Source organism: Acomys russatus, chromosome 13 (assembly GCF_903995435.1).
Source record: "Acomys russatus chromosome 13, mAcoRus1.1, whole genome shotgun sequence".
Classification (NCBI taxonomy): Eukaryota; Metazoa; Chordata; class Mammalia; order Rodentia; family Muridae; genus Acomys; species Acomys russatus.
Window position 1 is genome coordinate 26,070,730 of NC_067149.1, and position 288,358 is coordinate 26,359,087.

The window sequence follows — 288,358 nt, forward strand, 5'->3', positions numbered from 1 at the left end:
TTTTAATTCTCTTTGAGGGATAGCAAGCAGACAGTTTCACCCAGAAGGTCATACATCATGCACTAAAGAGTAGCCTTAGAGTTAAGTCTAAGTCAGTTTTTCTTATGCAACTCTCGCCATGTTTATTATTAACCCAAGTGGTAGTTTAAACATCATTGTTCCTTCTCTGATTTTAAAAGGTATATATATATATTTTTTTCAAGAAATAAAGCTTGTATACAATGAGACTTTGAAACAGCTTAGCATGGTCTTGCACATGTCTCTTCCCAGCACTTAAAAAGTAGACAAAGAGGATCAGGAATTCAAGGCCAGCCTCAGCTACACATTATGTTTGAGGTTAGCCTATGCTACATGGTACCTTTTCTCAAAAGAACAGCAACAATGGAAACATGTGACTTCAAAAGTGAAATTTCTTTTTATTCCCTTATCAGCCCCAATAATAGTGGTTAATGACTTAACCTATTGAGTCACACACACACACACACACACACACACATACACACACACACACACTGCACAGTTTTTCTCAATCAAAAGTGGAGGTGATAATACATTGTTTGCAGCAGCAGTCTTTTCTTCAGGTAAAGCTTAAAATGTGGTAAGAATTAGAATAGCAACCAAATAATGACGGTGTCTTAGTTAACTCTTCTACTGCTGTGAAGAGATAGCAAGAAGGCATTTATTTGCGAGCTTGCTTACGGTGTCAAAGGGTTAGCCCAGGATCCTCGGGGCAGGGAATATTGCAGTAGGTAGGCAGGCTGGCATGGCCGTAGAGCAGTAGCTGAGAACTTACATCTTATCCACAGACAGCAGGAAGAGAAAGTGGCCTGGAGTAGGTGTTTGAAACCTCAAAGAGCTCAACCCCAGTGACACAGCTCTTCCAACCAGGCCACACTTCCAGATCCTTCCTAAACAGCTCACCAGCTGAGAATCAAACAGTCAAATATGTGAGCCAATAGGACTCATTCTCATCCAAACCACCACAGATGGTAACATATAAAATCAGCCAGCAATGTTGCTTCTCTTAATATCATAATTATTTGTTCCTCTCAACAATCAATTTGGTTCCATCAATCCTGTTCTACAAATTTAAAAGAGCAACAACTTAGGATCGAGGTGAGTTACATATCTTGCTTGAGGTCATGTAAGCAGGGTTCAAATACAGCTGATGTCCCTGGATGATGCAGAAAAAGAGGCCAGACTATTTATTATATGTCTAAAAGTCTCTTTGTATTTAACTAGTTGGAACAAACTTTGAATCTGTCGGCTGAATCTGCCAACAAGTCTTTCTCAGATTGCGGCATACAAAAACTGGACAGATACGTGTTAAATGAATTTAAAAAAAGATATATTTCATTTACAAAACTTCTGTGCCAAGAAGTGTTCTGTGTATCTTACAAATATTAGTTAGTACATCATTTCCTGGCCGTCTCCCAACTCCAGCCTAACTTCCTTCCTTACTCATTCCAGGGCAGGAAGCATTGTAGTTTTCAATGTTCTTGACCTTTGGCCCCTGGATCCTGCTGTTTTAACATCCTATTAGCCAAGACATTGAGCATCCATTCTTACATTGGATTCTAGGGGGAAAGGCAAATAAATAGTTTTCCCTCTATGACCTGGCAAATGCATCTTTAGCTTTTGAAACTTCGCGACAGCTTTTTGTGTTAGCATGGATGGGAACGCCAGACCTCCTGAGGATTATCTCCACGACCTTCACATCAGGAAGTGTGCGGGCATCTTGGTTTATTTCTGCTTCTGATTATTTCCTTTAATAAGTGCTAAGTAGACTCCATCAGTTATTTCCAGTGCACGTCTCCAAATCACCCAGTAGCATGTGCTGACACGTCTGTCACTTGTTTTAAAGAAGAGGTTTCCGCCTCCTTATCTGCAGTGTGCCTGGGGGACACAGGCTAATTTCTACCCTGATAAATCAGTTTAGACTGGGAAAGAGTCCTAATGATGGAAAACTCAGTTATTTTGTCCCATCAATACTTGCCTGACGTCACATAGACACGGCAGACGACCTAGTAAAAGACTACACTTTCATTTGCAGTGTCATTGTAATCATCACAGAAAGAAACAGATATGCTGCTGGGGTTTGGATAAGTTTCCCTAAAGACCCCACATATCAGAGGCCTGGTTGGCAACCTTTATTTATCAGATAGGGTCTAGGATATTTAAAACACCGAGGATGTGGTTTTGGTTTTCTTTGTGTTTGTTTTTTGTTGTTTGCTTGTTTTGTTTTGAGACAGAGTTTCTCTGCGTAGACTTGGATGTCCTGGGCTCAATTTGTAGACCAGGCTGGCCTTGAACTCACAGAGATTGGCCTGCCTCTGCCTTACTGATTAAAGGTGTGTGCCACTATGCCTGGCTGGGGACAGGTTCTTAAAGGAGTTTTAGGGATTCCATTCTTGGTGTGTGTGTGTGTGTGTGTGTGTGTGTGTGTTTTCCCCTTGCCACCATGAGATGAAGAGGCCTCCTCTGCTACTTGCTCCTGTCATACACACTATGGTTTTACAGGCTCAGATTAATGAGGTCATGTGAGCACAGACTGAAACCTCTGAAATCTCAAGCAAACGTCTTTCCTTATATTGTCTGTATCAGACATTTGTCACAGTCATGGCAAGCAGGCTAACTTTTTACTCATAGCTAATTCATTCATCTTATTACAGAGCCACTTATTGAAAAATCAGCCACAAACATGATCCCAGCCCTCAAAAAGCTCAGAGACTGGGCAAAGGTTGTAGCGTTTTCCATATGTGCGGGGCTGCGCTGGTGGGAATGTCTGGAAAGTTAAGAGGTAATTAGAACACCGTGCTTTACAGACAGTCCATTGCGCTGAATTTAGGAGTGGGCCGCTGAACTGATCTGGGAGTCAGGGAAGTTTTCCTGTAAGTTGAGCGGAGTTTTAACGTCTAAATAATGGTGCTGAGTGAAAGAGCCGGAGAAAGGAAAGGCCAGAGACAGTCAGACACTGTCTAAGAACTTCAGGTATTTTTTTTTTTTTTTTTTTTTTTTTGCCATTGCAGCCACAGGAATGATGTGAGCAGACTTAAGAGTGGCCAGGGATGCAGGACAGGGAGAGCTGGGTAGCCAGGGTTACACAGGTTGGCCTTTTTTGCTCTAATAATCAATGGGAATCCAGAAGGAACTGAAATGAAGCAGAAAGCAAAGTGAGCTTAGTGTTTAGGAAAAAAAAATTTTTTTTTTACAAAATTCTAACAAATATGAATGCTTTTTGGTGCAGTGACTTAATTTCTAGGAAAAAATATTATGGGTAATTAGTGAGATTATCTTTCCTTATAACCATGAAAGCCATCTAAGGCCTATTAAGGCAGGGTACTGGATAATGAATTTTAGTACATTTGTATGATAATGAATAGTAGATATTTAAAAATGTGAAAATAACTTGTAGCTCTTTCGCTCAGCACCATTATTTAGACGTTAAAACTCTGCTCACCTTATAGGAAGACTTGCCTGACTCCCAGCTCAGTTCAACGGCCCACTCCTAATATAGAAGGGAAAAGTTACAGCGAAGGAAGTACATTCTGTGCTTTTTCGGATATTTCTCCTGACACATCTCAATGATGTGTTTAAGTATGAATAGCTTTCAACACTGGAATTATAGGTATGAATTTTTTCTTTTAACTCGCTTATGTTTTATAATTTTAAATAACAAGTAATATTACTCTTTCAACAAGAAAATAAATGTATAAAAACACATTGCCTTTCAGCACTTGGGAAGTACAAGATGGAAGCTCACAAGTTCAAGGTGATATGTGGCTAGGTAGTGAGTTTGAGGCTAGCCTAATACCTGAGACCGTGTCTCACACAAATGGATGAAAACCAAGTGACCAAATAAAAGCTACCCTCCCTGAGAGTAGCTTAAGGGGAGACAGAGAAGTAGAAACACCAGCTTTGGGATTTCTCTTTTGTTGTGTTCCTCATACCATGTTCTGTGTTTTGCTTCTTGCTTCAGATCCTGTGACCTCAGACACCTTGGAACAAGAGTTAAAAGCATTACCTTCAGGACCTGCCAAGCACTGGGTTTGGAGTAACCACATTTGAATTCCTCTAGTGTGTGGCCCGGGGGATGGCAGCTGCCTGCCTGCCTCTGGCCTCATAAACCATCAAAGGCACTTGCTTGCCTTAAACAAGGTAAAATCCTCCCAAACTCTGAGCTCAGCTCGTAGCCCTCTGATGCGTTTCAAAGGATCTTATATAGTCAGCAACTCCTGAGCCCCCCCCCCCCGCCCACTACCACGCTGTTGATCTGAAGTCACTAAGGCACCCCAGAACTCAGCCAAGCCCCTCCCAACTTTCTTGTGTTGGCTTTGTTCAGATCCAAATCGTTCTGATTTTACACCTCATTCTTTTTACTGTTTAACATTTTATTTTTATTTATTTATTTTTTTTTAATTTTTATTTAATTTTAATTTATGTGCATTGGTGTGGGGGGTCTCAGATCTTGGAGTTACAGACAGTTGTGAGCTGCCATGTGGGTGTTGGGAATTGAACCGAGGTCCTTTGGAAGAGCAGGCAGTGCTCTTAACCACTGATCCATCTCTCCAGCCCTTTTCTTTTCTTTTTAGGTTATAATAGAATCACATCATTTCCTCCTTTCCTCTGCCCCCTCCTGTATACCCCTCCTTTCAAATTCTTATCTTTTTTTCACTAATTGCTGTTCCACGCACATATGTATATGTATGTCTATATATTCTTAAATAAAACCTGCTCAGTCTATGAAATGCTCCTCACATGTGTTCTTCTTCCTCCAGTAGCGTTTCCTCTAGGCTCATGATAGTGCCTTCCTTTGGACCACATTTCCTTGCAGTCTGGCTTGCTGCTATTATCACACTAAGGTCAAGCCAGTCAAGATTTCAGCACGGAGGGGGAGGGGCTCGGTGCTTCCACCCCTCACCAAGCACTCTCAGACAGTTGTGGCTTCTAAGGGAGGGAGAGGCAGTTTGCTTTAAGGGTGTGGCACCTGCTAGGCCGTCCACACTCCGGTGGGTGGTCTCACACCCATGAGTGTATGGGCAACACATATTGCACTTGGTAGGTTATTGAAAAAAAAAAAAAAAAAGGATGTGACTTTAGGAGGAGGTGTGGAGGTAAGTGAATTTAAGAATTTGGGAGGGTTATTAGGGCTAAATATAATCAAAATACAGTGTATGAAATTCTTGAAGAATTAGTAAAGTACTGTGTTAAAATTGTTCTAAAGTTTCTACACAAAGGAAACCCTCAGGGGCTAGCTCAGCGGTTTAAGGATGCTTGCCACTAAGACTGAGCACCTGAGCTGAGGTCAATCCCCAGAACCCACATGGTGGAAGGAGAGAAGCAATGCTCACGAGTTGTCCTCTGATCTGACCTCCACACACCAGCCACAGCATGTGCCTCATCCTCACACAGATAAATAATTGTAAAAATGTTTAAAGAAAAAAAAAAAAATGAAGCCAGGCATGGTGGTGCACCCCTCTGATGCCAGCATTGAAAAGTTAGAGCCAAGAGGAGGTCTGTGAGTTTGAGGCCAGCCTGGTCTACATAGTGACTTCCTGGACAGGTGGAGAGCTACATGGTGGAAACTTGTCTCAAGAAAAACAAACAAACAAACAAACAAACAAACAAACAAACAAACCAGGGATGTTAGTCTCCATCCCTGCTTTCAGTTGACAATCTACAGCTTGATTGGCACCAGCCCCACACCCCTCCCCCACCCCTCCTCCACCCCCTCCCCCAGCCCCTTCCTCACCGCCATAATACTGGTAGACTCTGCTCCTGCCGTAAGTATGAGAAAGTGGTCACGCTTTCTGCTCCCGCTCTACACAATAGATATAACTTATTTGAAGGCTGGGGAGAGCAAGATTCCTACAGACATATTGTGGTCATCTGTCACAAGGGAGTCTGTGGGGATCTTTCTCTCCCCTGCTTCCAAATAAGTTGTTCTAGTCAGACTCCCTTGTGACAGATGACCATAGGTTGTCCTCGCTACCTGTGAAGTTGCAGGTGACATTTTCAGTAGCATGCATCTGATATTTTTTTTTTTTTTTCTGCTTCTGTTTTTGTTTTTTGAGACAGATGTTCTCTCTGTAGACTTGGCTATCCTGGACTCAGGAGGCAAAGGCAGGCAGATCTCTGTGAGTTCGAGGCCAGCCTGGTCTGCAGAGTGAATTCCAGGACATCTGGGGCTGTTACACAGAGAAATTTTGTCTCAAACAAACAAACAAACAAACAAACAAAAAACAAAAATCAACCAACCAACCAAACCAAACTGAAACAAAATTGAATTCTGTTTGGGCAGATTTATGGGGTTTTGTGTGTAATGGTTGAGTTTACTGCTACCAGGGAAGATAGATGCAAAATAATTAAAACACATTATATTCTGTGAAGCTGTGAAAGAAAGCGGGTACTGGGCACTTGAGAGCGTGAACTTCCATTCAGGTTAGGACTTGGGCACAAAACCTTGATCTACCAATCAAATCTAGTATTGATCTTGGATTGGGTGGTAGAGAGGTTAAGTAGAGGGTAATGTACTGGAGTTATTTTAGTGGTAGCCATTTTTTTCATCTCCAAAGGTGGTCTTGTGACAGTGTTTAGTCTTTGAGGTGAAAACTGATGTTCCCTGTACAGTGGTGGCCTGGGTGGTAGCTTCCTAGCCCAGTTCTACCAAGGCACAAGTTAGCCAGTTGCTCCTACAGGCAGAGTTACACGTTGGGCTCTGCTGCCTTCCTTGGAGAGAGACTTAGTGCATAAGTCTCTCTGCTGAACCTGCCTCAGTCAGTTTCCACTGGCTCTCCGACCCAAACACCCCACACCACGTACTAATCCGTTTTCATACCTGCTTTGTGTCCCATTTTGTTTTCCTTTGGATTTTTTTTGTTTTGTTTTGTTTTTGTTTTTCAAGACAGAGTTTCTCTGTATAATAGCTCTGGCTGTCCTGGAATGTGATGTGTAGGTCCTGAGTTCAATTCCCAGCAACCACATGGTCTCATAGCCATCTATAACGTTACCTGATGCCCCCATCTGAGCTGCAGGTGTGCACACAGGCAGAACACTGTATACATAGTAAATAAATCTTAAAAAAAAAAAAAAAGAATAGAAGTATAAGTCACTCTAGGGAATTGTCTTCTGATCTCTACATTTGCTCCTTGTGGTGTGTGCTTCCCCCAATGATAATACATTAAGTAGAAGAAATTGAAAAAAAAAAAAAAAACCATCACGACAGTCTTCTTTCTTATTTAAAAATATTTGGTCATGGTGTCTTGGGAGAAAGCTCATTTAGTTAAGTGCTTGCTATGCAAGCATAGGGACCTGACTTGGAACCTCAGAACCTCCCACTCCAACACAAGACAAGACAAGACAAAACAAGAAAAACATGAAAAAAAAATCAACAACCCCTGGGCATGATGGGATGTTTGTATAACTTCAGTGCTAGAGAGGCAGGTGAGTCCCTCGGTTCACAGGCCAGGTATGCTAGCTGAATTGGTGAACTCCAGGCCAGTAAGAGATACTGTCCCCCAAACAAGTAAATGTTTTCTGAGCAATGGTATCTCATGTTGATGCTGACCTCTACATACATATTCACACGTGTGAGCATGAACAGAATGTGTGTGTGTAGAATTCCTGCATGCCATTGAGAAATTGTAAAATTATAAAATGTAAGACCTGCGGCTTCTCCCAGTTCTCGTTACTGCTAGCCTCAGGAGTTCCACCCTAGTTCCCAGAATAGCTACATGTGAGCTCCCAACTATCAAAGGTCCCATACGGTTTCCAGTAACCGCTCTAAGAGACCCACACCCAAGTCCCCACAAAGAGCTTCCCAATGCCAGATGTCCTAATGTCCATATGGTCTAACTTGATAAGCAACCCCACCTGCTTTGTGGTTTTAGCCTTTAAAAACTAGCCTGTAACAGCTACTCGGGGTCCTTCACCTCCCGAGTGCTGAGGGACCCTGACACATCAATAATTGGGACTTCTGATGTCTCAGTAATAAACTTTGCCTATACCTCCAGCCTGTGAGACTTGAGTGGTCTCTCGCGACGACCCCCTTCCTGAATTGGACTCCAGGGTCCAACACCATCACCAAACATATCACCATTCACTTGTCATTGACCCTTTCCCCTTGCCTTTTGTGATCTGAAACGGAGAAAACAGAATACACTATCTCACTTATGTGTAATTCATACATATCTCTGAGATAAGCTTAAAAAATATACAGTGTGTGTGTGTGTGTGTGTGTGTGTGTGTGTGTGTGTGTGTTTCAATGGTAGAATACTTGCCTATTACAAGGGAGGCACTGGGCTTCATCCCCAGCAAAACAATCAATAAACAGAATCATACTGCTATTATCACACCTAATAAAAATGATAACCATTTCTTTAACATTATTCAATTTTGGCTTATAGGTTTGTTTTAATAAAGATCGAAATACACTCCACACAGTATATTTAGACGATATACCTCTTTTTCTCTATTTTGTTTTTAAATTAGAAGCATAAGTCACATGCCTAACATGTCCCTTATATCTCTAAAAACTGATGACAGTTTTCCCCCTTTGTCTCATCTATTTGTTTATTTAAGGCAGTGTGCTGTTTGGTCTGGAGAGATGGCTTAGGGCTTAAGAGCGCTGGCTGCTCTTCTAGAGGACTCAGGTTCAATTCTCCCACACACACAGTGGCTCACATATGTTTGTAAAACCAGATTCAGGGGAACGGACACATTCTTCTGGCCTCACCAGGCACTATATGTACATAGTGCACAGACATACATACAGGCAAAATATCCAGATACATTTTTTAAAAAGTGATATCAGCATCTTGTAGGATTTCGGAAGTCTTTGTTGTCTGCTTGTATCCTTGTGGTGTCAGGAACACATTTTTTCTTACCTATTTTTTTTTTTTTTTAAACTGATGATTAGATCTTGGAGCCTGGTCTCCTACAGTTTTTGTGGGTCTTGAATTTTTCATGTTCTTCTTCCAAAAATGATCAAGGTGAGTCACAACTCCTTTAAGAATGCTTTAAAGGACATTCCACCTTCAGCGGATGTTCTTTTCTTAGAAACTTATAACCGTAAATCATGTACCTTCCTACTTCTGAGAAGGCAAACGGCCATGTCCTGAGAGCATGGCTACATACGTGTCTTTGCTCTTTCCCTCATACCTACCTATGACACAGTGTGCTGGTGCTGGGTAGTTGCTTTGTAATGTGGGAAAGATTAAGCTTTGTCACAGGTGGAAGCAGTCTTGGCCTGCTTTACCCTTGGGGCACCCCATGAATACCTTGTGACAGACTGAGTGGAGCCATCCTGGGCCTGGAATTCAGGAAGCAGACCTGGGAACCCCAACTGGGCTATTGGTTTTCTAATTGACCCTCAATGGGAGAAGGAGACCCGCCCTTCCCATGTGACTCAGGCAGGTGGGGAGGAGAGAACAAGTTCAGCCCGGGCTTAGGCGCATGTGGAGCAGCGAACAGGCCGGACCAGCCAGAGAGACACCTAAGGACTTGTCTCATGGACCGGATACAGGAAGGTTCACTCTTTTGTCCCTTTAACCTTTTTTCCTTCTTGTGTAAGCTAGTTGGGTTGTATAATAAAGTTTAATTGTTAACGAACAGAGCCAACATTGTAAACTGTTGATGAGTTAGCTGGCCATGGGAGCACATCCTTGGTGTGTTGCAGGCCTTGGCCCAGCTTCTGGGTTGCTAGTCTCACAAGAGCAGGGACTGAATGAAATATATCTTAGTGGCCAGAGTGCCCAGTATTGTGTGTGCCCTACTCACTACTAGTGAATGGACAGTGTATGGGACATTGGAACCTAGGGGACCCTTGGCTATCCATCCATGCACTGTCTCTGTGGGGTGCAGTAAGAACTTCTTGTGAGGAGCGTATGTAAAGGATTATGTGAGCAGAGGTCACATGAATGACAATAGTTCTAGGTTCTAGCCACCATTTTTGTACATTTGATAGGCACAGTCCTCCCTCCAAGTGCATAGGGCTATTGACTTAGCAACTGTATCTCGAAGCAGTACCAGCTTCGAGATTTTAACTCCCTGATGAAGACTATTAAGGGAACATTCACCAAGTGAACAACATGTTGGTATGTGGGTTAGTGGTACAGCGATGCATAGGAACTTGTCCACTCAAAGGCAGAAAGAAATTATATATGATGACACAAGTTCCTTTTTGTCCCTTGGGTCAAGTAAAACCTTCGAACGAAAAGGAAAAATTTTTTGGTCATTTGTCTGGAGTGTCCTGAGATTCCTGACTTCAGTTGAGGAGAGAAAATGTCTCATTGTCTCTTCATTGTCTTCTTCCCCATTCTGTAGTCTTGCTTATTTCTATTTCTTTCTCCGTCATCTTTTCTCTTAGCTTCCCTGTGTGACCCTGGATCAATATGCCTCGTCTTTCCCTTCTCTTTCATCCCATGCTTCCTAAATCAGAATTACCTGAGCAGAAAATTTCCAAGGAGGATTTATAGTGATATTAGGGCCCCTTGTCAGTTCAGTCTGGAAAGGAATCACCAAGACTAAAACATGCCACTATAAGGGGCAGAGACACTGGCAAATGCTTACGATCCCATATCCATGCACACACAAACAACCATAATCAAACTCTGTGAGCTCCTAATAAATAAATAAATAAACACGGAGGTAGAAGGGAGCTGTGTGGGGAAGAAGACAGGCTCCAGGGGGAGTGAGAGGGGAGTGAGGGAGGGAAAGGGGGGTTAATTCTAATAAACAATACATTATATACACATATGAAATTATCATTTTAAAAGATGGGATTCTATAATGGTCAGGACAAAGTCATATATCCACTGGCACAGGCTGGCAGAGGGCACAGTAACAGCTAATCCTGTGAAGGTTTTTCTGACCAGAGAGATGAGCAGAAGGAAGGGATGCCATGAGGGGCAAACAGCAGCCATGTGAGTAGGCTTAAAACAACTCCAGCTCAGGGCCACACCCCAGAGATCTCCTTGGAAACTGTACTTCAGTGAAGTCTTGAATTTTCACACTTTTTTTTTTTTTTTTACTTTAAGGATGATCTTTCGGGTCTGGTATATCACTTACTGTCTCAAATAATGAGTGACATGGACTATTCCATTACAGTGTGTGTGAGCGTATGTGTGTGTGTGTGATTTTGCCTGTCTAGCCTAGGCAGGCCTTAGACTCCCAGTGTAGCCAAGGAGGACCTTGAACAACCTGAGACCATCACTCCCAAGTGCTGTGATCATATTTGTGTCCACCACACTCTTTTATGGAGTGCTAAGGTCTGAACGAAGGCTGTCATACGCCATAGGCAAAGGCTGTACCAGCTACACTATATCCCAGGCCTCATGGGACAGCCAAAGGGGCGGTAGACCACAATTAAGCACAACGTGCTTCTGTGTGTGTATCCTAAGAAGGAGGTGCATATCTTTCTTCAGGTTAAAAAAAACTCCTGATGGGCTAAGAGATCAGACAATGAAGAGGCTCAGCGTTTCTCAGCGGGGGTGCCAGTGACGTTGGGCCAGAAAGCTTGCCTTTATGCACAATGTTTAGCATCTGCGGTTCATACCTCATCAAATACCTGGAATTGCTCCAAGCCCATTCCAAGCCCCTCCCACATTCCAGCTCTAATGGAGGACCTGGATGAGAATGTCAAGGTGGGTAAAAGAAAGGCAAAATGAACAATCAGTGGGTAGCCTTTTAAAAAGTGTATGTATGTATGTATGTATGTACATATTGTGTGTCCCTTACAATGTGCTTGTACGTGGGCACCTGCATGTGGCTGTCAGAAGACAACTTTCAGTAGTTAGTAGTTTCCTACTGCCAACATGCAGGTCCTGGGGATGATTTGCAGGTTGTCGCGTCTGCAGACAAGCACATTTACAGACTGAGCCATCTCGCCTGCCCCAGGAGTTTATACAGATTGCAAGTCAAATTTTCATACTTTTGACCTTGCAACACCATTGCAGACAGGTTTCCTAATCTCTTCTTTGGTAGATGAGGAAATTCAGGCTTCTAGGAATCAAGCCGACATGCCTAAGATTGCATAGGATTTCGTAGAAGAACTAGGGATTTCTACTATCGTAAAATGCCACCCTCAACGCTGATGTCTCAAAGCACTTGTTTGATATAAAATGAAGAGTCCTTCTGGAACTAATCAGGAGACAGGCCTGGAAGTACAAACGAGCTAAAGTGCAGTCATTTAGTGCATTACCTAGCCAAGTGCCTTGAAACAGCACCAGCTTGCAATGTTAGGACAATCTCATTTGAACTCCGAGCCAACTGAGAAATTGAAAGCAGCCGGTGGTGATGCTGTTTGTTTGGTAACTTGGTGCCCTTTAAAATGAACTGAACCCTTCAAGTGCTGCTGTAGGTTAGAGATGACTAATTGAATAAAAAGAAAAGAGCCTTTCTGCTGATGAACAGTATTGTGAGAGCCAGACTGAGTTTCAGAAAAGGAACTCGCAAAAACAACTTCTCCAATAATATTTTCATTACAAAAGTGAAGTTTCCAACATTCTGTTCCCGTGGAGGACAGAATGATGTGTCGCTGCAGCCCCAAAGAGCTTGAGGGCGAATAGAAAGCCCTTTTATTTTAAAATTGTCTTTAACTCTGACTGAAACTTTCGAGTGCCGAAACCTTTAGCGTTTTATTTTTTAAATGAACACTCGGCGTGCCCTCGCAGATGTCTGACCCAGGAGGGACAGTAGGAGCCCAGGCTGAGTCCATTCTTATTAATATTAAACAGTCAGGTCTGTACCCTTGAGGCAAACGGGAGAGACTGGAGAGGAGCTTCTGACATTGACAAGGAATCCAAACAGGACTTACACTATCGGTGTCTACCACGTTGCCGCTTCCCTGCTTGGCCTTCTGGGAGTTGTAGTTTTAGAGGAAGCTGCTCTCCTGGAAAGCTGGTATACTCAGCCCGAACGGAACCACAAATCCCAGGCCGCATCGGGCCCGGCCCCTCCCGCCCTGGTGTGAGTGTAAACTCACCGCGCCAGAGCGGGCGGCCGGCCGGCTAGTAGGCTGAGAGGGGCACAGCGCGGGGCGCGCGGCTTGGGGAACCCGAGGCCCTCATCTTCGTCAGGTGCCCGGGTTCTGCTTCAGGTCCCAATCAGTGGAAGCCAGGCAAGCGGGAGACATGCAGTCCGAGTCAGGGATCGTGGCGGATTTCGAAGTCGGGGAGGAGTTTCACGAAGAACCCAAAACCTATTACGAACTCAAAAGTCAACCTCTGAAGAGCAGGTGAGTGGTGACAGCTGGAGGGAGGCGCGGCGGGAGGCTCAGGGGCACAGCGCCTGCTACCCTGGGGCAGGAACAGCCAGTCTGGATAGCTCCGGGACAAGGACCCCGTGCCCTTGCCTTAGGGTACAGGGCGACCTGGCCCCTGACATTTGGGGTTCCGCTCACAGATGACTTTCTGGCATCCCAGGGTGTCTGACAGCGGCACTTTGGTGACATCACGAGTCTTTTGGGATGGCTCATTCAGGCGCGGGGACCCTAGGCTGCAGATGCCAGCTGCTGAGGTGGATGGGGGCTGGGGGGAGTACCAGGCGCGAGGTGGGACAGGAGGAGCACCGGACAGGGATGGTGACCTGGTGCTACTGGGAGGAGTTTTTTTTTTTTTTTTTTTTTTTTTTTCCAAGATCCTAGCAGCTGAGGGCTTGGAGAGGGAGAGCTTGGGGCAGATGGAGTTCTGATACTCCTGGAAAGCTATGAACTGGCCTGAAGTCTCTTCTTGTAGTCCTGCCCCTCTAGGACAGACTGCTCTGATTGGCCTCTAGGTGAAGTTCACCTGGGCCTCACCTTCCACCTGCCACCATGCAGCACCAGAGTTCTGGCTGGGTGGGCGTGTCTCACCAAGCTGGGCAAACTCTTGGGAATAGATTTCCTTGCAAATGCAAAAAGAAGGAAGGAAGGAAGAAAGAAAGCTATCTCAGAGGTCTGTGGTGGTTGGGAATGATCTGGTTTTTTGGCAGCTACACACATTTAATTCCCCAGGCGCTTCAAAAACTTAGGGACAGGAGTGAAGATGTCCTTTGGTCTGGTGCCTCCCAATTCAGTACATTGGCAGTATCCTTATGCCTTGCTCCACCCTCCATTGCTACTTGCCTGGCAAAATAGGCTCTTTCCCTTTTTCACTCTCTTTGGTCACTCTGGACTCATAGCACTTCTTATTTGTAATGTTTACGGGGGGAGTATTGTGTCACTGGAATTTGTGATAGGGAAAAAAAAAAGGTTTACTTGCACCCCTTTCGGTTGTGAGATAAGGTAAGGCTAACCCCAGAAGCATCATCACCTTGTCTGTCGATTGTCACTAGGATCTAGATGCCCCCTGGCAGAGGGGCACAGGGCCCACTGCTTCCAGGGGAAATGAAGGACCAGGGAGGCAGGCGGCCTTGAGGGGTGGAATCCTTGGATTTGGAGAGAAGGAGGCTCGGTCTCAACTCTTGCTGGGAATTGGAACCAGGTGGCCTTCCTTCGGGGCTGGGGCAGGGCCTTGAATCCAGTATTGGGAACAAACTCTGGTTAGAGCAAATGCCCTTGCTGAAGCAGGCTTTCTGCACATGCTTGTGGCAGAGTGGAAGGAAATGTGTGTCAGGCGTTGTGAGGCATAAAACTTGGCCTTTCAGTGGTGGCCTCTTTTCATAATGGCTATTTTGTGTGTGAACGTAGATTGTGTGTGTATTGGGTGCTCTGAGTAATATTGTGTAAGGCGTATTGTTGCTTATGCTCATTAGGGCTCTATCTGCATGTGCCTGAAGGGACCAGTGTTTTACTGAGCAGTCCCTGCTTTTGCTTCTATAAGCAAATAACTTACATGGCCTGAATGAGGGCGTGTGTGTGTTTGTGTGTGTATTCCTGAAAGAAGTGAATTAACTGTACTGTTTGGAACATTTTTGATGGTGGCTGATCCATTAAATGAGTTTGGGGGAGTGAGGAAAATACCTCTGGGGAAAACCAATGAGTGCCCTGACACTCATGTGGAAGGATTTGGTTCTGTTCTTTTTCACAGTCAGCAAGAATGACACGCAAGAGCCCGTGTCCTTTGTAGCTAGCTAGTTAGCACTGGGAAGGAGAAATGTGGCGTCTGTGGGCATAAATGGCTTCACAGAGGCAGATGCCAGGTAGGATGGAGTTGACATAGGCTCTTTGAAATAAACCAGTTAAATAAAAATCTCTAATAAGTGTCTGGAGTGAATGGCATTTCTTTATACTGTTTTTGACAGGTGTCCTAATGGTTTTATCATTGACATCTGTTGTGTGACTTTAAATGTAGTTCAGGACCTTCTCATTGCTTGGTGTGAAAACGTTGTAATAAAAAGTTGTAACAAGCCTTGTAACAAGGCTGTTGTGTTGTATAGATCAGTGGTTCTCAACCTGTGGGTCACAACCCCTTTAGGGGGTGTTGAATGACCCTTTCACTGAGGTTGCATATCAGATATCCTGCATATCAGATGCGCGCGCGCGCGCGCGCACACACACACACACACACACACACACACACACACACACACCAAGCACACTTACAGTCATGATGTAGCAACAAAAATAATTTTATGGTTGGAGTCTCACAACGTGAGGAACTGTATTAAAAGGGCGTAGCATTAGGAAGGTGTGGAGAACCACTGTTCTAGATTGTTCCAGGATTCACCCACTTATTGTCTACTTCTCTATTGTGATTTTGACCAAGTCAGTGTCAGTCCTTATTTGGGTTGTTGCTGCAGTCTCTTAACTCTCTCAGCCTTGGCCACTTCTAGTACAGTTTTTTTTAAAAGATTTTATTTATTTATTATTATGTATACAGAGATCTGCCTGCATGTACTCCTGCAGGCCAGAGGAGGATATCAGATCACATTATAGATGGTTGTGAGGCACCATGTGGTTGCTGGGAATTGAACTCATGACCTCTGGAAGAGCAGTCAGTGCTTTTAACCGCTGAGCCATCTCTCCAGCCCCTCTAGTACAGTTTTTATTTAGCAGCCACGGTATTCTTGTTACACTGATTTTTTTTTTTAGGGCCGGGACCACAATCCAGTTAGCTGTGTGCTTTTTACACGAGCATGAAGCCCTGAGTACTTTCCCAAGAACCCACATGAAGAAACCAGGCATGGTGCTTGGCTGTTGTAATCCCAGCACTGGGGAAGAGGAGATGAGCTTGCTGGCAAGCCAGCCTATCTGAATTGAAAAGTTACAGTTGAAAGTGAGAGACTGTCTCAAAAAAACAAGGTGAAGAGCAACTGAGGAAGACACCTGAAGTTGACCTCTAGTCTTCACATGCATGTACACACACAGACAGACACACAGCCAATAACATGGTGTACTGTCCATATAAGTGAATATGTATACACACACACACACAGAGGGGGGGGGGAAGGACAGAGAGAGAGAGAGAGAGAGAGAGAGAGAGAGAGAGAGAGAGATGAGAGAGAGAGAGGAGAGGAGCGAGAGAGGGAGGAGCGGAGAGAGAGAGAGAGAGAGAGAGAGAGAGAGAGAGAGAGAGAGAGAGAGCCAAAATTAAAATGTAAAAAAAGCACATGATTTTCAGTCAGAGAACAAATCCCTCTGGAGAGGTAATTTTTAAAATAATGTTATATGAAACTTATTAAGTAAGAGAAGGAAAGGGGGAAGGCTACCCCAGAAACAGAGACAGAGACAGAGACAGGAAGAAAGGGGAGAGAGAGAAAGCCCCTCTAGACATCTTCACTGTGGAAGGGAGCTGTGAGTAACCTTGAGCAGGTAGACTCCAGGAATGGTGTGCCAACTTCTCTACAGTACACAGGACAGCTTCTGCAGCAAGGCCCTGTGCTAAAACTCAAGTCAGACTGTGCTATCCTCTTTGGTCAAAGCCCTCCATGCCTTTTATTCTTTCTCCGTCCTTCACTAGGCACAAGGCAGCCTATGTAGCCAGGCTCCCCATCACCTCTGACCTTATCTCTTGATGATTATCATTCTGGAATGTGCGCAGGCTCTTCTACCTCAGGATGTTAGCTCACTTGCCTCTGCTTGGACCATTCTTTGCCCCGACAGCCACAGCACTCACCACCCCACCAACTCCTCCTAACCTTCCTTTCAGTGTCCTCCTCAGGTCCCCTTGGTTCTTATCCCAGGGATCGTGCGGCTTTCTGTGACTGTGGTGTTGATAACTACTCTGCCTTCGAATTTTTCTGCCTTCCTTATCCAGCTGTGTCTCTTTCATAGTGTTAGCGTTACAACTTATTATATATGTGTATGAAACCTCAGGGCTCCAAGGTGGCAAGGATTTCTCCGTGTGGCTTGTTAACTCTGGGGTCCCCAGAACTTCGACACTGTCTCAGTGCTCTTGATGTGTTGAGGTCGGTGATTTGGTGATTCTTTACGGGAAAAGGTTGTCCAGTGTACAGCCTCATGTCCAGTAGTATATATTTGTTGAACACACGTGGCTTTCTCCATTCGTATGCCATAAAGGCATCATATTTAGTTCTTGTTTTTGCAGTCACTGTTGTGTTCCTTTTCAAATAAATTCCCATTCTTCAAGGATGAATTTCCATAGTTCTCACTAGGTCTTAACCCAGATGTTCAAATATTTCAACTATGTTGCTGAACTTACATCCCGTGACCCTCATCCTGGTTATTCTGACTGGTGAAGTGTCATCGGAAGAGACCCGGGAAGAGAAAAGATGCTTATGATGAATGGTGTTTTCCTGGGAATGAATTCTCCACAGTGAATTCACAGAAGAAACAATCACAGATTTACATACTGGCAAGTCACACCAGAGAAATGTAGAACTGTCCTTGAGCTCCTGGGAAGTCTGTAGGTCTTTTGGTCTGGGGAAAAAAAAAAATCAGCATTACAGAATGCGGTGACATGGCCCGTGGTCCTGATGGGTTTGGTCTGAAGAAGTTTATGGCTTTTTAGTTGCTGATTCTCATTTCTGGGGCAGACTTAGGAACTGGCTTCATTAGGTCCTGGTTTCCTCCTACAAATGTTATTGCTGTTTCAGACAGTATTAAATTTCCTGCAGATTAAAAATGGGAACGTAAGCGAGTGTTAAGTTAATCATGGCAAGAGGGGATGCTACAGTGGTGCCAAGGGTGGGTTCAAAGAGAGGTGTGTGGAGTTTACATAAGCCTGTGATGAAAGAGAAAGATAGACTCTTTTGTCCCCCACCACATCACAAGCCCACTGGCTTTTGCTGAGATTTACCCTTCAGTTTTCATAGTAAAAAGGCCCTTTTATTTGGTAAAATAATAATCCATGCTTGGCAAAACAAAACTATCAAGTCAATCTCAGCCTCCCTCTCTCCCCTCTCCCTTCCCCCTCCCTGTTTTCCTCTCTCCCTCCCCTTCTCTCTTTCCCTTTCCTCCTTCTCCCCACCTCTAGTTTGTTTGTTTCTGGACATTTTCTTTTGTTGCTCATCTGAAGGGACCATTACCGTAAAGACTGGAAGCCTTGCTCTGTCGCTGTATTTTCCCCTAACTAGCTGGCTGACCTTGGCCAGGCCTGGTGATCTGTGACTTAGTTTCCTCATCTAGCAAATAGGAGCCTCCTTCCCAGAGCCGGTAAGAAGGCTAACAGTGACATTTGCTTTGGGGACAGTGCTGGCACAGAGTCATCACACAGCAAATGTGAGTGGATGTGGCTCTTGTTTCTTTTTTCTTAGTGAGCTCTGGCATTCTGGAATGCATTTGAATTTAGTTGATCAAGGCTCACTTCTCTCAAGGCCCGCGCTGTTATATAACAAAACTTCCTCCATCTTACAAATCCTATTTTGCTTCCTTTCTGACAGATAGTTCGGAAATTCGTTTTTCACATTTTATATTTTGGACCCCCCCGATACCAGTTTATTTATGTGGGTTAAAAATCTGGCAAGGGTGGCATCAGCGTGCGCATAAAAGCCTATAGTCAGCGTGTATTTTCCAACTTTGAGTATACCAACATTAATACCAGTCATGATGGCTGGCAGACATTTAGTATGTGCTGTGTGCCAATCCCTGTTCACTCTCTGTAAGATATGCTTAACCTTAGGCTTATGAGATGGCTCAGCTGTTGAAGGCTAAGGCTCACAACCAAAAGACAAAATACATTTAATCTTCACAAAACCCAGAGATGCTCAGCACTGAGAGCAATGGTGGTTCGAATTATGATGTTTCAATTATCTAGTCCTAACTGTATGCCAGGTGCTCTTCTGAGCATATATGATCCCTCACTTCAGCCTCAGGCATCATCTGTATTCTTATCTTCCACTTTTTTTTACAGAGGGAAACTGAGGCATACCGAGTACTAGAAAGGGCCCTGATTTAAACAAACGTGGTCTAATGGAACTGAGGCATACCGAGTACTAGAAAGGGCCCTGATTTAAACAAACGTGGTCTAATGGAACCCCCAAGCTCTTGTCAACCAGTGTGCACTGTCTTGTACAAAGCAGTGTGCATGATTATGCAGAATCCAGAACTGCAGCCAAAACTCCCAGCAGGGTGACGGTCAGAGAATATGCCCTATCCAGTGACCATACGAGGCGGAGTGTGGCCTGCTGTGGGTATCAGCAATGGGGATCTATTTGAGGAGCTAGCATTGGTGTGGTGTGGGGAAGTAGTTCTGTGAATGAAGGAAGGAATTTGAATTTGACCTTGATTTTGAATTTGACTCAAACAGCCGAGAAGGCATGAGAAGGCATGGAGTGCTGGCTCCTCAATGCTATCTGAGGCTGGATGCAGTCAGGCAGGTGTAGGGAGCCATGCTAGTGTTTCGATCATGGCTTGGCCACTTAGCTGGTGCATTTGGCTTCATGATACCTAATGTCATGGAATCTAATCTCAATTAACTTACCTATAAGATGGGACTGATAGACCTTATCTTCTTGAGATTGGTATAAGTCTTAAAAACAGAGGCCAAAAGATGTTTATATGCTTAGTGTAGCCCATAGTACTTAGGGTAAATGACAGCAGGTCTTTCTGTTCTGGCAGAGTTGCCCTGAGCCGTGTCTGCCCCTCTTAACAGTAACTCAGTTCTTATAGACTCAGGAGCAGACTAGACAAGACTAAGGTGCCTCAACTGGGCAGATGTTCCAGCCTCATTATGCAGATGAGCTTTGTGATGTGATTAGAGGAACACTTGATTAAAGTGGGATTCTAAGTGTTGGTTTTGCCTGTTATTGGAGATTTCCTCTTCCCGAGTGCTGCTATTTATAGCGTTTCTTTAAGTATGTGTACGTTGAATTCCCTTTGAGTTCTGCAGTGCAGTTTGCACAAGATGATGTTTAGACCCGCTCCAGTTGTGCAAGAAGTGGAAAATATCCTTTTTTTAGAACAGGTCACATGCGCCTACTGTCAGGAATAGGACCTCAGTGTAAAAAAATGTATCTTGGGACAAATCAAAGTTACTAAATATCTCTTTCCAACTGCTTTGTTTCAGAACTGGCAGTATTAGGATAAATAACAGGAAAAAAAAATGCTTGGTTACTATTCTTTTTTTGGTCATCTTTCAAGGACAACAAGAAAGAGTTTCATTTGTTTTTGTGTGTGTGCTTGTGTGAGTACTGAGTATAAAATGTGCTGTACTGTTAGGTTTGTCCAATTGAAGTAAATCATAAAAACATGTTTAACCGCTCTCCAAGGGTGGGTTATTTGGAGGAAATGACCAAGAAGGCAGGTCTGAGAAAATAACTGCCAATCACAAGCTGCTGGTATTAGACCGGTGAGTTTAGAGGGTTTTCAGTGTCTAAATACTGTGTGCCTGGGGAGAACGAAGTTACACCAAGACACGAAGTCTGCTCCTCTGCTGAGACTGCAGGGCTGGGCTCTCCACTGGAATTTCCCCTCCCAGCTTCTGCTACCTGCATTTCCCAAGGCCAGAAATGGTAGAGCCATTTCTCCAGCTTGTGTATTGTTTCTTTGCTCCACTGTTCTCTCCTGTGTTGGGTCAAGCATGCTGTGGAGGATGAAGGGGTACACCATTGGGGTGTTCACATGAGACCCTTGTCCTGAGAACCCAGCGATGAGCCTCCTTTCTTTCACCAGGGCTGCTGGGTACTCCTCATGTGCTAGGTTCTGTGGTCCAGGCACAGAGGCACAGCAGATGTGGCCTTACTGGTGGGTTTCTTTTAGAGGTGGGCACTGAGTCAGGGTGGGCTGAACAGCAGAGCTCTGGGGACCAGGGAATAACGATACTGAGAAACGTGTCATAGAGCTGAAAGCAATACTCGACTTCATGAGGGCCCTTTTGTGGCTCCCTCCCCAGTCCCGTCCTGTGCCCCCACCCCCTGCACCCCTCAGTCACACAGTCACACTAAGCAGAAGAAGAAACACAGCTCTGAGGTCAGAAGGACCTGGGTGCATTTGTTTTTCTCCTTACTCCCCTCCCCATTCCTTTCCCTCTTTCCAACAGTTATTTATTAAGCATTTCTACTATGGTGGGGGCTCTTGCTGGCTGCAGGGAATGAAATGTAAATTAGATAGCCAGGGTTTTCACTGGCACTGCGCCTCCATCTTGGAGGTAGGGACCTCTAAGTTAATAATGAACCAAAGAAACGAACAGGGCAATTTGTGGTAACTCTGGTGAAAAATTCAACGGAGTGTTACTGTGGAGTGTGACTGAGAAAGAAGCAGACTGTGTGAGGTCAAAAGGCCAGAGAGGGCATGGTGAAAAAAGTGCTTTTGAAGAACACTTGACATAACGGTACACATCTCTGTGCTATCACTCATTGGCTCTGTGTCTTTAAACAAGTTACTTAACCTCTGAACTTCAGTTCCCTCTCGAGTAAAACAACTACTTTGCAAATTTTCTACAAAAACAAAAGGTTTAAGGGATAAAAAGCAGAAGGTAGCAGCAGGTTGGTGGTAGGTCTGATTCTCCCCAGTGCCTGCTTAGGAAGGTAAGATGTTAAGGGGGGGGGAGGAAGGAGAATAGACATTAACCTTTGATGAGAGTGCTTGGATTTGAGGTTTTTCTCAATAATAGACAAGTCAAGTTTCATGCTTCTCCTTGTCAAATTAACCCCAGACTGAGAGCAGAGATGGCTCTTGCTTTTTATTGTTTTATTTCCTTCAGAATGGTCTGGTTCCCTGTTGTTGACGATGCCCCCCTATCCCCCCATCCCCCCCTCCGGTGCCTGGACTGAAGTCTCATGGATTCTGCTTGGCCTAGGAATGGGCTTTTTGGCTGGACCTGGGGTTATTTTTTGAGTGTAAAGGTGAGGTCTGGGTAAATGAGGATTGAATAGCAAGTTTCACAAAGTGTACCCATCCTCCTGACTCCCAGCAGTGAGGCTCACAACACTGGACCATGAGTGAGTCCTGACGTGAAGCCTTAAGTGTCTATGCAGAAGCGAACGGAAGCTGACTTCCCAAGCTCCACCCAGCCCCCGACTGCCACTTCATCCATAGACTGTAGCTTTTATTTTGGTTTTTTGAGATAGGGTTTTTCTGTGTAGCCTTGGCTGTCCTGGACTTGCTTTGTAGACCTGGCTGGTCTCAAACTCACAGCAATCTGCCTGGCTCTGCCTCCCAAGTTTAAAGGCATGTGCCAATACGCCCGGCCTTGACCTCTTTGAAAATAGTTTTTCCAAAAAATCATTTGGATCTCGATAGCTGTGTTCTTTCACTCACATACACATGGAATGGTAACTTTCTAAAAGAAAGGTCCTGCACAGTGAGACAGCAGATACTTTCAGTCTAAATCAGCGAGTTCAGGTCTAGGGGAAGGCACTGGTAGACTGCAGTTCTTCTATAAGAAGCTGTGGCTCATTGAGCAATTTCAGGAAGGCGTGTGTGGGCTTCGCCTTCCCTACCCTGCCCCTTCCCCAAAGTGAGTCACTTGCTGAATCATTCACACACATTCCCTCACTTTCCATCTGATCAAGGGCCTCATTGGAAAAGTGGTTTCTTGCCCTCCTGGGGACACGCACAGCTCATATCTGCAGACTGTATACTTTCATCGGGGAAAGTCTGGTTTGTCTGGAAGAAGACGCGAGGCCTAGATTTATTTAGCATAATGGCTGGGGTTATATATGAACTTACCAGATGACAGCCAGAGAAGGGTGCCATGCTTACCTTTTCACATGGGAATCACAAACATGAATTTCTTCTTTAACTCAGGCACCAGAGCCATTCAGGTAAAGTCTGCCAGAGGATGTAGGTGACACGTGGCCCCATTTTCTTTTCTATATGACCGAGGGCTCTCTCAAACTAGAAGAGGTGGCACTCTACAGTTAAGTTGGTGAAGCCACACGTGAGTGTACCTGTGTCAAGTCTCAGCTACCTTTCCATGCAGAGGACTGGGGACATTTTCTCTTTCCGTTTTCAGCAGAGTTACAACGAGTTACTCCCATACCAGCTCCCCCCCCCCCCCCCCCCCCCCGCTGTATTTCTGAGCCTACAGAATGGCATGGTACAAATTTAGTACATTGGTCAGTTGAACCCTTTGCAGCCAACCAATCCATAGTGCTTTTGGCTGAGAATGACTGAGAATCATTATGATTGTATGACCAGTTAGAGCCCTTTACTTGTAAAGTGACTCTGTTGTGCATGCTTGAAAAGTCCACTTATTTTTAAAGTAGCCACTCACAGTACAACCTAGGTGGAGCAAGCCTGGCACCTAGGAGCAGCTGGTGCAATTCCTTGTGACATGTCAAATGCAGTTCTGCCCATTTGCTGCGAGGAAACACACGTGGAGAGTAATTTGAGAGGCTGACCACTGGCTGGAGTGTCCCAGACAATCAGCCTGTAGACTTTTTGGAACCACACCTTGCATCATTCATCACAGCGTGGTAATTTCCCCCTGTCATTCCACTAATAATATTTTATCTAGATAAGTGCTGCGTGAGCAAGTGGCGAATGGCGGGAGCTTGGAATGCAGTTCCAGGCATGCAGACGGCAGGTGGAAGCTTCACATCTCGGGGGTTAGAGGTGGCTGGAGAGGGCTGGTTTGGTTTGCTTGGTCATCACAACAGAGTCCCTGAAATGTACAATTTAGCGGAAGCTAAGTGAGGAAGACAATTAAGTTTTTTTTTTGAGGGGGGCAGTGATACTCTGTGGTACCCCACTGACTTTGAAGAGTCTCCTTTGTAACCCCTCTTTGCCTCCTTGATTCCACACACCTGGCATCATTCCAGTTAATTCTTGCTGGCAGCCAGCATCCCTTTCCTTACATGTTTCTCCTACTGGACAGTTTCATGTCACCTATGAACAGTCTCTTCCTTCACATGTTCAGCCCCTGTAGTTAAGTTTCATGATCGATGCCTGGTCCATGTCCTTATCATAGGAGTTGGTTTCAGGGATTTGTTGACCAGTGAACCCTAAGTGGACCCCCCAGGATTTCCTTGGGTACTGCCATATCACTCATGTAGCTCTGGCAAAGAACTTTCTAGAGAGGATTACCCTCCTTCCACAAACAAACAAACAAACAAACAGGTGGAGGTTTTTAATCAGTGGTTATTGATTATCTCTGACCTTACAGTAGAAGCAATACTCTCTGCTTTTTTACCAAACGCATTCTGTGTCAGGGACATTTTCATTCTAAAGCAGTAATCTGAGAATAATGTAACACAGAGGCATGGAATTTGTAGAAATGTGTTTGAATAGTGGTTTTTAGTAAGTGTGCATTACTCAGGTATATCACCCCCTGCAGGGCTCCTGGGATGACCCACTTCCCCGTTCTGGTCTAGGAGCCTTGGATAGGATCTGCGAAGTCACATTTTTAACAAGTTTATAACTGTTGCTCTGGTAAGGGGTTGGGAGGGGCGTGTCACACTTTGAAAACCATTGCCATGAAGAGGTAGTAGAGGGTGATTTTGCTTAATGAACTTGAAAGAGAAAACTTGCAAAGATGTTGGCTACCCCCCCCCCCCACAGACACACACACACACACACACATGCAGGGTTGGCCCCTATTAGGTGACAGAATATTCATATCTATCATGTTTAATTAGAAAAGAAAATTGTTGGTTAAAGTCCAGGGGTACGGATGACAGGTTTACCCAAGAGGGATTTTTTTGAGAGACTTGAAGTTCACCTATCTCTATTCCCCTGAGGACTGGCTCAGTTCTCAAAATGGGGGTAGTTTCTTCTCAGCTCTATGAGGGTGGAACTGGAAGCAGACTGAAGTCACTTGACTGAGAGATTGAGTTGAGAAACAGGGTGATGGTGGTTTGGGGCACGTCCACATGACCGAAGTGTTTTCCACTTCTGCTGAATAAAACTTGAAATACGGCTGTCGGCCTGTTTTCCCATCTCTAATGAATTCCAGACAGCTTGTAGAGTGTGGGAGCTTCCAAAACAGAGGGGTGGAATGGCTGGGCCCAGCCAGTGTTCGTTCCATCACACACAAGGCAGCCTTGACATAGCAGACTCTTCCTCTTTGTTCTATGCCTCACCGCTCATCCCTTTGATTGGGGGTTGGGTGGGTGGGGGTGGGTGTGCGGCTGTGAGAAGGAAGGACAGGGCCAGTGTTGGGTCAGACAAATTAAGTTCCTAAGCAAGTTCCAGACTCTGCATTTACCAGAAGTGCAACCTGTCCCTGTGTTTAATCCACTTAGACCCAAATGTTTTGAATTATGTGTTTTTGCTGTTGTTACCCAATGAACTTCTCCAGAGAAAGAAGCCTCGTCTGTTCTGACAATAAACTGCTTAAGAGTTTCCCCCACCAGGCCAGGAAGTCTAAATTTAGGAGAAGGTGGAATGGAACTTACACTCCACTTTTGCCACCCTTTAGCTGAGCGCCCTGCCCCTGTTATCCTTGGGGGGCCCCGATTTCAATGCAGGACCAAACGGAGCTAGTGGGTGGGTAGCCACACAGTATCACATTATAAGGTAATTGTGTGAATCAATAGAGATTGTAGGGGCTAGGGGTATAGCTCAGTCAGTGAGTGCTTGCTGAGGATCTGAGTTTGGACCCCAGAGCCCATGTGAAAAAAAAAGTAGAATATGGTGGCGTGTGTTTGTAACTAGGGCTTCGAAGATGGAGGTAGGTGGATCCAGGGGTTTGCCTGCTAGATGGCTCAGTGTCGTCAGTAAGCTCCTGGCCAACGAGCCCCCTTCCCCAACTCCCCCTGAAAGAGTAAGTAGATGCTAAGGAACCACAATTATATTGACCTCTGCCCTCCATATACACTTGTACACACGTATATACGTACCACTCCCCACATATGTATCTGTACACACGTTAACTTTCTCACATACACAGATGCATGAAGAAATATGTAAGTGTAGTGGTTGGCTCAAATCTTGGCTGTTAGTCCCTCCTGGTTACCTTCGTACGTGTCATCAGTTACGCTTTTAACTTGAAGTGACTTCTCAGTTCTGATACCAAAGTCAGGAGGGCACATCATCAAGGCCAGTTGAGAGAAGAAGTAAGTCCAGAGAGAATGGCCAAGTTGGGGAGTCAGCACTGGGCCCTTTGAGAGTTGATCCGGGTCAAATAGTGGGGAATGGTGGGATGCCTCAAAGGGAGCTATTTAAGGGCCGCACGAGCTATTGACATACAAGGCGTCACCCTTTGTTGCCAGCACAGTCTTCGTCTTTATCAACATGTTTTCCTTTCATCATAATTACAGAGCATGGCTGGGTGGAGCACGCAAAAGAAGAGGCACTAACTGGAGTTGTGCAATATCATGGCAGCTCAGTGCCACTGCTGTGTCTGCACAGGCTCCCGTGATTGCTAACTGTCCCTATCCAGGCTTGTCCCATGATGGCTTCCTGCTTTCTAGTAATACATGTTAACACCATCCTCTCTCTCTCTCTCTCTCTCTCTCTCTCTCTCTCTCTCTCTTTTAGTTTTTTGTGATAGGGTTTCTTTTTCTAGCCCTGGCTGCCTTGGACTTGCTTTGTAGACCAGATCTTAAAACCACAGAGACCCACCTGCCTGTGGCTCCTAAGTGCTGGGATTAAAGGCATGCATCACCATGCCCAGCTCAACACCATGGCCTTGTAATGTAGTCATATGTATTCAATATCACCCAGAAGAGCTCATATGCCCAAACTTTAGGATCTTTTTTATCTTCCTATGTACCTTAGAAGGATAGAAACTGAGTTCTAAATGCATCATTGCATCTCTTGACTGTCACCGTTTTTCCCTCCTGAAAGCGGAGGCTAACCTAGTCTTTAGAACACAGAAAGGAGTTAACCTGAGTAGTAAATATCTTTGTTAGGGAAACAGTTTCAGTACATCTGAGCTATATCCAGGGTACCAGAGTTTTCACCCCTTTGATTTTGTGAAATAATGAGATGACGACTAGAGAGAGGTTGCAAGAGATTTAGGCATGGTGGCATCTATGAGCCCAGAACTCTGGAGGTTGAGGCAGGAAAATCTTGAACTCTAGGCCACTTGGTCAACATAGAAAGACCAAACTATCTGGCGCTATCTCAGAAAACTGGGAATAAGGCTTCCTCCAGACCTAGCTATTCCACTCCTTGGAATATACCCAGAAGATGCTCCAGCACACAACAAGGACATATGCTCAACCATGTTCATAGCAGCCTTATTCATAATAGCCAGAACCTGGAAACAGCCTAAGTGTCCCTCAGTAGAAGAATGGATAAAGAAACTGTGGTACATAAACACTATGGAATACTATTCAACCATTAAAAACAAGGAATCCCCAAAATTTGTGGACAAATGGATTGAGCTAGAAATGATCATAATGAGTGAGTTAACCCAGAAGCAGAAAGACTCAAATGGTATATACTCACTTATATCTGCATACTAGCCCAAGGGGCATGTCCCACGAAAGCCTTCACTTACCAGGAAACTGGGACAGAGGGGAGGACATCCTATTGGGACTTTAGATGAGAGAAGCATATGAGAATGGGGAAATAGAAGGATCCAGAGGGTCCTAGAAACCTACAAAAAGAACATTATGAAGGGCAGATCTGGGCCCAGGGGTCCTGCTCAAACTATGGCACCAGCCAAGAAAAATACGGGCAGTAAACTTCGAACCCCTACCCAGATCTAGCCAATGGTCAGGACAGTCTCCACAGTTGAGTGGAGAGTGGGGACTGACTTTCACACGAATTCTGGATGGGGAAGCCTGGTGGCACTCAGAGGAAGGATAGCAGGCTACCAAGAAGAGACTTGACACCCTATAAGTGTATACAGGGGGAGAAGGTCCCCCTCAGTCACAGTCATAGGGGAGGGGAGTAGGGGGAAAGTGGGAGGGAGGGAGGAATGGGAGAATACAAGGGATGGAATACCAATTGAGATGTAATATGAATAAGTTAATAAAATATATATATTAATAAAAAAAAGAAAGACCAAACCAAATCAGAAAACCAAACCAAATCAAGCCAAAACAGAACAAAAGACTGCATCGTTGCCAGATGTGGTACAGGAGTAACTGCTGCTGTTACTTACGCTGTACCAGTTCCTGGCCATCCTTGCCCACTACAGCATCTGGGATATCTTGGCTTCTACTGATGTCTTTGCAATGAGAATTGGGGGGTCTTGCCTGAAAATGGAAGAAATGTTCATCCACAGGAGCGGTTGATCTTTCTGTTGCACCGACACTGCTAAGCCTCTAGTCACAACTGGATTTTCTGTAGCTTAAAACACACCAGCCATATGGTTCATCTTCAGATGTGTATGGATATATACAGCAGGATTTTGAGCCCATACTAATCCTGAAAGAGCTGAAGAGTCTTTCACAACTCTTCCCTCAACTATCTGCTGTTGTGTTTATAGAAATGGGAACAGATTTAACAACCAGTTAATGGTGTGTGTGATATGTAATATATTATATACATATTATATAATATATGCAGTCTATTATATACAATATACCATACTATATGCAATATAGTATGTCATATAAGCAAATATATAACATATATAAGTTAAATATATTATATATAAATATAATATATTTTATATATTTATATATAATTAATATAATAGGACATATTATATATTATATGTATTACACACACACACACACACACACACACACACACACACACGCCTTCTTCTAGAAGCCCACTCTGCATCCTTAAAAACAGTATTTTCTCAGGGTAGCTGCAGCCTTGCTGTGGCATTCCAAGTAGTGCAACTTTGTTTCTTGGGGAAACATTTTCTATCCTGAGTATTGTAAGGAACTAAGCAATGTAAAAATTTTTTTCTTTCCATGTGCTGAAGCAAAGATGCATAGACCAAGGTTCTCTGTGTCACAGCCAATGCGTTTGGAGAAGACCTTGGCATAGGCGAAAATGGAGCCTGAGTAAGGCTGCTTAAGGTTTCAGAACCTGGAATTTTAGTGAGAGGAATGGGCGACGCCATGGAGAGTCAGGGACACAGCTTGAGGGGAAGCTTGAGGCAGCCGTGGTGGGCAAGTTGTTTTGGAAAGTGTCAGAGTAGACTTCTTTCTTTCTTTCTTTGGTATCTAGCTGGGTGAACATTAGGAGATCTGCCTCCTGCTCTGATTTTTCTGAGGCTTGGCTTGGGAGTTATTTGTAGCATCCTTGGTATATTTATTTGCTCACAGTTATTGCCTACTGTGGAGTAAGGAAACAGTGATGAGCAACATCCAAACCTGAGTGACCACTGTTGTCCTTGGGCAATGGATGGGTGAGTCGATGAAGGGTCAGAGGAGGCTTTTCTAGAAGAAATGAGCCTGATTGGTGGTTATACCAGCTACTCTAGAAATAAAAACACTTTACATGGTATTCACTGAGGACATCCTTCGGCCACCATTGTATTTGAAAGCTGCAGAGGCAGGTGGATTGCTATGAGTTTGAGGCCATCCTGGTCTACAAAGCAAGTACAGGACAGCCAAGGCTACACAGAGAAACCCTGTCTCAAAAAAAAAAAAAAAAAAAAAAAAAAAAAAAAACCCAAAACACAAAAACCAAAACCAAACAAACAAAAAAAAGTCAAGCTCTTTGTATTTATAAATAGGCCCGTGGTTATGTTTTAATGTCAGTGAGTCCCTAGGAGAACATAGAGTTTGCTAGTTTGTTGGGCATATAACCAAAATGTGCTGGGAATGTAGCTTAATCACTAGAATGCTTGCTTAGCATGGATCATACACAGCATTGGGTTCTAGCCTCAGCAGCAGCTAAGACTAGCTGTGTGGCATGCATCTTCAATCCCAGTTCTTCAGAGGTGGAAGCTGGAAGCCCCCAAAGCTCAAGGTCATCCTTATATAGCCTGGGATATGCAAGAATCTCTTTCAAAAACTGAAACTGCAAGAAAATCCCGAACAACAATTAGATAAAGTTTTTCTGGCATGTTCAGAGGACTCTTCTGGGAAATGGTTTCAGATTTTATCCTCATTATTAGTATTATGATACACACACACACACACACACACACACACACACACACACACACACACATATATAATAGTATTATATTATTATTACTGTCCTCTTCGTTATGTTTTTCTGAACCTGAGCTTTCTCTCCTGTATAATAAGACTAATAATAGAATTTCCTCCTTGGGACTGTGGTGTTGGCATGGTATCTACAGTACTCAGTACAGTCCACGAGTAAGCAGAGAATTGCTGGTGGTGCTTTTGATGCTAAAAGGAGCGATAAACAACAGCCAGCACTCCTTGGTTTGGTGGTTATGTTCTATAAAATCACTAAAATCATCAAAATTGTGAATATCGAGTCATTCCTGGGGCAAAAATGAGGTAGTTTCTTGAGAGCACCTGGTCCCATTGTTTTGTTAACCAATCAGTGCATAGCTCTGCCTTCTATGTGTTTCTGCTTAAAGATCCTGTGTTTTATGCATATTAATGACTTATTAACATGGACCTGAGCTGTGATACTATATCTCAGTCTGAGTAATGCTTATTTTGCTATCTGTGTAATCTGCCCACCTGGCAGCCTTCTTAGCCTGGAACAGCACATGGAAGGCAGTAGCTCAGTCTCAGCACTGGGCCTGGAGCTGTTTCAGTAGTGGGGTCACCATCACAAAACACAGAAACATACTGACAAACTGTGAAAGGACACTTGTCTACAGTGGGCCATGAGCATGGAAACAGGAAGGCAGGTCCTAAACTCATCTGACCTCAGTGGGGAGTGTGTGCACTGGTCTGCTTGGACTTCTCCCTATTCTGCGCGTGTCCACAGTTAACTATAAGAAAGCCACAGATGTTGATATTTGTGATTAAAGAGTTTAATTCCCAACTGAACTTGAGACTGGGGACCCATGGGTAATAAAAACTGGCTTTGCTAAAAATGCCCTTCTTACTGCTGCTATGTTCCCACTACAGCTCAGATGGAGGAACCCAGTCTCCCATTTTGCCTGCTCTAAACATGACCTATCACTGCCACATTGTTAATACTCTCTGGGCTTCACTGTCTGGTATGGTACTTTTGACTTTTGGTATAGTTCCTTCTGTTCTTTATTTAGGCAGACAGAAGATGAGAGCCCAGTCCTGGGGTGGGTGGGGGTGGGGAAGACAGAGGAAGTATGAAATCTTCACTGCAGAGACCAGGAGAAAGCAGAAGGTGTCTTTGAGATGCTGGTGTAGGTGGATGTGGAGCACCCAGGCCCAGCTCCCTTCGGTCGTGGTGATTTCGATTTCCTCCAGCATATTATAGCTGTCAGCAGTCATTGTTGTAAAGCATTCGCTGAGTACTTGTTAGCGGTGCTTGGGGTTCTTCTAGGAGGAAACAGAGAGGAACTGGCTTCAGACATACAACTTACTAATGACAAGAAAGCACAAAGGGGCCGGAGAGATGGTTCAGAGGTTAAGAGCACTGGCTGCTCTTCTAGAGGTCTGGAGTTCAATTCCCAGCAATCACATGGTGGCTCACAGCCATCTATAATGTGATATGATGCCCTCTTCTGGCGTGTAGGTGTACATGCAGACAGAGCACTGTATACTTAATAAATAAATAAATCTTTTTAAAACACACACACAAAAAGCCACCAGTAATAGCAATAGCAGCCACATCTTACATTCTTAAACCTCTTATTGTGATTGGCATCTTGGGTTGTAGTTTGGCTTGCCTCTTCTTGTGTATTTTGGTACTATAAAGTGTGCGTGCATGTGTGTGTATGTGTGTGTGTGTGTGTGTGTGTGTGTGTGTGTGTGCATGTGCATGTGGGTGTGTGTGTACCTTAGTCCTAGAATGAGGAAAATTGCTTATGTTATTTTCTCCTATTCTATTCTGTGTTAGAAATTCAATTGTCTGGAACAAATAATTTTACCTAGGTGAATTTTAAATGCGTCAAGCCATCTGCTACCCACCAGGTATGATGTGAGTTGAGATGTTTAAAATGTTCTGTATAATATAATTCTCCCACAACCCACAAGATTGACAGGCTCCCATTTCATCGATGCTCGCCTATCTTCCTTTAGTTGGCTACGTTAGGCCACTCAAATAAAGATGACCTCAAGATTTAAACCTAGGACTGTCCAACTTAGGCACTCACTTCTTTCTCCATCGCGCTGCAGTGGGTGCTGGCTGTCTTGTGGTTCAGAGGGAGTGGCAGGTGTGATCAAGGGTGACAACTCATTGTTTTTGGAATGGAAAGAGGACTAGGTTTCTGATGAAGTAAAGACCAAGGACTCAGGGTGTGGCTAAACATCTGAATCCAAGATAAATAGATCTGTGTATTAAAGGTGCTCACAGCATACCTGGGTAAGAAGTCCTTTGTTTTCCAAGCTGCTTCTGAAGAAGGAAGGGGAGATAGGGTGTGATGGCTCCCAGAAAGGAAGCAGAAGATAGGATTTTGGCTCCTTAATCATTCTCCAGGGCATTCTGGGTAGGTTGTAGGTTTCCCCCATTCCTTATTAAAGCTGTTCTTTGAGTCTTGCTTCCTGATGGCCTCAAACAGCCTATTAGACACACCCGGCACCGTGTTCACCACTGAACGTGTACCCCCTAACATCTTGGTGTTTTTTCACTTAATTTCTCTTACCTCCACACCCCCACCAAACTCGTTAGTCGCTTTTCCTGTGTGCCTTCATAAAGTTGTAGGCAGCCTGTTCCTTTTCGGACTGTTTATCTTTGACATGCCAGAGTTCTTGAAACATCGTAATGTTGTGTAATGAGCATAACCTCTGCCTTGACATGTGGGTGTTAAGAGCATTAGTCATTGCGAAGCACTGAGTTAAATATTTTCAATAAAAGGTTGTAATGATCTAACAGAGAGGAAGAAGCTGTAAACCTCCCGGCTGATGGTTTTAATGACGAGCCATGTACTTAGTGGGTTCCCCAAGCAAGTTGGGATCCATAGCACAGAGGCACAAGCCTTCTTCCCCTGCTTCGTGGGGGAGGAGCGAGATGGACAGTTCAAAAGGACTTCATGGTCACATGTGAAGAAAAACACCAACTGTCCAAGTGTCCAGGGCTGTTGCTCTGAGTCCTTATCCGTCACGTATCTTTAACTCCCACAGGAAATGTTAAAGCCTTCTGGGAGACATTATCAATAAGAGAGTCCTGGGCTGCGTCTTAAACCTCATTAAAGGCCTTTTAGCCTTGTAATAATGATCAGTCTGTATTGGAGAGCCATCAGGGTGTTCTCGACAGCACTGTAGAGAGCCAGAACTTTCGTGAGCAAATGAGAACGCCTGCACCTATCAAGTTGGTTTTATGAAGAGTTTTGGGCAGCGTTACTCACTATGAAACTATGTCCCTGTTGCCCTGGCTTATCTCCACAGACATCTCCCCATGGCAGAAGGCTGACTCCTTGTCTCTCCGTGTGTCTGGGCATCTGAAGATGGTTGAGGTACATTGCTTTGGTCCTTTCGGGGGAGTGTGGTGCTGTCACTGGCCTTCTGAAATATTGTCTAGATGAGTGTTTTGGTAATGGCTTTGTTAGGATGGCGGACTCTCTCGTTCCTCGGGGTGGAGGTTTAAATGCGATTGTGGCCTACTCCTCTTTTTCCTTACCAGATTTCTTCAGTTGTTTTGTCAGACAACCTCTGAGCTGTACACCTTTTTCTTCCTAGAGAATTTGCAAACAAGGGGGTTGTTTTCATGATTAAGCAGTGTCTCTGGCTGCTGTTAACATATTTCAGCACTTGATGTTTTCAAAGGAGAGCCGAGGCAAGTACTTGACTTCTCAGAATCATTTTCTCTTGTATATATTGATCACTAGTTTCATGATCTAATAGGCCATTGACAGTTTGGGGACTGGAGGGTTTCTGGAGGGGAGCTCTGCTCTTGCCGTTTACCTTTGTGTCTTTTCCTTGTAAGTATTATTGGTCTCTTGTGCCCCTGTATAAGACATCACATTTATTTGTCCCCACCATTCCCTAAGTCAATAGATAAGGGCACACTTTTGAACGGGAGCCCCAGAACCTGTTGATGTAAAGTGTCTTTTACCTTTTATGATTACCATCGTTAGCACCTCCCTCTTCCCTGGCTCGGTTCCCTGTCATTTTAAGCAGGCAGCAATTACAGGTTTGCTAAAGAAGCTGGCTTCTGCTGCCAAGGATCCTATTAATTATCACTCTATCTCTAATTTAGCCTTCCCACTGTTGAGAGAAGGCACATGTAAGCCTTCTGCTGAGCGGCTGCAATGGGATCTCCATAATAATCTTCTTTCTGAGCCAGTTGGGTGGACTCTATGTTCAGCCAATGGGCCAGGGTGGCCCTGGTGAGTGTTTTCGTCTTTATTCTGTAGGCTGTTTGGTTGGTTATGTTTTTCTCCTTCTGATTCTGACCCAAGAGCCAAGTAAGAGCCTTTACCTTGGGATCTCAGACCCATATCCGGTCTGTTCTTGAACCTAAAATGAGACAGATTGAAAACCATGTGAGTGGTTTTCCCCCAGCTGATTTCTCTTTGGGAAAAGAATAAAGAGGAGACCATGGAGTTGACTCTGAGCCTCTCTTCCAGAAGGTAATAATACAGATGTTCACCGGTGTGTAATAACACAGATGTTGACCAGTGAGTGTATCCTAGTTACTTCGTGTGTGTGTGTGTGTGTGTGTGTGTGTGTGTGTGTGTGTGTGTGTGGTGTGTTAGGATGTTCTTTGTTTAGTATTAAATCTTTTCTCTCATTGCTCAGAAATGGCTGGATCACTTTTGTTTGTGTTCAGAAATGTTGAGTTCACTTGTTTCAGTGAACACTCCTTTGGAAGTTTCTAGGGCTCGCTTGATCAGGTCTGGTGTGCTTACGCTTCCTTTCCCACTTTTTTCATGTTATTTTTGGCACTGCTGGTGTTGGAAGCGGTGGAAGTGATTTACTGCAAAGTGAATTAATTTTCCACGTCTTCTGCTGTGCTCCCTGCTCGCCCCTTGCTCTCTTTCCCCCTGACATGACTCTGCACTTCCACTGCTGTCATCTCTACTGGCTCAGGCAGAAATGCTGATGTCACTTGGATTTCTTGCACTACAGCTGGTAGGAATTGACAGAAACCGTAAAAGTGTACCGTTTCCTCATCTGGCTTCTTTCTGGTCTAATTATTAGTGTCCCTTTCAAGTCCTTTGGGAGGTTGGGGACTTAGAAGTGGTTTCTCTGTCTTTGAGTTCAAAAGGCAGTTTTCCAGTTTCTCTCTCTTACTCCAGACATAATGTAGCCCTGAGGATGGAGCTCTGGTGTGGCCTTCAACAGCCCTAGCCTGGCTCCTCACTCAGGATCGTACAGGCTGGACCGTAGGACTCGTCTTCTCTCCTGGGTAAAGAGTTTCTGACAACTTCCCTTAAGTAAGTTTCTTGTATAGAGGTTTTTTTTTTTTTTTACTCAATCGTCTTTTTCCAGTTTCAAACTGCTATTGGTATGAGGGGAAAGGTTCTAATTTGTTTACTAATTTTTTTCCCTCAGAGACTTTGCTCTTTGAGGAGTGATGTCTTCTGATCCCCTGTCCTCTGGTTTAAGAATATTTGCCACGCTCAACACATTTGTTCTCGGTCTTTCCACTCCCATCTCTAATTGCTGGAAGCTGGACCTCAGGCTCTCTCACCTCTTCTTTGGTGGCTTGTGTGATAGCTCTGGAAAACCTGTCCTGGGAATTCTCTATGCTTTGGATTGGCCTGTGTGGCTGCCACCTGGAGTGAGCATACAGGATGGCTATGCCCTGTTTGGCTCTATTGATTGAACTGAGCCCCATGGAAGCAGAAATAGAAGGGTTCAGCATTCGCACTTTCCTGTGGAGAGGTTTTTGCTTATTTCGGGTATTTAGAAAAAGCATCCATTTGCAAACTGCTGACTTACTGTTTTCTCTGGAATGGAAACTATTTGGATTATTTCAATGACTTTTAGCTAAGATTTGTTTGTCTACAGTATTAGTTTTGTTTTCTGGTGTCCTGTTTAGAATAAGACCAGAATGTGCCTTTTTTACCTTATGGAAATAAGTGCTCCTTGGTGCTTGGGAATTGTATAAACCAAATTGCATTTGAAATGCCATGTTTACTCCACAATGTCAAAATAGAAACTCTAAAGTGAAAATTATAGATATGTAAATATTTCTATCTTTGGGACATTTGCTTCCTTTGAAATTTTTTTTCTCTTGATTAAGACATTTTCAGATTTTGTTTTGTTTTGTTTTGGTTCTTTGAGACAGAGTTTCTCTGTGTAGCCTTGGCTGTCCTGGGCTCGCTTTGTAGACCAGGCTGGCCTCGAACTCACAGCAATCCACCTGCCTCTGCCTCCCAAGTGCTGGGATTAAAGGCATGTGCCACCACGCCCGGCCATTTTCAGATTTTAGAGTGCTCCTTTTCACAGTTCATTTTCTCATCAATTTTTTTTTTTTTTTTTTTTTTTGAGAAAAAAGCAAGATTCAACAGTAGACTTGCAGATGACAATCCTGTGTGCTCCTGGAGTGTTTGATATGAGGTGGCAACGGCAGCTTCGGGATTGGCTTTCCTGGGATCGCTTTCGTTTAATTTTCAGATAAGAGATTTGGTTTAGGCGTATGAAATAGTATTTGATTATTTTAAGAACTAGTAAGCATCAATTCAAGATTCTTAGGATGAAACATCTTTGTTGAACCTCTGGACATCTTTTGAGATCTGTATACAGTCAGCTAGCGTTTCCTCTGACAGTGGCGATGATGTTGAGGTTCTGGGATATGATAAGAGAGGCTGTAGATTACGCATTAAGTGAGCTGTTAGTTTCACTAGATTGCTGATGGTGCGTGCTTTATTTTATCCCCACAAATAGCACCATGGTAGACCTAGCAATTCCCTAGTAAATGTTGAGTGAATGCATGCATGCATGAGTGGATGCATTGGGAAGCGTGGTTGTTGGGTCAGCTGTTCAGTAACTAATTGTGGGACCCTGGTTTCTGTTGATGAGGAGCTTCTTTCTTCTTTTGTCTAGTGAAAAGGAAGGAACGGACCAGGCATGACTGGGCAGGGCATTTGCTGCTCCGTGGTGGATAATGTGTACCACTCTTCCACCTGCCTGGAGTCCTTTGTTACGTCAACACTGCTGGCTTCCAGCTCCCAGCACTCACCGTAGGTAGGGTAGATGAAGCCATGTGCCATCTCAGAAGCCTTCTTTCTGAGGATTCTTACTCTGGTTCTTTGACTTTGAAGCTTTGTTTGTTTGGTACAGGTTGCAACAATCTGTGATGCTTGTTGGTCAGCAGGTGTTGGCCTAAACAGCCCCAAAGGCAGCAGCAGGCACCGTTGGCCTGCTCCTTCCAATTGTTTTGATACACCAGCCTGTATATGCACAATGTAACCAATAGGTTCCGTCAGTATTCCTCTAGAGGAGGAAGATACCCAGAGTTGATGAGATCCACAGTTTTTCCTTTTCCGTTGAATCCCTTTTATACATGCAGCACGTGAGTATCGACACCTGTGCATTCTGAACTGTCTATGCCAGGAATAAAATGTCTGCCCATAAGACACTAGATCTGCCTGCTTGCACATCACTGTGGCATAAATATTATGCAAAGTCTGTAATTGTTGTTGTGGGTCTAAAAGACAGAAAGGCTAATTCTAGGTGACCATGGCACGTGAAGAAAAGTCTCCTAGCAGGAGTGAGCTTGACTTTATCTCTGAAAGGGCATTACAAAAGAAAGGAGAGAAAATATTCCAGGTGGAAGCCCAGCAGGGTGCGACTGGAGCTCCAGTGAGCTGGGCTTGTGTAGGTAAGGGACAACACTGGAGTTTCAACTTGGAGGATGATCTGGAGCATGGGTACATCTCTTGTCATGGTTAGGAAGGTTCTAGAACAGTGGTTCTCAACCTCCCTAATGTTATGACTCTTTAATGCAGTTCCTCATGTTATGGTGGCCCCCAACTATAAAATTCTTGCATTGCTACTTCATAACTGTGATTCTGCTACTGTCATGAATTGTAATGTAAATAGCTGATAATGCAGGCTATCTGATATGTCACCCCTGAGAAAGGGTCCTTTTTACCTCAAAAGGAGTTGTGACCTATGGGCTAAGAGCCACTGTTTTAGAGAAACTGTCTTTGTGAGAAATGACAAGATACATGTGCCACACCGCTATGAAGATGAATGATGATTGCATGAGGGTGAGGGCAGTAAGGGCAAACATAAGGCTGGTGTACTGCTTACTGGTGACAGTTAAGCGAGTGCTCGTTCATTCATCTATTGAGTCCTTCGTCACTTTATCAGGAGCCTCTTTTGTACCCAGCACTGGGGAAAACCTGCTTTCTGGAAGCCTTGGCTCCAAGGGGTCAGTCTTTTGTTTTTTTGGTTTTTCGAGACAGAGTTTCTCTGTATAGTAGCTCTGGCTGTCCTGGAACTCACTTTTAGTCCAGGGTGGCCTCCAACTCACAGAGATCCACCTGCCTCTGCCTCCCAAGTGCTGGGATTAAAGGCGTGCACCATCACCACCCGGCCCAGTCTTTGTATTCTTAACAGGGTAAATGATCAACATTCTATTTGCCCACCTTGTCCCACAGTCATTTCTGGTTACTTGTTCTATGCAAGAGCTGGAAGGTGAACTTCGATAAGCAGTGAGGCCCATGCCTGCATTGCATATACTTGCACGTGCCCACAAGACCTACAATAACGCATTTGGGGATTTCCACAGGCCTGTCTGCCCCAGGCAAAGTCCCAGATGTTCCCCCACACTTCCTTTTTTTTGGGGGGGGGGTTTCAAGACAGGGTTTCTTGTGTAGCCTTGGCTGTCCTAGACTCCTCTTGTAGACCAGGCTGGCCTTGAACTCACAGGGATCTGCCTGCCTCTGCCTCCTGCGTGCTGGGATTAAAGGTGTGTATCACCATCGCCTGGCTCCCCCACACTTCTTGTGGAATAACCCTGGCTTTTTAGTCTACAATCTAAGAAGAAAAGCCTCTAGTCTTGTGGACCTTGATGGTGGCTTTGGTAGCCACTTCCGTATCTGTGGTCCTTGTTGCTAGTGCTTGGCATTGTCATTGAGGAGTTAAGAGTTGGCCTCAAGGAAGCCAGACTGAGAGATCAGAGAAGTGGCATACTATAAAGAGATGTTTTGGTACAGAAATGGCAGTCAGTTCCTTCACCGAATAGAGATCTTCTCCCAAGGTCCCCATTCAGGCTACTATTGTCCGTGGTAATACAGAGTCCAGACCCAGCTGACTGAGTGATGTGGATTCCTAGAAAGATTAAGCATCACTACAGCTAGGGACCGCAGCTTTGTCCAGCCTGTCCACCTTCCCCACCACACGCGATTGGTAAAGGCAGTGTCCTGTTGCTATAAGAGCTGTGGAGTCAGCTTATTCAGCCTTGAACCTCAGCTGTTTTTGTAAGTAGCTGGGTGAGTCTAGGTGGATGATTAGGGCCTTCTGTTCCTTCCCCTGTCAGATGAGGCAGTGGTTGAGCACGTAAGCCCTCTTGTTCAACTTGCCCGGGTTTATATGCCTGCTCTGCTGCTGTGTGACAATGGGCATTGTGTTCTCTTTGTGTCTTAACTGTCTTATCTGTACAATGATGATGATGGAGATGATAATAGTAATTCTTACCTCATAAAGATGTGTTAAGAATTACATGAGATTATATGCACAGAGGGCTCAGCACAATACCTGGCACTTAACTTGCTCTCAGTATTCCTTACTCAGCCACTATCATCCTTAGCCTCATTGTATTGGACTTTCTAGCATGTCCTGCAATACTGTGTGACGGGTATTATTTTCTATCTGAAAATTAGTGTTTTATAAAACACACTTGCTGCTATGTACCCCCCCCTCGGTGTGTGTGTGTGTATGTGTGTGTGTAATAAGATTTTGTTATTTAGCTTTGGCTAGACTGGAACTCACTCTGTTGACCAGGCTGGCCTTGAACTTGTGGCAACTCTTGCCTTGGCCTCTTGAGTACATGGGATTCTACTAAGTTCCATCATGCCTGGATTTTCTTTTTTTTAACTTAAGACTTAGTAATAGAATTTCTGGGTGAGGGATATGTTTGTCATTCTAAATAGTGGATGCCCAGTTACATTTTAATTTTAAATTTTAATAGAGAACTTTTTGTTTTTAGTTTACATACATGCCAAGTATTTTATAGCATGCTTAGAATTAAAAAAATTGCTCATTTAAATTTAAATGGATAGACAGTGCCTATTTTTTTTTTTTTTGTAAATCTGGAAACCTAATTTGTTAAAATGTAACCCTGTACTCTCATATATATATATATATCACATATGTATGAATATATATGAACATATATATATGTTCACATATATGAATATATACACATGTATGTGAATATATACACACACATATATGAGTATATATACATATATATGTGAATATATATATACATATATATGTGAATATATATATGTGTGTATGGAAGTATATATTATTTTTTATTTTTTGTCATGATAACATTTATTATGAAAGCAGGCTGGTGCTTTCATAATACATATGCAACTATATATAGATACCATATTACAATGAGATTCTGAAATGTTCTGGCAGAGTTTTAGCCTCAAGGGGACTGGTGATGATGCCCTACTAGGTAGATGCACATTCCAGAGAATCCTGAAGATCTTGTCACCTTTGAAGGACATTACCTCATTATTCAGAGTCACCTCGCTGGGGAAGAAGCTCATCCCTTAGGGTTGGCCTGGTTTTCCAAGTAGAAGAATAAACACTTCCAGTGGTTAGGTTAATGTCTTGGAATGATTTCATTCTATTTACACCCAAGGCTAATTTTTTGAGTAGCTTTGGCCTTGAAGCTATTAGACTAGTTGGCGACTTTCAGAGAAGTTGCATCCAAGATTGAGAGCCTTTGAATCCAGTGTTCCCGGAGCATGACTGTGCCTTCAAATTCGTTTCATGCTTGATGGTACTAGAGCAAGAAATGATACTAACAAAAGGCAGAATAAATACAGTCATGGTCTCTGGCAGGTCAAGCCAGGTCCCAGTGGTTTGAATGTAGGCAGTAACTAATTGTAGAAGCCAAGTGGATTAGAAGCAGATTAAATTAGAAGTGGCTTCTTTGCGGGTATTTTTTTTTTTTTTTTTCCTAAAAAGCATTTCTTATGAAGAAGCATTTAATTGGGACTCGCTTATTTAGTCCATTGTCATGCCAGCAGGGAGCATGGCAGCACGCAGGAAGACAAGAGAAGTAGCCTTGAGTTCTACATCTGGATCCACAGGCAGAAAGGGGACACTGAGATGAGTTTGGGCTTTTGAGCTCCAAAGCCCACCCCCAGTGACACATTTCCTCCAATAATGCCACACCTACCCGAACAAAGCCACACCTCCTGATCCTTTCAGATTGTTCTTCTTCTGAAGCTTTCACTGATGTGAGCACATGGAGCTGTTCTTATGCAAACCACCAGGTCTTTGTGCTGGATAGTTTTATGTTAACTCCAGACAAGCTGAAGTCATGTGAGAGGAGGGAACCTCAATTAAGAGAAAGCCTCCTTAAGACTGAGCTTTGGACAAGCCTGTAAGGCTTTTTCTTTTCTTCCTTCCTTCCTTCCTTCCTTCCTTCCTTTCTTTCTTTTTTTTCTTATTTATTCATTCACTTTACATTGTGACCACAACCCCCCCCCCCCCCATTCTGCCCTTCTCTTCAGAGAAGAAAAGTAGGAGAGCATGCCCCTAGTACTGCAGTGACTTAATGTGCTAGGGTGGGTTGGTACCCACAAGGTACCAACTATTAAAAAATATAAGAATAATTGCATTTCGGGAAGTGGAATGTTCTAGGTATGGGGTTAGCATTAACAACTACCTGGAAGTGTCCACAGTTTGAGGTAAAGATGTTACTTAAATGTTAGAAAAATATATACACACAGTTACCCCATGTCTCCTGCGGACTTTGTCTTACGTGTGGCTGCTGATGGTGTAGGATACCCACACTTGACCTGAGAGATGTAGAGCTGCATGTATGCTGTGGTGGGTTTCTAAGCATTTCTTGTGCACCTGCTGTTTTCATGTATGAGATGGCCAGAGAGACTTGGACGGTAATTAGGAACTCTTACTTTGTCACATCAGCTAACCAAAGTGTGTTAAGTGTGATTCTTTAGTGACTTTTGCTTTAAACTGGGTGGGAAGATGCCACAAGGGGTCTCTTGAGAGGCATCCTTTGACTTTGAGTATTTGCTTAAATAAGTTTGAAAGCCAGCTTACCTCATTTCCTGTTGGGATGGCAGTTGTTTATTAGACTTGGTTTAAGTCACAGTTAATAGGTTTAATGGTTTTGAATGGCCCCAAATAACTCTCCATCAGGGTGCCATTTGTTACCAAGGAGGATTCCTCAAATGGGGCACAGCACACACAGCTGCCTGAGAGGGCCCGTCACCATCTTAGACCTCATTGCAGAAACCAAGAATCGGAAAGGGAGCATTAGAATTACAGTAAATGCTAAAATATGCGTAGCAACTCTTTTGCTACTTAAAACAACAACAACCACCACCACCACCTCTTCCATGTGAAATTTATGCCAATTAAAAATGACCCCCTTTTTAGAACTTATTGAGGAGACCAGTCCTATTTTTCTAGCAAAAGAATTAAACGAAGGGTAGCAGGGTACCCGTGTTGGTTAGGAGATGTGGTGTGGAGAACTGGGAGGGGCAGCCTGCCCTCTGCTTGAGTAGGACTTCTGGGATGGCTGAGGTGGGCATGGGGAACTGTGCCATTTTCAAATTTATGTGTGTTGAATTAGAAAGCTCTAAGATGGAATGGAAATTAGCAAGGCATTTGGGATCTCAGGTATTTTATTTTTGTCAGTTGTGATTGGCGTGTGTGTCTCAAGTCCAGGCAGGTTATTTGTGGTGGATATTTTGGCTATTTCAGGTACTGGTGTGGTGAGATGGAGGCTGGATTCAAACCTTTATTGGCTTCTTAAACATGAAAGAACATAACTGCTTATGTAAGTTTGGGACTGGTTGAATGTTATTGTTTTTTCCCCCTTGATGGCCAGGCCAAATATTAGGTAGTTTAAATATCTCCTCTTGGTTGTTACTGCTTTATTTTTGGCCATGCTTAATACCTTCCTTTATATATCTGTCATTAGGTTATAATTGAAGCTTCATATCTATATTTACAGTGATGCATGGAAATTGAACTGTGCCAACCATTCAGACTTAATGGCAAATGTTGGCTCGTGCCAGAGTTTTTGAAATCTGCTGTTTTTCAAGGTTGTCCAATCTAAGCAGTTTGTCTATCCTCCCCACAGGCTGTGACTGCATGGGGATACTTCTGTGTCTGTGCATGGAAGAGCATCTCACTTCTGATAAGAGTACATCAGCTCGCTGGCTTCCTCTCCCAGGCCTTTGCTGGACAAGTCTTATTGTTACTCTATTCCTTAGCTCACTGCCTGTTATGCACGGTATCAGTGAGTGTCAGCTCAGGAGCAGCCATGTAACGATGATAGGTGACACCCATGCCACAAGTTGTGTGGCAAGCGCTGTCAGGCACTATCAGACATTTTATAGCTCTGGAAGCCTCTGGATTTGGGCCATGTTTTAACTCTATCCAGCAGTCCATGGAAACAGCTGTTGGAGTCTCCTAATTGAGGTTTTCCCACGTGCCAGGCATTCACTTTGATGCCAAGAATATTAGTGGGATGCTAAACTGGTGGAATCTTTGCACCCATGGAGCATTCCTGTGTATGCGCGCGCACGCGTGTGTGTATGTGTGTGTGTGTGTGTGACGTAAAACTAAATATACATGAAGAAGAACTATATAAGTGAGTGAAATATATATGTGCTAAATGGAGATAAATGTCTGGGAGAAAGAAAAAGCATGGGTAGGGGCACAGTGATTTATAATTTAAAATTGAGTGGAGAGGGAAAGACTTGATAAGAAAAGGGCAATTGAAGAAAGACCTCAAGAAGTCCAGAACACGTCATGGAGGCACTAAGTGATAAGTCCAGCAGACAGCAAGGGTAAGTACACGGTTCCAGATGTGACTGATTCAGGAAGAGCACTGTGATCCTGGGCTAGGCTGAGCTGAGTGAAAAGTGTTGGAAGTAGAGAAGATGGGCAGTGGTAGTTAGAGAAGCAATATGGTCTGGCCAGAGGGAGTCCCATAGGGTCTGTCAAGTCTTAGCATTTTGCGTACTGTAAATGGAAAGCCAGTATAATCCTTCTTGCCAGAGGGCTAACAGGGTTGATAATGTAGACAGTGGTTCAGTGTGATGGGACGTAGTAGGATAAGAATTTGGAGGTCAGGGGCAAGAAAGATGGCTCTGTGTGTAGAGGTAGCTGCGACCAAGCTTGTCCACCTTAGACTGATCTTCGGGACTCATGTGGTGAAAGGAGAACACCAACTCCCACAGTTGTCCTCACGTGCACACATGCACTGCAGCTCGTGCTTGGGACACTCTCCCCCAACAAGGATTTGGAGATAAGCTAAGCTAAAGGCTTGGTCCCCAGTACAGGCAACTGTATTCAGCATTCTGAGCTTTGATTTCTCTCTTCCTGTAACACAGTGCTCAGTTTTAATGACCTTCCAGCTGTGCTGGATCAGCATCCTCACCCCACTTTCAGGATGCTGAATGTTTTGTGTGCATGGCTGATTGCATTTCACCTTAAGCATGCAGAGCAGGACCACTAATGTGTAAACGATCGTATTGCACCTTCTTTTTAATTTTTGAAAAATATTACTATAAACGTCTTACATTGGAAACCTTGGAAATTATGCAGTAGGTCTATATGTTGGTGTTACAGCTTGCTTACGGATGAGATTTTGCGGGGAAATCACAGATCTTAACCATTTTCTGTAACCTTAATGGTGTTTCATGGGGCATGGAAGATGGATTTATAGTCTTGCGTTTTACCCCAAGTATCACCTGGCACACAGTAATAAGCTGGACAAAAGTTCCCAGAAGTTGAGTCGGAGGAGATGGTCTGGGTTAATACAGATCATGTCCGCTCGTATCAGGAGAGGAGAGAGGCAGGTCTGGCCAGTTGGAGGCCTGTGAGAGCCTTGGCTGTAGTTGATGTTCAGGTCCTTCTTCCCACCAGGGTATGGTAAGCTGTTTGCAACATCCACTGAGCCCCGGTGCTGCACAGAGTAAGAGGTGCCAGGAGCTGGCAGACTCTCTTTTGTAGCCCTGAGCAGTTTGGCTCCTCCCCAAACTGGCATCATGCTGTTTAGCACATCAAGGGCCTGTAATTAACCCTCTCAGAAGGCAGCTGAGGCGCCATCTTTTATGACTCTAGAATATTTTTAGGGACTCTTGGTCCTCTCCCTTCTCTCAGCACATCTCTTCTGCTTTCTTTGTTGTTCTACTGTCCCTTCTAGAGGGTGCCCAGCCGGCATCTTGTCTGCTCAATTGTTTCGTCTGGAGAAGTCCTTCCTTCTCCTTGCTGGGTCTTCAGGCCTCAGTGTGAACTCTCAGGGGTCCATGGAGCCCAAGCATGTTATCCACGGTTAGACTCAAGCCATCCCTCCTCTTTTGTGAACTGTCTTTTTCTCGGGAAGCCTAGAATTGAGTTTCCAGGTCAAGGGTTCTAGAGCAGCTTTCTAAGAGGTAAGAGTCTGCTCTCCCAGATTGGCCTTTTGGCCAAGTGCTGGTTGAGGCTGAGGAGTGAGGTATGGATGAGAGGAGTGTTCCTGCCTAACTTGGGCCATCATGCTGCTCTTTTTGGGGTCCTGAGCTTTTTAATTTCTCTCCATGTTCATCTGTGTGTTCAGGGTCTGGTTTCTACCTCCATGAGGCCACACTCATAGCTAGTGTGTTTAACACTGTATTTCCAGAGGCTGGACCAGGCATGGGCACAGATAGGCTTTGTTGACATACTTGTAGGTTAAGTCAATCATTCTATAAGCAGGCGATCAGATGGTGGAAAGGCAAGGTTCATGTTTTCTCTTCTTATTTACATGAAATGTCTATGCCTACCTTAGCTCAGACTAACAGCTATTACCAATCTGGGATATTATCCAAGGATATAGGAGATATGATTTCTGTCTCGAGTATGACTCAGACTATGGCTTTATGGCATTTTTATTAAGATTGTCTTGGCACAAACCAGAACTTAGTGAATCATACAAATCAGCATTCTTTAATTGGTGTGGGCTTGACATGCAAGGCTGTGAATTATCAATTTATTTAACTATAGTTGTGTCTTTAATGCTGTTTTGGGTCCCCCGTTCTACTTAACTAAAAACGAATAGAGAAAGAATTGCTTGTCCTCATTCATAGTCATAGGAGAGGGGAGTAAGGGGAAAATGGGAGGGAAGGAGAAATGGGAGGATACAAGGGATGAGATAACAATTGAGATGTAATATGAACAAATTAATAAAATATATTTAAAAAAAATAAAATAATATCTTTAAAAAAAAGAATTGCTTGTCCTTAGTGGTCTTTATAGAGGGCTTCTTTTGGGGTGAAGGGTCTATAGGGTTTGTTTTGACTTGTAGATTGAAGTATTTAAGAGGGTGGAAATAAAAATTAAACAGATATTTCTCCAGAACAAACCAACCAACCAACCAGGATTTTTTTGAATTATATATATATTTTAATATCTTATTAATTTATTCATATTACATCTCAATTGTTAGCCCATCCCTTGTATCCTTCCATTCCTCCTTCCCGCTTTCCCCCTACCCCTCTCCCCTATGTCTGTATATGCTCATAGGGTATTGGGTCTCTTCTTAGTAGCCTGCTATCCTTCCTCTGAGTGCCACCAGGCCTCCCCATCAAGGGGATGTCCAACCAGGATTTTTGATTGTATTAAAATAGAAATAGGAGCAGACTTCATTTCTGAAACTACATGCCTTAATATTGAACAAGGTGGCTTCCCCCGACTGAGTTGGTGTGTCTGATGCTTGGAGAAAGCTGACATTGTTATACACTGCAGTGAGCCATACTGGATCCCAGAAGATCAGCTCAAAGGGATATATGAATAGTCACAGCCTACAGTGCACAAATGGAACATGTCTAAAGAGCTGGAAAATCTGATGTACACAGTTTCCCAGCCATTCATGCCTTGGGAGAAAATGATCAAGGAAGTAAGGGGTCAGAGTAAAACCTGGATATTGCTGTTTTACATATACTTGTGTGACATTTGCTAGCTGGGTGACCCTCAGTTACACAGTTCACTTCTTTGAGCCCAGAATTCTCATCTATAAAGTGGAATGGAGATAAAAACATCAGCTGCCTTCAGAGGTGTTATGAAGATTTCATGAGTTAATGAATGGAAACAGCACATCCCCTCTCGATGTCATTATTGTGTGTATGTGTAGGGGGCAGTACACTGGCTAGGGTAGTGGGTAATTATGTAATGGACTTTGGAAGGGCCCTCACCTGGGTTTGAGTCCTGCTTCTGGCTTCCTGGCTTAGTCACCTTTTGTTAGGCACTAGCCTCCTCCATGTATGGTTTCCCTGTGCAGAGGAGTAATACCATGGCCACATATGGTTTTCCTGACGACTAACTGAGTTAGACTTTGTCAAGTGCTCATAGCAGCTCCTGGTCCACACTAAGTGCTGCGCAAATGGTTTCATTATGATTGAGAGGCCTGAGCTTGGCTCTGTCACTACAACCTCAGTTTCATATCACACAGGATGATTGTGACAAGCCACGTGAGAAATCAGTGATGCGAGTGTATGCTAAATGCTTAGGCAAGGGTTAGAACATGCTGTACTCTGTGTATTCGTTCTTCTTCTCCTGTCACGAAATACCTGACAGAGAACGTAAGAAAGGAAGAGGTTATTTGGGTTCATGGTTTGTGGGGGTCCAGTTCACGGTAGAAAGGAAGGTGTGGCAGTGGGAGCTTGAGCATCCGTGAGGAGGCAGAGAGACGATGGACACCTGTGCTTTTCTTGTTTCTCCTCTTTATTCATTCCAAGACCCCAGTGTACAGGGATAGTGCTGCCCACTCTGAGGGCGGGGCTGACTGCCTCCGGTAAACCTCTCTGGCGGTGTGTCTCTTAGGTGACTCTGAGTCCCATGAGATTAACCCTCCCATTAAGTAAGTCATGAGTTTGTCTAAGACTTCTATAATTGTTTCTACTATTACGATTTTAGTTTCCATTGTTTCTATTGCCACTACTACAATGCCATGGACAGCATTACATGTCAAGATAGATTCCCTACATGATAAAGTGGACGTTAATATTGAAGTTTGCTTCTTCCCGTAGCTAGTGGGATAGTTACTCAAATGAACCCCTTAGCTACATCGAAAAGTGTCTATTGGAAGACATATAATCAAGCATGTCTGATTTTACAAGTCATAAAAGATCAAAGGGTCAATATTACATATAAAGCTTTTTGTGCTCATAGAAAATGATAGAGGGAACAATGGGAAGTAAAATTTCCAATAGGAGCAATGAAAAATGAGCATATACTGTTTAAGTCAAGTCTGTATGCATTTCCTGTGTTCACTGGGGCCGCGCTCATAAGGGCATAGCTTAACTTTCCAGTGTCAAGCCCTGTCTGTGGCCGATAGCCGTGCATTGGAAGTGGGTAAGTAATGATTCCAGTGTTGCTAGCATTTTCCATGCTAGTCATTTGGGTCATTGTCACTACAATAACTATATTTAGACCTTTATGTTGTTTTGCAATATGTCTTTAAGTTCAGCTTCCCCTTTTATTGCAGAAAAAAACAAGAGAGAGATGCAGCAAGTAGAATATAGAGTGATGAATGATGATTGAGAAATCTGTAGCTTTGAGTATGGCAATGGTTCTCAACTTGTGGAGTCACGACCCCTTTAGGGTTCGAATGACCCTTTCACGGCAATTGGCCTAAGACCATCTGCATATCAGATATTTATATTACAACTCATAACAGTAGCAAATTACACTTATGAAGTAGCAATGGAAATAATTTTATGGTTAGGGGTCACCACAACATGAGTAACTGTATTAAGGTGTCGTAGCACTAGGAAGGTTAAGAACCACTGGAGTAGTGTTTGACTGAGAGCCAGCCACCTGTGCTTCAGCGAGAGGGGGAAGACTTGTGTCCAGAAGAATGTGACAATGAAGCTCTGAGCACTAGATACCTAATCGCTATATAGAAGGGCTGATGAAGTTCCTAAATTATGTGTCCTGGAGGGACAAAGACAACCAAAAATATGTAAGAGGGCTGGAGAGACAGCTTAGTGCTTAAGAGCGCTGGCTGCTCTTCCGGAGGACCAAGATTCAATTCCCAGCACCACACAGCAGCTTGCAGCTATCTATAGCTCTAGTTCCAGGGACCCAATACCCTCTTCTGGCTCTGCGGGCACCAGGCACCCCTGTGTCACACAGATATACATTCAGTCAAAACAAAACCCATATATAGCAAATAAAACAAATATCCTTTCCTCCTTTTTTAACGAGAGAACTTCCTTTAGGCATATAAAGATATCTTTAGAGTATGGCATTGTTGAAAGGCTAGAACCTGGAGGAAAGGTAGACATGGGTTTATTGAGACTGGGGCCCAAAATTGGAGTACCTGTAAAGCTGAGTTGGAGTGATGGGCTTTGTTCCAAGGCTAAGTGTGAGACACAGGAAAGCTTTAAGTAAAGAAGATGGGATCCTTCCTGTTTCTGTAAGGTTACTATGACAGTAGTGAGGACATCAATTGCAGATAGTGGTGACAGAACGAGTCAGGGACAGTACAGGCAGGGAACTCACAGTGGCCAGCGGGATGGAGAACAGTGGGTGAAACGGAGACTAGGGAGACAGGGTTATAGCTAGGATGATTGGTAGCTCCTGCCATGGTAAGGCAGGAGAAAGAAAGGATGTAGTTGGATTTCTCACCTGGGCAAGTGGGGTAGAACAATGGCACTGTTCATGGTAATGACTGTTGGGAGAGGCAGGTTGAGGAGGGTGGACATTCTTGGAACATATAGGTGATGGAACAGTTGTTACTGAGGCAGTTATAAGAAGACCCGCCTGGGGCAGATTTTGTATATTAATCTGGTTTTCATTTTCATCTGTGAAGTGTAATAGCCAATTAACAGCCATGTAAGCAAAAAGGAGCTCAATTTTCTCTGTACAAGAAGCCCAGGAGTCCATGACCACTGCAATTACTTTGGTGGTTCCATCATCTCAGAAGCAGCATTGATTTTTCTTGGCTTTTACCTAATGTTTGTCACTTGGTGATGGGAACGTGACATCCCATCTGCCTTAAGAGGGTCAACTCTAGTAGCAGCAATAGCCAGGGAAACAAACTTTTCCAAAACTGCCTCTGGAAAGTATCTCCCATGTCTGTCCAGGGGTCGTACCTCCATGGTCAGCGTGGTATCTTGAGCAAACTATGGTCCTTGTTAGTATATGAAGTGAGAGACTCGTGGAAGGTGCATGCAATTAATTGGTTTTGCCTCAGCCAGGTTTTGGTCAAAGGATGGAGGGATGTGCAGCATTTGTGAATTTAGAAGAACTTAATCATCTAGGTGCGCAGTTTCAGTGAGCACATCTGCTCTCCACTCCACTGTAAATCCCCAAGCTACATTTTCTTGTTAAAAATGTAAGTGAAGAAATTTGTGTAAAGTTTGATTGTGCTTTTCTTAGAGCCCTTCAAACACATGCAACTCTGGGTTGTCTTTTCAAACGTTAGATACAGCTTTTCTCATTCTGATAATAATCTTGACCTACAAAAGGCAACCTCCCCCCCCCCCCAACACATTCCCTTATTCTTCCTTTTTCTTCAACCCTCAGCAGATCTAAGTCCAGAGCAAATGTGGAAAATTCCACTGGGTGTTCACCAAGTGATATGCAAGTCAAGTAGGGCATGCATGATGGAAAGTGTCATACCCTTGACTTTTGTCTCTGTGAAGAATAAAATTATTCTGTGTTTAAAAGCAGAGAAATGCTTGTTTATTTGTTCCGGAGGCAGTACCATTTAATATTATATCAACATTACAAGATGCAATGTTTGTTCTCTCCTCCACTTTAATTCAAGACAGCCTCATCAGCTAATAGACCCAGGATTCCGAAAGTGACTATTTTAGGTAGCCATGGTTCTGAAGATAAATAACATCTAGTTCCAGAAGAAAGAGGAGACAGGACAGATCCTACTGTTTATACCGGGTGACCTTGGGGATGTTCTGCAGCATCTCTGAACTGCTTGTTTTCTTTCCTGAACCTTGGCTGAGCTAGAGATGGCTGGACAGTAGGCACACCAACATCTTATCCAATGCAGCAGCAGCTTAGAGACAGGATGTGTGGGACACACTGACAGTGTAAGTAAAATGAGGAACAATTAATGCATGCTGTGATACATTGTGGGGCAGAGATGGAAACCGCCTGCAGATGGTGGAGGGGAATTCCAGGGCAACTGTAGACACCATCAGCAGGCAAGTGCACAGTGCATACAGTGTGAGGGCTTCGGGGATTTGTTTTAAACACAGACTTAATGAGGAAAGATTTGACAGAATGTCTGTCTGTCTGAGTGAATTGGAACCTTGTTTTGTCAGTGATGAGGAACAACTGAGGACTTTAAGAAGGTTCATATAAATTTGATTTTGGAGAAAAATGGAATTCATGAGCCCAAGATTATAGGCATTTAACAATTCCATAGATAGTCTGAGATAACTACACTTACACGTAGTTGCAAGAAATACTGGAGCTGAGTGTGGTGGCACATGCCTTTAACATCAGCGCTGGGGAGGCAGAGGCAGAACTCACAGATCTCTGAGTTCAAAGCTAGCCTGGTCTGCATAGCAAGTTCTGGGCCACCGAGACCTACATAGTGAGACCCTGTGTCCTAGTTAGGGTTACATTGCCATGATGAAACGCTATGACCAAAAGTAAGTTGAGGAGGAAAGGGTTTATTTGGCTTACACTTCCACATCATAGTCCAGTGGTTCTCAACCTTCCTAATGCTGTGGCCATTTAATACAGTTCCTTATTTGTGGTGATCCCCAACCATAAAATTATTTCGTTGCTACTTCATAACTGTATTTTTGCTACTATTATTGTAATGTGAATATCTGATATGAAGGATATCTGATATGTGACCACTGTGGGGGTAATGACCCACATGTTGAGAATTGCTGTCATAGTCCATCATGAAGAAAGTCAAGACTGCAACTCAAACAAGGCTAGAAACTGGAGGCAGGAAGTAATGTAGAGGCCATGGGAGAGTGCTTCCTTCCCATGGCTTGCTCAGGCTGCTTTCTTTCTTTTGCTTGTTCTCTCTCTCTCTCTCTCTCTCTCTCTCTCTCTCTCTCAGATTTTTTTATTATTATGTATACAGTGTTCTGCCTGGATGTACACCTGCAGACCAGAAGAGGGCATCAGAGCACATTATAGATGGTTGTGAGCCATGTGGTTGTTGGGAATTGAACTCAGGACCTTTGGAAGAGCAGGCGGCACTCTTAGCCACTGAGCCATCTCTCCAGCCCCAGCCTGCTTTCTTATAGAACCAGGACCACCAGCTCAGGGATGGCACCACCCACACTGGGCTCTTTCCCATCAATTATTAATTAAGAAAATTCCCTACAGCCAGATTTTATGGAGACATTTTCTCAATTGAGGTTCTCTCCTTTCAGATGACTCTAGCTTGTGTTAGGTTGACATAAAACTAACCAGCACACCCTGTCTCAAAAATAAATATATTGGGACACCCATGTGCCCTTTATCTAGTTCCTCCCATGGTAACATTGAGTGTATCACAACCTGGAAATGAACTGATGTTTGTGGAGGGAAGTCTGTGCTTTGTCAACATCTGTGCTAATGGTTCCTCCCGGAGCCATGCCCAGGATGGAATGGAAGCCATGGGATAGGATGGAGGTGTGGATGCCCTTCGGAGGATGCTGCATTCATCTAAGATGTGTTGAGACAGTGGCGATGGCAGTGGGTATCTTTTAGACCTCTGAGCATGCTGAGAGCAGCTGTTTTCTGAGGCATTTACATGGGTTGCCTGTCTCATGGAAGGCTTTCTAAGCTCACATGGAAACTATCCCAGTTTATTTACTCTAGGCACGTGCACATCAGCACCACTAGGAAGTGGCTGGCAGAGCCCAGATATACAGGCTACCATAGTGCAAGACTCTGGGAGCATGCTAGAGAATGGCAGTCCCTGCCATGTTTACTGCGCAACATGAGTAGCTGTGCACGAAGGCCCAGACCTGGAAGATTGTCAGGCTGTAATAATCTACAGAAGTGTTTATGGACCTGAATTTTAAAAAGAATGCATGAGCCACACTGAATTACTTCTTGGAGCCCTAGCCTGTAGCACCACCAGCTCTTAATTTTTTTTAAATGTCTGTACTAATCAGTAGATGCCAAGGCCAAATTACATTCACACCCACGCACTTGACCCCTCGTACTAGAATAATAGTAGCTAACTTTTATTGGGTGCTTATTATGCGTCAAGCACCCTGCGTGCATTATCTAGTTTTATCTTCACAACAACTTTATTAGTGACTGTTATTCTTCCAACAAACAGATGAGAGCGCTGAGGTTAACAGGGCCTGGGTACTAAGTGACAAACTATGACTTGAACCCAGGGCTTCCTGATTTCTAAGCCTGAGCACCTGCCATGCATTTTTAGGGTATATTGGTACATCATATTCACTGTGCCAAGTTTATTTTCTTGTAGGCCATTTCTCGTTTCTACATTATTCCTCTATGAAGAACTCACAGCCTATTTTTATTTCTCAGTACCTTTGACCCTTTGCCAAGTAAAGCTTTACCATGTAGGCTTTGGCTTTCCTTTCTTGCTACCTGTTTGAGTGAATGTGGGCACATTGAATCTGAATTCGTTAAAATTAAAATGGTAAATGCTTAAGGAGATGCCATTCTAGGTGAATTTTGCAGGTTCTTAAGAAACTATGGGCATTAACTCATTGCCTTGACACATCCCTTGCTTGGTATACACTTTGGGGGACAAGAGAGAGACTGTTGGTCCTCCTTTCCTAAGTAGCAATGAGAATATTCTTGACCCATTTGAGTGAAGTCTACATAAATTCATGAGTGTCTTCCCAGGTGTGAGAAGAATACTGGCTTGAGAACATTCTGAATTCCTAGATCTTAGACTCTAGCTCCTGGCCTGAAGTCTGCGGGAAGCTGCTGTCTTTCTTCCCGGTTTTTCTGTGACTCTAGCCCAGAGTTGGAGAGAGTAATTTGATGTATCAAAGCGAGGATAAAGATGGACTTGATGTTTGTCCATTTTTATTCTTCCTCCTAATTTTGCTGTGCTCTCTTCCTTCCGTCTCCCCTCCTTCATCATTAGAGGAAGTGATGGCAGGGGTTTATCTGGAGGCTTCTGTTTGTTATAGTTGATGAAAGGCTTTTGTTAATTTAGTAGAATTGCATTTCGATTTCATCCTTTCCTTTGTGGTCTGTACAAAAGGAGCCATTGGGCAGAAGTTTTTCTCCCCCACCCCGTTTCTCTTTATTTGTACTCTTATTTTTCTCAGATCTGTGCCAAGGAACAACGTGCTGTTTGTCTCTCAGGATGAACCCTGCCTTTCTTGGCTAGTGGGTATTGTCACCAAGGCCTGACAGTGTGCTAGTCCTCCTTGCTATCAGAGAATTCACTGCAAACATTCCCCTGTTTTCAGAGGGTGCTTTTAGAGGAATCAGAGCCCCTTGAGAAGCCATTTCTCTGACTCAGAGCCAGGAAGTGGGACCCCTGTGGGATCTGAGTGCAGGGTTCTGAGCTGAAAGTGTTCTGGCAAGGGAAAGAAGTTCCTTGTGCTGGAGAAAGCCCCTGAGTGAAGGCCCTGCCCTAGAAACTGGTCCCCATTTCAATCCATGGGACTCACTAGCTGAATTCTTAGAGTTGAGGGATTCTAGATGATTTGGGACTCCCTAAAGACATGGATCCAGACCACACTATGGGGGCAGAATCTTTCTTTACAGAGAGCTTCATAACAAAGAAAACGTCAGTTGTGTGCGCATGTGTGATTGGAGACCTTTAGATCAACCTCAAAGGTTCTGTGTCCTTATCCAGAAGTGTGGCTGGCCCAGGGGCTCTGGTCCCTAACCCTTTGAGCATGGGTTATGGGAAGCCTGCTGTCTGCTTGGGCTGTACCTGCAGTTTTGTTTATTAGCACAGACCTTGTGTCTTCCTGTCTTCCCTCTTCCTTGAAAGCTTCCTATTGGCTGAGAACCTTTGGCTGTGGAGCTGTGTATAGAGTATATCTCAGGTTGTTTTGCAGTGAGGACCCAGAACATTCCTCAGGAGGGATGAGCAAGGCAGGCTGAGTGGAGCTCTGAGTCACAGCGTGCTGGGGCAGTGGTGTTCCTGGAATAATAACAGTGGCAGTGGCAGCAGCCACAGAAGCCCTTTATTGGCAGCAGCCAGCCAGCATTTATGGAAGCTTCCAGCATGCCAGGCCCTCTGCTAAATGCCTTCCCTACATTACCTTAGTGAGATCAGAACAGTCCCATAGACCAAGAGCATTTTATGTTAGCCTTATAGATGATAATCTTAAGTCATGTGACTACTACGAAGTAACACTGGGGCATGGACCCTGATCTCTAAGATGTTAGAATTCATGCATTTAGCAGTAGCATTATATTCTCTGTACAAAAAAAGGTGTGGTGGGGACAGTCTGGCAAGATAGTTCAGCGGGGTAGAGATGCTTGCCACAAGCTTGGCTACCTAAGTTCAGTTCCCCAAGACCCATGTAGTAGAAGGAGAGAACCTATTTCCACAAGCTGCCCTGTGACCTCCACACATGTATATGGCATGTATGCATATCCCCTCATAAGTAAAAAGGATGTAAGAAAAGAGATACTTTCTGTTCTTGACTTTTTCTTTTAATCACATCACAAACAGCTCTAGTGACAGGAAAAAAGTTTTCCCCCTAATTTTTATGAGTTGATGCTTGTAAGTGATAGGGGAAAAAAAAAACCATTATGGGAAGCTCAGGCTTTGGAACTAGGCTGCACTTTTGGCCAGTCACATGCCCATCATGGTGCATAGTCAAAGACAAAAACATCCTTGAGAAGTGAGGGACTGAAGAGATAGCTAGTCAGGAAAGTGCCTGCCATAGAGCAACCACAGAGACCCAAGTCTGAAACACAGAACCCATGTGAAAATGCTAGGTGTGGTGGTGTGCTTACCCAGTACCCGCAGAGAGGAGCTGCCTCTAAGTTAGAGACAGACAGAAACAAATGGGATTCGTGCACATCCTGGTGAGCTCAAGATCCCAGTGAGAGGCCAGTCTCATTAAACAAAGTGGACAGACTCCAGCAAACAATACTCAAGGCTGGCTGCTAGCTTCCTTGTGCCTGTGGAACCTGGTCCCATTTCACACCTGAAAATGAATAATGGTTGGGCAAGGGGGAAAAAAAGAGACAGACCATCAAGTCTGGAGACATTTCTACTTTCATACATGAGAAAGAGTGACAGTAAATAGAGTGTCAAAATACAGGTCAGAGGTTCACTGCTTAGCGATTAGTGCCATGGATGTTTGATGAGAACTACTGTTCTGTCATCATGCAAGTGTGGGAAGCTGTGCATTCCAGCACCCATGGAGGACAAGTGTGAAAGCACCGTAGCACAGCCCCATTTGAATGTCTCTGGTTTCTACTTTCAGTGTTTGTATTTACTAACAGGATGAAGTTTGTGATGTCTTCGTGCCCATTTACAGCTCAGGAAAGGCTGCACGCTGCTGTGTATGAGCTGGGATGCTGACTAAGGCTGGATGCTTTGTTTTGTTTTGTTTTTCAAGATAGAGTTTCTTTGTGTAGTCCTTGGCTTTCCTGGAACTCTATAGATAAGGCTGGCCTTGAACTCAGATATTCACCTGTCTCTGCCTTCTGAGTGCTGGGATTAAAGGCATGAGCTACAATCGCCTGGTCAAGGCTGGGATGTTAACCAAAGCTTAGCAAGCACACACACACACACACACACACACACACACACACACACACACACACACACACACACACACACACTATACATATACATACCAGGCCCATAAAAGCCTTTCATTGTGTTGGTGGCTTCTTATCGAGCCTTCTACATAATTACAATGTAAAGTTTTGAAATGTCAGCTACTAACAAATTTGGATATCTTTGTGTCTCTGATTCATTTGACTACAGACTTTTGGTATTTTCAGAAGGACAGGAGAGTTGATGGAGGAGGCCAACCAGTATACTCTACAAGTGTGGACAAAGAGGACCATCTTATTTTGATGTTGCTCCTTACCAAACATAGGTTTAGAACACAGTGATTTTCAGAATACAATAGAATAGAATAGGGAGTCACTAAGAACCGGCTTTGTCAGCATTTGCCCATTGTCTATGGTCAGTGGCATGGCTTTACCTTGCTGTCTCTAGATGCACGTGTACCTGCTTCTAATGCTTTATGGCCTGTTGACATAAAGGAGCATGAAGCTCTTTGGGTTCCTTATAAGAGATACGTTTTTGAAGTCTGAAGTCTTTGCTATGTCTTATCAAGCGTCCAGAGTCCTTCCATAAGTGATATCTTCCCAGGTAGGACAGATGGTATTCACACAGGGAAGGAGAAGAAATGCAGCTAAGCAATGTTGATTGCTCCTAGCAGCAACGGCTTGAATTTCTTGTAAGAGATGTTTCCATCTCCACAAATCCAGCTTGAATGATATTGTTTCTCATGGGTATGACCGAGTTTTGGTACCCCCATCTTGAGAAGTATGTGTTATTTACAGGTTTTGTGTTAGAGTTAGAGCTTGGTCAGGTCAAAGGCAGTGCTGTTGTAAGGGACAAAGCCAACCTGAATCCGCAGAGAAGCTGTGTCAGTTCATATATATGCTCAGTCTATCCAGTCCTGGGTACTTGGTTCTATTCAGAGGCTACTGGCGAGGACTTGATTTCTGATTCACTTTTTGCTGTTGGCTTTGCTTCATATCAAAACGTCTACTAAACATTTCCAGGAGTGCTTATTCTTCAGAGGGTTAAATCAGAGGAAGAGAGAGAGAGAGAGAGAGAGAGAGAGAGAGAGCATAGAGAAGGGGGAATGATGGAGCGAGGGAGAGAGATGGAGAGAGATGGGGGGGGGTAGTTTTTAGAAGACCTATCAAAACACAAAGAAGAATGCTGAACTGTCCTAGCAGTCACATTTGGGTTCCTTTCCCAGTTGTCAGCTGCAGGTGGAAGAAGAGACTTGGGCCTTGGGTTGCAGACTGGGCATCATGTTCTGCTCACAGAGTCTCTGGTAGAGTGTGCTTTACCCAAAAGAGGTGGGTGTTAGAAGAAAGCCGGGTGTTTGTAAGATCAGTGAACATGGGTACAGCGCTAAACAGCTGAGATCAGGGGCACGGCTGACCTGGTGGGTTTCCCTCATGTCAGTGGTTATTTATGAAGCTGGCCATTGAAGAAAAGGCTAGATCAAGACTTAAAGGCTCACAGGTCTGCGGGCAGCAGCAGTCTGTTCTCTTTGCATTTGCCTCTCATAAAGTCTTCATGGTTTGGGTTTTGAACTTGTACAGTATTACACTGGGTGTGGATCTGAGCAGGGCCTCTGCCCTTCATGTTCTTTCTGTGCCAGTGAGCCCAAGCTTTCACAGAGGCAGTGTAAATTACCCCAAGTAGACCCCTTTTGTCTTTCGATCTCAGGAAGGCTCCTTGTATCTGGCATTGGCCTTCATGACATTACATTTTTATTCTTTATTATTGCACTATTGATGAAATTGATTCAGTGATTACTGAAAGACACCAGTAATGAGACAGTGGTCAGAGTGCCCAGAAGCTGATTGTGTTCTAGGCAAGTGCTGTGCTTGGTGTTCTAGGTAAGTGCTGTGCACTGTGCTCCCGGTGAGGGCTGTGCTCAGTGCTGCAGACAAGCGCTGTTTTTATTCCTCCATAAAAAGTGGCACTGTGGGGTCACTTACACATCACATGTGCCCTTTGAAGACGACTTGGAGGATGAGGTCTGCAATTGTCTCTGTTTTGAAAATGAGAAAGCTAAGGTTAAACAAAGTGTACAAGGCAATTTGGACAAAAAAATAGCAGAGCCAAAACTTAAACCCAGCTCTTAACATTAAAAAACCTTTGTTTATGTGCTGCTGCTGCTGCTGCTGCTGCTGCTGCTGCTGCTGCTGCTGCTGCTGCTGACCACATGTGTGTAGGTGTATGATGTGGAGGGATGCTCATATGTTCCAGCACAGTATGGAGGTCAGCGGACAACGCTGGGGAGCTGATTCTCTCCTTCTACCTACATGGGGTCCAAGTGATCAATTTCAGGTCTTCAGACTTCATGGAAAGCTCTTTTAGGCACTGAGACCTGAACTCAATTTCGTTTGACTCTAGGATCTGTGCCCTTAACTTCGGTTACCTTGACTTGCAAAACCGTGATGCTCTGAGTGTCTTCACCTAGTGTTGAGTCAGGAAGTTCTTGGACTCTGGGCTCTGCTGGTAAATTGTTCCGGTGCTCCTGCCTCTGCATTCTGGGTGTGTGGATGATAGAAGGAGGACACTTACTCGCTTGAACCTGGGGAAAACCTGACTCTGAAATATCACAGCATAAAACTGTGTTTTGCAGACAGAACAAATTTGAGAAATGAAGTACAAAGTTGGAGGGCACACACATCAAAGCACATTATAAACCTCAATCAAAGTTGTGTGGAGCTGATGTAAAGTCACAGCCAGACCAAAGAACCCGAAGAGAGAGGACAGGAGTCAAATGCTCCTTCACATCATTGCCCGGAGCACCAAATAGAGGACCATTGATTTAGTGAATGACAATGGGAAAATATATGTCCACATATAAAAGATTGAAGCTGGCTCCTTACTTAACATTATACACAGAAGTTATAAGGCCCCAAATGATAAGAAAGTAAGGAGACATGAAGGAGAACCCTAAATAATGTCAGAGTCACCAATGACTTTCTGGAAAATGCATTCATAAAGGACACAATTCACAAAGACCAAAGGGATCACAGAAAATGACAGGACACTTGTAATCATTGTATAGGGTGAAGAGCTGAGATCAAGACTCTATGAAGGACTACAGAGGCTGGACGACAGCTCATTAGATAGTGTTTGCTGGGTAAGCATGGTAGCCACCTGCAATAGCAGGTGGCAAGCAGACACAGGGGGTCCTAGCATCAAGCTGGCTGCTTAGACTAGCTAAAGCAGTGAGTTCCAGTGAGAGACCCTGCCTCAGTATAACATCAACCTCTGGGTTCTACACATATGTATTTCCATACGTGCATGTGAACATGCATTCACACATGCAGAAAAGAAAACCCACCTACAACTTGGCAACAATAACAGGAAACAAATAAAAGAATCCTACCAAAGTTGGACAGAGGGCTAGATCATCCAGAGATGACCTAGGAGCAGCCACAATAGGTGAAGCGGCTGGATATCATTAGTCCTTAGCGAAATGCAAGTCAAAACCACGACCATGCCACCTTGTGTCCATCAGGATGGTTGCCGTGTTTTCAGAAAGGAGAAGGCATTGGTGGGGCTGTGGAGAATCAGAACCCTGTGCACTGCTAATGGATCATTTGATGGAGCAACTGCCATAGGAAACACTATCAAGATTCCTCAAAGACTGAAAAAAGAACTGCCACATGATCCAGCAGCTTCATTTCTGGGCACAAACCCAAGTGAATTGAAACTGGCAAGGCAGAGAGATTTAACGCCCATTTTCTTGATCACAATAGCCAACAGGCAGAAGCAACCAACGGAAGAATAGACGAGGAAGAAATGTTATATACATTGTGGGATATCAGTCTTAAGAGAGATTGGAAATCCTTATCCGAACTATGGCCTGGATGAATCTCGAGGACATTATGCTGGTGGACTAGGCTGATCATAAAAGACAGACACCTTACGATTCCATGTATTGCTGTTCCGTCTACTTGTAGATCTGCTGAACAGATCTGCTGAGCTGTAGTCTTAAAATTGCTAAGAGACGGGCATGGGAGATAGTTCAGTGGATAAGAATGCTAGCTCTGGAAGCCTGAGGACCTGTGTTCAAATCCACATCACCTACATTAAGAAGCCCAACATGGCCATGTGTGCCTGTGACCCTGGCACCGTGTGGCATGGAGACAGGAGCATCAGTGGGGCTTTCTGGCCTTACTCCAGGGTCAGTGAGAGTCCTGTCTCTAGAGAGAAAGGTGGAGGATTTGGAGCAGGATATCTTACATTCTTTGGCCTTTGTGCACTCAGGGATTTATGCACCTGAGTATACACTTGTATATGTACCATACACATAACACACACACAGAGCAAAGCAAGAAATGGCTAAAATAGTAAAATTTTCTTTTGCCTGCTTTTTTTAACATTTCAATTTTAGGTAATTATCTTTGTTTCCTGGCACTAACCTATGTGCCTTATTTGGACACTGGAAAATCTTTGGCGTTGTATACTCCGAACTCACACACTGCACATGGTTCACAAACATACATGTTCACATGGACCTTTAGTCTGCTACTGACAACATATGTCTTCATGTGGCTTAAAAAGGCAGAGTAAGGAATGCAGACCACAGTATCCCTGGCTACTTTCTTGTTCTGGCCCCAGTCTTCATGTACTGGCCTCAGTAAGTTTTAAAATTAATTTGTTGTTGGACTACAAAGTGAAGGATCTTCTTATAACATTTCCATGTTATTCTACTGTCCTCATGTTATTTGTATGGCACCTTCCTCCTCCATACCCCGACTGTTAATGGCTAAATAATTCTCCATTTGCTTTTAGTGTCACACATGCATGTGTGTGACTCCTACACGTGAGAGTAAACAGCTGGTATTTTATCTTTCATCCTTCCATTCCTGTTTTTTTCTCTCTCTTTCCTCTTGGCCTCAGTATTTGTGTGTTTGAAATATTAAACCCTTTCATTCCTAATGCTCTCCACCCTGATGGCGGGTGTTCTGCTAGCTCTGTTCTTCCCGCTTTTTAGAGACACTGAACTCTGGGTGTTCTGTCTGTCTCTCTGTCTGTCTGTCTGTCTGTCTGTCTGTCTTTGATGTGACCACAGGTCTCTATAGGAACAAACACAGCATGACACTCCCTGTTCCCTTTGCTGTCTGGCAGGCAGCAACTACTGTCCTGTGAGTCATATTCTAAATGTAGACGCGTTAACTTTGAGATGTGAATGTTGTTGGTGGGTCTCAAGCCAGTCAGCTAAGAAAGGGAAGTGCTATGATTGGCACCTGCCTGTGCAGTCCCTGGAAAGGGCTGTGAAATCCGGCTTCCACAACCATCATTCATCTCCAGTACGAAATAAGGTGCCAGAGCCACCCAGGGCCTCCCCAAGCTGTTCATCTCCTTATAGGGTAGTGGGTGGAGTTCTTTGAGATTATAATTCAGGGAAGATAAACATATTTTCTTAGTTTCTCTCACTGACACTGGATTAATAGTATGCTAATAAGTTATTTTGTAAACAAGAAAAAAGTTCATGTTTTGTAAGTCTTTCGTATTCAAACCATTTAAACATAATTCTGTATAGTAAGGAACCCAGACACCCAAGGGTGACCTCTTCAGGGAAAGCTGAGGATGGTTATGAAGGGAACTATGAAGCTCTTGGCTAGGGGTTGGGGAGATGGTTTAGCATAGCAGTTCTTAACCTGTGGGTTGTGACCCCTGTAGGAGTCGAATGACCCTTTCACTGGGGTTGCATGTCAGATATCCTGCATATCAGATATTTACATTACAATTGATAACATTAGCAAAATTACAGTTATGAAGTAGGAACAAAATAATTTTATGGTTGGCGGCGGGGGCGGGGGGCTTGTCACCATGACATGAGGGACTGTATTAAAGGGCCGGAGCATTAGGAAAGCTGAGGACCACTAGTCTAGTGGATGTGGTGATTTGAATGAGAAGTGTTCCCCATAGTTAAGGACATTTGAAGACTTGGTCCCAGCTGTAGGCACTATGTGGAGGTGTGGAGGTATAGCCTTGCTGGGGGAAGTATGTTACTAATGGCAGACTTTGAGAATGTAAAGACTCGCCCCACTTCCCACTTGTTCTTTCTGTTTTGTATGTGCTTCAAGGTGTGAGCTCTCTGAAGCCCACTCTATCCACCATACTTGCCTGCTGCCAGTACCCTGTCATTATGGACTCTAGCCCTCTGGAACAGTAATCTCTAATAAACCCTTCATTCCTAAAGTTGTCTTTGTTGTGGTGTTTTATCACAGCAACAGAAAAGTAACTAAGACAGTGAGTAAGGGCACTTGTTTTGCTAGCCTGAGTATCTGAGTTCAAATCCCCAGCACCTACCTAAATCCCTGATCCTCAATGTAACCCAGGTGCTTTGGGGAGTGGAGATATGAGGGCCACTATGGATTTCTGGCTACCAGGCTAGTTCCATGTTCAAAGGGAGACTCTCTCTCAAAGGAGTAAGACAGCGTGAGATAGAACAGAGCACCTGCCCTCCTTCCGTGGTCTCCACATGTATGGGTACATAGGCATGTGCACCTGCACACACATGCTAAGAAGCACGCAGCATCTTGGCTATTTGAAAGTTCAAACTGGCCTAGCTTTTCAAATCTTTAATCTTACAAACCCTATTACTCTTGTTATCCTAAGTTCAGCTTCCCATATCCAGTACGTGTAGGAAACAATGATTGTGTTAATCAAAGATACATCCATCACAGCATTCAAGTGTGCGAATGACTGTGTGTGTGTTATTGGGAATATGCCTGTGTGTTGCAGGCTGAGTCTCCTTTATTTGTGCATCAGAACCTGGGAAACATGACCTAATGCTCTGAGTAACAGTGGACCTGGAGACAGCCTTCATTTCCAGGGTCGGAGGGCAGGGCATGGAACAGAGAGAACATTCTGGAAATGAGCCTTGGCTACGGAGAATCTTGTGTACTGAGAGTTGATCTTCCCGGGGAGACAGATGTATGCTGGCCAGAGTGAGACTCTCCCTTGGAGCAGGCAGTGTTCCTGTGCTGATGTGGCTCTCCTCGAGCCCACGAATCCTGAGTGCAGAACTGTCAAATGAGTAGTGGCAGAAACCAGAAAGCAGCAGGACAAAGCAGACCTGCTGGACCACACTGTTCCATTGCGGGGCCTGACCACGGGCTGCTGGCCAGAGGTTTGGAGCCGCAGTCCTGGTTTTATTTCCCTGATTTTCCGCACTGACTGGACCAACAGCAGCACTGGCTGGTGAAAACGGGAACAACAGAATGCTTTCCTACCCGCCTTCCTGTGCTGCCTTCCTCTCTTCTTATTTCCTCCGTTCCTGTCTTAAGCCCAGGCTTACTTTCTGGGGTCCTTAAATCCCAAGAGAATACTACTATGTAAGTAAGGTAGCTACCTTCCCTCTCATCTCAGATCCTGCTGATTTAAAGAACTTAGCATTAACAGTTTGGTTTGTGCCAGCGGTTCCTCCCATGTGAACAGCGTTGCTCTAGAGAAGCCCATCTGTCTAGACTTTCAGGGGCATGTGCTCAGGCTGTGCACAGTGGTGCTCTTCATCTTGAGCCATCTTGCAGCAGACTTCCCAACTCTCTGGCTCTCACACATTTTTCACCCTCTTTTCCATGATATTCCCTCAGCTCTGAATGTAGGAATAAAAGCGGTCAGCCATGAAATGACATACCCACAAGCAACACCAAACTGATCCAGCAGGTTGTATTGATATATTTATGTTTACGTGCATATGTATATATACATATATATGTCGATACTGTATATGTATTAAGTCATGAGCCATACACACCGATGCTCAGGGCAGCAAAGTAGCCAATGCCCACTGCAGTGAGTAAAGACATTAATGTATGCATGTATAATATGTATATATTATATAAAACAGTAATCAAAGGAAGAAAAGGCCATCAATTACAGAGCAAGTGAGGGGAGCATGGGAGGAGTTGAAGGGAGGAAGGAAATGTGAGGAGGTGATATGTTTTAACTAAAATATTTTTTACTGCCTGCACAATGTTTCACAGTGTGATCTGATTATAGCTTATTCACGTAAATTGCCACTGATAGATTCAGATGATTCTAAGTTGCTAACAGACCTGGAGTCCTTGCACTTTGTCCCTCTGGGCTATCATGTGCCGTTTCTTGACCTCAAGACTTCCATCCTTTGCTTTGGGTAGTATTTGCTGTCCTGTGTGTCAGAGGATGCTCTGTAGTATCTATCTAGTGTGTAGCTAAACCTCAACAGGTTGGAATGGTACGAGTGTCTCTCTAGACATGTCAACATATTCTCCAGGGCTGGGGACGACCCTGAATGAGAAGCCGCAGCATCTGTGTGATGTGGATCAACTGTGTTTTGTAACAAAACCCAATATACAGCAGAAGTTACTTTTCTTATATATCCATCTATACCTGATATGTGGGCCTCACACTGCGCAGTAGAGGAACATGTGTACAAGGATGCTTTGGTTGCTAATGAGCCACATACATGACGGTGGTTCTATAAAATTGTATTACCTGGCGACACTGGAGCCATCTGAATTCCAGTGTATGTAGCAACAATATTCAGAACACAGTGAAATCACCTTTTAACATATTTCTCAGAACAATTTCCCATTATTAAACAACAACAACAACAACAACAACAACATGTGGCTGTACTGGAGATGAATCCCAGAATTTGTGTTCAGAATAATGAACTTCATTTAGCTCCGTTGGACACTTGACACTGAAGCTACTCAGTTTATATTTTGGGTTTAGGCTCAGTGTTCTTGTTTATAAAACTCTCAGTGTCATTTATCAGGAACTTGAATATTTTCTGGCTTAGTTGAGTCAACACCTATTCAGTTAGCCACAGAAATAGCACAGGAATCCCATCCTTTTATCCACAATGCTTGTATCCAAATGGGGATACAGGCCATTCACATTGTCCTGCCCAGGTTATTGTGAGCACATGAGTTGTGTAGGATGCAGTGACAGCAGGCAGCCATCACCTCTGCTCGCTCCTCTTGTTACTTCACTTCAGTCTCTTCAGCTTTTGGCCTCCAGTGAAGTAACCCCATCTGAGTGCATCCCTGGGGGATTCTGGCCTCTCTACATGCTCTAGTCCCTGTTAAGAGATGCACTGTAGCATCCTTTAAGTTTCCTCATTTTTTACAAGTGGATACTTAGGTGATTTGTTTACTGGAAAGAGGGTGTGTGGTATTATATCCAGAAAATCTGGCATCAGACCTATAATTAAAAGTGTGACCTCTTAATAAGAGGCTTTGTTTGTTTTTACAGTAGGCCGGGTGGCCAGGTGGCTCAGTGACTTAGTGCCCTTACCAGCTAGCCTACTATAGAGTCCCTGATGCTCTGTCACTGGTCTGCTTGCCTCTGTGGTGAGTGAAGATGGTTGAGAGTCACACACGGTGTCTTTGGTTGGTGTTTTAGTTTTGACCGTTCAAATGTCAAGATAACAGACAAGCAAGAAGATCCATCCACATATAAAAATAACAGCAATGTCACATGGACCAAATTGCACCTTTTGTTTATCAGTTTGTTTATTCCAGATTGGAACCTATGTAGCTACTGCCCAAATCAACAACCAGAAGGGTCTGTCACTGTAGACGACTCCTTTGTAGAAGATTCTCAGTCCAGAAGAAACTGCAGTCTGTCCTCTGTCACTCTGATGTAGTTCCACCCTGTTTTGAACTCTATGGCATTTGTTCTTTGCTCAATGTCTTCCTTAAAGTAGCCGAGTGTCTGTGAGGTTTGTTTGTGCTGCAGAATGTACCAGTAGATTGTGCTTTGTTTGTTTTGTTTGTTTGTTCCAAGACAGGGTTTCTCTGTGTAACCCTGGCTGTCCTGGAACTCACCTTGCAGGTCAGGCTGGCCTTGAACTCAGAGATCTACCTGCCTCTGCCTCTGAGAAGTGAGATGAAAAGGCGTGCACCACCACTTTCCGCTTACATTGGATTCCTGCTGCCAGGGGTCCAGAAGGCCACATACTCCACTTACTCTCCTTATTCACTGCCTTGGGCATTGGCTTGCTTGCTGCCCTGATTATCTTTGTCTGTGGTGTTCATGGATGGTAGACACTTCTTTTGGGGGAACTACCCAGGAGTAGATGATTTGGCTCATTTTTTTTTTTGTTTACATTTATTCTTAGTGTCTTGATTTTTTGGTATTATTCTGCATAGATTTTCTCTGCTCTCCCAGTAACACTTGTATACCGTAGTATGTTTTAGTAGATGTCACTTAGCATACATTAAAATATCTACCTAATATAGAACATTTTGATTATTAAAGAAAAAATAGAGTATTGTGTGTTCATTCACTCTTTGTGTTACAAGAGACCTCATTTATTAAAAAAAAATCTTTTCCCATACATGGCTAATATAGTAAATCAGTCTTATTTCAAATGAGGATATTTTAGAGAATTATAATACATAAAACATACTTTAAATTAAAAACATATTTATTTTATGTTTATGAGTGCCCTATCTACATGTGTACCTGAATGCCAGAAGAGGGCATTAGAGGGAATAGATGGTTCTGAGCCACCATGTGGTTGCTGGGAATTGAACTCAGGACCTCTGGAATAGCTGACAGTGCTCTTAACCTCTGAGCCATCTCTCTAGCCCTTAAATTTGAATTAAATTTTTTTATGTGTGTGGATGTTTTGCCTGCATGTACATTTGTATACCATGTGCATGCCTGGTTCTTGCAAAAGCCAGAAAAGGAAATCAGATCCTCTGGAACTGGAGTTACAGATGGTTGTGATTCACTGTGGATGCTGAGAGGGGGAGTCTAGGTCCTCCGCAAGAGCAGCCAGTGTTTCTAATAGCAGAGACATCTTCCAGCCCCACATATTTTTATAATATCTGTGTTTTCTGGTAGTTTTGTTCCTGTATATACCATGTCCATTTATTTAGATTATGAGTCACTTATATCATAAGTAAAAAAGATTGTTATGGAAAATAATTTTTTATAATTGAAGACTTGGTTTTTATTACAGCTTATTTCAGGTTATGGTACATGGTGTATAATTTTTGATCTAAAAATAAAATCTAATCTGAAGGTTTTGTCGTTGCTCCTGCTATTGATTTGTTCATTTTTTAGTGTCTGTAAGAGCTTCTTGAGCTAGTTTTGGGGTTAAAGCCTCTGGCCCACCTGGATACACTACACTGCAGGTGTTCAGGTTCCACACAATCTCCTTAGATCTCTTGTTCCACCTGAAACAAAACCCAGGGCAGACTGACTTTTTGTTTAGGCCACATCTGTTCCGTGACAACAAGCTCAGCATCCCACCTTCTCACATCGTCACAAGCGAGTGATGTGTAGGAGCTGTGCAGTTAAAGCAGAGGGACTGGACTGCCTAGCCAGAGGCTGCAAGAGCCACCAGAGTCAGCTCCCTCCATCTCTGTTTCTAATACGTGAGGACTGCCATAGCTGAGAGAAAGCCATCTGTGTAAGTTGATGACGTTTTTAATAGCAGGATGCAGGGATTTGTAGGGCATATTCGCTCAAACAAAGCATCTCTAATTATAGGACTTTCTTCAAACCAATTTCATGCCACATCTAAATTTGAAGCTCTAATGCACTTGTCCTATCACTGAACTATGGGCCCACAGGGAGATCTCAAGTAGCAACCTTTTTGCCCAAGTAGTTTTTGTTGTTGTTGGCTGGCTTTTAAAACCTGTACACAATGTACATTCTCAGAGATTTTTGTTTGTTTGTTTTGCTTGGGAGGCAATATTGACAAATTATATATGATGGTTTATTGAAATATCTGCTGTTACACTAAAGATGATTCATTAAAGATTTTTGGGGAGTGATTAGGTTGTAGAAAAAGAACAGTCCCTTTGGCCTAACAGAAAAGTCTTTTCTCTCTTGGTAGCTTCAGTGGAAAACGTAAAAAGCACTGGAGTTTTGTTGCTGTGTGAAGGTCATGGTGGAGCAATTAGGAATTCAGGAGTATAGTTCACTTTTATCTGTTACTATAAATTTTGTCTATGCTGTTTGTTTGTTTATTTATATTTTTACTTATGTTTATGGTTCTGGGCATTGAACTCAGAGCCTTGCATATGCTAGGAAGTGCCCTACCCCTGTGCTACATCCCTAGTCATGTGTTCTTGAATTCAGGGTAGACCTCTTTGATTGAAAATAGCATTTATTCTCAGTCTTCGGGTGCCGATACTTTCAGATTACATTTTGGAAGCATTTCTGACTCCATGTGGATCACTGAATTGCCATTTCCTCTGTCATTTTGGTAGACATTGCCAACACTTCTTACTGGTAGCTGAGGTTATCTGCATCTGTATGAGCTGTCAGTATGAGGTGACATGCAGCGATATGAATCGCAAACTCCCAACACTGTGGGGCAGAGATTATGAGTGATGACTGCAGAAGTAACATCAGTTTTATGTTTTTTTTTTTCAGGAGGCTTCAAACTGATGACAGATAGAATGGGGATTCATCATCTCAGTTTTTAATTAATAATCATCTAAACTGATGAGGAAAAACCATCCCACAGCTTTATTGGCTTAAGTGGCTCAAATTCCAGTGCTGTGACTTTCCATGCCTGGAACTTTTATACTTATGCTTGCTGATGACTTGACACTGCCTCAGTTTCCTCAGCTGTAAAGAGGAGCTTCATGTCACACAGCTCTTGAGAATACTTAAAAACACAGTGTATATAACATGTCGCACATAGGTTCCTGGCTCTATATTGCAACTGTTTTTGCTCTTGGTGTAATCAGGAAATTGTAGTAGGAATAGGCAGGTGTATCAGTCAGGGTTGTCTAGAGGAATGAAATTATGAAGGTGTGTGTGTGTATACATAAATATATAAACTGTATGCATATACACACTCATAGTATATATGTAGTCATAGAAGATACATACATATGTGTACATACACATATATATATTGATATATATTGAGAGAGAAGAGAGAGAGAGAGGGAGGGAGAGAGGGAGAGAGAGAGAGAGAGAGAGAGAGAGAGAGAGAGAGAGAGAGAGAGAGAGAGAGAGAGAGAGAGATGGGTCTTTCCATTTTAACTAATTTAATCAAGAAAAAGCCCTGACAGGTATACCCAGCCTCTTGAGTTTTAGTTAATTCCAGAGGTAGTCAAGTTGACAACCAAGAATAGCCATCACAGTGTGGTATACACATGTGTGCATGTGTGACTAAGTGAGTTGGGTGACTTAGCCTCCCCTGAGTTTCAGTTTCCTGACATGCAATCTGAAGACCACCCATATGCATCACCGAAGCCTGTTGTGAGAAATAATACTGTATATTTAAACAGCACTGTTCTCGGCATCTAATAAGCTCTCATCAAATAATCGATGCTGGCATAATTATAGTGCTGCTTGGTCTTGTCATCTTTCTGTTGATTTGACTGCTCATCCACATGCCATTAATTTTTTATTCCCATAGGCCAACTGCTATCCCCTCCCACTGTAGCTGCCTTCTAAACCTTGACCCTACACTGCTAGAAAGATCCCGCCCCATCTAGCCTTTCCCCTAGCCTCCCCATCCTATGCATTGTCTCTTCTTAGTTTTCTTGGCTCTTTGACCCAATGGTTTTGACTTACTCCATCAAATGCACCAAATTCCTTTCCTGCACTGGGCTTTTTATATCCTGTTTGTTGTTTTTGTTTTTGGTGCTGTACTGGCCTTTGAACACTGTTCCCCTCATTGGAGCAGCCCTGACTTCTTTCCATTGGCTCTCCTGCCCGCTCTCCAACCTTCCCTCTTCTAGACTCTCGTGGGTCCTTGTACTTTACTTCGAATGTGCCTAGTACTAAATCAGGTCTCTTGATATTTTATGTCCATTGGTGTGACTGCCCAGTGAGGTCTGGATTTGACCCTAGACTGGAGATCGTCTTACAGCAGAGATGTCAGATTTGGATAGCTACGGGATCCTCAGTGAGCTCCACAGTCCCTTTTTTTTTCTTTTTAAAAATTTTATTAATTTATTCATATTACATTTCGATTGTTAGCCCTTCCCCTGTTTCCTCCCATTCTTCCCTCCCTCCCACTTCCCCCCTTCTCCCCTCCCCTATGTCTGTGATTGAGGGAGACCTCCTCCCCCTATATATGCTCTTAGAATATCGAGTCTCTTTTTGGTAACTTGCTATCCTTCCTCTGAGTGCCACCAGGTCTCCCCATCCAGGGGACATGGTCAGAAAAGGGGCACCAGAGTTCGTGTGAGAGTCAGATCTCACTCTCCACTCAACGGTGAATATCCTGTTCGTTGGCTAGGTCTTGGTAGAGGTTCGAAGCTTACTGCCTATAGTCTTCTTGGCTGGTGCCTTAGTTTGAGGAGGACCCCAGGACCCAGATCTGCCTGTCATAAAGTTCTTGTAGGTTTCCAGGACCCTGTGGGTCCTACAATTTCCCCATTCTTCCATGCTACTCTCGCCTAAAGTCTCAATAGGATGTCCTCTCCTCTGACCCACTTTCTTGGTAATCCACAGTCCCTTTTTGATGAGGGGATGAGGGAATCAAGGAATGATTTATTGTATGGACAACAGCACCTATCAGGACAACATCCAGAGAGCAGAGAGCCTGTGGGTGAGAGGCTTGTCCTGGAGAGTATGTACTTAGAGAAAGCTGTTATGTGCTTTGTGTGGGGCTCTGTGCTAACCCAGTGGTGTGTTTATGTGGGAGGGGGGGATGCAGACGTGAAGGCCTGGAGGCCGGAAGGAGGGAAGATAAGCTGGGCATAGCTGTGGAGTGCAGGAAATAGGAAATGGCTAGGAAGTGAGTGATCTGTATGCTTGTCACCTGGGGAGGTTTTGCGTGTTTATAATCCTGATTTACAGTGCTTTCTTCATCCACAGATGCAGAATCCATTTTACGATTGTATTAACACACCTAGAGTGATCACAGAACCCGCAGTAGTTATTTGAGAACATTCATCTGGCCTTTGCCTTTCTTTCCCAGGAGGCACTTTTCCTTTCTCCCTTCAGTTTGGCTGTCTTGTTATTTCTTCACTCATAAACCCACCAGGCAGTCCTTGCATTTCTTTGCACCTAAAGTGGCTTAATCTCTTGGGGTCAGTGGTCTGGTGTGCAGGGTTTCCCTCATGAGTTTTTCACTTCCTATGCCCTAGCACCTAAGGCAGCAGGGAGATGATTTTTCTCAGAAGAAACCTGTGCTGCCATGGCCTCACAGAGCAAAGAGCTGCTGGATGTCTGTGTTGAGTGTTTTCTTGTTTAGTTATTAATATTTTCTTATTCCTTCCCTTTCTTGCTCCTTCCCTTCTTTCCTTTCTCCCCCTTCCTCCTTCCCTCCCTTCTTCTCTCCACTTTTCTCCTCCTTTCCTCCCCCCCCCCTTTCCCCTTCCCCTTCACATCTGCTCTACCAGGGTCTCATTTTACCAAAGCTGGCCTTGAACTCTGGACACTCCTGCCATTGCATCTCAAATGCAGGGATGGCAGGCATATGCCCCCACACCCAATTTTAGCATCAGTTTAAACTGAGACATTAATTTCTCATTTCAAAGTGGGCATCTCTAGTATGTCCGCTAGGCTACAGAGCCATCGCCACTATGTAACTCTAGAATAACCCCACCCTGGGAAGCATGTCCTGTCACTCTTAGCAGTTAGGCTTGATTCCCTTCCTTGAATTACCTGCTTGCTGTGCTCATCTTGTTGCCTGGTGGATACTTCAGGTAGCTGAAATAATATAACTCATGACCTTACCATGCCTGGCTTCTTTCATATAGCACATTTCCCATATAGCACACTGGTGCATACTTCTTGAGCATTTTCTTTCTCTTTCCTGGGCAAGTCATAGCTCCCTACTGTGGCAGGACACACTGATTATATTCCTTGGATGGCACATTTGATGCTTCTGTTAATATGTTCTGAGTGATGCTGCTATGACAGAAATTCTTACACAAGTTTTGATATGAACCTTTGTACGTGGGTGGGTTATTTCATCATATGGTGACTTGCTGTTCAACTCTCTGAGAAGCATCCAGATAGTTTTCTAACAGCTCTATCATTCTACGTCCTAGAGTAATGTCTTAGGAGTACAGGAGGTTTGTTTTTTGTTTTTTTTTAAATATCTTTGTCAATACTTGTTATTTTCTGTTTTGCTACTAATTCATTTTTAACTTTAAACTTAAAAAAACATTCTAGGGTATGAAATGACCAATACCTTACTCTTTAGTGGTAGCTTTTGATGGCCTTAATTAGTTCCTTTCCTCTTTCATTTAAAATTTGCATGCTGTTTTGGCTTTTTTAAAAAAATTGGAACTGCTTATTGAAATGAGCCTTCTCATGACCAATGGAGTCTAAGGTGGTGTTGGAACCAGGTATGGTAGCACACACCTGTGCTTCTAGTGTTAACGGTTCCAAGGTAGAAGGATTTTGAGTTTGAAACCAGCCTGAGCTGTGTAAGGAGAGCCTGTTTCAAACAAAAACAGTAAAAATAAACTCAAAACCATCTAACCACAGTTCCTCAGCATACAGATTTATTATTGGGAACCAACATTTTAAAGAAATTAAATGAACGTGAAAAAGGCAGGTGTGGCCTACAAACTGGGATTCTCGCTATCAAGGGGGGCCTCAATGTATAGGTGCCTATCGTCAGAGGATGATTAAGAAACCTACATCGTATACGTGTACCTCTCCCTATGGATTTGTCTTATTTCCCAATGTAACTGAGCTGTTTTTCTGTTTCTTACCTTTAGATGTTCATTCCTTATACACTGTTGCTACAAGGAGTGTTTGCATGTGGACCAACCTTGTGGGGTCCTTGTGAAACTCTGTCGAAAACTCAGCTAATCGTACGTTTTTGTTTCAAGTGGACGAAGTACCATAGTGGCCAAAGCACCTGTGTTAAAAAGCTTACATATGGGCAGGTCTTTTTTTATTTCAATTCATTAGGTATAATTGTACTAAAAAAAAAGAGAACCTCAGTGGAAGTTCTGCTTTAACCCCTCTAACAATGATAATTTATGGTCAATAGCAAATTTGTTGTCCTTCCAACCTTAGGTTGCTATCATGAGAAGCAACGTGTAAGGAGCACATCATGTGTGCTCTGGTTTCTAGTGACGTACTGCTAAGTGCTAAGGCCCCTGGGGCCAGTGGATGTCTTGGGACGGGATATCTTGATCTGGCAGGAGGAAATCCTTAGAAGACTGAAAAGAGACAGCTACACGATATTTTGCAGGAGGATTTTAAGAAGTCATTCGATATTTTATGTAGCCTTGATAGCACACTAAACTGGTTATTCAGGGAAAAGAGATAGTTGACCAACATTGGAAGGTTAGGAGTATCTGTTGAGGCCTACTTGGTAGAACACTGCACTGCTGGTTGACTGTTGTGTGTGCATGTGATAGGTAACAACAAAGGGCCTGTAGTCTTTCGGTTTGAGCTGTGGCAGTTGCTACTTGCATGATACGTAATAGCAGGAGCACCACACAGTCCCTGCTCTTGTGAGGTTGGTGGAAATCAACTTAATTATCCATCTATTCCATGCTTGGTACATAAATGAGAACTCAGTAAATATTAGCTTTATTATTGTTAGGATTATAATTTTTATGATTTATTTATTTATTTTATGTATATGCGTGTTCTATCTATATCTATGCCTGCATGCCAGAAGAGGGCATTAGATCCCCGTATTGTTGTGAGCTACCGTGTGGTTGCTGAGAATTGAACTCAGGACCTCTGGAAGAGTAGGCAGTGCTCTTAACTGCTGAACCATCTCTCCAGACAAGGACTATAACTTTTATAATTTAATTAATACAGCTATTATTTGGTAAAACTCTTACATTCACTTTTTATATGAACAGATGAGGCTTAAACAGTCAAAGAGATTTGAGTGGAGTGGTACGTCTTATCCACGTGTAACTTGAGAGAAACAAGCAATATCTGAACAGTTAGGTGTTTTAACAGTGGATACAGAATGCTGTGGGCATCTAGTAAGTAGTGGCTAATATGTTTCTAAATATTGTACAGTCTGTATTATGGCCCTCCACAATGGAGAATTTCTGGATCCAGATGTAGGTATCATCAAAGTTGAGAAACCCTGGCCTACTGTGGGCCTCTGGGAAAAACCATAGGATTAGAACCATCTTTTCTCATTAATATGCTTATGTGGGTCTCTGCTTTCCTGGTGTGTGGGGGGCAGGAAGGCTTGGCCTCCATCCCACAAAAACAGGAGGAGCAGAAAGTGAGTTGCAGGGCTCAGAGGGCCATGAGCACGATGGAAAATGACCCCCCAGGAACCACTTCAGGGATACAGTTCAACTTATTTGGGGAGAACAAAGGTTATATAGTCCTTGAGGAGCGGTGGGGGCTCCCAGGATAGGTGTTCATAATTGGTTGGAAGTAGGTACTCCAAGGATGCTTGGTGTGCATTTGACAGCACGCTCCTATCATACGAACAATGGGAACACAGTACCTACTTATCCTATAGGTGCGGGGAAGGGAGAGCCAGCAGGGACCTGTGTCACAGGCCACATTTCAAATGTAGTTAGGGGTATCTATGCCTGATGACACTCCCCAGATGAGGTCAGGCAGAGAGCCGGAGGCCCTGCTAGGGAGGGAGTCCTCCATCTAGCACTGGAAGGTACCAGAACTGGAAGGACTGCAACTTCAAACATGCTTAGACTCACCTCTTGCATTTCTTCACAAGACCTCAAGGGGTAAACTAAAGTCCATTTTTGACAAGTCTCTCAACCAGTGTCTCCTGACTTGACTGTGTTTGAAGAGATGCTGTCACAATAACAAGTGGAGGAAACAGGAGACAACCAAAGGACCAAGCATCCATAATCATGCACCACTTGTTCTCCTACGGATTCATTTCATTACTGGTCATTAACTGAGCACTTACTTAAGGAACGCCATCCCACCTGGCGGATGTCTCACATGACAGATATTGCACACTAGCCCGTGTTTGCCTGTAGCTTCTGTTTTATTGGCCAAGTGCTCGAGGACTTATACTGGCTTTTTCCTTCGAGGGTCAGTGTTGATCTTGACAGTGTTCCTGCTCTAGAGTGTGCATCCCCTCTGCCTTTTCCTGAATCTTTGTGTGTAGTTGTAGCTTCATGGTTCCCATTTACAGAATGGAGCTGGAATGGACCATTGTTCCTCAGGAGACTGTGGGGTTCAGGTTAAGGTTTAGGGAGGGAAGAGCCTTTGGTGGGTGTTTGCTCATCTCTCAGGTTGAGTTTCAGAAGTCTGCTTGGTTTGAAAAGTTCTGTGGTGTTTGTAGGAAGTATCATAAAGTACCAATTCCCCTCAGATATGTGATTAACTTTAAAAAAGATTGGACTTAATAAAATAACCAAAATTTCAAAGGTGCCTATTTTGATAGAAATTGCCTTCATGACAGAAAGTGAGCATGGGTGGGCACACACACATGCACACCTGTCAGAAGGATGCTCTGAAGTCCTTGACTTTTGACGGTTTTCCTTTTAAACCATGAAAAAACCAAGACTGGCTTCTGTGGTTCCTGTTTTTTTAATGAACTCATCGTTATTTCATTAACCAGAAAATTTCCCACAGTGAGGAAGAAGCAAACCATTTCCTAGGTGATGGGAAGTCCCTGTCTTAGCAGTCGTATTCATCATGGATAAGTTAGGCTGGTGCTCACATTTGTCTTTCTGTTCTTGTCCAAATAAAAGAACCCATGAGACAAATCTTCCCTGTGCTCTGCTTATGTCCCATGTGCCCTGGGAAGAGCTTACATCCTTCTGGGCCACAGAAGCCACTCTTGTGTCCTCTGAAGAGTTCTAATAGTTTAAATGCACACACGCTATTTCAGCAGTTAGATTCTTTCACTCATAGGACACCCAACTTCTGGAACTCTTTGTGAAAATAAGCAAGTGTTTGTTATGAGATGCCACCGTCTCCTGTTTTCTCTCTCCCATCTAACACTTCTTCCACGACTAACCCACAGAGACTCCTTATGGCCACATCTCTTCAAAGTGGGCACCAGTACCTGATACCACTCTTAGGTTTGCTGTTTTTACCCTACGGTTGGGAAGTGCTGTACAGAAGTGCACTGCCGTTAGTGGTCTGAAGATGTGCGGTCCACGGTCCTAACATCTGAGTTCAACTCCTGCTTTTCACAGGACACTGTAGACTTTCAGGGAGGGTCGCAGAGTCTCCTCTGTGGAAACCAGGACAGGGTACACAGTGGTGCTTTGCAGAGTGGAGGGTTGGCAAGCCGCAGGCTAGATCCTGTCAAACCACATCATGTCCCTTAAATTTGCAAAGCTGTGAAGTGCGTGCTTTGCTTTTCAAAGCTGCACAAGTGCGTTATTACACAGGTAGAGGGCTCATCCTTGCCACATAGGTGTGTGCTGCTGCTTCTGAGGCCAGGTTCTCAATACAGGTTGCCACTTGCTAGCTGTTAAGTAGAGACAGATAACACAGGACTCCATTGCTGACTCTGTTTTCATTCTGTTTAAAATCATGAGAAAAATTGAGTCAATGCTATGACATAACTTTGTCTTGTAACTTTTTAATTGAGTGTGCAGTTTCCTTTTGCTGTCTTAGCTAAGCAGTTCAAATTAGAAAACCAATTTGTCCATTGCCACATGTTTCTAAATGTTTTTTCCACATCTTTCCCATTCCTAATTTTATTGTTCTTACTTTATACAGAAACTAAAATCTTAAAGCAACTAATATCTTGATGATTGTTCATGATTTTAACTAAAGTTTTATTACTAGTTTGATAGTTTCAGCTCATTCCTTAAGGTCCCCGGTGATTTGGATATTTTAAAGATTGTTCTTTGTTTCTTGCCCTGACTCTCTGAGGTGATGCCCTGTCCAAGACACTGGCTGTCTCCTCTTCTTTGACAATAATTAAGGATATTGTATGATCATGAATTTTAATCACCTTCGAATTTGCTTTCATTTCTTTGCTTATGCCATCAGGGCAGGAAGAGTAGTAACATTGTTTATAGCGTTTCACCACTAAAGCATGATATACAATAGACAGAAAATACTTGGAAAATTAAAAACACACATGCTTACAGAGTAGATATAGAGCTATAATTTATTTTCCCTACTGTACACTGATTATGAGAAGTCATATTTTATAAATTTTGCATGTATACACATGAGTAGCACCAATCTGACTAATTTTCTCACTCTTTTAACAGTTTTTTTTACATTAAAATAAGATTTATTTTTGGATTTGTGTGTGTGTGTGTGTATGTTTATGTGGGACTGTGTATATGTGTGTATATCTATGAGTGTGTGCATCTGTGAGAGTGTGTATTTGTGTGTTTGCGTGTGTCTTTTTTGAGATTATGCCACATGTGTGCTGGTGCCCTTGAGGCCAGAAGAGGGAGCTGGATGCCCTGGAGCTGGTGTTACATATAGGCAGTTGGGAGCCGTGTGGTATGGGTGCTGGAGTTTGGTCTTCTGGAAGAGCAGTAAGCCATCATCTCTCCAGTTCCAGGGTTTTGTTTGTTTGTTTTGGTTCTTCCCCACCCCAACCCCCCCACCCCTGGTCAGGACTTTGTTTGCTAATGTCTCCCCTCCCCTGTAGAAATGATTGAAGCCAGGGCCTCAAATGCCACCAATACTGCCATACAGCTTCCTCCCACCCTAGCCCAGGAGTCCAACCGATCGTAAGGAAAATTTGAACCTTGAAATCAATACCCGATTTATAATTGGAATGTTCGTTTCCCCCTAGAAGCATGCATTTAATCCTTTCTCAGTTTGTGTATCTAGTCACACTTTTCTGGGCCTTTATAGGTGAATCCTCAAAGCCATACGCAAAATCCCAGATGCACAACCCAGTTACTTTCTGGGCTGGATTTGTAGCGGGTGATGACAGGGATGACTCTTGTCAAAGACGTAAGGCAAAAGCATCATCAGATGACCATCAAGGGAAGGCTATCTTGCCGAGGCCTTTAATTCTTGCTTTCATTCTCTACGAGGCTTTTCTATAAACAACATGATTCTAATGATTTAAGGATGTGGCTCTTTTCCTGAAAACATCCCAAATCTGTGAACTTAAAATCAGAATGTCCATTATTATTGCTAGTTTGAGTCCTTGTGTAATTAAGACAGGCAAAAATGCAAGCGAGAAAAATGAGTAACCCAGGAAATTCAGCTTCCTTTTGAAGATGGTTGCACTCACTCTTTCCTGTCTGGTTCTTTGTTGGAGATTCTTATCCTGGCGGTGGAGATTGTTGTCAGAATTCAACCCAGAGGACAACAGTCAAGTGGCCTGTTTCTTTTGGGGAAGTCCCCGGGGAGATACTGCTGGCTGGGCCAGATTCCCCCCTCACTAGCACGGCTTTACTTGACTGGTGGTGGGATTGCCTGCCTCCTCTTTTACTGCCTTCATGTTGCGCACTGTGACTCTGGAGCCATGGGAGGGATGAGATGGCATACCCCTGTGTCCTGGCTTCTTAAACATTTTCCACTCAGAACCTCTTTTTGACATAAATGTTTAACAGACTCCTTGTATACGTGCATGCAGAAATGACCCCTTGCATATGAGCATAGGACAGTGTATACAAATCAAATATTTAAGAATAATAAAAAAATAGAATTCATTTTAAGACAATTATTAAGTACACATAAAGTATTTTTTTTACAATTTATTAAAAATGAAAGCACATTTCCAAAATAATGGGATGGATGTGCTTGTTTAGTTGTATGTAAAGAGTTGAGTCTTAGACTGCAGAACATCTTCAGCATTTTTTCATAGTTGATCTGTATTTTGACTTTGTAATCATCAATTCTAAGAATATTGTTTTGCATCAGCATGTTGTATAGAACAGCAGAAACTTATTTAGAGCCATTTTAGAATTGTTAGAAAGGCTCTCTCAAACTCAAGCAAAAATGAACTGAATCCTTTTTTTCTTTTTTTGGTTTTTCGAGACAGGGTTTCTCTGTGTAGCCTTGACCATCCTGGACTCACAGCGATCCGCCTGCCTCTGCCTCCCGAGTGCTGGGATTAAAGGCGTGCGCCACCACGCAAAAACACAAGTCATCAATTTGAACAGCAATTTTAAAAGCCAAGCATTCAAAAACAGTATCATCTAAAAATTGACTACTTTGATACTGTGGGGAACAATGGTAGGAAAATAATCAAAGTCTGTGTTTTCTGAAATCGAACCATTGCTTTCCCAAAGAGCAGAATTTTGTCTAGTCAAACATTTTAGACCATAAAACATGGCCATCTCAACTCTGAGCTGGTGTTGTAGGCCGTGTCTGTCGATGTTACCTGTGGCAACGCAGGTGAGCTGTGAAGTACACATGCCAGTGCTTCAGAACCAAGGCTGTAGTGAAGTCACATGATACAATACTGGCAAGCTCTGCCAGAAACACCATGGATTCAAAATGAATTTCGTTTAGAACTATGTTTACCTATGGGCCTTTCAGAAATCTTTTACCTTTGCTAATTTTTGTTGTTGTTGCTATTGTTCGTTTGTTTTTGTTTTTTGTTTTTTTTTTGTTTTTGTGAACACCTTGCACTCAGTTATGTGACTCGTTTGGGTTTGTTTGTGAACCGTGGTTGAAGAAGCTTGCGTCCAAGCTCAGGAATGCTTGTATGTTATTTTCTAGTCTTTGGCAACTTGAGAATTTCTTCTTCACCCTGATTAATAGGGGGTTCAGATGTATAGTTAAGGCATAATTCATGTGTATGTTACTGCTCTGATAGAATTAATGATCAAATACTGGCTGATGTCCAAACAGATGATTTCATGAGCTTTGTTTCATTTTATCTTTCCTTTCTCCAGGACAGTTGGTCAGCAAAGACTTTTTATGTTGATTAAAGTCTATTAATAAATGAAAATGTAGTTTCCTTTACTCTACCCCCATAGTTCAATTTGATAAACCTGGCTTGTCTTCAACAACGTGCCTATGGACAATACCTTCATTGACTAAGTGTGGTAATTAAGGGAGGACACTGCATGATGAACTTTTGTGGTAGATAAACCATGTTGATTCCTTTATTTGGGTCAATGTTCTTTCTACAGACTTTGAGGCACTGACTTCATCAAAGCAGTTAATCTTATGGTGACCCACTTTTTAGTGCTCTGGGTACCATGTTGCTTCTCTGTTTAACAAACAAATTACTTATTTAGGAGCCGAACCCAGTGATTCTATCACTGAATACAGCTACAGGAGTTGAGGGAATCTTGATGATGCTCTCTTTTGAGTGAACTGGTACACTGGAAAACATCCTAGTGGATCTTTTGTTTTTATTGATAGAAAACAATATATGCTGAACATTTGGGTACACTATCCATGAGATGTAGCTCAGTGTGCACAAGGGCCTAGATTTTTTTTTTTAAGGGCCTAGATTGAACAGTGTGGAACTCAGGTGTGGTAGTGCTCACCTGTAGACCCAGGAGTCAGGAGGTGGGTTAGAAGTTCAAGGATACCCTTGGCTACATAGCAAGTTCAAGACCAACCTGGGATAAGACCTTGTCTTGAAGAAGATTAGAGTATAATTTCCTAAGGTATTTATACTCATTATAATTCAACAATTACTCTGTAACTACTTGATATAGTGGCTGGGCTATGTCCCTGGGCATTCAGTGATGAATTAAAACTAAGGTAACATGTAAGTTTTACATCAGTTGGGCACCTCTGTGTGTCAGATGGGCTACATTTAATAATTACTTTGAGGTGTCAGCTGGAGACAGATTCTTATCCAGGAAGAGTGGGAGGGATAGTGAATTCTGCTCAAAATGGGCAATACCTGTGTCTTGTGAAGCTCTCAGTCCATGAAGAGGAAGAGAGATGAACTCAATAATGGATATTAGATATCAATTACAGCAATAAAATCTATTATGGATCATATAATAAGTGAATTGGGTCTGTTAATGGTCTAACAAAGCACTCCCTAAGAATCAGGAGGTTTTATTGCAATCTGGAGAAAGATTGGGGAAAGAGTATTTCAAAAAGAAAAAGCAAGCATAAAAAGTTTTCAGATGGGAGGGGAAGATGTTATGTTCAAATAACAGCAAGAAGACCAGAGTAACTCAAGCAGGCACATCCTTGTAAAGATTGTGGTGGGAGGAGACTAGGAAACCAGCAAGAGTCTGAGCTGTGCAAGACTTCCACCATTCAGGTAAGGATCGAGTTTCACTCTACCTGCTGCGGAGAGGCCTTTGAGAATCTATGGAGTAATAGAGATTAGGAGGATGTGACTCACATGACTGCTATGTGACAAGTTCACTTGGACTGCAGTACAGAGAAGAGCCGAGAAGAGATGTGTGAAGTGACTGTGAAGCGAAGCAGGGACTGTGAAAAACATCTGGGGAGCATGGGTAAGTGGTTCCGTGAATCTGGCTGAGGGGCTCTGATGACCTTGAGGATACTATAACCACGGCTTCCCCGCAAGTGAACAGTTTGAGATGCACCTGGCAGCAGTGCTGCATGGGGTTTGGGAAAAGTAAGGAATGTAAGGGGTGTGTAGGTTCTGCGTCTACCACTAAAAATGCAAGTTCTGTTGTGTCTAGTCAGCTTATTTTGTAAGAGATTTGGGAGCACCGAGCAGAAGTCACATAGCTCTAAGAACTCTGGAGATAGTCCCCACGTGACAGAGAAGATTTGTGAGAATTCTGCGTCTCAGAAAATATCAATTTTATCAATTATCAGGTATTATCTGCATAGCAGGTATTGTGTGGAGGTAGAATAGTGTGTGGTGTCTACTGAGGAGAGCCCAAGGTGTTTGAATTCATATGCTCGAGTTAGTTCTGCTGTGTCATTGATCTCTTACCTGATCTCTCCCACATCAGTCCATTGGGCAGTGAGGCCAAGGTGTCATATAGGATGTCAGAGCAACAATTTCATAAACAATAACAGCCTGGTGCATTCAGGGGTAAAGGTTGCAACTCTTAGCTGCTGCTTCTGTGATCAGGTACATCCTAGACACTGGGCCCTACTGGTTTATCACATGATCCATTTACTCATATTTGCTCATATTAAAGTATGATGTAATGGAGCTAATACATTCAAAATAAATCCCCCTGGCATCACGTGAGCATGTCCAAAGATCACCAAACCTTTCTTGTTTGCTTTGGCCCACAGTAGAGCATGAGGCTAGCTGTGGTGTCTGAAGGCACTTGATTAACTCAGGGTGATGCATTCTGATTGGTTCTGTTCACAGGCTTATTTCACTGATTCTGCCTTTTTGGCTTTAGCAGTAGTTGAGCAGGCCTGTCTTTAGTCTCCTGTCGTCATAGCTCAGATATAGTCCAAGAAAGTCAAATTTATCAGCAAGACAAATTCCACATATTCCTTAGAGAGCAAAGGTTAGCCTTTGGTATTCTGGGGTTCTTAAGATGATATACTTATTTAAGTATACTTAAGATAAAATGCTTATTTTAATTAAACAAGCGGAATCCCTATTGGCTTTCTCTTTATTTCTTTTGCTTAGCTCTTGGTTGCTCCAAATGATGACACTTCTACCCTAGTAACATGCAGAGATTCAGTTTCTATTGCTGGTCATTTTAGATTGAATAGATATTGGACATGTTACAAACCATTTCTAATGCTCACTGTCTCCCCTGCTTTATTTTTTTCTTACTTGTCTTGAGCATTTGTAAGCAAGTTCATCTACCTTTTTTCTTTTGTTCTTTTGAGACAGGGTTTCTCTGTGTAGCCTTGGCTCTCCTGAACTCACTTTGTAGACCAGGCTGGCCTCAAACTCAGAGCGATCCTCCTGCCTCTGCCTCCTGAGTGCTGGGATTAAGGGCGGAATCCTCCATCCTGAATTTATCATTAGCCAGCCAGAAGTACTAGATATCATTTTCAAAAGTTTTCTACTGATTTTGAAAATCACCTTGTGATTTGATACCGAGACTGACAGGTGTCTGTGTTTAGGAATGCTCAGGTGGTCTGACTTCTGTTAGCCAGTCCATTCCATTATTAAGCACCAACTCACACTTTATACTAAGTGTGGCTAAGTATCTCCACTCAGTTCTTGACGTGTTTTACATGGAATTACATGACTCCCATCCAGCTTCTTTACTTTAAGCTGAATCCCTTTATTATTGCACAGTATGAGCTTGAGCAGCCCAAATATTTATATGACCGCATGATGCTTAACTTTGAAAATTAAACAATAAAGCTTGATAAAGCTAGTATTAAACATAGTTTTGTTGGTTTTTTTTTTTTTTTCCTTACCAATTTTGATCACTGGTCAACAGTTGACTCTTACTCCTAACACTAAAAAGGTGTGATTTCAATACTATTAGCAATCAGAAAGGCCACACTTTGCTTCAAGCTTTTTAGGGTCCTTCTGAACTTAAAAGTCCTTCTTGGTAGCTGGCCATGGTGGCACATGCCTGTGTACCAATGCTCTGGAAGCAGAAGTAGGTGGACCAAGAGTTTAAGGCTAGTGTGGATTATGTACTCAGAGTATCTCCAAGGAAATGCAGAACATTTTGCTGTGCTGTAGCAGAGAGGAAAGGCATTTTCAGAGCCTTTTACATGGCAGTGACGGGTGAGTGCAGTTCCACACGTGGACAGAGTGAGCAAGAGTCAGAGAGTGTGGTCCTGGAGAGTGACTCAGCACCTAAGAGCACATACCATTCTTGCAGAGGACCTGAGTTCCGTTCCCAGCACCCATGTCCAGTGAATCACAGCTGCTTGTGGCTCCAGCTCCAGAGGCTCTGTTGCCTCCGACATCTGTGGGAAGCTGCGCTCACGTATACATGCTCACGGACAGTTATGCACATACACATTTAAGAAGCAATCTTTAAAATCCCTAACTTCTATGTTTAAAAAGAGATCAGTATCGATGCACTCTGCAGTTGACTTTAAGGTTCTGCTAGTGCCTCTTTTGCACGTTAAACACTGCTCTCAGGTTGGGGAGAATGCCTGGACACTAACACATTAGGACCTGAATTTAGAGTCTCCAGAATGCACACAAAAATCCAGACATGGTGGCCTGTCTGGCATCATACCCTGGGGAAGAAGGTGTATCCTTGGGGGTTCACTGGCCTTCAAGTAGTCTAGGTTAGTTGGTGAGTTCCAGGGTGTGTTAGAGACGGTACACATGCACACAAGCACAGACAGGTACAGCACATTCACACACCAAATGAACGAACAAACAAACAGCGTCAAAAGCCAGCATTGCTCTCTGAAATCTGGATGATTGATTGGGTTAAGGTAGAGGACTGATCATTCTACTGAACAGCTGGAGGGGAGACTTCATGCTCTAAAGGCAGTGTTTATGAGTGGTCACACACTGGCATTGATGACAGGGTTGTCATTTACCTATCAAGGAGTATAGCTTGATACACAAGGAGGGCTATACCATTGGCTGTTTGACGGTCAGTTTCAAGATGAAATCTTTGGTTCTGAGAGCCTGGGGATAGGGACCGTGGGCATAAGATCTGTACCACTTCTGTGCCACCATAATTAAGGCACTATGTAATGTCAATCATCTCACCCATAAAATAAGGACCTTGCTTAAATGCAGTGAGGGTGCCTGTACGATGGTAGCATTCTGCTGTTTTCCAGTATGTTGATTCAGTGGCCCAGCATATGAGCTATCTGTCACCAGAACGGTTTCCTGCCTTTTTGTCTCGTTACCACCCTTCCCACAGATAGTCAAAATTAGTGGCTGTTTGTCCAGGACTTACCCTATCACCAGCTAGTTAGCACAGAAGGATTTGCTCGCAAGGGGGAATGGTGATGTGAATATCTTTGTCATCTCTGCAGCTCAGGACCAAGAGGAAGGCTTGGGAGACCCTGATAACCACCTTGGACTCTGTAGGAGCCATGAAGAGTGTATACCCAGGGTGCTTTGATACAGTAGCTATGCAAAGCTAGATGCAGAATTCATGGTGCTATAGCGGGATGGCCATGAGAGTGAATGTTGGTGAAGATGCCTCTGCTTCTGACCTATTCTCAGTTCTAGCCCCTGGGGATGCAGCCATACTCCCTCCTGTCACTGAGCTACTGTGAGACTTCCCACTGTTTCCAGGCTACTTCTCTTTTCCTTGCATTCCCCTCAGTGGGTTTCTGTTCCTTGGTAACCTCAACTGCTTTGAGTGGAACTTTAGGTCAAGAGACACTTTTCAGTAACCAATAGGGCAGTCCTAAAAATAGAAACGGGGCAGGAACAATAAGCTAAATAGTGCAATGTTGTGGAAAGAATGAGGATAGTAAATTATAGTCTTAGCCTTGTCCCGAAATAGTGCTGTGACCTTATCCAAGGTGCTCGGCACTACCAGGGTTGTCTAAAATGGGAATGGTGCAATCTCATAGGGATAGTGTCATGAAAAAAAATAGACCATGGTTGTAGAAATGCTTTGGGGAAGGCAAAAGGGCATGCGGGTGAGGGGCTCTCCTTGTTAGCAGCTATTTGGAGATCGCTGGCTTTTAGATGTTGGATTTCGGTCAGATGAAGTGTATCTGCTAGGCCACCTCTGTTAAGTAAGCGTTCACGTCCCTCTTATTGAGATTTCTTTGGTCCGGTCTGCTTTTGAGAGTCACAGCCTGATTTTTCTCCCAATAGCTATTATTCATTCTTATAGTTTCTGATTACTTAATGCCTAGATTGGCTCCATGCTTCCAAACATGTATTCTGAGATATCATCAGAATTTTCCTGTTTTCATACAAGGCGTTTGTGATAGCAGAGGGGCTAGGTCTCTGTGTGCTATGGGTTAGTGACCAAGCCATCAGCATCCTTTGGTAAAATTCTGTGAAGGTCAGGAATTGCGTTGTGCATGCAAATAACTTGGTTACTTGGTCCTCTTGTCCTCAGCTGGCACATGTAAAATCACCGTGTTGTCTCCTACTCAGTGAATTGAGGATAATGGGAAAATTAAGTGTCAGATGTTTGGGACGAAAGAGTTTTCCCTCACCTATCATGCTTAGTATATTCAGAGAGGAAGCCAGCATTAGACATGGCTGCCTTATTTAGAGATGTTACCATAGCCCACGATCAACACAGCGAGGTAGCTAAGGAACCATGAGGTCAAGTAAAAGAGGAGTACCCATTGGTGCAGTGTGTATGGGCACTGTACAATATTTCACAATTTGCTCCTTTCCGGAAGTGCTGCTGCGTCTGAGTACATTAGGGCATGAAAATAATTCTCTTTCTCAATACCATGTACAAATTCAGGTTTGCAAGAGGATTTCTGATGGTTTCTCCTTGTGGAAGGACCGAGGCCAGTGTTCTTTGCAGTTCAGATTGCTTTAGGGGGAAAGTAAAGGGATCTAGCCCTGTACTAGGATTCTCCTCCGTCCTTAGCAGCTTTCTGGATCTCCTTGGATCACAGACATTCGTGTTTCCTTTAGAAGGAGTAGACTTTATTTCTCCCTGGGACCTGTGAATGGAGATTATAGCAGTATTTTTTGGTAAAGACTGACTGAGAGGCAGTTAGAATTCATGGTGTCAGGTTGGGTGGGGCAATGAATTTTAGAAGGCACTTTACTTACTGATTGATTGATTGATTAGTGTCATGAACAAAAAGTAAGGAGATGAAAGACTGTGAGGTACAATTCTAAAATGTACTTCACCCGGCTCTGAAGGAGGGTTGGCTAATTCACTTTCTTCTGTGGACCTGCTACGAACCACAGTAACTCAGTGAGGGCACCAGTGTCTCTGTTAGACACTGTGCATAGGCAGTATGGTTCATCTTTGTTTCATCTGACCCTCATCCATGAAGGAAGTGGCAGAAAATTCAGCTCATGGAAACTAGAAAGAGTTACATGCCATTGGCCAGGCTGCTGAATATCTGAACCACTTCTTGCTTTCCTTCCACAGTCTTTTGCTGTCTCCCCAAATGCAGTGAGTTGGCAGTGCCTCCTGCTATTAGCTTTCCTGTGTATTGTAAAATGTAACTAAAGGATTGGTTGCTTGGCTCACTTAGCCTTCTCTTTTCTTTTCTAAGACGTTTTATATATTTTGGGTTAAGTGAATTTGAAGAGACCCCTGGTGGATATTTTTACTTGGTGCCCATTTTTATTTCTTTTTGAAAGTGGCATCTTGTTTTGACTGTGGCTTTTGCTCTTCTCTTGTTATAATATAAACAGACACTTTTCCGCCTGAGCAGGGACTTGAACACTGGACTCTCAGATTAAAAGTCTGATGCTCTACCAACTGAGCCACCCAGGCTCCTAGTAAGTCTTTTCTAATTGTATATTTAAAAATATTTCCATTTGCTGGGCGTGGTGGCATACACCTGTACTGCTTGCTAGCACTGGGGGAGGCAGAGGCAGGAGAACCTCTGTGAATTTGAGGCCTGTCTAAAATACAAAACAAAACAAAACCAAACCAAAAATATTTTTGTTACATTTAATTAAGAGTGTATGTGTTTGTGTGTGTGTGTGTGTTGCACACTTGTGTGCATGTGTGGAGGTCAGAGGATAAGCTTTGGGAGTCAGGTCTTCCGCCATGTGGCTTCAGGGGATTGAACTCAGGTCATCAGGGTTGACGGCAGGCATCTTTACCTTCTGAACCATCTCACCAACCCCCACACCCCCTGCTCCTGCTCCACTGTTTTAGACTATTACTTTAATTTTCACTTTCATATAATCTAAATGTTGCTATCATTATAAGATATGTACCAGATATTATTCTAGTACTGTGTATGAACCATGGAACAAGATTCCAGACATGATTTCTCTGTGGGATCACATGGGATTCACTCAGTTCCCTCAACACCAGTGTGTGGTTAGACATGTCAAGCGTGGCCCGCAAGCAAAGCTCATGAGAGCTTTGACGTTCAGGGATTTTATTAGAGTTCATATAATATCTCTATGAGCTGAGTCCTATCAACTACTTTGATTCCAGAACCTTCTCCCTAGTCAAGAGAAGCATGTATCGTAACCATGCTATTAGCATAACTGGTTCTCTGGTAAATTCGTATAGAAGGGACTGAGGCTCCTCAGTTATAAAAATAGATATTCACTATAAGTAACAGGAACCAAAACCTCAGACATGGGAAAAAATGCAGCAAGCAGCAATTCATGTGGATCCCTGAGTCTAGAGGTTGCCTCCTAGAGCCAGCTTTGAAGATGAACCTCTCCTGGCACTCTGTTGGGTTTGAGCAACTCTGTCCTGGTCAGCTGATTTCCTCGCTTCCCATGAAGTCTGGTGATCTGCCATTGAAAGCTAGACATTGTGAATGCTGACCCTGTTGTGATTATGAATTTTTATCGCTCTTTAAAGGGCTCTGATCTCCTCCCATTGATCATTTCATTCGCTTGTTGATCAGCTTGATTGTTTTCAGGTATATTTTTAAGCGTTGAGCATAGATCTAGAATAATCTTCTATAGGCCCAGTTTAACTCTCTATCTTGTCTCATTCCCTCTTCCTCGTCTTGTCTGTCTGTCTGTCTCTGTTTTGTGTGTGCGTGCAGGAGATGTGTGTACAGACACATGTAGACGCCAGAGGACAGTTTGGTGGAGTCCTCCGGCTCCCATCCTGCCTTGTTTTTTGAGACAAGATCGCTCACTGGCCTGGAGCTTGTCAAGTAGGCAAGGCTGTCTGTGCTGTGAGCCCCAGGCATCTGGTGTCTTCTTCCCATCAGTGGGATCACAAGTATGTGTCACCACACCAGGCTTCTAGGGACAGAACTTGGGTCCTTAGGCTTACAAGGCGAGCACTTTACTGACTGAGCCATTTCCACTGCCCTTGTCTTCCCTTTTCTGGGGTCTTAGTGAATATTCTAGGTTTCAACTCTCTTGTGTGGAGAGTTGCAATCTGCCCGTCTCCCACCCTGCTGTGAGTTCTGAGAGGACCTCCTAACCTGTCCTTTTTCCAGTAGGTGTTCTTTGCTCAGCCCCAGGAAGCCTGCCTGCGTCTGCATGTTGCTATCCAGTGAAAGACTGCAGGGGACCACTGTGAAGCTTCCCAGAGCTCTTTAATGTTATCTTAGGGGGAAGCCATGCTTATCTGTAACTAAAACACAAAGCAGACGTGGTATCTGTTGAGTGAGCACAGGAGTGAACACAATAGATTTAAGCAAAACTTCTGTGGATACATTAATACCTAATTTATAATTGGGTTTGGGGTCCAAGATCTATCTGTAAATTAAGGAAGGCGTATGGGTGTAGCTCAGTGGTAGAGTGCTTGCTTATTTGTTTGAAGCCCTGGGTTTCCTCTTCAACAGTAAACATATACATAAATAAAAAAGAGAAAGTGTTTGCTGTTTAGGAAAGTGGCACTGTTTCATATTCATAGTTATTTAACTTACTAAACTCTTTGAAACTGGGCAGCAGCAGGCTGGGTAGATGGTTAAGTGCTCGCTGAGTGTGCGCGAGGACCTGAGTGAGGATTCCCAGCATCCATGTTCTAGCCTAGGTGGCTATGAGCTCCTTACTGGCGAGGTGGATACAGGGAGATCCCTGGGACTTGCTGGCCAGCCAGCCTAGCTGCGCTGGTATGTTCCAGGTTCAGTGAGAGACCCTGTCCCACAAGACCAAGAGGATGACATCTCCCCGATGTTGCCCTCTGGTGGTCCTGTCTACGTGTACGTGTGCAGATGTCTACAAACACACATACACATAATAATACACACAAATGCAAAATATGATTGTAAGTTTATATGCTTATGAAGAAATTCAAAGATTGACTTTCTTTTAAAGTGAAAATCAGTAATTGCCTACCCTGTCTCAATTCTGATCGCTAGGTTAAAATTTCTGGAAGGTTTACTTTTGAGAAAAAGGAAATATGTGCTTATGTATATCATCACTCTAGTAGTTAGCAGAGGCAACTGTACTTTCTAAGGTAGAGGTCAGATGGTTAAAGCAACTTTTAAAAAAAAACCTAAATCTTCTGTAAAGAACATAGAGCCTTTTCAATATCAGCCGTGCTTCCTTTAACCTTCCTCAAAGGCCCATCCTAAACAAGGCTCAGCCTTTGCTTTCCTCTCTTTCATGAAGATGCTATATCAAAAGAGGCTCTCATGTGAGCCCTGTTAAGGTCCAGATGCAGCAGCTGGAAAACCGAGGTTCAGAAGGTCACCATTCGGAACTGCTTAAGCCAAGACAACCTTCCTGCTGCGCTTGCATGTCTGCTGGGGAGGCTGCTGGTTCTTCTGGGCCTGCCTTGTTCCAGTACAACAGATGGGCCACAGCATGCCTGGGCAGAGGGAAGCCAGAGGGTGAACTTGTCTAAGGAGTCAGACACCGCCCAAAATAGCTGCTTCTCTTGACAATAACCATGTCCTTACAGCCAGAACTGTTTGTATTGGAAGACAACTCTTAAGACTCACATTGTCTGCTATGGCAGCAGGTGACCACTGTGCCCTTGAAGTACAGCTAGCCCTCATTGTGCGAGGGTAAAACCCCACAGCAGACCTCATAGATGTGTCTTTTTTAAAAAAAATGTAAGGCCTCTTGTTAATTTTTCATAGTTTTATTCTTTTGACAACTGCACACATGTATAATAATGTTCCTTGGTCATGCCAGCTACTTGTTAGTCATTTATGATATGTGTCCATTTGAAGTAGTATTTGGGGCAGTTTGGGTTAGATTTGATAATAAAAATGATTTTTTTTTTTTTGCCTACATTTTGTTTTTCTTCTTTAACACAGCTGCTGGAAAGTGTATGTATGTTATTTGTTTCACCTCTGTTTCTGCTGAACACAGCGCCTGTGAGGTTGTCCCTTCTAGGAATGCGTTTAGACATTCTTTCAAGCTATACTTTGATTTTGGGTGTTGATTTTGGAATCCATCATCAAGAATGGAATTAAATCCTTTGGGTTTCCAAGCTAGTCTCTTGAACCCATAGCGCATATACGCTAATGAAAGCAAGAATGCAACTTTTTTTTTTCAGTTAGAAAAGCAGTTTCTAGAAACCATGAGCTTTGCAGAGCTAAAAATTCATTCTCATTGTTTTATTTTTAAGCTCTATTTTAAGTTTCTGCCAGGATGAAAGTGTTCAGTCCCTTCTGGGTTCTGATGTCCTGGTAAAACTTCTTTGTGAACCTGGGGGATGTGATAGAACTGGCACAAGAGAAAATTAATTTGGTTGGGATTGATGAATGGAGAGGAGGCAGGGCACAGGCCGCACAGAGGCTGCTGTAATCCATCACTGTAGACCGTCTGCTTGGTTGTGGGCTGCCAGCACCTTCTGCTTTGGGCAGCATCATGCCAAGATTCACTCCTGTAGACCCTGCTCTTCTGTAGTAGGAGAAAGCATACGCGTAGCAGAATGTGACTATAGCATATGCCCATGTACAGTTGATAAAACTGCTGTATCTATCCTTCTGTATGTATGGTGTGTGTGTGTGTGTGTGTGTGTGTGCGCGCGTGTGTATGTGTGTATATGCATTGTGTTTAAATGGGGGTTTACTATTCATCCTTGTAGTTTCCTGCTTTTTATTTTCTAGTAATTTGAACTCAAAACTCACTGTATTGTCAAATGTGAGTCAACACTAGGACTCTTTAAACTTGGATTATCAATCACATGACACTGGACTTTGTGATATCATAAGAACAAGGTGCCCCCTCCCCCATCCTCAGACTTCCTGCTGTTTCGCTTCTGTCTCATTGTTGAGGCCCAGATTTCTGAACTGGTTTGGAGGCTCTGTGTAGAAGTGCATTCCAGAGCTTGCTACTAAATGGGATATAAATAGCATCTGCTCTGACAAAGCTGGGATTTTCTCAGCTCTGGAGACATTGAAGCCTTTGTTTTGTGGGCCGCTGTACCCCCATCCCCCCTCAAGCTTGAGTCATAAAGCCCGAAAAACTAATGAGGTTGCTGAAATGTAAAATCTAATTGGTAAGAGGTATGGGAAATAATGAGAGAGCAAAACCACACGCCTCCATTCAAGGTAGCTTCCCTATTGCGGCCCTACAGCTTGCTCACTTTGCAATATATTGTTCCAATCCCTTGAGTTAAGTTGTTTCTTCCAGTAGAATCAAATTAAGGCTAAACTGAGGTGGGGGTGTGTAATCATATAGGTTAATATAAGGATCCTGAAATTTTCATTTAGAATAGGGGAAAAGTCCATGAGGGAAATATATGTTGTAATGTGTATACACACACACACACACACACACACACACACACACACACACACATATATATATATCCTTAATTTTATATGTCCATGCAGATATAAACTTAATTATATATTTGTATAAGTAAGTAAATTTGGTTATGTACACATATGTAAATGTATATATGTATATAAACATATATTCTGTATCATACTATATATAGCATATACATATATTGATATAGTATATTTATTATATAGAATATAATGTATGTATATTAAATATTTAAATAGATACATATTTATATTTATATAATACCAAAATATTTTCTATTATATTCTGAGTATGTATATAATAATTTATCTATCAATGTATAACCTATATTTGGCCTAGAATAGCCCTGAGGTAAGATTTAGCATTTTTTTCTAGTCAACTGAAATTGAAGAATCAAGAAACAGGAACATGCAATAGAGAAAGACCAAACATGGCTCACCAAATTTCAACTCTGTGTCTGGTAGTTATATTGACCTTGTATTCAGAAAGCTGCCTGCTGCCTGCTATAGGATATATTTGCTGTTAGGTTAATCAGAAAACATATTATTCCCTTCTTAATTTCCCAAGATTATTTATTTTTCTACCCCTGGTTCCTTGTAGGTACTGGGGAGGTAAAGCTTAAATGGGATGCCTCTGCCTTCACAGACATTTCATTCCTGTGGAGGAAAAAGACACTGAGAAACACAGTCACAGGGGCACAGAGCAGCCTGTGAGACAGTGACAGTCACCAAGGGAGGTCTGTATGGCTCAGCCTCTGCTTCCCTCTTTGCTGCGTGCTGTGGATTTGTGACTAAGTGATTTTCCAGATTTTGAGTTCATCCACTCCTACCCCCACACAGACCAGTTGCTTGCTTTTTCTGGTTACTTCCTCATTTTCTGTTTTCTTTCTTCCCCAAAGTCTCTCTGTTCAGGTAAAGCTCCTTGCTCTCCTTATCTGGGCAATGTCAGTGGCTGTTTTTCTGAGGTACACCTGGTAACCCCTTTTTTCCCCCCATTAGCTTTTCTGTGACTTCAAGTCTCCTGCTATGTTCACCATGGAGCTTGTTTTTGTGAGAGTGGGCCCAGGCTACCTTAGCAAGTACCCCAGACCAGGTGCTGTTCATGAAAGATTTATTTCCCTTGACTCTAATCTCTACAAGTTCAAGGTCAAGGCACTGGCAGACCTAGTTCCCAGTGAGAATGTGTTCCTTTTGCTTTCACCTACCGTCTGGCTCTGTCCTCACATTGCCTTTCCTGAGCGCAGGCAGCTGCATCTTCTTCCAAAGAAGATTCAGGTCCCACCGAAGCCTTCTACCCTTGACCCCATCTAAACCTGACAACTCCAAAGCCCCTTTTGCCAAATACTTTAGCTTTGTTTGGTGTGTGTGTGTGTGTGTGTGTGTGTGTGTGTGTGTGTGTGTGTGTGTGAGCGAGCGGAGTGGTCAGGATTCTCGTGTGTGAATTCTGGGAGCCCGTAAACAGCTCATAACAGTAGTTCGTGTTTATTTCTTTATTGTATAAGCAGATGTGTTCTCTAGAAAGCCAGACTTTTTTGCTTGCACTCAGTGGACTTGGACATAACTGTTTCACTCTTGCCTTTATTTTAGATCCTTCCTGCAGTTAGAACCCTCTGTAACAGTACCGCCGATCATGGCTGCTGCTGTCCTGGGCACTCACAGACTCTGATTTGTCTTGTGGTTCAGAATATGCCCTCTAGCCCGTGTTTTGGCTTGTGGAATGACCAGAGCATGGACAGAAGGCCACCGCTGACACATCCTGAACAGACGCAGGCTTGAAATTGTCCTCTTTCAGAACAGTTGCAACAGTCATGTAAATGGCTAAGTAAAGGTCAAATTTGAGCACATTATTTATGGCTCAGTTAGAGATCTGATATCCAAAGCCTGTCAGCGTTTGTCAGAAGAGTGGCTCTGCCAGCGACTGTGGCAGCCTGAAAAAACATCACAACCAATGGCAATTGCGATGAGCTCAGAGTCTGGTAGGAAAAGGACCGTGGGGATGGATCCCAGGGCCATGGGATGGATCCCAGGACACAACAGCTCCACATTTGACTCAGAAGTGGTTGCATTATCCTGGCCTGTTTACATCTCTACATTTTTCCTCCCACTGGGTCCGTTTCATCACCAGTGATGAGGGCAGCTCTCAAAAGAACATGCTGATGTCTGTGGCATGTGCACATGTCCGTAGTGTGGTAGGCTCTTAGATTTAATGTGATTGCTTGAGGCAGGGTGTACAGTAGTAGTGTTGTTGTTGTTGTTTGTTTTTGTTTTTGTTTTTTACCTCTAAGATCCACGTTGAGGGGTTTGTGAGATGGCTCTGTTGGTGAGATGCCTGGTACCTAAGCATGAAGGCCTGAGTTTGGTTCTTAAGCAGTCATGTAAATATCCATATGGAGTGGCATTTTCCTACAACCCCAAAGCAGTGGAGATAGGAACTGGTGAATTCCTGGAGCTTTCTGAGCAGCCAATCTAGCCAGCCTGTGAGCTCCAGTTTCAGTGACGGACCCTGCCTCAAATAAAACAAAGCAAAATAAACCAGTGTAGAGAGTGAGTGTGGAAAAACAACTGACATTGACCACTTCTTTTTATGTGGGTTAGTTATGTGCATGAATAACACACACACACACACACACACACACACACACACTAATACAAACAAAAACGTAAGAGACCCAAATTTATCCTGAGTTATAAAAATGGGTGTGGACCCTTTAGATAGTACAATGGACCCGTTAGATGACACAGTGTTCATTCAGTCTGGGGGATGCTGGAGAGACACTGCAGGAGGAAGGCGTTTTTCTCCCTGGGCGCATGCTCATTTGACTTCTGCAACACTCCTGGCTTCTCCATGGCTTGGCTCCAGGAGCATGGGAAAGATGGTCAGTGCCTGTTTCCTGCTGTGGATGTGACTATCTCCTAGCTCTCATGGTGTGGGCGCCTCTCGTCATCTCCCATTCCAGCTGTACACACTGCCCCAAGGTTGTACCTACTATTAGCAGCTTCCCTTCACATCACTCCTTGGGCTGTTATGTAGCAGGGTAGCTTTGTTGGGACAAGTTCCCAGGACCAGCTTTTCTTGGCAGCCTAGAGGATAGATTCTGGTAAGGTCCACAGAGGAAGTAACACTGCAGTGATGAGGTTCACAGCCAAGGAGGGAAGGCCTTCCACACAAATCCTAGCTCAGAACCAGGTAATGGCTGCTCCTTAACCTGCCTTTCCTGTATTCTTTAGACTCTCTTTGCCTCTTCTCAGTTGGTCTCTCTTTATAACCAACAATATCTTCCGTTAGCCCTCCTCTTTCAAACTACTATGTGCTTCCTCCTTCTGGCTTGGACTTTCATACCATGTCCCGTCAGTAGACTTAGGTTTTATTCCTGCACCGTGTGTCAGCCAGCTTTCCATCGCTGAAATGTGTACCTATGATAAATCAGCTATAGAGCACAAAAGTTTATATTGGCTCCTAGTTTTGGAGATATAAATCTGTTAGTGATTGGTCCCTTGCTTTGGGTCTCTGCTGATGGTGGATCAGAATACTCACCTTCATGACTAGGAAGAAAAAAGAGAAAAAAGAAACTGGGGTCACAAACACCCCTTGAAGACCGTGTGACTGTTGACCTACAACCATCTATGAGACTTCACTACTTCTCATTGGCACCATGATGGGGAACTAGGCATTGAAGACGTGGGGTTTTAGGAGACATTTGGGATGCAAACTGCAGCATAAGGACGTGTGCGCGAGGGCTCTAGTGGATCGGTGCAGAGTCTGCGTGCAATGGTTATATCTGGCTGGATAAGTTAAGTTTAGGAAAGTCTCTGGCAGTACAGGAGGGGAATGGTGCTTCCAGTCATTCTGGGGTAAAACATAACAAACTGACCATCTTTCCTGTGCTGGAAGCTTTCAGAAGCTGTCGATTGGGCTGCTGAGGGGCCCAGTTGGTTTCTGGGGACTCTCTGTAGAGCTGTTTATCTACACTGATAATCCTGAGTGATTACATGGATGGTGGAGGGTCAACTACTTCTTCCTTTGCATCCTGAGATAGGGCTTATAGGGCAGGCCTCCCTCTGTTCCTCTTTTCTCTGAATCCTGCCACAGTGTGATACAGCAAGGGCCACACCCAGAAAAAGAAGAGACAACACTAGAATGGGGTGCTTTGAGGACCATCTGGTTTGATGCCTGCATGTTTGAGGTTGAGAGATGACCAGAGGTGAGGTTGGGTGCTCTTATGAGTATGTACCCCTAAGAAAGCTTCCTTCAGACCAATTTATTAGTAGGTTTTCCTCGTCCTCTTTTAAATGCAATTTTCCTTCTTGTGTATGCTTTAGTAGCAACCTCTCCTCCCTTCCAGTCCCCTCCCTTTTCTCGTCCCTCTTGTCCCTCTCTTTCTTGACCTTTACAGTTATAGTGCCAAAGCAGTAATCAGACAATATACCAGATGTACAGAAAACCAGGTCTGTAAACTAGTGGCCCAGGGCCCTCGAGGAACTCCTGTTTGTTATTAAAGTATGCCTGGGCATCTGTGATGGGCACCAATCAACATACAAGGAATCCATAGGATGAAAGCTCAAGGAAGTGTCAAGGTGTTGGGTTTGTGTTCTGCTTCTAGGACATGCATGTGAGAATTTTAATTAAGACTATCTTTGCCTTTATGTGCAGCTGGCCTTAAGCTATGACTCCAACTAAGTCCGGCACCAGCTTAATGGGAGCTGATGCTATGTGCAGTTTGCTCCCCTCTGGAATGCACATTGCTTGGGCTTTGGGAAAATCATTAACTCTCCTTGGTTTAAGGAGCTTTGACGAGAGATTGCAGGATTATGTGTGTATAGTTTCAAAGGTTATATTTTAAGATGAATAATTTAAGAAGATTAGCAAGCATCCTTCATTAATCTGCAGCTATTTTAATGATAAAAGGGACAGCCTACTTTCATCCCAGAAGACCAATATGACGGTTTGGCCTATAGGTTCTGTCTGATTAAAGTCTGTGTCAGTTGTAGAAGGAAGCTTCAAGTAGATGATGCTAACTCACCTAGAACTGCAGGGAAAACATCTGTGGCCAAAGTAGACATAGGCTCAGCAGTGTTGAAAACCTTTACCATACTAGTTTACCTAATAAATTTGCTTCTGTAGTGCTTCAGACACATAAATGCAGACTCTAGTCCTAAAGAGACCATGTTCCAATATATGAATATAAAAATTACTATACGTAAGATGAATCTAGTGGTAAGTATTCTTCTCAATGTAAAACCTGTTATGAAATGAAAAATAATCTGACTTGATTTCTGTTTTTCAAACCTAGCTGATTTTAATCTGGAGCCTAATGAGATGTTAGCTTACCTTTAGAGTCTGACATCACAGGCATCATGGACTTGCTAATTTTATTTCTTGCTGGTTCATGTAAGTATAGGCTAGGAACTAGCAGGAGGCAGAGAGCTAATTGTTTCATTATTTAGCTGGAGAACAAAACACTGGCAGTGAATTAAAGAAAAGATAAAGTGGTGTATGTGTGTGTGCGTGTGTGTGTGTGTGTGTGTGTGTGTGTGCGTGTGTGTGTGTGTGTGTTTGTGTGTGTGTGTGTATGTGTGTGTTCTAAGAGTGTCTTCTCAAAGTAGCACAGACTGGAGTGGACTGGTTTATGGACCAGATCTACAATACAAGAAACCAGGAGTGGTCAGCAGCATTTACAGCGAACAAGGAATCGCTGGAGTCTCTTCAGGCTAGTAATGTGAAGTCAGGCCTGCGTATTTATTTGCTCTGTTCTGCTTTCCATCTCATGTTTCTGGGAATTCACTTTTATTATAACGGGCAAAGGTGTCCATCCGTGACTGTGAATTGGTAAACAATTGCTAGCGATAACTCAGGAAGCATGTGTTGTGGGGGTGGGGTGGGGGGGGGGGTGGAGTCAGCATTACTGTAACGGGAATGTGGTGTAAGTTTTAAAGCCACCTGCACATGAATTATAAATACAGATGACTGTGGCTCATGTCCCAGTAGGGTTTCAAAATCCCTGTCTTCTTATTTTTAGCACAGTTAAAGGTTTTTTTTTTGAGACAGGGTTTCTCTGTGTAACAGTCCTGGCTGTCCCTGACTTGCTTTTGTAGACCAGGCTGGCCTCGAACTCACAGCGATCTGCCTGCTTCTGCCTCCCAAGTGCTGGGACTAAAGGCATGCGCCATCATGCCTGGCTGCATAAAATTTTTTACTTGATTCTTGCATACAGGTATAAAAGACATATGAAAATCAGACATTTACTGATAACCGTAAGGAAGTTTATTTAAAATGATTTTTGGTATACATATAATTTCATTCTTATTAAAGACTTAAATAATTCACGTACTTCTAAGTGGATCTGGTTGTATATTTTCATATAAAGAATTAAAACTTGGCCTCTTCTGTGGCACTAGATATAACAGACCATCTTTAGCCATTTTTAGAGTTAGCCTATATTTTGATTTCTGGGGACTGTGCCTTATATAAACAGGCAGTATGAAATAGCAGAAGCCCGCTTACAACCATTTTAGAAATTATTGGAAATTCTGTTGTTATTCCAAGTTAAAATTCATTGAACAACTTTTTGTTTTTTTAAATGAAACTCAAGCCATTGACTCAAACAACAATATCTAAGAGTCAAAGATTCTAACATAACACAATTCGAAGATATCCTAAATTTGATAGAGGCTGATAAAGATTGGTAAAATATATTTCAAGCCTTTGTTTTCCACAATTAAACCATATGCTTCTAAAATCGCGGAAAACTTTTTACGTACAGTAAAAACCTGGCAATTTGTAAAGGCAGTAGCCTCACACCTGAGCAGCATTCTTTGGTATCGTGTGACATGAAGACATGTATGGTTCAAGCTGCACTTGCCGTGCATTCAGAACCGAGGCTGCATTGAAGTCCCATGATGCACTGCTGGTGAACACTGCCAAAACCACCTCTGGCTCTTTATGCATTTGACCCTGAGAAACCTTTTCCTGTTGCCAATTTTTTTCTTAACCCAAACATTTGTTACCTGACCCTATTTGGAGTGATAGCCCACCATCTAAGAGTCTGGGTTGTAGACTGATTTCCAAAAAGGTTCTTTGGATTTCTTTCACCCACTTGGCCTTTATTTACTGAGCATTAGTTTGTGGTTGACACTGCTCTGTGCACTAAGACTTTAGCAGTAACAGAATAAGCAGATAATTTTGCTTTCTTTTAGCTAAAATTAAATAAATTCAAGTATATAAATATGTGTGTGTGTGCATGTATGTGTGTGTGTGTGTGTGTATATATATATATATATATTTGAATGTATATCCACATAAAATTGTAACCTGGTAGATTTCCTCATGGATTGGTGGACCATGTCCATTTTGTCTACTAATACACACATTCATCTTTACTGTGGGTTTTAAGAATCTTCCGGATGCAGTTTTATACCCGAACACTGTGGTGGCCACCGTATGTTTCAGCTCATACATGTGGCTCAGCCCTCAGCACACCAATGCTCAAGGATGACCTCCTGCTTTGAGGATGACATTGGAACAAAAGGTTCCTCAGACACTGGGGAAGCCCCTTCATTCCCTGAGCCATGTTATTGTCCAGATTTTAGACACCACACAAGAAGCAGGCAAAGGGAAGGTGTTTCTTTGATTCAGTGGAGAGTGTGATCTTCTGCATGACCTAGTCTAAGCTCTGTTTGGGCTGGAGTGTCCGGGTGGTGTTAACCTTTAACCCAGGGAGTGGTGTTGGGAATTGTAGTTTTCTAGAGTGAGGGCCCTTTTGATTCCACTAGATTCTGTAAGTGGCTCAGGTCCGCCAAAGTTGAAGTACCATGAATCTACAGTGGCTTAAGGAGCCTTCTACAGTTTGGCCCACTATCCAGCCTGGTCTTACTTCTTCTTTCCCCTCCTCACGCTGCTGGGCTGCAGCTGGGCTGACTTCCTCACTCTCCAGCAGCATTGCCTCCCATCCGGATATTCTCTGCCCCAGAAGGCCTGACCTCTAGCCATACCTTGAGCTTACTTGCCTTCTGCCTTTACACTTTTGCTCCACAATCACTCTCTGAGCCTACACTCCCATCCCTTCATCCCTTAGTTGCCTCCAGGTTGACCTTTGGTAGCTTCTTGATACTGTTACGTCAGCACCTGCCACCTTTAACACTTCACGTAGCATATTTGTTGGGTTTATGTATATTCTTCTTTCTATCTTTTGGCTTCATAGAAGTGGAGACTTTTACCTCTTTATTCATTTCAGTACACCAGAAATATAAAAGTTGTGTGGCACATGGTAGATAGATGCTTAGTATTTGCCTATTGAATGAGCAAATGAAGATAAGACACCTACCCTGTTACAGCATGTAACTCAAGACTTAACTAAAGGCAGCCTTTTTAGCACTAGTACATTGCTCCAAGGCAGTGGTTCTCAACCTGTGGGTCGTGACCCCTTTGGCAAAGCTCTATCTATCTCCAAATATTTACATTACAATTTATAACAGTAGTGAAATTACAGTTTTGAAGTAGTAATGAAAATATTATGGTTGAGGGTCACCACAAAATGAAGAGCTGAATTAAAGCATCACAGCCCTAGAAAGGCTGAGAATGCTGGGTGTGGTGGCACACGCCTCTTTTGTTTGTTTGTTTGTTTTGTTTTGTTTTGTTTTTTAAGATAGGGTTTCTCTTGTAGTCCTGGCTAGCCTGGTCTACAGAGCAAGTTCCAGGACAGTCAGGGCTCTACAGAGAAACCTTGTCTCAGAAGAGAGGGAGAGAGGGCGGGGGAGTTGAGAACCACTGTTCTAAAGGCATTCCATCCCATTGTCCATGACTCTCAGGTCGAGAGAGAGAGAGAGAGAGAGAGAGAGAGAGACGAGAGAGAGAGAGAGAGAGCTAGAGAAACAGATAGAGAGAGAGAGACAGTAGAGAGAGACAAGAGAGAGAGAGATCAGAGATATATAGAGAAGAGAGGAAGAGAGACAGAAGAGAGAGGATAGAGGAGAGACGAGAGAAGAGTATCAGACGCTATACAAAGCACCCGACATAGACAGAGACAGAGACCAGAGAGAGACAGAGAGAGACAGAGAGAGACAGAGAGAGAGAGAGAGAGAGAGAGAGAGAGACAGAAAGAGAGAAAGACAGAGAGACAGGTGGAGAGAAACAGACACAGAGACAGAAAGAGAGAGAGGAGAGAGAAACCCTGGTGTCAAAACCACACATAACCATGCTTCTACACAGCCTTGGCTTTTTGACCTGGCAACATAGGCTTATACCCTCTGTGAACTTATTTTACCCCTGAAGGCTGTACCTTTCTTTGTAGTTTCCTCTCTGGGCCATCTCCGGTCATTGGCCCTTGGTAAGTATTTAGTAAATATTTGTGCAATTAGTGAATGAACACCAATAGTTTTAGAAGAATAGTAAACTTCTCCACAGAGTCCACAAAGCTGTGTTCTCACAGATATGTGGAGAGCCTTTCCTTTGATCTACGGTCAGGGCCATGATCTAGTGTGCCACTTGCCTACAAGATCTTTTTCTTTGGTGATGGTTGCACAGATTTTATACTCAGCAAGACACATCTACAAATAACCCTGGGGACTTGTCATCCAAGAAAGGACCCCGAGGGTCTCTACCAGGCACTAGTGCAATGGATTAGGATTCCATCCTTCGGGCTCAACCACTTATTTGGTCATGACCCAGAATGGAAGAGCTAGGCTGAGGCAGACTGTGTCTTTGTTTTCTATTGTACGCCATTTGTTTAGGCCAACTTCTAGCACAGAACTTGTGAGCTCTGAGTAAGAACCTAACACATGGTCAAATTTCCATACTCTTTTAGAGAGCGAAATCGTGGACACCCTGGAAAAATGTCATACATTTTATAACGGTCTTTTAAGGACACCTCAGAACTAGGGAAGACTAGAAGGCAAAACAGGCATAAAGGCCAGCCCATCATGACACCTATGTCATACTTCCATTGCCTTAATTCCTTAGTTTTTTCCCCCCTTTATGCACAGGGAAACTGTGGCCTGGGCTGGTAAGGAGAGAGCCTTGTTTAATTGTAACCATTGTGTTCAAAGTTCCTAGCTATAGGAAAGAAAATCGGCTTCATCAACAGACATATGAAAAGAATTCTCAGAATAAATGAACTCTTGATTGGGTTAGCAGACTGCTTTCCTTTCACATGCAGTGGGCTTCCTTCACATGTGGCTGGTATCAGATGGAGAGGAAGGGCTGCTTCATCACACATGCTCTTTTGATTTTTTTGAATGCGCCCCAATGATTGCTTTGGCTCCATGTCTTGAGATGTCACCTGGATTTCTAAAAATCACCCAGGGATCCCTTCATTAGGGGAACTCTTGCTTTGGCTATGATAAGACATTGATATTTTATTGTCATCTTATTCCCGTCCCTACATGGTGTGTAGCTTGTCAGCCCATTCCCTCATGTTCTCAACCAGGGATCCTAGAAATTTTATCCTCTGGCTACTCCTTCCCTCTGTTGCTGTGTCAGGAACAGATTCCTCTCCTTGTCCTAGAGCAATAGACTTTTCTGCTGTTCTCCTTGTAGATGGTGTTGAACTTATTTGCTTACCTGCTTTTGCAGGACACAGATTGAAAGAGGGAGGGAGGTTGGCGAATGCAAAATAGTTGCTTGGGCTGGAGAGGCTCTTTGAAATCCTTATACTTTTCTTTCCTGTGTGTGCCTTTAAGCAGGGGGGCATGGTGATTTTTGCAGATCATGTCTGCAGAGATGAAAGTGAAATTCAGATAACCTACTGAAGTTTCTGGAGAAGACGAAATGGCCGTGTCTTCTCAATACTTCATTTCTCCCTAGCTCACTCTTTGGCATTATTATTCTGGCAGATATTGGCTGGCCGTGTAACATTTGAAAGAGCATGCGTCCTTTGAATGTTCTGTGTGTCACCATGGCCAAAGGGTCAAAACATACCATCCTTCACGTGGTCCCTCAAGCATTCAAGAATGGATTTTGGCTTGTGTGTCAGTCCTCTGATGCTGTTAACTGAAAACAAACTATTAATGAAAGCGCAATGGTAAAGGAAAATTGAACAGACATTCTGTTTTCTTGCTTCCTGTGGTGAAAACACATGTTGATAATCGAGTGGGGAAAGTCTTCTAAAAAATTCATATTCTGGAGTCTGCTTATGGACATGATTTTACTGAAATAATCAGTGATAACTTATTAGATTTTAATAGTGAAATCTCTTCTCCTAAAGAACATGTTACATATACCCCAAAGACTATCGTAGCTTCCCCTCCTTTTCTATACTGTTCACCTCGTGTTTTGGTACTGATGAGAATAAGAATGGATTTACAAGGAGAGTATTTGAGAGTCTCATTTTACCTGGGAACTTTCTTGGCAGAGATCCAAGCCCAGTGCCTTTGAATGCAACAGGGAGGAGATCATTTTGGTGAAGCCATGCCAGCGTCAGTCTATGGTGGTGACAGTGGTGACTGTGGTGATGGTGATCTCGGTGGTGTTAATGGTGAAGGCTACAGTGTATCAGTACTTGCCTGAGTGTCTATTCCAAGCACGTGCAAAGCCTTACTCCCTGTGCCATGGCACAGCCTGTGAATGGGACTGCTCTTATTTCCATTTTGCAGATGAGGGAAGAGAGGGGGGTGAATAGTTTCCCTTTGGGTGCACAGCTCATGAGAGGGGAGATGCTCTTTTTCTCTCCCTCTCCCCACATCCTTTCCACAGGTCAGATATGTTTGTGGCCTGCTACCTATTTCTCTGCTTTGCTCCTCATCCCTCACTGTATCTTTTGCCTGGAGCTAGCTTGCTGGAACGCCAGGGTCCATGTTCCTTCCATCTTGGCCTCAGTGCATCGCCCAGTTTTCAGATTTTCTCTACCATTCAGATTCCTGGCAGTGTACTGTCACTACTCAAGTAATCCAGGGATCACTAACCTCCACTGCAGGAGTTCAGTGAGTGTGCCCCGCTTGTGCATGCATGAGCTTTCTCTGGATAGTGTGGTTTTTCTGTGAGACTCAGAGAACTGGTCCAAGAGTTGAAGATGCTGTTGTTGATAACTCTCTCACAAAAGAGTACTCAGAGGCAAGGGACGGGTCTTCTTCATAGTTCTCTCTGTGGAAGGATTTAACAACAATATTTTTGAGTGTCTGGATGGATGAGTGCATTGACTTGTAGACTGTGGTTTTAAAGAACATAGGATGTGGACTCACTTTTGCCTTGGATTGACTTCCTGCTTCATGAGTAATGAATGTCTCAAAATGACATGATATTTGTTAAGAAAAGGACATCATAGCGGTATGAAAGTTAAAGCATTTTTATTGAAGATTAAAATAAGGCATGCATGGGTATGCTTGGTGTGGGGCATTGTGTACCTTCTGTAAGCAACTACACTTACTAGTGCTGCTTCCGATTCAGAGTCTTTGAAAGGGCTTGAAGGACAAGGTTCTCACAAATTTCCTTTGGCTTGTCACAGACATACTGAGGTTGTCAGAGCATAAAATGTTTTCAGCCACTCTAGGTCTTAAAGGCTTTGAGCCACTGTTGATGCAGGAATAGGTAGCTATGACCCTGGAATGTCATTCTTTCTTTCTGTGGCCATGACCTGGCCCCTACCAGGGCCCATGACAGAAGGACACCCAAAATGCCATCTCATAGAAATGCTATGATCTGGGCACTCTGCCCCCTAGGATTCAAACATATGCTTTTTATGTTTAAATCAACAGAAAAAAAGTGCAGCTATAGTCACTGCCCTGTCTTAATTGTTGAAGTAGGCCTTTTTATAGCATGCTCTCAGAGTCCCCAGGTGTTGGGTAGTCCTCTGTGTGTGTCACAAGTGTGTCTACTAGGTCAGATAAAAGTCAGCAGCCATTGAGCATTGTCATTTGCTGACACACTAGTGATAAATGGTTGTGCACCACATAGAGTCTGTGGTGGTTCAGACACAAGGGTCATGTTGGCATGAGGGAGCCGTTTGAAAACTGCCTCTGTGGATGCTTCTGAACTCCACCCCAGTGCTGATCCACACCCACCCAGCATAGAAAAGGTCATTCCTAGTCTCTGAACAGAATACATTGTAAGATGAATTTTACTAATATTGAGTTAGGTGCACCTTAGAGTCCATCATTTTTTTAAATCACTGCTAACTGTCACCTTGGTTGAGTCACTTACAAACACTCCTTCCTCTGACCCCGAGTCTTCAAGAATGGATAGCACCTTTATGACTGCTCCAGACTGGAAACCACCCCAAATGTCCGTTCCCTTGTAAATGATCGACCAGTTATGGTTCCCGGGAAATCTAATTAGCAATTAAAAACAATAGACTCTCAATATCTGTACACTTGTGGGGGAATTCTCAAATCTGTTTGCCAAGGGAAAGAAACCACATTCTAGAGGATATATATGCTGGCTGGAGATGTCAGCACAACACTTGTGTAGCTCAGAGCCCCAGGGTTGATCCCCAGCACTGCATAAACCCATGTGGAGGTTCACCCCTGTAATTCTACAACTCACAAATTTCAAGCAGCAAGATGAATAGTTGAAGGTCATTCTGAGCTCTGTAAACTAATAGATTCTTGCTTTCTAGGAGACAGTCCTCGGGTCAGCACAACGGAGTGACTGTGGGAATGATGGTTACTGGCCTATCCAGTTCAAACCTTCGAGGACCACACACCAAGAAAAGACAAATTCGAATGGTTATAAATAACAATTGAAAAATAATAACGGGATGATGGTAGCTACTTAATGTGTTCATAAAGAAATATTTTGGAAAGTATAATACATGTGATTTAAGTTCTATATATTTTATATAAAGTTATAAATATTTCATAAATAGTTGCAGTACTACTTTGCTTCCTGGGAATCTTGGAGGAAATCCCAGTTCTAGCAACTCCATGCTGCCTCCCTGTGCTTTGATGAATAAGCCCAGTGGCTGTAAGGTAAGTTTAGGCTACACTTCTGAAGGGGATGGGATGTTGAAGCAAAACAGATCAATTAATATTAGGGGTTATTGTTGAGAAAACGAGAAAGAGTTGTCCATGAATGATCTTAAAGAACCAATAGAGGAGAAAACGGTCAATTAATATTTGGAGGTTATTGTTCATTAAGCGAGGAAGGCTTGCGAAGGAGTCATCTTGAAGACTGGGTCAATTTGACAATATTGTTTAGAGGACTTTTAGTTGAACTATTACATTCTGTTAAACATCTTTTCACTGTTTAAATTTTATCTTATGGGTAGAAATGTTTCCTTGCATGTATGTCAGTACACTACATATGTGCCCTTTGGAGGCCTGAAGAGGGCTGCTAGAACTGGAGTTACAGGCATTTGTAAACTGCCTTGTGGGTTCTGGGAATTGAACCTGTGTCCTCTGCAAGAGTAGCAGTTACTCTTGTCCACTGAGCCATCTTTCCAGCCTGAACCATAGTTTCTTACAGAGTATGGAGATCTTACACTCACTTCCTGATAAGTTTTCAGCAAGTGCCCAGCCTGTGAGAGAGAGGGTTAGGAGTACCTGTGGATCAGCACCCCTTTGGAACCCTCTTTTACTCCAGATTTCGTGTGTGTGTGTGTGTGTGTGTGTGTGTGTGTGTGTGTGTGTGTGTGTGTTGTATCTACATGTTCATGTAGATGTGTATCCATGTGTGTGCAGGTGCGTATGGGTGGATATGTGTGGAGGCCAGAGGACAATGTCAGGTGTCTTCCTTAATTGTTCCATTGCTACCTAGTTTTATGAGACAGGACCTCTCAATAAGCCTGGAACTCATTGATTTGCCTAGACTGTCTAGGCAGTCAACATCAAGAACCTGCGTGTCTCTGCTCTATGCTTTCCAGATGCTACAGTTAAAAGTGCATATTGATCATGTGCAGATTTTATGTGTTTGCTGGAGACCTGAACTTAGGTCCTCCTGTGTATGTGGCAGGCACCTTACCCACCAACCTCTCTCTCTCTGCCTGTCCTGACTTCTAAAAACACGGCATATTAATGCTGGTCTAAGTTTTATTTAACTATGTAAATCAAATCATGCAGCATATACTGCCACATCTGAATTATTTTGTTCATCTGTATGTCTGTGAATTCGCTTCTTAACACACAAACTAGAGGTACTGAAAGGAAGGAGCCTTGAGAAAATGCCTCCATAAGATCCAGCTGTAAGGCATTTTCTCAATGAGTGATCAATGAGGCAGGGCCCAGCCCATGGTGAGTGATGCTATCCTTGGTCCTGGGTTCTCTAAGAAAGTAGCTGAGCAAGCCAGGGAGCCAGCTAATACATAGCTGGCCACTCCTCCATGGCCTCTGCATCAGCTCCTGCCTCCATATTCCTGCCCTTTTTGAGTTCCTGTTCTGACTTCTGACTGCTGTTGATGAACAGCAATATGGAGGTATAAGCCAAATAAACTCTCTCCTTCCCAACTTGCTTTTTGCCTATGGTGTTTCATCACAGCAGTAGAAACCCTAAACCAAGGTGCTAATAGTAATTTATGATATGGTGGCATCTGTGCAGATTCCAGTGCCCATGTGGGTAGGTAACAAGAACGACTTTCAAAAAGGCTTTGGGTGAATGCACACTCAGCTGGGTGGTCCTGTCGCTCTGTTTCTCATGCCCATAACACATATGTCTGACTTTGTTTGAGAGTGTGGAGACCGTGGGACAGACAGGGAGTGTGCGTGCATGAAGGGTGTTCCAGGCAAAAGAGTGACCTCAGTGAGCATGCACAGGTAGACTTAGAGCATGAGTGAGTTGCCCATGTTGACTGGAATCATTAAGTCTCGGAAGGTATGTTGGCCCCTGATTGGCAAGCTAAATAAAACATTTGGGATTCTTTCACTATTTATTAGTGAGCCATTAATTGCCTGAGAACAGCAAACCCCTGCCTAGGAAAGGTTCTCTAGCCATAGGCAGGGTAGTTCAGCAGTCCAGGTCCAAGATGAATCACATCAGAGTAACTGAGGAACAAAATAAACAGAAGGTACAGTTTTGTTGCTGCCAGATAGGTGTGATAAATGCTGCTCTTTGGGGGATGAGATGCATTTGACACGTGGCACCTTAGGTAGCTGTTGATCTCACTATTGTCCTTTTTAATGCCTCTGGTGACTGACACTTGCTGTCTCCATTTCTTCTCTATCCGTACTCTCCTGTTTGGATTAATATAATTTTCTCCCTCTCTCCCTCCCTTCCTCCCTCCCTCCCTTCCTTTCTCCCTCTCTCCCTCCCTCCCTCCCTTTCATCCTCCCTCCCTTTCTCCCTCCCTCCCTCCCTCCTCCCTCCCTCCCTCCCTCCCTCTCTCCCTCCCTTTCATCCTCCCTCCCTTTCTCCCTCCCTCACTTTCACCTTCCTCTTTTTCTCCTTTCCTCCCTTCTTTCCTTTCCTAGGGTCTCACACTGTAGTCTAAGCTGGCCCGGAATTCACTATTTAAGCTAAGTTGCTGTGAACTCATAATGGTCTTCCTGCTTCGGCCTCTGGGGGTTACAGTTATGAGCCTCACATCTGTCTTATAAAATATAACAACATTTAGAAAAGCTCCCAAACCCCATCAGTTTACTAAAGAGTAGTGACATGAGTACTTGTGCACATGCCGTCCTTCTTACATGGAGAACATGTACACAACCGCCCTATTGAGTACTGCCCAGCTCATCCCTTTGCTTTTTCTCACAGTCTGTTGTCGATGGGCCCAATCCTAAACTGTGCCTTCAACTTCCAATTGATGGAGTTGCATGGCTGCTCTCTGTGCCTTTCCTTTTTCATTCAGCATTTGTTCTGACGGTACAGAGAAGATAGTAGTTGTGGCTCACGCACTGGTCATGGTCCACTCTATGGATAATTCTCAGTTTATTGACCCATTTCCTCCTCACCTTTAATTGCTAACACACTGCCCCAATATTGTGGCACATGTGATAGACGTGACCATTCATGAACTGTGTCCCACAGATATGAAGCTGTCCATAAACTCATTAGAACTTTTGGTCAATAATTGAATGTTTACAAAGACTTGGAAGGACTTTGTGTTCTGTTTGGAGACAACCACCCCCTTTCCCTCCTCCTTCACTTGCCTGTATGTGGTATGCATTGTGTGTATGAGTGCTCACATTACATATGCACACGTTATGTGTGTGCATGAGTGTAAATGTATGCATGCAAGCATATGCAAGCCTTGGTCTAACACTGGGGAGTCTTTCTTGATCAATCTCTGCAGCTGCCACTTGAGAGGAAAAGTCCACTGCCAAAGACTACTATAAAGAAAACACATGTGAAAACACATCTGGGCTGAGGTGGCTCAGCTGCTGTGGTGCCTGCCACACCAGAGTGAGTTCTGGTGACGGAAAGCCTGGTTTTCACTCTGGTGTGGCAAGCACTGCAGCAGCTGAGCCACCTTATCCCAGATGTGTTTTCACATGTGCTTTCTTTATAGCAGAGATCTGGGAGCCAGAGAGTGTTCTGTGAGGCTCTTATTTGCATCACACCACAGCCACCTGCATCTCTGGCCTCCTGTCCTCATTGGTACTAGTAGTACCCCCTCTCCATTTGACAAATAAAAAATGTCCCAAGGTCCTTGTCCCCAGGTTCTGCTGGGAACAGATTTTTCACTGCTTGAGAAGCATGGCTCTTACCTTTCCTTACCTGAGAGGGAATCTTGGGCTTTTTTCCTTCCTGCTCCATTCCAGCCCCAGGTAGGTGACTGTGAGCACAGATGCTTTCTTTTATCTTTGGCAGTAGACTTTTCCTGTCTTGGTTATCAGCCCTGTTCTGTTACCAGTGCTTGTTTCTGTATGCTCATGGACCACAGGCTGCCATTTTTCTGAATTCCCCCAAACCTTGCTCACTTTCTGCTTCTGGTGAGACTCATTACATTTATAAAAAGCTAATAATTAAGGGAAAACAAATTGCATACTTTTTGGACTAGTCAGCTTAAAAGGCAATAATAAATACATGTTAGTAGAGTTAAAATGTCCATGAGTTATATGATGCCCACATTTGAGATGTATATTCAAAACATTTATTTTTATGAGTATGGGTGTTTTACCTACATGTATATCTATGCACCATGTGTGTTGCCTTGTGCCTGAGGAGGCCAGGAGAGGGCATCAGTTTCCTGAGAGTGGAGATAATGACCACTGTGAATCTAATGTAGGTGCTGAGAATTGAACCCAGGTCCTCTGCAACAGTAGCCAATGCTCTTAGCTGCTGAGCCATTTCTCCAGGCCCTGAATTATACATCTTATAGCATTGATTCTTTGCTATAAGTTTGGGTCAAATTCTGGAAAGCATTTTGGTATGTCCAACCCATGGTTCACAGGCTACATGTAGCCAAAGATCTCTATGAATGTAGCCCAACGCAAAACCCCAAAACTTATGTAAAGAATTTTAATTTTTGAATTATGTGCATATATATATATATATGTGCATGTGTCTATGTGGGTGTGTGTACATAAGTACAGGGGTCTGTGGCTCCCAGAAGAGGCCTTAGGGACATCTGGAGCTGAAGTAGAGGAGGTTGTGAGCAGTTCTGCATGGGGTTGGGGTGTCCTAGGAATCAAACTTGAGTTCTTTGAAAGAGAAGTATATGCTCATAATTGCTAAGGTATCTCTCAAGCCTCCGATCATTAATTATTGTGGTTTTTTAAAAAAATTGAATTGTGTTGTTTTTGAGGACAGAATTTGTAGATAGCAATATTATATTTCAGTGTCAAAGGTTGGACATGGTTTGATAAGACATTTTTACCTGCAAAATGAAGATTTGAAATATGTACTTTAAAATATATTTTTAGATATTTCCCAGCTTTCCTAAACTTTGTGTGTGAATTTTCTCCACCCCTTACCTTCTCAGGTACAACAGGAAGCCTGTCCGTGAACCCCAAAGTATTGTAAAACTAGCTCCACGTAGTGTGTAAAGGTAGTATATGGCTATGTTGCTAATTTGTCATGAAACTAGAAGGAATCAAACCAAACTCAAACCCAGAGGGATCTTCAAGACCAAGCCACGCCCTCTCCCCCCCTCCCCATGCTCACCTGACACTCTGTCCTCACAGGCTTGGGGGCCTTTTCCTCAGGGCAGAGGTCCTGTTTGCAGTCTCTGTCAGCACCACCATGTGTCACTTCCATTGTGAAGCTCTCAGTGCTCCTTGGCAGGACCCACATTTCCTGCATGGAATCCTATCTGCAAGTCATGCTCATTTTCCACAGTTGGTGAGAGATTAGCGCTCGGCTGGCCTGCGACGATGTCAGACCCTGTATGGCTTGGTTTTTATCACGCTGAAATTCTTCATAGCTGTTGGCGTCTCAGGACTGTGCAGGAGGCCACTATTTCTGGCCTGTGTTTAATCTTCTTTCCCCTGAAAGACTGTGGCACATTCTTCTGTTTCTCTCAATGACTGTTTCTCGGCCTTCAGCTATTCCCCTGCTAAGTTCATTGCCTTGTCTCCTAGAAACAACATAATGCTCCAAATGCTAAACATAATTTGAGGGGATGTTATAAAGCACGCGAACACAAGTACAAGTCGGAGTAAAATGAATATAACAAACTTGAAGAAAATGTTCAGATTCTCACAAGGTATGTGGCCTGGGACAGCCAGGGGCCTGAACTTTCTGGTTAACAATGGGCAAGTTCTGAGAGGCTTCAACACGTTAGTGTCAGAGACTTTTCCCTGAGATGAAAGAAACCTGAAAGGCCCCTTTCAGCGCGTGACCCAGGGCTAGTTAATGTGGAGTCAGTGTGTCCGGACTTGACACTGTCTTGAGCCGCACACTCAGGAGACCTTGCTCATCATGACTGACTGCCATCGCAGGAGTCCTTTAGTTAGCTCCAGATCCCCAAAGACCTTGCTCTTCGGAGAAAACCGTTTCGAACCATTCTTTTCTAAGAACTTCCTTTACACTTTTCCCCATTAACATGTGTAATGGGTAAGCCATAGGCACAGGGACAGGGACTTCTGTGCATGTTTGTGGCACACAGAACTTGTGTGTGGAGGTCAGGAGACAATTTGCAGGAATGGGTTGCCTTTTTTTTTTTTTTTTGCCATGTGGGTCCCAGGACTGGATTTAGGTACTTGAGTGAAGGCTGCTTTACTTGCTGAGCAATCCAGCTCTGCTTTAAAACAAACAAACAAACAAACAAACAAAAAAAAAAACCACTGCAATTTCACATTTTTCTCAGTCCATCTTTAAACCAGATAATTTCAGGGCAAGACACATTAATTTAACTCTTGGTCGCTATGAATATTCAGGGAGGCCTGTCTAGGTCTTTTGTGCTGTTTTACAAAGTCAGACCCTACCACAGGTGGCTGTGAAAGCACCATGAATTAATCATTTAGCACCCTGCCCAGTGGCTGCCCAGTGTGTCCATGGTGCGGAACTGCAGTACATGGCTGGAGAATGGAGAGGTGAACTGAGCAGATATGCCCCATGGCTCCGCGGAATGCAGAAGCCAGTGGGGCCGAGTCAGGGACAGGAGAGAAGTGACTCCAATCCTAGGTTCTAAATTTAGAACTGGTTCACTTCTGTGATCCCTGAGTGGTTTTCATAAACATGAAACAGAGGAATTTGGGTCTGTGCTCCATTCTTGTATTCAGTTTTGGAAAACCTCCTCGCTTCTTGGTCCTCCCTTCCTTCCTTCCTTCCTTCCTTCCTTCCTTCCTTCCTTCCTTCCTTCCTTTATCTTAAATTTTAAATTAATTAATTAATTAATTAATTAATTTTTAATTTTTTGGTTTTTCCGAGACAGGGTTTCTCTATGCAGCCTTGACTGTTCTGGACTAGCTTTGTAGACCAGGCTGGCCTTGAACTCACAGCGATCTGCCTGCCTCTGCCTCCCAAGTATATTCACATCTCTGTCTCTCCTCCTTCTCTCTTTCTCTAAAATAAGACAGATTTAAAATGAGATCTAAAAGTATGGTTTCGCCTAATTTTCCTTTCAATTTTCCCAACTTCTGAATGACATAACAAGAAATGAAAATACTTTGGACTCAGTATTAAGAAGCAAATCTCTTTGTTAATAGCAATAGCACTGTGATTATAAAGTATGCAATTCTCATGCTTTGAACCAATAAATAATTAGTATTAGCGCAAAAGAGTTCTTTTAAGGATCTAATATCCAGCCAGGCGTGGTGGCACATGTCTTTATTCCCAGCACTCGGAAGCAGAGGCAGGCAGATCACTGTGAGTTCGAGGCCAGCTTGGTCTACAAAGTGAGACCAGGACAACCAAGGCTACACAGAGAAACCCTGTCTCAAAAAAAAAAAAAAAAAAATCTAATATCCATAACATAATTCTGACATATATCCTCCATATTGATTAGAACCTGAGCTGTAACAACTATTCAAGTATTTACTGAACTTATGAGTTTTAATAAGACTATTTTAATTTTTCTACATTTTATTTATGATTTTGTTGATATTGTTTAAGCATAAATCACCATTTTAATATTGGAGGCCAGATAAACTTGAATTAATGGACTTATTTCCATAGCTCCACCCTGGTCTGTAGTAGCCAAACATTATCAGTGCTTAGTAACTGTTCAGGAGAGAGATGGGCAGCTTTGCTGGGTACTAGATTCTTAAGAACATAACATTTTATATTTTAGAACAAAGCTGCATTTTTTCCTTTCTGACTTTTCATGGCACTCCTGTTTAAAATTATACAGATCGTTTATTTGAACTTTTACTATCAACATAAATATATGGCTTGATTATAGGCAGGGTTCCCTAGAGTGTGAATTAGGCACAGAAAGCTAATATGTATCCAGTTTATTATGAATAATTGGATTTAATCAACAGACAGGAAGGATTCCTGTGCAAATATTATTTTTTCCCAATTTAAATCCTGTTTGCTCAGCAGAACTGAAGATGTCATTAGTGCAAGAGTGAGCGTTTGAGGCTGCCTCAAGCACTTGGGAAATAAGGCTCTTACCACAGACTTGGGGTAAGGTGATCTGAGCGCTGACAGTCCAGAGTGGCGTTTTGACCGGTTTTGAATCATAGAAATCTTGCTACTTAAGACAAGATTTCCCACTTGATTCCTGGCTTTATGTTTATGTAATAAAACTATAAATTACAAACATAGCTGACACACAGAGCCAGAGCAGAAGGCTTCTGCTGGGATTTAGTTTGTAGCTGACATTGAAAAGGCAGCTGGTTCTGTAGTAGCAGAAGTCACAGAGAGCGACCGTGGTTGCGGGACTTACTCACCCATTTGGATCATTGAATCACACGTCCATCTAGTCTTCTCTTTGGCTTTATTTTATTTTTATGTGTATGAGGCTTTTGCCTATGTGGGTGCATCTGCTCTACTTTGTGCTTGATGCCTGCAGTGTCTAGAAGAAAGTGCTGAATCTGCAAAAGCAGAGATATCTATGGTCATGAGATTCTGTGTGGGTGCTGAGAACCAAACAGTGGTTCTGTACAAGAGCACGGGGGTACTCCTAACCCCTGAGCTATCTCTCTGGTCTCACTGGCCTTTTTTTGAACTTACATACATATAGCCATTTCAGAGATCAAGTTTGAAAAAAAATCTTAACTTTTGTCCTTGTGTAACAGTTTTTCTTTGTTCTAGAATGCAAAGTTCTTAGATACCCAGAGTGTAACACTGGCTTTGCATTGCCGACCAGTGTTCTGAAATAGAGGTTCCGTTCCTTAGGCAGCACTGGTGGATGCTGCTTTCCTGGCACTCTGCTAAGTGCTTTTCCTGCCTTTCCTCATTTAACTATAACATTTATCTCTAGGAATGAAATGTCTTGCCCAGGGAAAGCTGTGCTGGGGGGCAGGCATGCTTCTGTGTCCACATTGCATACGTGTACAGTCCATTCTTTAGCTGGCAAAATGCTGTTGTATTTGAGTCCAACGAGAGACAGCTACTAGTGTGTTTATAAAGCAGTGGGCCGCTGAGAGATTTGTTGCTTATGGTTGAAACCACTGCCTTAGTTCCTGACCACACATCTTCTAACAACTGGTGTTTTCACAATTCAGTGGCTTCCAACCATCATCCGCTGTAGCATCGCCATCTGTGAGATGAAGCTCCTCTCTACTTGCAGCTCAGCTTTTAGCTCATGGATACGGTCTTACGCATCATCGCAAGAACAGCGAGGCTGGTGTTACGTACTACGGTGGTACTGGCCACACATTTCACATGGCCATTTGATTCAATCAAGAAGCGCAGGCAATATGAGTTGGCTGAGGCTGCTGCTGAAATTTCACAGCACACATTATTTGGCACACACAGTTTATAATGCATAGACCAGAAAACCTAGCTGGCCAGGTTAGCTCCCTTCCTTTTCTCCATCGCTTTGCAGCTCCTGTGTGGATTATTTAGCATCTAGGAGCATTTCTGTTACCGATGATGGGGACAGAGGATGGTGTATTGATTTTCCTCAGCAATCAAGACCACAGCCAGGGAAGCCTTTGATAGCTGAATATTAAGGTACTTAAAACCCCTGCAGTATCTGGACTCTCGCTTAGAAGGTGCTGCTGCCCTTGATGGCAGTGATGGCGGTATACTTCCCATTTTAGCCCCGATTGCCCTTAGAAGGCAGGCAGAGGCTTCTGTATTCTTCTCCCATTGTTGTTTCTTCTCCTTTCTCCTCCCTCCCTCCCTCCCTCCTTCCTTCCCTTTCCTCAGTGTCCTGGTTGGCCTTAAACTCATGATCTTCCTTCCTCAGCCTTCCCAGTACTGGAATTCTAGGCAGAAGTTTCGATGCTTTATTTTTTAAAGCTACTAACAGTAAAAGTGAAGCCCGTGGTTTTTCTTTTTTTTAAGCAAGTTAAAAGAAGCATATTTTAGGGTTCTCCAGTAGAAGGTTATAGTGTAAAGTCTTATAGTAAATCACTGACCCTCCACCACAGCCCCCTGTTCCAATTACCCTGTGAGGAGAGAAAATGACATTTTACTAAATCTCTCATACAAAAGGATTATCAAAGTAGCATAGTCTCCTCAGAGCCCCCAACTTCCCATGATCTTATCCTCATGGCTGACATGGCATGTTGTGGTGTGCCAATTTCCAACACCTTTTACCATCTATTAAAAGCAGACTGCCCAGTCACCTCTGATCCTGGCACAGATATTTCCTTTGAAGTAAACCCTAAGAGAGAAAATGAAAGCTTTGAGCTGGGCGGTGGTGGCGCATACCTTTAATCCCAGCACTCAGGAGGCAGAGGCAGGTGGATTGCTGTGAGTACAAGGCCAGCCTGGTCTACAAGGCAAGTCCAGAACAGCCAAGACTACACAGAGAGATCCTGTCATGAAAAAAAAAAAAAAAAAAAAAAAAAAAAAAAAAAAAAAAGAAAAAAAAAAAAGAAAGAAAGAAAGAAAGAAAGAAAACAAGAAGTTTAGAGCTAAGGAATTAATCTGATGTATTAACTTCTATAGAAATGAGCCAAATTAATGTTTTAAATAATTCTCCCTTCATTGCTTGCTTAAAAATTCTCCGTAGACAGACTGGGAGATCCCTGTCTATGCATTGGCTTTTTATGTCTTGGACAGAATTTTCTAAACATTTTTTAACATTTTTTTTTCTTTAGCAGTTTGCATAAGCATCCTCTACACAATTTCTTAATAACTAGTGTATTTGTAAGTCAGATTCACCTGCAGTAACCTAGTTCTCCCCTGGATCATCTTCCCAGCCTTGAAGGGCTTCTCTGGGAGTCAGGGACAGAGAGCTATCTTCCAGAGGGTGCTGTCATATCATTGAGGAAGCAATGTCTGCTCTTGGAAGGAGAAAGAAATAGAAACAAGATAGGAGAGATAAACATGATGGAGTGGCACTGAGCAGATACTTCTGCACAGAAGTAGTCATTAACGGTTTCCTCTGGTCACGCTGTTATGCTTTCAATAGAACTGCAGCCCCAGCCTGCAACTTTGTACTCAAGTATTTTATCTACAAAAAGAAGTTGTTCTTAGCCCCTTTGAAGCTCCTACAAGGATATACAATTCTGTGTCCTATTTGTGGCGTTGAGTTCCTTTCTAGTTAACTAAATGCTATCATCAGATCATACTCAATCTATCTTTACTTAGTGATTTTCATTTGTGTCAGTCATTTGTCCAAGCAATCTGGAAAAATTTGTCCGGCAGTTATTTGCCAGGTACTGAGGAATATGTATATGTATATCAATAAAATAAACATAAAGGATTCTGCCTGCTAAAATGATTACAAGTTTGACTAAATGCTATCAAAGGAAGAAGTCAGCATCACTTGCTGAAAGAATTCAACCCAGAAGTGGGCGTTTCTGCCTTAGGAAGGCTAGTCAGTGAAGTCATGCCTGAGGAAGAGAGACCCATAGAAACTGCACACCTTTAATCCCAGCACTCTGGAGGTACAAATGGGCAGATCTCTGTAAGTTCCAGGACATCTAGAGCTATGTAGAGACCCTGTCTCAATAAAACAAAGCAAAACAAGAACTAATATCATGTCTAGGCAAGGAGGAACCATCCTGGGAGGAGTACTTGAAAGGGGGTTGGGGTGGGCATGTATAGTGGGCTCTTGGCGTTTCTCTTCCGCATGTCCCTTTGAGAGTGGGGTTTGTGTGAGCCACGGAGAGGGGAGTGTTTTCAGTCTTCATCTTAGTCTTACCCAGTGACACAGTGTGGGAGCCAGTAGATTTTCAAGGTGGAGGGCCATGGGTGCTGGCCTTTCCCAGCACATAAGCTTGATGGTGTAGGGGCAACAGAGATATGCCAACCACTGTTGAAGGTGCTTTTGGAGTTTTGTTACCACATTATTACTCTTCTTGGATGACCTAAGGCCTTTACTAATCATTCAAAGCATATGGGAATTTATATGCTTTATAGCCTTTACAGAGTTAAAAGGTACAAGCAAGTTTTATTCAGCAAATAGAGAACTTATGTTCTTCTGTATTCTCCTGCCTCCTGTAAAGATGATTTATACAGACTTACATCTATATTTTATTTATCTATCTATCTATTTTTTTATTTTATTTGATGCAGATGGGTGTTTTGCTTGCATGCATGTACAGGTACCATTTCAGTGCCTGGTACCTATGAAGGCCAGAGGAAGGCATCAGATCCTCTGGAATTGGAGTTACAGATGGATTTAAGTCACTATGTGGGTACTGAGAACTGAACCTGGGTCCTTTGGAAGAGCAGCTAATGCTCATAACTGCTGAGCCACCTCTTCAACCCAGTGTTGAACTCTAAGGATGCCCTTCCACAAATACAGAGTCCTAAGGGGGACCCTAGAAGAATCTCATGGATTTATTTTCTTTGGAAAGGATCCTTGATACTGACATTTTTAGGATCTATTATTTTTCACTATTTAGGGTGATAATCTAAGTAGAAGACGCTCTGCGTGCCTTTGATATAAACGCTGATTTGAGAGCCACTGACTCAGGTAGCAGCTAGGTGTTTGCAGATGAACCGGGTACTTCAGTGTATGCAGGAACTAGTCACAGGTTCCTATATCTTATGGCACACAGTACACACTCAGATGCTGTTGTCTGCCCAAGGAATTCATTAAAAAGAGCAGTGGCTTTCAGAAGAAAGAGATGTGCTTTGGGGATAGTGACCATTTAATCTCCAAATAAAATAAGAATCCTGAGCTTTGATAAGGTGTGACTTTACTTTTCTTGAGATATACTTTAGACAGGATAACAAGTGAAGACTCTTATCTCGTCTCTTTAGTGATTGGATTTTTCCTTCCCCTAAGATCCCAGTTTAGCTCCCTAGGAAAACGTGGCTGTCACATGTACTCTTGACTGTTTTAAGTTCCATTTTAGTTAAGGCCCAGTTTTTGAAAGGTCACCATGGTTTCTGATGACTCTGGTTGATTTACTACAATTTAGGACAAGGAGGAATAATTCTTACCTGAAATGAATTTATAGGAAGGTAATAATTTATTCTGCTCTCTTTGTTTCACATAATACTTCCAACTCATTTTAAAAAATATATAGGGTTCAAGCAAGTGTTTGTGTATTTGTGTGTGCATGCATGTACATCCATATGCATGTATAAACAGCATATAAATATATATTATATAAATATATTTGATGAAGTTGCTGACAAGATTTGCTTATTTATTTGTGGGGCAGGAAAGATGGCTCAGTGACTAAGGGTGCATACTGTTCTGGCAGAAGATTCAAGTTTATCTCCCAGCACTCATATCAAATGGCTCCCAAGTGCCTATAACTCCAGCTTTAGGGGATCCAGCTCCTCTTCTTGGCTCTGCAGTCACCTGCATTCATGTGTATGCGTGCACATACACATATGCACACATACACATAATTAGAGTAAAATTTTATTTCTATTTGTATGTGTGTTTGTGTAAGTATATATACATATGTATGCCCATATGTGGATGGCTCTGTGTGTGTGTGCAAGTCATAAAATGACATGGGGTGCCATCTTCTATCACTGTATATTCCTTTTTTATTAAATATTTTTATATATACATTTATATTATCACACACACACATATATATATATAATAAACTACCTACAGCAAGAAGAACCATGAAACAATCAGGAATTATATAAATGTTACATTCATAGTGTTTTGACTATTTGTATTTGGCAGCCTTGACGAAAACATCTTTCCTATTTTGGTAAGTCTAAAATTCTGAATGTAAATCCATATTATCATATCTCATCATTATCAACTTAAAACATCTATCTAGACCTAAAAACATCTTAACCCCTAAACAACTAAGCTTAATTATAAAACTAAACTATCTGGCCTTCAACCCCATCAGAGACTTGAGAAGGAATAAAATTAATTACCTGAATAGACAGGGAGTGCAGGTTGGCATCTTCTCAAATGAGAAGATGACAGAGATAGTTTGTTGCCTGAACAGTCACTCAAAACTCTCTATAACACTGGAGCATCATCTCCTGCCTTCTGGCCCAATATATCTGACAGACATATTTGTGAGGCAGGAACTATTGAGGATGTGCTTACTCAGTCTAGGCAGTTTGGCCTTTGACTCTACCTGCATCCAAGCTTGCCCATTTTAGGCAGAATTCTGTCTGTGACCGAAATGAGGACATTTTGCCCAGTGGCTGGTTTGCCACATTTGGAGCTGTCTCTATAAGGAGGCTCTTTGATGCCCATCATCTTTTTTGAGGTAGGCTGAGTGTTGCCAGTAGTTAACCTGCCTCATTGTAAATGAATCTTTAAAATTATAAAAAAACACGTTTAAATGCCGTATTCTGTAGGACTCTCAGGTTTTGGAAAACCTTATATATTTTACCTTATCTTTCTATAGAATCTTATCTGTTACACCTAGGATGTATATTCTCGTGATAAAAAATAGACTAGTAATTGATGTGACCATAATTTGATCATCTAACAATTAACTTGTATAACTTACTTATCCTAAGCAGCCTGCAATAACATTTTTAAAATATTGGAAGTAAACCTTGTATTAGAAGTTTTATGAGTACACAATACCACATCCTAGAGTAGAAATATATATAATGTGTATAAAGAATAATCTTAAATGTGAATTCTATACCAATGTATCTAAAATTAAACTTATTTTGCATCTATATACAAAATTCTATACCGGTGAATTAAAAATAACCTTGTGAGTAACAATTTAGGCATTAAGTTGAGGAGTAGATTCACTAATGTACTTTTTGTCCTATCATCCGTATATATTTCTGTATTCCCCTTTCTGTTTTTTTGTTAGTTAGTTTGTTTGTTTGTTTTTCAAGACAGGGTTTCTCTGTGTAGCCTTGGCTGCTCTGGACTCACTTTGTAGACCAGGCTGACCTCAACTCACAGCAATCTACCTGCCCCTGCCTCCCAAGTACTGGGATTAAAGGTGTGCACCACTAGGCAAGGCTAGTTTTATTTTTTAATTCCCCTTTTTTCTTTTCGACTCCTATCTCCAAACTTAAGAATGAAAGATAAAGGAGAGGAAAGACATCCCTAAGTCCAACCTTGTTTTCTCCCTAAATAAGACCAATAGTAACTTTTAACCAATTCCCAATGAAAATAAACATCTATCTCCCAAGAAAGCAACCAAAAACCTACCCAACCCCCCTCAAGAGAAATGCAGAATAGTTCTTTTAAGGTTTCTTCTGGCTGATTTTGGATGAATAATAACTTTGTAGGGGCCCAAATAATTTTGGGGAAATGGTTAAACAATTTAGGGGATTATTCCTTTTAAGACAAAATTGCTACTTAAATCTGGGGCTTGTGTTCTCCCATCAATGTTGAAAGCCAGCAAGGCCCAGAGGTCCTCCTGCCTCCACTGTCCTGTGAGCTCCAGTTATAAGAGTTCAGAAGTCGCTGGGCTTGTCATGTGGGTCCTGGGATGCAAACTGGTCCTCATGAATGTGCATCAAACACCCTTTAAAAATAATAATAAAGTCTGTATTTAATCTCTCTGTCTCTGTCTCTGTCTCTGTCTCTCTGTCTCTGTCTCTGTCTCTCTGTCTCTGTCTCTGTCTCTCTCTCTCTCTCTCTCTCTCTCTCTCTCTCTCTCTCTCTCTCCCCCTCTCTGTATGTGTGTGTGTGTGTGTGTGTGTGTGTGTGTGTGTGTGTGTGTGTGCAGGCATGTGTATGTGTACAGGCACGTGTATGTCACAGCATTCATGTGGAGGTAAGAGGACAATTTGGGGAGTCATTTCTCACTTTCTGCCTTGTTTCTTAGGCTCTGCAGTGAACTCTAGGTTACCTGGCCCATGAACTCCTGGCTGTTTCTGTCTATATTTTCCATCTTCCCATAGTGGTGCTCGAATTACAGATATCTGCCATTACATCTGGATTTTGATGTGGCTTTAGGTATTGAACTTAGGTCATCAAGCTTGGGCAGAAAGCATTTTTTTTTCTTCTTTTCTCCTTTTAAAATCACTGTCTAACTATGTAACCTTGGATGGCCAGATTAGAACTCACTGTGTAGATTAGGCTGGCCTTGAACTCGCAAGAACCACCTACTTCTGCTTTCTATAATTAAAGGTATACATAACCATACCTGGCTTGGCAGGTTGTACTCACTGAACTATGTCCTCAGCAGAAAGCAAGCACTCCTCCATGACTGGATCTTCTTTCCAGCCCCTAATACAATATGGATGGTTTCATTTCAAGAAATTAGTGACCATCAAATCATGGGCTGCTCATCCTAGTAGATACTCAGTGCCAAGTCACACAGGCATGATGCCTGGCTCTCCAGAGACATTTACTGGATAACTGGGTGAAGACTTGTGAGATGTCTTTATACTGGGGATACTTATGTAGATAATATGTAGATGATGGGATGAAGGTACATGCGCACATGCAACTCAACCTTTGGTCCATTTCAGGAGAGTCTGTGTCCAGGAAGATTATTTTAGAGCATTAATGACATCTAAATCTTTTTAAGAAACCACAAGTGAACTGTACATGGTAAATATATATATATACACTAAGGGAGTCAGTCTTTGGGGGAAGTAGATTGACTACAATGAAAAGCCAGACCATGCTTTTGGATGAGCATACCAGGGAAGCATTTGGTGTCCTGTTGTCCTAAGTGTCTGGAATTGACCTCATTGTGTTCATGGTCAATATTTGCAAGCCAATGGATGGCACAGGTTTTTGGTTTTTTGTAGGTAAGCTCTAATAAGTCACACCTCTAGTCCTTAAACTTAACTAAATGACTGAGTGCAGCTTGAGGAAGTGTCTGAGACAGGGTAGAGTCTGACTGGACCCTCCGAAAGTGCAAGCCCTCACACAGCATGCTAACTCATACTTAGCTCTTTTTTCTTCCCCGTACCTCTTCCTTGATAATTTTCCCTCACTCTTTTCTTCCCTTGGTTCTCTAGGTGGGTCAGCGTTGATCCAAAATAGGCGCTGCTGACCACAGTCAGAATCACACAGCATATATTTCTATTGACTTTTTTTTTATGGGTCAACATCCATGAACGTGTTAGCTGCCTTATCTGCTTCCCGTCTCAAGTCAGCACTGAGACGGTCAATTATCCCTTCTCCTTTCTGACTGGTGAGGAAACTTGGGTACAGAGAATTCAATGAATTTGCACAGGGTCTCTGATTGAGTAAAGGATGGGGTTTAAACGTGGATCCATGAACTCCAAGAAAGAGCCTATCTGGGGCAGCTTGATAAGAGGAGAGGCACCCCCTCTCAGTGATCCTCTTATATTCCCCGGGGAAGGCCCTGACTGTAGAGAGTGCCTAGTGACTTATGCATGAATCCAGTTACTCAGCAGGGACTTGGTGCAATTTAATTTTCTCCTTCCTTTTACTGACCATTAGTTTGACCAAAAGCTTGCGCGCCTTTATTAGCTTTTTTCTAATTTGGCAGCATCTTTCTGAACTTCATTGGTCTATCTATCACCTCCTACTGGGACCACTGTAGTAGCTAATATTGCCAGTCTTCTCATTGGTTCTCCACACAGCAGCCAGATAGATTACATAGATTGTTCATAAAATTCCACGGTGAACTCATTAGTCCCCCATTGACAACCTCTTGGTGGTTTCTTTCTCTCCAGTAACAAAAATCAGTGACCCCTCTCCCTGGCTTGACAGATCTGGCGTGACCTGACCTGGCCACTGCTTCAGTTTCATATGTGCCACACTTGTCCCTCATTCTAGGCTCAGCAACCTCACCAGCTACCTCCCCACCTAGGGGCTTTTACATGTGTTGTCACAACTTCATGGAAGACCCTTTTCCACCTCTTTCCCCAGCTTCAGCTTCAGACCAGAAATCCTTGCCCAAGGAACAAACCCCATCTGACCTCATTTAACTGTTTCCATCTCTTTGTGGTGGTTTCCGTATGTGTAATCACGGACTAATATGATCACTTAATATGTGTTTCCCACTGTACAACAAAATCTTAAGAATTTGCCCAGTACTCGAACAACTGTAACTATTCAGTGAATATTCATTGGACAGCAGAGTGGGTGACAGAATAAATCAACAGAGAGCACCCAGACTTTGGCTGAGATCCCTGGCTGAATATTTCCTATTATTGGAGGATGTTAACAAAATATCATTTTATTTCATTGTGGAATTGTGATTTATAGAAACGGCAAGCTTTTTCTTTTTCTTTTTTGAGATAATCTCTGAGACACAGAAAGGCAAAGTCATTTGCCCAGGGGACACAGCTAGTCGGTGTCAGATGTCTTTGTTGTGACCTCTGAATTGCTACAGGGAGAACCTGGGTCTTTTCATAACCTCGGAAGACAGCTCTGGTGTGCTGAGTCTGTAGCATAAATATTTGATAATATTGATGTTTTCATGTTTGCATCTTAAAGTGTTTTCTCTTTGTGAACATGTATTTCCTTTTTTTTTTTTTCTTCTTGTATACCAGTGTGTTCAGAATAGATTGTTGGCAGTCTAAAATACAACTGTTTGCACTAAAGATTTGTGTGTCTTGAAAGAGGCTGCCACTAGTAGAAGCAGCTTGTGTTTTCCCTCCTCCAGTCTGAGGCCAGCACAGCCCTCCTACTGTTGAGGTTGTTAGGGTGGAGAAAGGTGTGTGCATCAATCAATAGCCTGTTAGCTGTAGGATGTGCCCAGAGTCCAGCATCTGAAACTGTGTGTACAGTTGCAAAGTAGACAGAGATTCGTGCCAGGCTATGCTTGGCATATCCTAACTGAAAATGACAGGAACTATCCTATAGCCTTCCTTCCTTGCTTCTGTGAGACTGTTAAGTGTTAAAAGTCCACCAGTATGCGACTTCCTTCTCTTTTCAAGCTCTCTAATGACATAAGTCCCCTGCAAGCACGCGTCCCCTGCAAGCCTGAACTGGTGCCCAAGCCAGGGAAGGTCCAGTCAGCATTGTCACAGATTGCCTGGCTGCTGTGAATATTTCTGGCCTGGCCTGGCTCGAGGAGTGTTCCCCCCCACCCCCCGCCACCCCACCCTCTGTGCAGAGCAAGGAGCGCTTTGCCCCTCAGGTGCCATAGGTACTGGATTAAGCAGGTCTGCTATTGCAGACAGACACCAGGCTCCATTCTAGCGTGGAGCTGTGTTTGGATTGGAGTTTCCAGGGCCTTATCAGGAGCCACCCCTAGTGACACAGCCGGTGCCAGAAGTAACTTTGACTTTCACTCTTCGCCAAGGGCTTGCAGAACACCTTAAAGGAAAAAAGATGGAGGCGCTTAGATTTCAGATGCTCATGCCCTGCTCCTTTGAAAGCTTGTATCTGTAAGTGAAGTTTTATTCTGAAGATAATTCTGGGACTACTTAACAGAAGCATTTTATTGCCTGTCCGGGGGAAAGGATGCAGAAAGGGGGGCTTGGTAATTAGAAATATTGGCTGGTACTCTGCAACTGTGGCTTTAATCAGCTGCAGCCATAACCTCTGTGACTGGGTGGGATAAAGGGCAACAGCTCATTTGGGGAGGGAGGCATCAAAATGTGAACCTTCTCATTTAAAATTGAGTTTTTGTCACAAAATAATGATGACAGGAAAAAAAAAATCCTGACTTTAAAAGATGGGTTAGGGCAGAGCTTGACGCATAGTTATAACATAGATCACAGCTCAGGTTTGTTATGAATAAAAGGCATTTGCTTTAGGAAGACGCTTGCTTAGAGTCACATTTCTCCAAGCTGCCCCCTTGTAAACACTGTAGCTTTCTCTCTGTCTCTCCCCTTCCCCACCTCTCTCTCTCTCTCTCTCTCTCTCTCTCTCTCTCTCTCTCTCTCCTCCCGCCTCCCTCTCTCTCTCTCTCTCCTCTCTCCCTCTCTCCTCTCTCTCTCTCTCTCTCTCTCTCTCTCTCTCTCTCTCTGTGTGTGTGTGTGTGTGTGTGTGTGTGTGTGTGTGTGGTGTTTTGACTCCCTGACCGACCATGGAATAGTAGCAGTTGCATTGTAAATTGTTCTGCTTTGTATTTGTGTCTATTTATTATATCTTCTTTATAAAGAAAGGAAAACATTCAGACATCAGCATAGTCTCCTTGTCATAGCAATGTCAAACAAGCTAAAGTAGCTGTTTTACAGGAGGACCAAAAGGAGACAGACTAAGTAGATAAGGCCCCCTCCCCTGCCATATCTACTTTCACTATTGCTCCGTAAGACTGGGAAACAGTACTGAAAGCTGGGTCTCCACGTGAACAGCCTTTCAGGCAGATTAACTTATGCAAAAGCCACTTCTGGAGCTTAATAATTGTTTACTGAGTGCTCCTGGGTCAGGAGAGGGGTCCTGCTTAAGTTGGAAAAGCCCTCTGTTCTGCAGCCAGTGGGGGTGTGCTTGAAGACAGCAAGAAGAATGGAAAAATACTAGGTGTAGCAGAACTGTTTTAAGAATTTGATTCTTAAAAATGAAATTCCCATAAATTGAAGTGTGGGCTTACAGTCACCATTTGCAGTTGATGGGTCTTTAAGAGTCCTGTAAAAGGCAGTTCTGAAGACGGCTTCTATTTCTGCTGAAGTTTGCTTTTATAAATACCTTGTACATTTTCATCCCACATGTCATTAAAACAGCTAATTACTCATCTCTCTAAGATGATAGAGCATTTGTGAACAAAGTACATATAATTAGGCATTTGAAATACCATTATGCTGAAATTTTTAGAAATAAATCTATGCCTTCTAAGTCAGTTCATGGTTGAAAAGATGGTGCCGACTCCTTGAATCATGCCCTGCAAGACTGTACCTACAACCTGCAAATGTTTTTAGTTCTGATTTTAAGCAAGAAGTCAGATCAAACTTGCTTTGCAGATGCAGCATAAAGGCAGATCTGAATTTGCCCCCAAATTAATCCTCAATTTTGAGTATTTTCCCTATTTAACTGTAATATTTGCCATAGAAATGTGCATCCCTCCAAACTCCCTGAATGAATTTTCTAGCAAATGTCTTTGACAAAACTTGTGTGCTGAACTGTTTTCCATTAACTTTTACCCTGCCTGGGAATTAATTGTGTATTTGCCTCTAGGAAAGCCAATGAGCAACCATACAGAAAGCAGCATTCTAGAGTCTTGCTTGTCTTGAAAGTTACCTGAGAGCTTTCACTACTTTGGGGCTGGTAGAGATGTGCAGCGAATGTGTTTTTCTGGCATTAAAGTACAGTGTTGGGCTGGCAAGAGGGCTCAGTGGGTAAAGCATTTGCTGCACTGGCTGTCACATGAATCTGTAATCTCAGAGTTCCTGTGGTGACATGGGAAGTGGAGATAGGAGAATCCCTGGAAACCTATGGGTCAGCTAGGCTGGCATGTACAGTAGCGAACAAACAAGATGGGAGGTAGGGAGTGATACCCATTCTTGCTTATCCCACTCCCATGCCATGACACTCGTGTGCCTATACTCCAGCACTTGAACATGTACAGATCACACACTCACATATCACACACACACACGCATATACACACCCATGATGTGAAATAATTTGTTGTGACTTTCACACCCTGTCCAGATTGTGTGTAAGCTCTGTTCCTAGCACTGTAACTATCTTAATACAATTTTACAGCCACTTCATGTCAAACATTCTTTCTCTATTGCCATTTTGCAGATGAAAAGTATGCCTAAGTTTTCAGTAAATACAAACCCTGATGAAGTCTTACAGCTAGCATGTGACAGGGCTAGGACTGGACCCCAGGGGTGCTGGAGCCAGACCTAGTTTTCTTATCTGTCTTATTTCGTATATTTTCACTTGAGATGACAAGTAAACTGGAATTTCTTTCTCTGTCTTTGTGCTGAGTGAGTTTCTCCCATTTTCTGTCTCTGAATTCCCAATACCTAACAGCGATAAGCTGTTGAAGGGCCATGGTTCCTCTGGGGACTGTATCATTATTTGGCTAGATGTATTTTACAGTTGACTGTGTGGCACCTGTCTGTGGGGAGAGGGAGAAAGTCATTGCATAGATTCATTGGTGGTGAGAACTGTGTCCATCTTAAAATGCAGAGGTATTGTTCTGTGAATGAAAGAAATATGTGACCCCCTAGGACTCCAAGTTCTTGGTCACTGGATGACTCAAACATACCTGTCATTTGACCAAAAGTCCCCTAAAGCTAAGCTTATGGTATCATTGATTCCATGAGGTGGAGTGTTTGTTAGAAGAGAGATACTAAATCTACTCACCAAACAAATACTTATCTATTCTGCATGAATAAAACATGCAACTGTCTCTGCTGTCAATGGAACCAACCCTTAACAGTCCTAAAGGGTCAAACATCACTTGACTTTTAAGTCCCTGTTCATCCTCATGTCTCAAAATGACTCCCAGAACCCAGCAGTACAGCCACATTGCAGGAAACATGGCGGCAGAAGGGCAAGTGTCGATTCAGTTCCTGGAACTACTGCCTGATAGCCCTTCTTAAGCATCATTGGCCAGATTGAGGGTGTAGCCAGTGCAGTTCATGGAAAGCTGAGTAACGTGGGTAGCAGTGTGGCTAAAGCTAGAAGAGGGGGAGACAGGTTAGCATTCTCAACCTGAAAATCTGCAGTGCTCTGAGAGCCAAAGCTTTTTGAGTGCTACTATGTCTTAAGTGAAAATCCACACTTGGCCTCTTCTGATGACTTGCCATCAAAAAGTGGGCTTAGCTCAAACTGTTATGTAAAATGACCACTAGTCTACATGTTAAGAAGCCCATGAACCATGGGTGGGTTTCATGTGCAGACTTGGTTCTGGCTCCAAAGTTTTTCATTATGTGTGTGTAAATGTTACAGAATTGGAAGACACCATGTGGCTTTCAAGCACCTTAGATAAGGGGTATATAACCATTGCATTATATGAATTGTCTTGACCAAATGCTGATTTTCCTTTTTGGAGCTACTGAGATTTCAATAGTACTGTACTCTACCCACATGTTCATTTGTTTACATATAAATATCTCATTGGCTAGATTCCATATGTAAGAGAATATACAGTTTTTTTCTGAGATTGCATGATCTCATGCAACACACACACACACACATACACACACACACACACACACACACACACACACTCCATTGATTCCTCTCCCAATACTTTTTAACTTTAGAGTTTTTGTTTGTTTGAAGAGACGAGTGATATTACATGTTTATTTTTCTTGTTCTAATTCTGTCATAGACTCTTTGATTTTGGTGATGGACAAGTGCATACAATATATTCTATACTGAAATTGTAAAATTTAACACGAAGCTTCAGAGCTTCTGTTCCAATTGCCTGTTCTAACTGGACAGATGTTCACTGAGGTATTGTGTAGACTTTGAATCTGGTTAAGTTCTGTTTTGTTTTTGTTTTTGTTTTCCACTTCCCATTTGTGGAATTCTAAGACATATCAAACGAACTTAAACTAGAGCCCAGGTGGACTGGCCTTTCTGAATCAGTTTTTAGGGTGAGTGCAGACTTATACTGCTTCGGTGGTGGCTTGATCCCAACTTTAAGTACCATCTGGACATGATGCCCTCCTTTTCATTCTTTGTTTCTTATAGCCTTTGTTACTTATTATCTTTTTCTTCACATTTCTGTTTCTAGTTTGGGTTAGATGCAAGAAAGTCTAGGTTCGCTTCCTGCCAGATTTCTAGGTTAAAGGATTGTTGCCTTAACTACCACAGTTCCAGTCAGAAATGGAACCCACTGTACTTTGTGCAGTACTGGCCCCTTTCTGACTCTGTGGCTGGAGGACTGATAGGCTGATTGCTTAGGTCTGCTTTGTTCATCCATTCATGAGCTAAAAGGAAGGGAGGCTGGATTTGCAAGGTAAAACCGCTGGCATGGGATGCTGAGTGGGCCATGCCTAATGGGTGGGCGCAGTAAGCCCTGATGGCTGCCTGTGAGGCTGCTTCCCTACAGCAGTGATACACCCATTCACCAAGCCTTATATTATAATGTGCACGTCCATCTGGGTTTCAATCTGCTGCCATAAGTTTTGGGTCTTTGTAGCTATATTCTAAGCATGCAACGATTGTTAAACTATTGTAATCTGAATCTTTAAAATATTCTTTAACTCCTTACAGTGTTGTGTAGACAACAGTGTGCTTTGTGACTGCGGCAGTGGTCTCTGAGTAGATATAGAATAACATCATGCCTTTAGAAAGCTCTTCTTCTTTCTTCTTTGCTTTTGTTGTTGCTGTTGTTTTCTTTAAGACAGGGTATCTCCATGTAGCTTTGGTTTTCCTGGAACTTGCTCTGTAGACCAGGCTGGCCTTGAACTCACAGAGATCCACCTGCCTCTGCCTCCCGAGTACTGGTATTAAAGTCATGTATCATTACTGCCTGGAGAAAATATTTTTGCCAATAGCTAGGCGTGAGTGAGAATACATATTAGACAGTGAACAAGAATTGGAGAGTGTAGGACTGAGAGATGACGTCAAGGTTAAAAGTGCTCCTGTAGAAGATCTGAGTTCATTTTCTAGAATTCAAGTCAGGTGGCTCACAATCACCTGTAATGTTATCTCGGGAGATCTAATACCTTTGGTCTTCACTTTGTAGTGTTGTTTAGGAGTTCCATCTCATGGAGTGGGCCTTAAGTCTAATTGAAAAAGTGTTGGTTACTCTCATAACATTGTGCCACTATTGCACCAGTGGGTCTCTACTTATAGTTCACAGCTGCATGAGACTGATGATTACTTTTCTTCTCTGGTACTGTATATAATCCTTTTTGGCACTACTAAGCTACTCAGTGAGGGTGAAGCTTCTAGTTGTGCACTAGCTCTGCTTCTCCATATTTGATGACATAAGTACATGATGCCTTTGAAAATGGGGTCCTACTGTCAGGTTGTGAAGTGTGACTGATCAGATTGGCAATAGCTTTTAATGTTAGTGGTGGGGCATCTGTGGGACACCTTTGGCCAATGACTCAAAAAGATGTAATCCAGTCCTGGTTCTGCCAAGAAAAATGAAATTTGTCAGGAGTGGTGGCAGCTGAGGCCACAGGAAGGGACCACATCTTGCCTAGAGGCTGGATTCCAGCTGCTGAACTGAGCACTTCAAAGTTCCCTCACTCAGTCCCCACAGTGTGTTTAGGGGTAGTTTCGGGTGACACTCAGAGAGGCTCCCCCATTAATGCTCACATTCCTCAGCAGCGGCTGAAGTCAAACTTGAGGCTACTCTGTGGCTTTCCACCTTGACGAACATGGAGCAAGACCTAGGCTTAGGGAATCTTTAGCTGCAGGGTCAGGGAGGTGTCAGCACATGTATAGCCCTGTTAGGCGTGGGAGGGGGCAGTGGTTCTTTCTGAGGGAGCAGTGTATACCTTCCCGTGCAGAACTAGATCAGAATCCAGCAGTCTAACTGGCAGCCCCTGAGAGAATTAATGTGGCCTGGGCTTTCTCTGTGGGGTGAGAAGCCAAGTGTTCTGACCACCTGGCATAACTATTTGTTGAATCAATGAACTTCACATAATCAGATTAAAAAGAATCATATTCATGGAGTTAGGATTATCCAGCTAGAGCTAAGGTTCCTGGGCCCAAGGATGAGCTCAGTCAGCTATTAAAATTAGATACACTTGGACATCTCTCCATGTATGTCATTAGTGGCTTTCTCCATAAGTCTTCATTTTTAAAAGGAGTCATTCTAGCCACATGGAATACTCCTTCCATGAACTCCATTCCTTGCTAACCCTTCCATACACTTTCACAAGTGGTGCTCCCTTGTCCTGCAAATAAAGCAAAATCTAGCTGTGTTTGTCTTTGTCTATAAGGTGATGGTTGTAGATTCAGTTATTTCTAAGAGAAGTGGACACTCAAAAGATGGTGAGCTAAGCAGAGAATCCGGTAGTCAGTCATGTCTCACAATGTAGACATACCCTATAGGGTGTGTGTGTGTGTATGTGTGTGTGTGTGTGTGTGTGTGTGTGTGTGTAGTTAACCAACCCCACTGCTTCAGTTGCATTACCCCTTTAAAAGCCTCTTAAATTGTCAATTAGCTGAGCTTTAGTCTATTTATATAAATATAGAATGTTTGCTATTCTTACGTTCATATGGTTTTCCTGTATTTGTATGGTTGTATTGTGTAGGTCAGTATTATTTCTTTCCTGATAGGCTATTATAGAAGATACTTTAAATAATCTTGTTATTGTGGTTAAAGTATGAAGCCTTAGTGGGCTTGCTAACTAGTAATTTTAATTTGTCTCTGGGACGCTTTGCTATTAATTGAAAGGATTTTCCCCCTGGGATTGCAGCTAGTGACTCCTCTTGTGCAGTTAATTAGCACGATTATGGCACAGCTCCTTTTGCTCCTACACAAAGGTTTGCTCTTGTTTTTATCAAAAGGATCATTCTCTCTGAGAATGCTGGGACCTGACAGGCTTTGAATAGTAAGACCGCTTATTTATTCTTAACTAGCCACCTCCCATCTTTTCTTGGCTTAGGAAGGTACATTTGAGTTTTGAGCTTCGAAGATGCACTCCAAAATGGGAATACATTTTCTTTGGATGCTCTTTTTAGCAGACCCTGTGCTTGTGAATAAGGTGGCTTTAGTTAACAGAGCAATCTCTTTGGAGCATTTTGATTGTGTGGATAAATGTGCAATGTTAAGATAATAAGCAAAGTATGGATGCTGCTCGCTCGGTGTTCCTTGTGTCTCTATAGGAAATGCGGGGGTAACAGTGGAAAAAAGATGGTTTATGTTTGGGGGCTGCTGATTGCCAGGAGAGCTGATTGCCTGGATTAGGTCACTCTGATCCCTTCCTGTAGCTGAAGTATTGTCTGGTAGATCTAGTCTTCTTTCTCGTTGCCTAGAGTGGAGTTGATCACTTGCATTTTCTTTAGTTACTGTCTATTGTATGTAATGCTACTGACAAAATACTTCGGCATTGTGATAGCTTAAAGGAGAAAAGCTAAGCGAAAGTTGATTTTGCCAAGTTTATCCCCACTCAGGCAAGTGTGGTTTTCCTAAACATTCCCTGCCTGGCGCTCTGCGGATTTGCACATGCATGCTGAGCTTGTAAGTCTGAATAGTCTGTAAATCCACTTGGGAATCTGACTTTATGGTTTATGCTCACTACATGCACTTCTTACTTGCTATTTCTTTTGCATTATTAAGGATATAAGGTAATATGTTATTGAATTTGTGTGTCATGATTTGCTTAATTAACTGTGGTCCTATTCGAAGAAAAAATCAGGCAACTAAGGATATTTTGGAATCTTTAAAAGCTTTAAAAGCTTTTTGTGTTCTGTAAATTCTTCCACTTTTGAGTTCTTTGGACAATAAAATGTTAAGGAACTTTTACAAGCAAAACCAAATAATTTACTTTTAGCTTTTGGATATAATTCTATTATAAATATATACAAAAATATAAATATATTATAAATTATATAATACAAATATGATTAAAGGATAATAATAATATACTATCATCATGCTTTTCTTGTCATGAACATTTTTTAAAAATTGGATATTAGATATTTTTCCACCTGGATTAAAATTTTTTTCTATTATACAATAGAAAACAGTTTTATTTTTATGGAAGTCAAGTGGCTATATGGTTAACTTTTGTGAGTTATTATAATTCACTGGACCAGTTTTCTGTATGGAAAATAAATACACTTCTGTGGTCTTTGGGGGATGACTAGAGAGTGTGATACAAATCTTTATCCTGTAGCTCATCTTGTCACTTGTGCAGCCTTTTTGTCATCGGGTTGTTCACAGCACTGGCCAGGGCCCTCAGGATGTTTGTTTCTGGTAGGAAGGTAAACACAGTTCAGGGGTTTGCACTCCCGAGGAAGGAGAAGCTCAGATGCATCCCCTGAAGCGTGATGGACTCAATGCTCATTTTTGTCTCTTTCCAGAAGGTAAAATCTTTCCTTATAAGCTCACCCAGGGATTTGAATAATTATAATGAAGTCCAACTCCCACCTTGGATAGTAATAATAAATATAATAATAGCCTCAACGTCTATTGGGGCGATGCTCGTTGTGCACGGGGATTGTGAGCATTGCTACAACATCAGTCCCTAGGAACGGATATGAATGGTGTGGTAGGTATTTAAATAAAATACCCCCACTTTTATAAATGGGTAAAAAGCCACTGTATATCTTTTCTAGATATGGAAAACTAGGCAGAAAGAGATTTATTATTTGTTCATATCACAGACTTGGCAAGATAAGCAACCCAAAGCCACACCTAGGGAAAATAGGAACTCTTGTATTCTTACCTACTGCCTGGCATTGAAGCACATTAGATGACGGTGAACAGAGGGAGTCCTCCGCCGTTAGAGGAAGACCTCACGGTAGACGTGCAGAACACCAAGGCCGTGGGAATGCCCAGATGACTCACAAGGAGAGACTCTCAAAGGAAACCAGGAAGAGCTGAGCTGTTACTCAGCTTCTCTTTTGTCTCTTGCCCAAAGTCAGGGGTAGGGGGTAGTGTCAACACCTGGGCCAGACCCTTCTTTTGTTAATGATTTATGTCACCGTTTGTCTTCAAAGGCTTTCCTGTAACAATACTTCCTTACTAGCAACCAAATTAGGCATCTTCAAGGAGTTCAGATGATATGTAGCAGTCATTGTTGGTTAGACTCAGCGATTTAAAAAAAACAAATCAAGTCATTGTTTTTAACTGTGGAGACTTGGGTGCCCCTGAGACAGAGAGCTTCTAGTTGATGCATATGGCGGCATTATATTCAGGGGTGATGAACCATGTGTGGCATAAAATGTCAAAAAGAAGTTAGTGGTTTGATAAAAATACCTACATGCAATCAGCCTGACTTGTTTTAACTCAACTCCTAATGACTAGAATCCTGCCACCTCTTGATTTTCAATTACATGGAGTGCCGTGCGGTGCCTTGATTATATTTGTGCAGACTCACCTCCTAGTTTGGTGGCATTTAGGCTACCCCGCAATGCAGGTGACAGGTCTCATCAGGATACTAAACGCTGTGTGCCTTCTGGTTTCCCCACAGCAGTTCCGCGGAGCATCCTGGGGCCTCCAAGCCTCCGTTAAGCTCCTCCAGTATGACATCACGCATCTTGCTACGCCAGCAACTCATGCGTGAGCAGATGCAGGAGCAGGAGCGCAGGGAGCAGCAGCAGAAGCTGCAAGCAGCCCAGTTCATGCAACAGAGAGTGGCCGTGAGTCAGACGCCAGCCATAAACGTGAGCGTGCCCACCACCCTTCCCTCTGCCACCCAGGTGCCGATGGAAGTCCTTAAGGTATGTGAGCGGTTGCCCTTGTGTTTGGACCAAGCCTGTCCCCTTCTCCACACCGTAGGTGTCGCATTCACTGGACTGTGTCTTTGCTTGTATTTGCTGTTAGTCTTGTTTCTAAGCATCACTTCCAGAGGCTGTTACGATGCTTTGGATGTTAAAAGAAGGATTTGAACTAAGTCTAAATATTATGGCAACCTATGAGCCATGGGAATGGTCAATGTTTCCATGATCAATTCCAAAAGGGATCTGGTGTTCATTATAACGAAGAACATTTCTCTGTCTTTCTTTTGGAAATGGTTTTAAGCATACGAGTCACCTGAAAGAGGGTTATTCTAGAAACTTGTGGGTATGTTTTCATAAATGCACTCCAGGGCCACCCTTTAACTTTGCTCTTCAGTTAACAAATCCTGCTGTCCCTAGAAGCTAATTGTTTTAGAAAGTCTCTTCAGAAAGAGAACTGTGGTCAAGCGGTCGGTCTGTGCCTTAATAACCAGACTTCATAATCCTTTTACTGAAGCGAGCTGTCTGCCCTGGGTTTCTTTGATTTCTTGCTAGAGTGGAAACTGCAGGAGCTTGTTAACATCCTTCTCTCAGGGACACATAGCTTCCTAATTACTAGAGGGCGCTGGAGCAAGTCTACGTGGAGCGCTCTATCTCACACATTGTCTTCCACGCCACACTGGGAGTTGCCTTGTTTCATAAACATTTCAATTCATAAATATGACCAGTTCAAGAAAGACTAGAAGTAGGGAAACATTTTTACTTTTTATTACTTTTTACCCATTCACCTAATTGATTCATTCTGAAGAGGCAGTGTTCCTGTTCATTAAGCAATGTGACTGCACATTCATTGTTGGTCTTTGCTTTTACCCTTGTGTTCAGAAAAAAAAGAACCCATCCATCTCCTCTACTTAAAGTTTATTATTAAAGTAAACAGGAATGATGTGCTACACTCAGGATCTATCTAGGAACCCTTCCATGGGAAAAGGAATTCTTTGAAATCCAACTATAAAGCAGTATATAGTTATATACAAAAACTAAAATTTAATGAGGCTGTTGGGGAACTCTTTGATAGTGAAACCAGTTGAAATTTTGCTGAAGCAAAAATTAATCAACTAGTTTAGCATAAATTTTTCTTTAATATAACTGAAAATCTGAAATTGCCCCAACTGTGACTCTCTTATTCTTTTACCATCCCCTGTCAAGTCAAAACTTTTGGCTGTAGAAACTACACATGCAATATCTCTGTTCTGCTTGAGAACTGATAGTTCCTATTTATGTTGTAGCAGATATAATATTTAATTATATAACATATACATTTTCTGTTTGCAAGTGTCATGATCATGTTGTATATACTTTACTAAATATTGTGACTTTTGTAATAACATGATGTTGAGAAGTGTATCTGTTTTATTCACCATAATCTTACTTTTTTAAAAAAAACTAAAAAGCAAATTTTAGAGGCAGTGATATGGATTTGAGCATAGTGGTTTACATTCAATTTGAATGTAATGCTTACTATTGCATTGATGTATATTAAATTGAAATCGATTTTCCTATGAGTGCTTATATTAGGTGGTAGATTATTTGCCACAAAATGAATGTGTGGAAACATCATTTCAATAGTGCCCTAAAATTTACATAATCTCTGAATGCTTAGAATGTTACTTTCTAGCCTTTTTCCAACTAAAATCTACATTAAGTAATTTGAGTAATTTATGATTTTCTTTTATACTCTGCTTAACCTGGTAACACTGGATTGCACCGCAGTCTCCCCACAACTAAAGAGTACCAGAAAAATGCCCGACCTTCAAGCCAAAATGAGTTGTTAAAGCTAGAAGACATGGCCCGGCCAAAAGCGCCACTGGTTGACTTTTTCTATTGCGCTCAACAGTTATTGCCTGTCCTTAACTCAGTGTATTTCTCCTCCGGGCTGTCTGTGAGGATCAACTGTGTCCCATGAGTGAGAAGGACTCGCAGGCCTTACAGTCTGTAGGGAGCTGACCACCATTTATACAAGATTAGGTGCTTTTAAGTCAAAGACCAAATGAAGACGGGATTTCATTTATCTGAGGTAACAGTGTAGGACACTCAACATAAATGTTAAGGCCTGCTTCCTGTTGGTGATTCTTTGAGCAATGTTTGACTTCACACTTTAGGAAAATAGCTTCCTAAGCTTGGAGAATGGAAATACTGGATGAAGTGCTTCATAGGAGGAAACACAGCACCACTCTCGTCTCCTTTTCTCTTTTGTGACTTTTCAATCATATAACACAGTGTCGTGAAGTAAATGGTAACAGAGATACAGTTGATTTGTTTAACCTTGAACAATTTTCAGGGATATATATTGTCAAAACATTAGTAATGCAAGTGTGGGCAAATTGTATGCATTCTAATGTGATGTATTAAATCAAACACGTTTTTCTGACAGTATAGCCTTTGCAAATTATTGATTTGGTTTTTAAAGTTTTAAGTGGCAGAGTCAGTACATACTCAGTTCTCAGTGAAGGTAGACCAGGGCAGAGGTCTCAGTGCTCCTTAAGTCTCTCCATTTTCCAGCGTGTTTGTAAGAACACGCTGGAAGAAAGGCCAAAGTTTAATATTCATATATGCACAAAGCCCTGTCACCAGGAACCCACTATCAGTGGATTGTACTACCCATTTTGACGAGTGAAATCAGTGTTTTCAGGCTAATCCCTTTCTCTGGCAACATCTTACTTAAACTACAGAGCTCTGTGAAGCATGTTTAAAAATTGTTGACATCTGAAAACTTAGGACTCTTTGGAATTTGTGTCAGAGAACGAAAATTCCCATCGTTTCTTCATCAGTACATGGTCACTGTTCATGAGGGATAGCCTCTGTATTCTATATTAATTTCATTAACTTGGAGGTATTTTTCCCTTGGGTTGATTTTCACATTGGATGGCATGGGATTGTGGGTCTTATTGCAGGTATTTGCACATGCATTAAGTGTTGACTTGGTTTCTTAAGAATAAGCTTAACCATGTGGGATGGTAACTCAAGGATGTTTCTTTGCCATAAATAGTGACATTAGGGGTGCAGAATAGAGTTTCCACAGTTGTGAGCATATCTTTTGCTTCAAGTTATGAGTCTAAAAAAATTGCTAAAAACTGTTTATGGAGCATTGTCTTCTATAGGTGGAATTGTCTGCAGGTGGGCCATACAGAGCTGAGAACTGAACTCGATGTAAACAGAGTCAGAGACTCCAGGGCTGGACCTTTAGTCATGACAGTCTCACAGCCACAGAAGCATCACAGTCCTGACTAGGGACTGTGCTTGCTCACACACTCACTGAGCCTCTCCTGTCACGGGCTCATTTCTCTATCTGTAATTGATTATTAGAGCAGCTGCTAGCATGATCTGAGACTGTCAAATTCTTCACTTTAATTCCCTGGTATCTTCCCCACAGATGTAGGCAGCATGGAACAAAATAGGAGTTTATAGTTTGTGTTCATCTCTCTGTTGGGAAACTTGTAGCTCCCTGTCCCGACTCCTTCTCTTCTTTCTGTTAAAGAATCTAAAGGCTAGCTGTTCTTTCTGTTGTACATTAAATTTTGCCTTTTCTATTGTGGAGAAAGTGTTACTAGATGAAAAAGAATTCTTTTGATACATTATTGCTTTAATATATTATTTAGTTTAAAGGAATTTATTTTTAAATATTTCTGGTTTTCCAGATCATTTCAGCAATTGGGCAAATTACTTCCCAATTAAAAATAATGTTTTCTGTTCATCAAACACAGCCATGCATTTTGCAGGACCTTGTATGTTGTAAACTATATTAACCTGACCTTTTGTGAGAGAGGGGGTGGTTATCTCATCAACACTCTATGAATTTAAGTATAAACTCCAATAAGTGCTAGTGACAGACTCTAATGTGTTGTGTGTGCTGGACAAACATATTAAGTACACCCCAAACTTGACATTGGTTCCTGATTTATTTAGCTGGAATTGGTGAATCTGAATCTCATCACAGTGGATGTTAAGGGCAGGAAAGACGTGGTGTCTCTCAGGTCCGCTTGCCTTGGTCTCCTGAGTTGGAGTCCAGGCTGTCCCCAGAGGATATGACCTGCTATATCTGAGCTAGCTTCTGATTTCTTGCTCATACCTTTAAGCTGCCAGTCAGTGTGGCATACATAGTCAGTAAACCTCAATTTCAGAGAGTTTCATAAATAGTGGTGTCTTTCTGATTTTGTATAAAACTATATGTCTTCAAGACCACGCCATTATTTAGAGGGAGAAGGGGAACCTGCTTCCTTCTAGAAACAACCCTTCCTCCCCTGCAGAGTTGACTTCCCTGGAAACTCTTAGACTTGTCCATTGTCACCCAGAAGGTAATTTTTCCAATTTAAAAAACCCACTCAGTGACTTTTGGAAATTGTAGGCCATGCTTGTTTGCTTTCAACCAATTTTCCACAGCGGGAGGTAAAAATCCACCAGGAATCCATTGCATCTATAAGTTGCCTTGCTTCCTGCAGGAATGCCTTTTTATCATTTTTCCATTTCCAGCTCCACCAGTGCCTTTCACAGGAGCATAGCTTACAGAAATGCGATTGGCAGTGCTGGGCATGTTAGGCATGACCCTGTGTGTATTTCCTCTATATTTGTCTCTGCTTTTGACTCCTCCCAACCCCCAGCTCTTCTCTGGGCCAACCAGAGACTCTCACTTTGTCTCCACAACCACCAATTGATGGCTCTGGCATGCTCAAGTGCCAGCTTGCCTGGCAGCACCTGGGAGTCCTTCATGTTACTTGGAAACGCTGTGAATAAGGAGTTGCTAATGCCATGGCTAGCTCAAGAAGTTGTTTCACTGATCTGCCTTAAACAGCACAGTCCCACTTAGCACTGGCTCAAAGGGGCAGGAAGTTCAGTGAATACTTAGGTCCAATTCTACCTAGTCTCTGCCTCCACTGCTTTTATGAGAGCTAACTAGCAATTTAGTGTTTTCTGGACAAGGCCCTCCCTGTTCACATTTGTTGTATAAGGATTATACAACAATAGTAATTACATTGTTATCCATAACAAAATATCTAGACTTAACAATTAATTTTATTTTTCTCAAAATACCAAAACATCTCAGCTTTAGTTGCACTTTACTTGGTGATGTCGGCCAAAAATAAAATGGGAAGGGATTCTCCTTTTATGAATTCAAAGCCAGTTTTTTGTTTGATTGTTTGTTTTTGTTTTTTGTTTTTTTAATGTGACCAGGGGTTTTATTTGGCAAAGGGTTTCAATAGAATCTTGGATTTCTCCTTGGTTTCTTCAAATTGAGGCTGGCTTAGAATCTTGGATTTCTCCTTGGTTTCTTCAAATTGAGGCTGGCTGGGGGTAGCTGTGCATGATGGATATGGGCACCATACAACAGCCCACCGTCTCCATGAGCGACTTGGAGTCCCTGGAGGCATCTTGTGTGAAATGAGGTACCAGCTTGATGTTTCTCATGTTATTGTGTGTCAAAGAAAGGCACAGTCTGCTTCTATCTATCTAAAGCCCCCACTAGTTTGGGTAAGGACAATATTGTAAGGAAGATAGAAGGGATGGGACTCAGGGTGAGGGCCAGCACTGGGATGGGCTGTGGGCTGTTAGTTTAATGAACTCTGCACTGTGATTTCCCTTTAATGGGATATTTTCTGGAGATCATACATTCTCAACAAGGGTAGCATCATATCATTAATGGAAACAAAACGGATTCTTGGAGAGCAAAAATGTCTATGACTGAGGGATGGCTGTGTGGGTGAGAGTGCTTGAGTTGCATGCATGTGGACCTAAGTTCAAATCCCCAAGAGAACACACAGAAAGCTTGGAGTGGCTGTGTATGGCTTTGACACTCGGTGATGGGAGCAGAAATAGGAGGATCTGTGGACTTGCTGACTGGTTAGCCTCACTCCAGGTCAATAGACCCTGTCTGAAAAGAATAATGTAGAGCGATGAAGCAATACTCCCAACATCTTCTTCTCGCCTCCATGCATAGAACAGGTATGACATATGGCTTCCACATATGCACATCCACATCCACCACAAATATATGCATCACATTCCTACATCCCACACACACACACACACACACACAGAGAGAGAGAGAGAGAGAGAGAGAGAGAGAGAGAGAGAGAGAGAGAGAGAGAGAGAGAGAGAGAGAGAGAGAGAGACCACAGTTGTTTGTAGCCCTCCGAAGCTCCAATGCACAGCTAGGAAAGCAGCGTTAGTGTGTCTATTGATGTTTTGGGAAGTTGGAAACAAAGAAGAGGCCATGAGCAGAACAGCAGAAAGGTCTCAGAGGCACACTAATGAGGAAAGGTTGAAGGACATTGCTGCTGAGTCTTCAGAATCTCCCTGTTGTGCTCTGAGAACATTTGTCAGGATTCCTGTAGATGTGGCTTCTGCTTTCTGCCTGGGCCTTGCCTCCCCAGAACCCTCAGTAGAATAACACTCATTTTTTTTTAGCATGGAACCCTGGTACTGATTAACTTGCTCCTATTTTCATTCAGTGAGGCTGTCGTTAGCACCCCTGTTTCACAGATGCATGGGCAGGCATGGAGGGGTTAGATAGGTTTGGTAAAGTCATAAAAGTCCGAGGTCTTATCAGGATCTGAGCCCAGTCAGTTGGCTTCCTGGCCCACTTGTATAGCTTGTATTTTTCCTAGAGTGAGTAACCTGAGAAGCTCCTAGAGAAGATAGCCATGCTTAGCCCCTCAAATGATGTGGGGACATATGAGCCGATAGCACATGCTTAGCATAGAGCTTCTGGCTATGGCTTGTTATAAGAAATGGCTATGTTTGTAGTGCTTGCTTTGACAACTCGGAGGGACGGCAAGACAGTGTCACTGAATTCTGGAACTGATGTTGGCTACATTTGGTGACAGGTTGAAACCTTGGCATATTTTAGCTCATTATTCTCTTATAGGATTAGCCCAGGTAAGGAAGCAGGCGTATGGAGATTGTTTCTGGTCTACTTGGTAAGCCCCATCCTATGCTTTCTATTCTGCCCTCACCCCTAGCCTAGGCATGTCTCGATGGCCACCAGAAACAGTGCTTTAGGGGAAGATGGGAAGCCAGGGAGAAGTAACAGTGGAATCTCCTGGGCTCAACAGAAAGCTACTTGATCTTCACTTGGGATTAGTCAGGACAATTCCCTTTCCTAGTCTCTAAGACACAGGAGATGGGGGAACTGATGGTGTTCTTGCTGCATTAGAATTCTGACCATGATGATACTTTTCAGTTTAGTGATAGTTGTCATTATGGGTGAAAAAACCATGTAACGGGGGTTTCTTATAACAACATCTGAAAATCTAAAGCCAGGATCACTTATGTCATAAAGGTCTCAATGGCTCAGCCTAACCCAGTTCAGGTGCTTTATCTGTCTGCATAATCAACAATACCTCTGTGTGGTTCTAAATGGTTTTCCTTTACCCCACATAGGAATGTTCCCCTGAAGTTATGGTTCCATTGATGCTGTTTTGTTTTGTTTCCAGACAGGGTTTCTGTGTGTAGCTTTGGCTGTCCTGGACTCACTTTGTGGATCAGGCTGGCCTCAAACTCACAGAGATCCACCTGCCTCTGCCTCCTGGAGGGTGCGGGGACTGATGGCTTGTGCTACCCCGCCCGACTCACAGTTCCATTTTTTGATGTTGTCCTCTTCCCTCATCCCCTCCCTTCAGTACCAGAACTTTTGGTGTTGCTTTAGCACTTAAAATCAGAGCTTGAGATCTGCTTGTTTTTTCTATTTGCTTTTACGTGACTGTCAGCTGTAGTAATGATTGTGTTACTGCATGGAAGGTCAGACCCTTCACAAGTGTTGCCTGTTTCATCTCAGTTAAAGAAAGAATAAGCTTGAAAGACTGCAGACGGATGTGAGTATGCTTCAGAACAAGAGAGAATATGGACACGTGTAAGCAAAATCTAAATTTAACTTCACCCTACCAAAATAAATGGCTGGAATTTGTGTTAAGAATATGTAAATTAGTACAGAGGTTTTGCTCAAGGTTATATCGGCGATCAGTACAAGAATATTGGCTTCCGCCCCAAATATGTCTCTTTCTATTGCCATTTTGAGTATCAGCCTGGACTCGAAAGTTGTAGCATCCCACAGAGCATCTCCCAGCTTTTCACATTGTGCTTATAGTGCCGTGACTATGTGAGAAGATGGAGAGAAAGCACATAAACCAGGGTGCAGTTAACACGGAGTGTTCTAGAGAGATCATTGCTTTAACCACTGCTTTTAAAGTTGATAATACCTGGAGGGGAGTGAGGGTTGCTGGCGAGGTGAATCAGTGCATATACTGGCTGCTCTTCCAGAGTCTTGAGTTCATTCACAGCAACCACATGGTGGCTCACAATCATCTATAACAGGGTCTGATGCCCTCTTCTGGCATGCAGGTATATATGTAGATAGAGCACTGTATACATAAATTAAAAAAAAAATGATAATACCAGAATATGGTCCAGATAAGTCAAAGGCAGATTGTTCTTCCTGGAGATCTTCGGGATGTTGCTGGGATTGGAGGCAATGCTAGTAAAAGCTCTGTTACTATTTTCCTTTAAGTTAGATCTTGGGTCTTTGGGTGCTAGAATAATAGCCAGTGGATAAAGTGCTTGCCTTGCAAGCATTGGAACCTGAACTTGATCCCTGGCCCCAGGCCTGCAATCTCAGCTCTGGGAGGCAGAGATAGGAAGATCACTGGAGCCACATACCAGCCAGCCCAGCTGATTTGGTGAGTTCCAGGTCCAGGAGAGACCCTGTTTCAAAATATAAGGTGTAGATTGACAGGGAGGACCACTGATGTCAACCTCGAGCTTCCACATTTGTACACATGTGCGCGCGCGCGCGCGCACACACACACACACACACACATACACACACACACCACAAAACCTAGTCCTTATGTAACTCAAGTGTGTCTTTAGTGCATTTTGCCTAAGAGTTTAGTGAATTCCTGTTCACCTACAACTTTCTGAGGCGCACACTGTGTCTGAGGTGGGGTCATCAGAGTCACAGACACCACACAGGTCTTGCAGGTCTCCTAGAAGCAAGATAAAAAGGTTCAGGGACTCCGGCCATTAAAAACAAGCAAAAGGAATCTCATCACCCAGTTGTGACTAAGTTAAGAGTTATAAAGAGACCTAAAATAAAAGGTGCAGTTCGCTTTGCCCCTCCCTCACCAATGGCATACAGGCACACATAACTTTGTTGTAATCTCCCCTGTTGGCCCTGGTTTTTATATAATTAAAATTTAGAGGCTGGAAATTTTGTTGAGACTTAATTAGAAGTGACAAACCAGAGACATTCCTGCCAGTTAGGAAAGGCTTAACGAGTGCTTATTGGCTAGCTTACAAATATGTAACATTTTTCACACTGCCTAAAGGTGACAAGATCAGCTCTGTTTTTCTAGTGAACTAGTAAAAATTAGATTAATAAGTGCCAGGCAAAGAACCTTTTCTTTTGTCTTTATCCCCCGCCCTCCAAAGAAATCTTACCTTTGAGTACTTCTGGCTGTGGAGATTGGCGCCTTAATTAGCCACGAGTTCCTTTTACCTCCTGGGAAATAAGTACAGGCTAAAACTGGGGATCAAGACACAGACGTACATTAACTTAGCACACGCCGCCAAGTAATTCATCAAGGAATGTTGGTAATTAGTCCTGCCTCTTTCAACTCTTGGCTTATTTTATAAAACTGGTTGATTTAAAATAATGCCTGCTGATGTATTACCCACACGTTTCAAAACGGGGACTTGGCTCCTCAACAAAAGCGAAATTGTGCAGGGAGGGAAATGTGCCCTCTTGGTTTTGTGTTTTCACAGACTCTGAAGGTCCATCAATGTCACCTATTAACTTGGTTGCACTTTCTTTTTTATCCCATTCAGCATTTTACAGGACCTTCTCTTTTTGCCTTGATGGAAAGAATGGGGGGACAGACTTAAAAAATAAAATAAAATGCAAGCTCCTGGGGGTGGGGAGCTTGGATGTAAGGAGCTTGTCAAAGTGTGTCACCTCAGTGTGGTTTGATGGAATTTAATTTGGATCCTTCATCTGGTGCACGCTGCAGAAATGATCGTCTTGAATTGTTAAATGCTTACTGATATTTATGGCAGACAGATTAACCTCAAAAGACTGAGTTTCTGGGGTGCATAAGACCTTGTGACTACAGCTTCATAGCATGTGTAGTTAGCTGTTTTAGAAGTAGTAACCCAGATGTCAAATTCCCACGCTAAGTGATGTATTTACCTTTATGCTTTGAGATGTGGCAACATCACAGCTGCTCTTGAAAATCCGGTGTTAGCCTGAGCCCAGTAAGACACCAAGTGACCTTGGGCATGGTTGTTTTTCTCCCTGGACCTTGGTATCCTCATCTGTAAACTAAGGGCAATAAAGTCTGCTCTAGGGCAGGGTATCTTGAGTGGTAAATGAAAGGATGCTCCCAGGAAGTACCACTCATCAAGTGACATGTGAGCCAAGCTTTGACTTCAAATCCTTGAGTACTCACATGAAAGAACAATAAGAAACAGACAAAATTAATTTCAATGTATTTAACATTACCCAGTATATCTAGATTGTTATTATTTCAGTCTGTGCTATGAGAATTATCTACAAAACTTTAATTTTTTTCCTAGTTAAGTCTTTGTCTTGAGCCTCACATCATCCTCAGATTTGGGTACGTAGTTCACGTCTCCCACATGTTGCAGTTTGGAGACAAAATTTCATCAGAATGACCTGACCTGGGTTTGGATCTCGTAACATTTACACTCAAAAGAGTCTATTCATTTGCCAAAGTTGTTTTAATCCTGTTTAAAAGATTTCCAGTAACTGGCTTGGGGAGATGGTTTAGTGGGCAGAGTGTCATGCAAAGGTGAAAAACCAGAGTGAATTTTAATTCACAGAACCTATCAGAAGCCAGACAACGTAGCATACATCTATAATCCCAGTGCTTTTATAGGGAGATTGAGGTAGAGAACACAACCCCAGGGAAGTCATAGATCAGATAACCTGCCAGTCAACCACAGGAACCCCTATTTGAAGAAAAGTGAGAAAGTGAGAAGCAAGAGTTGAGGCTTTCCTCTGAGTCTGTACATGCGTGGTACATGCACACACCTGAAGTCACTCACTTGAACATACACACACGCACACACACACTCACATACACACACACACACACACACACAATTTAAAACAAAATTTCCAGTAACTAAATTGAATATTTGTTTGAAAATAGGTCTAGATGAGATATAAAATTCAGCTCCCTCTAATGAATTGGTCTCAGTCCCGAGGCTCAGTAGTTTTATATGGCTTGTGACCCTTGACTGGACAGCACAAATCCAAATCATTTAGCACAGTGTTGAGTACAAGGAGAATCACCAATGAAGAATTCTGCTTTGTTGGTTATAATAAATGTATAATGATCTGAGGCCGGGAGCTCACTTACTTGGTAGAGTGATTGCAAGCATGAGGACCCGAGTTCAGTTCCCAGGACTGATATGAAAAGCTGGGCAAGGAGCAAGTACTTGTCATATGGAAGTTCAGACAGAAGGATCCCTAGGGTTTACTGTCCGGCCAGCCTACACTAATTAGTGAACTCTAGGCTAGTGTGAGACCTTGTCTCAAAAAACAGGGTGGGTGGATCCTGAGGAACAAACCCCAAGGTTTTAACTCTGGCACCTGCATGTATATACACATGCATGTGTATATATATACATATATGTACCTGTACAGCATGAACGCTTATACATACAAGGACACACCTGCATACCCACATGTACACCCACAGTTTACAGTGACATATTTATTAGTCACTGAACACAGTAATTATTATCATCCCCTCCACCCCCCAGGGATGCTATCTTACACTTGTCCATACAGACACAATTTAGCTTTTAGTTTCTTTCTCATAATTGTGACCCAGGTTCACTGTCATGTAACATGCCTGGCTGCCGTTTCCTGTTTAAAAAAAAAAAAAAAAAGATCCTGTTGGAGAAAGCAGTGAAAAGACAGCCTCACCAGAGGTGTGAAGAGCCTTCCATTCAGACATGAGTGTGGAGGCAGCTCTTGACTTGTTAGTCACACATCTTACTTATGCTGTCAGTCCAGGTTCCTTTCCAACCTACACATGTCGCACTTGCATAGCACGTCTCCAGCCCGCTGAAGATGTCTGAAGCTCCAGGACAGCACGAGCATTTCATCAGAGCGCTTGGTGTGAGCGAGACCCTGGAGAATTAGAGGATGAGTCACACCTGGCTTGTTGTGCAACGTGCATGGGATGATGGCTTGCTTCACCCCAAAGGCACCGAGAGCTTTTTGCTTTGCGTGGAGTTTTCTGTATGATGTTTACTTTCTTTTCTCACTTGTCTTGTAGAGCACTTCAAGAAAATTTCAGCACAGTTCATAATTCAATAAAATAGTTCTCATCTTATTCGCCAGGCTTCTAAGTTCTCTGTTCTCATGGTAATTCTCAACCATTTTAAACCCAAAAATAACCCACCTAAGGTGATAATTTATTTCATTAAGTACTTTCTTATTCCTAGTGCAAAGAATGGGTCTATTATATCAGGGTTAGTGCACTGCGGGTAGGCTTGCGTTCTTCCTGTAATTCCAAGAGCCTACAAAGTTCCAGCCCACTTACAGGCATGGAAGCATGGAAGCCAAAGCAGCAAAAAATTGTTCTTGATGCTATAGCTTCAAGAAAAAAAATCATTGTTTTACTTGGAGTCCATGGTTTCCTCAGTTGGGAATCTAGTTTATGAGTAATTATCTATTATAGCTTTTTATCACTTGATATCTAGCCAACCGTCAAGCCATTGTCAATTTCATTTCTGCTTTTTTAAGTTTTTTTTTTTTTGTTGTTGTTGTTGTTTTGTTTTTTGGTGTTTTGAAACAGGGTTTTTCTGTGTAGCCTTAACTGTCCTGGACTCACTTTGTAGACCAGGCTGGCCTCAAACTCACAGTGATCCGCCTGCTTCTGCCTCCCGAGTGCTGGGATTAAACGCGTGTGCCACCATGCCCAGCTTCAACATAATGTTGATAGAATTCCCAAGCCCATTGTGCTCATTTTCTGTCGACTCTTGGGACTTCTCATATCCATAAAGAGAAGACAGACTGATGACTCTGAAAGACACTGGCTATTCATGAAAATCCCCCATTCAGGTGGACTGGAGGCCGAGGTGCTTAGGGTGTAAATGGCAGTCCTGTTCCTTAGAATTCAGGCTCCATCTTGTGTGATCCCTGAACCTGTTCATGGACTCAAAGATCTTGCATCACCTGGGGCCTCATTGAAAAGCACATTCCCTCCGGCTATGTCACACCTCCTGGTTCACTCCAGCATAGGTTCTGGAAACCTTTCAGCAACACTGAGAAGAGAAGGAAGTAAAGTTAACCACGTCTCTTTCCTGGAGGCTTTATTCGGTCCCTTAAAGGTAAAGATCCATGGTGACCCTCCATCAGGGCCAAACTGAGAAGAAAGGAAAGAAGCAATAGAGACATGTAATGCTGTTGGAACTGAACAGCAGTGGCAGCAGAGTTCCCGGCAATTACTCAGAGTATTTTAGATAAATTCATTAGATGCAAAGTTGATTAAAAAAAATAGATCAAACCCGGAGAAGATGACATGAGACTAGTAAGAAACTCCAGAATTCCCACCTCATGTTATAGAAACCACTGGGCTTTTGAGAGAGCTGCAGAAGGCACACAAAGCCCCTCACTCACAAAATTTGTGAACTCTGTAGAAAGCTTACACACATACTTCTCCTAAATGCAGATGCTACTGTGTTAAACAAAATGCAAGTCAACATGAAAAGTGCGTGTTTCAGTTTTTCTTCCTTGGATGTGATCAAGGGAAACAAAAAACCACAACTTCTAATCAAATAGGAGTCTGAAACTTTTGAAACAGCTGTTTTGAAACAGTTTTAAAAATTGGTAAAAACGCAGGGCTGGAGAGATGGCTCAGTGGTTAAGAACATGCATTGTTCCTGCAGAGGACCCAAGTTCAATTGCCAGCACCCACACCAGCTCTAGGGGATGCCCCTAACCTCAGGCGCATGTACAGACATACACATGTACATGTAAATAAATAATAATATTTCTAATAATTGGTCAAAAATGCATATGGGTGTGCCGGGTGGGTGATGGTCAATGTCAGGTGTCTTCCTTCATCACTTTTCATCTTTCTGGTTTGAGGCAGGGTCTCTTAACTGAAAGTAGAGCTCATCGAATGGTGTAGGCAAGCTACCCAGTCAACTCCAGGAAGCTACCTGTCTCTATCTTCACCCCTAGCTTGGTTGTTGCAGACCCTTGACCACAACATACAATATTTCTTTTGGGTGCTAGGGAGTCAGACTCAGTTCCTAATACTTGACTGGCAAATACTTTAGCCATTGAGCTGTCTCCCCAGCACCAAAGGGTTAGAACAGTTGTAGGATTATAGTGAAACTGCACGGAAGGAGCAGAGGGTTCCCAGTTAGCTTCCTTTCTGCTCCCCAGCCGTCATGTGCACAACCTCCCCTGTTGGCTCCACCCCCTCCCCAACCAGAAGGTACATCTATAGCAGGGAATAAAGAAGCCTTTGGGCTCATCATTGCTACCTCAAGTCTATACTTTACACCAAGGTTCACACCAGTTGTCATATACATCGAGTGGATTTATTCATTACAGTATCATGCAGGGTATCTTTTCACTGCCTGGGAAATCTATCTGCTTCTCTATTGGAAAAGCTACTACTTCCTTATAGGAAACAGTCTTCTTAAAAATTAAATGATAGACTAGACTTTGGAAAAAATTCCTCAAAATATGTATTTACTTGAGAATAATACACAATCACCTTTTTTTCCTTCCTTCCTTCCTTCCTTCCTTTTTTCTTTTCTTTCTTTCTTTCTTTTTTTTTTTTAAATTTATTTTTTTCTGGAGAGCAGCTAGCCTTGATTGCCTACTCTCTGACACCAAGGGTTTTTCTGTTTATGCGCGACTAGGATAAAGTTGGGTTTCCCCTTGTCACTGGAGTGCTGCCATCCACAAAAGTGTATGTCTTTCTTTTTACTTTTACTGTCTTAGTTTTCTGCCTTCAGGTAGTAGATCCACGACATACGGCCAGCATGACTTGCTGTCTGGGAAAATGATTGCTTAATGACTTGGGAAGTGGCACAGAAATGATCAGCAATTTCTAATACTGAAGTTCTTTGGTCGTGTGTGTGTGTGTGTGTGTGTGTGTGTGTGTGTGACAAACACACACACTATAGTACTGATCCTCTGAAAACCATTATCTTTTTTACTGAGATGATCTCTGCCTGGCCTGGAGCTCACTGAGTAGGCTACGCTGGCTAGCCATCCAACCATAAGTATCCTCTTGTCGCTGCCTTCCTGGTACTGAGGTCACAAAGGCATGCCACTGTGTGTTTTATCTGGGTACTGGGAATCGAACTCAGGTCCTCATGCTTGTACAGCAAAACCTTTACCAACACCCAAGTGAGCCATGCTACACACTCTGCTTCCACCCCTGCGTGCCTTCTTACCTCCTGTCTTTGTTCCTTACACACACATTATTAGAAGAATAGGCCGTCAGGGGAGTTGGGGATAAGCCAGCAGGAACACCAGCAAGCCTGCAGTTCTCCCCTCTCTGCCTCTGTGTTGCAGGTTACAGGTGTGCTGACTATGCCCAGCTTTTTATATAGGGAGTCGGGGGCGGGGGGTGTTGAACTAAGCTCCTCATTCTTAACAATTAGTACCTGTACCTAATGAGAAATCTTCTAGGCCCATTAAAGATTTTCCTCAGGCAGTTACTATAGAATTTCATTTCAGTAGCAAGGACATTTAAATTCTTAAAGAGCACCCGGCTCTTCAGGTTCTCTAAACAGTAACATTCGTGAAAAGTGAATTTTGCTATGCCTGGCCAACTTTTCAATCTTCCTCTGCTCAAAATGCACCATTTACCTTGAGGTCATCAAAGGTGTTTTGGTGATTCACAACAAACAGAGTAATACACACAGAAAATTCTGGGGAACATGGTAAAAATTGGGATTAAAATTTCAAGAAGAAAACAAAACAAAATAATAGCGATGTTGAGCTGTTAAAATGTTCTTGATTCAGAAATTAAACTTTTGTTATAAGCCCAGGAGCTATCATCTTGATTCCGGAACTCATGTTAAATATGAATGACTGCCTGAATCTGTTAATATTTAACTTTTAAAGCATTATTTTTTTTTCCTGCACGTAGAGATTCAAAATATATTAAATTACAGCCTCTGGTTAAGCCCCAGGGCCCACACTGTAGAACCAGCAAGATAGTGGAGACAAGAGGTCTGTGTTTCAAGAGCTTCTAAGTTATTTGGCTTAGAGTTCCCACAGTATGCCTCTCATGCAGTAAAGCAAAGCTGAACTGCGTTCTCCCATCTGGACTGGATGTGTTTTGATTCTTGTGTTTTCGTCTAATATCCTGCGGCCCCACCCCGATCCCCATCTCTTTGTACTTTATATTCAGCTTTGACATTTTCATTCGTAGTGAGCTGCTTCTCTGTGTCTTACATTATAGAAGCATGTCACCCTGAGTGCTCTGTTTTCAGTAGTGGTGACTTGATGGCCTTTCTGTTTGCTGTTGGACCGTTTACCCTACTTTCACCATATATTCTACTTGAGATAAGACCAGAGGCCACTCTTCCGAGAGGCTTTACTATTGTCCCCGTGGCTATGAAATCAAACGCACCTACGTGGCACGCCCTACCTCTGCATGGACCTCAAGTGTGACCTTGGGGAAGTTCTGGGGCTTGGTCTGCATGTCTGGCCCGAGTAAATGAAACTTCCCTCCCACCTCTGACACGTGAAGAGCCCACCTCTTTTTCCTTAAGAGGCAGCCACCTCCAACCACTGAAGTCTCATCCGTGATAAGACAAAGGCACCAAAGACTTGAAACACTCTCGACAGAGACATCAGGTTTGCTTTGAGTACTAGACATACATACCTGTTCTTACGATAAAGAATGGCAATGCCCATATCAGTTCCCTTGTGGGCTCAGTCACCAGTTTCTCCTCAAGAGTGGCTGCAGGTGAGTCAGAAGGTCTCTTCTACTTTCCTTGAAACATTCTAATGATTTTTAATCTAACTGTGCTTTGTTAGTTATAGTAAAATCAATCCAGGCTATTGCTTACTGAATTTCTGAGCCTTCCCTGAAGGTCTGTGAAGATGAGACTGAGCACGAATTTGTGAAGCCTAGGAGACGGGGCTGTCAACCCAGCTGCCACTATTTCATGTACAGAGGCTCCTGCAGATCCATAGTCAATATCTAATTCTCAGGCTCACTAATGCTGTACAGTAAAACCACATCTCTAGTACAGTTCATGGTCACAGAACACCCTTTAACTTTTTTTCTTTTCTAGGCAGAAAACAAATATAGGCTGGATCATTCCTTTATGCACCTGTCATGCGTGTTTTGCCCTTTTACCTTTAGTTGCATGCTAACATGTTACATGTAAGCAACGATTTTTGCTGTGTGGTGAAGAGACACTTTGTGTTGGCTTGTGTCGAGTGCGATTTTTCTTGAAGACTTTTTTTTCAGTGATCTTTTCCATTCCCCATCCCCTTATAGAATACCTTATTGTACCTATATCTACTCCTCCATATCTCTCCTCTCTCCCCTGACGCTCTTTCTCATATCTCATATATATTTTCCATATACAAAATTTAGAATTTCACTGCCATCTTAGATTCCTAGCTCTGTCTTTGTTAGCCTTAAATCTGGGTCAAACTGTTTAACTAGATCTCAGTAGAAACCTCAGCTTCCTCATCTGTAAAATGCACTTGCTCAATCCTCTTGCATGTGGAATACCTCAAGAGTCTTGGTTAATAAGAAAGTCATGTTTGTGGCACATGGGGGGCTTTTGGGGTGCATTTGTTACAATGTGCTAATGTCGGGAGGAGCTAGAGGCAAGCTTGATCATGAAAAGGAAGCCTTAGCTAGCTGTACGTCCATAAAGATAAAGCATCTGCTCCTCCTGTGAGCTCAGTCTGTCCTGTCCTGTCTGAGCTTTACTCTCTTGTTGAGCCGGTGAGGGCAGAAGAAGCAGGCCCAGGACGTTCCCTTTGTGAGCACAGAGCAGTGCTCAGGGAGGGAGAATACAGGATCAAATTCGAAAAACCTTGTGCACATTGGAAGCTCTTCAGTGTCTGAGTGGTGCAGTTTGGCAGAAGAAACAGAAGTGTCAGGTGTAAGGCCCTCTACACAGGCAGGCAGACGTTCAACCAGCTGCTGCTGACTTAGCAGGTACTGGTTGCTATTAGCCATGCTCTGCTTGCGAAAGTCTGTGGGCTTTTGAGGGACCAGCTCCAACCTCCCTTGTTTCTTGCCATTTCCTTCATAGACTATAATTCTTGCAGAACACTTGTGTGTGTGTGTGTGTGTGTGTGTGTGTGTGTGTGTGTGTGTGTGTGTGTGCGCGTGCGCGCTTGTGTAGGTATTCAAAACTGTATAGATGGCATTAGAGCAAAAGCACTTGAGCCAGTGTCACAGTTGAAGGAAGAAATGAATTAGCTTGTAAAGTAGGAAGCCCAACTCCTCAGCTCGTTGCCTTAAGCACAGCCTTGGACTCAGAGGAAAGACTGGGTGGGCAGTGCTTATTTCTCTGTCCATGAAGGCACTTGGGTTTGGAGCATAGAGAGGAGCCACAGCTCAGCCTCAAAGTGGAGGTCAGGTTCATGTTCCCAGAGGGCCTAATGTTGAAGAACACAGGGTTGTGCCACACAAAAGCCAAGGCTAAGACACGTAGCATGGGGAGATGATAGAGTGACAGTGAGTGTTCTGGGGGTGGGTCCAGAGCAAGGAAAAACATGACACTAGGAGGTGAGACCAAGAGGATATCACACAGACCTGATGCTTGGATCCTATCAGATGCAGTGGATGTTGAATGCTCATGAACCCCATTGTCTTTGTGGTTCTCCTGCACATGTATTTTTCTTTAGCAGGTGAAGGGTGTCTAGAGAAGACTCCTCTGGGAGGTGGTGCAGGTAAACCATTGGTTTTATAGGAATAGGATTGATAGGGAGATGATCAAAACTGTTTGGGCAATAAAAGTATTGATTCCAGAATAAATAAAACACTAATGGTTAGTTAAAAAACAAAATAAAATGAGGGGTAAAGTTAATGGAACCATGTTATATGACAAGGAAAGGGAAGAGGGCTCCAATAGTATGCAGGCAGCATTCTTTTACTGAGGATACACATAGCAAACAGATTTTGATGTGACCTTATGGAACTCACTGGAAACGGAGGATGTAAATGTTAATCAAATAATCACAGGAGTGAGTATATAGCTGCAGATTATTTGGAAGGTACCAAGCTGACCGGGGCAAGTCCCTCAGAGCTAGTGGTCAGAAGATTATCATGTGCAGGGCATGGAGCTAGTGATGGGGGATAGAGGTACAGGGCATGGAGCTAGTGATGGGGGATCAAGGTACAGAGCGTGGAGCTAGTGATGGGGGATCGAGGTACAGGGCATGGAGCTAGGAATGGGGGATCGAGGTACAGGGCATGGAGCTAGGAATGGGGGATCAAGGTACAGGGCATGGAGCTAGTGATGGGGGATCGAGGTACAAGGCATGGAGCTAGTAATGGGGGAATCAAGGTACAGAGCATGGAGCTAGTGATGGGGGATCAAGGTACAGGGCATGGAGATAGTGATGGGGGATCAAGGTACAGAGCATGGAGATAGTGATGGGGGATCAAGGTACAGGGCATGGAGATAGTGATTGGGGATCGGGGTACAGAGCATGGAGCTAGTGATGGGGGATCGAGGTACAAGGCATGGAGCTAGTGATGGGGGATCGAGGTACAGAGAGCATGGAGCTAGGGATGGGGAATCCATATGCTGAATCAGAGAAGGGTCCCCCATGTTCACTTGTCATGCAAAGAGTGAATAGACGCCAGTATAGCAAAGAAATATAAGAAGAGAATTGTAATCCAAAGAAACCATGTGGGCAAATGCCCTGTGGCAAGAAGGAACAGACACAGAACAGAAAGATGGCCATACTTACTATAGGGTAGTGATTCTCAACCTGTGGGTCACAATCCCTTTGGAGTCAAATGGTTCTTTCACAGGGTCACATATCAGATGACATTACAATTTATAATAGTAGCAAAATTACAGCTATGAAGTAGCTACAAAATAATTTTATGGCTGGGGGTCACCACAACATGAGGAACTGTATTAAAGAGTCACAGCATTAGGAAGGTTGAGGACCATTGCTATTGGGTGACACTGATGACAAGAGGTGAAGCTAGCTAAGTGGAGACCTTGAGTAGGCTAGGGAAGGCCATGTCTAATACAGCAACATGTTTGGGAATCAATAGCATAGTTAGCATCCTAGTCTAGGAAGTGGAGAGTGTTGCGGGAGAGGATATGAGCCCTGGGACTCTGGAACCCACCAGCAGAGCACAGGGCAGAGACTAAAGCTGCCAAAGAGTGGTAGAACCCAGGAGCAGCACTGGGAGATCCTGAGGTGATGGGAAAGCAAGAGGCGTGCATAATGCACAAGAGGCTGAGGATTAGAGAGGACCACAGAACCAGGCTTTGAACATTATCCTTTCACACAGAACAGGCTGAGGAAAGTGGAACTGCAAAACCATTGATTGGTTGCGGAGAGGAATCGGAAGTAATCATTTATTCACTTTGTTCTTCGTTCATTATTCCACCTCTCAAGTCATCATCAGATGTCTATACATTGGGAGTCTAATGGTGAGGAATGTCATGCAAAGGCCTTGTTCTCCTGGGGATCTCTGCTAAGTGGGGAGATGGTCGCCTACACAGTCTCCCCACCATCGTCCAAATAGATGAGTGGCCAATAAAGGCTCTGGTAAATGGTAAAGGCAACAAAGGTGTGTGTGGGAACATATAGCTGAGGAGAGAGTCAAGAAGGGAAAGAGATCACATACTAAGGGACTCTCGAGTTGAAAGAGGCGTAGGCACTGTGCATGGGAAGGTTGTGGAGAAAGCCTTTCAAAAGACAGAGCTGGTGCCTGTGGTGTCAGACGATGCCGCACTTCTGACAGTGAACAAGTAGATTCTACAGTCATTGCTCGTGCATCTGGAGGGCAAGAATTGTCCAAGTCTCCAAGGTGGTCAGTAACCAGCACCCCCAGAGCATTATAAAGCATCTTAATGATGCATCTTTATCCTGACAGCAGTGGGAAACCCTGGAAAGGCAGGGGCACGGGTAGCCAGACTTGGGCCTTAAGTATAAGATTGTAGACCTGTTGCTTTCTGGTGTGATCTGGGCACGTGGTCCTGAGAAGGCTCTCATCTTCCTTCATTAAACTGTCAGTTCAGATATACTCTTAGGACTGGACAGAAGGAGGTTTCTCTTGGAACCTCCTGGGATAAAATTGTCCCGTGAGAGAATTGTAGCCTCTGGAGACTGTACAAGTTGTTATTGTAGGAGCCATGACTTTCTGAGCCCACCATGATCAGGGAAAAAAAGGGAGCGAAACCCAGGAGACTTCTGAAGGCATGCCTTTCAGTGCCACTGAGTTTAATTTTTATTTTATGTATATGGACGTTTTGCTTGCATGTATGTAAGCCCTTCTCATGCCTATCTGCTTTTGTCTTTGTGTCCTGATTTGATAACTGAGGCAGATTAAGGTAGCCACTTTTTTTTTCTTTCGTCTTTTTTTTTTTTTTTTCCTTTTTCTCAAGACAGGGTTTCTCTGTGTAGCCTTGGCTGTCCTGGACTCACTTTCTTACAGAGTTCCTCCCAGAGGTCTTTGCATACAAAAAGGACTTGATCACCACTGCCAGATTAGAGGAGGTGAGCAAAAAGGATTTCCCCAGATGGCAATAGCAGGCCCTGGTGGGAGTTGAGGGCAAGAGTGACTTTCCTGCCTTGCCTCAGTGTCTGTCGGTGGGGTCTGGCCCTGTCCTCTGCTCCCTGGGAATGCTCACCTTCTCAGCCCTGCTACTGGCTCTTTATTTTTTTGCATTGATAATACATTTTCTGTGGGAAAAAAAAAACTAGAATTGTGACACTTCCCTGTTGCTGTTCTTCCTTATATTGTGTTTCTACCTCCCCATTTTGTTTCAAGAGTGCTGTATTAATTAGTTTTACATAAAATGTGTCGCACAGTTACTTGAGTTCCTTTGCCTCCCTCATGGCCCTGTTAACTAAACACCTCCCACATCCTCTTCTCTGTTCTCAACCTGATTGACTCATGAGGCGACACTGGCTGACACTTGGCAAATCAGTGACCTTCTTTTGGAGCTCCAGTTGACAAAGCTGATAGGGCAGGAGAGGGGAGTGGAGGGCTAAGCACTGTGCCTAGCTCCTTCTCCACTGAAGAGCAAGGAATGCCTTATTGCCTTATACTATAGACAGCACTGTCTAAAATTCCTGAACTTGTTCCTGATTAAAATGAGATTTAAAAAATATATATCCAGGAAGAAAGATGGTTTCAAACACTATTAAGCATCAGGAGCAATCCTTTGTAATCTTCCAGAAAAGTTGTTTTAATTAAAAAAAAAAAAAAAAAAAAAAAAAAAAAAGCCCAACTTGTGAGGGTAGAATGAGATATGTGTGAAGCTCCTTGAGCTCTCTGGATGAAAGTTGCCTCAGCATAACTTTTTAAGATTTATTTTTAATTGAAAACAATTGTGTGTGTGTGTGTGTGTGTGTGTGTGTGTGTGTGTGTGTGTAGAGAGAGACAGACAGACAGACAGACAGACAGACAGAGAGAGAGAGAGAGAGAGATGTATATGAATACAAAGGCCCTCAGAGGCCAAAGGTGGTGTATCCTCTAGAACTGAAGTTACAGATGGTTTTAAGCCACACAACTTACAACTTGGGTGTTGGGAATAGAACCTGTGACCTCTGGAAAAGCAGAAGGGCCTCTTAATCACTGAGCCATCTCTCCAGCCACAGCATAATTTTTTGTGTGTCTGAGACTTGGACCTTTGCAAGTAAGCTCAAGCAGTGTTCTCTCAACCAGCTGCAAAAGGAAGGAGCCGTTGAGTGTAGTGATATAAATCTATTTAATGTTTGAAAAAGTCTGCAATATTCTTAGACGTTAGTTTTGCATTGCAGTCTGTAGGACTATGGAGTATTTAAAAATATTAATAATATATTATAATAATGCAAAATTTTTAGGTCTTATTTTACTCTGCTCCTTTTAGACTCCTGTTACATGGGTAGTAGCTCAAGATGACCTTTGACTTCTGATCTTCCAGCCTTTGCGTCCCAGGAGCTGGGGTCACAGGCACATACCACTACAACAGCAGAATATAATTTCTTTTTTAATGATACATTTTCACTATTTCTGTCTTGCCAAGGCTTCCATAAGTTTTATGGATTTGGGCACAGTCTTTTCAAATTATGGTGTAAGCCTTTGTGCCATTATGTTCTGACCTGCCTTTCTACCATGATCCATTTTCCTCTCAGCCCCACATTTTAGCTTTCTTTAGGATTGTCTTGGTCAGAATGCATTGAAAATGAACAGAGTCGTCACCTGTGGACTTTGTCTGTTGTTCAACTATTTTCTTCCCCATGGCTCATCGTCTTGATTCATGTTGGAAACAGAATAACTAACTGGTCCCCATCATCACAGTAGCTCCACATTTTTATGTAGGTTGTAACCAGGTTAAGAAATCAGTTCATACAGTGTATTCTGAACAGTGGCACCTAAAATAGTCTTGCCTAGATGATTCAGAATTCCATATGGAAACATGGCCAATGCTTTAAACTTCTTCTACACATGATATATGCTGAAGGCAGCCTCCCATCCCTGTATCACTGCCTTCTCATAGTGTAGGTGATAACTGACTCTTTTATTCCATCATACATATACAGTGCAAGTGGGAGTGGCCCAGACTGGGAATTGCCCCAGTTCTGCACACGAGTGAGAGCCCAGAGGGAGAAGGAGCCATGTCCTGTCAGGCGAGGTTGCAGGAAAGGATGGTAGAGTTACAACTTGCTAAGTACATGTTTGCTGGTTATTAGAAAGTAGAAATGAATGTGGCTGCTGGCTGTAGAAAACTGGACCTTCCTTCTATATTATGTCCCCTCTGTTGGCTGAAAAGTGGCCATTAATAGAATGGGGTCAATTTACATCAGTGCCACAGTATGTAGTAGGAAGAAATGTATTCATGGTGTTTCTTTCTTTCCCCTCTTCCCCTCTTCTTTTCTCTCTCCCCTCCCCTTGTGTGCATGCCTGCATGTGTGCGTGCATGTGTGCGCACGTGTGCATGCAATCGTACTCACTTTTTCCATTTACATAAATCCACAGAGCCACAACAGACAGCATCATAATTAATTACAGTCTAGTTTGAGTTTCTGGAGAACATAGGTCCTGCTGCAGTAGGCCTTCAAGAAAACAGAAACTTCCTGTGTGCTCAGAAAGTCTTCATTGAAGTTGAATCCATCACTCACTCTCCAGCCCTTGATATTCTCTGGCGAGGGAAGGACCTGGCTATCCTAGCTGTGTGAATGATCGATGTCTTCCTCCACAGCAAGGGTTACACTGATAGCCCATAGGTTATACTGATCTAAAATAGACTCCTTTGAAAACCAGCCCGAGGCTCTTTTTTGAATATATATGTATACAATGCTCTTTTGATCCTCAGACAAAAATTCTTTTAATTACTGTGCAGTTGTTAGTTACACCCCTAGCCCGTGGGCACATTCAGGGCTTTGTGTTCAACTGGGTTATATTGAATCTTGTCATTGGCAGTTTAAGCTATCCACTTGAAATTGTCTCCAAAACATTTCAATGTATATATTTTTAGCGAAAAATGTGAAAAAATTCCTCAAATGGGTTCAAGTTTGAAAATAAAAATAAATCGTATTGCCTTATTTTGTTTTTAGAAAAAAAATGCAACAATGCTTTTTTATATTGTATTTCATCATTTCCAGCTTTATTTGTAGAGATTTTAAGCTGTGGATTCAGGCTTCCATGAGTGTAAGAGCTAGTTTCTTTCCTGGAGTCTTGGTAGCTGTCAAACCATGTGGTGAGAACTCAGTGTGTGGCTCAGCTTCTCTGTTTGTTTGTTTTCTATTCTGTGGGTCTAATTTGTAGCTGAGGATGGTGATTTCCATACTAGCTCATCTCTAGTATGCTCAGCTCTTAAACATAAAGCTAGCTTGGGCCAGGTCTGGAACATGAGAGTGGCTAAGGCTCCCATACCACAGAGAAAACCCACTTGAGAATACTGAATCAAGGAGTTCAAGGTCATGGTGTGAGTTTTCTGTTGGATTGTTGATGGTCCTCTGTGCTGGACCATCTTGCCAGCGGGTATTCATGATGGAGTATAGCTAGATGAGAGTGTGGACTGGGAGACTTTAGACCTCCATCTATTTCAACTACTATTAAAACGAAACAAAGCAAAACCCAACCTACTTTTAAAGGATGGAAAGAGAACTTGCTATAAAATCATGAGGAGTTGAGTTCCGATCCCATAGCTGATGTAAAAAAAAGATAGCAAGAATTCACACACACACACACACACACACACACACACACACACACACACACACACACACCTCCAAATAGATCTTACTTTAGGAAACAGCAAGAACCATCATCACTCAAGGCAGTACTGTTACCTGTCATTGGGAGTTTCTTTTCTCATCTAGCCTTTTAAAAATAAGTAGCAAGGAGGAGGGGTGTTGTTGGGTTGCTAGGTAATTGCAAGTCAGTCACCTTTCCCAGTATTGGCTATGGCTGCAATCAGAAACACAGTTCCTTTCTGTAAGGCATGGAGGGCCTCGTACTACATTCCTGGTTTGGCAGATGTTTAGGCAGAGTGTGAGCAAGAGGTAGGGGAATCAGGTTGCCCAGGTTCTCATCCTGCGGACCCGGGAGCTGGAGAATGATCTTAGAAGCAAAGTTACCTAAGTGGGAAGAGACTCTGGTTTCCTTCCTGGGGAAAAGCAATGCTACTGACCCGAGGCAGGTGGAGGGTGGTATGTACAGAGTCAGCACCTAGCAGATGCCACTGACTGCCATCGTCACCCTCATTAATATCACTACCAGTGCTTAATGACCTGTGGAGGAACAACCTGCTGTGTTCAGTCAGATTGGAGCCATGTTGCTTGTCACTTTTCATTAATTTCTGTCCCTGTTGACATAAATTTATTTATATTAATTTTTTAGTTTTTAAAGATTTTATTTTTAATTATGTAATTATGGAAAATTACACAAATTTTAACTATGTGTGTGTGTGCCTGTATACCTGTGTGTCTATGTATTTCTCTGTGTGTGCATGTGTGCACATGAGTGCAGGTGCCTGAAGAGGCCAGAGGTGTTGGATCCTCTAGAGTTGGAATCTTAGGCAGTTATGATCTGTCAGATACGGATACTGAGGACTGAGATTATAGAAGAGCAAATGCTCTTAACCATGAAACCATCTTTCTAACTCTCCCCTGACTTTTTATCACCCTACCCTTAGCTCTGCCAAAGCTGAACTGACATGGCTGATCATTTTGAGGGTTTTGTGTATTTGCCCATCGACCATCAACCACCCTGAAATCAATGGCAGAAATGCTGTGTGCTCCATATGTCTCTGTCTTCACTTAACTAATTTTTAAAAATTTATTTAAATTTTTTTATTGAGTTCTTCAGTTAATGTGTAGGAGCGTTTTGTCTACGTGTGTAAATGTGTACCACATGTGTGTCATGCCCGTGGAGGCCAGAAGACGGCATCTGATACCCTTGGAACTGGAGTTACAGATGGTTGTGAACTGCCATGTGTGTGCTGGGACTCGAACATTGGTACTTGGCAAGGGCAACAGTGCTCTTAACTACTGAGCCATCTCTCCAGCCCCAACTTGGCTAAATCTTGTTCTACCAGTGATGCCCAGCCCAATTGCTGCTTCTCTGTGAAGGTTTCCTTGACTCCCTCTTCTTCCTGCTCTCCCTTTAGCTCTCCCCTTAACCCTTTTCGTAGAATGTGCTTATGTGACTCCTGGTCTTTGACTCTTTATCGTACTGTAATAAAATCTATCACAGACCCAAGGAAGAGGAGATGTGTTCGACTCAGCATTTCATGGGCTACTCCATCCATTAAAGTAGGGAAGGCATGGAGGCAGGAGTGGGCCTGTCCACAGTAGCAGGAGTGTGTGAAGCAGCAAACGGGAAGACAACTGAAGTAGGCTATAATTGACCTCAAGTCCCTCTGTGTTCCTGAGCTGGGCCCTACTTCCCAAAGAGTTTATCCCCTCCCCACACAGTGCCACTAATTCAGGTGTCCAAATGTTCAAACACAAGAAGGGGAATTTGAAGCCATGTTGCTGTCTCTAGCCATTCACACTTTCTACATTAGCTGTTTCTGTCCTTACAGGCAGTAAGTAACATGAGAGGATGGCCTGCTTCCATGCTGCCCTGGCTCCTTCTTAGGAGGTCCCTAGTATCTTTTATGTAGCTGGTATAACATTGTTCAGACAGACAGACAGGCAGGAAGAAGGCAGGCAGACAAAGAGATCTGTCGATAAGTGACATTTTTCTCTTCTGTCCCCTTTGAAAGGAGAGTGAAACATGTGTGCTTCATGGGCAGGTTCTTGCTCATGACACAGTACATATGAATGGAAGTGCTAGCATATTCCTGATACTCACTGGTTATTATTATTGTTTTCAAACAGCATAATTAACTTGTGATAAGCTATGTCCAAAGTGTATAATTTGATACATTTTGACTGGAGTGATGGTGATGACCAAGATAATACACATGGCTTTGTACCTCTTCCTCACCATCTTTTCCTCCCAGCTCAACCTATTTCTCTTGTCTATAGACAATGACTGATTAGATTTATTTCCCTGTAGATTAGTTTATATATACTTTAGAGGGGAAGGTCCTGGCATCTCTCACTTAGTCTCATTAACTTGAGATTCAGCCATGTTGTGGCACATAGGAATATCTTAATCCTTCATATTGTCAAGTTCTCTGTAGAGGCACCCCATAATTGGTTGTTCATTCACCTCTTATGGATACTGAGGCCTGTTTCTAGTCCTGGAGCATGATAAATTAAGCTCCTGCCAACAGGTACCTGTGAGACACTTTTTCTTTCTCTTGGATAAACACCTGGAAGTGGAATAGGTCAGAAGTATCACTGCCATCTATTTAACTTTTTAAGGAAGAGCCACACCATTTTATGTTATCAGCAGCCATATACAAGATTGTATACGGCGTCCATTTCTTTACATCTGATAAGTAGCTTTGCTGTACTCAGCCCTTTCCGTCATCTGATAGGCTTGCACATTATTGATGGGTATGGGACATAGTCTCACTGTATGTAATTAGCATCCCTCTAATGACTGGCTGAGTAGAACACCTTCATGGGCACCTACTTGCTCTCCGCAGGTCTCACTCTGATGAAAATTTTGTGTAAATTACTTGCTTATTTGTAAATTAGCCTGTTGGAGTCCCTTGTCTTGGATCTGTCAAGTACACATGTTCCATATGTTTTTTCTTATCTGTGGCCCATATTTAATACTGTATATGGAGAAGCAGGAGTTGTAACCAATGGTAGGACCCAACTTGATGATGAGCGCCACCATTACTCTTAGTTTTGGTGCAGTGTAAACCCTTTCCTTACCCCAAGTTTGTGAGGATCTCCTCCTATGTTTTCTTGTAAACACAGAACAGTTTTATGTTTCTTGAGTCAGTTTGGGTTCATTTGCTCTTGTTGTATGATGGAGAACAAAACCTTGTTTGTGGACTTAGTATTATTCCACCATTTGTTGAGAAGACCTTCCTTTTCCACAGCATTTCTTTTGCACTCTGTTGAGAATCAGAGCAACCAAGAAGTTCATTAACCCCAGAATTTGTACTTTGCGTCTGAAACTTTCCTGTATGTGATCTCTTTGGAAATTACTGATGAAAAATCAGGTGTTGCCCAGAGGTTGGATTCAGTCAATCAAAGTGGTTGAAGTTGCAGTTTTGAATATCAACTTTAGGTAGGTAGATCATCTGCTTTAATGAACTTGGGCCAAAGTGGCTATCATTTCAGAAAGTGGCTTTTCTAGGGATTAGGGAGATGGCTCTGTCAATAAAATGTCTGCTGTGTGAGAGTGAGGACTTGAGTTGGGTTCCCTAATATCAACATACAAGTTAGCTATTGCAGATCTTGCCTCTGACCTGAGTGCTGGAACTCGCTGGCCAGCCAGCCTAGCTTACTTGTCAGCTCCAGGCCAAGTGAGAGACCCTGTCTCAAGAAACAAAACGGAAAGCAACTGATAAAGACAACAGATGTTGACCTCTGCTCTACACACGCACACACATATGCATGTGTTTATTCATACAAGCACGTATGCTTGCATGTGCATGTATGTGTACACACACACACACACACACACAGACACACACACACACAAGGATTTTCTCCAGACTTCTCATTTCTCTGCTGAATTTTCTAAGTCTGAGGATAACTTCCTAGAAACAGTCCCTGATCTTGAGAATAAGCAGGTCTCTGTGGATATAAGATAAGATGTTTCTATCCAGGTTTTCTGGCATATGCCTTTAATCCCAGTACTCAGGAGGCAGAGGCGGCAGAGGGGGCAGATCTCTGTAACTTTGAGGCCAGCCTACTCTACACTGTGACTTCTAGATCACCCAGGGCCTTGCCTCAAAACAATAACAGCAACATCAGAACAAACAATGACAAAAAAAAAAAAAAAAAAAAAAAAAAAAAAAAAAAAAAAAGCAAAATAATCCCCCTTCATACTAAAGGGAGTTAACCAAAGTATCCAGGCAGAAGCTTAAAAGCAGTGAACGTAAACATCAGTTCTGAAAGGAGGAAGCAAGTGGTTTTTGTCTTATTTTGATGGCTTTATCTCAGAAGCTGGTGAAGCAAACCAAACCTCCAGGCCTTTCTCCTTCTAACGTCCGTTTCGAGGCAGTCTCTTGGTATTTGCCCCACTCTTTGCCTTTTGGCCTTGGTGTCAAATCTCGGGTGAGTAGAGATGGAACCGTAACAGAAGTGGCATTTGTGTGGTTAGTTCCATCATCCCCAGAGCTTTGAGGTTACGACCAGATTTTATACCAGGTCATACAGCAAGAAAACATTCCAAAGGAACTCTGTGTTCCTGGGCATGGGAAGGGCTTCTTGTTTCCACAGCAGTTGCAAATGACGAGGATGCTCCACTTCCTGCTTTCCCTGATGAAATTGGAAATTTAAAAACAAAACAAAACAAAACAAAAAAACAGTCTTTCATATCACTCCTGCTCTGGTCACAAGTTTTCAGTTTTCCATCATCTACTCACCTGTTTCAATTTTTAAAAGTTTCTCTTTAGTCAATACAAGGAAGTCATTGTTCCCTTAAGTAACAGTGCCAGGGTCAAGGAGATAGGTCAGTAGGTAAAGTATTTTTTGCACAAATATGCTGAACCGAGTTTGAGTGTCCAAACCAGGCAGGTGTGCTGCCTACCATGATACTAGCATGCAGGGGGCAGAGACAGGGGGCTTCTTGGGGCAGGCTGGCCAGCTAGACCAGCCATCAGTAGTGAGGTCATGTTTTGGCAACAGACCCTACCTTAATAAATGAATTGTAAAGCCGTCAAGAAAGGCATTTCATACCAACCTCTGGCCTCCATGTGCCTGTATACACACATGACATACCTGGACACTGTATATGCGAACATGCATATACATTCCACACATACATACATATACATGCAAACAATAAAACAAAATATAACATAACATTATATGAAAATAGATAATGTACTTTTTTTTCATGTGTTCACCACATTGCCATTTGTATCTGTGGTTCATTTATTACACTGCAGTTTAGTTTCTTAAATCGATGTGGAAAAATGAACTGTGGCTTTTCATGTTGTAGGTGGTGTCATTTCCTGGGAATCTGGCAAAGTCCCTCAGAAGCTTCAGTGGGTTTTACGTCTTTTTATGTGGTAATTCTACTTAGGATTTATTTTTCTCCTTGGGGCCAAGGAGTAGGCAATAATCAGGGAGCCACATAACTTTTTAAGATTTGCAGCACAGTTAGTTCCTTTGTGCAACCAGTTCTGCTTTAACTTGAGATTATTCCCTTGATAAAATTTGTTTAATATGAAGTAAGGCCTTAGGAAATGCATCTTTGAATCTGATGGCAGTAGGCTATGGGGATCTTTTTTTTTTTTTTTAAACCAGGCACAAAGTTCTGTTCATGTTTTAACTGATCTCAGGGGAGGTCATGCTAAAAACATCGACTTAAACAACAGTCTATGGGAAAACAATATTGATAGCATAAACAACAGGCAGGGGAATAGAACTCCTGTGTATCAGTAAGAAAGCAGTGGGTTGTGTTTGGGTGCCGGGGTGGTGTACAGAACATGCTGACCTTTGCAACTTGTGAAAAGAATCTCAGTCTTACTGGTTATTAGGGAATTGTACATTTAAGCTATAACTAGATACCATGCAGACTGGCAGGACTTAGAAGGCCGAAACATCAGAACAGACCCCCTCAGACAGTGTCCAGAGGATCCGCATCGCAAAGCACCTCGGGACATCACTTGCCAAGGTTTAGCAAAGCTTTCTTGTTGTCATCACAGGATCTACTTCAGCATCAGGACACTAAGGGCACTCTAAAGGAGACACGCAGGGACGGTCCCCTCAGCATCATCGATGTTTGCAACAAATGCCGGTCTCTTCAATGTCCACTAGGAAGGACCAGCTTTCATGGAACAGAGAGAAAATAAATGACCTGGACAGGGATCATCATGGACAAATGCCAGCTGATTTAAACCACAGTAACATGTTGGTTCAAGCATTCCTATGGTCAACACTTACATCATTTTAAATAAAAACCATACAGGACATCAGGAGTTCCACAGAATCGATATCTAAATGCATACAGCTGTGGGTCAGACGGTTGCATAGCAAATCCGTGTTTGGCAGTTGTGCATGAGAGGGACGAATAGCTTCAAAGAAGGAACATGGTTATTCTTGTTAGCTCCAGTCTTCACTATAAAGCAAATATGGAAAGCCTGAATTGTTTTCACCCCAAGAAATAGTAAGTTATTATTTCTGTGCACCAATTTTAAAAGGTTGAAAAAAAAAAGGGTGGAAGCACATTAAGGAGAACAATAATGAGGTATACCCTAAGCACAGACTCTGGAAGAATGTTCTTCTGGAGCTAACTGTCTGTTTGCTTCATAGACTTCCTCCTGTGTTGGCTTGGACAGCTTTGATTCCTTGCTTGTTCTTTTTCCTTACTCTATGTTGTTGCTTATATTTCTGTGTGTAACACGTTTGTTTTATGTATTCATGTGCATGTGTGCACGTGCATACATGCTTATGAGCCAGAGGTCAATGTCTGGTGTCTTCATTGACTGTCTACACCTTATTTTTTGAAAAGTTCTCTCACTGAACCAGAATCTCACCAATTCAAGTAGACTGTCTAGCCAATGAGTCCAAAGAGCCTCAGATCTCTGCCTCCCCAACATTAGGCTTCCGGGTATGCACTCCCATGCCTGGGAGTTCATGTGCATGCTGGGGAATGGGCCTTGGGTCCTCATACTTTCATTTTACCAGTTGAGCTGCCTTCCCAGCTCCTGTAATTTTTGTTTGTTTGTTTGTTTAATTGTTAGAGAGTGCCATAAGCTTGTAGCATCAGATTGTGAAATTGTGACTCAAAGGGCAGTTGGCTTCTCTGTGGGTGACAGTGTAAGTTGAATAGTCTTTGTAAAAATTTGAGGTCAAAAGACAACTTGTGGGAGACAGTTTGCTTCCTTCTGCCATGTAGGTCCCGGGGACTGAACTCAGGTCATCAGGCTTGGTGGAAAGTGCCTTTGCCTGCTGAACCATCTCACAGACCCAAACATTGAAGTATTTAATCAGTACTAATTATATATTGGATTGTAGCTTTTAAAAAGAGAGATTTTCATAAGATTGTTTGTGTTATTATTTACAAACAAGCTGCAAGGAAAGTCTACATTGTGTTACTGGACTTATTTTAAATGTGTGGGTACTACATATGTTATTATATTTTATCTAATTATATTTCCATTAACCTTGGAGTAAATGCAGAGTAAAATCCAAAGAGTAAAATTGAAAGAGAAGGGGGCACCCTACTTTACATGCCTCAACATTATCTTTTGTAGGTCAAAAAAAAAAAGCTTTCAGCATTATTTATGAACAGTTACCGATATTTAAATGACATTTCTTTCTACGCCGATGAAGGAAGCATGTCATGTATTGCATTTTATAGCTTATGCCACCATTTCCTTCAGGAGACAAATTCTTCCTTGAGAGCTCGCGTTTGCCCTGCATTTGTAAGTCTTCCCAGACTTCAGAGGCGCAGCTAAGGTAATGGAGCAGTGATGATGGTATGCGGTTGAGGTGGCATGAAGGTGACTCAGCCCTCAGCCCTTGAGATGCTCCGTCATCAGGTGTAGTGACTGACCGTGTGTGACCGTGCCATCGACTCCCTCTAGCTATAGGTAATAGCACAGTCCATTGGCTAGAGTGGAGAGCCACTGTTCCATAGGTGTCACCGTGTATAAACTAAGCCAGTAGTTTTACATAGCCCTAACATATGCATTAATAGAGTAATAAAACAGAACTTCTGAATCATTGCATGGAGGTGTCTACTCAAGCTGCCCGTATTCAGGACAACTGAAAGCTATAACAGCTTTAGGGTACGTAGTAGAGGGCTGATGTTGTTTTACTATCCATGACTTGGGGGGATTACAGCACTTTAAATGAGAAGGGAATTTGCTCCCTTTCTGAAATGTGACAACATGCATATTCTCAGTAAAAGTTTTCATGGCCTTCTTCATGTTCACCATGGCTACATTCCCTCCTGGCCCTTTAGTAGACAGACAGGTAGACACGTTGCCTCTTCATATGTGTGTGTGTGTGTGTGTGTGTGTGTGTGTGTGTGTGTACATGCACGTGTGCACCCATGGAATCTTGCTGCTAAAATTGAAAACAATATCCAAAAGAATCATTTGACGTTTCATGAGCATTTACTTCATTGGTCCATTCGGTGAAAATTTCCCACAGATGAGCTTGACACTTGCTGTGTCTGTATTGTGTGTCTTTGTACAAATTCTTACCGCTGATGACAGTGTTCACTTAGGAGGTAGCAGCAGTGATGCTTCCTGGCTGCACTAGAGTGATGGGCTAATGGCATCGTCATGCTCTGTCAGTGAGTTCTGGGCGCCCATGAGAGTTGCCTGCTTGGTAGAGCCCAAGCCAACTCCTCTTTTCAGCCCAAGGTTTTTTTGTTGTTGTTGTTGTTTTTTTTTTTTTTTTTTTTATTTTAACTTTCTCTTTGGGCAGCCAAGATCAGTTCAACTCTAAGAGGATAGCCCAGGACAATGGGAGGGGCTTATGCTGAGAACAGAAGTCAGCTCAGGACACTTCTTATGAATCCAGCCTTTGAGGAGGTATTCATGGAATATGAGCTGTGGCCAGCAGATCACACCAGTCATGGAAAGTGCTCCTGGCTTCTGAAGCCGTGGGCAAGTATGCCCCTTCACATCACAGCCGCTCTCTCTGTAGTCAGTTGCTATGCAATGTATACATATCATCAAACATGATCAATCACGAATTGCACCAAAATTATGCAAGGGTACTTCTGGCATTCGCAACCTGCACTTTTAGAATCTCCTTTTCTTTTCTTCCACTGGGAAGACATATAAGGGACATCCTTTATTTGAGGTCTTCCAGACATTAAGAATTCATTTCTGCTCTAGAATGTATAGGACAATCCATTTAAACACAAAAGGCATACATCCGAATAAGGCATACTGAAAAGAGATTACAACATATAGTTCTTGTTGTATAAGGAAATCTTAGTGCATGAAAATGAACTACTGGTACTGGCCTTTTATATTAGATATATTCAGAAAGTTGTATTCATATATGTATTTAAATACATACATTTACATGACACATATCAAGGATATTGTAGTGTATGTGGTTATAGAATCAACCACAATCCTACAGCAGAATTTTTGACACCTAGTAATAGTAAGCAACTCTAGTTATTTTAAAGAAAATAAATTTAAAGGAGAATAATTGGTTGCTTACAGAACTGCTAGGTGGGCAAAGAAGACAGGCTTGGAGATGTATGGCTGAAATCAGCTCCTCAAATTCTACCACAGAAGTGAACTGATGAGCAGCCACTGAAGTCCCCTCTGCTACTTGATGGCATCAAGAACAGAGTTCTGTCTGTCCTTAGTGGTTCCTGTATCTCACAGTCTAGTGTTCAGTGTGTGCCTCTGGTTGGTAGAGACTGAGTCAGGTGCTGTTTCCTAGTTGTTATGGAGGCTGCTAAAGAGACATTCTTTAACACGTCTGGAGAAGGAGCCAAAAAGAAAAAATATCAAATTGTGATTATAATATTCATATTAGACAGTTTGGAAGGTAGAGACAAAAATATCATATTTTATTCTAATGAAAAACTACTTTAAGGTAGAAGTTTAGTAGCCTTTTTCTAATTCATACATTAATTTACTTTATTCTTTGATGGTTTCTCCCATGTATATAATGACTTTTAATCATGTTCATCCTCATTATCTTTTCTCACCCACTCCGTCACCCACTAAAACCTTCTTCTTCCCAACAAGTCTCCTATAATTTCCACATCTGTTTATATTTGTGAGCCACTAAGTTCAGTTAGGGTTGCTCATATGGGCAGGGTGAGAGGCTGATTAATGGACCATGGGCAACCAACCGAAGGCTACACTACTGAAGAAAGTGGGCATCACCCTTTCTCCAGCAACCATCAGCTGTCACTATTTCCTTATGGAGAGTGGGAGCCATCAACCCCCTTTCCCTCCCATCGTGGAACTGTGATGACCTGACATCAGGCAGGCTTTGTACAGATAATGAGCCAGGTACATCCAGCAGAGGTCTGTTTGCGCAACCCTCATATCTTCCAGTTCTTCCATCCTTTTAGCCTCTCTGCTGTTTCCCAAGCTGTTGTTGAAGCAATATAGATGCCTGATGCCAATTCCCCCACCTTTACTTAGCCTCTGCTTTTTGGCCAATTTGAGCCTCGGTATAGCCTGCTGCCATAAGAGGCTTCAGAGACCAAGCTGACTTAGTGCTCATCTATGGATAGACACGTGATGATGTGTGCAGTTAGCAAACAGTACTAGTAGGTAGGTTCACCCTCAGGGCCAGTGGGCTCCATAGCCTTGGGTTGTTGACCAGGTTACATCAGAGTTCATGCGGAGTGGCTTCCTCAGTTGGCCTCCACTAGTTTTTTGAGACAGTTTCCTCTCTCTCTCTCTCTCTCTCTCTCTCTCTCTCTCTCTCTCTCTCTCTCTCTCTCTCTCTCTCTCACTATTCTAGCTAGGCTGCTGCTCTGGGGATCGTTCCCCTGCCTTCAGGACTGGGTTACAAATGCCCAAAGCTGTACCCAGCTTTTATTTGGGTTCTAGGAGAGAACTCGCTCCTTATGCTTGCTCAGCGGGCACTTTACCCACTGAGCTGCTGCACAGCACTGCTCACTTTTTACCACGTGGTTTTTCTTAGTTGCTTCTGTTATTTCCAGAAAGCCTCCTGCCTATACCAACAATTACCGTTCTAAGCATATCCAGCAGCAGACATAACAGTATCATTCCACCCTCCTGTGCCCAGGAACAGTCAGTGACTTGCAGTGACAGCTGTGCCCAGGCTTCTGTGCCAGCTGAACGATGCGCACCGCACAAGGAAGCGTCCGTTTGCTAGTTGAAACCACTTGTCATTTTGCTGATAGTACAAATTTACTGAAGGCCACTTCCTGTCTGTTGCAAGCATATTTTTTGTTTTTGTTTTTGTTTTTTGTTTGTTTGTTTTGGAAATAATACTCTTTGGCTTGTGCCATTATCTAACCGTCTTAGATTTTTTTTTGTTTGTTTAGATTTAAATATATATGAGGAATCTAGGAGCGAAGTGCGTATAACACAGCAAAGGTAACCAGTTCTAAAATCTTTAAAACTGCAAAGAATGTCAGGATTAAGTTATATTATATAAATACCCACAGTAACATTTATATGCATTCGCGTGGGTGATCATGCTTGAGAGTGCTTTACATTTTTATTTTTTAATGACTTTTCCTATGGAAAATTTCTCACAGTTTACGTGATAAAAGCACAATGCTCTCTCTTCCTCGTCACTCAACCTTATCAGTTTTCAGCATTTGTGACATTCTAGTTTATGCTATTAGATTTGGCCGGGGATATAGCTTGGTGTCTGTCCTGCATGCTCAAAGCCTGATTCTGTCCCCAGTATTGCATCAGCTGAATGTTGGGGTACACATCTGGAATCCCAGCACTCAGGAGGTGGAAGCAGACCAGAAGAAGTTCAAGGGCATCCTTGCCTACAGAGTAAGCTGTGTGGAGCCTGGACTCCAGGAAACCCTGTCTCAAAAGAAAAAAATAGTTAGGAAGTAAAGGTGTATGTGTGAAAATTATAAACAAGTGGCTTTGGGAGCTTCTTAACATATGTTAGAGAGAAATAATTTCCTTTTTAAAAGGAGGAACCTAATAAATGAAAATGTTTGTTGTGTTCGTTAGTACAGGAGACTCTTGTCGAACAAACAGACTGTAACAAGATAAGCTAAGGGTCAGTTTAACTAGTGCAGAAATGTCCCTATTTTGCTATTTTGTTGGAGGAAGGGAGTTTCAGATGATCCTGGGGTCTAGTCAGTACTCCAAATGTGAAAGCAGTAACAAATGTCACATCTGGGTAAGCTTTAGTCAGTACTCCAAAAGCCACAGCAGTAACAAATGTCACATCTGGGTAAGCTTTTAGAGACACCCAGATTGTTCTCCTCATTCTGTGTCGCTTTAGGGCCTGGTTAGCACTTTTTATGGAATTGCTAAATCTATCATCTGTCTGTCTGTCCGTCTGTCTGTCTATCATCCTTTTCCTTCCTTTCTTCCTCCTTTTTTCTTTTCTTCCTTCCTTCCTCCCTCTCTCCCTCCCCCAGTTTCTTTTTCTCTCTCTTTCTTTCTTTCTTTCTCTCTCTTTCTTTCTTTCTTTCTTTCTTTCTTTCTTTCTTTCTCTCTCTCTCTCTCTCTCTCTCTCTCTCTCTCTCTCTTTCTTTCTTTCTTTCTTTCTTTCTTTCTCTCTCTCTTCTTTGCCATGCACTTCCTGTTATTGTCCAGAAACTGTTGATAGGAAGTCTTGAGGTCAGAGTCTCTTGTCCATAGAGATAGCATCTCCCCTCCAGTAGACAAAACGTATCTGTTTTGCCTGTTGAGATAAGGCATGTGATAGCCCTTGACTCAGCCTCAGATCCAGGAAGAAGCTGTCTAAGTTGTCCCTGGGAAGTCTGCACCATCCCTGTGCCTTTTCTGGAACCTTCCTCTAAGAAGAGTGAAGTGATGGGCTGGCATTTTGTGTGTCAGGGTCAGATTCTACACCAGGGCATACTGACAGTGGGGCGGTAGACTTCTCCTGCCAGAAGCTGTCTTCTTACTGTGGGATATCTGGCATCACACCTGCACTCTCCCACTAGATGCCAGTAGAACCCGTCTATCCCCACTCAGTTTTGACACCAGGCATGTCTTTAATAGGCACCCAGTGTTCCTTCCTTAAAGGGCAAAGTTGCTGGAGGCTGAGGCCACTGACTTAAACGTACAATTCTATGTGGGTTAGCCTCTGCCAAACTCTAGAGGCTGAGGCCACTGTCTTAAACATATAATTTTATGTGTGTTAGCCTCTGCCAAACCCTGGCCCCAACCCTCCATTTATCAGTTTCTTGAGGACAGAGTAGCACACTTGTTTTCTTTCATGAAGCAGTCTTTCTGTGTCTGCTACAATACACATGGTATGTAGTAACGTTGGGAAGTTACTAAAACACTTACACTTCTCTCCCTTTTCCTCCCTCCATCCCTTCCTCCCTCCTTCCCTTCTTCTGCCCTTCCCTTCTTCCCTCCTTCCCTCCTTCTGCCCTTCCCTTCCTCCCTCCTTCCCTCCTTCTGCCCTTCCCTTCCTCCCTCCATCCCTCCTTCTGCCTTTTCCTTCCTCCCTCCTTCCCTTCTTTTCTTCTTTTGTGGTATGTGTGTGTGTGTGTGTGGGTGTGTGGGTGGGTGGGTGGGTGTGTGTGTGGGTGTGTGGGTGTTTTCCTGTTGCTGGAATATACATATGTGCTTTGCTATTTTGCTATACCCCAGCTCTATTTTTAAAAAAAATTTTACAAAGCTATATAGTATGACAGATTTTGTTTGTTTTTTGTTTTGTTTTGTTTTAACCTAAGAGTGATCCGACTTTACTTTCTTCCCATATTTTTTGATAGTGGTTTACAGTGGGGAATATGGCATCTGTTATTTCAGAGACACAGTGGCCTATTTTTCCTCTTATAAAAGACATTACTATAGCATACAATATTTTAACCTTTGCTTAACAACAACAAAAAAATCTCATGATACTTAGATGCACTGGGCTAACAAAAATCCCCATTGAGCCTGTAAGATTCTGCTGCCTGCTGACCTTCTTCCCCACAAGAAAGGGAAGAAGGGCCACCATGCTTTAATGACTCTATGTCCTGAGGCAGCTCTCACAGGACACACGTGCTGTTGTGACCCCTCTATTAAGTCCATCTTTATTGACCCATTCCTGGCTATGGTGGCTGTTGTTTTTCTGGTACTGCTTTGATTTAATGGTTGAGGACTGGATTTGAAAGACAAAGCTTATTCTTTCATTTATTCTTTATTTGCTTTTAACAAGTGAAACTTATTCTTCACAATAAATTTATACTATTGAAAATTTTCCAACTAGATGATCAAGAAATTAACAGAGAAAATGTGACAGTATCACAGATTAAGGGGAGGAGGATGAAGCTATGGAGCCTCCAGATTACTGAGAGTTTTGTTGTTGTTTGTTTTGGGTTTTTGTTTCTTTGTTTTGTTTGTTTCTTGGTTGATTTTTTGGAGACAGGGTTAAAAGACTCTTTATCCTCTGCCTTCCCTGTGCTGGGATTAAAGGCATGGGCCACTACTGCCCAGTGTGATTATGATAGTTTAAAAAATGTTGCCGTAAGTATTTCGTGCCAGAGAACTTAGTAATATTTGCCTTGTACAATGCTGGGAATTGAAGTAAGAGCCTCACATGAAGGCAGGCCCCTAACTCTGAGCTGGAGTCCCAACAAAATCATATTTTTCATGAAGTAAAATTATTTAAACATTCTTGAGAGTTTTGTACCTCAGTACTATATCTACATTTTTTTCTACTCCTCCTTTCCCTCCAACTCCTTCCAAATCTTCCCACTCCCCCTCACATTCATGACTTCTTCTTTAATTATTGTTAGTACATATATGTGTAGTTATAAGTACATCTTCCTGAATCCATTTTGGTTTGTTCATATGCATATTTGTTTGGGGCTGACCACCATGGAGAAAACTGATTCTTCCTCTCTCAGAAGCCGTTAGTTGCTTATAGCTTTTCATCAACAGAGGTGGCCTTGTGAGGTTGCCCTCATCCACCCTGACATATTAGCTGGTGGTGGTGTGAAGGTTTTTGTTTTGGCAGCCGCATTGCTGATACTTCATCAGGGTAGCTTTCCTGTTATCTATAGAAGACCCTATTCCAGAACGGATATCCTGCCCTGGTCCTCTTGTTCTTCCAGTCTTCCGGCTTCATCTTCTCCCCTGTGTCCAGAGACTTGTGTGTCAGATTTTGTGTTTTAGACATACCAACTGGGCGTGGGCACCCCATAGTCTATAAGCTGATTTCTGCATTTTGGCTAGTTCTGGCTTTTTGTAATGGTTTCCAAGTGCTGTAAAAAGAAGGCTCTTTGATGAGGCATGAGAGCTACGCTTACCAGGAAAAGCCAGTAGGCTAGCTCAAGAAAGCTTATTTATAATGTAGACCGAAAACAAATAATCAAAGGATATAATGATTGAAAACTCTCTCTGAGCTATTTCAAAACCAGCAAAGTTATATTGCAGATTTAAATTCTCTAGATTGTTGTAGCATAGCCCCTTGTTTGGTCAAGTGACTGAGAGTGAATCTCCATTTTCTTGTCTTGAAAGTAGGGATAAGGATAGTGCCCATCTGGCAGGGCTGTGGAAGGAGCCGACAGTCAAAAATCCTCAGAAGCCCCCAGGATGGTGTCCTGGCCTGTGAGACTTGGGCAGTATTCTTGCTTCACCTCCCATTCCTGCTCAGCATGAGAATGTGATCTTTCTAAATTACCACCTCTGTTCTCTGAAGAACACACACACACACACACACACACACACACACACACGTATACTAGTCTATTGTAGCTGTATCTTCCATTTATATATTTTTATGGATGGAAGACAGTCTTAATCATCCTGGGAATCTGCTTTGTAGAGGGATATCAGTTGGGTTTTGTGGCTTTTGTAGGAGCATGTGTTTGGTTTTGGGTTTTGTTTGTAATGAAAGAAAACAAAAGCTTGGCCAGTTAGAAGTACACTTACATTGTAGGTCATTGCAGCTTTCATAAGACATAGATGTTGATCATTGGACATCTTTCTTGAAGGAGGAAATTCTGCTTTTGAACCCTGCTTTGATCTGAAAAGGTCAATAAAACTCAGTTCTGTACTCTCTACACGGTTGAAAATGTTTCCTTTGTGGCTGAGACATGCTGGCCTGATTGATCTGTAAGGTCGTTATGGGCAAATCCCACTTACTTTGCTTGTTAACAAGATGCGTCTGTTACAGATAATCAGAGTGACATCAGGACAGACGAGTTAGAGGGATCTCTCAAACCCCAGAGCACTTAGGGCCATGTGTTCAAGCTCCTTTAGAAATGTGCAGGCTGAGCTGTGCTGTAGCAAGCTGCATGCAGGTATTTTTTGTGCTTGTAATAGGGCAATGGGTGGGCTGTGTTTACTAAGTACACATGCTATTTTGTGGGAAAGACAATAGGGAACAAATAAAAAGAGATTGTCTAGAACCTGCATGTGTACACTGTATGGTTATGTAGAAGAAGACTTAGCACTGAGGGTGGCGTAGGGGACCCATTATGTAGTCATAAGCCTGCTTCATCAGTCATTGGCTGTGGTGTGTTGCATAAACCTCCTTCCAAAATCAAAACCCTACTCATTCTTTCAATATTTTCATATGTTAGGCCTCAACTGAGGAAAAAAATGAGAAGTTTGCACGCACTTTTCAGGGTTTTCAGTAGTTTCCTTTAAGCCCACTTCAACCTTTAGTGTACTTAAGGCAGCTCATTAAGAAAGGGAGGAGAAAAATGTCCCAAGAGCCTTCTGTGATGCTTGTGCCTTAGAGCAGCTCAGGAACTATTGCTTTGTGCCCCATCATTCTCCTCCTCCATCCTCTCTATGATATTTGAGTTACATAGAGAGAAAACAATGCCCATGAGATGCTGAAAGCAGCCCTGTCCTGTTCTGACTCCATCTCTCCTTCAGGGAGTCTCTATTTTCTTACAGTGGATCGTAATATGGACTCATCTGCCTGGCTGCCAAAATAAAACTTCCCAGATTAAGAGTAATACAAATTTATTTCCTCATGGAGTACTTGCTGTGTGCCAGACACTGTTCGTGGTTTCTATCTATTACAGCTACCAACAACTGCAGCACCTACTGAGTAGGTAGTTTCTGTGTTCACATAGCAACCAGAGGCCCAGACGCTATAAGCAACATGCTCCTGATTCAGACTCAGCTCTGCACAAAAGCTAAGCTCACGGTCAGCAATATAAATGACCTCTCTCCATCATGCTCTTCTCTTGGGTCTTAGCTGTATGTCCTAAGCTGGGAAGTATGTGGTACAGTATTGTAACCTTTCAGTTATTTGCACTCCAAAGTCCTTGAATGTGTATGGTATTTTAAAACTAGATTTGAAACAGGTCAGAAGAAAACAGAGACAAGCTGTAGCCACGTGTATCTCACAGCCAGCTGTCCTAACACGTTTGGACAGACACCATAATCTCCTGGGTGACAGCTGCAGAACCATCCTGAGTCCACTCTTCCTTCCTACCATGAACATCTGAGTGAGCTTTTAAGTGGTCCATCCCTGGAGAAGGGAGAGTATGTTTCTAACCATAATATGTAGGGGGCTGAGGCAGGAGGATCATTTTCAAATTTATGGCCAGCCTGAATTTCATAATGAGATGGAGGGAGGCCAGCCTTGGTTACACAGTGATTGCTTGTGTCAAAAACTAAACCAAACCAAACCACAAACACTGTCAAGTTGGGGCATGTGTCTGTTAAAAACCTTCCAGAGAAATCTTAACAGTAGAAAAATCCCCCAGTTCCTCCAAGGGCCTGCAGACCTGTACACCATCTGCCCCAACCAGGTCTCAGGGCTGTGCTAACCTGGTCCCTTTTAGCCCACTGACCACGTCACTACATTTTTCCTCACCTTCCCTCCACAGTACATAGCTGCTTCCCACTGCAGACTCTGGGTGCTTCTTTGGGGGCCTTGCCATAGCTCACTACTTCTCAGCCTTCAGGTTTCAGCCAGAATTTCACTTCATGCCCACTCAGGCCTTTCCTTTAAAAAAAGAATTATATTTTCTTTTTCTTTTTTCCTTTCCTTTCCTTTCCTTTTCTTTCTTTCTTTTTTCTTTTTGAGTGATACTTATCATTGCATGATGTACTCCTTTCTTTTTGGTTTAAGGCCTCTGTGCCTATCTCTGCTCCTTCAGTTTGAATGTGATCTCTATAAGGTGAGTTCTTTAGTTCAGGGTCACATTGCTATGCAGTGCGAACAGTGCTCAGCAGTGCGAATGGCTGAGTTAGGTCGAGTGGCTCCGGCCTGTCAAGCATCCATATAGTGCCTGGCACCATCAGATGGCACTGCTGGGCTGCTGCTGCTGCTGTTTATGAAGTTTTACCACCACATAAATATCTAAAGCCAGTTTTAGGACTTGCTAAGACAGTCAGATCCTCAGAGGCCAAGACCCCTTGGTCTCATGACAGAGCCCCCGAAGCTGGTGTTATGAGGCGGCTCCTCTGCCAATTTTTAGCTCATGTGGACTTGACCTTCAAACCAGCAGCTTTCAGCTCTCATGTCTGATGGGGGCTTGCTGGCTGACCTTTTACTTAGGCCCAAGGCAATGTTTTCCTCTGTGACAAACTTGTCCACTGCCAGTTTTTTAAGAGCTCCTGCCCTTCTGAGGCAGAGCTTGGCTGCCTGGTTATAATCGGCCCTAATACCCGATAAACTGTGAACAATGGCCTCGTTTGAGAGGAAATATTAAGACAAAAAGACTGTCTGCCATGCAGAGGCTGTGCTAAAATGGAGCGCACAGAGAGGTTGGGGCATGTGGGATGCTGCCCTGCGACTCCCATAAAGCGAGGGAGGCTTGCTGGCCCTCACAATGGGCCATTATAAGGGCATCACTGAACCACGTAATCACAGCCCTTTTCAAAACCAGAAAAATGTGTCAAGTATTAGACAAACGTAAACTGTGCTTGAATGTGAAACCAGAAATTTCATAAATAGCAGAGTCTGTTTAATCTGATCAAATATTTCAAGAAAAAAAAAAAAAAAACAAGAAGGAAACAAGGCAGTTTTCGTTGTTGAACAGCAGTTCCCTGGCTCGGTTTATCATTTGCAAAAGTTTCAATAAAAGAATTTTGTCTGAAAATGTTTTGTTGCTTATTATATCTATAGGCTTTCATTTTTGTGGGATTCATAGTTTTTTTAAATAACAAAATTGGCACCTACTATATTACAGAAAATAATAAATATAAATTAAACATGATTTATTTATGATTGCAGCGCCCAGAGATTGTCGTGTTAAAGCTTTCTCAGTGATTTGTCAGCAGTTTTTATTTTGGCCACACATATGCATAAACATGTTGAGGTTGATGCTGTGTTCTCACTTAAGTTAAGAACTTTCCTGCTTATTCTATAGTCCTCAGTGACAGCATAGTAGCCATATCTGTGCCTTGGTTCTTCATGAGGACAGCTGCATCCCTTCCCTGGGAGGTTTCTGGCAATTCCTGGAGACATCGCTGATTATGGCAGCTGGCTTGGGCTTAGGGTATGAGTCTCCTGACATGCAACCTAGAGAGGCCAGAGCTGTTGCTAAGTGTCTAAGAACGAACAGATAAGCCTCCCCATCAGAGAGTTATCTGACTCCATTACAGGACCAAAATGTATGCCTAAACTAGGTCACTGCCTCATTATTAATCTACCGGTCTCTTGTTAAGTATCTATCAGCAACTGTTTTGTTACCAGAAGTTAATCATTAGCAAGTAATTTGGAAAGGACCAGATGATAAGTACTTTAGCTTCTGTGGGCACTAGGTATATTACTTAACTCTGTTGTCACGAATAGTGATATAAGATACATAAATGAGAAAGTAAGTGTATCTAGTAAAACTTGCTCTCAGAAGTAGATGGTAATTAATATGGTGAGTATACACTGTAGTGTGTGTGTGTGTGTGTGTGTGTGTGTGTGTGTGTGTGTGTACACATATATGCACTCTAGTGGGAGTCTTAAACTTAAAGTCACTGTCCTTTGGACAGAGTAGTAGCTGGGTAGATGTGTATATATGTGTTACTTAGTTACTTTTATTATCTTTGTGACAAAATCTGAATCAACTTAAGAGGAAAGATGTTGCTTTGGGCTCACATTTCATGGAGAGAAACATAGTAGCCTGACCATTCTGTGCAGGTCAGGCTTGTTACATCATGGTACACCCCAGAGCCGACTGTTACAGTTAGGAGTGATAGGGACTCTGACCCTTACGGCCCACCCTCCAATGACCCACTTCCTTCAGCTGCCCTGCCCCTCAAAGTTCTATGACCTCCCAAATAGCATCATTATCTGGGCACTGAGTATTCAAATTCATGAGTCTGTGGGGACATTTCACATGTAATATGTTTTAGTGTCAATTTATCTTCTTTTTCATTTGAAAGTTCCACCCATTTGGTTTAGCAGATGAGATCAGTAATTTGATGTGCATTGAATGTGTGCTGAACAAGGTCAAGGACAGAAGCAGGTAGAGGAGCCAAGAGATACTTTTCGTCATCTGGATGACAAATGGTGATGGTATTGATCAGGTGGTAGTCCCAGTAGAAGGTAAAACTTGGTAAAATTCTGAGTATGTCTTCAAGATAGACAATAACTGTTGATAGGCTGTATACATGAACCATGGGGAGTGAGTTCAAGGCCAATCCAAGCAGCTTACTGAGATCCTATCTTTAGCAAAACCAGAAAAAAGTTGTGTTATAACTCACTGGTGTTTGTCTAGTATGAGAAAGGGCCTAGGTCTAGCCCAAGTACAATACACACACACACCACCACCACCACCACCACCACCACCACCACCACCAACAACAACAACACCAACACCAACACCACCAACACCACCACCACCACCAACAACACCACCACCACCACCACCACCACCACCACCACCACCACCACCACCAGCAGCAGCCGCAGTAGTAGGTTCCATGTTTCAACCTTCTCACTATTGAAATGGAGGAGCTGACGTGGAGGACGTGCTAATTGTGAACTGTTTGCTGTCTAGACAGCGGTACAGACAGGTAGAGAAGAGTCTGGGATTCAGAGAGTTCTATGATAGGGGCTTTGTAGTCCCAAGACTAGCTTGCAGCACCAGAGCTGTGAGTGTAGATAGTTGAAATCAACTATGTTGAGCCTTCATAGGGAAGATGAGGAGCAGGAGAAACTAACAAAACAGACTTAGAAGTCATGACAGAAGAGAAAAGCCACGCTGACCATGGTGAAGTGGGTGCCAAATAAAGACTGTGGACTAAGCCTTCTTGCTGTGGCTGCATCATGCGAGGCTTGTTTATACCTAAGGACTTCTGTCCTTGCCTGGTGGCTCCTTCTGCTGATAGGCCATTCCTTACCAACCTCACACCTGCATGCAAGCACCACAGTCTCTCTGGGTCCCTTTCTTAAGCCACTTCTGAATGTTCACCTTCCTGATTCTTAGCTGGGGCAAAACCAAGCTGTCTGTTGAGTGAATAGAGAGCATACAACTTTCTGATAGACACAAGAGTTCAGATGAAACCCTCAAAGTCTTGTGGTCAGGATGGGTGTTTTCCCTGCACTGACTGCATCCGCATCCACCGGAAGCTTGTTAGCAATACAGACTTGTAGACCTGTCCTGCTGCGCCTGTGGGTTCGCACTCTGCAGCATCCCTCAATGATTTGCCCTAACCTACTGTTGTATTTAGTTCTCTAGGTAAGGCAGGGGAGCAGGCGTTGGGTATCTCTCAATGGCAACCACCTAAACTAAGGTCTCAAATGGTCAAAGTCAGATCTCTTCAAGAGTTGTTTGGGTGTTCGTTCAGAAGTTGTCTTCATGTTGTCAGCATCAAAAGACAGCCAGGGTTGCAGCCTGTAGCCTATGGAGCTCACCCAAAAAGGCCTGCTACCCAAGAGAGAGCAGGATCTTGACTTACTGCCCCCAAAATGGATTTCAGGATGAATTGCTATGAAGCTAAGTTAAGGTTTCCAAAGAAGTGGTAGTACCATAAAGAGATAGTACACGCTGTCAGTTGAAATGCGTGTGTGTGGGTTCTCGTGTTTAATAGTTGTTTATGTGGTATTTTAGTTCTTGAAATTACATCATTCAGAGGGTATAATTTACAACCGGAGTCAATGATTCAGCAAACTTTTTACATGAAGTTTAAAGCACGAGCTGGGCTACGTGTTTCTCTTAAAGTGTCTCTCTCTCCATAATGAAATTGCTAACGTGGTCTATGAGGTGTTCAGCTTCAGGGATGAGAGAGCCGTGCTGAGAAAGCCAAACTCCAAAGCCACGTATGTTCTTTCCTCAGGCGTGGCTCTTAGCTGTTCTAACCCTCCTGTTGAAGAGATCTCTCTGAGGACCAGCGTTGTCTCTGCAGGCAAACTTCACAGCAGCCCTGATGTTATCAGCCCCTTTGAAACTCCTTCCTGCTCTGTTTGATCTCTTAGTTCTTTAAGAATTTCATAGAATAAATTTTGATCTTACATATCCCCAGCCCCTCCCGGGGGCTTCCCCACTACCCGACTTTGTGTCCATTTCCATTTTCTTCTTGAACACATTAAATCCAATTTGTGCTACCCATGTACCCATGGACATGTAGTCAGTCCTTCACTGCCTAACCTCTTAATTCAGCCAACAAGAAACACAAACCAGACCCTAAAGTGAGAGGCTTTTTTTTTCTCTTTCCATACTCTCTATTTCCTGCCTTTCTGATCTGCTTCAATCAATTAAAAAACAAAAGTACATGTAGAAACTTTGAAGACTATTTTATAGCATTACTCAAATGGCTTCTTTCTGAGAGTGATTTGAATTGACCCACTCTAGGGTTGATAATAAAATATACTGTTGAGCACATGAGAGAGCCCTGAGAGAATGAATATGTACATGTTCTATTCTCTATATTTTAAATTATCTTAGTATTTAATAACATTATGTAACAACTGAAGCAATGAATATGTTGAAATCTTAATATAATAATACTATGAAAACTTTAACCCTTCATTTTGTTTTGTATCTATGAGTGTTTAGCCTGTGTGTGTATCTGCAGATCTTGTGCATACAGCGCCTGAGAAGGCCAGAGGAGGGCACTGGATCCACTGAGACTGCAGCTACAGATGGCTGTGAGTCACCACGAGGGTGCTGGGAATCGAACACAGGTCCTCTGGAAGAGCAGCCACTGAGTACTCTTAACCACTGAGCTATCTCTCCAAGGCCCAAAACATGTTTTATGAGGGTCTCTAAATACCATTTATCCTAAAACCAAAGCATGCATCCCTCTTACTTCATAATAGGCACACTGTTTTATAGATTCTTACTTAAGGAAAACAGGCTAGTGGGAATTTTTCATAGGGCTGGTCTAGATTATTTAGTATAACAGAACTTTAAGAACAAACAATTCTTCCTTATTTGTTTATATACTTATTTGCTTATATACATTGCTCTGATTCCAGAAGCCTAGAGAGTAACAAGAGAGGAGGCCACGTCTAAGTATTCAGACCCATGAATCGCATGCAAATCCATATGTTTGTTTAAACACATGTGGAAGGTTTATGTTCACACTGCTGGATTTAAACCAGATAATGTTTCTCTCTTTATTAATTTACAACCCGAGATCCAAATAGACATCATTGATATGTGTCTCTCTAGTGTGCCACTATGGTGAGAAAAGTGCAGCCAGGCCCTGGCTTGTAACCCCGGCAAGCATCTGGGTTTCTGTTTCTCTACAGGGATGCTAAAGTATTGCTTGTGTGCTTACATGGGTACTTGTCCATATTAACAAATTGAATTCACACACACACACACACACACACACACACACATACCCTGAGTAGTATAAGAAATCTAGCTTCCTTGGTCTTACCATCTTTCAGATATTAATATTACATATTGATTTCTTTAGAAAATGCAATTTAAAGGGCAGTAGGAGATGAATGTGGAATGGTTTGGTGAATAGTGACTGATTAAAATTTATTGAACCATTTATATAAATGTTTATGGTGTGTGTTTATATATATGAATATATATACATATATATGTTAGTGAGTGTGTATCCTTTTTCTCTTAGTTAAAATCATTCCATTCATTCCTTAAAATCTTGCTAAATTGTCTATTTAGTAAGAAATCTCTATTCTAGTACCTTCTATAAAAAGACCAAGTATAGATACTTCAGACAGGAGCACCATGTGGACTCCTCATATCCATTCTGTCCTTATATCTTGCTTATCACTCAGTTCTACCACATTACCAGGAAGCACGCTGTGGACTTAGGCAAACTAGTTGCGTGAGTGTGTTCTAGTAAAATTGTATTTGGTGTTCATACTAGTCTCACCTGTCATGAAACACTGTACATTCTTCTTTTGTTTGTCTTTATTTTCTCATTATTTAAAAATACAAAATCAACCAGTATGAAGAGAGGTATCTTGGATTTGAGACAGAACCCTGTTACTGAGAAAAGGTCTCAGGCTTGGTAAACCTAGTCCTTTGTAGCGCTTGCTGCTTGCTTAATGGGTGCTCTGGGGTTTTGTTTCCATCTGACTTTCACTTTTCTCTTTCACATCAGGATTGATTTTTCTTTTTACTTTTCTTTTTCGTCCAGGGTACATTGGTGCCAATCATACAGAAAACAAGATCATCTGAACTAGAGCCTGTGCTCTGGGCTCATGTTCTTCACTAACAACATTAGGAACGTGAATAGAAAAGGGCTCAGATGCTTGTCTGGTGTGCCTCTTCTGAGGCCTTACCCAGGTCATTTGAGAAAACTAGCCTTCTGTGTCTTTCACTTTGGGATTGTCCATTGGCCTCGCTTATAAATATCCTTGTAAAAGGCAGGATGGGCAGAGTGAGAGTAGAGGGCTGATAAATAACATGTGATTGGGGGACAACCCTTTTGATACTTCTTCATGATTTACTGAACACAAGAATAAATTCTCTCCCCGAACATGAGAAAACAAAATCTTAATATTTTGTTGCCCCTTTTGAACAGAAATAAAAACAGTTGTGAACTGACAGGATTATGGAAACTTTTAACGGATTTGTTCAAATCCAGACTAGCAATGGTGGCTGGAGAAGAGGGGCCATGATGGCTTAGATGGGAAGTGTTGGCAGAAGTGGGTCCAGGAGTCAGCTAGCATGGTGGTATCTGTGTCCACCATCTTTCACTGACTGGTGATGGGCTGCTGAGGGAAATAGCCTGTCAGTGTCACCAGGGAGTGGTAGAGCTTCCGTGTGATAGCCAGGGAAGCATCCGTTCCAGCTGTGCAATCAACTCACGATCTTAATGAAGAAGGCAGGACAACAGGAAGGGAACCAGAACAAAGACATTTGCGATCCCATGGACTTTTATGTGGATAGTGAGTGTGAGACGTAAACGATGCCAGCAAAAACTGCATTGTGGTAAATGCATAGGGTATTGCAGTTTTATCTTGTGATTTGGACTTCAAATGCTCAGAAGCTCTCAATTTCTTGCACAACACTGTATTTATTTGGGCTTTTACTTTAAGGGCTACAGAGCCTCATAAGGATGGTGTAATGGGGTGGGAACAGAGTAGGGTCCTTCCCCAGCATCTTCGGGAAGAGAAAAGCAGGTCGGATTAAGCTTTTATCATCCACATTGGTACATGAGGACTCAAGGCCTGGAGAAGGTAGGACTTGCTTAGTCATTTATACTGTCAGTCTGACCATGGGTGTGCAGTCCTCAGCTCCTTTTCTGGCCATGCGAACAGGCACCCAGCTCTCAAGGAACTTCCAGGAAACACTGAGATTTGAGCACTGACTTCTCAGAAGAGCAACTCCTCTTAACCAAGCCCATCCTCCAGGGACTGCCAGGAAGATGTTGTCCACACACACAGAGAGACAGAGAACACACCCCAGCAGTTTGCTGCCTAGTTTTACTCCCAGCACAGCTGCTTCATCTTAAGCTGCATGAAAAATAGAACATGGTTTTGTTGTTGTTGTTGTTTTCGAGACAGGATTTCTCTGTGTAACCTTGGCTGTCCTGGACTGACTTTGTAGACCAGGCTGCCCTGGGACTCAGAGATCTACCTGCCTCTGCCTCCCGAGTGCTGGGATTATGGGCATGTGCCACCGTGACCGGCCTGGGTTTGTTTTTTAATTTAAAAGATTTCACTTCAAAAACTCATATTGTCCTCCACCCTTGAAAAGTTGGGTGACTAAGCTGTATAGGCTTATATACTTAATAGGTGTACCCATAGAGCGAGTCAGCTGCAGCCTGAGTCTGCTGCTCCTTTTAGGAGAAATGAGTGGCTTCCCATGTCCCTACGGCCTTATTCACAGCTGCGCCCTTCAGTTTCATTGCCTGCGTATGGTACCAGGCTTGGAGATGCTTACTGATGCTCTGTCTACAGCAGCATTTTCAGACTTCCTTTCCCTCAACCCTTCCTGTGTGTGCCTGTGCATGTGCATATGGGGGCCAGAGGTCAACCTCAGGGGCCTCCTCAGTCACTATCCACCGTTTTTATTGGAGACAGGTACTGTCACTAAAGTAAGAGCTCACTGATACAAATAGTGTAGTTAGCCAGTGAGTCCAGGATCCGTCTGCCTGCACATCCACAGGGCTGTTGGGATTGCTAGTGGCACCCTGCTTTGATGTGTGTCTTCTGAGGATTGAATGCAGCTCCCATGCTCTTGCAGTAGACACTTTACTAAACTGAGCCCTACTTATTGGAAAACCCAAAAAGAACCAATAGAAATGTTGCAGCGAAAATCTCACTCTACTTGACTGTCTGTAGTGAAGGCCTCGGTGCCAGTGCCAGGTGGAGAGCGAGTTCCTTCCTTACTGAGGTGCAGCATTCTGATTCATTAAAGAAAGGGGCTCTGCTGGTGAATTAATGTTTATTTTTAAAATGTGCAGCCGTGTCTCTTTTTAAGGGGAGTAGTGGAATAAGCACATTCTGCTCACTGCCCTCATTTCGTGTTTATTTTGGTACTGTCTATTGTCCTCATCATTATCGCGTCTGGACCCTTTTACAAAACTGAAAATGCCTGTGAACCTCCGTGTGCGTGTTAGGTCAGACTGGTTTGAGATGGTCAGCCGAAAGGGCTCCAGGAGCCGCGGCATTCTGACACAATGAATGAGTTGCAAATATCTATGCCCAAAATGCTATCACCCCATTTCAACAGTAAGCAGCGTTTATCCTAATTTCTAAATATAGATTTTGTCTCTTTTCTCCCTTTGCTTTCACCCTGGGCTGTAAATTGTTTTATAAAGCTACAAGTCATATCTATATCCTGATGACTCGTGGTGAATGTTCTGTGTTTTACATGTTTAGCATATAATAACAGTGGAGGAACAGATGGAAAGGGCCATAAATGCATCAGTGGTGGGTCATCATGTCTTCCTCTTTTCTCACTTCATGGATTGGGTCACACAGTGTCCAGAGAGAATGTCTATGCGTCCTAATTTGAGGATTAGCTGAGAGAGGTTTGGTTTTTTTTTTTTTTTTTTTTCCTCTATGAGCCTGAACCCAGGTCTCTGTCTCTGCGTCTCTTTCCCTCCCTTTGTCTCTGTCTCTGTGCCTCTCTTTCCCCAAGCGTGTGCACGTATGCCGTGCATGCGTGCGTGCGTACATGCATATGCGTGTGTGTGTGTGTGTGTGTGTGTGTGTGTGTGTGTGATATAGATAGCTCCCCCTGTTTGCTGACTTGATGTCAAGAGGCAAGTTTTACATCTACCCAGTTCAGACTAAGCAGTCTCTTGAGACCAGGGTGCAGGGAGAAGCTGGGAGTGTGGAGAGTACCCATCGCTTCACAGTCACACACGTCATCGTTATCCGGCCGTTAGGGATGTCTCGTGTGTGACAGTAGCTTTTGGGCAATGACTCCTCTGAAGGGGGCATCCAGCACTTAACCTATGCCTGAAAGAGAAACACCATTGTCCGTTAATGCTACTGGAACGAAAGATGAATGGTGAATTGGCCTTGATCTGACACTGAGCTTGACTTTGATAGCTCATCCTTTTAAAAGGTTCCTTTATATCTATGAAAAAAAAAGCATGACGTCAAGCCGGGGGGTGGGGGGACGACTGATATCAATATTTAAGACCAAACTAGTAGGAATTAAAAAGAAAAAAAATAAAGTCCCCTGTGAGAACAGCTTTTTTTTTTAACACGCATAACTAATTAGCTTAGGTTATTATAAGCTGTGCTGCTGTGATAACGTTTCCGGCAGTGCCTCGGATGCCTTGTGTATGGTGCCTTCTCTATGCCAGTCGCCCTTCGAGTTGGAATTACAGAAAGTAGAGGGAGGTGGAACAAGTAGTCTGCCGTGTCGTGTCTCCTTGGTTTGGGGCTGCCTGAACCGTTGCCATGCTGGGAACGCTAGAGTACAGTCACTACCAGGTGAGCGCTCACTACCGACCACACTCGGAGCCTGATTGCAAGGGAATACATGGGCTAACTGGTCTCTTATACTAAGTACGCTGTTTACAATAGGGACAGATTTACTTCTTTAATGCTGCTTATTTTCCGATGCCCTAAGAAGTAATTTACTCTAGTTTTAGACGTAAAGATAGCAGTCGGATTTATTTCCCTAGCAGGTAGCTGCATTCTCTTTTCCCACCAGCTCTTGTTTAGAGGGTATGAAATAAAATCGTGTTTGCCAGTGAAAAATGACTTTAAATTGAATGTAATTGATTTTGTTTATTTAAAAAAAAAAGTGTGTCTTGTTCCCTGTTAATGTTTATGGAAAAGGGCAACAAATACCGTGCTGGTTTATAAATAGTCGTGCCTTTAAAAACACATGTTTACGAGTGATATGCACTTAAAGGTAACTGCTTCATGTGGAATTGATGATTTTATTGAGCCCATTCATAATTAGAATTCTGAATAATCATATTCTTGTATATTAAAGGAAGTAACCCATAACTCCTTGCTTTAAGTATGGCATTATTTCTGATTATCTTCTGTAATTATTTTATAGTTAGTTCTTAAGGATTTTTTTTTTTGTGGGGCAGGGCGGTTTGTGTGTGTGTATGTATGTGTATATGTGAATATGATTGTGTATGTGTGTGTGTGGTGTTAGGGGGGTATAGGTTCATGGTTGTGTGTGTGTGTGCATGTGCATTTTAACCGAAAGCTGTTCTATTTGCCAAGGGAAATGTGATAACCTGAACTGTGCATTTTCAAGTTTGTCATTTTGATTTTGAGTTCGGGAGATTTTGGCCTCACGGATACTTGCGAACTTTAATACTAAGCTGTGAGAAGAAGGGCACCAGGATTGAATGAAATGTATAGTTAATTGTCAGGGAAATCAAACAAGACAGTTGTTACGCTGGATTCTAAGAGTTCTAAATCCTGTGATTTAGACTTTGATACTATCAAAATCCTTTAGCACAGTACCCAGTACCTTATAGGGGATTGATAATCTGTTCTGTTGGTTGACTGGTCAGTCTCGAGATGTGTGCTACCGGAAGAGCTGTTTGACACCCCAGAATAACACTGCTATCTTCTCTTCCCTTCATGGCCACACTCAGGTACAGACCCACCTGGAAAACCCCACCAAGTACCACATACAGCAAGCCCAGAGGCACCAGGTAAAGCAGTACCTTTCTACCACTTTAGCAAATAAACATGCCAGCCAAGTCCTGAGCTCGCCATGTCCAAACCAGCCTGGCGACCATGCCATGCCACCAGTGCCGGGGAGCAGCGCACCCAACAGCCCCATGGCTATGCTCACTCTTAACTCCAACTGTGAAAAAGAGGTAATTCACATCTCCTCTTCCCCTCTGTTTCTTACTCTCCATTAACTGTCTGTGGGATGGCTCTTCTCACCCTTAGTGTTGGACTGTCTTTTGTCCTCCTGGTCACAGTCTCCGGCCTCTGTCCCAGATTTACTGGTGTGACCATTTACATCTCAGCCTCCTGTCACGAGTACTAGGTTACTGGGTTTATTGCACATGACAGGAGACAGACTTGACTTGCTCTAAGCAGGATCTGGAGGCGAGGATGCTTCCTTGGTCCCCATCCCCTTCCTTAGATGCCTGTTCTCTTCCCTTCGATGCCTTCCGGTTTGCGAAGCAGTGAGAATGCCGAGAGGAGAAGGGGAGGTGGAAAAGAAAAGGCAAAAATAGAAAAGGTGTGGGGCAGGAGGCTTAGAAGTTCTGCTTGCTGTGAATGTCTGGGATATTATTTTTATTTTTTGAGGAGTTGGAGAAAGGAAAAACATGGAGCGTGTGTGGATGGATTTGAATGTTATGGCACATGAGGATATAGGAAGAAAAGCGAGGCTTATTGCTTCATCCAGCCGGTCTCATAATGAATCGCTGCCTGATGAGTCTCCTTTGGTAGAGGCTGGGCTAGAGGCAATACTCATCCCCTCAAACTAATTTCTGTACCCAAATTTGGAGCATAAAAAGACCCGGGAGCACTGCTATGATTCGGTGCCTGCTATTTCCAAATTAGGAGATCGCGAGTCTCCTTTTAGTGAAGTTCTACTATGTACCGAAGTGTTGATGTGCGTTCACACGTGGCTGCCACACAACTTTTGGGTGATTTGTGACACTGGAGAGACTAAGTCTTTTCCCCTCTGCCCACACCGAACCCTTCTATTTTACCCACGTCTGTCATATGCCTTGATGAACGTTCCCCTCCAGTAGTCTGTTCCCCATTTAGAGTCTCCTTGTCTGAAAGCTCCGCCCATCGCATTGCTGTACCACTAACATCTGTGGTTGTGTTGCTGAAAGACATCTGCCAGTCCACGCACGTCATGTGCTGTCTCTGCTTATGTTTCTGCAGGCGTTTTATAAGTTTGAAGAGCAGAGCAGGGCAGAGAGTGAGTGCCCAGGTATGAACACGCACTCTCGAGCGTCGTGCATGCAGGTACTGAACGACTCGGCAGGCCGAGGATGTAACACTTTATAATGAGAACCTATATTTGTGAATGATCACACCTCTTGATGACTTCAGGGCCTCTCTTCCTCCCATTGATATTTTTTTTAAATAAAAAAAAAAAATCTATGAACAGAGCCATTTTCTTCATAGTAACTCATGAATGGCTAAGTAACAACTAAGAAGATTAAATGTGTGTGCCCTTTAAGTTGCACACGGTCATAAGGAGAGGGAAAAATACATGGATTGTTGTAAATAAAATGCACGGTGATTCAGTTAATTTGCATAAATCACCAGCACATGCTGTATAGCATTGTACCAGCTTCTAAAACATATTTGAAACCAAGCTGTGCCCATCTCCGTGTTGCTTTATAAATGGAACCTCCTGCTCCACAGAATATGAAGCTTCAATAAGTTAACAGAAGCTAGTAAACACTTCCCCCAAGCAACTGAAGGTCATTATTTCAATTCTATTTAGTGAATCATGGCACCATTTATTTATGTACTGATGTGCTTACCCAGATGTACACGAGAGACTATCATATAAACAACAAAGTCGACTTTTTCCTTTCTGTGTATACTGGAGTGTATATTACTTTAATGATACATTAAGGACACTCATTTTGCCCTCCTAAAACTAAAGTCAAAATTTATTTTTTTAAAAAGTTGTTTATAGTCCTCCAACCTATTTTCCTATTCATCAACTCAGTCATAAAGCTATCTATTACAAGTAAATAACTTTGCAATGCCTAGAAATGGAAACTAAACCAAAGCGTGCTAGCATTCTATTCAGATCTGACCATCAATTATTCTTCAGAGCAATCACTTGCTATTCTTTAGGTGTTTACAGTTTCCAGACTTTCAGAACAGTTTGCAAGGTTTCTCCTGAAATCTCACTCATCTCCAGTGAGACAGTTTAGTAGATTAACACATCTGAAGACTGGAGGTTTTGCCCTTTACCCAGGAAGAAGGAGAGCTAGATCTGAACCTAAGCCCATGTGTGCTGGAGCCTCACCTCTTTAATGGGAGGTGCACATGAACACAGGGGTGCCCTGGGCATTCTTAAGATTTCATTGTGTATCTGCATAGCACTTGCTCAGGCCCAGGCCCAGACACAGCCACCAAGCACACGGTGTTTACGAGGAAGTGTTTGCACAGCCTCCGCCACTGCTGCAATGCACATGTAATCACTGTTGTTTATGATGCTAACTCGTGTTTTGGTACTTCAGCAATAAAATTGATCTAGTGGGAATGTCAGCCCTGCGACTGTAATGATAACTTTATCCTGGTGTGTTCCTTGGGGAACACGGGGCTCGGTGTCAGCTGTGCAAAGAGGTGTTTGCTCTAAAAGTCACTCTGTAATCCTTGAAGGGCCAGCGGGCCCCAGTGGACCACAAGGGCGAGATCCAACTGTTTCCCCTGCTCCTAGAAGGCTGTGGAAAAGGAGAAGAGAAATGGTGGCTTTCGTGCAAGCAGGGTTCCTGGCTGGTCTTTCCAGTGTAAAGGGAGGGAGCTCAACAGGGCGGTGGAAGCTTTGGTAGAATCACAGCCTGCCTCTGTTTGCTGTGTAGCACTAAGCAGGCTACTTGTCAGTATCTCACCTGGACAGTGGCTGCCCTGCCAGTACCCTTACCCCCGGGGTGATTTTCAGGGTGATAATGGACCCCAAGGAAACACCCAAGCAGAGTGGTGAGCTCTTGGCTGAAGTGCTAGCTGTTAAGTAAAGTTCCCATCACCCACTCCTCTTAGTGGATTTTGGAAATATCTTGATTTTAGTTGGGGACAAAAACAATGAATTTTTAGATTCTGTTGCTTTAGGTAAGAAAGGTCCAAGACAGTCCTTTCTGGGGTGGCATTATACCTGATTCTTATTGTGGCTCTTTTTTTTTCTCCTACAGATGGATGATGTAATTGATGACATCATCAGCCTGGAGTCGAGTTATAATGAAGAAATCTTGGGCTTGATGGATCCAGCCTTGCAAATGGCAAATACGGTATCAATGGCCTTGCCTTTTTATTTTGTTTTCCAAGAAAATCTTGAGGTGGTTCTCTGTTCATTCCCCTTCTTCTGAATTCAGCTTTTTTTTTTTTTTTTAAATAAGGATTCTTGGAGGAATTTCTTAGTAATAAAATGGGAAACAAGTAAATCATTTTGACATCAGAAATTAAGAAGCTTGCTCCAGTTCATCAGGGAGCACTGTAATTAAGCTTCTGTGTTCAGGAGTGCAAGTTTGCCTTGGTTTTATTTGTATGTTTTGTATTTTTCTATCTCAGTGCTGGGGATTGAACCTACGGCTTCACACATGCAATACCAGAGATCTGCAATTGACCCATATCCCCAGGCACTCTCTTCTCCCCCGCCCTCTCTCCTCTCTCTCTCTCTGTGCATATGCATGTATGTGTGCATTTGTATGGATACACATGTGTACATAGGTGTATATACAAGAATGTGTACATGTATATGCACAGTAGAGGTCCATCTTGGATGTCATTTCTCAGATGTGGCCCACCTTAGTTTTATGTATGCATGTATGTATTTTTGAGACAAGATCTCTTACCTGGAATTTGCCAGAGAGGTTCTTTGGCCTACAGCCCCTGGGATCTGCCTGCTGCCTCTTCCTCCGTGCTAGGATCACTAATTTGTACTAAGCGAACCAGGATTTTATTGGTGGGGAGGCAGGGCAGAGGGGTGTTGGGGATTCAGCTTGCTCACTGGGGCTTTATGCCTATACTAGCAAGCACTGTACCAAACTGAGCTACCTCTCCAGGTCACTTTTTATAAAATAATCCAACTCTTTAGCCAAATGAATCATTGTGAACTGTGCTGCTCTCAGCTGTGTCTGTGTGCTGATATGATTTGGGAGTGGGGTTCTGTACTCCATGTGGCAGAGAGATGTTGTGATTCCTATCCCCCAGCAACATCGCGTACCCCAGCTGGAATTCATAAGCCAATCCTCATGAAGTTCTAGCTGCTCACAATGCTCACATGGGTCACTTTCCCCTCTATAACTTGCACTTTTGCCCGCATTGTTTATTCTTTTGCAGGCCTTATATTATTGGTATTTAAATTCCTGTCTTACCAAAGACTTTTTGTAGGTCCTATTTGAAGTTACTTTCAGTCACTGTGTGAGTTGGGATGGTACCGTTGCCATTTGAGATAACGCAGGGGACTGTGTAAGCAGACTCTGGTCTGCTCAGTTTTTCATGAGCTAAGCACCGTAAATTATCATATTCTTCAATAACTAGTGTCCAAGAGAATAATCTATGTTAAGAAGAAATCTCAAAACTTTTCCTTAAAGAGTTAATGTCTTTTCCCAACCTACTTAAACTCAGGTTGAAATTTATTTTGCATGTATGGTGTGTGTGGCTGTGCTGCGTATCTGTGTGTCCACATATGTCCTGGTGTACCTTCATGTGGCTTGTGTGAGCACATGGGGACCAGAGGTTAGCATTGGGTGTCTGCCTTGGTTTCTCACTGGGCCTCGAGCTCACCGACTTGGCTGGACTTGCTATCCAGCTTGCCCTGGCGATCTTCTCCCTGAGCCTACGGAGCAGTTGCTAGGCTCTCAGGCCAACCACTGCGCACACGTGGCTTTTCGTGTGGGTGTTGAGAACTCTGTTTTTATGTTTTCGTGGCTGAGTTTTATTTGCCATCTCTCCAGCCTCTCACTTTGTGATTTTTTTTTTTTTTTTTTTAAAGAACCAAGTGGTGTGCGATTCTGATCCAGGTGCCTGGGTCCAGCTCTTTCCATGTGCTTTGGCGCTTCAGCTCCTCTGGATCCCTTAGGTTGCATGTAGTTATAGCCAATTAGATAGATGCAGACTTTGCCAGTAGCCAGAACCGTGAGATAAACATGGATAAGGCACTACACGAAGCTTCCACTAGGGAATTTAAAAATAGGCCTCAGGACATGGCATATTCATGGCGTGAGGTAGTAATGGCATGCTCATCTCAAAGGGATATTGCTGAGTGGTCCGTTTTGCAAAGTGATAAATGCATACTTGGGCACACTCAAACGTACCACGAGGTGACTTATTTCATAATATCATTGATTTTTAGATAATTTTTGCAATGATAGAGAACTTTGAAGTCACTGAACCCAAACCAATATTCAGTGCACCAACTTCCTTTTGCGTATTGTTCAAATCCATACCAAATCTCAGGTACCTTGCTTCCGCGACACCTCAGATAAAGGATATATCTCAGCTCTTGAAGGAAACACTAAGACGTAGTGCTTAGGAATTAGAGAATTATAGCCACACTTGGGTTCAAATCCAAAGTGCATTCTTACTCTGTGGGCTTGCATGCTATCCTAAAGTCCCACATTCCCACATCTGGGGGGAGAAGGGATGGGCTACTAATTATTTCTGGTACATTTATCTTCTTAGCTAATAAAGTAAAAATAGCATTTACCTTTGGAGATAGATGCAGCATTCAACCCTATTGTCTAAATTATTTCTCGTAATGTGTTAGTTGCAAGATCAAATACTTTGGGTAGTGTTGGTTTGTTCAGCTGATAATTCATTAAGACTGAACAATGTGTCAAACTCCCCGTTAGAGAACTTGACTTAGTAACCATGGCGCACCTCACAGTGAGTTGCACACTAGCGCTGGTCCCTGCTTGCTTCCAGTTGAACTGTACTTGCCAACCCTTCTTAAGAGAGTTGACCTGGGTCCATCTGCCCCTGTAGAATACAACACACACAGCATCTTCTCCATCTATACTGACATTGCCGAGACACTCTCCCAAGGTAGACGTCCAGGGGACCGGGGTGCTCAGTGTTAGAGCATTCGCCTAGGATGTGTGAGGCCCTAGGTACAATAAGTGCATCCTGAGCAAGGCGCAGGAGCTTGCAAAGGGAACATTTCTATCCTTGAGCTCACGACCTGAAAGGGAGAACCATATCACAAGTGGAGCCGGACGGTTGAGCAGCACAGCGGCCATTTCCAGGGGATCCCCACAGAGCAATCTGGTGAACTCATTCCCAGCCGGGGATAGTGTCCCGAAGCTGCCCGCAGTAATCGGTGGCCATATTGCCATATTCACTTCTTTTTGGTGTCATAGGCTGGATCTGGCAGAATGTCCTTTCAAGGGTTTCTTGTCTTGGGGCATAACTCTGCAGGTAGAAAGACAGCATTATGTAGAGGTTAAAAGCAGACTCTAAATGTAGGTCTTTTTTAGTTTTCTTTTGTTTTTGCCATGCTGGTTGTCGATCCCCAGACCTCATGCACGCTATACAAGTGGTCCTACACTGAGCTGTAACCCCAGCCCTTGTGCCTACACTGCCAAGTGAGACATTTGACTTCTCTGCCTCAGATTTCTTGTCTGTTAAATGTTGTATCAGCTGCAGGTGAATTGATGGGAGAACTTTAAACTTCCACCCTCAAGAAGTAACCTGGCCCTAATAGGCTCCCTGTCAAAGTGGGGACCACTGCTGGGTTTTGATCATCTTGGGGTTCACTTGCCTAAGTGGAATAGCTAAGCAACTACAACCTATTCTGTTTTTACTCCCCCCGCCCCACAGTAAAGTTTAAATTGAATGCTTATCAGCTTAGACATTTTCCCCCTGCTTATTTGGCTCTTTGAAATGCTTTGTTTCAAGGTAACTACTTTTTTTAAAAAGTGCAAAGAACTCCGAGAGGAAGCTATCTTAAGGGAACTGGGGTCTAGAAATAATTGTTCCAAGGGCACAAGGGCCTTCCTGTGTTCTCCCAAACAAAGAATAAAAGTCCTGTTTACTTGTGTTAACTGCACAATTGATATTCAGAGAAAGAGATGGGCCCATCCACAGAGAAAAACAATAACATCTTACAGTGATCACTCACTTGAGAAAATACTCATTTCGGTGAGAGGCACCAGCGCACTCAGTTCAGAGCTGGGCAAAGACAGCAGGATTGTCACCTTGCCCTCACCCAAGCTGGCCAGCCGGGGGCTCTGTGGGTCCACGCTGCCCCTTGTGTGAAGTGAAATCTTGTCGAGAACGTGAATGTATAGAGTGTATAGAATGCCCAGCAAAGATGCAGCCTGGCCAAGTAAACAAGTGTCTGTCTCTTCCTCGTTTGGTCCAGGGGTGTGATTCTGACCCATTTATGACTTAACTGTGTTGATGAGCAGATTTTTCTAACCCAGAAAGTGAGCTACAAAATTTTGTTTGGTTGGTTTTTCCTCTCCTCCTCTCCTCCCTCCATTCCTCATTTCTCTTCTCTCCTCCTCTCTCTTCCTTTCCCTGTCTTCCGCCTTCTTTTCTCTTCCCTTCCCCTCTTCAATGGACCTTCTCAGATGACTTAGAGGCTTCCTTTCCACTGACTTATTTGGTTTGGGTTCTTAATTTTTTTAGTTTTTGGGACAGGATCTCATGTAGCCCTTGCCAGCCTTGACCTCCTGATCTTCCTGTCTTAGCATCTCAAAGGCTGGACCACAGATATGGCCCCCATGCCTGTTTTTGAACCTAACAGGTGCCTCTCACTTGTACCTAAAACACAGTCATCAAAACAGAAGTGCATGCTCCTACCCAGTTTGTGTATGAGGACAGAAGGGTGCATAGTTTCTATTTCTAGAGACACTGAATTCATCTTGTAGCTCACTGTTTCCAGTCTTTAAGTCGCATTCTTGGTTTATTACTGCTCAGACACAAGTACCTCCCCCAAAAAAAAAACCCTAAAGATTTGGACTTGGGAATGTTTTTAGACTTCAGTTCCTAGTTGATTTGGTAAAGACTCGTCTTTCTGGCCCTTTACAGTGCTCTATGCAAACATGCTAATGCCTCTTACGTCCCCTGAAGTTGGACAAGAGCAAAACCAAACACACAGAGAGCAAGGTTGACCCTGAGGTGACCTGTTTCTCAATAGAACCACTCAGAGCAATGCCTGCTAATAATCAGAGTCACCCTTTATCAGAGCCTTAGCTGGAGGGCATTGAAATGTGGCCCAAGGACATTTCAAATTAGCACAGTGTGTATTCATTGGCATGTGTGCAGGGCGTAGGTGTGGGTATTATGTGTTTCTGCAGATTTTGTAAGAGCTCCCTTTATCAAGGCGTGCCCACCTGCCTGCCCTGCCTGCCACCTCAGGCTCTCCAGCACTCCCATCAGAAGGTAGCTTGCACTGCGCATACTGCCCTCCAGCCCTATCTCTGTTGCCAGGGCTTTAGCGCAGGCACATATGGAAGCTAGAGGCGAGCATCAACAGTCTTTCTTACCTACCCCACCTTATTTTTTATTTTTTATTTTTTTGAGACACAGTCTCTCATGCAACCTGGACCTTAGGCATTAGGCTAGACTGGCTGGTTGCTGGTAAGCTTCAGGGATTCCCCTCTGTCCAACTCTCACTTTAGCACTGGGGTCTAGAAGACACGTGCCCAGATTTTATGCTTAAACAGAAAACAGCAAGCATTTTATCCACTGAGCCATCTCCCATCCCCCCCAGATCCAAAAACTAAAATAAAAAAGGTTCTACAACCATTCATCCACCCCCTCACCTATCTATCTATCTATCTATCTATCTATCTATCTATCTATCTATCTATTATCTACATTGTGTGTGTGTGTGTGTGTGTGTGTGTGTGTGTACACATATGTGTGGAGGTCAGAGGTCAACTTGGAAGTTCATAGAGGGGCCCCAGGGATTGAACTCAGGTTGTCAGGCTTGGCAAGTGACTTTTCCCCACTCAGCCATCTCATTGACCTCCAAGTCCAAAACATTTCTAGGGTCAACATGATGCCTTAAATAGAATTCGATACCTAATTTCATGAAGTTGCCTTAAATAGAATTTGATACCTAATTGCATGAATAGGTCATAGCCCAAAAGCTGGTAAACTGAAAAATTTTTGTGTAAAATTATCTTTTGGCCACATGTATGTATAGGATATAAATGAAATATAAATTACATATTTGAATCTGGGTGTTATTCCCAAGATAAATATGTACATAATCATTACAAAATTATTTTTTAAAAAGTAAAAATCCTAACCCCTTCTGTTGACAAGATTTTCCAGTCAGAATAGCTCATCCTGTATACTGAGTGCCACCTTTGCTGAATAGCTCTGGGTCACTCTTCACTTTCTGAAATGACTTGTCTAACACAGAATAGAGACCCTATGACCAGGTAAAGGAGAGGCTAGTTGCCAAAGTGGTAATGAGGCAGTTCTCAAGGAGTCATTTGACAGCGTCTGGAAACTCGAAGGGTCTGCGGAGGAAGGAATAAGGCATAGCTAATGTGTAGAAAGTTTTCCAGGATGTAAGAAGAGGAACTTGTGACTCTGTTGTCTCCAGCTAGCTACGAGGAAATCCTTGTCCAACTGGGACTCCGCCTCCCCCCCCCCCCAAAAAAAAACCACAAATGAATTTGCTATGTGAAAACATCCTAGGAGAGCCAGAGGAGACAGTTCCACTCTAAGTAGTTAGTAATCCCATTTTTAGTGCTGTAAACTTTTTATTAAGGTCTTTGGGCTCCCTCTTGTGGCTCTTTGAATAATTTCAATCTCAAGGAAGCCAGCTTTTTCTTTTGCCTTAAGGACACTGTTTTAAAAAAAAAAAAAAGAAAAAAGAAAAAAAAAAAAAAGAAACATTTGCTGTTGCTTTTCTTTATAAAAGAAAGAGTAAAGTAGGGAGAGGTGAAAGATGGGAGGAAGAAATACGTACTTTGGTGGAAATCACACTTGGAATCCTTTGTCACGGGAATAGTCAGCACCAATGGGACGTCTGCCACTTTTGGCAGCAGGCAGCACCTTGCCTCCGTGCTTGAAATGCTCCTACCAGGCAGAAGTCAGTGCAAGGCCATCCTTTTTTTCTCCTTTTATAAACATCATGCACTTCTGTGTGAGTGCTCAGACTTTCCTGTTTTAAAGACACAGTTTTTGGTAGCAAAGAGTGTCTTTTACACAAAGCCTGGAATAGGGTATTATGGGTTTTCTTGGGAAAGCTCAGCAGTCATTCAACAACTCATTGGTCTTCTTGTCTATGTCTAGTTACCTGTCTCTGGAAACTTGATTGACCTATACAGCAACCAGGGCCTGCCACCCCCAGGCCTTACCATCAGCAACTCTTGTCCAGCCAACCTTCCCAACATAAAAAGGGAGCTCACAGGTACGTACCTAGCACATATGCTTTTCCTATGATAGTGTGCTGTGGTCCTCACTGGACAGTATCATCAGTGTAACAGCACTGTTTTCTGTCCAGCTGGTGGCTGTGCTTCTAGTGTGTATGCTCCCTGACACTTTGTACAGTAACTTAACATGCGAAATTAAGACATTAGGATGCCAGTTTCCAGTGATAGCTGAGAGCCTTTGTCTGTGACTGCTATGCCCTTTTGGTTGGGGTTATAGTCACTACTCTCCCCTGTAACTTGACTCTCCCCTACCCACTGTAAATTTTGCTTGCCAAGGCCCTGGAGGTTTGAGTTTGAGGATCCTGCTTTGGCTTTTCCATTTGAGCCTTCATTTGGAATGGAGCAAGAATTTATTTCTTACATCTTTAGATGCCTCCTGCTCTTTTCACTGTATCATGTGCAAGAGATTTATTATAGAAAGAGATATAAATCATAAAATGGAGCCATCAGAATGTTTGCTCTTGAGGCAAGTGTGAAATTACCTATTTTGCCACTTTGTTTGATGCTTTAGGGAAGGCATTTGACCAATAAAACATGACAGAAACTGTATTAGAACTGGCATTCTACCATGGTGAATTTTATGGTCCTTGCCCCAAATCCCTTTTTATTATTTAGTTCTTGCCTCTTGCAGAATTGGAGGCAGGAGTGAGAATATAGGGTATGGATTTGTTGTAAAGATTCCTATCCTATCCAAAGGCACGACTATAAAAACTATCTCAGAACATTTTAATGGAAGAAAATCAGGTTTTTAAAAAGTGTTAATTGAGTTTTAAAAGCTAATTTATTAATAAGCAAAAACTATAAGGGGCAAAACCATAAAAAGTCATCAAGGGACGATGGAGAGTGAAACAGAAAGGAGGAGGAGGGGGAGGGGAGAGGAGGAGAGGGGGAGGGGAGGATGTCCATGATTTGGACTGGCCTTCTGAGTTTAGGAGATTCTGACTTTAATCCCATCCATCTGCACGCACACACATACATGCACGTGTAGTTAGGAGCATCATGGTGAGCAGGGTCCGCTCTGGGAAATAGGGCACATGCTGAATTTATCATGGTATGAACTCCACACAGTGGCTTTACATAGACCAAGAAGACTGTAATAGCATTAAGTGATACAATGTTAATTGTTCTGTTTCCAGTGCAGCCTCTCTTTCACTGTCTCAGTGCAGTGTGACATAGGTGCTTACACTTAGGATATATATTATATGTAAATATATTATAGTATATATAACACATATATTATACTGAGGTGAATGAATTTGCCTCAGATGCTGTAAGGCTTGCTATTCTGTGGTAAAATCACTTTAACTTACTATTTCAAACACTACTCTTAAAAGGAAGCTAACATGGTATAACAAATCTCAGAATGAATCAACAGCATAATTTGTTTGATACTTATTTGTTCCTCTCAAGACAAGAGAGAGAGACACACACACAGGGAGAGACAGAGACAGAGAGAGTGAATCTTTTGACATCAAAATATCAGATTCTATTCAAATCAGATTCATTCTATTCAAATCAGATGCTATTCAAATAAACCTTTCAAATGGAATTGCCACCAAATGCATCTAGACTTTTCCTGACCTGTGCTTCCACAGGCACACAAATACTGAATACACCGTGGCTCCTAAGAATCACGATAGAATTCTGTTCTAGTAGAGTCTGACAGATCCTGCCTCCCATTCTGAAAAACAAGAATCTTTCTCATCAGATAGTCAGAGGCCAGGAGAACAGATTCAGAAACAGTCACCTCAGTTTTCATGTCACTGCATTACAAAGGCATAAAAATACTGAAAAGTCATTTGGCCTCAAAATAAAGTTTGAATCTTAATAATAGAATATGCTATCAGGGGCTGGAGAGATGGTTCTGAGTTTAAGAGCACCCACATGGTGGCTCACAGCCATCTGTAATTCAAGTTTCAGGGGATCTGTTGCCCTCTTCTGGCCATCTTGGGCATTGTGCTCAGTGCCCAGTGATACAGAGGCAAACACATATGAACATAAAATTAAAAATAAGCAAATCTTAAAAGTGATGTGACATCAAATAGCTCCTGTTTATTTTATTCTTTTTAGTCCTCGAATGTAGACTTGGTGTGTTGTGGCTTGCTCTCACTTGCCTTGTCTGGTTTGTGGAAAGTGAGCTTTGCAGAGATTTCATATATGTAGCGTGAGAAGAAGCAGAACTCTGTAGAGGTTATAATTGGAAAAATAGCATTTTTATTAGACTCCGGCGAGATAGGCTTAAAATGTTCAGAGCAGATGCTTTATAATGTACATTGTTTTATGTCCCTCAAAGTTCCACTTTCTAATGACTTCATTCACGTGCACAGCGTGTATTTTCCCCACAGAGTCTGAAGCAAGAGCATTGGCTAAAGAGAGGCAGAAAAAGGACAATCACAACCTGAGTAAGTTTGCTTTATTTATGTCCATGGCGTTACACCTCAGAGTCAGCAGTCTCCTGTATCAAAACGCTGCTTCCAGCAATTTCACAGGAACGCTAATTTCTCTAGTTGGTAAGGGTACATTGAGTGTATTTCAGAGAGATTTTTATTTCAGAACAAACTATGTTATCTATCTATCTATCTATCTATCTATCTATCTATCTATCTATCTATCTCACCACCATCATCACCATCTATCTCTGTATGTGAAGGGCATGGTGAGTAAAGGAGCCTTCCAATTTTATGATTTTAATTTTATCTGTTAAATATACTTATTAACACACACATATATATGTATGTATAGAGAGAGACAGAGACTGAGAAAGACAGAAAGAGTTTTCTATTTGTAAAAAATTATTTTTGTTTATTTGTGGTAGTAGGAGTGTGTGTGTGTGTGTGTGTGTGTGTGTGTGTGTGTGTGTGTGTGTGTGTTAAAAGGGAGTCTTGATTCCCAACTACCCAATTATAAGTACAGCTCACACTGCAACTTGTTAGCAAAAGGGGATTTGGAGATCACCTTTTCCAATGAGATTTCAAGGTTAAAAAAAAAAAGGAAAAAGAAAAGCAAAGAAACACATCTGAAGGGTATAGTGGGTAAAGTAGCCCTCCAGTTTTGTGATGTTTATCTGTTAATCTAAAACACTTTGTAACTTTATGCTTGATGTTTACTCTTTGTTAAATCTTTTCCCGGGAAAGTTTTTCCTAGTAAAACTTTATGCTTAAGATACACCATAAAGACTGGGTTTAGAGGTAGGAAGTAGCATGGGGTTCTTTGTTTATCTCTTTTCCTAAACTGAATTTAAGCATGTGAGTCATGTGTAGAAGCCTCGATTCTGATGTAAAAGAGAAAACTAGCAGCCTTGTCTAACTGCTAGCGGCAAGCATCACTTGTTTTCAGTTAGGAGTTGTTTCCCCAGCTTTTTCCTATGAAGCCAGATGCATGCTGAGAATGAAAAGCATAGCTTAGTGTCCTTTAATCCATGGTGGCATAGTGTCCATAGTCTGCTGTTTCTAGTATTCATTCATTCATTCTTGGACAGTGTGTGCTAAATAAAAACTTGACGTTACTTTCTTACATGCTACCTCATAGTACTATTCTGCACCACGATTCTATTCCTAGCTATTTCCCCACCGCATTTTTTTCAATATAACATACCCAGGACAATGGAATTGAGAAAACCACCAACAATACAAAAACACAGTGGGTCCTGAGCACTGCCTGGTGAGGGCCTCATGCCCTGTGCACCTGCTTACAGCAGTACGGCCCTCCCACTTTCCATCTCCATTTGAGAATCTTTCCTCATTTGTAACTGAAGATCTGGGCTTGCAGGTTAAACGTTTTCCCCAGATTGCAAATGATTTTACCCGAAGACAGTCCTTCTCTCAAAACTCCCTAGAAATAAGATAATGATGTAGTAACACAGTGTCACGTAACTGAGAAGTAGGAGATGAAGTTGGATCCTGTGTTCATGTCCTCACTAGAGCCTTCTCGTTCAAGGTTTTCAGTAAATCGCAGATGGGGTCAGTTCGAAGTTGGACAACTGTAAAAGCAGTCTTCTTGTCTAACTCCTGAGGGTTAACACTCGGGATCCTGTTGACCTTGACTCGGGCCTCCCTTTCTAGGAGTTAGCTTATGAAAATACTTGCTGAAATGTACCAATGAATGCATGAGTGTATTCAGTTGTTCTTTTAGCTGTTACAAGTTATTGAGTTCCAGTTTGATACAAGGAACTTCTCTATAGGAGTGAACTGGACAAACGGTTTTCTACCAGTAGGTACATTCAAGTAAGATGTCAGGTGCCATATTCTAATTACTGAGAGGGGCAAGAAGGATAAGATAGATACCACACCCCATTAGGAAAGGAAACACACTGGAAGGATGCATCTATTTGGACTTGTGGGTACACGGCTAATAACTAGAAACTGGCATGTCTGAGATAGTTTCCCCAGGCATGCAGATGCTGGCTAGCATTAAGAGTTCCTTTGACATGGTATATACTCACTTATATCTGGACACTAGCCCAAGGGGTATGTCCCATGAAAATCTTCACTTACCAGGAAAGTGGGACAGAGAGGAGGACACCCTATTGGGACTGTAGGTGAGAGAAGCATGGGGAATGGGGAAATAGAAGGATCCAGAGGGTCCTAGAAACCTACTAGAAGAACATTATGACGGGCGGATCTGGGCCCAGGAGTCCTGCTCAAACTATGGCACCATCCAAGGACAATACATGCAGTAAACTTCTAACCCCTACTCAGATCTAGCCAATGGAGGGACATTCTCCACAGTTGAGTGGATAGTGGGGACTGACTTTTACATGAACTCTGGTACCTCATATTTGAGCATGTCCCCTGGATGGGGAGGCTTGATGGCACTCAGAGGAAGGATAGCAGGCTACCAAGAAGAGACTTGATACACTATGAGCATATACAGGGGGAGGAGGTCCCCCTCAGTCACAGTCATAGGGGAGGGGAGTAGGGGAAAAGCGGGAAGGAGGAACGAATGGGAGGATAAAAGAGATGGGATAACAATTGAAATGTAATATAAATAAATTAATAAAAAAAATATAAAAATAAATTAAAAAGAGTTCCTTTGACCTTTACTTTCATACACGTTAGGGTGTGTGTGTGTATGTGTGTGTGTGTGTGTGTGTAATAATATAAATATATATGTAAAAAAATTTTTTTAAAAGAAAAAAGAGAGAGAGAGAGATGGTGTTCCATTGCAGAAAACAGCAGAGATCACTAGGGGGCAGAGTCAGGAAATATTGTAATGGCAGAACATATGAGATGGTGGATGCTGAAGATGGTTGGAAGAATGGGGTAGAACTGATGTCAGGGTTCTGGCCTGAACATCTGGAAAGGCGTTGTGAAAGACTTTGTTCCTAGTGAGTCACGTCATCATTTAACCTCAGGTAGGGTGAAGCTGAGCTGAAAAGAGTGGAATCTGTGTCCAAAAATTCCCGTAAATCAGCACCATTTACTGTTATTTAGGTTATTCTGTTTCTGTTTCTTGTGTTTTTAGAACCCTAATAATAGTAGTTAGCATTATATGTAGATACATATTTTTGTGCATCTTTAATCATTGGAATAATTACTCAGCTAAGACAAACTGTAGTTTATATTGGGAAAATCATGAATAACATCCAGTTATCTACACATGCAGAATACTAGGGAGCCAAATATAAATAAAATATTAGGACATTTGAGGTACATCCATTTTGTTAGACCTTAACTTATTTGGGACTTATTTGCTAGATGAGATAAATTGAAAACACTTCCCATCTTTACTAGATCATGGTCCTCTGAGGGTGTTAGTCAGGGTGGATGTAGACTACAGGATGAGGATGCTCGCTGGCCTCACGGTGTGGTCAGATGTTGTGTGTGATCCAGTGTGGTGTCTGCTTGCCATTTAATGCCTAGATCACCTGGATTGTGATTAGTTCAAATTGGGCTGTGCTGGCCTGGGAGCTGGGCTGGCAAAACACTTGCCTAGCATGTGCAAAGCCCTGGAATTGATCCTTGGCATCACACACACAAAAAAAAAAACATGCTGAAGTGTAAAATATTTTGATTTTGAAACCGTAGTGTATAGAAAAGAATGTGCACCTTCTAATTTATTGTTTTATATTCATTACCTATTAAAATTATAATGGCTTAGAAAGATTTAATGTCTTACCTTTTACTAGTTTAGCATGGCCACTAAGTAATCTAAAATTACTTACGTGACTTAAATATTTATTATTGTCAGTCCTGGGCTAGAGGAGGGGGTTTTGTTTTTTGTTTTGTTTTGTTTTGTTTTTTAGATCTTATGAGAAAAAACAAATATTTTACTATTTTAAGTGGTAAAAGGAAATGAAAACAAGAGTCATATCTTGTGAGCAGAGAAAGTACATGAAATTCAAATTTCAACATCAAAGGGTAATTCTGTTGCTGTGCATGAGCAGGTGTGTGCTGCCCAACTTATGCTAAATTGCGGTTGCTATATTTTTAATTGCGTCATTATAGATCTGTGCACATTTTGTCAGTACAAGTTTATTTTCTCTTTAGTTAAACAGGTACAGTGCAGTTGTATCCAATTTTGATGTGGAGCTGAGGACCTAGCCCAGATTCCAGGGTTGTCACAGAATTAAGTGGCAAAGTGCATATCTAAGAGCATTGTAAGTGAGGGCACTCCGAAGGCAGCTCGTTTCTTCTTAAAGTTCATTACCCTCCAGTACCCAAAAGTACGATAAGCAAGGCAGGAAGTAGGCTCACGTTTACGTTGTCCTGGCTGGTGGAGTCAGTGTGCACATGCCTTTAATAAGACGAGCTGAACGCGTGTGTGCCTCTGTTACTAACGGCTTTTTCCCATGCTCTTTTCTTGAAGTTGAACGAAGAAGAAGATTTAACATAAATGACCGCATTAAAGAACTAGGTACTTTGATTCCCAAGTCAAATGATCCGTGAGTACAATTGCATGTTAATCTGCATCATATATTTTCACACCTTTCCGTTTTCTCATATGTTGCAAAATACGCTCTTGGAGAAATTAAAGAGCTCTCTCCTGACCCTTGGCTTCCTTTTCTAAGTATCTCCCTTGGTTAATTTCACCACACCAAAATTTTAAAGAAATGTACTGAATTGTACAAGGATTGTTGGAACTGAGATAGTTAGCTTTGAATGTGAGGAGCAAGGCTTATGGGAATCTAAGAACTGGATACTGGAAATGTCAAGTTCAATGACAGTGGAAAGACAAAAGGTCAATTGTTTTTATGAAAACTTGCACATTCTTTGTGTGTTTTACCAATCTAAGGGGGGGAAAAAGCAATGGTTAATCCTGTCGTGAACTACAAGTTAGCTCATCTGTGTTTCAGCCTTTGGTCTTCCCCCATATCCTTTCTCAGAGATAACAGCTAACAGATTATTTTCAAGTCTTCCTGCCTCATTATCTGCCACGTCAGCAAACTGGTCAACAAATATACAATTTTTATCCATTAGAAATTGGCCCATTTGAAGTAAAGGGCTAGGGAATATATATATTTTAATGGCCCCCACAGGCATTCTGTGAAATTAGCCTTTGAATATGACCTTTTAGCTATCTAATAAAAAGTAAAGATGCAATCAAGCATTATTCATGCAAGGCTTATTAAATTCACGAGTCACATTATTGTCGGGGAATTTGTAGCAAAATAAAATAAAACCATTACCTATTGTGAGGTGGTTTTGATGAATGTGCAGCAGTTTCTGTCTTCTAACACTTTGCTTTCCCAGGCTTCAAGGAGAGGCATTCTTAAACTGGAAATGCCCAGAGTCCCAGTTGTGCTGAGCAAATCTACCCTCCTAAAGGCGGTGACCTTCATTTTCTATAGTCAGTCTTGCATGGTAGCTGAAATTGAATTCCCATTTCCTGTTCTTTATCAGCTTTCCCCCTTTTTTAGCATATTCTTTTAAAATTGTAGTGTGCAAATCTGTTTAGTAACAGATTATGAAGTTACAGGGCCCCACTGTAAGCCTGGATTTGTGTGTCTCTTCCATTGTAGTAGAATGCTTACGTATTTACAGTCTGAGACATTAGGGAGAATGTATGGTAGACATTGTCTTAAGATAAAACAGCCTCCCCCCCCCCCTTCAAACCAGGTATCTAGAGTGTGCCTTTGAACTGAGATAAACACACTTTACCTGATTCCTGTCCCAGTGCATGCCCATTCCTTTCCCAGAATGAATGTACTTTGGTTGATTTGATATATTTAGGGAACATATATACTTGTGCAAGATAAAAGATTCCTCTAAATTACCCAACTTGTGCAAGAAAAAAGATTCCTCTAAATTACCCAACTTGTGCAAGAAACAAGATTGCTCTAAATTACCCAACTTGTGCAAGAAAATTATCTAAATTACTCAACATATACTATTTGAATCTATATTAGCCAAGAAACATAATTGAGTCTTAGAAGATGGCACCACACTCCCCCCCCCCCAATAACTGAGAGAAATACTTCTTGAGAACTGAGTGGCCATCAGCTTGACTTGAAAAGCCCAGCTCTGGCTACTCACTGGTGGCGTGTCTGAAGCATCATCCATTACAGTTGTGTCTCTGGCTGGCTGCTACAGCTTTTGTTACTTTGATTTTTAACCTTGAGAACTGGTCCCTGTGCTCTCAGTAGTTGTTGATGATGAAGTTGATAGTTCTGTTTACATCAGATAAATTTTGACTTTATCATCATCGTGGTTATCACAGTGTTGAAGATGGTCTAAAACATGGGTTGGGATGATTACCTCCATAAAAGCAGTTCATTCTTCATTGCTTGTTCTGTGGTGCTCTAAGATCTTTTAGTGTAGCCTTGTCCTGGTTTGCTTGCCATTGCTGTGATAAAACGCTGACCTAAAGCATCATGGGAAAGAAGGGTTATGTTTGGCTTTTGTCTTCCAATCATACTCCATCATTGAAAGAACTCAGGGCAGGACCCTGGAATCAGGAACTGCAGCAGAAGCATACAGACATGCTGTGTACTGGCTTGCTCTGCGTAGCTTGCTCAGCCTGCTTTCTTATATTTCCCAGGACCATCTTTCCATGGGTGTCATAGCCCATATAGTCTGGGCCCTTCCACATTCATCATTTATCAAGAAAATGTCCCCATAGACTTGTCCATAGGCCAATCTGAAGGAGGCATTTTCTCAACTGATACTTCCTCTTCTCCGATGACTCTAGCTTATGTTGAGTTGGCTAAATAAATAAATAAATAAATAAATAAAATAAATAAATCTAGCCAGCATAGCTTTTGTCCACATTTAGTACATTGGAGCCCCAGTAGTGAAAATGAAAGCCATGCTGTTGGCACCTGTCGAGATTGGGAATCAAGGGCCAGTATCTCACCAGGTTTCTGACCATGGCAGTTGTGGTAGTCGAGCTGAACTTTTAACACAGCACTTGTTTCAGCACTGCAGAGCATTCTCAAGTTCATACAAAGGGTCGCCCTTGACTTAATCACACACTTACAAGGTACTTCACACACATGTACTGTCATCATTTTGCAGGTGAGAAAGTGGGACAATGTAGACAGAGGTCAGATGACACCCTGTAAGAGTTCATGATACAAGTGCCAGACTGGTGTTTTCACACCACGGACATGTCTCACAATGTTCTCCTTATCCTGTCCCAGAGAGTATGCCTTTATAGTCCCAGATATATACAACTGTTTAAGACAGTTTGCAAATATGTTTGGTAATCCGCATGCATAAATTAAATAATTGGTTTCACCTAGTGAGAGGTCTACGATCTAGACAGAATTATACTTTACGGTCTCAACATCTGCACAATGCCTCCACCATATAAAAGGTGTTCATCTGGAGGAAGTAAGATGATATATACCAAATGAGTGACCAGTGGCCAGTGTGGGGGTGAAGACTTAATGAGTTCTAACCATTACTTCAGGGTAATTGCTAGACATCTAATACTGAATTTTCTTTGAACTCCAGTTCCTAAAAGCATCTGTTGTCTTCCATGTCATCACAGGGACATGAGGTGGAACAAGGGAACCATTCTAAAGGCCTCCGTGGACTACATCCGGAAGTTGCAACGGGAGCAGCAACGCGCTAAGGACCTTGAAAACCGGCAGAAGAAGCTGGAACATGCGAACCGGCACCTACTGCTCAGAGTACAGGTACCCGCCATGCGCCACGTCAAGTGACTTCAGGACAAGAGGAGGGACAATGTAGTGAGCCCCGAGGAAGCTGGGGACACAGTTTTACTAAAGTTGGTCTTTCTTGATTGTAGGTCCCATATTTGTGAGTTTGCCTCCTGTTAAAACATTACTGGTAGCTCCAAATTAGTATCAATGGCACTTTCACAGTCACTCTTGGACATATGCAGAGTGGCAAATTCCAGTTGTCTGCAGACTCTTTCCAGGAGGCTGAGTCCCAGGTCAAGGGATTTTTATAGCAGCCTTGTGAATTACAGCCTGTTAAGTGTCTCATTTTCCACCGTGTGTCAGTTTTGTTGGGGAGTTTTCATCTTACCGTGGCCCCCAGCATCACAAGAAGCACGTAAATGCTACCCTAAGGCTAAGAAGGTTGTGATGTGTTGTCTGGGTATCAGGCAGAAGTTAGTACTCCTGGCTGGATGTTCAGTGTGAATGAATCTACATTGTGTTCTGCTTGAGGGTGTACCTCATGATCATTGAACACCCATCTTCCTGGTACTCCTCAACACTTCACATCGCCCCCAAGGTAAAAACACATTGGCTGTGGCTGCAATGATCCTCAGTCAAAGGGCGAGGAGGCAAAGGATGTCCTTCCTCTAGGACTGAGCTTTAGAATCCAGGTGGTTAAACAGAGACTGGATGTAATTTGAGCATCTTTCTTTCACCTCCCCCTCCTTCTTTTTCCTTTAATTTATTATTTGTCTCATATGTTACATCTCATCTATAAAATGGCCTTAGATATTTAATACCTGGTACTTAATGTGTCTGTTTATAAGGTAGCTTACTTTACTCCCTTGTTAAATTATTAAAATATAGTACGTTTTTCCAAAGAGAAGCTAAGTTTTGTTTGGTGCTGAGGTTCCAAACTCACATATTCGTTTTAAGGATGAATGTTATGAAATACAAGCCTTGGCAATTCCATGGCAGTGGCTCCTTGGCTTCCTCCTGTTGACTCTGAGGCTGGCTCCACCACTTTTTCATGTCATAGGAAAAATCATTAATTAGGCAAGCTCTCCAGTGCCACAAAGCCTCGGAGCTCTGCATGAGATTTAACAGCTCATTTAGAAACTGAAGTAACTGTTTTAATCTGTTGATAAACACTTCTAATTAAACAACAAAGGAGTACAGTAAGATCCATGCATCTCCTTGAGTTAATTTATTTGCTTGTTTTTCTGAGAAGACAGCCTGTACTGCTGTTCTTCGTGTTGGTGTGGAGAGCCTGTGTTTTCAGCCACGGCCTGGAGCCTCCCCTTCATTTTCAGCCTAAGCGGTGCATACAGCAACCTTCATGGGAGAAAGAGCAGGAAGCCTTATGATCAGGGGAATTGTTGTTTTACTAAATAGCTCAGGGCTTCATCATGCTGCCGGGAGAGTTGGTCTGAAGGAGCAGGCAGACATTCATGTGGCATCACATGCTTCTGCGTCTCTCACTCATATAGCTCCCACAGTAGGAGTTCACAGATCCAGCAGTTTCCACACAGACCAACCGTGGCTTTCCCCACACTTGTAGGGCAGGTTGAGAGGCCATGCCACATGTCAAGTGCCTTTCCTCTCTGATGTATCCAAAGGAACACATTTTCCATCTGGATTTTATTTTAATATGTCATTTTATTACAACATAGGAGAGCACTGACATGTGGAAGGAGAATTAGGTACCCATAGGGATCCCTGTTGCTCATTTTAGGGGTATGGAGCACTGATCAAAAGCTAAGAGGGGAAAACACGGTTCCGAGGCATCTTGAAATGAGGTCTGAGAAGTCACAGCACTGAAAAGTGTGTCAGTCAGCTGGTGTCGCTGTGACAAAAGGCCACTGAGCAGCAGAGGTTAAATAGCAGGAATTGGCTTTCTCGCTGGTTTGGAGGCTGTCAGTCTCAGGCCTATGAGTGGACTTGGCTTCCTTACCTTCATCGCCTCTCCAACCCTCCTTTGTGCTGGTCTACTCACGCTTTGAGGTACTGGAGCTGGAACTTCAGTGTATGGATTTAGGAGCCCACCTCAGCTGGTAATAAGAAAGCACGCATGGTAAGAAAGTATTCATGAGCACTTGGCACATTGAAGAAGAAGAAGAAGAAGAAGAAGAAGAAGAAGAAGAAGAAGAAGAAAAGAAAGAAGAGAGAGGAGAGGAGGAAGGAGGAGGAAGGAGGAGGAGGAGGAGGAGGAGGCGGAGGAGGAGGAGGAGAGAGAGAGAGAAGAAGGAGGAAGAAGAAGAAGAAGAAGAAGAAGAGAAGAAGAAGAGAAGAAGAAGAAGAAGAAGAAGAAGAAGAAGAAGAAGAAGAAGAAGAAGAAGAAGAAGAAGAAGAAGGACCTCACTTTGTCAGGGAGAAGTGATTAGATTTCTCGAAGCTCTGCTTGCTTGGTGGAACCTGGAGAATGTTTCCTTTCACCCCCTAAACTTTACTTCATGGTGCCATTGGTGTCTTAGTAACTTCTTCATCTCATTCAGAACCCAGAAGAAATACCTACTGGTTTGGTCACACTGAAACAATGTATTGAGTATTTATGTCTTAACAGCTTTCTGAGGGTTTGAAGGAAATACATATAACTGAAGAACAAGCATTTTGTTTGATTGTTTTAGGATTCCCAATCCTTACTAAAGTAGTGACTAATAAACAGTGCTACTGGACACTGTACAATTAATGGAAAGCTTCAGGTTAGATTAGACAAACCACTCTTGCCTCCCATTCCATGTCAGTGCTCATAAGGCCCTTGTCACGACAGCCTCTCCAGAAAACCCATCATGCAATGCCGTGAGGCAACAACAAAAGAATGTGTGTGTGCAAAATGACCCTGAAAGTGGGGACAGAAAACTGTGTAGCACACTCATGCGGAAACTGGGGACTGAAATGTGTGTAGCACACTTGCCCTGAAACTGGGGTCTGAAAACTATGTAGCACAGTCTCTCTGAAAATGGGGATGAAAATGTGTTTATCTCACTTATGCTGAAGCTGGACAATGAAAGTGTATAGCACACTTCTCATGCTGAACCAGGGGACTGTCTGAGATATGATAGCTGTCAAGAGAGCATCATTTCCTTAAAATCTTAGTTATCTCCTAAGCAATTTATTGTGTGTGTGTGTGTGTGTGTATTTTTTACTCAGTATTATATTTCTATTTTCATTTTAGATTTTTATTAGCATACATACCTTGTACAAAAGATGGGTTTTCTTTTGGAATTTCTGTACATATGTACCATAGACTTTGCTCCACATATCTACTGTCCCCCATTACCCTCTCTTGCCCCACCCAGTTTTCTTCTACAGGCCCTCGTTATCCTTTTCTGTAATGCCCCTTCTACTTTCATGGCTTACATGTACATATAAGCTTTTAAAAATCTAGATTACACATATGAGAGAAAACACAGTGTTTGACAGAGTCGGGCTTCTTTTATACACTCAGTGATCTTCAGTTGCATTCTGTTTCCTGCAAATGATTTCAGTGTTTCTTCAGAGCTGAATAAAGCTCTTTTGTGTATCACATTTTCTCTATCAGCTCATCTGTTTGTGAACACCTAGATTGGCTGCATCTTGGCCATTGTGAATAGGCAAGGATGTGTGAGCATCTCTGTGTTGTGCTGACTTACAGTCCTTCTGGAAAGTACCCAAGTGTATAATGGGAGAGCCATGAGGTAGTTCTGTCTTTAGTTCTTTGAAGAACTACCACGTTGACTGCTAGCTATAGTAGCTATGTCAGCTCACATCAGTGTGTAAGGATTTCCGTCTCCCCACATCTTTGCCAGCATTTGTTCTAGGCGGTTTTTGTCTTGGTTTTGGTTTTTTTGTTTTTTTGTTTTTTGTTTTTTGTTTTGTTTTGATGATGGACAGTCTGACTTGGGTACTTATCCTTGTCTTAATCATTAATATCTGTAAGAGAGTATTTTCATTTGTAATTCATAATAACATATATACCACCTAAAATGTATTTCCTATACTACCAATGCCACCTGTCTCATACTTTGGGAAATGCAGAATTTATTTTTTAAATTTACTTTGACAATTTATAGGTGTCTCTAGGCCTGTTAAAAATAGAGACTAGACTTTAGTTGTTAAGCAATCTCTGGTTCACATTATGGTAGAATGTAAGACCTATACAGCGCCACATGTCACCCGACCATGTAGTACGTAGTTCCTCTAATCATCAAGTGGGCACTACAGTGACCCACTCGTTAGAATCAGCTTCTCCTTATCCTCCAAAGCCTTAGGTAGAGACCCTCACGGTGACATACATCCCGTGGGTTTGGGTAGCTGCGCCTAACACTCGCCTGCATAGCTCTCCGCGGTGAAAGGCAGCTAGCTATGCGCACACACAGGCCTACTTAATTGTCTAACTTTGACTTTACCGTAGGAGCTCGAGATGCAGGCTAGAGCGCATGGACTTTCCCTTATCCCATCCACGGGTCTCTGCTCGCCTGATCTGGTGAATCGGATCATTAAGCAAGAACCAGTTCTTGAGAACTGCAGCCAGGAACTTGTGCAGCACCAGGCAGACCTGACGTGTACAACGACTCTGGATCTCACGGACGGTACCATCACCTTCACCAACAACCTTGGCACAATGCCAGAGAGCAACCCGGCCTACAGCATCCCTAGAAAGATGGGCTCCAACTTGGAAGACATCCTGATGGACGATGCCCTCTCACCTGTTGGTGTCACCGACCCACTGCTATCGTCAGTGTCCCCAGGAGCTTCAAAGACAAGCAGCCGGAGGAGCAGTATGAGCGCAGAAGAAACAGAGCATGCGTGTTAGCGAGCCTGCCTCGCTCTGCCTCCGCCCGAACTGCTTTCTCTCTTCTTCAATAGACTCCGTAATTTCTCTGAAGAGGTTTTCTTGATAATTTTCCTTTAATATGAATTTTTCGTGCTTTATCAGTAGCCCAGGATATATTTTATTTTTAGAAATTTGTGAGCCAGACTTGTATATTCTATTTTACAACTACAAAGGCCTCCTAAGTATTGTACCATTAGCGTGCAGTATCTGTGAACTGATTTCTCGAAGCGTGAGTTTTCTGAGCAAGGGGATTTTTTTGCTTCAGAGAAGTGTCTGTCCATTTTCATTCAGGGGAAAACTTGGTGAGAGCTCTGTCTGTGACCTCCTTGGAAATTAACATGTAAAGTTTAGTTACATAAATGTAAAGCAACCAAAAGAAGAAAGCAAAGAAGATTATGAATAAGAAAAAAAGGGGGAAAGACACCCAAGGCCTTTTCTACTGGATAAATGTGTCCATTCCCTGGTACCGCCTTAAAGACACAGTGCCCTCCCCACGTCATTTAGTCTTTGTCCTGAAAACTACTTAAAAGAAGGTTATAGTACATAAAGACAAATATAGTAGTCATTTTCATGAGGATTGTCTGGTTAGAAAATGTAACTTATGCTAACCCAAACTGAAGGAATTATTAGACCAACGAATGAAACATGGGGACTGACCTGCTGGTTTATATTGGGTGCAGTTACAGTTTTCCTCACAATAAGTGTGGTTCAATTTTTTGTAAGATTTTTTTTTATGGAAATGAATGTCCTCTCTGAGTAAAGTATTGAGGAGCACCAGAAGTTTGTTTCGCTTATTTTTCTTTTTCATTTTTGCTTTTGATAAAGATAACCAAACTGGGCACATTTCTAATTGGATTTACTATTTTTATTTTTAAATTATGTTTAGCCATTTTGATTGTATATATTCTTTATTATCATCATTTTTTTCAATGTTTGTATTAATTTGTAAGGATATGCATCTTAAAATGGTGAGTAGCTGATATTTTTACAACTCACTGGTGGTTCTCCGCATTCTTTGTACACCCATGAAAGACTACTTTTACGCAAGGTCTTGTGTTCAAAGAGAGCTTTGCAAATATTTTGTATATTCCAGTATCACTTGAAACTGTTTTTCAACACATTTAAGGTGTAGTATTAATAGGTTACAAACCATGCTTTCTAGAAAAAAAACTTACATATGCATTTCTAGAGTATAAAAATAACTATATTCTTGAAGATTGATAACCATAGCATTTACGATACCCATGATGGTCATTTAAATTGGAATTTATTTCAACAAACTGGCTGGATTCTTTTTAAAGGGAGAAATATTGTATTGGCCAAATTACTTGATAACATTTTAACAAAGTGGCGACGTTGTAAAGTTAGTTTCTATGCATCACGTACTTGCATAGCCCTATGCCATAGTTGTAGAACACATGTATCAAGTCTAGTCGTTTTATACAGATGATATATAGTGTTACAAGCCAGGCTATTGAATGGAACTTTTCAGTAGCAGCCTATGATTGAATAGTGAGTGGCATAAAGCATATCCTTTCAGAATGAAGTGCCTTAAAAAATCTCAGCAGTCTCTTTTTAGACCAGCACTGACTGAACTATAAAGTAAAAGAAAGTTTCAGGATGGTGTCTGGGGTGAAGGACGATGTAGCATGGTGCCTCTGTAGACATTCTAAGAGCTTCCAATGTCCCTTGAGATATTTTTAATATGAAATATATTTTACTGACAGTGCCAAATTCTTTCATCAGGAAACCTTTTTCAGGAAGTTTTGTTATTGTTGTTGTTGTTATTGTTGTTGTTTTTAAAAAGTGTTTAAACGTCGAATGTGAACTGGTGATGGGTAATGGAGAGATCCAAGAGGAGTGATTATTATCAGATGGATGAGTGGATGGCCTTGGTGAGACTCGTCAAGTATGCGGTTTCCATGCATGTTGGGTAATGCAAATCCTTGGAAACACTGATGATGCTATCCAGTCTTGTAGCTTTATTACTTAAGGGGGTAGGGAAAATAAGTTCCCATTCTTTCAACTCCCTTAAGTGTGTGACTCTTTTTCCTAGAATAGAAATGCAAATGTGCATGAACAGATAATCGTACCATAGTGTTCACTGATACAATCATAGCATTGTCTGTTTTTCTCTCCATACTTATGTGGGGGGAGAGGGCTGGATGACAAAGTTGAAGATTGCAATGCTATGATGCTAGTTTTTCTGAGCTGATTCTGACATTTTTCTTTTCTTTTTAAGTAATGGATCAAGGTTTCACAAGGTTCACTAACCCATGGCTGAGTGACTATGGCCAAGGAGGAGCAACTTTCTAGAAAGCTTTGTTGAGAGACAGTATGGCATATTGCACCACTACCCTGATTTGTAGCCCCTGGGCTTGCCATTACTGGCTTCCCCAGTGCCTTCCTCATAAGACACAGCTGCTGGGAGAGGCAGGCGAGCCATTCAGAAGTGGCAACATGGGGGTGGCTTTATTTATTTCTTTTGTGCCAGCCAGAATGGATTCTTTCAGAGACTGGTTAAGCCAAGAGACTGTTTTGGCTCACTGTTTTCAAGGAGAGACTGATCTATGCCACTCCCTCACCCCTGGGTGCAGAATTGTGACTCAGGGTTGGACCTCTGTTTGGAGTGCTCAAAATACCAAAATTATCCACCTGCCTCTGGGTAAGGTAATGGAAATACCAAACTTTCTGACTTTGCCAAAAACTATACAACCAATCTGGTCATACCCAGAGCATGACACAGTCAGTCTGGTTGTTTGTAAACAGTAAAGCAATAAGAACAAACAAAATACATAGGACATTAAAAGGTATAAACAAAGCACAAAGGAATGCACTTATTAATACTTTTGAAAAATGCACTGGGGAGAAGTTGATTTTGATAATAGTATAAAAAAAAAAAAAACCAACTTCTTGACAAAGACAGCAAATGACTGTCTCTTACGGACACTTGCTACTGTAATGTCAATAACAGCCCCTGCTGTTGGGTGCAGCAATACTTCCTGTATGGTCCACAGCACTGTATATTATGATTGATATTAATGTATCCATTGAAATAATTGAACTGTTGTTCTTCATAGCCTCATTAAAGCATTTGGTTTTTCACATCGTGTTGGCCAGTTGTGTCTGGTTAATGCCCATTTTCATGGTATATACCTTCTCAAAGCAATGGCAGCACACATTTTCCTCTCATCTCATGAATAAGAAATTGCTAGAAAAGTGTAATTGCTAGCAGCACTTTGTTTAGTTTAAATGTCACTCTAAGATAGTACTTTTTTGGTTCGAAACATTTTTGATTACTTTATGACTTACTCTCAAATGAGCTGCAATTATGTAGCATTTCCCTCATTCTGAATTTGGGGAGACTTTGAACTCCCAGATGCCAGGAATCCACTTTAGATATAAGGGGTTTATGTAAAATATTTCAGTGAGAAGTGGCTTTATTAAAAAGGAGAGAAATTGTCAGAGAAACCTTTGCATATTTACTGAAAAGATCCTGGGTTTTTAAAATACAAATTTATAATAATGAATGCTTAATATACCCAGCCCACCAGCTCCTTTTTTAAAAAATACAGTACTTATGAATCATTTGATAAATGTTAGATTTGAATTGGGAAGTGTCAGACAGAACAGGTCTTTATTCCCCAGCCAGACCTTAAACTTCTGCCCTTACCCAAAAAAAAAAAAAAAAAAAAAAAAAGTGCTTAAACCTCTGTAGAACTAGAAAAGACACCAGAAACTTGCTGTAATGCTTATGATCTGACTGTCAGCTCTTTTTCAAGCTTACTTTTTTTCAAATTTAATATACAGTAATTGAGGCCTTTCTTTTTCAGAATTATTTGAATTATTTATATTTCCATAAAAATATGACTGTGTGATGTCTAGAAAATATATGTGCAAAAATAGGAAGATCCCACCTGATCAAGACAATTTTCTGAGCAAAATGAAAAGCAGGTAAGTTGAAAGTCAAGGCTTTTCATCTCTGGAGGAGTGACAGCTGTACTTGACCTCAGTTTCTGTCTCTTGTCAGTCTATTGACTGTCAACTTGGGAACACATGAAGTCTTACTTTCAAGTTGCATGCACACACACACACACACACACACACACACACACACACACACACACACACTCCAGCACCATTGCCAGTTCTTCAGACATTCACATACTACTTGAATGTCTTTTATTTAATTTTATTATTTTATTTTACCTTAATTTTGGAGATGGAATGTGAAGTCCAGGCTGGCCGCCCCCTTGCTATGTAGCCATTGCTCTGTGACCTTCTGCTATGTGATGTGATGTTGGGGATTTCATCTTGGGCTTCTCACATACTAGGTAAGTGCTCTACCAACTGAGCTATATTCCCAGACATTAGCTGATTTTATTTTATATCTACAGACAACTTTCTTAAACCTTTGTTTGGGCAATTCAGTTAAAAAACTGTTCATCTGCACACTGAAGTACATGATTGGTTTTCAGCCATGCAGGAAGCCAAGCCAACTGGTCTTTCAAGTTCAAAGCTAGTCCGCGTGTTCTATGTCTACAAAATGACACAGTGGGGCTCCTCGTTCAACTTTTTGTCTTTTTTTTTTTTTTTTTTTTTTTTTGCCTTTTCTAAATACATGATTTTGAGCAAGTATTAATTTTTCCAGTGTCTGTTCACTGGAGATAGTGAGAGCCAGCACATGGTGGTCTTGTGAAGACTAATCAGGTATATTTGAATTTTTGCTTGACAGCACAGGGGACTATTCAGTAAATAGCAGATGTGTTTCTATTATCTTTTTGTTACTTTCTTTATGAACATGGAAAATGTACCAGGCTATCTAAAATCACCCTGTGTGTAAGCAGTGACTGGAGAAACAGTGCATGGTGACGTGGGTCTAAAGTTGGTATGAAGCTGAGAGGTATCACCACGCTTGGCAAACACAGCTCTTGGTTCAGTCTCTAGTGATGATGAGAATTGTGTGACTAGACAAGGCAACAGGAGATGCACACAGGCTGCTGGGAGGAGGGAGATCCTGCTCTTTCTAGGATCTATTGTCAAAATATTTTAGAGAATTAATAAGAAAGCCACGACCCTCTAAATCAACATGAGCAAAGCTCATAGAAACTCACAGAGACTGAGGTAGCTAGCACAGGGCCTGCACAGGTCTGCACCAGCTCCTCTGTGGGGTTTTGGCTTTTTTTTGGGGGGGGCTTCCAGTGTAGTGCTTTTATGGGGCTTCTAATGTAGTGTTTTTATGGAACTTCTGAGTATATGAATGAATGGGTCTCTAATTCTTGTGCCTCCTCTTGGGCTCTTTTCCTTCTGTTAGTCTTCTCCAACTTCAATATGATAGTTTTTGTTTTATTATGTCTGATTTTGGTATGTTGTATTATCTTTTAGAAGCCTGTTCTTTTCTAATGAGAGACAGAAAGGAAGTGGCTCTGGCTTGGGGGGAGGTTAGAGGGGTGAACTGGGAGGAGTAGGAGGGGGGAAAACTATAACCAGAATATATTTTTATGTGAAAAAAAGAATCTATTTAATAAAAGAAAGAAAGAAAGAAACCCAACTCATGCCATTTAAAAATAGCCTTAGTACCGATGACCTAAATTTGAAATTGCATCAAGCCAGTGTATTCTGTAGGTACACCTTTGCCAGGAGAATAATGATGTCATTTTCTGATGATAAGCTTTGCTCAAAGCTGGACTCCATCACATTCCTTAGAGAATTAAGTGTGGTAATCCCCTGTGATGTGGGCTGATGTTATGTAGCCAAAAGTGGTATCTTGACTACATCCTGTCTGCTCCATTTCCTGTTGATATTAAAATGGCTTTCAGGGTTTTATTTTTTTGACTGCTTAGATTCAATGACTTCTTTAAACATCAGCTAAGAAGCTAATCTTCATAATCCACCCAACAGAGATATACCTTAAAAATTGCCCTGTCTTTATTGTTCTGTGTATGCCAAGATTTAATGCATAGCCAAGTAGCTAAGCAGAGAAGCTCATTTAAGAAAGGTAATGTGAAGTTGGCTTCTATTATGGTTGAAGAGTCTCCCCTGCCATATCTGAGCCTTAAAAGAAAGCGCTTCCTGTCCTCCCCGACACTAGCACTGGTGTACAGTACACATCTTGTACAGAGGACAAATGAAGAGGGCTCCATTATCCCAACTGTCCCAAGAGGCATGTGCCAATATACAAATAGCTAAACAAAATGAAATATGCAGGTATCATATTAAGATTGTCAGTGATCTCTCTGAGCATAAGACTGAAGCATAACTAATCTTATTTGTGTTCAATATTTATCAGTCTTTTGATCCTATAACCTATAGCAGATATGGTGGCAAGTGATAAAAGCCTATACAAAATCAAATGCATTTCAGCAACATGTCTAAATGGGAAAGACAGTTTGCTTTCTGAAAATTTGCATTTTAAACTTCTAATTTTGGAGTCGGTTGAAGATATATTCAAATGGGTGCAATTGTCACTCAAAATTCCTTATATATTATTCAGACAGCAAAATCTGTGGAGATAGAAACCACTCAAGTAGAGTTCCCAAACTTTGCTTTATGGAGCTAGTTCTGCAAGCTGTTCCCGAAGTTGCTTTGAGGGATGGGGGGTCTGGAGGTGGGGTTGCAGGCAGGGGGTGTGAAGCGGTATAGTTAATCTTGACAAAGTTAACTTTGGGAAATGCTGGGCTAAGCAAATCTGAGCAGATTATCTCTAGCTGCAAGACTTCTCACATTGTAAAATATGTTAGCGTGCCTTGAGAGCTGGCGAGACCCGGAATAGTATTCCATGTCTCCTAGTTGGCCAGTGGAGAGAGGGAGCTGGAGACAGTCAGAGAGACAGACAGACAGACAGACAGACAGAGTTAGATACCTGCTAGTAACTCCAAAGAATAGTATGATGGGTTGCATAAATTGGATAGAAATCATATGGTGGCGATGAAGATGATTTCTTCCAATTGCTTAATAAAAGTGTGCTTATATTTGATTGTGCTCCTATCAGGAGACGCCACTGTCATTAGAAACTGATGACTTCTTTTAAAAAACCAAATTCACCTTGACCTTCCTCTAATGAAATAACATGATTCTGGTTAAACTTCTTTTGCCACTTAAAAAGAATAGATAAAAAAAATAATGTTTTCATTTTCTATGAAAATAGCAATTCTGCTTGAGTACAAGTCCAAGGCACCACCTTCTCTAGGAGTGAAAACAACAAAAAATTATTTCTAGTATGTTTCTCTTAGCACTTTGAACATGAACAGAAGATAGTAAAGACATATGGTAGAGATCTTGGTTTTAGGATAATTGGTTTGTTCCTTTAGTTGCTAGTTGGTAGAAGACATTACAAAGAATTTAATTTTTTCAACTGTACCTTTTTAAAAAACTTCCAACAGTCCAGTCATATAGACTAGATTATACCTCTGACGTTCACTTGCTTATTGAATGTAGTCAATTCACAAAGCTATATTATTAATCATATAGCTGTACTGTAGTGTACAGCTGTACTGTAGTGTACAGCTATATGATTAAAAACCCAAGGCATTTGGCTTTGGTTGTGGATTCCCTTAATAATCCCAGCTTTCTAGAGGCAGAGGCAGGCAGTCTTCCATGAGTTTGAGACCACCCTGGCCTACACAGCAAGTTTCTGACCAGCCAGGGCTACATAGTGAGAGTTTATAAAAAGAAAAAGAAAAACAAAACAAGACAAAGCCAAGGGAAATGTGGTCAGATAGCTTTTCCAGGCCTTATAAGAATGTTCAGATCTTCCTTTCATTCAGTGTTTAAAAACTTTTTTCTAGGCCCCTACTCTTTGCTAGGAAGTTAAGAGTTGATGGAAGAACTTTGCTCAAGTAAAAGAAAGGATTTTTACTATGAAGTCAAATGGTGTCTTCATTCACTTTTCTATTGCTCTGATAAAGAACATGACCGAAAGTAACAGGAGGAGGAAAGGGTTTATTTTATTTCACAAGTCACACTCCATCACAGAGGGAACTCAGGGCAGGAGCTCAAGGGACTGAGGCAGCAGTACTAGAGAGAATCTGCTTATTAGCTTGTTCCCCATGGCTTCCTCAACCTTCTTTCTTATCCTATTCAAGAATACCTGCCCAGCCCAGCCCAGGGGTGGCATCACCCACAGTGCACTGGACCCTCCCACTCACATCAATCATTAATCAAGAAAATACCTCCACAGACTTGTCTACAGGCCAATCACATTGAGGCATTTTCTCCTTTGATAGTTGTCTTCCCAGATCATGCCGAGCATGTGTCAACTTGACAAAACAAATGAACAAAAAACTAACAAGTACAAATGATGAATGCAACGTCACAGATGCCTGCATGCAAGGGCTCAAGGAAGGCATCTAATCTGCCAGTCTCTAACTGGCTTTACTCTGCAGATAGCTCATTTCTGTGAAGCCCTCTTTGGCAGTTTCAAAGCAGAAAGTAGAGCTAGTGTCCTTTTCTCAGTTCATATGCCAAAGCCTATATTAATAAAGTCTTGATATTAGTTATAATCACATGTTTTGGGGCATGGCTTCATTGCCCAAAGATGATCACACTAAGTGTCTAGACCTGAGCCCACCCTGCTAGATTCATTCAACAGTATCTAAATGTATCTTAAATGATAAGGGATTGTTATCTCAGACAGAGAGCACCATAATGCTTCTAGAAGGGGAGAAGGGGATTCTGGGTAGATATCACAGCAGATGCCTATTACTATCCATTTCAAGAGAATTGGGCAGATTCAACCTTGACCAATGCAATGCCCCTCTCAGATATTGCTTTTTAGGAGTTTTCCCCTTGTCTGCCCTCAACTACAGGACGATAGAAATGTGGACTGTATTACATCCTCTCCCTGATTATATCCCTCCCTTCCTCAATTACAGCTAGTTCTTAATAAACAATTGTCTATCACACACACACACACACAGAGAGAGAGAGAGAGAGAGAGAGAGAGAGAGAGAGAGAGAGAGAGAGAGAGAGAGAGAGAGAGAGAGAGAAACCCTCTATAGAGAACCTATAAAGAGCTCAGCAGTGAGACATTTAGAGGACTCCCCAATCATGTGCCTCTGAATACACGGGGCCTCTCTCTCCCCTAGGTCATTTCCAGCTCCCTGGCTCCTCAGAATGAACTCAGTTGTATGTAGTAGAAACCAAACTCCATTTGTCTTCTATGTGGAAAGATGATTTGTCTGACAGCAGCCTTAGGAGTGAGTTCCTTAGAGGTAAGCTGAATGACAGCATGGGGAAGCTGGTTGAGATTCCTTGTCCCTCCTCCACTCAGTCCTGTTCTGCTCTAACAGCCGTTTTCTTAGGGAGAATCCTATGAAGTGACTTCCTATCTAGTGGCCCCAAAGGCAACTTTGCAGTTCTCAGCAGGAGTTGGGAATTTTTCTGGCCTCTTGGTGTCCCTGGTACAAATTGTCAAGTGTGCTTCAGCCTGGGCCACTCATTGTTGCCAGGGGATAGGAAACAGAAAGCCTGTTTGTATGTTTGCATTGAACTGGGTTGGATCCTGGTCCCCAAGAGGGTTTGACAGTTAATCTTGCTTGTCGGTTTGATTGAGAAATGCCTAGGAGAGCAGTAAAGCATATCTCTGGGTGTGTGTGATGGTGTCACCAGAGACTATTAGACCGTGAGCGGTCTGACTTAATGAATGATTTCATCCAAAAGCTGGGTAGACTTTTGGGAGTTGGTGGAACTGTGGAAATCTGGGCCTGGTTGGAGGAAGAAAGTCAATGGGGCCAAATCCTTCGGAGCTGGATCTTGTCATAGCCTCTTCCTTTTATCAACATCCTCTGTTTGCTGCTGTATGTCTGGAAGGCACATTGCTCCTGCACTTCCTCCCCACAGTGCTTGTCATCAGAGTGAAACCTCAGAGGCTGTGAGTTAGTGGAAGAGCCTCCTGTCCCCCCCCCCCCCCCGTATTTGATACAAAAGCCTTGAACACGAGGAGAAAGAAAAGAAGTCTCCTCTTGAGCTTGTCCCTTCAGACACTGTGTTACATACTCAGAGAAGCGGGCCTTATCACTGCCTGGACGAAGCTCCACATTTGTATTTTCTTCACATGCCACTGTTTTTCCCATCGATATTTTTTCTTTCTTTGTTTTCTTTCTCCCTGCCCCCCCCCCTTTAAGCCAAGTTCAAATGGCTTCTTGTCATCTGGGTATAAAATATTCATAGGCATGATCAGGGGACAAGGGCTGACAAGTTTTCCCACAATATTGTCAATAAGAGCATAGTCTTATTTTTTAAAAATAGATGAAAGTATGAGGTTAAGAGGATCTGTTTGCTAGGGTTTTGCAGATAGATGTTTACACGCAGTCTGTCATCACATCTCATTTACATGAGCCCTGGGGAGAGTGAATGTTCCATACAAATTAACTTAGAGACTGCTGAGTTTATCTTCAACTGGACACAAATTTGTTTTCAGTGTTTTTGATGGTTCTCTCTGTCTCTCTGTCTCTCCCTGTCTTTGTGTCTCTGTCTCTCTGTCTCTCTCTCCCCCCCCCTCTGGTATGTTTTGTGTGTGTGTTATGTATGCATGTGATTATGTATATTTGCATGTGGGTGAGCATGTGTGCAGGTACATGTGTGAGGATCTGAGGTTGACTTTGGGTGTCTTTCTTAATTGCTTTCCACTTGTTACATTGAAGTGTGGTCTCTCACTGAGCCCAGAGCTCCCTGACTCCAGTTAGTCTAGTTTGCCAGAGGATTCCCTGTTTCTGCCTCCTGAATGCATGGACTGCAGGCAGATTGCCACACCTGCCCACCTTTTCTGTGGGTACTAAGACTGACCTCCAGTCCTCACATGTGTGCAGCAAGTACCCATCCATTGGAGCAGCCTCCGAGCCCCTTCTGTGTCTTTCTTAGGTTTCTTTCTCTCTGCCTCCGAAAGCAGAATTCAGTACATTCACTCTTACCTGTAGTTGATGGTTCAGTACCATGTTTAAGGTTGTTATTATACAGAGCTGTGGTACAGGGATGCCTTTGGGGCCCCAGAGATTTCATCTAGGTCTTAGTGTCCTACGTTCAGAGGTCCTGGACAGCAGCAATCTTTCTCTCCTTTGGATCCTTTCAAACTTACTGCAACCATGCTGTTATGCATGAGATCAATTAGGTCATTACCAGTTATTAGAACTGTGTCTTGGACAAGGCAATGTATCACATGAAATTGTCCCAGTATTCTCTTTCTGGTGCGCTGTATAAGTGTTAGGGCTCAGGCTCCAGCTAGATAGAAACTCTCTTCTCCTCTAGTTCCTCCTCTGCTCATCTGTTAGACTTTGACTAACAGAAGCTACTAGATGTGTAACCTGGTTAAAGAAGCTTGCATGTTAGAAACACAGGGCTGCTGGGATGCGCTCCTCCCCCCAAGTTAAAAGTGCTTGCAGCCAGGGCTAATAACCTGAATTTAGTACCTGGAACCCAGATCATAAAAGGAGAGAATTGACTGCAGCGTGCATGATGCATGCACACATATGTCAATCAATAGACCAATTAACCAGTTAATGAATAAATGTCAATGCAGACCAAACCTCATTAAGGTGATGGGATCCCAGTTGCTGATTGACTTATGGGCCAGTCTTATTTACTGTCAGTTTTTTTCCACTGCTTTGGCAAAATACCCAAAAAACAAACTAACCAACAAACAAACAAAAGAGGAAAGATATATTCAGGTTCCCAATTTCAGAAGTTTTCCATGTGCGGTTGGCTAGCTCCTTGCTGTGTGTAAAGGGAAAGACAGATTATCATGGCAGAGATGGTGTAGGAGCAGAGCTTTTCACCTCAGGGCAGCTGGGAGGCAGAGGGACAAACAGCAAAGTAGAGGCAAAGACAAGAGGCCTGCTTCCTGCAGCCAGGCACCACCTTCTAATTGTTTACTATCTAACCCGAGTTAGAGCTGCACAGTCTAGTCATCACACCATTAATCCTTGTGCCTCCAGGGGGCATTTTCACATGTAACAGATACTTTATATCATTCATTAGGTTGGTCCATTTCCAATATGACTGTAGTTATCTGACTGTTTTTTTGTGAAGGCTTTGGAAGTGCAGATCTTGGTACTTAAATAAGAATAGAACAAACAGGTTTCTATAGATTGTTTTATTGGTGAAAATCAACGCACAGTATTATTTATTACTAATAGTGGGATATACTTTGGGGAACACATATCTACAATTGAAAAAAATGGATTTCTGTTTTGAAGACATAGTATTTTGTATTATAAAGAATCCAGAGGGCCAATAGGTTTCAAATGGTCTCTCTTATTCACTGGCTGTTCCAAGAACAGATAATGACCTGGGTTTGGCATATGGACCATAGCTGTAGGAGCTTTGGACTGTAGAGTAAGTTAACAATGGTCCTTCAATATATTACTCGTGTCCCATTTAGTGTAGACCTGTCCTGGACTTGAGCTGAGCACATAGCAACACTGCTGGATTCCATGTTCCCCACCTTTTTGCAACTTGTATGACCTTCCCATTAAATTCTACACAGTGGCATCTGAGCAGCCCCTCCTAGTGGGTTGAAAGCAACAATAGCCTCTTTGGATGGAGAAAAAAAAATGTCCTCAGTTGAATATTGTCAAAGTGTCATACCGGTTACCTTTAGACTGCTATGTAAGTGACCAAGACAGAAATGGTTCTGAATAAGATGTAGACGTGAGATATTTTTTATAACTGTTTAACCACGTTATACAAACAAACTATTCTCTTTACACATAAAAATAAGGCTTTTCTCTTCCTCGTCCTTTTTCTTCTTTTCTGGCTTTACCTCTTTATCCTTTTTGTCAACGATATTAATTCATAATTTGCTCTATTTTCTACTACCCCTATGAGTCAGTAATCTAAATTAATGAGGTTTTTTTCTGCTTGAGCAAAAAATAAATTAAATTTTGCTTTGTAGCTCAGATAAGAATAGTTGAATTAGAATTTAAAAGCTGTCTATGGGCTGGATATGTTTCCTAAACAAAGCTTGTGAGATGTAGCTCTTCCTTTGTAATAGCGAAGAGCAGAAACCATGAGGCACGTAGCTTCCTGTGATGGGTGAAGCTGGCAGGCAGATGCTATCTGTTTATTTGGATTATTATAAGAGACTGATGATAGTATTTAATATTTATTTCTTTTGTTGGATGCTGAAGGTTTTCTTTAATCATACCTAGGTTGAAATGGGGAACTGTTGACAATAGAGCATTATATGTCTATACATTGTACAAAGCAGAAATTATACATGAAGGATTGAAATCAGTGTAGATGCTACTGTCAGACTGAGACTTGCTGTGGTATATGAGGACTGTGCTGGCTTTTCCCCTTTACATTTCGGGGGTCTGCAGTATATGACCTCTGGCTGAAATCAGAGCCTTTCTGCCACCCACAAGTTGGTGGTCTGTGCAGAAGAACAATGTGTATGAAGGGTCCCCTGAATGTGGTGCTGCTCCAGGGCATCTTTGCAGTGCTCTCCCTATGCCCAATTCCTCCAGGTCTTTCTGAGGCCTTTCCAATGTAAGATTATCTCAGCGTGGCAAGACTCTCATCCCTACTCATTCCCTCCTAGAGCCATGCCCCTGGTGTCTTTATTGGTACTTTAGTAGACCATTTTCCTTTGAGTCAGTACTTGAACTGGTGGTAGAATGCTTGCTTGGCACACAGAGGCTCTGCTTTTGACAACTGACACAAGGGAAGAAAGGGAGGGGAGGAGGAGAAGGGACAGGAAGAGACATCATGGAGAGAGGCTGACAGACAGACAGTCAATTCTTGGTAGCCATAAGCTTATAGAACAGGGAAACTTCTGAAAATGAAACCCATTTTGTAGCTTCTGTCTCCTCAGGACAAACAGCAGCCATTGTTAGGTCCTGCCTGTTTGTGCATAAACTTTCCTACGGAATGAGATGCCACTGAGGTGTGACATTAAGCCTAGTGTCAGATTACAGGTAGGATGCTTTCCTCTCTCCTCCAGCTTCAGTGAGTACCACACTTTAGTAATTCATACCTCTTAAACAACACATTCCTATAGGAAGCTATGACTACAGGAGGGTACAGTTACTTCCCAGTGCTCACCCAGGACATCCCAATGCTACCCACTCATTTTCCCTTCATCTTCTTGTCCCTGTTTTAATCAAGAACTTTACACATAATCAGTTCTCAATCAATATCTCTGTCCATGATAAATGCTGTGTAATATGAATTGGATGCCAGGTATATTTTTAACAGAATCCCAACTGTTAGAAATAACAGTTACAGTGCTTTACAATAGAGTGTGTATAGCTCTATAAAAGCTGAAGTCTAGGAAGTCTACAAAGCGAGTCTAGGACAACTTGGACTACACAAAGAAACTCTGTCTCAAACAAACAAACAAACAAACAAACGCCAGAATTGATGAGTTAGGCCTATGATCCCCAGTAGTCAAGAAAACAACATGTTCAGGTTAGCCTGGACAATTTTCTGAGACCTCAGCTCAAAGTAAAAAGTTACAAGAGGGCTGGGTAGCAAAGTTTCCATCCTGAACGAGGCCATGAATTCAGTCTCCAAACCCTTCCAAAGACCAAAGAAAGCATCTGTGCTTTAGCTGTTGAAGAATAATGACACAGAGCTTGATAAAGGAAAGCGAGTCGGGGCACTCTGTTCCCACCAGCAGTAGGGAATAAGACTGTTAATAAAAATGAGGTGTGTGTTAAAAATGTTAAGGAATGTTCAGTACTTTACGGCTTAAAAAAAATGGACCAGACAATCTAATTAACATCCCTAAGGGTCAGGAATTCCCCTGCAGAGCCTAGACTGCCTTTATATTTCAAGATAAAATGTCCTGATTTTGTGTTAGTTGAATCAGTGTGTAACATATCACAGTGCTTTATATCTCACTAGGTCATTATTTGTTTGTTTCTTTGCACAGGGTCTCATTATGTAACTCAGGCTCATCCGTAACTGACTGTGTAAGCCATGCCAGACTTGAACTCAGCATTCCCCTTCCAGTACTGGGGTGACAAGCCTGTATCACCACATCCAGCTTGTGTGTATGTGTATGTGTCTGTGCATATGAGTGTGTGTGTGTGTGTGTGTGTGTGTGTGTCTGTGTAGAATACTAGGGATTGAACCCAAGACCTTGCATATGTTCAATAACTGCTCTGCCCCTGAGCTGCAACCTAAGCCTTAAATGCTTTAAAGTATTGTCTACTCAAAAACTTGAAACACTGTAAAACATGAGTGGAGAATTGTTCTTGAAAGCATAGCTTGTTATAGTCCCATGGAAGTACACTCACTTCTATAGGAACCATCTGGGGAACCACCAGTGTCACTCATGAAGCAGAATGGGAGCTAGGAACCCCTTACTGTGGACTCTTTTTGGGATGAATAGGAGAGACAAGCTAATCATCTCTAGACCTGCCTAGTTTGAGGAGTCCTTTCAGCACAGCCCTCATTGACCAGTGCCTGGCCTTGAGATGCTTGGGGCAGTGTAAAGTCACCAGAAGCATGAGCATGTGGTAGGGGAGGTATCTGGAGGTATAAACTCTGGATTGCTTGATTTGTATTTGCAGAATGTACTCATGGGAGAAGGACTCTTTCCAAAGAGGGGCAAAGGTGCTAATGTTATCAGGGGCAACATACATATATCTCCAGGTTATCCAGACATGTCCATAGGACAGATTGCTGAAGATTCATGTTTATAGACATAATCAACGTGATTAGGATACAGTGAATCACATTTCAGAGTGTATAAGATATGAGTTTGAGACAAGAAAGTAGGAAGAAAAGCTGGGAGAGTATTTGCATAATTGAGGCTATATGATAGGAATGTTTTGGACTTAGATTGCTTTGATTATAGGACATTGAGGATCTATAACATCTGCTGAAATGTACATTTCAGATCATGAATTTTATGTTTTACAAGTTGAATCTTAATTTTTAAAATGAGCCAGGAAAGTACAGAGAAACAATATTTAAGTTGTTCTAGGCTATAAGGGAGACATTTTAAAGTTGAGAGAAGAATTCCTCTAGACTTTAGGCTTGATATGGGACCTTACAGGATACAGGCAAGGCAGAAGCTGCACTGAAAACAAGTATTTACAAGGCTCCTCACACTCTGTCTAATGTTTGGCTGTAAGTCTCAGCATCTGTTTCAATCAATTGCTGGGTGGAGCCTCTCTGAGGATAGCTATGCTAGGCCCCCGTCTGGAAACATAGCAGAGTATCATTAATAGTGTCAGAGGATGGCTCTCTCCCATGGGGTGGGTCTCAGGTTAGGCCAGGCAGTGGTTGGACATTCCCTCAATCTCTGATCTATCTTTATCCGCACACATCTTGTAGGCAGAGTAAATTTTGGGTTGAAGTATGTGTGGGTGGGTTGGTGTTCTGCCTTGCCAGGCCTCAGTGTAAGAGGATGCCCTCAGTCCTGATGCTACTTGGTGTTCTAGGGTAGGTTGGCAGGGGAGGCTCCCCTTTTCTGAGAAGTAGGGGAGGGGGATAGAGAGCAGAACGAGAGGGAGTGGGACCAGGAAGAGATGAGGGAAGGGGCTATAATCTGGATGTAAAGTGGAAAAAAAAAAAAAAAGATCAGGCTGTACACAAGTCTGTAGGTTATTTTCTTAATTATTGATTAATGTCAGAGAGCCCAGCCTATTGTGGGTGGGGCCACCCCTGAGCTGGTGGTTCTGAGTTATATAAGAAAGCAGGCTGAACAAGCCATGAGGAGTAAGCCAGTAAGCAGCTCTCCTCCATGATCTCTGCATCAGCTCTTGCCACAAGGTTCCTGCCCTGCTTGAGTTCCTGTCCTGGCTTTTTCCAATGATGAACAGCAATGTGGAAGTTTAAGCCAAATAGCCCCGCCCTCACGTACACAGGAAGAAGAAGAAGAAGAAGAAGAAGAAGAAGAAGAAGAAGAAGAAGAAGAAGAAGAAGAAGAAGAAGAAGAAGAAGAAGAGGAGGAGGGAGGGGAGGAGGAGGGGAGGAGGAGGAGGAGGAGAAGGAGGAGGAGAAGGAGGAGGAGAAGGAGGAGGAGGAGGAGGAGGAGGAGGATAAAAGAAAGAAAAGAAAAGAAAAAAGTATTTAGGTGGGTAAAGTACTTGCTATGAAAGCATGAAGACCTGAGCCCACATCCCCAGTACTCACATGAAAGTTAGGCCTGTCATAGGCTTCTATAGTTCCAGTGTGGGGGAGGCAGAGAGAGAGAGAGAGAGGCATATGTAATGTCTCACTGACCATTACATCTAGCCAAAAGTGTCCATCTCTGTCTCAGGAAATAAGATTGATTGAGGCAGTCAACTGTCATCAACTTCTGGCCTCCTCATGGACAGGAAAACACACATGGTAGCTGCACATACCACACTCTAACATATATCTGCACACAAAAAGAGAAGGAAGGAAGGAAATGGTCGGAGCCATGTCAGGTGACGCAAGGCTGTTTGTTGCTTCTACTTCTCGAGAGAATGCAGCAAGAGAATGCCAAGCTGAAGGCCAGGCAGAAATAAAAAATTAGTTCAAGGCCAGCCTGGGAAATTCACCTAGAACCTGTTTCAAAAGAAAATGTTAAAAAAAAAAAAAAAATACCTGGGGACATAGCTCAGCAGAGAAGTGCTTGTCTGATCTATGTCAAGCCTAATATTCAGTCCCCAGTATTAGAAAACAAAACAAAACAAACAAAATACCTTACCAGAATTTGAGTAGATGAGGACAGGGTAGAAAGCACGGCTACCAGACTTCGAGAGGGGACTCCTGGAAATGTTTATTCCCAAATTACAGGTGTGAACACAAAGGGTGGAGCAAATTGCCTCAGTCAGCAGAAAGGAAAGAAAATTCTATCTTATCAGAGGCAGGGGAAAATACTGTTTTTATCATGTTTCCTCAGGTACAAGTTCAGCAAGATTGTTTATCCATTCATTTGTAAAGAGTAAACTTGATCTGAAGGTAAAAATATCATTGTGATCTCATAATGAAGTCATATTTTTTTAGATTTGACTTGTATCATGCTTTTTATTGTTATTGTTGTTGCTGTCATGAAAGAACCAAAATCTTATCAATATCCGAGTCATGGCACATAGCTGGGAACATTAGACTAAGCTACTTTAGTTGGATATAGTCAATAATATCGGATAGGCCATCAGTTTGGGCATAAACTAGCCATTGGTACTGAAGCCTTGTTCTGTTCTGAATACACACTTGTATGCTTACCCATGTGCAAACACTCACATTGCCCTCCCTACACACACATCTACCAAAGGTGAACAGAAAGCATTTGTTGAAGGGAACTAACCCATTGATTTTGAAATACCATTCTACCTGATGAGGATAGGCTAAAGCATGGCAATCATATATTTATGATAAAAGTAGAAATGTAAGAGCCGTCTTCTGAGCTTTCCATAATGCTAACCATACTGAGTTTAACAGACTGCGTTACATTTTGAGATAATATACTTATTTTTTTCTAATAGAGAAGATATTCGTTCTTTTATTAATTTGCAGACTATGGCCCTGGTTTTTTTTTATGAAGATGTGTGGAGATTATTACTTTATGAACCTGTCAAATTGGTTAGTACAAACCCTTAAAAATTTTTTTGTAATTCTATTTAGAGTCTATTGGTTTTCCCACAGGGAAGAAACTCCCATGAAAAAAGCTTCAGATTTTAATGTTGGTTGGTTTTATACCTTTGCTATTTGAGCTCCCATGCCTAAAAGAAACATGGAGTTTGGGGTAAAAGGCATCTCACTCAATTGATCTTTCTGAGTCTCAGCTTCACCATCTAAAACATGTTATTTATGGGCTACATGGATAGTTTTATCTGCAAAATGGTTGCCACATAAGCATTTTATGGCATTGGACAGAACGCCTGTTAAAAACCTTTGGGCATGACAGCACACATGTGTAATCTCAGTGCTGGAAGGGCAGAGACAGGTGGATATCTGCGGCTCCCAAGTCAGTGCAGCCTGGCCTAGTCAGAGAACCACAGGCCAAGGAAAGACTCCATCTCAAAAAATGAGATGAATGGCTCCTGAGGAACAAACCCCAGATTGACTTAGTGCTTCAACATAGATGTACCTATGTGTACATGTCCACCCCCCCCCCACCCACACACATGTTTACCCACTGAACATACACAAGGGGGAATTGACCATAGGGTTATAAAGGAATAAATGGGAAACTAAAACAGGAGGATAAAATGGGGGAGGAGAATAGGAGCACAGGCTTAAAGAGGGAATATGGACTATTAAACCTAAGGGCCTTTTGAAAAGCTTTATGGAGACCTACTACTGTAGAGGCTTCCTAAAATAGATAAATATATAAAAAGGCCAGATATGGTGATGCACGCCTTTAATCCCAGCACTCGAGAGGCAGAGGCAGGCAGATATCCGTGAGTTCAAGGCAAGCGTGGTCTACAAAGTGAGTCCAGTGAGTCCAGAGCTAAGGCTCTGTTAAACAGAGAAACCCTAACTCTAAATCTCTCTCTCTCTCTCTCTCTCTCTCTCTCTCTCTCTCTCTCTCTCTCTCTCTGTGTGTGTGTGTGTGTGTGTGTGTGTGTGTGTGTGTGTGTGTGTAATTTAAATGGAGTTACCATGTAATGGAGGAGGTAAAATTTAACTAGATATCATATGTTATAAAGTAAGACCTCAGTACCAGTTATGAGTTGCATCTTTTTGATTCATTGGCCAAAGGGGTCTTGTAGACCCCCCTCAAATATCATATGTTATTCTAATAATATTGATTGTGTCTATAACATCTTGGTAAGACTCTATTGCTGAAGATAGCACATACTTCAGTCTTCAAATGTGGAGAAAACAACTGGTACTCAATCAGAAGCTTCACCCCTGTTGACTAATATTCCTAGTGCTGGAAATATACATGATACTGGATGAGAAAAGTAATCATCAGTGTCATCCAACTGCAAAGCCTATGTGAACTACAGCGTTGACCTGTCTGCAATAAAAACTACTGGGGAAATAGTGGCACAGATGTTATGGGAGTATCCAATCACTGTTTGATTGGCGCTAAGGCCCACTCCATGACACAGAAACCATTCCCGGCACTGACAGTGAGGACAAGCACCTGGGACTAGATAGGTCATGGGCCCAGGGAGAAAGCTACCACTATTATTTTGCTAAATGAACATGGCAACAAAATGACTCCAGATGATATGTTGCTAAACCCATAGAGCAGTGCCTCAGCCCTCAGTGGAGTAGGTGGGAATTAATACAGAGACCCACAACTAGAGAACATGGTTAATGTTTACAGAAAGAATTGAATCTTGGCTAGATATTTGATGACACATGAACACTGAGTATATATATATTGTCATTGTTTTTCACAGTTGGTTGAAACCTTGACTTCACAATCATCCATGTGGACAATGTTGCTTCACAAAAAAATACAGTACGAGTCAGGTGTAGTGGTACATACTTGGGATCCCAGCACTTGGAAGGCAGTGACAGGTGGGTCTCTATGAGTCAAGGCAAGCCTAGTCTACAAAGTGAATTCCAGGATATCCAGGGCTATGTAGAGTGATCCTGTCTCAAAAAGCAAATGAACAAACAAACAGAAAAACATGGTACAAAATGGAAGAAATATGTTTAGAGCTGTTTCAGAAATTGTTCTAATCTAATCAAAGCCAAATTTCACTGCTTATTTGTTATGAAACTTGTCAGCATCTCAAATAACATTTTTTCAAACCAAACCTTGCATAATGTAATGCAAAGATAAACTAATTTGTTGCTTACTCAACAGTAGCAAAATATTGAAAGTGTTTGTTTCCTATAATTAAGTACTATGTTTCTATAAGAACAGATAACTTTATACCTACAGGAAAACTACTGAAATTCATAACACAAAAAAGTTTCAAATCTGAGGCAAAAGGTTCCAGGAAGCATTTGTTGATATTTCTTAATGCATGCACAGTTCCGAGTGTTAAAGCTATATGTTCAGAACCGACACTGTGGTCAAGTGGTACAGCACAACACAGGCAAGTCCCGCCATAAGAACCTTGGATGAATGGAGAGAAAGTGAAAACATAGAGAAAGGAATATACTTGGTAGATGAGATGGAGCTTTAGACAATCTAATGACCTATTTAGAAATATCTAACATTAAACTATTCAAGAAACAACCAATCAGACAAAGACCTTGCAGAAGAGAAACATAATTTCAATCTTTTATATGGGATATTACAAAGATCAGAGAGGTCAACACTGACAGCCAGGCGCCTTTTGCGCCCCCTCCCCCACTATCTATTCCCTATAGACTTCCCTGTAACATAAGCATACCCCCAAGGGAAGAGATGAGAACCCCAAGTTAAAAAGTTAGGTCTTAACTTCCTTAGTGCATATTGCTGTTCCTGACTTAAAAAAAGAAAAGAAGTAACATTATTTTTGCACATTGTATATATGTTGACCACATATATTTAGTGTTTGTGACAGTTTTCGGCAATAAGTTGGGCATTTCCAATAGAATATTCTATGGCTTTGATTTCTTTATAAGAAATTCTGATTTGTGTTATCTTTATATTTATTATATATCAGACTTTTGATCCAATCCACTGAGAGTGACTTCAGGAGCAACTTAGTAAACAGAACTTGTTGCAAACGAGAGTTGCATTCATTTACATTAAATTTCTCTCTATGTATATATACATGTGTGTGTGTGTGTGTGTGTGTGTGTGTGTGTGTGTGTGTGTGCGTGTGTGTGTGTATGTGTGTCCAAATATTGTGTAAGGTGGTTGGGGTTGCAGAGATAAAAAGAACGTAGTGTTTGCCCTTGAAATTGATGTTTTTATTCCAGCTCTTTTGAACCGAGCTGAGTTCTCGGCTCCCACAGACTAGGTGTTAGGCTCATAGCTAGGTACATGCAGGATTGTGGGAAAGCCAGTTAGCCCACAGAAGGCATTGCGCACTTGGAGTTTCTCCTTGCAGATGCACAGTAGTCGATGATCTCTCTGTCAATCCCCTGCCTTCTGTGGTTAGGGGACGCAACAAAAAACTTTGAAATGCCTATGCGCTGGTATCCAAGCAAGCTGCCTTGTCTCCGGCAGTAGGGCGTATTTCCATTCTATGATGTGTTTAGACAAAACCATGCACTTCGGTGATCTTTGTTCATACATGAAATTTGCAGAAATAAACAGTATTACTGCTTCCTCCTTTTGTTTGATGTCAGGGTAAGATATTCATTAGGAAAACGCTCTGGATATAATGTCACCTTAATTACTGCATGAGAGGGTTTAATGAAGGCAAATCCCCCTTTATAGCATTAGGCTCAATGCCACTAGGCTCCTCTGTTTATTCCAATGAATTACATTCTGGCACCCATGAAAATCATGTAACAAATGCATAACTAATGTGACATTCACACAAAACATCACATTAGTTCCATACGATCAGCTCTGTTCTGGAGAACACCAAACCAAATCACGTTATTGTAATGTGGGTTGTGATTTAATACTCTAATTTGTAAGTGCTTTTGTTTGAACCTGGCATGTTATTTATACCACTCGTGCTGGTTCACAGAGACAGTTAGGTGGTTTGGCTACCTCTTCCTAGCCATAAACCCCGTGTGTATCTGTACACCTAAGTAAAATATCAAACACCAAATACTACTGGATATAGTCTCAAACATTTCCCCACATGCTCAAAATAAGAAGACAATAGTTGATTATTCTTTTGATAACTCAAAAACTGCCATAATATAATGTGCTTTGAGGGTTGGAGAACAAAAAGATTAGGAAGACAAAAGAGCATCATCCCAAACAGAACTTAATAGTATCACGCATAGTATTACAGCAAGGGGAAGCCAGAGTCATAGTGTGAGCACATAGTTTGCAGTAAGTATCCATCCATTCCGCTTCTAGTGCTCTCCCCCAGTTCATAGAGGAGGCTCCCTTGCATTCTTTCGTGTGTATATGCATACACATGTGTGTATCTGTGTAGCGGGTGTGCACACCCATGCTCCCACACAGAGGTCAGAAGAGGTCTCTAGGTGATGTCTAGCTCTCTCAATTCTATTTCCTTGAGACAGGATCTCATTGAACCAGGAGTTTGTGTTCATTTTCATCTAGGCTAGCAGCCACCAAGTCCCAGGGACCCTCTGTCTCTCTGCCCTCCTTCCTTCCGCCCTCGGGTTACAGACACACATAGCCTTGCCTGGTTTGTCTTTGCCTTTGTTTTGTTTAATGCAGATCACGGGGACCCACACAAGTCCTCATGATGATGCAGCAAGTGCTCTTACCACTTAGCCATCTCCACAGCTCCTTTCTTACATCCTTTAAAGTAACCTCAATGGATATCTCCTGAGAGATACTTTGACTTTCCCTGGACTAGTTACTCTGTCACGTTACCCTGGGTGGCAATACGTACGACTAGCCTTTCAATGACTGTGAGCCCTTCTTCCTTAGTAACACATTTCTGCTGTTCTTCCAGATGCATATATGATCACGCAGAATGAAGGCTACCTAGGTCAGCTTCCCTTACAGCCATGGAGTGAATGACGGCTATGAAAGGGGAAGGTATGGCCCCCTTCCTGACTTTGTCTTTTGTGCAGATGTGATGGCTGGGGCCCAAGCTGTCATCTACAACTATGAGACAAAAGCCATCTATTGAGAAGCGTGAACAATAAAGACGCAGCCAAGGCCAATTTACTCAGCTGCCTTTTGTATTCTGAAGAGACCAGATCTGACCTTCTTTAATATGAAAGTCAGTAGTATACTTTAAAAATCAAAATCAATATTCAACATAGCTAGCAGTGGCCCTGCATAAAAACTTGGTTTAACCAAATAGAATGGGGCATTGATTACTGCAAAGATATACCCATGTGAAAGAAGTGGCTCCAATGTGATAGATTAGCCCTGGCTTAAACCCAGTGACTCTAAATGTTCTATTATTCTCAGCTACCCTAGTCTTGTACAATATATTTCATGTTTCTCACAACTGTGATTATAGCCTGTGGTTATCTTCTCATTGATTTGTTGGTTGGTCACTTTCCCTTGGCCTTAGCATATATTCTCCCCTCTGGGCTTTGCATTCAGAATACGCCTCTGCTGAGTGCTGGAAGAATGAATGAACCAATGCTTTAATTTTTTTTTTTATTGCAAGATATAATATTTTAGAAACTGAAAATTGGATGGAATAAAAAGAATCGTATCTGGAGGGAAAAGGTTGTCAGGGAAATTGACACAAGTTTTTTTTTTTTTTTTTTTTTTTTTTTTTAATTCCCCCAGACTTAAAAAGAAATCTTAAAAAAAAAAAAAAAAAGAACTGATGAAATTAGTAGTAGATAAAAATTCATTTCTAGCTTCTAACAAGAACTTATAAACAATTGAGGACATATAAATAGAGTAGCAGCCTTGTTAATAATACTTTCCTACTCTGTTCCTGATCCTTTGACGACAACCCTACTGGAGATGCTCTTTATAAGGCACTAAAGCAATCGTGACGCTGTCACATGTCTTTCTTGATGTATATGTATTAGATATAAGGCAGCTTTCTGTTCTTTAGCTTATGTTAGCATATAATTAAAGTTCTGACTGTCTGCTACTAAGCAACGGGGCACAGCAGAGGTTGATCACAGCCCATCACAAAGATAGAAAGAGGGAAAATAATAAAAATAATCACACACATTCCTGTAATCAGCCTTCAGATCTTAATTATGTTTTAAAACCTTTGTTATGCCAAAGGCGATGCCTACTAGCATTTAAAGGACACTTTCATTTTCCTGCCTCTGTTCAATCTAGCTCTTTAATTCATATCTTAGGCCATTTATGGAAATTCTTTGAGGGACATTTAAGGTCAGGGAAGACAGACAGGGCATTGAGTTCATTGAGGCCTCTAAGTAGAAAAGTGTATGCAGGATTGCTTCTAATCTAAGAAATCTAGAAAACTGAGCATGAGATGGGGCACAACCACGGGTGGAGGAGAAGAGAGGAAGATGGCCACAGAGTTTGTACCCCTGGTGTGCCAACACACAAGCACATTTGCAACACAGTCCCCACCTTTCGCCTGCCTGACCCGAAGTTCAATTCAGTATTTTACTCTGCTTCCAGAGATGTCTTATCCTAGGACCTTCGCTTTCCTGTTAGCTGGGTTTCTTTAATGTGCCAGTTTGGGGGGCAGACTTAGAAGGAAAGGCTCATTCTCAAGTTCTAGAGCCTTTCTCCCTATTCCCTGAAAGACCCTCACTCATTGACAGAGCCATTCATTCATAAATAATTCTGAGCCCCTGTTTTGTGCTAGGCACCATTCTTTGTTCTAAGGTCACCATCGTGAGCAGCACAAGCACCCTGCCCCAGTGGAGCTGCCATGGAATAGAGGAACAGCCAGGGCTGTGGTTTGCCCAGGAGATGTCCTCCAAAGGCTCATGCGTTTAAGGCTTGGTCTCCATATTGTGAGGCTGTTGAGATGAGATTGCCTCCATAGGTGGACTAGCCCTTTGGTACATCCACAGTATGGCAAGTTTACTGAGAGATGCAGGAAGGAGAAGGTTGCTGGGACTGTGCTCTAGAATGATGGATCTCGCCCCTGGTCTCTACTCCCTGAGCTTCTCTCACCTTCTTGAAAGCCTTTTGCAGAGCAGCTTGGCTCTTCTGTGTCCCTCTGCCATGACATACTGCTTTACCACAGCTTAGAAACATGGAGTAACCAAACTATGCCCTGAAATCACTGATGTCACGAGTAAAACCAAGTCTTCACCCATTAAACTGTTTCCCTCAAGTCCAGCTAATGGAGCCAGGAAGAAAAACTTTTTTTTTTTAAGGAACAACTGGTTACTATGTACAGTTCTGAGCTCTTTTACTGTCATTTCCTCTTCCCTCCCACCCATGAGAGGGATTCCATAATGCATGGGGTAGTGCTAGGATACAAGATTGCATGAGTTTATAGCTTCTACAGTACAGAGTGGCCCAGTTTGACAGATGAGTAAGTGGCAGGCACAAGGTCAACTGGTCCCAGTCAATCCAGTCATCTGAAAGTGGGAACCAGAAGCTGGAGAGGCAGCACAAAGATGGTTCCCACAAGAGCCCAGGGACCTGAGTTCGAGCTCCAGAAACCATGTGCAAAAGCTACACATGGTGATACAAATCTGTGACCTCAGCATTCCTGTGGGGCCAGGGAATGTGGGTGTAGGAGAGTAGCTCAGGAGCTTGTGACCTATCAAGTGGGGAGTATGCAGTGTGAACCACAAGACAGGCCCTACGTCAGCAAGGTGGAAGGTGAAACTGAGTATCTCACCTCCATATACACATCATGGCACATATAAGCCTGCGCACACACACACACACACACACACACACACACACAGAGAGAGAGAGAGAGAGAGAGACACAGACAGAGAGAGACAGAGACACAAACACAGAGACAGAGAGAGAGAGCACACAGAGACAGAGAGAGACAGAGACAGAGAGACAGATAGAGACAGAGACAGACAGACAGAGGCAGAGAGAAAGAGAGACAGAGAGAGAGAGACACACACACACAGAGAGAGAGAGACAGAAAGAGACACAGAGAGAGAGAGACAGAGACACAGAGACAGAGAGCACACAGAGACAGAGACAGAGACAGAGAGAGAGACAGAGACACAGAGGCAGAGAGAAAGAGAGACAGACAGAAAGAGACACACACACACACACACACACACAGAGAGAGAGAGAAGATGAGAATAGAGAGAGAGAGAGAGAGAGAGAGAGAGAGAGAGAGAGAGAGGAGAACTTAAGCATACTAAAATGGGAATCAGGTTTTCACCTCAAGCTGCTGTTTCTTCAGTGTACATTCTCAACTACAATTCTAGAAAATTCCTCATAAATGATCAGTTCCTTTTTTGTAGTCACAGACTGCCTCTCTCTGATTCTATTGTAAGGTTCAGTGGTAACAAGATAAGATAGCAGTGTTCTTTGAAAACTGTCAAGTCGCCAAGTATGTTAGCACACCCCTGTCATCCCAGCACTCGCACTCGGCAGAGGCAGGCCAATGTCTGTGAGTTTGAGGCCAGCCTAGTCTACAAAACAAGTCCAGGAAGCCAGGGCTACACGTAGAAACCCTGTGTTGGGAAGAAAAGAAAATTGCAAAGTACCTAATAAGACATAACTTCTTCTTCTTTTTTTTTTTTTTTTGGTTTTTCGAGGCAGGGTTTCTCTGTGTAGCCTTGGCCATCCTGGACTCACTTTGTAGACCAGGCTGGCCTCGAACTCACAGCGATCCGCCTGCCTCTGCCTCCCGAGTGCTGGGATTAAAGGCGTGCGCCACCACGCCCAGCTCAAGACATAACTTCTTATCATTACCTTGATTTGTGCTTTTTTTCTGTTTACCACTTTAATTTGCTTGCAAGGACCCTATTTGCCTATTTATGCACTAAGGCTTTTGGTGGAACTTTTCCTGCTTGTTATAGAGCTGCTGGTCAGTCTGGGCTCTCCATGGAACTTCCTGGTTGGCCTTCATTACTTAACTGGCTAAAGATGACTCCTCTAGACCATGGAGTAGAAGGAATACAGAAGCTAGGGATGTTTGGGTGCCAGTTCAGTGTTCAGTGAAACGTAGTTGTTTGAGCAGAAGGTGAAAATACTAAAAATATAAAAATAAAATAAAATAATTAAAATAAAATTTAAAAATCATGCAAACAGAACTTGGAGTCTAATAAAAATGGAGGTTAGAGAAACAGAACGGGGGGGGGGGCAGTCTCAGCAAATCTGGAGTGGTTGCTCAAAAGCACACAGCGAAGCAGCAACAGTGAGGGCCTCAGAACCCTGTCTTCTTGCAGAAGGAAGAGTGGCGTGTGGGTTTCAGGCAACCTGAAAAGAGGTGGTCCTATCTTAACACTTGGAATATATTTCTTCTTGGACAAGCCTCATGCCTCCACAACCATGTGCCTCACGTTTCCTCCAGCCCCGGAGCCAGGGGTGGGTGTATTCCATGGCCCTGTTTCCAGAACTATTCTGGTATCTATGCTTCGCACCACCCAGTGATTACTGACTGCTGCTGTTAGTTCCAAGAGTCTGGACTTAAGCGAGTTTCTTTGAGGGGATGGAGGGGAAAATGATGGTTGTTTCCTGTTAAGATCATTCAAAGGCATAGAAAAATCTAAATTAGAAAAGATAGGCAGAGCTGTCTAAAACCAATTAGCTCCATTAGGAGAGCCAGAAAGGGCTTGTGTATGCAAATGTCCCTGCGTGTAAACGACATGAATCCTTCCTTAGTGGAGTCAGGGGTGGGGTGTGGGGGGGGGGGTGGGGGGTGGGGGGTGGGGAATTTATTATTGTCGTGAGTGAATGAATTGCCTTTTTGCAAATTTATGTGGTCTCTCTCCTTCTCTGCTCCCTCCCTTTGTCCCTCTCTCCTCCTCTTTCTTTCCTTCTCCCCCTCTCCCTCCCTCCCTCTCTCTCTTCTCTCTCTGTCTCTCTCTCTTCTCTCTGTCTCTCTGTCTCTCTTCTCTCTGTCTGTCTCTGTCTCTCCCCCCCCCCACTCACCATTCGTTTTTTTTTGTATGCTTGCATGTGTTAGGTGCATGTGTTTATGTAGGCCAGTATCTTTCTGGATAGTTTTTTAATGTATATGGTTTTCTGAGAAGATGGTAATTTGGGAAAATAATTATGTTTCCAATTGGATAGGAGAAAGGTGGGAAGGAGGAAGATCAGATCGGGAAGGAAGGGATAAGACCTCTTCTTGTCTGTCACTCACCCAGCACCTATTTCTCTCCTGTTCTTTGCAGCCCAACTGGCATTTGTGTTTAGTCTATAGGGCACAAGCTCCATGGTGCCCTCAGAAGGAAGGTACATGCACAGAGCTTGAGCCATAAAACCCAAGTGGAGAGAGAATATAATTGACTACTAGCCACCAGTGAACTGGCTCAAGTTGCCTTTCTGTAACCAGCTGTGAAGAGGACAGTTACTTTCCCAGACTGAAAATGCACACTTCCTGTTAAGTTGGCTGTGTTGGAAGTTTCTGGGACTTTTTTTCCTACATAATATTTCCCAAGTCCTGTTGTCCCTGCTTTCACCTCTACACTGCAATTAATTATTACATAATTAGTTATATCATCCTATATACTTATATATACTTCTTAAAGGGAACAGTGTGCAGATTAATTTTCAAAGTAGTTATCAGCTTCTTTATGAATGCCACCCCTTAAGCTCAAGGTTCGCCTTCAGGGAGAGGCAGCCATGAACATAATGACATCAGGCTCATAACTAGGAAAATGGGTATGAGCCTGGACCTGTGGAGAGATGCTTCTAAGTCAACTCAGAGCTCTGTCATCCCATGAAGAGTACAAGGAGCCATACTGTCACCCATGTCCTTACAGAGCTTCAATTAAAAGTGGAGAGTGACATGTTATTACAGATTTTAACATTTTTCTCTAAGGTCTACTAGAAAGTGATTAGATAAGTTAGTGCCTGAGAAGGAAAGATTTACTGGGCCTAGAGATAGAGCTTGGCTTTAAGAATGCATACTGTTCTTGCCCAGGACCCAAGGTCAGTCCTCAGCACCCATGATGTCACTTAGGCCATAGTATCATGTAACCCCAGCTTCAAGGACCTAGGGCCTCTTGCCTTCCCCTTGTACTCTCACTCCCATGCACACACCATCCCCCATTCATACACATAATAAAAAATAAATCTCACAGAAAAAAAAAAAAAACCAAGCTTTCCTTTCTAGCATCTTCTATTCCCATTGCATGGGAAAGTTTTAACAACTCTTTCAAACTTTGCCTCCAGTGAGGCTGTGCCTGGACTTGGCTACCATTCAGGAAAGCATTAGGAGCACAGCCCCAGCTCAGCCAAAGGGCCATGTTTTTGCTGCAGGGTAAACTTGTTAATATTGGGAGTGCAGCCAGGGTCATCCATCTAAGAACACTGGGACAGCGTCTTTGGATTGTTCATGGTACTACGGTCTAATTAATTTTCAAATGGACAAAATAGCTTCTTAGGCCACATAACAAGCATTTTCATTCATTTCAGGGAGGCTGGGTTTGGCTCGGAGCAGAGTCACGAGAAATTCTAATGGCTCCCTCTTTTCTTTGTGTGTCCTCAGGAGAGCTCGGTTGATGTCAACAAAGCAAGATTTGTGCTCCAGGCAATTGGAGTAGATTCAGTTTCTAGGGAGCCAAGTTCTCTGTCTTCCCCTAGAAGGAAAGGCTATGGGATGGGGCATATGGGAAGCCTCTCTGGGCCCTTTTACATTATTGGATTTAGCTGCGCTCACATAATGAAATTGTTGAGATTGTTTAAACCTTCTGCAGGGACTTCTGTTAGCTGAGAAGAAACTTGTACTACAGCCATAAGAAGATTGGATTATAGATAGAATGGAATCTTTTTTATCTCTTGACTGGCTTTCTGTATAAGGACTGACATCCTCCCCACCCCCAACCCCCTGGGCATCAAGCCAAAGGTCTATTTAATTTCTACTTAAAATATCCCATGGTCACTCACTCTGCCTTCCCAGATGGAAGTTTCATACATTAGTAAATAAAGACAGACTTGGTAGTAAAGTTGTGAATTTTCGGAAGGTTTTTTTTTTTTTTTTTTTTTGTAAGGTAAGTATGATGCCACCTATAAAAAGCATGCGCTGGGATCTTTTCGGTGATGTCTCTCAACCAAATCACCCACATTTCGGTGGGAAATACAAGATCTTTGTCCTTAGAATAAATATGCCTATGATTATGTAAGTCCAGAACAGAAAGATGTGTGTTTACTTGCCTTAAATGAATTTGCATGGAGTTTTCTCTCTCCTTTGTTTTCATTCCATTTAGAATTTTGGGATGGTAGTGGAGTTTGGATTTGAAATTTTATTTTACTTATTTGTTTTACATTTTCAAAGAGTTTTTTTTTTTTCCTTCCCATTTACAAGACAGGAGAGTGTATGTGTGTGTGTGTGTGTGTGTGTGTGTGTGTGTGTGTGTGTGTGTGTGTGTGCGCGCGCCTGTATCCAGGGACCAATAACTGCTCATCAGCTTCTCTGAAAGGGCCACCAGGATGCTTTGATTATACAAACTGCAGCCTCATGGACGCCACAAGTTGATGGAAATGGACACTGAAAATACTTGCCTTAAGCCATCCTTGAAGAAGTGCTAGATGGCTCGCCTTGCCCTCTTGTAGTCTATCAATAGCAATCACACATAAACACCAGAGTCTAGAAAGCCCAACTTGATGGGATGCTCGCCCACAAGAGGGTGCCTCAGCCCTTGCTTTTCACCCTAGCACACTCTCTCTTTCCAACATTGTGCCCTGTGGAAACGAAGGCAGCAGCAGATGTGTCCCCTTGCCACGTCTGTGTGAAGAAACAGCCATGCTTCACTTTAGCTCAGATTTTGTTTTGTCCTGACGAATGTGGCCATGAGTTAGAATGAGACCTTACCTATACCGGAATTGAATGTGGACTCTTTAAAAAAAAAATACTAACAAAACCCACATATGTAATTATTACTGCCTATAGGAAGACACTATCCCCAGCAGTGACATTAGTGACACACAGTATGTCTTTTGCTTCCTGCCCCAGTGTAGAAGGTAAATCCAAGAAGCCCTAACCTTACAGGCGTCTATCACTGGCCTGGCTGTGCTCACTGGGGTATTAGCCCATTTTTTTCTACTTTGGAGAGAAGTGGGTACTTTTTTAGAACTTTTCCTTACAGCCAATGCTTTTGGCATAGCGTCACAGATGACTAGACGACTAGCGATGGCAAAGCAGCCGGAATGTTGTCGCCAGTGTCACCACCTACCCACTGTCACTTTTACGGAGGTTTGTCCTGGCTGCTGAAGTGTGGACCCTTTTCTACTTCCGGAACTATAACCATGACTGTTTGGCGAAACATATCGACAGCACTGCACTTTCCCTCATGTCTTCCAGCTGTGCTAAGGTTTAAAGAAAGAAGGCCATTGTCAAAAAAAAAAAAAAAAAAACAAAAACAAAACAAAAAAACAAAAACAAAAACAAAAAAAAACGCTAGCAAAAACAAAGGCGGGGCTTCCTGCCAAATAGAAAAACAGATTTCTGTTTAGCAAATAGCAGGCGCATTGAAAACATTCTCATTCCTCTTCTCTCGCACCACCCTGTCCTCTGCTTACTGTATTAGTTAACAAATTCAGGTCTGTTTATTTTGTTTGAAATTCCATTTCATCCATAAATTACAGCACTACACAATAACAGCGGGACAATGTCCCTATTGTTTGCTTCTACAATCTTCTCAGCCCACAAAATTCTGTTCCATTGTCAGCCCACTGTCGTCAAGCCATCGCTGTTCTCTTAGCGGGTCTCCCTCCCAATATCATTCAAATTATTTAGACACCTCAACAATGTTTTTTGCTGTCAGTGCAGAGTTCTGAAGAGCTGGAGGCCCAGTGCGGTGACCAAATAACCCTGTACTATTTATCTTTCCGCGAGGCATTATTTCCCCAGGCCCCGGAGAAGCTGAGCTGCCTGCCGTGTGGGCCTGCCCGGGAGGGGGTTCTCTCCTGAAGCTAGTCTGTTCTATTGGACAATGAGGTTTTTCTGCCTGGCTGTCTCTGTGGACACTCACACAATGGGATGGGGCAGGGCAGGGCAGGATGAGGCCGAGCCCATCTAACAATGACACCATGAAATCCTTAAGTAAGCACTTTTATGGGCCTAAATAACTCACTGTAATGATTAATTTTCTTTATCCTTTTCTATAATTACAAAGAAACTGCAGGTATATGAAAGGTATCTTTCTTTTACTCTCCCTCCCCTCTCTGTTTTTCACTCTTTTCTCTGTTGAACTACATTTTAAGCATTTCCCTTTGCCACTATTTATTATATGCCTCGAGAGTATAAGAAGTTCTTATTAGGTACTGAAAATACAGAAACGAAAGAGAAATTGGATTGGGAATGTAGCCTAGTGGGTAGAGTGCTTGCTTAGCAAGTGCCAGCTCCTGGATTCAATCCTTAACGCCTCACAAACCAGGCATGGAAGCACAGGCCTATAATCCCAGCTATCAGGATCAGAAGTTCAAGGTTAGCCTTAAAGGACTGAATAATGAGTTTGGGGCCTATATGAAAGAGATTGGAGAGAGATGGGGGAGGGGGAAGCAGGGGAGAGGGAGGGATAGAGGGATGGAAGGAGGAAGACAGAGACAGAGAGACAGGGAGAATGGTTGCCTTCATGGAACTAAGGGTCGAATAGGTATATGGAAGGGAAGTTTCTTGTGTTCTAAAGATTCTAAAGATCTGTATGCATGTATGGAACCTGCATCCTTGCACACAGAAGGAAACCCCCAAAGCACTGGACCAGCAACATGCTTTCTGCCTTCAAGAGTGCATCTCCTAATCTTGGGATTAGGTTTGCTACCCAAATTCCTCGCTTCTTTCTCTTTAGATTAACTTGCCACTGGAGAGCCTTATATGAAAGGAATAGCCAACATTCAGGGAAGATGAGTGATCACTGTCTTAGGCTGAGGGCTCCAGAGTTTCCAAGCCGTGATGCTGTCTCTAGCCTCCTGTCCATACTGTAGACCAGCTGACATTGGTCTAACTGAACTGATTTGTACTTAAATAAGCAAGAATTATTTATAATAACCAGCTATGGCTACTGAATGAAAAGGTAAATCTCACTAAATTTAGAAAGAATAAATATATTAAAATTCAAAGATTTATTTCAATTTTACATATTATATATCTTATAGCCAAAGAGTATTAACGAAAGACAGAATAAATCAGCATATCTAGACTAACTTCATTCTTGATTTCTCTTTGTATCACTCTGGAAGTTAATCTAACCAACCCCCAATATTCAGATAATTTTGCTACTGCTAGTATTGTGTCAATAAATACTTCCAAATATAAATATTTATATATCCATAGAAATATACTTGAACAGATATAGATATGTTGGTAGATTTTGAGAGTATCAATTGTTATACAAAGACAATATTTGATCAAAGCATTTATACCTTTTTAGGAAGACCAAACTGCCTAAGACCCTCATGTGAGAACAGAAACTATCAACTGAGAACATAAAAAATGAAAAAAAGCTCATGAGAGTTTGATTATACTAACTTCATGGTTTCCAAGTGAAAAGACAATCCTATTGAATTTAGAAAAAGTAAGAAATACTAAAACAAAACAAAACAAAACAAAAAACCATAGGGAAAATACATAGGCAGAGGAGAGCCAACCATCAGATCACTCACACTTCTTTCACATACACTGTTAGAATATTCTTTTATAGATATTAATTTTTATCCAACTTTTGAACTTAAAAAAACTCTCTCTTCTCTCCTCATCTTTGAACTTGTCACAGTCAGAAGTTGCCTCACGTGTCACCTTCCACCTTTTGAGACAGGTGTTCATTGTCCTGTACCTCAGGCTAGCTAGCCTTTAAGGGGTTCTCCTGCGTCTACCTCCCATCTTGCCTCAGGGCATAGGGATTACAGATAGATGTGCCTGTGTCCAGCTTCTTGTGGGCTCTAGGATCCCAAATGCATATCCACGTGCTTGTATGGCAAGTTTTTACCCATTGATTGGTCTTCTCAGCTTCTGAAGTTGGTTTTGAAGAGGATTGTAATCACACATAATTGTAGACGTAGCTAGATATATTCCTTAAATAATGATTATATGGGACTCACTAGTTAAATTTATTTATTTATTTACTTTATTGCTGTTACTCTGAGGACATATTTTTCTTTATGGTTCTTACCATTAGGATTGACAGAAACTTTCTCTTTATGGGCCAGTATTCATTGTGGTTATTATTATGCTGCCATTTCTTCTTCTTCTTCGTCTTCTTCTTCTTCTTCTTCTTCTTCTTCTTCTTCTTCTTCTTCTTCTTCTTCTTTTTCTTCCTCTTCTTCTTCCTCCTCCTCCTCCTTCTTCTTCACCAGTTTTTCAAGACAGTGTTTCTCTGCATGTAGTTGACTGTCCTGGAACTTGCCCCGTAGACCAGCCTGGCCTCTAAGTCACAGAGATCTGCCTGCCTCTGTCTCCTGAGTGCTGATATCAAAAGCATTTGCCATCACTGCTCAACCATAGTTATTTTCTTGTGTGTGTGTGTGTGTGTGTGTGTGCGTGCGTGCACATTTAACTGCTTTAACTTAGGTTTGTCAGTTGTGTAGTTCAAATATTCTGTATTTTTACTGATTTTGTTCATTTGATCTGTTAGTAACAGAGAAAGCTGTGTCAGTTTTCCTGCAGTCATTATAGGGTTTTTCTGTTTCTCTTTCAAATTGTATCTATTTTTTACTTCATGTATCTTAACATATAATTATTAGATACATACAAGCTTAAAATCATTACATTTTCATAATAAGATAAACATTTTTAAATTTAAATTTGTGTCTTCAATTTCAGTGATGCCTTGGAGTTTAAAATATATGTTGTTATTTGATAGCGTCTGTATTACTTATATATTTTTCCTCTTTGTGAAATATTTACTTTGAGCACGTTGCACTTGTCCCTACAGAACATCATGTACTACTAGGTTTTTGTTTTGCTTTTTCTTCAGATACAACTAGCTAATCTTTGTCATTTAAATTATATCATGTAAGGCACTTACAGTTAGTACAATTATTGATATAGTACGTATTTTGTCTTTCTATCCCACCTTCTTTGTTTTTCTATTATTATTATCATTATTTTATGTTTGGGTACAAATTTGGAAGGTTGAGGAGATTTTCATTTCTCTCCAGGAATGTGAAACTTTTTCTTCTATTATTTTGGTATTCATATGGGTATGAATCCATCTTCAACTTAGGGATGTCTAATCTTTCTAACCTCTTTATGAACTTTCTTGCTAGCCATTTTAAGGCTGTTTACCCCTAACAATGAATACTATGCATGGATTTCAATTTCACATTTTACAAAAGCCAAAGCCAGCAAGACAATAAGATTATTGTCTAGTACATTTAATATCCATTTTGACACATCCACATATTTACCTTTTTTTGTTCTCCGTGCCTTTGTTGCATCTGTGTTCTTTCATCTGGAATCATCTCCCTCCTGCTTAAAGAATACTCCTTAATATATTCTTTAGTAAGTATCTGCTGGTGACAAATTCTTTTAGTCTTGTAGAATGAAAGTGTCTTTATTTTGCCTTCATTGGGAATTAATTTTTTTAATTTGCCAGTTTGACAGATGATAATGGTGCCATGCTGATTTAATTTGCATAGATTTTTATATATTTACTACAATTTTTCTTTCTTCTCTTGGGTACTTAATTTCCTACAGTGCTAAAAGCATCTTTTTTTTTCTTCTCCTTTTCCTTTCTTTTGCAGAAGAGGAGTCAAGACTAAGTTATTCATGCAAGCAGGAGTAAGTGCTGTTTGTATTTTCCTGTGTTTTGTTTCATATATGTCCAGGCAAAAAGGAAGATAGTAAACATGGATCTAAGAGCTGCACATGGCTTCTAAGTCAGCTCTTCATGAAGCCAAGCTAGTCAGTACCTCCAAGATCACTAAACTGTTCTGATAGTTACTCCATTTCCCACTACAAAATGTTATCCCTTGATAAGCCTCAGTAGCTCAGAAGGGAGTCTTGGTAACATAAAAACCTGGTAGAAAAATTAAAAATTACTTAGAAAAAGTATTATTATACATACCTTATAGTAACCTAGGTACCAGGCAATTTTTATGGCTAGCAAGATACTGTGATTTCTTAAGATTTTGTTGTTTCTACATCTTTTTCTCTTTTTTATTTCTGCTGATACAGGGATGGCCCAAGGGTCTTCTACATGCAGGCTGCTACTGAGTTTGTGCCCTAGGCTTTAGCAGTAACTTTATATATTTATTATTTTTTATTATTTTTCTTTTTTACATATATATTTATATTGTTACACATATATACACTAAACTATGTACAGCAAGAAGAACCATGAAACAATCAGGAGTTATACAAATGTTATATTCGTAGTGTTTTGGCTATTTGTATTTGAAAACCTTGAAGGAAACATTTTTTCTGTCTTGATGTGACTAAAATTTTGAATGTAGCTCCATATCTATTCTATCTCATCTTTATCAACTTAAAATATCTATCTAAACCTAAAAACATCTTAACCCCTAAACAACTAAGCTTAATTGTAAAACTAAACTCTCTGGTCTTCAACACCATCAGAGACTTAAATTAATTACCTGAGTAGACAGGAAGTGCAGGTTAGCAGCTGACAAAATGAGAAAGTGACAGAGACAGTTTGCTGCCTGAACAGTCACCCAAAACTCTCTAAAATGTTGGAGCATCATCTTCAGCCTTCTGGCCTAATGTATCTGATAGATATATTTGTGAGGCTTGAACTATTGAAGACTTGCTTACCCTGTCTTGGCAGATTTGGCCTGCATTGAAGCTTGCCCATTTCTAGGCAGAATTCTGTCTGTAGCCAAAAAGAGGACATTTTGCCTAGTGGCTGGTTTGCCACATTTGAAGCCATCTCCATAAGGAGGTTCACTGATCTTCATCATCTTCTTGGATGTACGCTGGGTGTTATGGGTGTTACTTGGCATTAGCCTGTCTTATTGTCAAAGAATCTTTAAAGTAATAAAAAATATCTTTAAATTCTATATTATATAGGTCTCTGAGGTTTTTGAAGATCTTATATAACTATTACTTCATCTATCTATAGAATCATATCTATCTGTTACACCTAGGATGTATATTATTCTGATAAAAATAGACTAGTAATTGACATGACTATGATTTGATCCAGTAACAATTAACTTGTATTACTTAATTATCCTAAGTAGCCTACAATAGCACTTTCAAAGCATTGGAAGTAAACTTTGTATTATATTTGAGTTGTATGGGCACAATAATTCATATTAGAGTAGAAACATATATATACATTGTGTGTGAAGAATAATCTTAAATTTGAATTCTATACCAATGTATCAAAATTAAACTTATATTGATTCAATATACAAAATTTTATACCAGTGAATTAAAAATAACCTTGTGATTAATAATTAAGACATTAAGTTGAGTACATTCAATAATTTTCTTTTTGTCCTATTATCCCTATATATCTCTATATTCCCCCTTCTTTCTTTTCATCCCCTATCTTCAAACCTAAGAAAGAAAGATAAAGAAAAAGAGAAACTTCCATGAGTCCAACCTTGCTTTCTCTCTGAATAAGATCAATAATAATTTATAACCAACTCCCAATGAAAATAAACATCTTTAGACCAAGAAAGCAACCAAAAACCTACCCAATTCCCCCTTAAGGGAAAATGGGACATCATTCCCTTAAGGTTTCCTCTGGCTGATTTGGGACGAATAATAGCTTTGTAGGGGCCCAAATAAAATGGGAGAAAATGCTTAAACAAGCTAGGAATAGCATTTGTGGTCCTGTTTCTAACTGTTGACAAATTCCAGGCTTAATTAAAATCCTGTGTGGGACAGTCTGAAATGCTGGACCAATAGGGATTGGAAGCTTTCTTCAAAGTTGTCCTTTTCTGATGAGGAACTACCTAGGGCTGGAACATGAAGGATGCAGGATGTCAGTGTCCAGCTTGCTGAAAGGAATGAATCCTGTCAGGTCTGATCCAGCATCAGTGTCCTGTTCTTTTGTTCTGAAAACATATAATTTCTCACAAGTATTATACAGTCCTAAAATTATAAATGTATGAGATGTGTGTGATGCACAGAACAATTAAGGCTGGTTCTCTGCTCTTTGTATGAGCAGAAGAAAGACATCTGTAAATCTTCACTCATGCCATGTGAAGAATGGCATCTAATAATCAGTCACAGGGATTCTGTCACCAACAAGAAGCATTGTCTATGCATAGACATTCATGTCTCAGCCAGGCTCAGAGCTATTCCCATGTAGTGGGATTAGCAATATGTTACTTGCTTGTTCTGCATTTGAATTCTTTACATCCCAATTGTAGCCCCCTCTCTCATCCACTTCTGATCATCCTTTCTCTCATCTCCTCTCCTTTCCTCTCCTAGTCCTCAGAAAGGGGAGACCTTCTCCCCTAACATCTGACCTCAGCCTATCCAGTGTCATCTGTACTACCTGTGTCCTCTTCCTCTGTGCCCTGGCAAGGCCACCCTGCCAGGGGGAAGTGATCAATGTTAGGGGGCCAGAATCTATGTCACAAGTAGTCCCTACTCCCCATACTGTGGGACCCACAAGGAGACTGTGCTGCCTATCTGCTACATCTGAGCAGAGGGTCTAGGTCCTTGGTTGGTGCATTGTCTCTGTAGCATCATGTGGTTATCCTGTATTACGTGGCTAATATCCACTTATGAGTGAGTATATACCATGCATGTCTTTCTGGGGGTAAGTTACCTCACTCAGGATGATATTTTCTAGTTCTATGCATTTGCCTGGAAATTTAAAGATTTCCTTATTTTTACTAGCTGAGTAGTATTCCATTGTGTAGATGTACCACAATTTCTTTATCATTCTTCAGTTGAGGGACATCTAGGTTGTTTCCAGACTGGCTATTATGAATAAAGCTGATATAAACATAGTTGAGCAAATGTCCTTGTTGTATGGTGTAACATCTTTCAGGTATATATGCAGGATGGATATGGCTGGGTCTTGAGGTAGAATTATTCTCAATTTCCTGAGAAAGCACCAGATTGATTTCCAAAGTGATTGTACAAGCTTGTACTCTCACCAACAATGGAGGAGTGTTCCACTTTCTCCACATCTGCCCCAGCATGTGCTATCACTTGAATTTTTGATCTTAGCCATTCTGATAAGTGTAAGATGGAATCTCAGAGTCATTTTGAGTTGCATTTCCCTGATGACTAGGAATGTTGAGCATTTCTTTAGGTGTTTCTCAGCAATTCAATATTCCTCTGTTGTGAATTCTCTCTTTATCTCTGTACCCCATTTTTTGTACCCCATTTTTAATTGGGATATTTGGCTTGTGGTATTTGATTTCTTGAGTTCTTTATAAAGTTTGGATATTAGGCCTTTGTTAGATGTAGGGTTGGTGAAGATCTTTTCCCAGTCTGTAGGCTGTCGCTTTGTTCTGTTGATAGTGTCCTTGGCCTTACAGAAGCTTCTCAGCCTCATGAGGTCCGATTTATTCACTGTTGATCTTGGAGCCTGAGCTGTTGGTGTTCGGTTCAGGAAGTTGCCTCCTGTTGCCTTACTGTTGGCAGTAAGTTTAAGTGGAAAGTTAACTCCTTCCTATCACCCCCAATGAGGCCTCCAGCTCTGCACAGGTCAAGCCTGGGCCAGAGATGATCACTTACAGGCATCTCTTGTCACAGAAGAACCCTTGGACAGTTGTCTCCATGCTGTAGTGGCCTCTGTCCTCTCCAAGCCCCTGAGTATTGCTCAGTGCTCTCCGTCTGCACCTTCCTCTGCCCCAGCTTTTCAGTGCAACCTTCCTTGACTCGGGAACAGAAGACTTCTCTGCTGGCATTCCACTCCACCTGACCAGGAAGTTGGTGCTTGTTTCATGGTTATAGTGCTGCCCCAGCTCCACTTTCATCTGAAGAAGCCGGGGTTGCCCCAGCCTTACGAGGCAACAGCGTGAGCTTCCAATGCCAGAAGAATGGTGCTGTAACACAAACATGGATCAGACAAAACTCAAAGGTGAGCCGTTATAATGGTGCTTCCTATTGAGGGTCCCTCTGGCGGTCAGCTGATTGAGCTGGCGTCAGGTGCTTCGCGAAGCAAGGATCCCATGAAGGAGACACTGCAAGGACACAGCCAGTTCCTTGTTACACCCTCAGAGAGTGGGATCGCTGATCTCTTCAGTACCAGAAATCCCAATTTAGCTGAAGGTCTGAACAAAACCAGAGAAAACACCCAGGATTGCTTTGAGAGAAAAAAAAGCAGCAGGTTAAGTTCCCTCCACTGGGACTTGCAATACAGTACCAGCCCAGAAATGCCAAAAAAAGTTGTCTGGAAAGATGGTTCAGTGATTATGAGCCCTTGCTGCTCTTGCGCAGGACCTAGGTTCACTTCCCAGCACCCACATTAGGAAGTTCACAGTACTATGTATCTCCAGCCCGAGGAAATCTGATACTATCCTCATCTGGCTTCCAATTGCACTCCTGCACAAGCATGATGTGTATGCAGACAAGCAGGCACACACACATACGTACAAACAAATACAAATGCATGGGAAATCCAAAAATTAAGTGCTCAAATTGGCTGCAAATTTCCGTTTTTACATTTTCAAATTAAATTTCTTAGTAGACATGCATAATACAATTATAGTGTTATCATTTAAAAGCCAAATGTTAATATTACCTAAGAGGCAGTGAATGTACCCAGTTAATGAGACACAATTTTAAGTATGCATAAAATGTAATATATTTTACTTCTGAAGTATTGTTCTGTGTTTGTGTGTGTGTGCGCACCTGTGTGTGCACGTGCACATGTGTGTGTGTGTGTGTGTGTGTGTGCGTGTGTGTGTGTGTGTGTGTGTGTGAGAGAGAGAGAGAGAGAGAGAGAGAGAGAGAGAGAGAGAGAGAGAGAGAGAGAGAGAAATACATAAATGCAACCTGATGAGTTTGTTTAGTGTGGCTTGTGTGCCTATGATTTGAGGTTGACCACATGGTATTGCGTACCAACTAGGAGGCACCCGGAGGAGGGGCGTCTAATTCCCCTTCCTTCTGTAGTCATCAGTGGCCTGTAGTTCTTTGCTTAGTGTTGGGACTCTATGAGATTTCCCTCTGTCGCGTTACCATTAGCACGCCCCTGGTGCTGTCATTGTTCAGGTTTTGTTAGGCAGCCATATCACTCAAGTATCATGGGTGAAGATTCCCTGTCATTTCTAGGAAACACGACCTCCCAGCAGACTTCCTGCTCCACTGGCTCTTGCAGTCTTTCTTCCTTCTCTTCCATGATGTCCTCTGAGCCTGTGGTGTCGGGGCTGTTTTGTACACGGATCAGTTGGGAGCTGGGTCTGAGGAGGACTGTTCTGCCCTTATCTTTTCTCTCCATTTAAGTTATGTACTGTTGAGGAGAGAATAGCGCTGAGCGTGACTGAAAATGGTGTTGATGTGTTTCTATTCACACTGTAAACATCGAGGATGCTGATCATTTCATCTGGGAAGCTCCATCACTCACAGGGTGGGTGGGTGGTCTGGGCTAGAAGCTTCTCGAAGACTTTCCTTGGCCACCATTGCAGCTCACTACTTCTCCATACACTGTGTCATCACTTTGTTTCCTGGGCTAAGCTTTTTCAGAGCTTGGCATTTGGCTCGCTGTGGACGCAGAGCTCATGAAGGCCTCATGATGACGAGAGGCTAGAGCAGAACCTCACTTGTTAGTGTCACGCCCACCGCAGTCCACGGGCCACAGAAGGTTACACCAGGCCCAGGTATAGAAGGGTGGAAAAGGAATCCTCTTCTTGGTGCTTGGAGTCCCATGCACATACCAAGTAGGAAGGAATTAACAGGCGACAGGTGCCACTCTCCCACAGCAAGCACTTGGTTTTTCTTTTCTAGAGGCCAGAACACATTGCCTCTTTCAGACTTGTGTTTATTTTAAAGCATAAAGCAGAACATGAGGTGCACATATGCTTATGCACTCGGTCCTTTTTCTTATTGACTAAAGATAGAACAGACGCTATGAACAGGCTTAAGTTGCTGCAGAGTATGTAGGACCACTCCTTGGAGAAACTGGACTCATAAGCAAGGGTTCACATACGGTTTTAGTTTTTTTCATTTATTTCAGCCCTCCTGGTGTTCACCAATAAAGGAATTATAGTTTTAATAACTAGTTGACACGGCTGATGTTATCGATTTTTAATAAATAATCAAACGTGCCTAAAAGCAAAAACATCAAATAAATGATTTAAATCCCTAAAACCTTGCCTGGACTAATCATGAAGCTCAGCTAAATGACTAAGATAAAAACAGATTAATGTCATTAGGCAAAAAAAGAAACATGTGCTGATTACAGAATATGTCTTATCATTTTGCTTAATAAAAAGCTGAAATGCTGAATGGGCAGCCGTGTTCTGATGCTTCTGAAGTGGTATAGCCTTTTTTTTTTTTTTGCAAATTGTCATTGCAGGGAACCCAGTCAGCACAGCATATGGAGGAGCGCCCCCTAACCCCCGACCCCCTGCCCCCCCCGCAATGTGGTTAATTCCTACTTGAAATGTCAGCTTTCCATTACTGTAACAAGATACTTGAGTTAACCAACTTATACAGAATAAAGGTTAAATTTGACTCATTGGTTTGGAAGGTTCGGCCCATAATCAATTGGCCTCATTGTCTTGGGCCTATGGCTTGGCAACACACCTTGACAGAAACACATAGTAGTGCTAATCTGTCCCAGGGCTAGGCAACAAAAGAGAGTGAGAAGGGGATGGGCTAGTATATGCCACTTCAATAGCATAGCCTAAAGAACTAAAAAACAAGCCCCAACGCTCTGAAGTTCCACCACCTTCTAAGGAGGGGCACTCTTAGGCTGCCTGTCACAGGAAGTACCTATCTCAGGATGAGCCTGCAGGGCTACCCCAGGCTGCTATTAGATCATCACCACAGCACAGGGAAAGGGCATCTGCAGGGGAAGCGTCTGCTTCTCTCACTGACAGTGGTCTCATGTATTATGGTTCTGTTATCTGCCCCCTGCCCCCCGCTCCCCACCCCCCATCTCCTTTAAGACCTGCTTGTTAACACCATATGTAATCTGTTGGGAGGAACTGACTCTGAAGACTTATACGTGAGACTCAGAACTGGCTTTTTCAATTTGTTGTTCTTACCCTTGATTGTACTTCAGACCCTTTGGCTTAGCAGTGAAGATGCCTTAAATTGATGCTCCAAATCCACAGAATGAAACACAAAGGGAAATAGTTCTTTGGAGACATAATTAAGAAGCTCAAACAGAATAAAACAGCAACAAGGCAGTGATGAGTTTATTGGTCTGAAGATTTAGGCAAAGAATCAGCAAACTACGGCCTTGGACCAGGTCTTACCCATCACCTGTATTTGTAAGGTTTATTGGAGTGGGTCACTTTCATTCGATTGCATATTTTCTGTGGTTCTTTCTAAGGACAATCATCTCCTGGCTTCCTGTGCAGAGCAATGTAGTTCTTCCTAGCCCTTCCTCCTACCCCGTCCCGGGATTCCTTTGAGTCCCAAGGATTGGGTCATAACACTGAAAGGGCCTGTTATGGTCTGACCAGTGACATTCTTAAATTTAAGGCTCTTCTCCCAAGCTACAATACGGAAGTTGGATGTAAGACTGAAATAAACACAGATTTAAAGATGCTGTTTTAAAATTTTGTGTGTGTGCATGCACGTATGCAAGCACGCACATGCGTGCGTGATTTGACATGCACATGTATTCCATGCAAGTGAAGGCAAGAGTTCAATGTTCGGTGTCTCCCTCAGTCACTCTCCACCTTAGTTTTGGGGTCAGGGTCTCCAATGAACCTGCTGCTCATTGGTTAGGTTAGACTGACTGGCTAACCAACTCGAGGGATCTGCCTGGTTACTTGCTCTTCAGGGCTGGGGTAGCAGATGCACTGTAACACTGGCTTTTTGCATGGGTGCTGGCGATCAGCACTGAGGTTCTCTTACTTGCTTGGTAAACATGTTGCCCACTGAGCTGTCTTCCAGGCCCACTTTAAAGCCTTGTTTACATTTCAGAAGTGGTGTTAGCTGGTTATGAAGTGTCTGAGTGCTGCATTTCAGCTCCACTTCTCCGAGGCAAAGAAAACAAAGACAGGGAAAATCTGACGATGGCTGGAACAGAATCCGAGAACCCAGACTACGAAACAAATAAACCACTTTCTAGCTGAAGCGTGGAAACTGATGATCTCAGCCTTAAAGAAGGAAATAATCTCTGCTCCAAAGATGACTTAAAGTACAATTATTAAAGCGCGACCTGTGGAAACTCATTCTGGAATGTATACATGTGAGTGATTTGCCATAGAAGAAGGCAGCCTGGCAGTCTAGAGTGGCAGTGGCAGGTTAAAGTGTCAGGGTCTCTGGACAGAAGGGACAGAGATCATTGAATGAATAATCCCCTGTTGGTTTGAGCTCTATCCTAGACAGACCACAAGAGACCCTGAGATCCTGAGATCCTGAACTGGAGGAGAGATGTGTAATGCGAAACTGAAGTTACAGAGCTAAATGCCTTCAAGCAGTTATCTGTTGGCCTCTAGTCAGTCTCCTTCGTGTCTGATGAATAACGGCTCCCAAAGATATCCAAATTCTAACCTTACTTAAGATCATTCTTATTTCAGAGCAGGTAACTGAAAACTGGGGTCCCCCACCATCAGTGCTCAGCAATGAAGAAGGTACGAAAGGCACTGCACGCACATGGCACGTCTCCTTGGAAAGTCAACTCTGCTCAAAGGTAAATAATTGAACGTATTTTTCTTTTAAAACAAACACAGATATATTATGAAGGAGAAATGCAAATTTTACATGAATTTTTAAGACTTGGGAGTGGATTATTCAACTACTTCTTTATTGTAGCGTAGAAGTGCCTCTCCTCGAAACCTCCTTCCCCCAACTGCTTTCAAGAGAAAGCACCTGACTCTCCTGGGAGGTAAGCTTTGGAGAGCTGTGCTTTCAGATTGCTGGCTGGCTCCAAGGGCTCTGACATTGCTTTTAGGAACCCCACTTTTTTTTTTTTTTTAACAAAACAAAACCTGTTCCATGTGTGCTGTTCCTTTACACTAACTCCATTTACAGGAAGGACATCTCCTCCCCAGAGGTCACCATGATTCTGCCTCCACTACAGAGGTCTCCAGCAGTCACTGTTTGCAAAGGCAAGGACCCACCTCCAACCTCTAGACCTCATGTTGACCTGGGACACTGCACTCATCCGTGGTACAAAGAGCATAATTTTCTGTATAACCTGCCTTCCAGTAGAGTTAAAGGCCTGCATCCTTCCCTGAACACACTATCAATGTATAGGGGCATCTACAAAACTAGGAAGGCACACTAAACTGGAAGAGATTATGGATATGACCAATGCTTGTTCACTTGAAGACTTCAGAAAAACTGATTCCTCTGAACACCATTCTCCCTCGTGTTTTCCATGTGCTTACTGCCACAGAAGTCAAAACCACCTGCCCTTTTATTCCCCCAAGAGAACTCTGCCTCCGATTGCTTTCTGTGTGGACTGTGAGAAGGTGCCATTTGTAGGTGATGTGTCGACGGACAGGAGAAATCACCCAATGTTTCCTTAAATATGCGTTATAATTCCACAATTCATTTGAGCTCATACAGGAGATTAGGAAAAGGTTGCTTCCTTCCCTAAAAGCCGACGCATGTTGGTATGAGTTCTCCATCCTCCTATACCCCCTAAAACATGTGGCTTTGAAGATTCAGAACCCTGTGTCTCAGACAAATACCCTCTCAGCCTCACTAAGAATAGCTACAAGAGTTCTAAAATCTTGCTTTGAGAGAAAGGTAAATATGGACTTTGATGACTGAATCAAAAAAGGGTAAGGCAAAATGAGCAAGATTTCAGACCACTCCAAAGCCTTGCCTAAGTCCTTCACGCCTGCTAAGGCCATGGGGTATGTTGGGACAATAGTGCCAGATGACAGGGAAAGAGGTATTCCATATTGCTTCACCGAAGGAGCTCAGAAGTCTTGCATAAGGCATCTTACTCACCTTTGTCCGTAGTGATCGATCTCACACTTCTGACATTTTGTATGTCAGCTCTGATGGTTTGCATTGTCAACAGGATATAAACACTGTGATTAGAGCAGGCCCCTCCCCCACCCCCACCCCCACCGTGCCATGCCTGTGAAGGAGGGTCTAGATTGGGTTAACTGGGGCAAGAAGGGCCACACTGAATGTGGGCGATGCCATTCTATGGGCTGGGGTTCTGGACCATATAGAAAGGAGACAGTGAGAAACACACCAGTGTGCCCCTGTTAGCTGAGTACTTCCACAGTGGAAGCCAGCTGCTCCTAGATCCGGGCATCATGTTTTTTGCACCATGGCCACCGTAACTTCAAGCAATGAACCACGATCTAATTCCTTCCTTAAGTTCTTTTTGTCAGAATTTTCTCACAACAGTGAGAAAAATGACAAAAAAAAAAAAAAAAAAAAAAAAAAAAAAAAGTAAAACCCTAAAACAAGTTCAGGAGATTTCTGCTTGGCTCTACTTGCTCTGGACAGAGAACTTAAATATAATACCCATCTTTACATATCACACCTGGACAAATGGTAGTGTTTCTCTGAAACAGCAGGCACCGGCCCTACATGATGAGCCCACTCCATTGGTGGCGCCTACAGAAATCTATACCAAGTGTAACTTTGGGTCTGAAGGGCATCTTTATTCCCTCTGCTCTGATATGACCTCTCCGTTTCCTCATCTTTTGTTCTCACAATAAATTGCTAAAGCCTTGAGGACTGAGGCTTAGAAGATAGTCTAGTTGGTGAAGAACTTAGCGTTCAAGCATGAGATCCAGAGTTTGATCCCCCAAGACCCAACAAAAGAGCCAGGCAGTATGGTCCATGCTCGTAAATCTTAGCACAGGGGAGTTGGAGTTAGGCAGATCCCTGGGTCCTGTTAGTCAGCCAGCTTAGCCTAGTTGGTGAGCTGCAGATATGAAAGGCCCTGTCTCAAAAAAGAAGGTAAGGACCAGGGAGCTGGCTCAGTAGGTAAGAGAATGAAAATCTATCTTTAATTCCCTATGTAACAGCCAGGTGTGACAGTGTGAAGTTCAAGGAAGGAGAGGCAGAGAGAGCCAGGAGGATCCCTGGGGCTTGCTGCCCATCCAGTCTACCCAAGCAGTAAGCTCCAAGTTCAGTGAGAGTGAAGGTGGGGAGCAACAGAGGCAGGCACCAAACAACCCATTGCATCCACAGGTGGTACACTAGCATTAACATGTATATAACACAAACATCTACACCCATACTGACACACACACACACACACACACACACACACACACACACACACACACGGGAGTGGAATGCAAAACTTCAACAGGAATGAGTTGCTTAGGCAATTTTAACATCTTGTGGGAGTGATGAAGGAGTTTATTCAGATAGCCTTTCTTTACAGATTCTCCCACTGGCTTCTCACCTATCTGCAGCCATGGCAGCAGAGGGTAAGCCAGATGTGTCAGAGCTGGCTGCCAGCAAAATGGGCAGGGAGCTGTTCCAATGACCTTCCCTTTTCCTGGGCGACCAGGCCCCAGAAACTCAGAAACATTAAAATGCCCCACCCCCCACCTTCCCTCCATTTTCCACCTCTCTGACTGGGGCAACATGGATCTCATTCCTTTTCCATTAGCTAATGGGACTAGTTATAATAATAATAATTTATAATAATAATGATCCTCGCAGGCACAGCTACTGTTGATTGAGCGCCTTCTATAATTTACCAGGCACACTGAGAGTCTCTGCACAGGTGTCATTTCCTTCCCTTCTCAGCCACCCTGTGAAATGTACATTGTTAAGTGAATGTGTGAGGCTATTAACCAAAAGAGGAAGCAAGGTTTGGAATGTGTAAAGGAGGCTTCTTGGTACCATAGACAGAAAATGCATGGTAAATGATGTATTTGAGCTACTTAGTTATAATATTTGTATTTTTAGTTCAAGAAGCCTGGAGATCCTAAACTTTAAGAGGGGAGCCAGATGTGAACGTTTCATTTTCCAGGAAACATGAGTTTAGAGTGGGGCTTCTTTTCACCACATTAGCAAATCATGAAAACTTGTGTGTGTGTGTGTGTGTCTGTCTGTGTGTGCATGTGTGTATGTATTTGTGTGTGTGTGTGTGTGTGTGTGTGTGTGTTGTGTAGAGAAGACAAGAGAGAACAGGAGAAAATTCTTCAGCAAGAATTCAACAATTAACTGAAACCACTTGATGTTGTAATTAGTGGGATGTAGTTTTGTTTTCAGTTAAAACTGTACACATTTTTATTTTCAATTTCTTTTGCTTCTACTCAATATATATGCTGTGTAAGGAAGAATCCTAGATGCTGGAGAGAGGGCTCTGTAGCTGGAGAGAGGGCTCAGTGGTTAAGAATACTTGCTGCTCTTGTAGAAGACTGAGGTTTGGTTCTTGGCACAAAGCCCAAAACTGCCTGCAGTTCAGGTTCTGGGGCCATCAGACATCCTCTTTCTGCGCTCTGCAGGCACTGCCTGTGCACGATGCACATACCGACAAGCAGGCACACGCACCTACACATAAATTGAAATATTTGTAAAAGAAGCCAACATCTAACTACTTACTCTATTTCTTAATTAGCTGATAAAATAATAAAGTTCATCAAAGAAAGTATTTATAACAAAATGAAAAGTAGCCAGGTGATAAGAGACAACTGATTAAACAAATTTGTCTGAATGGTTCCACTCGTGTATCTGTTAGGCGTTATTATTCTACACTTTTCAAAAATCCTCTCTAGTTCTCTAATTGTCATCGAGGACCCACATCATTTTCAGTTCAGTAGCTCAAAGTATTTCACACACACACAAAAAAAAACCTCCATGATTACAAAGCTCTTGATTCTGGGGTTGTTTTCAAGTCACAAAAGTAATTGGCACATCATTTTGTCCATTAGTAAGCTCTGAAATGCATTTGTACAAATGCGTGTTTTTGGAAGCACTGGCTCTGACTGAAAATCTTGCTTGCAGTGGAGACTCATCTCTATGCATGCTTAGAGCTAGTCATTTCGTTTTTAATATTATTTTCAAAGAAACCTAGGAAACCTCCATCAACCGTTTCACAAAGGTAGTCCTCATCAAGAGGAAGAAAGACTCTGAGATCTAACCCTGTTCAGGCACCAGATGCAGAGGTGGGGGAGGTGACAGAGTTCTGAGTCACCTGCTGGGAGGAAGTGCTGGCTGGAAGGCAGCACAGTAACAAGAAGGGCCCTTTGTTTTTAACCGGCCTCAAGAGTTTGTCCCTTGATATTCTTTTGTCCTTGAGTTGGGACTGAAGCACACAGGGATTTCTGTAAGCTGATCTCCAGTGTTACCCAGAGAACTCAAATGACAGTAGGTTATCCCCCAACCAGGCCCCCCATATGCACAGCCTGACATCATTAAGGACTGTGCTGCAAGGCTGATGGTGCAGAACACACTGCTGATTATTTATAACAGTCTCCGTGTTTTTCTGAGCGGGGGGGGGGGGGTTGGTCTCTGGATTGGGCATGTTTATGGAATTAATTTAATTTCTTACTGCAAAATCTACATAGTACTCTGATTTGCGTCGTAAACCTCAAAGGCAATCTAATTGACTGGATGAAGTCGAGTCCCTGAGTCCCTTCGGATTCAGTATCTTATCATCTCATTGTGTCTTCTTGGGTTGTTTCTCAAAAATATCATTAAAGAATTCACTAGTTCTGATCAGGTTTGGCGCACGTCTGTCTGAAGGACGTGCCAGACTCAAGTGTGATTCAGCATACCGTTCTCATCCGGGAAGGACATGGTCCTTGCTGCCAATTTCTAACGAAACATTCTCTGTCGTTTTAAAGAAAAGTACTTTTGACTATTGTTTTTTTTTTTTCCCCTGGGGTGGAAGAAAAGAATGAATGTATTCATTCTCATGGGAAAAAAAACTTCATATTTTTCATATATATATATATATATAATTTATTTTTTCCTACTTTTTTTTTATTAATTTATTCTTGTTACATCTCAATGGTTATCCCATCCCTTGTATCCTCCCATTCTTCCCTCCCTCCCATTTTCCCTTATTCCCCTCCCCTATGACTGTTCCTGAGGGGGATTACCTCCCCCTGTATATTCTCATAGGTTATCAAGTCTCTTCTTGGTAACCTGCTGTCCTTCCTCTGAGTGCCACCAGGTCTCCCCCTCCAGGGAACATGGTCAAATGTGAGGCACCAGAGTACGTGAGAAAGTCAAATGTTTTTCTATACATTTGCTTTGAATTGGGAAACTAGAGAAGCAAATGTGGCAGCCTTTTACCATGGCTCTCCACTAGCTTCTAAGACATTTCCAGTGACCTCAAAGTTGCAAAACATCTCTCCGCATCTCGGGCTCCTTAAACATATTAATCAAGTCTCCCAAATAATTTCCCCTCTTCAAGTGTAGGACTCATATAAAATTTCTATTTTTAAACTATTTACAGAGATTTCTTATACCGTAACTGTTAGGTCTTTGTTTGCTGCAGGGCATGCGTGGCATACTCTGCCCTCTTCCTGGATGCCTTAGCCCAGGGGCGGGGCTTCCCCTCTCCGGGAGACAGCCTCAGGAAGTGGAGGAAGGGCAGTGGTGAGAGCTCGGTTCACCAAAACCTGTACAGATGCAGTTTAGAAAAATTCCCCAAGACACCTAGTGGTACTGATCTTCCCAGCCTTTGCTGGAATCCCAAGATTATTAAAGTGGGGTCCCAAATCAGTAATCTGAGATCGGAGTGGGGGTTAACCTACAATTAGATGTCTCCCAGTGTATGGTTACCCCAAAACAAAGGCCTGGCCTTTATTTCAGGCGACTGCTCTGGATTGGTCACGGCAGAGGGTGCGAGGGTGCTGGGGTAGAGGAAGAGAGAGGGAGGGAGGGAGAGAGAGAGAGAGAGAGAGAGAGAGAGAGAGAGAGAGAGAGAGAGAGAGAGAGAGAGAGAGGGAGAGAGAGAGAGAGAGAGAGAGAGCGAGCTGGTAGAGTGGAGAGAGAGGGAGGAAGTCCTGCCCCTGAGCTAGGGCATCAGGGAAGAGAGCAGGCTATGCCAGCCGAGCCTTGCAGCAGGTAGGGACTTAACTTTGCCACCTCAAAGCTGTTTCGAATTCGCATTTGGGATGCAGGATTCACAGGAAAACAACGCCCTGACTGCCGAATCTGCTGGCTTCTGCTTCTTGATGTTTTTTTTGGGACTTTGGTGGGAATCCGTGTGTCAGCTGTTGCAACTTCAGCTGCATGTCTTTGCCTTTGGAATTGCTCTTTTGTTGGTGTGTTTGGTAGAGCAAGTTTTTGCTACACAGCCTATTCTGAACTTAAACTCTATATATAGCCCAGGCAACTCTTAATCTCAAGACCCTGCTGCCTCAGCCTCCCCAAGAGCTAATATTAATTTAAACCAGCACGGTCAGTCCACTGCTGGTCCGCTTATCTTTTGAAACAAGATGCATTTTCTATCTTAGTCTCTTACAGCATCCAATTCTGTCCCTACCCCTGTGTTCCTGTTGGCCTCCCTAGAACCCCCTGCATTTTGTTTCTCCTGTAATAAAAACTTCACATGTTTATTCATATTTCTGCAACTGCTTTATTTCTCTTTCTCAACTGCCACCACCCACGCTGGTCTGCCCCTCACTTCCGGTCTGCGTTCTGCCTGGAGACTCATCCCTCAGTATTGCGTGTCGACTTCACTTCCTCAGCTACATTGAGAAACCTTTGGACCCCAAATACAATATCTCAAAGCTTCTTTGTATTCCACAGTGACTGACACCAGTCTAGACATAGAATAGGTGATTAATGTTCATTAATGTAACTAACATGATTTTCCTGGTTTTCACTGTTGGATTGTGTTAAAAATCACATCGGCTCGATGTTAGTTTTTGTAGTGCATGCTTTGGCTTTTTGTAGTACTTGCTCTTCCATTTGCCACAAAAAAAAAATTACAATATTACATTATAGGCTAGGGGGAGAGAGAGAGACAGAGAGACAGAGAGAGAGAGAGAGAGAGAGAGAGAGAGAGAGAGAGAGAGAAAGACAGAGAGAGAGAGAGAGAGAGAGAGAGAGAGAGAGAGAGAGAGAGAGAGAGAGAGAGACAGAGACAGAGACAGAGACACAGAGACAGACAGAGACACAGAGACAAAGATCACAGAGAGAAACTACTAACTCTTTTTTGGTTATCTTTTGGGAGGTAATACAGCAATTCTGTGAATTTATCAACAGTCTACATATCAACATATCTACAGGTGAAGTGAAGGCCGGAAGCAAAGAAGCTGTCTGTTAAAGGTCAGGACTGGTAGGTCCAGTTCCACACCAAGTCATGAGGCACTCACTGCTTCCCTCTGCCTGGTTTGCCTTGTTCACATCTTTGTATTTCTCCATAAGAGCCCTGAGAGATACATGTGCAGAGGAGGCAGAAGCAGCGAGAGGTTTTGTTGTTGTGGACTGGATATTTGACTCCACACTGCCCAAGAAGAGTCCTGTTTTCTAAATTAAAGGGCACAGTAAGAAAGGAGTGGTGGTGGAATCTAATGGAGCAGAAGTGACAAGCAATGAAAATTGAGTCATTTATACAAGTGAAGGGGAAAAGAATTTTGGAAGACTGTGCAGTGACGTGATACATCGGTTAACTCAGTATTTTATTTTTGTCACTTAGTTCCTGAAAGGAAATGATGCCATTGGAAGATGGAGCCTATTCTGTCTGAACACTGGGACGGACTTTCTGACTGCATCCACCAGGGTTCTGTTTCCAGGCAGTCAGCTCAATGAATAGCGAGCAACTTGGAACCCACACATTTCTCTCTCCCACTGTTTTGTGTGCATCTGCTCCTCCTTCCTGCTTCTTCCTATCTACCTGCCATTTTGAGCCACGTGTCTTTCTGTCTGTTTCTGGCCCATTGAAATCAACAGTCCTTTGTGATGGTTGAGGTTTTTTACCAATAACATGTGGACTTGCTCTTCTCTCAGTGTAAAATGTGACACACTGCAGAAACGTCAAAACCACACCCAGGATATTAGACAAATAATGTGGGCTTGCGTTTCCAGGTGTAAGACATCCTATAGGTAGAAAATTGTAAAGGCCATGTGTGACCCTTTGTGAGAGATTGTCAGGACAACTCTGGACACTTTAGAGGTTCGTGTTGGTGAGCACGGAGTGAAAGGGTCTCTTGTTCTCCAAAATCACCATAAGATTCCAAACAGCTCAGCTTATCAACAAACTCAGATGCTAACTGGGCAGTTCTGAGTACATAAGACTTTATCCCTGAAGGCTTTTCTTTTTCTTTTGCATAAAGAACACTGATCAACTCCAACTAAAGAAGCATCCTTGGATAATGGCTCTGGGCTGGGACCTGGATGGAGGCTTGTTGTCTTCAATGCTGACTTCTGTTGGCGTGGTGCTTACAATGAACACATAGGAACAGTTCCCCAGATGCCCTTGAAGTTTGTAAAATGGGTGCTCTGAACCCATTTTCCCCTCAGCCGTCTGTGACCCTGCACATGGCTCTCCTGAGCATGAATCAGGCCTCGGAGGCATTTTTATTTGCTATAACTTTCTCTGAGGTTAAATGCTCATAATGATTTATTTCAGTAGTTAGCTAAAATATTTGCGTGCTGTTTAGCCACAGTAATGGAGAGGGCAGCATCCTGGACTTTGAAGAATGGAAATGGGCGAATCAAGCTTCTGAAAAAAAATGTATCATCAGCCATGTAGAAAGCTAGATTTTGGTCCAGACTAATTAATTGTGGCTCGATTTTTGTTCTAATAACCTTGAAGACATCGGACGTTAATCTCCTTCCTCTCGTTTGTAGAATCTCCTGAAAAATTTAAGTGAGCAAGAGGTGGATTAAATTAGAGTTTTCTTGAAAGCAATGATTGAAATTTATCATCAAGCATGTCCCGTGTTATCCCTTAATGTACCAACCCACTAATTTTAGAAACTGTCCTTCTTTGTCATCAAAAATCAATTTAATGTCATACAAAGTTTTTAAAACTCAAAGTTTCTGGAAAGATTATTGTGAGAGGTGGCGGGGGCGGGGGTTGGCTGAGAGAACAAATTCTCGCATCTTTTAGAACAACCCTGCAAAGGTAGGTCTCTGCGTTTGTTCCCTTACACCATCTATTCTGAGACCCATTCGTCCCCAGATGTTGCCGTCTTTGGAGCCATACATCACCAGAGTGAGGTGCTCTTATAATGTATTGCGCTAATACATTGTGCGAAGGACAGTGCTGATGATAAATTTCTTAAATGATGGTGCTGTCGAAGGCTAATGACTCTAAGAGCAAATGCAAGGGAGTGCAGTCATTTCTTTTTCATGGCCCGAGCAAAGAACATAGAAGGTATCTTAAAGCTACTCTCACTTAGGCTAATGTTGAAATAGACAGCATTCCCAGTCCTTTGTAAGATACAGTTAGGCAAGTAGAGGCAAATGTGAAGAATTTGCCTTCTCAAGGAAACATCATTGCTGATTTCCTATCTTGGCAGTTCTTTCTTTCTTTTTTGTTGGAGGGGGTTTTGCTTTGTTTTGGACGTCTAAAAGTTACCCAGGACTCTTGTTTGACAGGAAGGAAACACAAAGCTGAAGTCACGGTGTCTCTTGCGTGTGGTGAATGATGGGCTTTCTGCTTCTTTGAATATGTACTGTTTGCTCAAAACTCTTTACTTTAGTAACAAATAAATTCCTAAGGCTGCTGGTATTACATGGTCGATGGGTGGTCTGCCAGGAAGTGTGGTGGGAGAAACTCCGTTTCAACACAGTCCTTGTGGATAGATGCTATACACCTGTTGGTATCGGAGTTGCGTCTCACGCATGACCAGGAAATGTCTAGTATTTTATGTGTTGGGAAAGAAGCACTGAGAAACTAGGAGGCAGAATAACAAAGTAGGTAATGGGACATTGTGTTGAAAGTCATTTCTATATGCTGTATGGAGTTTGTCATTTTGTGCTAAAACAGAAGAGACTCTGAGCATAATTTCTTTGTGTGTGTGGATATGTATTTGTGTAGATGTGCATATATGAACCTGTGCGGCCTGTGAAACCCAAAAGACACCTTGGCTACTGTTTCTCAGGTCCCATCTATCCTGATTTTTGAGACAAGGTCTCTGGTTATGCTGACTGGCCATGAAGGACCCAGTGCCTGCCTGTCTACACCTCCCCAACACTGGAATTACAATCAAATGCTACCATATTCGTATTCTCATTTTCTTTGCATGGATTCACCAAAACCAACTGAACCATCACTACAGGTCTAGAGGCATTTCTTGGTGCTTGTAAATAGGGCATCTATAGACAGTGTCATTCACATCCCTTAGACATATTCAAAAGAAGACATATATGATTTTTCTAGGTTAAAATTTTTAAGTCTAAATGTCACCCTTGTAGAGAGTTTTCTCACTGCTGATAATGTATTCCATATAGGATTGTGATTGGGTTTATTTTTTTCTGCCAGTTAAAGACATAAAAGCCAGGGATAATCATGAGGGCAGGAAGCAGTAGTGGAGAAATCTTGAACATAAGCAAACAGGAACAGACAGAATCAGCCATTGAAGAAAAGCTTTTATTAGGGGTGAGGACACACACACACACACACACACACACACACACAAGGCCACTGATGATCTCTGTTGTATAGCTCTGTCCTCTCAGCAAAGCAAGTCCCTCTCTTCATAGGACCAGGCAGAGGACCTATTTGCAAAAGGTCATCACAGGGGCTTGCTGACTGTGGACATCCCCTCACAGAAGGAAGAGGTGTGGAGGGATCACTGGACCTGAGTATCAACTGCTCCTCTCAGATGAACTCCTATTCAGTTTTGTCCTAATTGAACTTATGAATGGGAGATCTCAGGAAGGGGTGAGATTATACAGGCTTCAAGTGGCTAAGGGAAGGCAGAACTCCATCTACATAGCAAGAGTGGAGCATCTTTCTTGCACCTGTTGGGGGGGGGGGTCACATACAACCATTCTATAACCCCTACCCATTCTGTGCAAGCAAGCCTAAGAAACTCATTGTTTCCTGGGGTGAATTTCACAACAATCCTTTAATTGCTTGATGAGAATAGTTATTTCTCGAGTTGTGTTTTTTGAGGATGTAGTTTTGACTTCTGATAGGAATATGCGGATGAAGCCCTTGCTCTTGACTGCCAGGTGTGTGCTATATTAGAAAATCTTCTTCTTCTTCTTCTTCTTCTTCTTCTTCTTCTTCTTCTTCTTCTTCTTCTTCTTCTTCTTCTTCTTCTTCTTCTTCTTCTTCTTCTTCTTCTTCAAGATGTATTTATTAATTATTGCATACACAGTGCTCTGCCTGCATGTGCACCTGCACTCCAGAAGAGGGCATCAGATCACATTATAGATGGTTGTGAGCCACCATGTGGTTGCTGGGAACTGAACTCAGGACCTCTGGATGAACAGTCAGTGCTCTTAACCTCTGAGCCGTCTTTCCAACATAGAAATGTTTCTTTTTAACTAGCTGTCTTGATTGTAGGCAAGAACTTTCAACTTTTATGTATTTTCTAGATGAGCTTAATTTTGACTCATAATTTATATAATATTCATCAAGTGTGAGTGGCATAATGAGAGAAAACAAATGCGAATACAAAGCTTTGTTTTCCCCTTTTCCAACAAACTTGCCTAGGTGTAAGTGAGAAAGCTAAGTAATAGGAATAACACAATTGCTTAGTGTTAGACATCAAGACAATCACTTTTACTAAATATTTTTATTATTATTTATTTACATGTACATGTATGTATGTCTATATATGTGCATGTGTCTGAGGTTAGGGGCATCCCCTGGAGCTGGAATTACAAGCAGTTGTAATCCACCTGGTATGGGAGCTGGAAATTGAAATCAAGTCCTCTGCAGGAATAATGCATGCTCTTAACCACTGAGCCATCTCTCCAGTCCCCAAGCCAAGCATTTTAAAACTCCTTTTACTACATTTTTGATATATTGCCCTTCTTAGATTATTTTTTTATTTCTTTGTGGAAGTGACTGAGAAACTGAGGCCTAGCTACTCTGTCTAGTTTTCTTCTTTACTGATCTTCTTTATATTAGAAGAATAAATATAATTTGCAACTTCTAGCAACAGCTTTGTTTCATCCTCTTATGGTCACTTTGGAGCCATTTTGAGGTGGGCGACATTTGTAGCTAAGAAGTCACATGATCTTGGTGGAGCATACCAAGTGAAAGGCCAGGTAGTGCTCTTTTCCTTTGTTTATGAACGAAATAAAATATTAGGACCTAGGAGCCTGGAGAGAGAGCCCAACAGCAGCAACTCTTGCTGATTGCAGAGGACAGAAGCAGGTTCCCAACAGCCACAGGAAGCAGCATAAAAACCTACCTCCAGGGAATCCCATGCCCCCTACTGGCTTCTGTGGATCCCTGCATGCATGATACATGTACACACACACACACACACACACACACACACACTTTTAAAAAAGTATTAAGACCAAGAGCTAAGTAAAATGTGTAGCATTTGATGTTTTCGCGAGAAGTGAAAACACTAGCTCTCTTCAGAGAGGGAGGAGTGCATTGCGATAACTCTCTTGAACTCACCGTGTGCATGTATCATTCCCTGGGACTGAAAGAGAGCCTCATACGTGTCTTTTGACAGGGCAGACGACTATTCAATGAAGGAATACATAGTTTTTCAACAAAGGGTGCTGTTATAACTGGATATTCACTTGCAAAAGAGTGATGCTGGCCTCCTACATTAAGCCATACATAGAAGACATCAAAATGGACCAGAGTAGAGTTGAGAAGACTGCCCTATGCAGCCCTTAGAAAAAGATGCAGAAGGAAATCTTTATGACATTGGGGTTGGCAATGATCTGTTGGATATGACATCAAAGTCACTGACAACAAGGGGAAAAATAAAGAAAGAGCTACTTTAAAAACTTGTTCATTAAAGGACAGTGCTCAAAGAACGAAAGGAAAATATACAGAAAAGAGTCATACAAATCATGTATTTAATAAGAGATTAATATTACAAGACATAAATAAACATTGTCACCTTAATAATAACAGAGACAACCCAGTTTAAAAGTGAGTGAAACACATTTTTGTTTGTTTGTTTGTTTTATCCTATTTTGGTTTGTTTGGTTTATCTAATTTTATTTTATTATTAATTTTTTAAGATGCCCTTTGGTAACTCAATGAAAGAAAGGAAGGAACAAAGAAGGGAGGAAGGAAGGAAGGGCATGGATTTGGTTAGGTGGGGGAGAGGGCACAATCTGTGAGGGTTTGGTGAGGGGAGTATATTGTATTAAATTTTTATTTTTTAATATGAAAATTAAAGTTGGTGAGTGGGCTGCGGGTGTATCTTGGAAGTAGAGCACTTGCCTTGCATGCATAAGGCCCTGGGTCTGCCTGAAAGAAATTAAACAGCTACTTTTTCACAAAGGATTTGCACATACTCAGAGAGCAGCTGAAAACTACTAAATGTTACCAGACATTAGGGAACAGCATCTCAAATCAGCATCACAAAGAGATAACACTTCATAATCATTCTTTAAAAAATAAAATAAAATAGCAACAATTGTCAAGGATACGCAGAAATTTGAACCCTGTGTGTTGCTGATAGGAATGGAAGCTTGCACAGCTGCTATGGAAACGGCTTGCCAGTTCCTCAAAAAGTAAACAATGGATTCTAATGCGGTCCAGCAGGTCTACCGCTAAGTGTGCATCCAAAGTAATGAAGAGTGGTACTTAGAGAGATGCTTGTATGATGCTCTCAGCACCGTCGTTCACAATAGCCAGCAAAAGAAGCAGCCCAAGTGTCCTTCAGAAGAAGCATGGCTAAAAATATATCTAGCAAGTACAGAAGAAGTCGAGGAGTAGTCAACCATGCAAGACAACACAATTTGGAGACTTGGAGACATAGTAACATATACAGGAGATAAGGATCTTATGCGAAAATGAAATAAGCAACACACAAAGAGTGAAGGCACTGCTTCAGCAGGGTGCTAGGTAAGTTCACAGAGGCCACAAAAGAGGGGTGGCCAAGGGGTAGAGAAGGGTGAAGATGGAGAGTTATTAATGTATGAGTTTAGTGATTATTTGGAGAGTGACAGAAAATTCTAGAAAGGGTGGTAATAATCACACAGCATGTAAAAACACTGCCCCTGAACTGTATACTTACAATCGCTAAGGTTATACATTTTATGTGCATATCCAAGTGGTGTAAAATACTCTTGGCCATTAAAAAAAAAAAAAAAAAAAAGACTAAGTAGGCATGGAAGTGGAAAGCTAAGTTTAGACATAGCTTATAATGACAGGGACTATCACTCTTAATAGATGGCAAATGCCTTTTCAGGAGAAGATAGAATTCTTGCTTTACGTGTAGGTATAGTTAGTGGGATATTGGTGATCTCAAGCAAGTGGAACTAGCTCATCTTTCTGAGTGAGTTTGGTTCTGAACAATTTAAACACTGGGCTGATGGAATTTGAAATGGCAAGATGATTCCTTGTAGCTAGCAAACACAGCCATGAGCACAGTGCCAGGCACAGGGTCTTGGCTCAGAGTGGAGCAGTCCATGGGAATGCTGACATCATTAAAAGCCAAGGGATACAGGCTGACTTTAAGTGAACTCTAAGCATCACTTAGGAGTTGAGCTTTACACATTTTTGTGGGCAATGCACATTTTTAAATTCAGCCATGCTTTTACAAAATGGGAAAATAATGCAAACTGTTCCACTCAGTCAGGGGCCCTGAGAGTCTACTTTAAATTTATAGGACTTTGGAAACATGATTCTTTTAGGGCTGGGAGGCCATGATTTTGATCAGTCAATTAACATTGCTAGGCTGCCTCTCTGAACTGCCACTCATATTTGTATTGAATTTATGTCAGAGTGCATCAGGCAAACAGGATGAGAAGGGCACAGAAAAAAAAATCTTTCAATTAATTTGAAGAAATCTAGAGTAGAGAAAATATAGGCCACTTGCTTAAATTACTCTAAAGGTAACTTTTTTATCAGTTGAGTTTATACAATAACGATTTTTAAAATGTAACAAGATAAAATATATGTTAAGACAGAGCATTGAGTTATAATCTATACATATATACATATGTACATATGCCTCTTAAATACTTCAGAGGTTTTTTTTCTCCCTGTGTTTTCTTTACTTATCTATTTTAAATGTCAAAGGATAGGGAGAAAACAACTTTTTTGTAACAGTTTGAACGGCAGCAAAAGTTTGTGGTCCTATTTTGACAGTGAGGGTTGTAGACCTTAAGCTTCAATGGAATTGATAACTCATCTTCTTAGATATGTTTAGAGAATGTTGATTTCGATAAGTAGTGCCATTGGAAGATCAGGAAAGGCTTCATGGATAGACACACCTAAGAAACGACTGAGGAATTCTATGAGCTAGTTTCTAGCACAGCGCCCCCTCCTGGAGGTCAGAGCCCAGGGCAAGAGAGAAGGCAGTAAACAGATTTACACTGCACACTAGCAAGAGCTGCCACTGGGTTATGCACAGAGGACTTGTGTCGTGGTCCTCTCTACAGATGTCTAAGTAAGCTTTACAAAGAAGTTGTGCAATCACTCACTCTAGGGCCTGCGATCTACCTCAGCCTTTAGACTCCATGCACAGGCTACTTTGGATACAGTAGAGTTGAACTATGCCTTTTAGATTTTCTTTAAGAACCCTCTCTGAAGAGTCATGACTTGCAAGTACAAAATAAAAGGGCCCAGGAATCCAACTCTTCAAGGGCAGCCTCACCATGAACATCAGATGGATGCCAGTGGCCTCTCGGTGGACGGGATGAGAAGTATTTTGGGTAATTCTCAAAGGTCCTGGTGTTTTTGAGCTGCACTGGTTTCTCTTCCCCTTCCCTGAGTCTTGCCACTCCTCTCACTTGCTTGGGGAGACCTTTCCCCAAAGAACCAGTAAGAAGCGAGACTCTAATTTGGCTCCCTGCCTTGGGGGAGCGGAGTTCACTTTCCTCTTCATGTCAGCCTGTTCGTCATCATTGTAGGTCCTGTGACACGTCATCACTCTCTGATTGCCTTCTCTTGTCCTCCTCCATCCGCATCCTCCTCCTCCTTCTCTTTCAAGCTCTGCCCCACCCATTTCCTTTTTCCTCTCCCTCTATCAGCTGGAGGAAAAATCCTTTCCCTTTCTCTTTCTTTTCCCTTCCACTCTTCTCTTTCCCTTTGTTGCTGGGGAATCATCCTAGGGCTTTGCATATGCTAGGCAAGCAGTCTACAACTTAGCTATATCCCTATCTGTATATGGGCTCTTGACAGTTTTAGCAGTTGATTGTTTGCTATGTGAATGAGCAATGAGAGAAGCTAAGGTCTGTTTCTAGCTTGAAGGGTTTTGGGGGATGAAGTTTCCGTTTAACTTGGTACAACTACTACACCACCTGGTCATTTCCATCTCTGAGAATTATCTCTCATCAGCCCAGGACGAATCTACAAAGCTCCACAGATGCAAGGTTTCATCCACGGCCCTCCAAGGGCTGGGCGCCATCAGAGGAAGAGTCTTAGGAGTACAGATTTGATTCAGGAACACGCATTTGAACAGCCCTTTTATGGAGTTCTTGGAGGAGGATGCCACGGGAATAAACGGTAGAACATTTAATTTATATTAGTTGTAAGTTAAGTTTATGGTCTTGCACAAATTCCTCCTCGATACATTGTCAGTTGTTGCAAAGCTCCTTTTATCCGTCATTTATTAGCATAGTAGTATAGCACAGTGATTTAAACATTTTGAGCTTTGAAGTCAAAGCAATACATGATAAACCACAGCTTCCCACTTACCGTCTAACCATGATTTACACATATAAATTAATTTCTAGGGTTTGGCTCAACATCTATATGAAAACTCTTGTAGTAACTGCCTTGGTGATATATAATGAAATATACAGTTGGAGTTGAAATCATACGAGGGGAAAACATGAATGTCACTGATAAAACCTGAGCCAGGCAGTTGGCTATTCAGCTTGAAGTCAGTATCAGGGTGATCGTCACAGCAGATCACCAAAGGGCGTGTCATCTTGCTCATGTCCTAATGGGGAGCTTGAGGTTCGAGAAGATTGACATGTGCGCATGCTCATAGATTAGGAAGCAAAAGAGCTGGCGGGGAGGTTTCTGTCAGTGAACATGTGTGCATATGTTCATGTGCAGAGTACCGCTGTGTGTGCATATGTTCATGTGCAGAGTACCGCTGTGTGTGCGTATGTTCATGTGCAGAGTACCGCTGTGTGTGCGTATGTTCATGTGCAGAGTACCGCTGTGTGTGCGTATGTTCATGTGTAGAGTACCGCTGTGTGTGCGTATGTTCATGTGTAAGTACCGCTGTGTGTGCATATGATGTATGTGAAGATGTGGAGGCCAGAGGTGTTCTTTCTCAAGAGAGCATTTTCTCCTCCTCCTCCTCCTCCTCCTCCTCCTCCTCCTCCCCCTCCTCCTCCTGCTTACAGAGCCTCTCATTGCTCTGTGGTTTGCCAGGTCAACTAGACTGGCTGACCAAGAGTCCCACAGATCTTCATGTCTCGCTCTGCCCTGCCTCCCCTAGTGCTGGGTTACAAGCACGAGCCCCCAAACCTAGTTCTTTTACGTGGGTTCTTGTTCTGGGAGCCCAGCTTGGGTCCTCGTGCTTGCATAGCTAACATAATTCTGGCCTCTTATAGAGGACATCTGAGTATGATACTACTGCTCAGCTTCAGATAATTGGAACCCCAAGCACTGAGACTAGGTTGCGCCTCTGTAAATATAAAGTCCCGTCCCAGGATCTGAAGTTGTGCCACAGTGTCGAGGTCTTTCACGGCCATGCGGTACCCAAGCAAAGAAGATACAGTGGCAGTGCCGAGGACACACAAGAGAGGATGCTTGGCCACTGCCTCCCAGTCCAGCACATCTGTTTCTGTCACACCTTTCACTGTTCCTACCACCTGCCAATCACCCCTGGGTAGGTGCCTTGGGGAAGTGGGTAAAGGAGCTCTTTTTTACTATTTCACTTTGTATGTCATAATTAGGATGCAAATTAGGAGTCTCCGGGGCTGCAAAGGTCATAAACGGGAATCTTGCTCCGTCTCTCAATTTCTACAGATTTCGATGATTTGGTCCAAATCCAGAAGCTGTCTGGAGGCAATAAAAAGTTGCTGAATGGTAACTGGGCAGGAGCGCCCAACTCTCTCTGAGTTGCTTCACTGGTACTAGAGGCATTTAATTTTCACAGTCCTGTAGTAAATTTAAAGGCAAATTATAAAAGTAAGGCTCAGTTTTGGTAAGGCTCAAATTTATGTGCACCGTGGTTTCTTCTAACTAGACTGTGGGGGCGGCTGGCTAAGAACATTTCGATTGAAGGACTCATGCCAAAGTATCCTGAGTGGAAACTTCCAGCATTTGTAGAGTTTCCAGTGACGCCTCTTTGGATACTCTTAGGCCTTGTAATAGACATAGGTTTGGAAAGCAGCATGTGGCCAATGCTGGGAAAAGTGTTTTAAAGGCTAGGGCAAAAGTTAAGGATAGAATCACTTTGTCTAATGTATTTAAGGAGCTCTCTTAGTGTCTGTCTCTGCATTTAAAGGCAATTACAGCTTAATTTTGTATCTTGTCTTTCAAAGGACGTGGAGGCCTACTAAACCTGGGGATAGCATGGTAATTAGGGTGGCCGAGCCTCAGTTTCTTCTTCTGCGGCATATGGATCTCAACAGCTTTTATTACAGTGATACCACAGGGGATTCGGTACAATCATGGTTGCCGCAAAGGACTCATTAGAGGAATTAACGCTGTACCCAGTAACAGCGAAAAGCCCCTGTATTAGATGAGGAACAGAAATTACTTGTGATTGTAAAGACCAAGAAATACAGCCTCTAGGGCAGGGTCTCAGCCTTCCTAATGCTGAGACCCTTTAATACAGTTCCTCACGTTGTGGTGATCCCCAGCCATAAAATCAGTGGTTGCTATCTCATACCTGTAATTTTGATACTGTCTTGTATTAGAAGGCAAATAGCTGATATAGAGGATACCTGATGTGTGACTCCCCCCTCAAAGGTCACAATCCATAGGCCGAGAACCACTGATCTCTAGGCTTTACACTCCCAACAAGAGCTGCATCTCAGTGCCTGCAGTCAGTGGCCTGGAATGAAACTGCCATTTAAGGTGGCAAAAATGCATTCCTGTCCACTCCAAGCTGCTCCCCACACTACTAAGAGCACAGGTCTTTTCCTGGGGAGCCAGGTTTCAGTTTTACACATGGCTGCTCATATCTTTCATTTGAGGTTTCAAACGAGCAGTGTAGGAAAAAAAAAAAAAAAAAACAACAACAACAAAAACAAAACAACAACAAAAAAACAACGAATGTGTATATTCTTGAATACTAACCCAGGAGTACATATCGAGCTTTGGAGATCCCATTAGAGAATCTGTGTTATTTAAATTTCTAAAATGAGCTGTTCTAATGTGTCCTCAAGCTGATGTCTGCATCTGCTTGCATAAGAGCTTCTAGTAATTTCTTCCAACAATGCATATGAAGCAACCTAGTATAAAATACTGTTTACCCACTAATTGTCGACTTGTCATAAGGCAACGCATGACACCAGACTCTGGTCGGTGAAATAGAATTCAAGGCATTGTTTTGGATTAAAAAATCATCACACAAGACTAAGAATGTGGTACTGTGTGCTTGCTAGAGGCTCCACAGCCGACAGCGCACTGTGCCAGAATCTTCCCTTCTTTTGCTCTTTCTGCCAACCCCCTCCTCCCATCATCTCTCACCAGACAGAGCAGGTGAAGAGGTTGACTTGTAGATCTCATTTCTTCTGTTTTGCTGCTTGTGAAGTCTGCCAACAGAATCCACCTTGACAAAGTCAAGGACTGTGCGTTTAATGTTGAACTGAGTGAATAAATTATGCATGAAATTGTGCCGGAGTCTCTAGTGTGCAGAATTGCTCCTTTTGATATGAAAGGTTAATTCAGAAAGGAGTCCAAAATAGCTGGAAATTGTGAGGATAAGTGGAGAGTATTCACTGTTGTGAGCTGTTATTACTAGAAATTGCATTCCCTCTCCGGCTTCCCCGGAGATTTCTCTTTGCCAGTGAATATAAACTGTACTCAATAGGATAGCATTTAGGAGCAACAAGAGTGTATGTCCACACACAATAAAATATTCTAATGGTGTTTTAAAAAGAAGTTGTACTTTTTCATGTATATCATGCCCCCCCCCCAAGGAAGAGTTTCTATTGCATTTAGGTCCAGAACAAGGCATATCAAAAGTAATGAGTTTTGAGCATTTATGGATGCAGTACAGGGGCTGAGTGGGATTCCCATTCCTGAGCTGGGTCTGGTCCTGCCTCTGATCAGTTATGCAAACCTGATTTCTGATACAGCCCGGAGCATCCTTGCTTAGGGAAGGAACCACCCCAAGTTGCTCTATCGCTCGATCTTACGCATCCAGCTCTAATTTAATCTGCAGTAAATTTATGGGGCTCTTCAACCTTTTTCACTTAAATGTTCCTTTTACACATATCCTTATATCATTTTTATGTTAGTTCATTATTTTCGGCAGGCAAAAAAAAAAAAAAATGCAGTTGGCTAGAAAGCTCAATTTTACTTAAAATACACATCCACATATTTTTGGAGCTTGTTAGAGACTCTTTTTGTGTTGCTATCACAGGGGAGCAGAATTATCCACCAGACTGCAGAAGTTGTTTATTTTTGTCACTCGTGTGTACGTTCTGAGAAACCAGCTCCTCGGTCTCTACTGGGCACCAGTAGTTTTTTTTACCCCCCTCTAGTTACAAAGTGATATCATTGCTGACCTGGGGCAGTTTTCATTTTAATTCTGTCCTTGTGTTTATACACCGAGACCACATTACCCTGTTGGGAACCCGGAGAGTGGGGCTTCAGTTGCTGATCTTCGCGTGATGTATTGAAATGAGTCTGGGGCCAAGCAGAGAAGTACGTTTCATGCAGATGCTTTATCCTTATTTATTTGTATATTTCACATGGAAGGAAACTTTTGAAAACTTTGGATTTGTGAGGATAAGTTGCTGTGGCACTTTAAAAATCAAACAATATTGGTGGATAAGGAATAATGTGATTACTCTTTTAGACCTTTTTTTATTCTTGATTTTAAAATATTGATATATATGTGTATCTATACATGTACGTCCTTATAGATTTTGGCATAAGAAAGATCTCTACACACATGTGCATATGCTGGATTAAAGTAAAAATGTTTTCTCACAGGCCAAAGTACCTGTGATCCTTCCTGGTATTACTAAGGAGTCTGAAATGAGTAATTCCAAGCCTCCTCGTTAATTTCAAGAGTTTTAAGTTTCTTTATTCTGCCATCTGCGATTCATTAATTTGAGTCCTGGGGCAGCAAAGTGGCTGCCCATGGAACTGCTCCCAGTACACATGATGAGTATGCCGTACTAGCAGGGGTGTCATGTGATGAGTACCCATACTGGCACGGGTGTCACATGGTGAGTACACGGTACCGGCAGGAGTGCCTCCCAGAGTACTTGTGGAATGGACTTGGGGAGCTGAAACTGCTAAGACTTCAGAATGAAGCCCTCGGGCCATGTGCAATTGGGCTTGACACACTGATGTCAGCAATGGTGTCTACCATGGCCATGTTACGTGCTGTGTAAAGAACCACAGGAAACTGAGGGAAGCTGAGAGTGAGAGAAGTGCTCTTGCCCCATGGTGGAGTGCCTACCTGGTTCTCCAGTACCACGTGGTCTGCCTTAAAGTCATGTATATGCAACCATGAATGGACACAGCAGGTTTATGTGTATAGTTATATGCACATATATATGTATATAGTTATGTACATGTATATGAAACAATAGTGGAGGCCAGGCATTTGAGAGAAAGAGTTGTAGGAAGGAAAAGGAATGAAGGGAAATGATGTAATTAATTTTAATAAAAATTAACTAAAAAATTAAAAAATAATCCAGAAGGGAACATATCATATATGTAGAAATTATATGTATGCCATGCAAATTCCATGTTTATAATGTAGACAATATAAAGGAAGGAAAGAGTTCAAGGCATAGGGAAAGGGGGGCTATTGAGAGGAAAAGAAAGAAAATTAGGTATGTTTCTCTCATATGCACACATATGTACACACATTTGTGTGTGGCAAGAGGAGGGAACCCTTTGGGAGGAAGAAGCAGGGAGAGGTGGGAAAGGGAAGAGGGATAGTATGGGGAAGTACATTTTATACCCACATATACACGCACGTCGCGACGGAAACCTCTGTTCTGCCGGCTGAGTGAACATCTCACAAATAATTTCAAACTATTTTGGATAAACTGAAATGCAGTTTTGAAATGGAGATTTAGATGTCCAGAGCGGCTCAAACAGTAAAGTACTGATGCCCAAGTCTATAGCACTTGGGAAAGGCTGCAGGGGCAGCACGGTGGTGGGTTCTTAGCATTCCCCTGTGTGCGAGTTATCATCATCCTGCATTGCGCTGGGAACACCTATTTTGGTCTAGAGCATATAATTTTACATATAAACATTTTTAAATGGTTGAAAACTTCAAATGTTTGCTATAGCTATATGTAAACCCGTTTTCCTTAATGTTAAATAACATATTTAAAAAATAACATTGTATCATAGCATAGGTAGTAAATTTAAACATACTATTTAGGCATGTTATTTAAATTTATAGTGACAGAATGTTCACTTTTTTAACCCAGTCATTTTTGCAGGCAAAGAATCCTGCAAAGAAACAATTTAGAAGCAAATGGAGACCCTTTTCTGCAAGTAATTAATACCTTTAAAAGCATGTTTAAAATAATTAGTTAAGCAAGAGAATCAATCTCTTTTAAAAGCTCCTAATTCCCCAGAGGCCCATTCACCAGCACACACCTGCTCACCAACCGCCAAACACCCTGGCACTGTTCTTTTTTTTTTTTTTTTTTTTTTTTTTTTTTTTTTTTTAATCTGCCCCTTTTCCTCTTTAGGGCGAGAAAAAATCTTAAAAATTTACATACTCCTCCCACCCCATCACATTCAGTGGTGCATCCAATTTCTCGTTTTGATGTGGCTAGTGTGTATTTGGAAGTGTGGTTTTAAAACTGTGTCTAGAAAGCACATAAGTTAAATATATTGTTTGTGCAGTATTAAATGCTAAGACTTCTTTTTCTTCAGTTGTTAAGCACAGATATGGGCATTTATTGCTAGTGTATTAACTTGGGAGAATTGGAGGCTTTATTAGCTCTTCTTAAAAACCATGCAATTCGTTCCTTTTAACTGTTAATGATCTTGTCTTTTGGCAAGTTTTTCTCACTAAAGATAACACCATAAAAGGATACGTAAGTTAACCAGGAAGAAGGAAGGAAGCAGTCACTTCATATTTTTTAGTGGTTTATCACTGTAGGGCCTCACTGAGGGGCCCCACAAGAAGAACTTTTTGAAACGGAAGTAGAGTTTGGGAACATCACAGCAGCTCTTTGATGCTGTTCCATGGATTGTGCTGGCATCTGGCATCTGCATCTTTGGAAAGAAATTTCATTAGAACAAGATTCTCTCTCTCTCTCTCTCTTTCTCTCTCTCTCCCCTCCCCCTCTTTATCTCTCTCTCTCTCTCCTCCCCCCCCCCCTCACACACACACACATGAAAAGTAATTTTTCCTTCTCTCTGGCAAAAATTCAATTCTCTTTCACTTTCCACTGGATGGGATGATGTGGGAGGAAAACACATAATGTTGAACAGACAGATTTAGAGGTGATGAAGGCCCATAAAATATTTGAAGTTTAAAAAAAAAAAAAGAAAAGAAAAATGCGAAGATTGATAGAGATTGTCTGGGTGAAAAGTTTGGAGTTATGATGACTGGCCCTCAGGAATGAGCATCTCCCCCAACTGCTCAGGAGCTCATTTTAATCCGCTAATGCTGTGTATTGATATTGGACACTCTGCAAAGTGATATGTGTAATGGGTATTTTTGCAGCTGGTACCAAGTGTATCCAATGGTAATATTTATTTTACAACTCATTACATTCTTGTGCTTTCTTATTTTGAGGTATTAAAATTAATATTTACAGCCGAGACAATCTTTTAAATAGAGATCAGCATACTGTTTTGAAACCTGGGAATCCAGATTCTTTCACCATTGTAGGACGCATTATTTTTCTATTGACAATGTAATCATTCACCCCAATCATCCCAGACTTGACAGCTTAAACAATACAAATCTGTTAGTGTGTGGTTCTGGCTCTCACTGGGAAAATGGAGGTGTGGGCAGGCCGTACTTCTAACGCAACGCCGAGGATAGTGTATTTATTTATTTATTTGCTTGTTCTTTCACTGTCTAGAGCAGTGGATTACAACCTGTAGGTCGTGTCAGGGTTTTGAATGATCCTTTCACAAGGGCCATTTGACCATCAGAAAAGATCATCATAAAGCACAGACATTTACATTGCATTATGACTCATTACAGCATCAAAATCACAGTTAGGAAGTAGCAACAGGAATACTTTTACGGTTGGGGGTCACCACAGCATGAGGAACTGTACTGAAGGTTGAGAGCCACTGGTCTAGAGGCTGCTCATACTCTTCGGCTCCTGGAACCTGAATCCATTGTCACAGCCTGTGCTCTTTGGCTCCCTGTACCATACCCACATTTCCTTAGCTGGTCTATGGAAAGACTCAGTTAAGGACCCACAGGAATAGGTGGGGTCCATTGATAAGCTAAGATAATCCCTTATTTCAAGAGCTTTAACCTTAGCTGCATCTGGGAAGTTTTTTTTTTGTTAGGGAACGTCACGTGTTCACGGTTCTAAATACTTTGGCTTTAGGTACTGTTAGGGTTCTATTATTTTGCCTGCCGTACACAGCAAGCTGGAAAAAGTGAGCAGCAGGTATTGCCGTTGCTTTTATTTGGTTCTTTTTTTAAAAATTCCCTTTACAGAAAGAAGTATGCGAAAGTGTAGCAGGCACCCTTTTAATATTTATTCAGGTAAACAAATGAAAAATGAAACTATTGCATTTGAAGCAATGAAAATAGCAAGCACTCTATAAAATGAACACAGAAAGCACTCAATAATAGCAGATATTAATATTATAGTTTCTGAACCAACTGCTCGTTTTGTCACTGATTTACACTGGTCACTTTTGCAGCTATAACAGAATGCCTGAGACTGGGTAATTTATAAAGAAGAGAAATTAATTCTCTCACAGTTCTAGATATTGAGAAATCCAAAATTGCTCTTAGGATTTAAACACCTCTTAGGCTCCCAACAGATGAATTTGGATAAACTCTTGGACACCATAGCAGTATGTTATAAAAATAACATTTATTGAATGTAATCAGTAGACATTTTTAAAGATTTATTTATTTTATGTGTATGAGGGGTTTTTTTTTTTTTGGCCTGAATGTATGTGTGCATATATACTCTGTGCCTAGTTCCCACAGAGACCAGGAGCGAGTCCTGGCTTCTCTGGAATGGAGTTACAGGTGGTTGTGAGCAGCCGTGCGGATGCTAGGAACTGAATCTGGGTTCTCTCCAAGAGCAGCCAGTGCTCTTAACCTCCGAGCCATCTCTCCTGTCCCCAGAGACACACTGTGGTTAAGGACTTAGACTCTGGGTTTATTTATTCATCCAGATTTTCATGTTGCTGATTTTTCACATTGATGGACAGAAGCAATGTACTCCTTTTTTTTTTTTTTTTTTTTTTTTTTTTTTTCTTAGCTTAGGGCAATGACTCTCAACCTTCCTAATGCTGTGACCCTTTTGTACAGTTCCTCATGTTATGGTGACCCCAACCATAAAATGATCTTTGTTTTCCTATGGTCTTTAGGTGACCCCAGTGAAAATGTCAGTTGACCCCAATGGGGTTGTGACCCACAGGTTGAGAACCACTGGTCAGCTGAATAAATGAAGTCAGACCACATCGCACTCTGGTCCTGTAATGCACCAGCTGTGTGATGTGGCTCAGGGTAGGTGATGTGACCTCTGTGAAACAGGGTTTCCCTAGACAACAACTGGAGTCATGAGCTGAGTGTTTAACATAGTCTTTAGCGTAGAAGACTTACAGTTTGCAGTTACCTGAAGAAAACTGGGATCTACTTTGATGAAGGAACTATGCTCTCTCTAAGAGAAGAGCAGATGCTGACATCAGCTCCATCCCAACCTTTCCTCTCTGACTCCAAAAGAGCTATTTATTTATTTGGTGTTTCTGTCTTTTGCCTGAAGATGTGTAAAAGCAGCACAGAGGCCATTAGAGTGTGCTGGCTCTCCTAGAACTGCACTTAAGGATGGCTGTAAGCTGCTGTGTGGGTACTGGGGACTGAATTAGGGCTCCTCTGCAAGACCAGACAGCACCCTTAGCTTCTGAACCCCCTCATCAACTGCCCCTCATTTTCCACATTCAAACTTTCAGGGAATACTTTCATTATCAACACTCCTTTCCCCTTTTATTAAACAGACGGTTTCACCTCCCTCTGTTCCCAGTTTCTCCCCACCTCCTCTCCCATCCGGATCTACACTCCTTTTGTCTATCTTTAGAAAAGAACATGCTTCTAGGAGATAACAACAAAATAAAACACAGTAAGATAAAACAAAAGCCTTTGTATTGAAGTTGAACAAGACAAGCCAACAGAAAAATAGAAGAGCCCCAAGAGAAGGCAAGCATCCGAGACCCACTTCTTCACACACTTAGATGTTCCTCTGATAGCACTAAACCAAAAGCTGGAGTACCTATCCAGAGGACCAGATGCAAGCCCCAAGGCCCTATGCACACTGCTTCAGATGCTGAGTTCATACGAGCCTCTTTATCGAGACTATTTCTAGTAAGTCTAGGGCCATTCGTACTATTGCGATGACTAGACTGCTGTATCCGTTACTTCTCTGCTACTGTGGTAAAATACTATGACCGGATGGCACTTAGAGGAGAAAGGAGTTATTTTAGGCTGTAGTTCTGAAGATATAGCATCCCTTGTGTTGGGGAAGCCGTGGTAGCCGGAAGAGGAA

The 288,358-nt window shown here is 42.5% G+C and overlaps 1 protein-coding gene and 1 non-coding gene across 11 annotated transcripts; one reads left to right on the top strand and one right to left on the bottom strand.

Moving 5' to 3' along the window:
* The first annotated feature begins 12,968 nt into the window (after positions 1 to 12,968).
* On the top strand, positions 12,969 to 216,035 carry Mitf (melanocyte inducing transcription factor). Of its 10 annotated transcripts, none has more exons than XM_051154970.1 (10): positions 12,969 to 13,234; positions 135,594 to 135,843; positions 190,675 to 190,902; positions 191,936 to 192,019; positions 193,927 to 194,022; positions 200,996 to 201,113; positions 203,481 to 203,537; positions 207,943 to 208,018; positions 211,069 to 211,216; positions 215,598 to 216,035. In XM_051154970.1, the coding sequence occupies exons 1-10, from the start codon at positions 13,131 to 13,133 to the stop codon at positions 215,997 to 215,999; spliced, it is 1,563 nt and encodes a 520-aa protein (XP_051010927.1). In that variant the 5' UTR covers positions 12,969 to 13,130; the 3' UTR covers positions 216,000 to 216,035. The 10 variants fall into 10 exon arrangements, with proteins under 10 accessions (XP_051010927.1, XP_051010926.1, XP_051010928.1 ...); XM_051154969.1 differs by having other exon boundaries at positions 135,597 to 135,843; positions 203,463 to 203,537; XM_051154971.1 differs by having other exon boundaries at positions 135,597 to 135,843.
* On the bottom strand, positions 87,966 to 88,038 carry Trnak-uuu (transfer RNA lysine (anticodon UUU)). Its single transcript has one exon. It is a non-coding gene; the product is annotated as a tRNA-Lys (tRNA).
* Positions 216,036 to 288,358: the final 72,323 nt, after the last annotated feature.

Excerpts from the sequence above, each read along its gene's own strand:
- Mitf (XM_051154966.1), top strand. The coding sequence starts at position 34,249 with ATGATTACCATCGTTAGCACCTCCCTCTTCCCTGGCTCGGTTCCCTGT. Across the intron at positions 34,518-135,593 it reads AATGGGCCAGGGTGGCCCTG|CAGTTCCGCGGAGCATCCTG; the intron begins GTGAGTGTTTTC and ends GTTTCCCCACAG. Across the intron at positions 208,019-211,068 it reads ATTCCCAAGTCAAATGATCC|GGACATGAGGTGGAACAAGG; the intron begins GTGAGTACAATT and ends ATGTCATCACAG.